The 240741-nt window shown below is 41.0% G+C and overlaps 23 protein-coding genes, 2 long non-coding RNA genes and 2 pseudogenes across 29 annotated transcripts; 19 read left to right on the plus strand and 8 right to left on the minus strand.

Annotated features, from left to right (window-relative positions):
- Positions 1 to 6295: 6295 nt before the first annotated feature.
- Positions 6296 to 7014, minus strand: LOC106933247 (gamma-crystallin 2-like). Its single transcript, XM_015012381.2, has 2 exons — positions 6699 to 7014; positions 6296 to 6623 (listed from the first exon to the last, which is right to left on the minus strand). The coding sequence occupies exons 1-2, from the start codon at positions 6975 to 6977 to the stop codon at positions 6339 to 6341; spliced, it is 564 nt and encodes a 187-aa protein (XP_014867867.2). The 5' UTR covers positions 6978 to 7014; the 3' UTR covers positions 6296 to 6338.
- Positions 7015 to 10124: 3110 nt separating this feature from the next.
- On the plus strand, positions 10125 to 10976 carry LOC106933248 (gamma-crystallin M3-like). The gene is made up of 3 exons (XM_015012382.2): positions 10125 to 10145; positions 10267 to 10506; positions 10651 to 10976. Exons 1-3 carry the CDS (start codon positions 10137 to 10139, stop codon positions 10924 to 10926), a joined length of 525 nt encoding a protein of 174 aa, XP_014867868.1. The 5' UTR covers positions 10125 to 10136; the 3' UTR covers positions 10927 to 10976.
- Positions 10977 to 13196: 2220 nt separating this feature from the next.
- On the plus strand, positions 13197 to 14323 carry LOC106933246 (gamma-crystallin M3-like). The gene is made up of 3 exons (XM_015012380.2): positions 13197 to 13225; positions 13310 to 13558; positions 13826 to 14323. The coding sequence occupies exons 1-3, from the start codon at positions 13217 to 13219 to the stop codon at positions 14105 to 14107; spliced, it is 540 nt and encodes a 179-aa protein (XP_014867866.1). The 5' UTR covers positions 13197 to 13216; the 3' UTR covers positions 14108 to 14323.
- A 3377-nt stretch (positions 14324 to 17700) lies between these two features.
- LOC148160531 (gamma-crystallin M3-like) lies at positions 17701 to 18485 on the plus strand. Of its 2 annotated transcripts, XM_015012363.2 has the most exons (3): positions 17701 to 17744; positions 17853 to 18095; positions 18178 to 18485. In XM_015012363.2, exons 1-3 carry the CDS (start codon positions 17736 to 17738, stop codon positions 18454 to 18456), a joined length of 531 nt encoding a protein of 176 aa, XP_014867849.1. In that variant the 5' UTR covers positions 17701 to 17735; the 3' UTR covers positions 18457 to 18485. The 2 variants fall into 2 exon arrangements, with proteins under 2 accessions (XP_014867849.1, XP_087868405.1); XM_088012279.1 differs by lacking the exon at positions 17701 to 17744 and having other exon boundaries at positions 17835 to 18095.
- A 3067-nt stretch (positions 18486 to 21552) lies between these two features.
- LOC106933243 (gamma-crystallin M3-like) lies at positions 21553 to 22442 on the plus strand. The gene is made up of 3 exons (XM_015012362.2): positions 21553 to 21692; positions 21793 to 22035; positions 22121 to 22442. The coding sequence occupies exons 1-3, from the start codon at positions 21684 to 21686 to the stop codon at positions 22394 to 22396; spliced, it is 528 nt and encodes a 175-aa protein (XP_014867848.2). The 5' UTR covers positions 21553 to 21683; the 3' UTR covers positions 22397 to 22442.
- Positions 22443 to 26620: 4178 nt separating this feature from the next.
- On the plus strand, positions 26621 to 27429 carry LOC148160532 (gamma-crystallin M3-like). Its single transcript, XM_088012290.1, has 3 exons — positions 26621 to 26689; positions 26779 to 27021; positions 27103 to 27429. The coding sequence occupies exons 1-3, from the start codon at positions 26621 to 26623 to the stop codon at positions 27379 to 27381; spliced, it is 591 nt and encodes a 196-aa protein (XP_087868416.1). The 3' UTR covers positions 27382 to 27429.
- A 2973-nt stretch (positions 27430 to 30402) lies between these two features.
- On the plus strand, positions 30403 to 31197 carry LOC148160533 (gamma-crystallin M3-like). Its single transcript, XM_015012368.2, has 3 exons — positions 30403 to 30450; positions 30595 to 30837; positions 30919 to 31197. Exons 1-3 carry the CDS (start codon positions 30418 to 30420, stop codon positions 31195 to 31197), a joined length of 555 nt encoding a protein of 184 aa, XP_014867854.2. The 5' UTR covers positions 30403 to 30417.
- A 1055-nt stretch (positions 31198 to 32252) lies between these two features.
- On the plus strand, positions 32253 to 33041 carry LOC106933249 (gamma-crystallin M3-like). Its single transcript, XM_015012383.2, has 3 exons — positions 32253 to 32297; positions 32387 to 32629; positions 32715 to 33041. The coding sequence occupies exons 1-3, from the start codon at positions 32289 to 32291 to the stop codon at positions 32985 to 32987; spliced, it is 525 nt and encodes a 174-aa protein (XP_014867869.1). The 5' UTR covers positions 32253 to 32288; the 3' UTR covers positions 32988 to 33041.
- Positions 33042 to 34870: 1829 nt separating this feature from the next.
- LOC148160534 (gamma-crystallin M3-like) lies at positions 34871 to 36917 on the plus strand. Its single transcript, XM_015012379.2, has 3 exons — positions 34871 to 36189; positions 36263 to 36505; positions 36600 to 36917. The coding sequence occupies exons 1-3, from the start codon at positions 36025 to 36027 to the stop codon at positions 36876 to 36878; spliced, it is 687 nt and encodes a 228-aa protein (XP_014867865.2). The 5' UTR covers positions 34871 to 36024; the 3' UTR covers positions 36879 to 36917.
- A 3196-nt stretch (positions 36918 to 40113) lies between these two features.
- Positions 40114 to 40851, plus strand: LOC148160535 (gamma-crystallin M2-like). Its single transcript, XM_015012370.2, has 3 exons — positions 40114 to 40161; positions 40245 to 40487; positions 40573 to 40851. Exons 1-3 carry the CDS (start codon positions 40129 to 40131, stop codon positions 40849 to 40851), a joined length of 555 nt encoding a protein of 184 aa, XP_014867856.1. The 5' UTR covers positions 40114 to 40128.
- A 3647-nt stretch (positions 40852 to 44498) lies between these two features.
- LOC148160536 (gamma-crystallin M2-like) lies at positions 44499 to 45270 on the plus strand. Its single transcript, XM_015012366.2, has 3 exons — positions 44499 to 44546; positions 44628 to 44870; positions 44947 to 45270. Exons 1-3 carry the CDS (start codon positions 44499 to 44501, stop codon positions 45223 to 45225), a joined length of 570 nt encoding a protein of 189 aa, XP_014867852.2. The 3' UTR covers positions 45226 to 45270.
- A 4299-nt stretch (positions 45271 to 49569) lies between these two features.
- On the plus strand, positions 49570 to 50303 carry LOC148160537 (gamma-crystallin M2-like). The gene is made up of 3 exons (XM_088012319.1): positions 49570 to 49617; positions 49698 to 49940; positions 50025 to 50303. The coding sequence occupies exons 1-3, from the start codon at positions 49570 to 49572 to the stop codon at positions 50301 to 50303; spliced, it is 570 nt and encodes a 189-aa protein (XP_087868445.1).
- Positions 50304 to 51859: 1556 nt separating this feature from the next.
- LOC148160538 (uncharacterized) lies at positions 51860 to 52523 on the plus strand (annotated as a pseudogene).
- A 2669-nt stretch (positions 52524 to 55192) lies between these two features.
- On the plus strand, positions 55193 to 55955 carry LOC106933244 (gamma-crystallin M2). Its single transcript, XM_015012365.2, has 3 exons — positions 55193 to 55255; positions 55336 to 55578; positions 55677 to 55955. Exons 1-3 carry the CDS (start codon positions 55208 to 55210, stop codon positions 55953 to 55955), a joined length of 570 nt encoding a protein of 189 aa, XP_014867851.2. The 5' UTR covers positions 55193 to 55207.
- A 3161-nt stretch (positions 55956 to 59116) lies between these two features.
- Positions 59117 to 60450, plus strand: LOC148160539 (gamma-crystallin M3). Its single transcript, XM_015012376.2, has 3 exons — positions 59117 to 59178; positions 59279 to 59521; positions 59612 to 60450. The coding sequence occupies exons 1-3, from the start codon at positions 59149 to 59151 to the stop codon at positions 59885 to 59887; spliced, it is 549 nt and encodes a 182-aa protein (XP_014867862.1). The 5' UTR covers positions 59117 to 59148; the 3' UTR covers positions 59888 to 60450.
- A 4460-nt stretch (positions 60451 to 64910) lies between these two features.
- LOC106933251 (gamma-crystallin M3-like) lies at positions 64911 to 65759 on the plus strand. The gene is made up of 3 exons (XM_015012384.2): positions 64911 to 64981; positions 65092 to 65331; positions 65427 to 65759. The coding sequence occupies exons 1-3, from the start codon at positions 64967 to 64969 to the stop codon at positions 65703 to 65705; spliced, it is 534 nt and encodes a 177-aa protein (XP_014867870.1). The 5' UTR covers positions 64911 to 64966; the 3' UTR covers positions 65706 to 65759.
- Positions 65760 to 67979: 2220 nt separating this feature from the next.
- LOC106933233 (gamma-crystallin M1) lies at positions 67980 to 68895 on the minus strand. The gene is made up of 3 exons (XM_015012347.2): positions 68851 to 68895; positions 68490 to 68741; positions 67980 to 68404 (listed from the first exon to the last, which is right to left on the minus strand). Exons 1-3 carry the CDS (start codon positions 68857 to 68859, stop codon positions 68129 to 68131), a joined length of 537 nt encoding a protein of 178 aa, XP_014867833.1. The 5' UTR covers positions 68860 to 68895; the 3' UTR covers positions 67980 to 68128.
- Positions 68896 to 70277: 1382 nt separating this feature from the next.
- LOC106933236 (gamma-crystallin M2-like) lies at positions 70278 to 71155 on the minus strand. Its single transcript, XM_015012350.2, has 3 exons — positions 71135 to 71155; positions 70741 to 70983; positions 70278 to 70614 (listed from the first exon to the last, which is right to left on the minus strand). Exons 1-3 carry the CDS (start codon positions 71141 to 71143, stop codon positions 70342 to 70344), a joined length of 525 nt encoding a protein of 174 aa, XP_014867836.1. The 5' UTR covers positions 71144 to 71155; the 3' UTR covers positions 70278 to 70341.
- Positions 71156 to 74331: 3176 nt separating this feature from the next.
- Positions 74332 to 77290, minus strand: LOC106933232 (gamma-crystallin S-1-like). The gene is made up of 3 exons (XM_015012346.2): positions 76979 to 77290; positions 76636 to 76878; positions 74332 to 74830 (listed from the first exon to the last, which is right to left on the minus strand). Exons 1-3 carry the CDS (start codon positions 77081 to 77083, stop codon positions 74558 to 74560), a joined length of 621 nt encoding a protein of 206 aa, XP_014867832.2. The 5' UTR covers positions 77084 to 77290; the 3' UTR covers positions 74332 to 74557.
- Positions 77291 to 79127: 1837 nt separating this feature from the next.
- Positions 79128 to 81344, minus strand: LOC106933234 (gamma-crystallin 2-like; annotated as a pseudogene).
- Positions 81345 to 83190: 1846 nt separating this feature from the next.
- On the minus strand, positions 83191 to 85416 carry LOC106933231 (gamma-crystallin M2-like). The gene is made up of 3 exons (XM_015012344.2): positions 84312 to 85416; positions 83863 to 84105; positions 83191 to 83607 (listed from the first exon to the last, which is right to left on the minus strand). Exons 1-3 carry the CDS (start codon positions 84321 to 84323, stop codon positions 83332 to 83334), a joined length of 531 nt encoding a protein of 176 aa, XP_014867830.2. The 5' UTR covers positions 84324 to 85416; the 3' UTR covers positions 83191 to 83331.
- Positions 85417 to 90370: 4954 nt separating this feature from the next.
- On the minus strand, positions 90371 to 96501 carry sgo2 (shugoshin 2). The gene is made up of 9 exons (XM_015012390.2): positions 96403 to 96501; positions 95725 to 95807; positions 95414 to 95589; positions 95258 to 95332; positions 94300 to 94370; positions 94054 to 94190; positions 92113 to 93978; positions 91836 to 91950; positions 90371 to 90924 (listed from the first exon to the last, which is right to left on the minus strand). Exons 2-9 carry the CDS (start codon positions 95801 to 95803, stop codon positions 90822 to 90824), a joined length of 2622 nt encoding a protein of 873 aa, XP_014867876.2. The 5' UTR covers positions 95804 to 95807; positions 96403 to 96501; the 3' UTR covers positions 90371 to 90821.
- Positions 96502 to 102207: 5706 nt separating this feature from the next.
- On the plus strand, positions 102208 to 131937 carry pikfyve (phosphoinositide kinase, FYVE finger containing). Of its 2 annotated transcripts, none has more exons than XM_088012431.1 (42): positions 102208 to 102325; positions 103794 to 103993; positions 106738 to 106905; positions 109747 to 109856; positions 110416 to 110587; positions 110734 to 110941; positions 112026 to 112115; positions 113060 to 113216; positions 114345 to 114502; positions 114614 to 114725; positions 114816 to 114963; positions 115036 to 115200; positions 116293 to 116355; positions 116453 to 116582; positions 117220 to 117400; positions 118813 to 118887; positions 119012 to 119119; positions 119202 to 119342; positions 120086 to 120212; positions 120279 to 121096; positions 121186 to 121593; positions 122908 to 123008; positions 123086 to 123157; positions 123228 to 123399; positions 123487 to 123665; positions 124680 to 124793; positions 124890 to 124998; positions 125077 to 125231; positions 126291 to 126387; positions 126789 to 126846; positions 126938 to 127066; positions 127149 to 127269; positions 127488 to 127583; positions 127663 to 127743; positions 128261 to 128352; positions 128463 to 128522; positions 128767 to 128943; positions 129030 to 129133; positions 129205 to 129333; positions 130145 to 130406; positions 130480 to 130554; positions 131581 to 131937. In XM_088012431.1, exons 2-42 carry the CDS (start codon positions 103810 to 103812, stop codon positions 131694 to 131696), a joined length of 6222 nt encoding a protein of 2073 aa, XP_087868557.1. In that variant the 5' UTR covers positions 102208 to 102325; positions 103794 to 103809; the 3' UTR covers positions 131697 to 131937. The 2 variants fall into 2 exon arrangements, with proteins under 2 accessions (XP_087868557.1, XP_014867841.2); XM_015012355.2 differs by lacking the exon at positions 102208 to 102325 and adding an exon at positions 102681 to 102873.
- An 858-nt stretch (positions 131938 to 132795) lies between these two features.
- LOC106933239 (ras-associated and pleckstrin homology domains-containing protein 1-like) lies at positions 132796 to 210656 on the minus strand. 3 transcript variants are annotated; one of them, XR_015765261.1, is made up of 21 exons: positions 209290 to 210656; positions 172203 to 172253; positions 158025 to 158159; positions 157824 to 157932; positions 157573 to 157706; positions 157247 to 157477; positions 156942 to 157094; positions 156644 to 156805; positions 152830 to 152904; positions 146092 to 146169; positions 144668 to 144742; positions 144176 to 144260; positions 142016 to 142137; positions 141875 to 141940; positions 141625 to 141768; positions 141433 to 141543; positions 141082 to 141180; positions 140566 to 140686; positions 140156 to 140286; positions 134267 to 138431; positions 132796 to 134188 (listed from the first exon to the last, which is right to left on the minus strand). XR_015765261.1 is itself a non-coding variant. In XM_015012359.2 (20 exons), the coding sequence occupies exons 3-20, from the start codon at positions 158157 to 158159 to the stop codon at positions 136116 to 136118; spliced, it is 4347 nt and encodes a 1448-aa protein (XP_014867845.1). In that variant the 5' UTR covers positions 172203 to 172253; positions 209290 to 210656; the 3' UTR covers positions 132796 to 136115. The 3 variants fall into 3 exon arrangements, 2 of the variants coding, with proteins under 2 accessions (XP_014867845.1, XP_014867847.1); XM_015012359.2 differs by having other exon boundaries at positions 132796 to 138431; XM_015012361.2 differs by lacking the exon at positions 152830 to 152904 and having other exon boundaries at positions 132796 to 138431; positions 209290 to 210655.
- Positions 172723 to 174100, plus strand: LOC148160540 (uncharacterized). Its single transcript, XR_015765250.1, has 3 exons — positions 172723 to 173112; positions 173211 to 173273; positions 173537 to 174100. It is a non-coding gene; the product is annotated as an uncharacterized LOC148160540 (long non-coding RNA).
- LOC148160541 (uncharacterized) lies at positions 180421 to 182292 on the plus strand. The gene is made up of 3 exons (XR_015765251.1): positions 180421 to 181303; positions 181402 to 181464; positions 181728 to 182292. It is a non-coding gene; the product is annotated as an uncharacterized LOC148160541 (long non-coding RNA).
- A 2818-nt stretch (positions 210657 to 213474) lies between the features above and the next one.
- cd28 (CD28 molecule) lies at positions 213475 to 229592 on the plus strand. Its single transcript, XM_015012349.2, has 7 exons — positions 213475 to 213708; positions 225051 to 225151; positions 225279 to 225352; positions 226910 to 227130; positions 228011 to 228167; positions 228247 to 228407; positions 229006 to 229592. The coding sequence occupies exons 3-7, from the start codon at positions 225280 to 225282 to the stop codon at positions 229108 to 229110; spliced, it is 717 nt and encodes a 238-aa protein (XP_014867835.2). The 5' UTR covers positions 213475 to 213708; positions 225051 to 225151; position 225279; the 3' UTR covers positions 229111 to 229592.
- The last annotated feature ends 11149 nt before the right edge of the window (positions 229593 to 240741 follow it).

Consider the following 240741-nt stretch of genomic DNA (forward strand, 5'->3'; position numbering starts at 1 on the left):
TGTTGCTCAAAAGTCAGAAAAAAAACTCAAATTTTAAGTTTAATTGCATTCTATTAAAAAAAATGTTTCTTATTTCTGTTTGGAACAATTAATTAGTGAGATACAAAAGATAAGGACTTATCATCTATCCAAAACGGCTGGACGTAAATACCAGCAGGTGGATTTTTATCATAAAGCCACATCACCTTACAGATTGTGAGTCGAGTATGGAACATTATTTTTCCAAAATTACTAATGGTGGGAACTTACTTATGTTTTATGGCAAAAAATATCTTCAAAGTCAAGCTTCTGTTAGATTACAGAATTTCCTGCTCAAGAAAAACGGCGCAGTAAGGGGAAAAGAACGACAACTATTGAAGCAATGACATATGCATAATGCTATAAAAGTCAACCCATCTCACACGATATTTTACTGCCGTCATATTCTCACATCCCAGAGATCATAGAGAAACGGAGGGAGATGGGTTTCCATGGCAATACAGATTCTTTTCCTGCACCCCAGCTTGACGTCACGTCCAGCTTCCTTGTCAACCTGCGGCACCAAAGAGCCCAGAGGAGGGGCTAACGCTAACGGGCGTGGCACACGGCTGGACGAGTCTGAACTTCCTCTGTCTGTGGCTGAAACGTACACACCTCCTCCACTCACTGACCTCACACCTGCCTCGGTGTTTGTTGGCTTTTGTTTTTGTGATTCAGATCCAAAAGTAGTTCTTCAAATGTTCATTGAAATGAAGGAATACATTAAAGCAAAACAGATCAGACTGTATGACGCTCATCTACGCAGAATTAGGACAGCTAAAAAAAATTTAAATTTTCCACCCTTGAATAAATTTTGATGTGGAACATTTGCTTTGCCCCAGTTTTGGTTTCATTCTGTGTTCAATACTACCATCTGGTGGTTTTCTGTGACCTTTGCACTTTTGTCCTCATGGCATCAGGCCTATTTTATCTACAAAGCATGGCAGTGAGTAACTAAAATGTCACATTAAGTCAAAAATGTTTGCACACTGACTCAGACAGGTTGATTTTCTTTTATCAAAAGTTGTGATGCAGAGCATCTCTTCTTCCTTGGTGCTGTTACCAGCCTAACACACACTCTGTCAGAGTGTATTTGTTTCATTTGTAAAAGACGATCAAATGTAAATAAAAAAAAAATAAATCAACTTCATTTATTTTTTAACTATGGAAATAACTTAATTTTTCTTTTACTTTTTACCTGTAAAGACAACTTCATTAAGATTTTAAAAATATTGTAAATGTACAAATTTCTAATAAATGTTGACATAAACTATTCCCAGAAAAAATCTGCAACAACAAGGTTATGCTATTTACACATCCTGAAAATAATAATTCATTTCAATTTCAGCATTCAGTGTTTATTTTTTTTTTTGTAGTTTTGTGGCCGTCAGTGTCGCAGTCAGTGTACCATGTACACCTTATGGCTGTGGCCTCTTTGATCAGGATAATGGTTCAAGTGTGTGACTTTTTAGTCTCAACGCAACCTGACAGCTGTGGTTTGTGATGGACAAACAAGCGAATGGACAGCAAACGAGGAACCAGCACACAATCAGGTCCTCACATTATGTCTCGTAGGCGGAAATTTACATTTTAAGAAACAAAAACAGAGGTCCAGCCTACTGCAGAGGGTCCACTCTGAAACAATAAATCTAAAAGAGCCGTAAAAGAAGAAATTTCTAACGGTTCACCACATATTTTTTTTCTACACAACTTTTATACCTAACAAAGTTGTTCAGAAGATAATTTCCTAATTTCCTAATTTGCAATGTTCACCACATGACAACATGTTCTGACATTTTCATGCAGCTGATTAAACACAAAATGATGTGTTGGCTTGTGACGTTGAAGTCGTCGAAGTTAGAAAGACGTCAAGCATTCTGAGCAGAGGCTACGCAAAATAACTAGCAGCTCTCTGACGTGACAGCAGGTAAAACTAATATACGATACATGTGCCATCCTTAATTTTGACTTTTTTATTATTATTTCTGCACCACATTTGTGTGTTTTGGGTGAGTCCAGAAGCATTGTGACACTTGGTAAAATCCTCTTTGTAAAGGACAGTGACATTTGTCCTCCCGCTTGTGATGTCATACCCAGGTAATCGTGTTGAAGCAGAATTTAAATAGATCAGAGTTAAGGCAGAAGGAGTAAAACCACATCCAAAGAATGTAACATTTAAAACCGAGGCAGACGTCTGAGTCTGATCCAGTGTTTTTGCTCTGAACCCTGAAGTTCCCAGCAGGTCTGCATGAGCGCCAGCTGCACGCTCTACAGGCGTGAACAAGCGAGCATGCGCTGGCTGAGTGACAGGTGTGTGAGGACGTCTGATGTCTGATTCTGTCCCTGGCAGGAAGCCACATCACAGGTACACCACCTCTCCACGGTGGGCCTGCTCAGAGGACAGAAGGCTGACAAGAGGCCTGAGGGAAATTCATCTCCTTAACCTGGATTAGAGGGAGCGTTTCCATTTCCTCTTTCTGACTTGTCCTCATTCTTTTGTCGTTTCTCGTTTCTTTTTCATTACTTACACAGAGCAAATCAGGATGCAAATAAACGCTCCATTAAAGAGGCAGTGTTATGTAACATTGGCTGTTTTGAGCTTTACATCATGTTATGTTATTCCCTCAGCGAAAACATACCCAGAGTGTTGCCTTGATTCTTTCATGCATGTTCGAGAAATCCCTGAATCTCCATGACAACCAGTCAGCTGTGCAAAAGGGTTTTCGGGACAGAGCCCTGACTTCGAGGCTTTGCTCCTCCTCGGAGTTGGAGTTTCCAAGCTTCCACATTCCACCTCTCCTGCCCCCATGACTCCTTCAGACTAGCCTGCAGCAATTAGCAAACGCATCTACTGAGTTCATTATAGGAGCTACTTCTGAGTGCAACGCTGGTAGACTGTCATTGCAGTTTTGCAAAATACATCTGTTTTGATACAGCCGAAAAACCTCCCAGCACAAAAACCTTTTAGCGAAAAACATGTTTTTTTTTTTGTTTTGTTTTTTTTCAGTTGGTGTGTTTCCATTAAGCAAATGTATTTTTGTAATTTTTCAATTGTAAGGTCAATACTTCTCCTCCTTCTTTGTCTTTGTGGACATGTGCGCCGCGACGTGACAGAGCGTTGGACCCGCAGCCTGAAAAGCCCTCACTGGCCCTGCCTGACGTCCTGTCAGGATTTCTGTCTGTTTCTCTAACAGATTTGTTATCAAATGTCTGACCTTTAGGGCGTTGACTACTCAGAAGTATTTCACACAATCTTACTTACAAAAAGTACAAAGCAGGAGTTTAGCTGTTCACTTCACACATTTCAGTCAGACCAGTTTGACCCCAACAAAGGCTTTTACCCATGATCCTGCAGCTTTTGTCACATTTCATTAACTTTTTCCTTTTTCTTTTAAAGAAACTAATAAAAAAATATAACAACATAGAAATGCAGTGGTGTTTGTCAGGATTTTGTCTTTTCACAAACGCTGTGCAAACATGTATTGGGTAATAAGCACTTCAATAATTTCCTCTGTATAAAGAACTTTTCTCAGTAGATGTGATCTATTGTCTTACTTCTTACTGTTTATTTCTAAACTGCCTAAAATGTTCTTATAATAAAAAGCTACATCTTACATGGTTTTATGCAGTGTGGCACAGCGATGTGGAACATGTTGGCTGTGATGCAGCATGTTGACAATTTGTTCCATAATTTGTTCCTCATTAATTCAGAAATGTGTGTCTCTGTTTGATATATTAAGCAGCTGAAATCTTTTACTTTTGAAATTAGTTGAGTCTATAGCACAGTTCCACTCTGTAACATGTCTTTGCGGGTGTTGCACCAGACATGAATCACAAGAGGGCGCTCAGTAGCTCAAGGCTGTGTTTGAAAGTCGCTGGCCCCCTTTGCCCCCCTCCTAGTCTGCTGTTTCCCATGAAGAGCATCTTTCAAACAAAACAGCGGTGAGGTGAATGCGCCCAGCTGGCTGCGCTCCCTTTGTGTTGTTGGGGTCACTGTGTTGTTCCAGCATCATGAGCATCAGCACAAACAGCAGCTGGCATGTTCCAGCCTCACAAATCCCACTGAGTCATCAGCAGGCGCCTCCTCTTTGTCCACAGGCTTAGTTGGGCTCTGACCCTCACCGGCTCACACACACACACACACACACACCCCCACACACACACACACACACAGAGCACCATTGTGACCTCTAACATTACAAGCACTCACACAAGGCAGGTTCTTGGCCAGGTGCTTTCACCTTTAGGCTTCATTATGTTTAGAAAGCTTCAGTAGGTCAAGTTCAAAGTGACGCATAGAAGTCGTTTAAGAAACAGTGTTATGTGAAATTATTACTTTTTTTAGCTTTACATCATATTATAATGTTATGCCCTCATCACAAACATACCTGCAGTGTTACTTTGATTCTTTCATGCGTCTTTGACTCATTTTTTTAAAGTGTCTTTTTTTTCTACTCATTATAGAGGAGATGAGGTTCTGACTGTTTCTGAACAGTATAAATTGTACATATTGCATAGTCAAATGGTGATCCTCAACTTTTTCTCTTTGTTCCACAGAGCGTGATGAAGTCCCACATTTCCACTGACTCTGTTCCATTCAGGTGGTCACTACAGGTCAGATGCTTCTCTGATCAGAAACTGTCTGTAAGGCACTGGATGAGCGAAGTTATGCAATAAAATGTCTAATAATAAAAGGTGATTATGATCCAAACATATACGCATTTGTGTCACACCCAGTGTGGCGTCACTGTTACCGCCATGACACTAACCACTACACTACGAAGTAATCTACACAGGAGTATGGTGTGTGTGTTATGAGTTTCATTTTGAATTACCTGTACACATCATTGTCATTACCTCGAAGGTTCAGGTTCAAGGTTTGAAAATGACAATTAAGCAATTATTACCGCACAATAAGTGCAAAGTGTCACTAACTCAAAAAAAATGATTAATGATTTTCATTCTTTATGGAAGCCTCTACTTCTTTATTGATTTCTGCCTGTACTGTTTCATGTTCCTCCTATAATGTGTAACCATAGGAACAAGAGATCTGTTTACTAGTTAATAAGAAGTGATGATGGAATTGAGATCGTCTAATCCCTGGTGAATTAATTATAGACAATGTGGATGTAGAGCAGCAGTAAAATGAAGACATTTAAGCCTTCTCCTCCCTCCATCATAATGTGCAGTGTGAGATCTCTGGAAAATAAGATGACCGGCATGAAGCTTTACATCATGTTATAATGTTATTCTCTTATCTTAAGCATACATGGAGTGTTGACTTGACTCTTTCATGGGTGTATGAGAAACCCTTCAATCACCCATGGCAACCACTCAGCTGTGGAAAACATCTGGGTGGATGTAGCACCGCCTTCGAGACACAGTTCCTCCTCAGAGTAGTCCTCCCTCAGCTCCTTCAGACTAGCTAGCGGCAATCAGCAAACACCTGGTGGAACTGCACATCTGCTGAGCTCGTAATAAGATTACAGGAGCTACTTGTCACTGCAGCTCTGGTAAAAACGTCACAGAAGGGTTAATAGAGGAGCCATGTTGTGATTGCCTCCTGGAGGCGGGGTTTCAGAAAGAGCAGTTTGAGGCCCAATTTTGAGACAGTAAATTAGAATGTCAAATTTCTTTTAAGTCATGTTTGATATATATTTTTATAAACACTGAAGTTAGCATAGTTACTTGATTGTGCAATGAAATGGCACCGTGTGCCTGGAAAGCACTTAAAACACCAAAAGGACTTTACAATTAAAACTTTAAGACCAAGTTGGCTGACAGGGATTTGAATGGGCAGTGGAACAGTGTGGCTTATCAACAATGGTGTCATTCAGGGCATGCTACTATGATTTTGAACTATTAACTTAAATTTTCAGCCATGATATCCTCTAAGAGAGTCATTGGTCTCATCTCAATAGTAGTGTGCTTTTTACCATTAGTGATTATGACTCTGAGCTAGAGCTGCTACACCTTAATGGTCAATATTTTCACAAATATATTTCATTATCCATCCATCCATCCATCATCTTACACACTTATCCCTTGTGGGGTCGGGATGGGTGCTGGTGCCTATCTCCAGTGGTCAACAGGCCAGAGGCGGGGTCACACTGGACAGGTCGCCAGTTAATCGGAGATACATTTCATTAATTCTTCCACATTGAAAATTATCACCCAATCCATCCATGAACCTGTTTCTTGCTGTCAGACAGCAGTGCTCCCAGCTGTTCCACTGTGCAGCCCATTTAAACAGATAAATAACCACAGGAACAGAAAGTGTTGGAGATGATTGGCTTTATTGGAACACATTATGAGGAGTTTTAGCTGTCTGATTTTGGCAGCTCCATGACTCTGCTGATGGAACAAACAGTTGCAGTCAAGGCTCCCCACTCAGCAGGACTCCCATACTCCCCTTTCTCCAGCAGGTACTGCCGACCACTGAAGTTGGGGTGTTCATAGAACACCCATGAACCCTGGAGGACCTTGCAGGACATGACTTGACATGGCCATTTTTCTCGCAAGGAATTCATATTATCCGTCACCTCCAGAGTCGGACCGTTAAAGTTTGGTCGTCCGTATAGCTTGAGCTTGAACGGGCCCTTGCACTGAACATAGCAAAAGAAGTGTGTTTAGTTGAATGTACAAGGTGTGTTTTATGGCGTTGTTTTCTGGAGACTCACGTTTTTGATGATCTTGCAGGATCTGACACAGTCATTAAATCCCATCCACTGACCATAGCCTGTGTACTCCCCAGGGCCAATTATATACTGGTAACCTGAGAAGTTGTTGCGCTCATATAGGACCCACCAGCCGGCCTGCACCTTCACAGAGTTGCATCGGCGGATGTAGCTGTACAAGTCTGCCGAGTCCCCTTTGCAGTCGTAGGACTTTCCCTGGAAGTCCTGACCTTCATAAAATACAATCTGAAAAAAAGACAGACGGATCCATTGCAAACACATTTCCTATCAGAGGTCTGAGTTTAAAATCATCAATGGTTTGAACAGGAGTTAGTTCCCCCCATGACTGTCCCACCTTCTCCATTTGTAGAGTTTAAAATACTGCAGTCACTAACGAACAGAGTAGTCTTTATACGTGGCAGGAACAATACTAACAAATGCGGGGTTAGCAGGACATGTAACACTTATTGCAATTCAAATATTTGTCTAGAGTCTACCTTTTGTTCTTACCCACTGAATTATCTCACAACACACAATTGTAGTGTGGCAGTGCCAAGAATCAAAACCAGCCACAGCCAAACACATCTGAGCCTGTGCAGTTTAATTTTATGGCTCGCTTCAGAACGACTATCAAAGTATAAGACTTCCTGTTCATTCATTTGTACGAGACAATGATTTATATGAAAATTAATCAATGTATTGTTTTTCTAAAAACTATGATACCCCCTCGGGGCTTGGGTCCAATGCGATCAGCCCAACTATCTGCGACACCAATACTTTCTAGAACGTGCCGAGTATCCAAACTACGCACACTGGGACACCGACTCAACTTCATTGAGTTTCATTGGTCCCTCAATTAACGTTTTTTTATTTTTTATTATTGTCATCATCGATTCTTTTCCTCTTGACATACTCAGTGTGTTAGCCATCCATCACCACGGACAACCAGAACTCCCTGAACTTAAAGAACTCGGAAATCGATGAGCCGTCCTCAGCACACACTGCTGCCTGACCTCCAGAATCCTGCGTGTTATAGAACCTGATCTTCCAGGACTTTCCGTACATCTGAAAGACATGAGTAAGAGATCAGGAAAAAAAAGTGTAGCTGAATCAGATCTACAATATTTGAACATTTTTACTCTCTTTTATCCTTCCCGTTTGTCCGGTAGGCTTTCAGTGAATATTGCTTGATTGGTGCACTCTTTGGCACCCAGTTGACCCTCAGTGTTAAAGCATGTAGCTTCGTTAGCCTGAAAGAAAGGGCGAATCATAGCAACTGTAGAACAGCAACCCTTATCTTGAGCTTACATTTTTAATGAAGTGACATGACTGGATGCTCTCACTGAATCCCATCCAGTGTTGGCTCTCAGGCTGTATGGGCCGCTCATACAGCCCATACAGAAGCTTGGAAGGTCTTGTCTTCAAAGAAAAAAAAGTGTATGTGAGGAAACATAGATAAGAATAGTGCCAAACAATCTGCAGACAGGGCAAAGCTTTGTTATTCAAAATAACCTGATTTGCATATCAAACAAGTGCCAAATCGATGTAATGCGAACCCTATAAAGGCCCTGTTGGTATAGTGTGTGATCCATTCTGCAGTAATCAAGATGATGTCTTTTGTTCGAAAGCAGCATGAAGTCAGTATGAGATTGTTGCTGGTTTGATTCTAAGAATTGAACAGAAATATCCATTGTTGTTCAAGCTAAATGTTAAACTTGTTTTTAACATGTGATGGTACCATGAAATGTTTATTTGGTGAAACTTTCAAAATGCCTCCTGACCATAATTCTTCATCTCTGAAATCGTTACCAGTTCCTGGGCTTTTAAACTGAAGGGCATCCCAGGAGTAGAACACATGCATCTCTCTGAAAATGGTGAAATCCCTGGAAGTTATTGGGAAACTGTTTGGGTGGCTGCGCCAACAGCAACGTTTGATGAAAACCTGGAAAGTCGGTAAGGATCAGTGGTGCAGCAACATGCTAATGGGACGAGAGAAAGCATTCACTTCACAAGATTTAGGTTAGAGGAGATTTTGACATTTTATGTTACAAGGCAAAGATTTCACATTCACCAATTTTGAATGAATTTGTATTTAGCAATAACTCATGCTTCAGCTTTTCATCTGATCTGCTGTAGCGAATCAGCTAAAAGTACCTGCAAAGATTTCCTGAGCTTTTGAAAAGTCTCTCAATCTAAAGTGATGTCATTTTCAGAGACACTGAATTTTGGGTTCTCTTTAACACCATAATCATTCAATGCAAAAAAAACCCAACAAATAATAAGAAAAGCTTGAAATAGCAATGGACAGTGAAAGAAAGTTTCATTACTAGTACTCCAGGAGCTGGTCCTGCAATCTTACAGTGTCTAAAATAAACATGTTTCCACCACATTTTATGTTGTTGATGCGAGGAGCGGCCATGTTGAAATGTGAAGTCAGTCTTACAAGTCGTAGCTGGAGGTAGCCGGAGTTGATGTCACTGTCCCAGTGGGAAATCTGACTTCAGATGACGCTCCAGTTCATTTGTCTGACTGGGAACTTGTAATTTCCCAACTCAGATGGAATGCAGCATAAATTCAAATTTAAAACGATGGTGACATCTGTCAAACCCTTTCATTTAAAATACAAAACAGAAAAGTAAAACCAACTGAACACCAATAGATTGTAAACCTGCAGAAAACCGTTTTGACAGAAAGGCCTGAAATAAAGATTGACAATTGCTCAGTTCCTTTCTGTGGCTTTTTTGTTATTATTGATATATTTCTGATGTCAAGGTTATTTTCTGTTGACGCAAAGTGAATTGGGCCTAAGTTGGAAACTTCATTAATGTTTTGTTTTCCTTCCAGTTGGCTTAGTAAACCAGGGAGTTATTGTTTGACTTAAATCTTGCCCATAGTGTAGCTTTACATAATTTAAATAAATCGGATGATAAAACAACTGGTTTTCTAAAGGAAACTGCTCTGTGTGCTTTTTGAAGTCAGCTTGTCATGGTAAGTTGGTCATAAACTCATTATTATGTCATTAACAAAAAGTTTATTTTCTTTGTAAAAACAGCTAAAAATATTTTATCTCTAACTAGCATTTTATTATTTTCCTTTTTGTTTTCTGCTGTAGAAGCATTGGAAATGTTTAACACATACACCTACTAAACTTAAAACATTGATGCAAATCAAATAATGTTTAAATATGATGGAAATTTCTTTTATGTATCCTCTAGTCTTGGAAATCTTTAGCTCGGTTCAACTAAGTGACTTTCACTCGTTTCCCCTGTCTTTGTCCTGAATCATGATGGCACAAATGAAATTAACAGCTATCGCAGAGCTGCTTATTCATCAGCTTCCAGATAATTTAAATAACAAAACCCTCTAACAGCCCGTATAAAGTATAAAAGCCGCCTGGCAGCCCCAGGTTGTTGGACAGAATCCCACAAACGCACATCAAACATGGGCAAGGTGGGTAGAGAGTTCACCAGAGAACTGTTTAGGATGTGCGCTGCAGAGAAGCAATGCAGACGAGTGATAAAATCACAGAGAAGGACAACATGTTCATCCAAAGCTTCTCTTTGTTTTTTAGATCATCTTCTACGAGGAGAGGAACTTCCAGGGTCGCCACTATGAGTGCATGAGCGACTGCTCTGACATGTCCTCCTTCCTCAGCAGGTGTCACTCCTGCAGGGTGGAGAGCGGCTGCTTTGTCGTGTACGACCGTCCCAACTTCCTGGGAAATCAGTACTTCCTGAGAAGGGGGGAATATTCCGACTATGGGTCTTTTGGCATGAGCGACTCCATCCGATCCTGCCGCTTAATTCCCCAGGTATACACTAAAAACATCCTAGATGGTAGTTAGTGACTTAGTGTTAGAAATGTTATTTCATTTAAATTATGCTTTTGACACTTTTTAACAAAGTCAACATGAGCAAGGTTATTGCTATGTGTCCCTCTGGGTTCATCCAAACAGCACAGAGGATCTTTTAGGATGCGGATCTTTGAGAGGGAGAACTTCCTTGGTCAAAGCCACGAGCTGGTGGACGACTGTGACAACATCGTGGACCGCTACCGCATGTCTGACTGCCAGTCCTGCAGCGTGATGGACGGCCACTGGCTGATGTATGAGCAGCCCCACTACAGAGGCAGGATGATGTACCTGAGGCCTGGAGAGTACAGGAGCATGAGGGAGCTGGGGCACAGCGGCATGAGGCTCAGCTCTGTCAGGCGCATTATGGATTCCTGCTGAGGGACAACAGTCATGTGTCCATGAGTCAAATAAAACATACATCAAACTGACTTGTTGTTTTATCATTCAATCCTGTAGATGTTTGTGCGTGCATGTGTAGGTTGTGAAAGTTCTGCTACATATTTTACATATAATATTTTATTTAATACGTTACAAACTATTTTAAATTCTCAGGAGTAGAATGTAAAATCTTTAATCAATCAATCAATTAAATTTTATTTGTATAGCACATTTCAGCAGCAAGGCATTTCAAAGTGCTTTACATAATTAAAATAAAAACAGCATTTGAGAAAGAGATTTAAAAAACACAATTAAAACGTTAACAGTGAGAAAGAGAAATAAAAAGCTGTAGAACTTTAGTTGAGACGCCGTCAACTGGGACTCCAACCCTTTGTACTTTAGTCAAAACGCCGTTTGACATTCTACCAGCTGCTACAAAAACCTAAAGCTGCAGTAAGTAGCTTTTAAAAAATGTGAAACAATTTTAACATACTGGTTAAAACTGACAGTATGTTGTGAAAGAACACCATGAGGCAGATAAACTGTGAAGATCTGCCTCTGCAGAAATACACGTTCAGAAACAACCAATCAGAGCCTGGAGGAGGGTCTTAGCACTACCAATCAAGCTTACATACTACTCACTTGGTTTGCTTCAGTAGTGCTAATGGTGGATAAAAAAATCTGTTACAGGGGAACAGTGTATCCACCATCATCAGCAGCTATGCTAACTAGCCGTAGCATTCATGACAGGCTATGCTGTGAGGAAGGTGCTGTAGCATGGAGAACAAGAAGGCGATTGACTCTGCTAAGGTCGTCCTTCTGGCTCTGATTGGCTCTTTCTGATAGGGAGCGGTGTGTTTCTGCAGATGGCAGTAGGGCCACATGGAGAAGGTTTCAGGAGCTTGATTATTTCATAGATTATCTGTCTGACACTACACTGTCAGGACATAGTGACAGTTTTAACAAATATGTAAAAAAAACAACAAAACAAAAAAAAGCATTTTTATACAAAGCTACCTACTGCCGTATTACGCAAGCTGTAGTTGAAAATGTTGCAGTCGGATTTCTTACCAACACCAAGAAAGAAAACTTGCTAGTCCCCATTTAGCATATCATCACTGGCTACAATTTTGTTTGTGATTGATTTTAAGATTTCCTGAATAGTTCTTAAGCACTTTGTTGTTATTACCACTGGCAGATCATCTAAAGATATTACAATATTAAATAGAAAGCTACATTTTCTTTCACCAGTTCTAAGCAACAATCTTCTGTAGTGAACAGTGATGGCATAGTTACTTTGAAAAAGTTACTTTAATCGCATGACTGATTAATCCTTGAAAAAGTAACTTAGTTAGATTACTGATTATTTGATTTGGAATGTACATTAAAAGTTACATTGAAAGTAACGTTTTAGTTACTTTCAGCAGCTGCTAACAATAATGTCCCACCACCTGTGAAAATTGCATTGATCTTTGCCAATGCATAATTGCAAGTGATTTTATAATGGTAACTCCACTTATAAGGTTGAACTGAAGGGGAGATTGTTTAATGGTTATAACAGTACAAAAAAAAACTTTTGTAATTTGTGCGTGTTTTGTGTGTTTCTGTATTGTCTGGAAAACTCTAAGAAGGATTCTCTGAACCGTCAACCCAAAGTGCTGAGAATCCTGTACCTATTTTACTTGTATTTCCTGTATCACAGATTGTTGACACTAGTTCTAAAACTGAACTTTGTGGTTGCTGCTGAGTGATTTCACCGTGCATACAAGGGTGTAGTCTGTCTTTCTCAATATTTTTTTGCAGACTAAAATAAATGTTTCACTAGGTTGGCAGATCAAATTAGTTACATGTAGAAGAGACCGTGAAATACTACACTGAATAAAATGATGTAGAGTTGAAACGAAATAAAAACGAATGCATGTTTAAGTTAGTAACTATAACAGACATAATGAGTCTATAAATTCAGACTGTGGACTTATTTGAATTTCTTACGGTGCTTTTTATCCCGCTGACAGCAGAGTCCCAGCTGATACATTTTCTGTTGTCACCCACCTGTACCCCATAGGGCAGCCGCTGCAGTTGGCACTGCACCAGATGCATACACACTGGAATAATAACCATTTACAGAGCGATTTAGCTATCATTATAGCCCTGTACGCTACGCTGCTGAGTAAGATATTCAAAACAATGGCTCCATAGATCATTTAACCATGATGATGAGTATAAAAGTGACAGAGTTTGCTTTGCCCAAGTACCAGTGCAATCAGGGACAACAGGACTGACTACCAAAATGGGCAGAGTAAGAGAGCGTTTTGGGTGTTTCTTACAACATAAGCAGATAATTTCCTACGAGATCATATCTGAAACCATTTTCTCCTTCCAGATAATCTTTTATGAGGACAAGAACTTCCAGGGTCGTTCCTATGAGACCAGCAGCGACTGTGCAGAGCTCACCTCCTACCTGAGCCGCTGCAACTCCTGCAGGGTGGAGAGCGGCTGCTTCATGGTCTACGAACGCTCCAACTTCATGGGCCACCAGATGCTGGTGAGGCGAGGAGAGTACCCCGACAACCAGCGACTCATGGGGATGAGCATGAGTGACTGCATCCGCTCCTGCCGCATGATCCCCATGGTAACAACCCATAATCACGCTCTGCATCGTCTTACGGTTATGTAACGTTAAAGTGGTCTCTCATGAGAATCACATTTTGAGGTCTCTCTTACAACACGTTGCTGTGTCCTCCTGTGTATTTTATATGTTGTCAACTAAACATTCGACATTCTATGCCTCTATCTGACCTTTAATTACAAGGATGTTTATTCTTCCCTATTCATGTTTTAATTCAACTTGCACTGCGGGTAAAATGCTTCCTGAAACTAATCGTGCTTCCTCTCACAGCACAGAGGTCCATTCAGGATGAGGATCTACGAGAGGGAGAACTTTAGTGGTCAGATGAACGAGCTGATGGACGACTGCGACTCCATCCAGGAGCGTTACCGCATGTCCGACTGCCAGTCCGTCCATGTGATGGATGGCCACTGGCTGCTGTATGAGCAGCCCAGCTTCAGAGGCAGGATGCTGTACCTGAGGCCCGGAGAGTACCGGAGCATGAGGGACATGGGAACGGGCCCCATGGACATGCGGATCGGCTCCATCGGACGCATCATGGAATCCTGTTAGACAGGAAGGAAAAGCTCATGTTGATGAATTGACTCAATTTAAATTCAATCCATTTGAGTTTCCTGGGATATTTTGGCTTCAAAATCTGAGATAGAACCACGAGAAATGAGCTGTTTATGTCAATAAACAGTTGATTCTGCAGTGAGTCCTGATTATTGTACCAAGCAAACTAAGTAACCTAATTCACAAAACATTAAAAAAATATAGAAATTAAAAGCATGTTCAGACTGTTTTTTAGTTTCTAGTTTCAATAAGTATTTTGCTTTGTTTTTATTTACTCCCACTCTGGCGTCAACATAATGAGATTTCACCTTAGCGGATTTTGCAGAAGATCAAACCTGGGAATAAGAAGATTTGTAAATGTGCATCAGAATGTCAGGGCAAGCTGTGAAGTGTTTAGATTCCTAATCTGAAGGAGACAATGAAATCCAACACATTACAATAGGATGAACTCCTAAAGGATGAACTCATTTTTGTTTTTCACTAATTACTTCGGCATTTTGATCTGTGAAACAGTCAATCAGTATCTTGTTAACAGTCTCTTAAGACTAACAAAACACCACATAGCTGACTTCAGGTCTGAAGAAGGAAAACGATCGACTTACAGTACCAGTTGATTAATCAAGTCTAAGAACATTTTTGACAAACTGTCAAACAATAAAAATGGTTTTCCGAACATTAACCACAAATACATCACCTTTGAAAAAAAGTTTGCTATTTGCTAACCATTTTGTCTTTCACTCTGCATTTGAAAGCAAATGTTTATGTACACTGTGTAAAACTCAGAGCAAGCATTCCCAGTAACACTTTATTTGAGTGCATAAGACTGACATGACACTGTCATAAACATGAAGGGGTTTTCATGAATGTTTGTGGCTTTCATGAACACTTCATGACTGTTGTCATACTAAGTTGTACTAAAACTTGCATTAAAAGTACATTAAAGGTGTCAATACATCACACATTTTTAAAGCAGAGTAATGCTATCGATCGCTGGTCTCCACGGCAACACTCATCACCAGGTGAGTGGAGCCATGCGTCTGAGTGAGATGCTTTTATACCCAAACGTGGGGATGTGTGACGAAAACCTATCCCGCCTGATGTAAAGTCGCACAGCTTTAATCAAACAGGCTCAGACACTGTTTGATCAAAGAGGGCAGCACTGAGATGGTTTTAGGAAAAATAACGCAGGACTAAAACATTTACACAAAAATGTCAAAATGTTCAGAGTCATACAGATTGGCCCAGATAATCTGCTTAGACAGTTTATCAGGAAAAAAAGTTGATTTTGGGGTTAGATGCACATTAACCACTAAGAACTGAAAGAGGCCATATGGGACTGCAGAACAAGTGTGAGATAGTGATATGATATCATAATTTACCGAATGACGCTTTATGACAACAGTCATAAATATTCATGAAGGCTTATTCATGTTCATGACAGGTTTTTATGACAGTGTCATGTCAGTCTTATTCAACCCCCTTCAAATAAAGTGTTACCAAAAATAGCTGTTTGTGATACACCAAAACTCATCATTACTTCAAAAATGTACATCTTTTGTTGTATTTTTCACCCATAGAGGTCTCCATTTTTTCACTGATGGGTTGATGACGCATAACGGTCCATTCTGTACTGGAATCTACATAGTAAAATACAGGAAGGCTAGTTGTTTATCATATTGCGCTTGACTGGTGTAATTTTAGATAATGCCACACCGTGTCACTATTGGCTGTAATTAAAAACAAATAAAAATAAAAACTGAGGTGAATCTGGATAATTTCCCACATGAAAGAAAGGTGAATGCAGTGTGAGAGCTGGAGTGAAACACAACGAAGGACCTAATCTGGACCCTGAATGTTTCTCCACAACACTTTGAGTCATTTGTACCAGCAGAACTAACGAAGGTTCTAACAGGTGATCGTTACCTTAATGAGATAAAAATTAATGCTGCGCTGAGACAGACAGAGCTGGTCAGTCTTTGAGATGCTAACAGGAGGTATTCTGCCTGAGGTACTGACATCACCGATCCGACCAGACCCACAGAGGTCCGGTGTCAGTGGTAACAAAGTCCAGTGTCGCTGTAACCACCACACCAGACTCTAAACAGCACAGCTGTTGCTGAACTGGACACAGAGCTATAGAAGTACGTACCAGATCACACAGTCCAAGTGTCATTCATTGTTTTATTTATGAAGTGGAAGGCAGCAGCAAAACACCAGCTGCTACGGCCAACTCTGTCCTCTTCCTCGGTTTGAGGAAGAGGACGGATAATATTTTAATAAAATTGATAAAAACTAAATAACCTACAGTATTATTACTGTATTGTTTTTATATCTAAAATAAATATTTCCAAAATAAGGTCTATTTTTATAACTAATCGTGGATCCTTTTGACAGTTATTCATTCTCTTTTCTATCTTTTCTACAATGCTTGTTTCGATCTGTCAGTTGACAGAGGCTTATGAAATGTGGCACATATGAGACTCAGTCCATTTTGCCCATTTTAGTTCAAACAGACCATTTTGTTAAATTTACACGTTTTGTTTGAGCATACGCCTCCTATGTATTTCTTCTTAGCAACTTAAAAAAATTAATCAGTTCTTACGGTAATAAACTGCAGGCTATACGCAGCTTGGCTCACCTCAGCCTTGAAATAGACTTTTTGTCATAACAAACACCAAGTACAAGGTAAAAGCACCACCAAACTGTCAGTCTGTTATCACAATGCACTCCTTAGCACATCTATGTCATCATTGTCATAATTTCATCTTTGTTCATTAAGATCAGGACGTGATTCATCCACTTTACATACTAAAGTGGATGAATCACTCTAACCTTATTAAATGACAGCTTTCTTATTGTACACAATACCAGATACACTTTTGTTGCCTCTTTCGAACCTGACAGGAAGTCATCCATTTTGGATTGCACTCTCAGAGTTTGGATGTAAACTCAAGGAGGTGGCAAGACTCGAACCCGCCAGAGCGGCTCTAGGCATGCAGCTTTAAATTTGTTGCACAGTGTTTTGCTACTGACCGTATATAAATCTCATTAACATACCTCTTGTAATAGCTTTAAAAGGAGCAATCTCTGACTCAATTGGGTTTATTGCTTCGATCTGTCAGTATGAATTGGTTCAGCCAGTTTTCAAGATCCTTAAAACACAGATGCACTCTGCATGGTTTTCTTGAAATGTCATCATGGATGTGAAATATTTAGTTTCATCTCTGAAGTATCTGAAGTGAAATCCTGTTTTATTTGAAATTTATTAAATGTAAGTATTACATTCTCTAGTCTAGAGTTTTGTTTGCTAATAAAAATATAACAAAGCAGCCCAGGTGTCATTAGGTTTAGAAGTTTCTCGTTATTTTTCATTATGCTTAGCAACAATGCTGTACGTATGCAATGCATGCATTTCCACCAGAAGAGCGTAGTGCTGGATAATGACCCTTTAATGCCCTGGCAGCTCTATAGTCTTTTATGGCATGTTGCTGAGTGGGGACTTCACACAATAGAAGGCCAACATACATTTTTATTTTCAGCAAGTATAAAAGTAACACGTAGCCAGTGCCAGGACCACACATCAGCCACAGTTCAGTTCTACAGGAACCAACTGAAGACTAGGATCATGGGCAAGGTAGGTTGATCATGAAAGTCATCAACATTTTCAATTAAATGTAAGGATGCCAAATTTATATTTGTATAAAAAATAAACTGATTCCAGTTGATGATTTCGTCTTCTCAGATCATCTTCTACGAGGACAGGAACTTCCAGGGTCGCTTCTATGAGACCAGCAGCGACTGTGCAGAGCTCACCTCCTTCCTGAGCAGGTGTCACTCCTGCAGGGTGGAGAGCGGCTGCTTCATGGTCTACGACCGCCCCAACTACATGGGAAACCAGTACTTCATGAGGAGGGGCGAGTACGCCGACTACATGAGCATGATGGGAATGTCTGACTGCATCAGGTCCTGCCGTATGATCCCCATGGTACTGCGTCTCCTTTCTACACAATGTTTTATTTTTACTGCCAAAGCCTGATCTAATCTGGGTTTCTCAAATCCTTTTGCAGCACAGGGGATCCTACAGGATGAGGATCTATGAGAGAGAGAACTTCGGTGGTCAGATGCACGAGTGCATGGACGACTGCGACTCCTTCATGGACCGCTACCGCATGTCCAACTGCATGTCCTGCCATGTGATGGATGGCCACTGGCTGATGTACGAGCAGCCCCACTACAAAGGCAGGATGATGTACCTGAGGCCTGGAGAGTACAGGAACTTCAGGGACATGGGATATGGAGGAACCAGGTTCATGAGCATGAGGAGGATCATGGATTCCTACCACTAAATTCCAATAAAGTTATTCATTCTCTTTTCTATCTTTTCTACAATGTTATTATTTTATTTTTTTATTTTTTTTATTTCTGGAAAAGTTGCAAAGAGGGTACAATAAATTCCTCTTTGCAACCTCAAGCCTCCTGCCCTGCATGTCTTAAGTGTTTCCTTGCTGACATAAATAACATAGTGATTACCAGCCTTCAGCAACACTTAATGGAATGCAGAGGAGGTCATGCAGTCTTTAGAATCTGATGAGGAACAGAGACACATTTATAACGCATGGGACAGTGGGAGCTGAGGACCAACCACCGCATTAAATCATGAGTCAACAACCCAACTCTGTCACTTAACAGTTGTCAGAACCTTAAATAAAGATGATAATTTTGATCAAATATGATCAAAATCAAGCTGTCTGCAAATCAAATGACAGAATGCACTTTGAGTGAAAAATCTTTTCTGCTCACTCACTTGCAGACAAAGATTAAAGAGTGAATCCCTCATGTTATTGTCTATCCAGTAAGCACGTGTCATTACCAGGTACAAAACAACATTAATTCCCTAATACTGTTGTGTTTCCCCAAATAACTTTCTGTTTTACAACTCAAATACCTTAATCTGACATTTTCTTACAAATAAAACATCAATGCTGTCAAATTTAACCTTTAAATTACCTGCTAATTCTAGTCATTCAATATTGCATTTACATTATGTTTAAGATGCATTATTGCAATAAAATTTTGAAAAACACTTCAATATGGATAAAATCTGAGATGATGTGTTTGGAAAAAGGAAGCCAGAACTGGAAATTATTCAGCCAGCCAGAATAGAGTGGAAGAAGAGCCCGGAGACGAGGATTAGAAATATATACTTATAGTTTTATCCAAATATTTTGAGCTTTGCTGTGATAGTGACATAAATGACAATACAAAGTGTCTAAATCGTCAAAATCTCCTAAGCAACAGAGCCCCTTAAAAAATATTGCTCCGTGTTATTGTAATATTGCAACGCCTGTTAAAACAAGAAGCATAATTAAAGCTAAATAACACCATAAGTGCATTCAATCCTATTGTGTTTTTTTTTTTTACTGTAAAGCGACCTTGAGAGTCCCAAAAGGTACTTAAAATAAAACAAATTATTATTAGTATTACAAAATATATTAACATTATCTGGGGCAACATTGGCTCAGGAGGAAGGGGTTCATTGTGTCACTGTTCGGTGGGCAGGTAGGTACAACTTATTTGTAGTTGTCTCTCTCTCTCGGTGACTTTAGAGATCCCTTGAACATCGACATAAAAAAAAAATACAGAGTGAAATTAGTGATTCTAAAATGATTCCCGTGTGTCGCTTCACCTGAACTGTGGTGAGGTACAAGGATTGACTTCCATTTCTATCTTGATGACTAGCAACTCACTTAGAGGTAAAGATAATGCACCCTTGGTTATAATTAAAACAAGGTGGGCTCATGGGTTTACCCACGCTAACAGGATTAGGCTTTTAATTAAACAAACATATTAAAGGCGATTTGTGTTTAAGCTTTTAAAGAGTGGTTTGAAAACAACCCGTGTCAAAAATGAATGGCCTGTCCATACCCGTCTTACCTCTGTTGGGTTGCAGGGCCTGGTGCCCGTCTGTAATGGACAGGACAGGACGGTCACACTCAGAGACCAGAGCATATAGAGAGAACAACCTCTTCCATCGAGAGAACATGCAAACTCCACACGGAAAGGCAATGCCTGGCATTCTAACAGTAGTTGTGTTCTCTGGTTGTTTTCTGACCCACATGCAGAATAAAGCTCAGGACACTCAGACTAAAATACATAGCAATTTACAATATTTACAAAGCAATGTGTTTTGGGGGTTGGGGCACGTATGTTTGAGACTACCGGTGTAAGTCAGTCATCAATCGCTGAATGTTTTTTTTCTGAAACTTCTTATTTCTATAGCAACATGATGTGGGCTACGTCCAATAACAGAGATCCTCTGAACTGTAGGATGATTCACACTCACCCAAAACGCATTCATACTTTAGGGTCACAGCAGTAGGACTATCACCTCACCAAGGAAGCTGGGCTATAAATGCTGTAATATGCATCTCTGATCATTTTATTGTTCTGTTTAATTTTGCAAATAAAGTTTGAAAAAACGAGAGTCAGACTTATTTAGTTTTTATAAACTTTTGATAGCTAGCACTGGAAAGTCAGAAAGTGACTAAGTGTAGATTAGTCACTTAATCTCAATTAATCTGATCCTTTTATGATCTTATAATATCAAAATATTAAAATCTTAGTGGAACTTTGTCAACTTGTTTTGCACCCAGAAGCAGGTTGGTTGTCCAGGATTGTTTTCCAATTTTTTTTTTGCTTGATATTCACAACGTACCCTGCTAAGAGACATGCCTATTATCCACATGGTAGGCTGGTAGTCAGCTGTTTTACTCTGTCAAGGTCAACCAGTCCATTACTAACATGCTGAATACATCACCACCTCTTACAGATATAACCAATTTTATTTTTTATTCATCCTCTATCTACTGTTCCTCAAAGATATGTAACACTTTAAAGGTCAAGTCTATTAGTCATATCAAATTATCTTGATACATGTTGGCAATGCATCAACATACAGTGCTTTTGTGCAACACCTAATATCAAAACACTGCTAAAGTCAAACACATTTTTATACTGTAGAAAAAAGTCATAGCATCTCAGATCAGCTGTTGAGTGTGTGTGTCACACACAAAGGCTGGTTACATGACCACTGTACAAACGACAAATGAAACATTTGCATGCAGTCTGTGGCATGCAAAATGTTGATGACATAAAAATCATCAAGGTTAAGGGTTAACTCAGTTTTTAAGTTAGTGTACAGACAGCAACAAATGAAACATATCTTTCTCTATTCACTGTCACAAATAATACAAAAGCAATTTCTATTTTTCTATGCTATTAGGAATAACATTATCATCATTCATGAGGTCATCAATTATAGACAAACTCAATTTCCATAAAAAAAATGCTTTTAAAAGAAATTTCTAAACAATGGTTATGGCCACACTGCTATATGTGTAAGCAACTCAAAATGCTCTAGGCTTCAATAGTATTTTGCCAGGTCAGGAATTTGAACAATAGAGGGGTACACTGTCTTTGTCTACTGTCAGGTATAAATGTAAGATACTCAGGCAGGCAGGGTATCAGTTCATCTACAGTACTCTGAGTGACCTGACAAGCCACCACCACCACCATGGGCAAGGTAAACATTTTTAAATCAATGGTAGACTACCTATAAGACTCATCTGGAAAGGCCTAATAGTGGCAATGATCTCTAAAAAAAAAAAACTTTTCTCTCACAGATCATCTTCTACGAGGACAGAAACTTCCAGGGTCGCCACTATGAGTGCATGAGCGACTGTGCTGACATGTCCTCCTACCTGAGCAGGTGTCACTCCTGCAGGGTGGAGAGCGGCTGCTTCATGGTCTACGACCGCCCCAACTACATGGGAAACCAGTACTTCATGAGGAGGGGCGAGTACGCCGACTACATGAGTATGATGGGCTGGAGTGGTGGAATCAGGTCTTGCCGTATGATCCCTTCGGTACGTATTAAACAATAAGTTATACATTTCTAAGACTGGGGCAACTAGATACTGGATTTTCATTATGTTTATTTGCTGCAAACAGTACAGGGGATCCTACAGGATGAGGATCTATGAGAGGGAGAACTTTGGTGGCCAGATGTATGAGATGATGGATGACTGTGACTCCATCATGGACCGCTACCGCATGTCTGACTGCATGTCCTGCCATGTGATGGATGGTCACTGGCTGATGTACGAGCAGCCCCACTACAGAGGCAGGATGATGTACATGAGGCCTGGAGAGTACAGGAGCTTCAGGGAGATGGGATATGGAGGAACCAGGTTCATGAGCATGAGGAGGATCATGGACATGTGCTAATTGTACAATTTTAACTTCATAAAATAAATAAAATGGTATACATTTATTGATCTGTCTACAGTGTTTTAATTGTTAGTGATACTTGTGGTATAATTATTTTCATCATAACTGGGCTCAATGTTGGTGTGATAAAAGAAAAATTATCTTAATTTACACTTTAAGTTGCAGACCTATTGTCTATTTAAACTTAAATTTTAAAAAAATCTGGGAAAATTGTTGCTGTTGAGTAGTTATAAAAAAGTTTCTTAATTTGAGAAGTTTCATTTTGAATATTTATCACCTACTCAGCATTGGGGAAAATGTTTTCTTCCAACATTGCCCTGTGTTCAGTTCCATCCATTTTCCCCATCAACTCTGACCGTCTTCACTGTCCCTGTTGAAGAAAAGCACACCCACAGCATGATGCTGCCACCACCATATTTGACAGAGTGGATGGTGGGTTCAGAGTGATGTGCAGTGTTAGGGTTTTACATTTTGACCAAAACTGTAGCTTCCTTCACATGTTTGCTGCGTCGCCAACGTGAGTTCTGTCAAAAACGGCTAATGATTTTTTTTTAATAATGGCTTTCTTCTAGCCACTGGTCCATGAAGACCACATCTGTGCAGTGAAGGCTAATAGTTGTCCTGTGGCCATATTCTCCCACCTGAGCTGTGGACCTCTGCATTTGGTCCAGAGTCACCATGGGCCTCTCGGCTGCATCTCTAATCAGTGCTGTCCTTTTTCATATTGGTAGGCTTACAGTTGTGCCATACTCTTTTCATCTCCGGATGATGGATTGAACAATGAGATGTTAAAATCTTGGAAAGTTATTTGATTGCCTGAGACTGCTTTAAACGTCTCTGCAGTTTTCTCTTTGAACTGTCTGCTGTGTTCTTTGGACTTCATGATGCTGTTTTGTCCCCAATATTTCCTTAACAAACCTCTGAGGCGTCACGGAGCAGCTGGATTTGTACTAAGATTAGATTCCATGCAGGTGGACTCTATTTAGTCATTAGCAATCATCAGGCAACTTCTGAAGACAACTGGTTGCACTCAGAGGAAAGGGGGCTGAACACTTTTGCACACTTTTCAGGTTTTTTTTATTTTTAAATATTATTTTAAATCATATACAATTTTCTTTCTACTTCATAATTGTATACCACTTTTTTGTTTGTGTTAAATTCCAATGAAATACATTTATGTTTGTGGTTGTAATGTGACAAATATGAAAGAGTTCAAGGGATGTGAATACTTTTGCAAGTATTTCATTTATATTTAAACTATGCATTCTAGTTTTGTTATTGAGGTTGATTGATCTTTCTCAGAAGACTGAGGTAGTCATGGAGTTCCACAGGGTTTCTTTACCCTGTATGCTCATGCTGGAGTTAAATTATTTGACAGCTGAATTTCCTACTCTACTACTGGTAATACTTTGCTATCCATCCATCATTTTCTAACACGCTTATTATCCCTATTGAGGCTGCCAGGTGTGATGGTACCTATCTTCCGCAATTTATGGATGAGGCAGGGCAATAGGCAAATAGGACAAATAATCATACATGCACTCACACCTAAGGAGAACTTAGAGAGACCAATCAACCTAACAGTCATGTTTTTGGACTGTGATCCCACCATGCACAGGGAGAACATGCAAACTCCATGTCTGCCCTGCCCTGGTCTTTCTGCAAGGTAACAATGCTACCAACTGCGCCACTGTGGAGTCCCCACTTTGCTAGCCACAAATCCCAATAAATCTACAGTAATATAATGACAAGCATGCCAGAACAACATAAAGGCTGGATGATAGCTGTTAGGTTGAATCATGTTAGAATCTTATGCAAACTGTCAAGTCCTGTGATTCCCAAACTATCTATTCATTTTCTAGTGGTAGTGTACTTTAAATGATCAGAATTGGTAAAATTCAAGGTGAAGAAAGGGAAAGGAAGAGTTAAAAAATAAAAGCATTTAAACTAAATAAGACTGGTAATTGGCAGATCAAAATTATAAGACTACAGCCTTAAAACATTCAAATATGTGTCAAAGTCTGGCTTTGATTATTATTTCCTGTCAGACTTTCAAGGTACTAATGCACCAGTGGCAAAGTTGAAATGCATTTCTGTCTTTGAACACAGTAGGAAAAATCAGCAAAAGCTTTCCTTCATCATTGCAGTAAAAAAGTCATTTGAAATTATTGAAGACTAAAGTCAAGAGGTAGACTCAACAGAATTATAACCTGTGCTGAGCCAGGGATTCAAATAGCTATACGTTTACTACTGGGCTGCATTGCACAGAGAAACGGTTAAAAAAAAAATCAGTCCACAGGTTGCTTCTCCAACTTTCCCACAAAGGTATAGAACTTCGTAGGGAGCGTCAACGTTAAGACACTGAAAGGTGAAAATTAATCTGGATGTTCCTGATGTCTTCCAGTCTTTAGCACATGCCACTGAGCAACTGGACACAATTGGCTTGATTTGAGAAACATAAAACCTGGGATGGCCACAAAGGTGGAATGGAAATTTTAGGAGGCTAAAAGAACGACTAATAATAGAATCTATTTCTATCAAAGTAAGACTTTTTAGGCAGACCTATAAGACACTGTTGCAATTATGCAACTAAAATTAAATGTCGTTTATATCCGCTTATTTTGATAATGACAATAGGTTTTGGCCTGATGTTCTCTCTAAGAAGTCACTGTAAGAACTTTAATACTGGGGTGATGTGCTCTAACTTCCTGGTTTTAGCAAGGACTCAAGCAGCTGCGTTCTGGATCAGCTGCAGATGTCCGACTTTTTATTCAGACCTGCAAGACACTTGCAAATATGCAACTAAAGTTAAATGCATGGATGTGTTTTTCAGAATCATCCGTCCATTTTCTAACACCCTTGTCCCTTGTGGGGTCAGGAGAGGTGCTGGTGCCCATCTCCAGCGAACGTTTCGGTCAAGAGGCAGGGTCACCCTGGACAGGTTGGAATCATTTGGGGACATATTCTTTGGGTGTCAGTCATCTTTGTAAGATAAACCCAGTCGCTAAGCATGTTTGGTCCCTTCAGGTTGAAAGGTCAGACAGGCCAACCGGGTTTGTAAAAACCACATTGAATCGTCTGGTCATCAGGTGTCCATCATCACTGCGTCCCTTCCAGTCATCAGGCCAGTCAGGATAGTGAAAACGACCCTCGTCCCCTCATTTTACACCTTTGAATGGTATAAAATTCTGAGTTTGTGGTTTTCCAGACTGGTCAAACTACTGTCCGATTCTCAATTTTCCCAGGGCACCATTCATTTAAACCAGAGCACAAGACATAAGACTTACAAGAACAACACATGATGTGAAAAAGCCAGGGCCAGCTTTCTCCAGAGCAAAATTACTGCTGGGATTTAAATCGCAACACAAAACAAAACCAGACATGATGGGACAACCAGACTTGGCCACCAGGGATTTAAACAAAAGAATCAAGACTTGGATACAGAAGTATGTATCTGAGTACTAGCCCAGCAGATTTCAGCTTCCAATTGAAGTTTTCCAAGAATACAAACTGTTAAAATAATTCTATTCAATTGAGATAATTTATTTAGCGCCAATTCACAACAAATGCTGTCTCGAGGCACTTTACAAAAAAATACAAATTAAAAATCTATTCAATCACACATATATTTCAATTGATCCTAGTTCCCAAACAGCACATATTGCTCAATATGTTATTCAGAAGTTTTTAATGAAAACCAACAAATTACTTCGAGTCATGGACTTGCAGCATTCCTCCTGGATGAGAACGTAGTAACAATTGCTTGCATTGTGTTGTTGACTTACTGTATAAAATATTTCTATTCTTTTGTGTTCTATTTATGACAGGAAATTCAAATCAGAATAATCAAAACAAAGGACTTAATATTGTCACTACAAACAGATCTTTTTTTTTACTATGACTGGAAACACTGTCAACATATGCCACCATTAAACACATGCAACAATTTCAGATTGTAACTTAACTTTATAAACTAATAAAGGTCAGATAAGCCCTGTGGGAACATTATGTGCCATAAGGCAGGGACATACAATTTTTAACAGTCACATGGCTTAGTCTATTCACATGTTACAGGGACTGTCAAAATGCTGGATGTACATACATGACAGGAAAGCTTTTCTACAGAGAATAAGGTTGCTGAGTTGGGAGTTTTACAAAAGGGGGTCCAGTAGTTCTTTACATTTGCTCAGGTATAAAAGGAAAGCGTTAAACAAGGTAGGAATGCAGTACAGGAGCAAGAGCATCCACTCATCAGCAGCCAACATGAGCAACATGAACATGAGGGGCAAGGTACAAAATCTTTAGTTAATTAATAAATGCAGTTTTCATTTGACAGTTTTACGCTGTTAGATTTCAAAATACAATTCTCCCTTTCCCAGATCATCTTCTACGAGGACAGGAACTTCCAGGGTCGCCACTATGAGTGCATGAGCGACTGTGCTGACATGTCCTCCTACATGAGCAGGTGTCACTCCTGCAGGGTGGAGAGCGGCTGCTTCATGGTCTACGACCGCCCCAACTACATGGGAAACCAGTACTTCTTCAGAAGAGGAGAGTATGCTGACTACATGAGCATGATGGGCTGGAATGACGGCATCAGGTCCTGCCGTATGATCCCCATGGTAGGAAATCTCATCTCTAGGTGGAATATACTTTTTCTAGCTACAAACCTAATCTGATGTTTGTTTGAAAATGTTTTACAGTACAGAGGATCGTACAGAATGAGGATCTATGAGAGGGAGAACTTCGGTGGTCAGATGCATGAGTGTATGGATGACTGCGACTCCTTCATGGACCGATACCGCATGTCTGACTGCATGTCCTGCCATGTGATGGATGGCCACTGGCTGATGTACGAGCAGCCCCACTACAGAGGCAGGATGATGTACATGAGGCCTGGAGAGTACAGGAGCTTCAGGGACATGGGATATGGAGGAACCAGGTTCATGAGCATGAGGAGGATCATGGATTCCTGGTATTAAATGTCTTTTCTTGAATACCACTGAATTAAAACATTTCCAAACTACTGGTATCTTTGCCATGGTTATTTATCAAGTAAAAGATCATCAGAAACTGTATCACAAAAATTGCACCTACAACAAGACATTAGTATTTTGACATCTGAATTACAGAGGAAATACTACAGAATGTGTTGGACAAGATGGAGTAAGCTAATTTGTCTTAAAAAGCAGGATATGCTCTTATCAAAGACAAGTGAAAGAATAAAGTTATGTTGCAGTTAAGTTTCACATCAGGTGACAAGTAAGGTTTACAAAGCAATTTTGTAACCAGTATCCCAACAAGAACATTCCTAGAGGCAGCATGCGAAACAGAGAATGAATGTCTCATCCGGGGTTCACCATGGGGTCACAAAACGAAAAGATCAGTTTCCTTTTGTGCCAGTTATCACAAGTGCTTGATGAGAGCATTTAGGGTTAGATAGCAAATACTTTTTATTGTGAATAGCTTTTCTCTAAATACATTTAAAATTTTCAAAAAGGCACTTTGTACTTTCTCAGGTTATTATTATTTTTTTATTAAAATGAGTTTTATGAATGGAAAAAATTAGGTGTAACAAAAAGTAGAAATATGAAAGAGCAAATACTTTTTCACAGCACAATATTTGCACTCTTTGAACCTTTCCATGTTTTGTCACATTACAGCCAAAAACAAAAGCATGTCAGACAAACACAAAGTACTGTAAAGTGGAAGGAAAATTATACATACTGTATCTTTCAAAATCCATGCCCATTGAAGCTAAACAGCTCAAGCTCAATAAGACTGGATTGGATTGAGATATGACGGAGAAAATTCTATTTCAAGAACAGGAGAATGAAGAAGACAAACCTGCCGAACTGTCTTTAATTGAATGCTTTTCTATGGTGTTATTGCTGTATTTACACAATCTCCATCCAAGCCAACTATCTATCATATGGAGCGTAGTTTAACTATAGTGTTCATGCATCTCGGATACCTGTAAAAATATAAATTTTACCACAATGTGAATGAAGTAAAAAAGCCTTGACATAATTAAGAAGTTAGCTAATGGGCACGCCAAGAACATCACTGAATGCATTTGGATAAAATAATAATAATTATATCCAAAACATGCAATACAGTTATATCCTCAAGTAGACAGCTAAAAGCTAGCACACAGAGCTAAGAGCTAACAGAAGCAGAAGGCTCAATCCTACTATCAAACTAATGGTCAGGACCTCATCGTCAACACACAAAATCCATGTCTAGTAGAAGCTTTTGTCATTTTATTAACAGCTTTCTGCTTTGTTGTGTCCCTAGTTTCCATAAAGAGAAGGAACTCACCACTCAGTCAGACAAACTCTTTTGGGAAACCCCTCTTAATAATGCTGGAGGTTGTTGAAGCACTCGTCCTGAAGTGGTCTGTGCAAACAGACTTTCCCCACTTTGGTGGGTACATTCCAGAGAAAAATAAAGTTTAACCAGACACTTCAAAGGGCCTTCAACGTCCAACATTTTGATTTGCCGCCTTGCAACTTCGCCATAACTGAACTTGGGCTACAAAAATGCTGCGAGGAAAAAAATAGCGCATTAGCAGGAAGTCAAGACAATATGTAGCAGTTCCACAGCAAATGCACTGACGTCAAAGACAAGAAAACATTATGGAGAAAAATGAAAAGACTGAATAATTTAACCCAAAAGGAATATAAAAACACCAAAGCGCACCAGGGGCAATACATTTCATTTTTTTTATACTTCTAGAAACTCAAAATACTCAAAAAATCTATTTAAGGGCTGAAAAAGTAGATTTTGCATATGTCTCCCTTAACACTGAAACAAGCAAGGAGAAAAATTCTAAGCTGAAATCATTAAAAAAAGACATCAACAATCCTTGAGTCTTTGCCACAGTTGACAGGTTGACAATCTGTCTTGTGACTGTAGCATCTGAACTCCACACAAGCAGAGCCTGTAATGAATTTGACAATTTCATTACAAAGAACGTTATAAAAGCAGATGGTTGATCAGCAAATCAACAAGAAATTCAGTACTATGAATGCGACATGTGACAGACTGGCGACCTGTCCAGGGTGACCCCGCCTCTCGCCCGGAACGTTAGCTGGAGAGGCACCAGCAACCCTCCCGATCCCATTAAGGGGTGTATAGAAAATGGATGGATGCATGGATGGATGAATGCCATGTCCAATCAAAAAAATGTACACAAAATGACAATATTATAACAACTAAGCCATAAAAACTTTAAAAAAAATAAATAAACATAAATCACTTCAGCTCTTCTTCCTGCTGTCTTGATACAATAAAACTGAAGTTATTTCATCATGTTTTTTGATTTAACTGGGAATGATCAATTGTCAACACAAGCTCCAGCTACTATCTGGAGCCTAACCCTAAATATGGAATGAGTTATTGACTTATATATATATAAAAACACTAAAATCCTAGTTCTGATCTACGCTACAAACGCTGCCATTATATGGCAATTGAACTGTACTCAACCATGTTAAATGCCATTGAAATTATTCAAAATACTTGCTTGAACTTGAAAGTGTGTACAATGAGATGAAAATAACGTGATGGCTTTTTTTTCTAATTACCCAAGACAATATTTGCCAGACAAAAAAGACAAAAAGTAAATATGTGCCTCTAGAGCATATTACATAAACCATGATATGGTGTAGTACAAACCCAAAAATATGTGAAGTTTATAAAAAGTCTACCTACACCAAACACTAAAAATAACAGGCATTAAAAATTCTTTACAGTCACATGCCTAATTCCCATGCTCAAAGCACTGTTTAAAGTGCTATGTGTTCATATATGACCGACAGGTTTTTCTAAAGGCTAATGACAAAAAACAGGCATGTAACCTCGGCGTACTGTGCAGCTCTATGGTAAGTTACTGAGTTAGCATTTCCATAAAAGGGGGCCACTTACTCTTTACATTTGCTCAGGTATAAAAGCAAAGAGTTAACCAGGTAGGAAGTCAGTACAGGAGCAACAGCCACCACTCATCTGCAGCCAACATGAGCAACACCGACATGAACATGAGGGGCAAGGTGCACAGTCCTTTCTTGAAATGCAAATAATTATTTTACTTCTGGTCATTCAGGTCATCTTCCTATGGATTATTTATTTTTATGCTACTGATTCTTTAACTAGTATTGAGTTTATAGTTCTGATGTTACTTCACCCTTTTCCAGATCATCTTCTACGAGGATAGGAACTTTATGGGTCGCCACTATGAGTGCATGAGCGACTGTGCTGACATGCACTCCTACCTGAGCAGGTGTCACTCCTGCAGGGTGGAGAGCGGCTGCTTCATGGTCTACGACCGCCCCAACTACATGGGAAACCAGTACTTCTTCAGGAGGGGAGAGTATGCCGACTACATGAGCATGATGGGCTGGAGGGACTGCATCAGGTCTTGTCGTATGGTCCCCATGGTGGGTTAGAATTTAAAGCTAATCTCAACTATGAACATAGGGACATCAGTTATTAAAATTTGTATTCCAATTCTTTTACAGTACAGAGGATCCTACAGGATGAGGATCTATGAGAGGGAGAACTTCGGTGGTCAGATGCATGAGTGCATGGACGACTGTGACTCCTTCATGGACCGCTACCGCATGTCTGACTGCATGTCCTGCCATGTGATGGATGGCCACTGGCTGATGTACGAGCACCCCCACTATAGAGGCAGGATGATGTACCTCAGACCTGGAGAGTACAGGAGCTTCAGGGACATGGGATATGGAGGCATGAGGTTCATGAGCATGAGGAGGATCATGGACTCCTGGTATTAAATGTTTATTGCTCAGTGCCACTAAATAAAACCATTCTGATTAACTACAAAAGGTTGTCAGCATTGTTGATGTGAACATAGTCACAAAATAGAGTCATGCAATTTACTTCTGTTACTTCCTTCATTGACATTTAAGTATTTTTTTATAAACATCTAATTATTCTTCCATTCTGTGTTTTTGGATGAAAACATTCTGCCCATTACAACAAATCCTGAAGTGTAGCCATTCCAGTTCTCTACTGTACAATTTAACTGTGTAACTCCTATCAAATAGTGTTCTGTTGCTTGGGCTATTACATATTGATTTTAATATACTGGACACCATTCAACTATACCTGCTTTAACAGTCACATTTTTGAATAGTCACCTTTTCATTGTTCTAGTCACCAACTACTTGTCACTTGTTTTACCAAAATGTTTTTATAGATGGGTACCAGGTCTTAGTACTTTGCGATGATGGATTAATGTTAAAAAATAAGGGCCAAACAAGTTACACACTAATTACTACACTTGGTAAATTTCCACCAAAACACAACAAAGTGTCATTTTTTTAAATTTTGAGGCTTGCAAAATCTCTTAAAGAAGAACAGGATACATCCAACACACAACTTGCTGCCTAATTGGCTTTCGGTTTATAACATCTTCCTAAAAAAATTACAATTCAGGTTTCTACAAACAGCTGTAAAAGCTTTGTTCAAAGCAATGTACATAGCATACTGGCATGTTGAACTGTTGTGATTACACAAAGGAATCTGCACGCCTTCAAACTGTTCATATAACAGTGGTAGGCCCATACAGTGTGTTTTGAAACGTGATAAAGGGATTATTGTCTGTCACTACGTATTGTTGCTTCAAATGTCCTCATTGTGTTGACTTGCATAAGTCTTCTAGGGGATTGTGTCACATGGAAATGTGCCAAATAACCCTTTGCACTCTATAGGCCTCCATACCATGATGCTGAGTCAGGGATTTATACAATGAGAGCCACAGATTCTTTGAGTTAGATCAGGTATAAAAGTAGCAGTTAAATCAGTACAGCCGCTAGTGTAGCTCAACTCCATTCTCCCAAGAACCAACATTCCTGCCACAACTATGGGGAAGGTAAGCACACTTGCCCTTTTTCTACTGTGTGCCGTTTATGAAACTTTCCATATCTCCTTTAAAATTAATATCAATTCACTTCTTCCTAGATCATTTTTTATGAGGACAGAAACTTCCAAGGTCGCTCATATGAATGCATGAGCGACTGTGCCGACATGTCCTCCTTCCTGAGCAGGTGTCACTCCTGCAGGGTGGAGAGCGGCTGCTTTATTGGCTATGATCGTCCCAACTACATGGGAAACCAGTATATTTTCAGAAGGGGCGAGTACGCTGACTACATGACCATGATGGGCATGAGAGATTGCATCAGGTCTTGCCGTATGATCCCCATGGTAAACTTAAAACTTCTGAGGATTTCTAAGGTGAACGCTGAGGGATTAAAAACGAAATCTAAATGTGATGCCTTGTTTTTAATAGTACAGGGGATCCTACAGGTTGAGGATCTACGAGAGGGAGAACTTTGGTGGTCAGATGTATGAGCTGATGGATGACTGTGACTCCATCATGGACCACTACCGCATGTCTGACTGCATGTCCTGCCATGTGATGGATGGCCACTGGCTGATGTACGAGCAGCCCCACTACAGAGGCAGGATGATGTACCTCAGACCTGGAGAGTACAGGAGCTTCAGGGAGATGGGATACGGAGGCACAAGATTCATGAGCATGAGGCGTATGGTGGACATGTAAAAACAAGTGTTTGTTACAAACACACAATAAGTAAATTAAAGTTTCAAAATGTTCCATCTTTTTGAATCAAATTATTTTCTTTTGGTGATATGATGTGTAATATTTCCAGTCACTTGTACTTTGTGACGTTTATGCAAAATCAGGAAATCTGGGAAATGCACCATATGAACTTTTTAAATCTGGCCCAGTTTTAAAATGTAGTCTTTACATTATAAACACTACAATGTTCTACAAAAGTTTTATACCTGGCACAAATCTACGGTCAAGAACAGGGAAGGACAAGTCCGTTTAAATGCAAGCAGAGCCACTCTGTCTCTCAGTCTTGCTTTATTAGATTTAATTTTCATACAAAAAATGAAATATAAATATATATTGTGCCCATTGACCAGCTCTCATCTTAATGTTATATTTCATTAAAAAGTTGATAAGACTAGAGTTTAATCAGGATGTTCCACTGTGTTCCACCTTTTGCTGGAATTCCAGCTGCAAGTCTTTTAGGGTTTGTCTATCAGATTTGCACATCTAGTGACTGAAATTCAGCTGCTCTGACTGAAGAGTGTTTGTGAACAGTACTTTTCAGATTTTCCCACAGATTTGTGTTTGGGTTTAGGTCTGGACTTTGACTGGGCCACTCCAGTGCATCCCCAGATATTATGCTTAGGGTAGTTATCTTGTTAGAAGGTGAACCTCCACACCACTCTTAAGTCTACCAGCAACATATTTGACAGTGGGCATGTTGTGTTCAGAGTGTTTTGCAGCATTAGTTCTCTGCTCCACACAGCGTTTTGCATTTTAGCCAAAACGTTAAGTTTTAGTCTGGTCTGACCAAAGCTCCTTCTTCCACACGCTTTCTGTGTCACCAACATAAGTTCTGTCAAACTGCTAACAGGACTCCTTATGGTTTTCTTTTAACAATGGCTTTTTTTCTAGCCACTCTTCCATAAAGACCACATTTGTGCAGTTCATGACTATGTCCTGTGGCCATATTCTCCCACCTGAGCTGTGGACCAGAGTCACCATGGGCCTCTTGGCTGCATCTCTAATCAGTGCTGTCCTTTCTCAGCCTATATGTTTAGGTGGACGGCCTCATATTGGTAGGCTTACAGTTGTCCCATACTCTTTTCATCACCAGATGATGGATTTAACAATGAGATGTTCAAAGCTTGGAAAGTCTTTTTATTGCCCAATCCTGCTTGAAACTTTTTCATGATACTGTTTTGTCCTCAATATTTTCTTAACAAACCTCTAAGACATCAGATTAGATTCCATACACATGGACTCTATTTAGTCATTAGCAATCATCAGGCAACTTCTGAAGGCAACTGGTTGAACTCAGAAGAAAGGGCCCTGAATACTTTGCCATTGCACTTTTCAGTTCTTTTTAAAAAAAATAAATGTTTTGAATACTGTATAATGGGCTGCACAGTGGTGCAGTTGGTAGCACTATTGCCTTGCAGCAAGAGGGTCCTGGGTTAGAATCCCAGCCTGGGGTCTTTCTGCATGGAGTTTCCATGTTATCCCAGTCCATGCCTGAGTTCTCTCTGGGTACTCTGGCTTCCTCCCTCAGTCGAAAAACATGACTGGCAGGCTAATTCGTCTCTCTAAATGCTCCCTAGGTGTGAGTGTGTGAGTGCATGGTTGTTTGTCTGTCTCTGTGTTGCTCTGCGACAGACTGGCGACCTGTCCAGGGTATACCCCACCTCTCAACCAAAAAGTTCACTGGAGATAGGCACCAGCACCCCTCCTGACCCCACTTGGGACAAGGGAGTTAGAAAATGGATGGATGTATAATTTTATTCCTATTTCACAGTTATATACCACTTTTTTTGCTGGACTTTGACATAACATTCCAGTGAAATGCATATATGTAGATGTGACAAAATATGGCAAAGTTCAAGAGGTATGAATACTTTTGCAAGTCACTATTGCCTTGCAGTAAGAGGAGTCTATATAATTTATTTTTAGTTTGTTAAGGTAACGATTGCCTTCGTTACTTCTGCTGGCATAAATGACTCAAAGTATTGTGGAGAAATGTCCAGGGTCCAGATTAGGTCCTTCGGAAGTTGTGTTTCATTCCGGCTGTCGCACTGCACTCTCCGTTCTTTCATGTGGGAAATTATCCAGATTCAGTTTTTATTTTTATTTTTTTAAATTACACCCAATAGTGGCACAGTGTAGCACTATCTAAAATTACACCAGTCAAATGCAATATGATAAACAACTACTAGGGTAAAGTTAGCCTTCCTGTGTTTACTCTGTAGACTCCAGTACAGAATAGACCATTATGGTCATCAACCCATCGGTGAAAAAATGGCGACCTCTATTTGTGAAAAATATAACAAAAGATGCCAATTTTTGAAGTAATTATGAGTAATAGGAAAATTACACATTTAGGCCAATATGTTCAACTAATCCTGGATCCTTTTAAGTCCAATCCAAGAACACGGTGGAAGTGCTTTATGAATATATAAGATTTGGATTTGCAAAGCCTAGTGATTTTGTTTTCATTATTCTCATATCTTTTATGGAAGTAAACTACGGGGTTAGCTTATGTTGGCTATGATCAGAATATTGGCTAAAGAATGATTTATTGTCATTGTAGCCAACTTAAATTAAGACAAAGTCAAAGATTTAATTAGTCTAGCATTTACTCATCAGTGTTTCCCCCACTGGTTGACTGTTAGTTCATTTAGTCCTTATAAATAAATAAATATTTTATATTATGTTAATTTTCAATGAGTAGATACTTTTCTACAACTAATGTAAATTATAAAATGTTTTGTTACATTGTTTTCAATGTCACGGCAAAACGTAAATTTTAGATAACCACTGAGGAAACATTATATACTTTACATACAAGACATCAACACATTATTCTTAAACGTCACATGATTCAGCCTATTGACATGTTACAGGCACAGTTCAAAATGCTGCTTGTTCATATATGACAGAAAAGCCTTTCTATAGACCAAAGACAAAAAAAAAAAAAAAAAAAAAAAACTAAACATAACCTCGGCATTCTGTGAAGCTCTAGAGCATGTTGCTGATTCAGGGGTTTTGTAAAGGGGCAGTCAGTGGTGCTTTACATTTGCTCAGGTATAAAAGGAAAGGGTTAAACCAGGTAGGAAGGCAGAACAGGAGCAACAGCAACCACTCATCTGCAGCCACCATGACCAACACGAACATGAACATGAGGGGCAAGGTAGGCAATCCTTAAGAGATGAATAAATTATATGTTGTCAATTGTATCAAATGTTAAATCCTTTCTTTTTCAGATCATTTTCTATGAGGATAGGAACTTTATGGGTCGCCACTATGAGTGCATGAGCGACTGTGCTGACATGCACTCCTACATGAGCAGGTGTCACTCATGCAGGGTGGAGAGCGGCTGCTTCATGGTTTATGACCACCCCAACTACATGGGAAACCAGTACTTTTTCAGAAGAGGAGAGTACGCCGACTGCATGAGCATGATGGGCTGGAGTGGTTCAATTAGATCTTGTCGTATGATTCCCATGGTGGGTTGGAAATTCATCAGGTTTGTAAAATTGACCTGAACTGTGATGATACCGAAACCAACCTTTGAATTTTGTCATTCAATTCCTTTTACAGTACCGTGGATCCTACAGGATGAGGATCTATGAGAGGGAGAACTTTGGTGGTCACATGCATGAGTGTATGGATGACTGCGACTCCTTCATGGATCGCTATCACATGTCTGACTGCATGTCCTGCCATGTGATGGATGGCCACTGGCTGATGTACGAGCACCCCCACTACAGAGGCAGGATGATGTACATGAGGCCTGGAGAGTATAGGAGCTTCAGGGAGATGGGATATGGAGGCACAAGGTTCATGAGCATGAGGAGGATCATGGATTCCTGGTATTAAATATGTTTAATGCGGATGAATAAAAGTATCTTAAAATTATGATAATTTTGTCATGATTGTTTATTAACACCTGGTCCATGAGGTTCATGAGCTTGAGGAGGATCATGGATTCCTGGTATTAAATGATTGACTTCACTGAATAAAAGTAATTTGAGCAACTGAGATCGATCTAAAAATTATTGAGCTACTGAAAGGTTAACTAAGAAATACGAGACACAAATCTGAACTCTTTTTACAGAAACACTTTGTTTCTAAAAGAAAATAATGCAAGCATTCCTAAAAAGACAAATAAATTTAACCAGTATTTTCATTCACTATTAACAGAAAACCATCATTATTAACATAAAGACTTGAAAACATTGGTTTCTGTGTAATTAACTTTAATACATCAGCTAAAAAGTGATAAACATATTTTTTAAAGTGCTATTGACATTAAATTCACCAGGTGTTGGTGTTAACCGAAGTAAGCCATAGTTAGATAGAAACCAAAACAAATATGTTCAGAAATTCAGCTAAGTGTGAAATAACAGGGAAAAAGTATTAAACATATGAAGGAAGGGTGGTGAAAAAATGCATGGAAAATTTATCAGTGATCAGAAAGCGATCCTGCTCCTTGTCAGTGCCACTGAATATCAGCTTGTTCAGTCCGAACTGATCGCCTATAAAAATGTGTGTCTTTTACCAAGGTGTCACACAAGGAACATCTCATAATAGGTAAAAGCAAAGAACTCTGTCAAGACATCGATCCATTCATCTATCCATCCATTTTCTTCCACTTATCCACAGTCGGTTCAATGGGGCAGCAGCCTAAGCAGGGGGAATTCTAATCAGAAACTTGCCCGATTTACTGCCATCAAACTCTGACATTAGCCATGCAGGGACATAACAGTCCGTATCAAAGGGCCTGGTATCTCATACTCCCGAAGTTGCCCTCACAGGATTCCCAGAAGGAAATGGTCAAACGTCTTGACCAAGTTCACAAATCCCTTGTAGACTGGTTGGGAGAAATCCCATTCAACCTTCAGGAACCTGCTGAGGGTGCAGAGGTGGTCCAGTGTTTCACGACCAGGACAAAAACCACACTGCTCTTTCTGAATCTGAATTTCAACTAACCAACACACACACTGCTCTCCACAACTCCAGAATAAACCTTACCAGGAAGGCTTAAGAGTGTAACCACCCCCTGTAGCTGGAACACACCAACCCGGTCTGTCAATTCAGGGGAACCGTGGATGTTATGGGCCAGCATAAACCCACAACATTGGGAGCCCTGAGGAAAAAAAGAGTCAATCTCATCCACCCCCAGGACTGACCACCTGGGTAACTTCAAAAACATGCTTGTGAGATTGAGGTCTTTGAAGTTTGAAGACCCACACCATCATGAGTTGAGGTCAGCAGTACACCATCCCCACTATAAACAGTGTTGGTGGTGCACCAACCCCTCTCAGGGAGATTGGTTCTCGAGCCAGAACGTGGTGCTAAATTACCTGCAGACGACCCGATTCTAGACGGTTGGTAGATAGATAGGTCAGTCAAACTTTATTAATAGATTACAAACCAGCGTTCTGACAAGTATCCCAGAATACACCGCGCGCTTCTTCTTCTACGGGTGAAAATGAAGTCTGCGGCTGCTTACCGTAGTTGCTAGACCTGTTGCGGCTCAATATTGGTCCATATATAAGGTGCACCGGATTAGAAGGTGCACTGTTGGCTTTTGGGGAAATTGAAGGTTTTTAGGTGCGCCTTATAGTGCGGAAAATATGGTAATTGCAAAACGCTCTTATAGAATTGTTTACAGAAGGATTTCTAAACTTTTGAACATTCCAGTGAGCACTGTTGTGGCATGATGCAGAAGTGGAAAGTGCATAATTTGACCATAAACTGAGCAAGACCAGGTGTTCTTCACAAAATTTCTGATAAGGAGTGTCAAATATTGTCAGAAGAGTTGTCGAAGAGCCAAGGATCAGTTGTGAAGAGCTCCCAAAAGACAAGTAGCAACTGTTATAAAGAACACAATGAGCAACTCTTTCAGCAGCCATAGCTTCTAAAAATTGAATGCACAACTCCATTGCAAATTGAAGCTTAAAATTTGCTGCATTTGGACTAGTCTCTAAAGTACTGGGATAACATAGCATGTTCAGATGAGAGCAAAATTGAAATCTTTGGATGCCATAACACCAACCATGTTTGAGCAACACTATCGTCACATTGTCAATGAATGCACTGACTTTCATTCATATGCAAGTCAATACATTGACAGTACACCATCCCCACTATAAACAGTATTGGTGACCCACACCATCATTGGCATTCATATACCACTCAATTACTCTTTATAATACCAGGACATCTGCAGTGAAATACAGAGAAACAACATACTTTTTCAACAAAAGAAATATTTTTTTTCAGAGGCCCACACATCTCGGGCTACACAGCTCCAAACGAGTGTAAAGAAGTGCCAGATGAAACAATGGCAAAACATAAAATTAAATTCTGTGGTTAGTGTGAAATTTATCATGTACAATTTTGTTGAAAAATTAACCTGAAATATAGACCCTACAGATCTAGCAGTAACCAGGGCTGGGGGTGGTTAGTACAAACAAACAAACAAAAAAATCACAATCAATGAGATGAGTAGGTATGTAAATATATTTTCACAAACATTGGTTTGATTAGCTTGTAAAAACTGCATTCACTGAAATTACTCAGGGTATTTTTTTGCCAGTTATAACATTTGGTGTAATGAACTTAAACATTTAAGTGTAATCCAAAATCAAAAACCAAACAATTGTGATTTTTTTCACAGTGCTGAGTTTTTACCAAAGAATATTCAAATTGACTATGTTTTTTTAATTTTATGCTATTATGTTATCTTAGCAGTAGAAGTCAATTTTACCTTTATAAGACAAGAAGAAATGAGACAAAATTATCATAGTTTAACTGCTGTGAAAACAATGTTCCACACAAGTCATACACGGAATTCTTAATGGTCACGTGGCTCAATTTATTGTCACAAGCACTGTTCAAAATGCTGCTTGTAATAACACAAAGACCTTTCTAAAGACTAAAAGACAAAGAAAAAACAGCACAACCTCTGCACTCTCTGCAGCTCTATAGTAACTTGCTTAGTTAGTAGTTCTGTGAAGGGAAGGTCAGTTGTTCTTTACATTTGCTCAGGTATAAAAGGAAAGGGTTAAACCAGGTAGGAAGGCAGAGCAGGAGCAAGAGCAACCACTCATCAGCAGCCAACATGAGCAACACCGACATGAACATGAGGGGCAAGGTAAGCAATCTTTAGGCAATAAAAAAAAATATTTTTTCTTATACCAACAGTGCATTTTTAATGGATGGTTTTCTCTTTCCCAGATCATCTTCTACGAGGAGAGAAACTTTATGGGTCGCCACTATGAGTGCATGAGCGACTGTGCTGACATGTCCTCCTACATGAGCAGGTGTCACTCCTGCAGGGTGGAGAGCGGCTGCTTCATGGTCTACGACCGCCCCAACTACATGGGAAACCAGTACTTCTTCAGGAGGGGAGAGTATGCTGACTGCATGAGCATGATGGGCTGGAGGGATTGGATCAGGTCTTGTCGTATGATCCCTATGGTAGGTTGGAAACTTAAGGTTTTATTGGTCATTTGAATTGTAAAGCTTAAACAGTGTGTTACTTTTAATATGTATTTTTTTACAGTACAGGGGATCCTACAGGATGAGGATCTATGAGAGGGAGAACTTTGGTGGCCAGATGTATGAGATGATGGACGACTGTGACTCCATCATGGACCGCTACCGCATGTCTGACTGCATGTCCTGCCATGTGATGGATGGTCACTGGCTGATGTACGAGCACCCCCACTACAGAGGCAGGATGATGTACATGAGGCCTGGAGAGTACAGAAGCTTCAGGGAGATGGGATATGGAGGCATGAGGTTCATGAGCATGAGGAGGATCATGGATTCCTGGTATTAAATATATCATGTTCAATACCAGTAAATAAAAACATTTTGAGATGAGAAATTTGTCATAATTATTTACCAAGTGAAAGGCTTTGACACCTGGTCAAAATTATACACCAAAACATGGAACATCGCTGAAATGCCACATAAAGCACATCTATGACCTAGATTCATTCAAAAACGAGGTTCAAGCCAGGACAGCATCCAGTTTAAATGAGCTAGTTCTGCAAAGAAGGAAGCTTAAAAATCAAACCAAAATTACACAATAAGGGTGACAAAAAGTTTGTCAAGAAGCAACTTATAGATATATTTCTTTTAATGTGTAGGTGGAGTATAATTCTGATATAGCCACATTAAATTTAAAACCAAATTAAAATCATCCACTTCTTATTTTTTAAAACAACTGAAAACATATGTTGTGAATTAATTCTGCCCTGGAGAAATGAATGATTAAGAACCTAAAATGAATGTGACCCGCATTGTCTGAGACCAATTGCATCCCGGCCATTGGAACTATGCTGGTCCTAATCTTTCCTAAGGAAGACATCTCTTATTTTTTCAGAAATATCATTGCGTGCATTTACACCTCCCATCTTATTTATCCCAAGTGTACAGCCACTCTGTTGTCCAGAAGGAAGACCGCGTGGACACAGTTTATGACAAAGACATGACATCCTCAAAAAAGCAATGAACGATTGGAAGAAGCTAATTGCAGAGTAAGCTTTGATAAATTAACTGGATATATTAAGTTATCAAGTAACTTATCTTCACAATATTCAAAGAACAGCAGAATCAGGTAATGGTTACAAGTTTTGGACACATTCTTCCACTTTCTTACATTGGAGATTTTCCAAGGAGACAGCTCAAGAGTGAGTGGATAAAAATGTTGTACAAAGTAGAAATTAATAATATTTTGGGTTCTTGTTTATAGCAACCCTTTCAGTTATGTCAAACTGTTTGGTTTACTGAATTATGTGTTCAGTTTTGGATGTCTTAATTGGAAATCTACAATGTAAAGTGTCGATGAAATATATATATAATATTATATTGTGTTATTTTTACTCTGTCTAAAGTTCCTCACATTTTAGGGAGGTTTGTATTAGGACTCAATACCATGCAAACTACAGCATACGTACAATAATGTGTAAAGTATAAATAAGATACTTTGTCAATTGAAACCACAACAGCATTTATTTTTCTTTTGTTTGCCTCAACTCTTTGTTCACCATCATGTCAGTCGTGTCCCCACTTATGTTCCTTGTAAATAGTAATCAGATATTATAGCACATATGTAGAAGGAATTATTTAAAACAGACATATTACTTTATATGCACTCAAACATTTTTTTGCCATTCACAGATGTGGCACTATGAAAAAGAAATGAATGAAAATAATAGGCCCCCGCAAACCCCATTTTAAAAATTAAATAGTGAGAATCTATCATTAAAATGTTAATTTCTTATTTTTACTCTAGGTCTAGTCATTTTTTTTAGTGTAAGGTATTTTATGTTCCAGGTTATCATGTTTCTTTAGTCGAAGTTATTCTTTAGTATGTCCCTTCTCCCTGGTCCCTCATGTTCTCTGCATGTCTCTGTTTTGGAAGTATTTTTGTTCCTTGGACTTTTGTATTTTATAAGTTGGATTTGTATGTTTTTGTTAAATTTTCAATCCATCCTGCTGCATTTAGATCTACACTTCAACAGAATCATGACAATAGTCATGCATATAAAAGACAAAATGTAAATAATTACTTGTGAGTTTTAGACCTATAGAGACATACAGCCAAGGTTAAAGTATCAATCGTTTTCTTAAAATTTCTTGTTACCTTTAATGTCTTGTATAATTAATTCTAAATAGTTTCTAAAAAATTAATTAGGATTAACAATATCCATTTTAGAAGAATAGAATATCATATTATAATTATTCTTTATTGCCCCACAGCGGGGAAACTCTGGTGCAACAACAGCAAAATAATCAAAGCATGTAGATTCACAAAAAAAATTAAACATATAAAAACCAAATTGTACAAAAAAGACAAAGTGGAGTAATTGTAAACAGTGCTATTCAATCATAAGGAATGCACATCTGAATAGGATATCTTCAGAAAATGTGCATGTGTTTGAGCAATAAAAATAAAACAAATGTCATGTTCCATGATTGTACGTAGGCAACCATAAAATATACTAAAAACTGGACCAATATATCGACACACTGCTTACCTGATCGTGGCGGTGCTGTCTAGACAGCAGCGGTGTTAGCATGCATCTAAGACATAGTGCACCAAGGGTTATCCAAGGCTTTTCATTCTCTCAATATGTCGACAAACGCAACTCATTCCTCACTGCTCCATCAAGCTGCCACTGAATATTAAAGTCCAATGCACAGAAAACTTACTATGTAGAGGATGTAATGGGGATGTACTGCCAATCTCACATTTGTACTTTTATTTATTTTTTTGTTACATTTACTGGATTACTGTCCTTTTGGATGGGCTTTTATTGTTGTATTGCAGTTTTTCCCCTGCTTCCAAGATAATTTTCTCCTATGGGAGACTAATAAAATTATTTTTATTTTATCTTAAAAGCCTGCATTTCATTGTTCACGGCTTGCTTGTAGCTTCAGAGGACTTCATCACGTTCTTCTTGTAGCAAGTTTGGAATATGGCATCATTTGTTTTTCTTCTCTCTGCTCCTACGTTTGACCATGCACACAGTCAGTGAATAGCTGTATGTTTACGTCACATTATGGTACCTACTTGGCTCTTGCTTACTGAGCCCTCGGGGCCATGGGGAAGAAAATTTATTTTGCGTTATCTCGCAATATGCTTACTGCAATATTTGCTACAATTCCTGTTCTGGGTTGCAATAATTGGAGTCTCTGCATAATAATCTAAAAATGTATGTAATTAGTATAATATTGGTCTAACTAGTGAGTACTCTAGTTTCTACAAAATAAGCTAAAGAGTGACTAATAAACTAGTCTCTGGATTCCAAGTTTGTTCTAATAATTTTTCTGGGTTGCATCCAACTTGCATCTCTGTCCCACACTGTTAAAAGAGTATGATCAAAGTTAAACATAAGGAAGTAAGTAAGATATGCAACCACATTTTCACAAACGTTGCTTTGAAAAACTTGTCAAAGCTATAGCTTTTTCTATTTCAGAGCTGATATTTGCTCCGTATTACATTTAGTCCTTGGATAAAGAACATGTAATTGGAACCTAAAATAAAAATAAATCTATTTTTTACAGCAAAAATAACATGCATCACATTGGTTAATTTTCAGTATCTTAGCATTACAAAATACATGTTCTTGTTTTAATACACAAAAAGATTTAAAAGTAAAAGAAAAATTAGGGTATTGATAGCCACTATGGAAACTGTTTCACACAAGTCATACACTTAACACATGGCTCAGTTTATTGTCACAAGCACTGTTCAAAATGCTGCTTGTAATAACAGAAACACCTTTCTAAAGACTAGAGACAAAAAACAGAACGTAACCTCTGCATTCTGTGCAGCTCTATAGTAACTTGCTTAGTTAGTAGTTCTGTAAAGGGAGGGTCAGTTGTTCTTTACATGTGCTCAGGTATAAAAGGAAAGGGTTGAACCAGGTAGGAAGACAGTACAGGAACAAGAGCAACCACTCATCAGCAGCCAACATGAGCAACACTGAGATGAGCAACACTGATATGAATATGAGGGGCAAGGTAGGCAATCTTTAGGTGATGAAAACATACATTGTCACTTAACTGATGTGTATTTTTAAAAGATGGTTTTGTCTTTTCCAGATCATCTTCTACGAGGATAGGAACTTTATGGGTCGCCACTATGAGTGCATGAGCGACTGTGCTGACATGTCCTCCTACATGAGCAGGTGTCACTCCTGCAGGGTGGAGAGCGGCTGCTTCATGGTCTACGACCGCCCCAACTACATGGGAAACCAGTACTTCTTCAGGAGGGGAGAGTATGCTGACTACATGAGCATGATGGGCTGGAGGGACTGGATCAGATCTTGCCGTATGATCCCCATGGTGGGTTAGTGATTCTTGATAATTTATTGCTGATCTGAACTGAAACTAACAAGAGTATTTACCTAATTTTTAACAGTACAGGGGATCCTACAGGATGAGGATCTATGAGAGGGAGAACTTCGGTGGTCAGATGCATGAGTGTATGGATGACTGTGACTCCATCATGGACCGCTACCGCATGTCTGACTGCATGTCCTGCCATGTGATGGATGGCCACTGGCTGATGTACGAGCACCCCCACTACAGAGGCAGGATGATGTACATGAGGCCTGGAGAGTACAGGAGCTTCAGGGAGATGGGATATGGAGGCATGAGGTTCATGAGCATGAGGAGGATCATGGATTCCTGGTATTAAATATGTCAAGTTCAATGGCTGATGAATAAAATTTTGAACTATTAAGATTTTTGTTATGATTATTTATTAAGTGAAAAGACAGCTGATTAAAAATATACACAAAGAGTAAATGTATGCATGACAGTATGTGTATAGTACGCATTTAAACCTAGATTCATATTGACATGTAGTAAAAGTGGTAAGTTTAACCCTTGTATGTGGAAATGAGGTCCAACCGGCCCCACACACGTAAAACTTGTATCATTTGCCATAGTCCTCTACGTTTGCCTCAGTCCTCGCACACACAAGGGTTAAGAAGAAGGTATTAAAATGTAAAAATACATATTGCGCCTGTAAATAAGAATGTATTCTTAGGCAATTATCTAACAAGCCCTGTACTGAATTTATAAATCACCAAACACAAAGGAAACACAAACACTTAAGAAAAGGTTAACATTCTGTTACCGTTTCCAGTTAATGGCTTATTAAAGCATACTTTGCCTGCTTTACCAGCTCAGTGACCTTCATTGACAACCACAATATTTTCTGAAAGTCTTTTCAGGCAGGACAGAGTCACTCTTACTCAAGCTGAGAAATGACTTTTCACTGATAATCTTTCAAAGCTGTTGACACGTCTTCTTACACAGGACAATGTAATCAACAAGATCACTGTCCAGCAAAGACTGTAGAAGGACGAGCACAAAGCCAGCATGTGGCCAAACAAACTGTTACAGACGGAAATGAAGTTGGTGTTGGCTTTGTCACTTTTTACGATGCACTTCTCTCCCAAGCTACCACAAAGCATGTTTCACAGATAAAACGACTTCTGTTCTTATTGCTCAAAAAGCTGAACCACCTGGGTCTGATTCCCCAGAGCAATAATCATTATGTGCATCAGCGTTCTGAGATCAGGTTCCAGATATTAGTTCTACCTGTCTTCCTCTAGAATGTGTCTGGCATCTCGGCAGTACGAAACAAGATAGTACCTTTCTGAATAACTAAAAATGCACCAGTCTAAAATGAAACCTCAGATTCATACCCTGTCTAAAGAAAACTCTAATTCATAAACTATCTGAAACCAAGTCACTAAACCAGTTAACAGGCCATAACAGACTCACCAAAAACACCTGAAATGTATACCCAAATTAAATCAGCTGATGTTCTTGAATCCTTTGGAGTACTTGCAAAGTTTGGTCTCTTTACAAAGATGTCAAGTTAATTTTTGCATTTTAGCAAACATGTTTTGACTATAATTAGTATGAAGCTATTCTGTAACACACAAAGAAATTAGAACATTTTTGCTTCGCGAAGTTATTTAATGTTCTATGTAAATATATATTGAGGGTTGACTGCATGGACTGAAAAATACAATAAAACTGTAGAACGAAGTATTCTGTGTGTGGATTTCAAAATTGATCAAAACAGCACAAAAATGACATTTTTGGACATGTTTTTGTGTGATGTTTGTTTTAATAGTCCCCACATGCCCATGCAGTATGAGATCTCGGAGTAGGGTGGGACTAATGTAAAATTGTCCACCAACAGTTTGTACCCTGTGCCATGCAACGATGTGTTTATAAGCTTTACTACTGCATCATAACTGAGACCCTTTCCACTGGTGCCATCAGTTTTTCCCTCATAAACGAAAAAGTCCCAAGTGTGACCATTGCTGAGTCAGCAAGGACAAACAATTTGAAGCCCCAGCAAGGAGGCTTCGCCTTCATGTACTGTTTGAATGTAACTCTTGCTTTGGATGCAACTATTCTCTCATTAATGGCGATATCCTGATGAGGATGGTTGTTTATGTGGTAAGTTTGTCTCATGTCCAGGTAAAGAAGTTTTATTTTTCCCAAGTCTGTCAAATTCTCCTCTTTTCAAATTCTACCTTTGCACAACCCTCTGCTGCACTATTCGGGTAAAGAGCATTGAGGATCCCTAGCCACTTTCTTCCTGACATGACAGACTTCAGAAACAACAGACTACAGCTTCCCATCTAGCCAGTTGTCCATTAGGGATGAGCATTTGATAAAACCCATGTAAATGACAGACAAAAAGCCAAACATGTCTTGAACTGTAACATCTGTCTTGATGGTGTTGATCACCGTGCTTGTTCATACTCATTGGTGTTAGCCAACAGTCTCTGAATTATGTCCATGGTAAAGAATAGTTGAAAGAGTTCAAGAGCATTATATGCAGAAGTTATAATAAGCTGAGCTCCAGGTGTTCTCAATAGGCGAAAAGTGGGCTGGGGTGGGATTGTACCTGGCTCCTCCTCAATACCAGACCATCTTTCTGCAGCTGCAGTTGTGTCCCCTCCTTTTGTCCTCCTCCTGCCTTAGGCTCTGTTCCTGAAGCTCCTCCTGGCTCGTGCACTCACAGGTGTGAGATCTTTTTCATCCGACAAAGAAGTTCATATCAGAACCTGTGTTGGCCTCAATATCCACCTCACATCCATAAATCGTCAATTTTTCCATTGAAAGTCTTTGTAGAATTTTCTCAATGTCCTTGGTGTCAACCAGAGGCATTTTGGTCTGGTTTAGCTTAAAAGTGGGAAAATAGGCTTAAAAGTAAAATAAAAAGTAAAAATCTAATAATCCTTAAATCTGAAGTAAGCCATTGATGGGGATAGACAATGTAAGGCACGCTTTGATTGTTACTGCAATGTCCCATTGATTGTCAGTGGGAAATAAAGTGGCATTTATCACTAAGTGACTGGTAAAGTTTCAGCCAACTTTGGTAGGGGAACTAAATGTCCTCTTTTTGTCATGAAGTGCAGTGTGCAGATGGTGCAGAGAAACTCAAATCAACACAGAGATAACCAAATCCTTACAGTACCCCCCTGGAGCATCTGTCTGGAGCGAGCACCCCCACGACAGAGGAAGGATGATGTACTGTCTGGAGCATCTGGGTAGATTTCTTTGATTAAAATGTCCTGTATTTTATCATTTTTCAGGAACCAAATCCTAAATTAACTGTTGCATTGCACATAATATGCCAGCCTTTCTTTCATCTGACATCCTTCCCATCCTAAGCTTCTACCTACCCCATAAAAACACTATACCAGTTATGAAACACCAAAAATGAATCATTATTTTTTGTCAAATGCCATCATCGAAATCATCAGGGAGATATACATCAACTATATTGATCAATGTTCCAGTTATTATGAATCAAAGACAATTCTAAACAGGTAGGTTTTTGTTTTGCAGTTTTATGGAAGTTTGTTTCAGACAACAGGAGCATCAAAACTGAATGCTGCTTTCCCATGGTTGGTTCTTGTTTTGGGTATGCAGGCATGAAACCTTAGTGGGTCTAGAAGGCCTATACAACAGGTCTTTAATATATTTTTTAGTTATAAGACATTCAGTGATTTATAAACTAGCAAAAGTATTTTAAAGCATATTTTCAGAGCTACAGAAAGCCAGTGTAAGAATTTTAGAACTGTGTTGATGTGCACTATTTTCCTTTTATTAGTGGAAATGCGAGCAGTACGGTTCTGAATCAGTTGCAGGTGTCTGACTGACATTTTAGGTAGATCTGTGAAGACATTGTTGCAGTAATCAATGTGACTAAAGATAAACACATGGATGAGTTTCTCTAGATTGCTAGGACCAAGTTCTTTACTTCTGGAATTAAAGATCTTTCAAGTGACGGAAGAATGACTGTAATTATCTTTGTGTCTCTGAAGGTTCAGGTTTGAGTCTATTACTACACCCAGATTTCAGGCTTGATCCCTAGTTTCTAGCTGTAATGACAATGTTGATTCTTGATCTTTCCTCTTTAGGTCAAAAGATAACTTCAGGTTTGTTTCTATTCAATTGGAGAACGTTACGGCACATATACACATTGATTTGTTCTAAGCATCTGTTCAGTGCTTCGATAGGTTCAGAGTCATCCAGTGACACTGAAATGTAGAAGTGTGTATCATCTGTGAACTTAGTCTAGCTAATCATATAACTTTTTCCAACCTGGGCTAGTGGGAACTTGTACATAGGAGGGGTTGAACATTGTGGTATGCCACATGTGATGTCTGTCCACACCAATGAGAAGTTACTTACTGAAACAAAAAACACATAATTCTTAACATTCACATGGCTCAGTGTATTGTGACAAGCACTGTTCAAAATGCTGCTTGTAAAATCTGAAAGACCTTTCTAAAGACTGAAGACAAAGAAAAAAAACAGAACATAACCTCTGCATTCTGTGCAGCTCTATAGGAACTTGCTTAGTTAGTAGTTCTGTGAAGGGAAGGTCAGTTGTTCTTTACATTTGCTCAGGTATAAAAGGAAAGGGTTAAACCAGGTAGGAAGGCAGAGCAGGAGCAAGAGCAACCACTCATCAGCAGCCAACATGAGCACCACTGAGATGAGCAACACTGAGATGAGCAAAACTGATATGAACATGAGGGGCAAGGTAGGCAATCTTTAGGGATTGAAAAATATTCATTTTGTCAGATAGCAACTGATTTCAAAAGATGGTTTTGTCTTTTCCAGATCATCTTCTACGAGGATAGGAACTTTATGGGTCGCCATTATGAGTGCATGAGCGACTGTGCTGACATGTACTCCTACATGAGCAGGTGTCACTCCTGCAGGGTGGAGAGCGGCTGCTTCATGGTCTACGACCGCCCCAACTACATGGGAAACCAGTACTTCTTCAGGAGGGGAGAGTATGGTGACTACATGAGCATGATGGGCTGGAGGGACTGCATTAGGTCTTGTCGTATGATCCCCATGGTGGGTTGGTGTATCTTTATGCTAACCTGAACTAACAGCAGCATATTCATTACCTTTAAATTTATTTTTTTGTTTCCTTTACAGTACAGGGGATCCTACAGGATGAGGATCTATGAGAGGGAGAACTTTGGTGGCCATATGCATGAGTGTATGGATGACTGTGACTCCTTCATGGATCGTTACCACATGTCTGACTGCATGTCCTGCCATGTGATGGATGGTCACTGGCTGATGTACGAGCACCCCCACTACAGAGGCAGGATGATGTACATGTGGCCTGGAGAGTATAGGAGCTTCAGGGAGATGGGACATGGAGGCATGAGGTTCATGAGCATGAGGAGGATCATGGATTCCTGGTATTAAATATGTCATGTTTAATGCCGTTGAATAAAAGTGTCTTGAAATGATAATTTTGTCATGATTGTTTATCAACACCTGGTCTAAAATATGTATCAAAACATGAATCATCAATAAAATGTAATACAGATATATAACCTAGATTCATATGAAATGGACTGGATCCTCTGCACCCATTCCCCTCCACCGTTTTGCAACCATTTGAGGAAGTGCTATGGAGATAAGTGCAGTCAGGGACTTTTGGACAATTGTTCACAGTCCTTTCATAATTTAGGGTGGCAACTTCTCCATAGATATCGGAGCTTTGTGAAGTAAATGTAAAAACATTAACTTTGTAGTCTTCAACCCACTTTATACACCATACAGCCAACTCCTTTGGCTGTATGATGTTATTATTAAAAGTATTGTTCTTTTGGAAGACTAATCTGAATCCAAGCTATAACGTCCAGGCTGATGTCTTTAGATTTGCTTCAATATTTAGACATATTGGTTATCCTCATGATATTTTATGACTGTAGTAAAACAGCCCCAAAACAAGATCCTGGCACCCTTATGCTTCACAGTTAGGATGGTACAAAGGTAAAAGGTTAAATTCAGTCAACAGCTATAAGCCAAATAAATTCCCCATCCTTACTAGGCCTGAGCAGTGAAGTGCTGCCCGTATATTATTCTTTTCCGCTGTGAAATCGCAAATTTGGGGGCTTATACGTATTCAAAAACTCACCTAACTTTGCCCAAAATTGTCCCAAGTTTGCCGCTTGGCCTAGCCAAATGGCAAACTTGGCAAAGCAAGCAAAACTCTACAACTTTCATACACAATGGCCAAGTAGCACAAAACTTGGCATAAAACATCCAGGTTGGATGCCTGACGAGACTAGCTGTGTCTGAATTCAAGGGATGCATCCTTCGAAGGACCAGGTCTATATAGGAAGACATCTGCAAGAGAGAAGCTGTGAATTCGGACAGGTCTAGCCTTCACCAACTGTTCCCAACCTCAGCATAACCTATGTCGCCTAGCAACCATGACAGTGTTGCAATCATGATTAGAGTGGTGCAGAAGAGATGGACGAGATGTTCATCTGTTGTTTTATGTGCACATATGTAATATTTGAGGAATTACAAGAGTTGTACCGTCGGCGCAGATATGCACCGTCGCTGCAGCAAACAAGGGGCAGGGACGCCCCCTTGCTCAAGGGGGCGTCCCTTGAGTAAACTTATGTATACATAAGAAACTTATGTATACATAAGTTTCTTATGTATACATTGCATGTATTCATCATACATGGGTTTTTTTTTTATCATAGTTGATCATGTTGCTTTTTATGTCTCCTTATTTCTTTTATTCCTCCTATGATTGTGATAGAAATATATAGGTCTTATTTATAATGGAAAAGAACTGTGAGCTGCGCTGAAGTAAATAAAAGAGAGATGTTCAAATACGTGCTGAGAATTGGAATTCCTTCCTAAAGGTGAAGGAGATATATCACAGATTTCAAAAGAAAATATAAACAGGCGACAGCAGACAAAGTAGGAAATAGCGCCCCCTTCATTTCCAGAGTGCAATGGTCCCATTTCCAAAGGTCTGTCCCTGCCCATTTCTGTTTGCTGCAGCGAGGTCCTTCTCAGAGGACCTGGATATAGTGTCCCATGGGTTTGCAAGGCTTGGCCACCACAGAGCCTTCGCAAAGACTCTGGGTGCAATCGAAGGCTGCCACATCCACATTAAATGTCAGAGCAGCCCTGATGATCAGCGATATCGGAATAGGAAACTATTCCCATCCATAATATTACAAGCCGTTTGTGATCATCAGGGCAGCTTCATTGACACCTACGTGGGCTGGCCCGAGTCAGTACATGACTTGAGAGTACTCCGCCACAGCCCACTCTATAGGCAGTCAGTCTATCCTCCTCCAAGGTGTTTCATTCTTTCAGATGGAGTTTACCCATGCCTCCAACATCCACTCCCCCTCATCACTCTGTACAAGAGGCCACTTCAAGGTGTAAGACCTCAGCTCTTCAATACTCATCATGAAGGAGCACGCTCCTTCGAGAGACGTCGGATGATGAAAACAATGTTCCGTGCCATTTTTTTTTTTTGCAAGTCCTGGAGGTGCACCCCATCTTTGTACCTCATGCAAGTTCTGGCCTAGTGTTTCTGTGTGTGTGTGTCTGCTTTACCTCCCACTAAGACTTTGGTTGTGTATAAATATTTATATGCTTCCTCTCCTGAACCAGGATATTTGTAGTCCTAAAGAGGAAACCACAAAATTGCAGTTGACAAATACAGCAGTACAATCAATTATATTTATGTTTATTTGCTGGTGACAATAAAAAGTGACATACTTACATGCAATATATTTTTTTAAGATGATCCCATTTCTTTTTGGTTTGCAAAGTTGACACCTTGTCCTGGAGGCCCATCTTCTCTAGAGTAAACCTATCACATACAGAAAAAGAGAGACAAAATGCCTGAATCTTAAGAGGAATGAAAATTTTCAGAGCAGGCCACTGTATGTATGGCATAATCTTTGGCCCCTCAGGGAGATGAATTGCCCTGTCTGCTCCTTGGTCCCTAAAACAAATGGACAAATTAGTGTAAAGCGACATGTGTTGCTTAATATTGAAACTGAGCTTAGCTATGTACTTTTTCTGGTGACCAGGTTCATGTGTGGATAAGTTTAAATATTTCTGTGAAAATTCCAAAATACCACAAGTGCTTTGTCTTATACTGAGATTTACTTACATTTAAAAGTAAACTCTTCATCACGTTCTGTTGATAAAGTTGTTCTAAAATAATAAAAAAAAAGGTTAATTTGATCATAAAATATTTTAAAATGTATTGAATTTTTCTACCACAAAGTATAAAAGCAAGTGATTTATTTTTCAAATATAACCTTCAGCTCTCATGTAAGAGATTACAGTTTAATCTTAACTGAAATTTAACACTGACCATGAAAATGCTTACATGAAAAGGAATTTGAAATGTCCGCCAAAATGATTTGGTCAGGAAAAAATAAATGTCAATGTTACATACATTAACTGCGCTTAATTATATCAGTGTTTAGCTTCCTCTCATTGGGGAAAAGCCACTGGGATTTTGAAAATGATGTGTTGCGAGTCAGGTCTTTTCTCAATCTCCCTGCCAGCTGATAACTGTCAAGGAGAGCTGGCTAGTAGTATAATGGGAACTGAGATCTCCGAAAACGTTAGAGTAATATTACAATGAAAAACCTATTGATAAATCAGATATTTGAGTCTTATACTGGTATATTCTTGCCTAAAAAATTATTAAAGTAAATTTTGTATAAATTAAAAAGTAATACATACAAATTTACTTACAGATTTCATCACTTTCCATCCTTTGACGCCAACCTTGAAAAGCTGTCCCCGATCCAAAACAAATTATGGCATATGGTGGGCCATGAAAGATACACGAGACACATCCTTCAAATCTGGTAAAAGGAAGGGAGCATTTGAAGGCTGTATTTGAAAGAGTCTTCGAATTTATTCAGGCCTTGTCGTAATGCTATGACGTGCAAAACTCTATGCTTGCCATAGTCCAAGAACACACATTTTCAATCTGAAAACAAGATTTCATGTCTTTTGTTCTCAAAACTTTTAATACTTTTGCTTACATTTTCATTTTGAAAGCAGTACTTCATGTCTTTCTTCTCAAAACTTGTAATGCTTGTACTCAAAACTTCTCCTTGCACTCAGACTTAGTCTCTGCTCGCTTCTGAAACATGGAACTACCTTTTAGCACAGTCGCCTGGCTACCTCTCTGCCAGCAGAATGAAAGTGTTATACTGGGTGCGTTTGTTTCCTTCTAGCGGGCGTGCCTGTGTGACTACTATCAATTGTAGCAACTTGCACCACCCACTGGATGAAAATGTGTGCTCCCGGATTATGGCGGAGAGTAAGCAGAGAGTTTTGAAACAAACCACTTGCTAATGATTAAACAAAAGAATGTGGTACCTTCAGGCATCTGGATATTGTTCCCATGGCCAAGATTGAACCAGATTGGTGCAGCTCTACAAGACTCTTCCTGATGTCCTGGTCAATTTATTTTGACTTTCCCATCATGTCAAACAAGACAGCAGTGTGTCCAGATCTGATCTTAACAACATCCACAGTTGTGTCTGCAATTAACTCAAATGTGTCCGTTAACCTATCAGAGGTTTCTAAAGCCATAACATCACAATCTAGGCTTTTCCTATTTTTTAAAGACACAATGTTCATTCTGTATATTAACATCTGAATTCAAAGCAAGTTACAAAATAATCTCTAAAAAAATTTTCTCATTAAGTTTTCTGACATTTAGCAAATAGAAAAATTTTTTTATTCTTATTCACCTAGAACAAGAACAATATGGCCTGATTTAACAGACTTTTTATTCAGTGAATGTAAATATCTGGTTTCCATTGTAAGTTTCACCCAAAAACAAAAGTAATCTTTTTCCCACAACATGGTACACTTACAGTACCGTTATTACCATAGAAAAATAGATTGCACCAAATTTGTTCATATTGAGTGTCTTGAGTGTTGAAGTAAATTTTCACTTTGTAAACACCAAAAACAAAAAAGTCATTATAGTTTAGATAACCACAGCAGAAACAATGTTTCATTCAAAAATGAATTCTTAACATTCACATGGCGCAGTCTATAGTAACAAGCACTGTTCAAAATGCTGCTTGTAAAATCTGAAAGACCTTTCTAAAGACTGAAGACAAAGAAAAAAAAACAGAACATAACCTCTGCATTCTGTGCAGCTCTATAGTAACTTGCTTAGTTAGTAGTTCTGTGAAGGGAAGGTCAGTTGTTCTTTACATTTGCTCAGGTATAAAAGGAAAGGGTTAAACCAGGTAGGAAAGCAGAGCAGGAGCAAGAGCAACCACTCATCAGCAGCCAACATGAGCACCACTGAGATGAGCAACACTGACATGAACATGAGGGGCAAGGTAGGCAATCTTTAGGGATTGAAAAATATTTATTTTGTCAGATAGCAACTGATTTCAAAAGATGGTTTTGTCTTTTCCAGATTATCTTCTACGAGGATAGGAACTTTATGGGTCGCCACTATGAGTGCATGAGCGACTGTGCCGACATGCACTCCTACATGAGCAGGTGTCACTCCTGCAGGGTGGAGAGCGGCTGCTTCATGGTCTACGACCGCCCCAACTACATGGGAAACCAGTACTTCTTCAGGAGGGGAGAGTATGGTGACTACATGAGCATGATGGGCTGGAGGGACTGCATTAGGTCTTGTCGTATGATCCCCATGGTGGGTTGGTGTATCTTTATGCTAACCTGAACCAACAGCAGAATATTCATCAGCAGCATATTCATTACCTTTAAATGTATTTTTTGTTTCCTTTACAGTACAGGGGATCCTACAGGATGAGGATCTATGAGAGGGAGAACTTTGGTGGCCATATGCATGAGTGTATGGATGACTGTGACTCCTTCATGGACCGCTACCGCATGTCTGACTGCATGTCCTGCCATGTGATGGATGGCCACTGGCTGATGTACGAGCACCCCCACTACAGAGGCAGGATGATGTACATGAGGCCTGGAGAGTATAGGAGCTTCAGAGAGATGGGATATGGAGGCATGAGGTTCATGAGCATGAGGAGGATCATGGATTCCTGGTATTAAATGTGTCATGTTTAATGCTGGTGAATAAAAGCATTTTGAACTGAGATCTTTGTCATGATGGTTTACTATTTATAAGGCTATGATACCTGGTCAAAGATATACATATGGCCTGGATTTATATTGAAATGTAATAAAACTGGTCAGTTAAAGACTTATTTCCAAGAATGTAAAAATGTTAAAAGGCTTTAAGAGAAAGAAATGTACTAGGATTTTTCTTAAAAAGTCCAATATAAAATGTTTGTACGAAAAAATGGATCAAGACCAAAGGGGAGAAGACTCACAAAGTGAGTGAGCACTTTGTTGCTTTTTTTGTGAAGTGAAATAAATTATATTTAGAGTAAAAGCAGGATTAAGGGTTTTATTTATTTGTTTAGAGGTGGATAAGTTGTAGGTTTATCCTTACACAGTTGAGTTTGTGGCTTTTGTTGCTGATGTTGCTTTCAGGAGCTGTGATTAAAAGGTCCTCTGTCAGTCCAGATGGTAACTATAAGAGGCTGTCAAACTGAAGAGGAAGGCATTTGTGCCTGATTTTCTCTTAACCTTCCCGTGACCTTAAGAGTCAGGGTCATTTAGACCCCACAAGTTTTTTACTCTGTTCGCAGCCTAAAGGGATTGCACTGAGCCCATGTGCACTTTTAAGCAGTTGTTTTGTGTGTGTGTGTGTGTGTGTGTTTCAAATCTGACAGTCTGACGTTACAATCCCCCAACTTCCCTGCTTTCCAACCATAACATTTTACGTGCTCTTCCTGAGTGTCAAGCTAAAACCACGGAAGGGTTAAACAGCTTCTGAAACAGCTGACAGGATTTCAGAAAGAAAGGAATTTGAAGAGACTGTAGAAAAGAACCATTGATAAACCTCAAAGAAGTTGAAAATTTGTCTGTGACTCTGAGTAGGAAAGACTGGACATTGCACTACTGTCATGGTTAACATGTCTCTTTAATGCATGGAGGATTGAGACAACAACTGCAAAGTGGTGGAACAGTATTTGAGACAGGCCACCGGAAAGTCTCTTCCTACCGTCAAGGGATCCCACTTGAAAACTTATTCAGAAGTGTTGAGAGAGCGGGCTCTTGACTTTCTGTCAAACCTCCTATTTAGGAGGAGCAGAGTGGCTTTTATCCCAGCCTTGCAACAACAGACCAGATCTTTACCCTGGCAGTGTCTCTCCAGAGCAATTTTATATATTTTAATGTTCTGTTGGCATATTCTATTCACAACTTTCACCATGAACTAGAGCAGCTTGCAGTCAAGTGTGAAGCAAAGAAGATGTGAGACATCTTCTCTAAGGCTGAGACCATGAGCCTTAAAATGGACTGCTTCCTCATAATGAGGCCTAAGTTTCTAACTCAACCTTAGGAGTTTATGTTTCTCTGTGGCATGTTTGCAAGTCATGGTATGAACATGAAGACACTTTGACAAATTTAGGGCATCGTGTACAATACTGTTGTTGTTGGCAGTGCTCTTGTCTTTTATAGTGAAGAACAACCTGAGACTAGGAGTAATGTTTATAAGTTACCATTGAGTCCTGAAATGTGACTAAACCAAAACACAAAATAAGGGATACATGTGGCTGAAGGGGACGTTCTCTATGAGGTGGCTTGGCTGAACCTTAGAGCTCAGAATAGACTTGATGAGCCTCTGCACCGCAACAACTGAGTTAAGGTCACAATTGGGCAGACCCAGAAGAAACTGCAGGGACTGCATTTCACTTCTGGATTGGGACACCATGGAATCCAGAGAATGAACTGAAGACTGATGCTGAAGAGAGGGATGTCTGGATTTCTCTCCCCGACCCATAATGGCCATAGCCTGGTCTTGCATATGAGGAAAGCAATAGATGTATGGATAAGTGAAATGTGATGCCAAATTCTAGTCACATTTTGGCTTATGAATGTAGTTAGTCAATAATCACTTTTACCTGCTCGATACTGAATTTAATGCATGTTGTTGAGTGTTTCGCTTGGAAAAACTACCATAAAGATCCATCTTTGAATGAGTCAACGCAGTCAATGTTTTGGCGTGACCATCACAAAGCCCTTATCTCAATCCTACAGATCAGTGGTTCCATACTGGTCCTAAGGTTCTACAAGTTTTATGTTTCCCTATTCTAGCACAGCTGATTCAAATGATTATATAACCTTATGTGCATGCCTCTACTTGTTCCAGAAGCCTCTTAATCTTTATTCAAGCCAAGGGTACAGCAGTAGGGAAACTAAATAATACGATCAGGACAGTGGGCCCTGAGGACCATTATGTGGGACCTCTGCTTTGTGGGCAGATCTGAAATTTATGTAAACTTTTGACTTTGAGGACATTGATAAATAAATGTCTGACAAAGTCTTACTTTCAACAGTGTGGCATTAGAAAAACTAAACTACACTGCTCAAAAAAATAAAGGGAACACTCACATAACACATCCTAGATCTGAATGAATGAAATATTCTCATTGAATACTTTGTTCTGTACAAAGTTTAATGTGCTGACAACAAAATCACACAAAAATCATCAATGGAAATCAAATTTATTAACCAATGGAGGCCTGGATTTGGAGCCACACACAAAATTAAAGTGAAATGTTCCATTTATTTTTTTGGGCAGTATATTTTAGTAATTCAAACTGACCTAACATAAGAGAGGTTTGGCCTGATTTAACATCTGTCAGTGAGGAAAAAAGATGTGTATGAAAACTTCTGGTTTCAAGATATGATTGTTGTGTTTGTTGGTAGTTTGATTTTTAACCAAATTCTAAAAAATATCTCCTCGATCATATGAAGTCAGTCCTCATTGCTCTTTGCAAATCTCTTTTGTGTTTTTATAGGATTCTTTCTGACCATGGTGAAATCCTCAATAGTGATATCACTGACTATTGATTTTGGAATCATAGGACTTTTACATATTTTCTCTGAACAGCCTTCAGTCCAACTGGGAGGCCAAACCTAGGATTTCAAAAAGGGGCTTTGTTTTAGCTTGACAAAGGATTTATATTTGAAATCTTCGAGGGCCCAGTCATGTGATTACAGTACAGAACCACAGTCCAGTAAATGGCTCTATACCATGCTGCTGGGTCAGGGATTTAAACAATGGGGCCCCACTGACTCTGTAGGGTATGGTCAGGTATAAAAACGAGGGTTAAACCGAACAGAACGGCAGTGCAGCGGTAGCAGAACCAACATCGGCATCTCACCTAGAAGCATGTCCACTACTGACATGAGCATGGGCAAAGTAAGCTTCACAATACCCTTAATTATTTATTAAATCATAGATGGTTTAAAGTTGTTGTTTTTTTTTTCAACTTGTAACAATAACGCCTCTTGTTTCACAGATCATCTTCTACGAGGACAGAAACTTCCAGGGTCGCTCCTATGAGTGCATGAGCGACTGTGCTGACATGTCCTCCTACCTGAGCAGGTGTCACTCCTGCAGGGTGGAGAGCGGCTGCTTCATGGTCTACGACCGCCCCAACTACATGGGAAACCAGTACTTCATGAGGAGGGGCGAGTACGCTGACTACATGAGTATGATGGGCTGGAGTGGTGGAATCAGGTCTTGCCGTATGATCCCCATGGTGGGTTATAAGAAAATGTTTTGATAATGATAATGAGGCTTGTCCGGTCATAAAACGCTGCATTCATTGTGTCATAATGTCTCCAAACAGTACAGGGGATCCTACAGGATGAGGATCTATGAGAGGGAGAACTTTGGTGGTCAGATGTATGAGCTGATGGACGACTGTGACTCCATCATGGACCGCTACCGCATGTCTGACTGCATGTCCTGCCATGTGATGGATGGTCACTGGCTGATGTACGAGCAGCCCCACTACAGAGGCAGGATGATGTACATGAGGCCTGGAGAGTACAGGAGCTTCAGGGAGATGGGATATGGAGGAACCAGGTTCATGAGCATGAGGAGGATCATGGACATGTGCTAGAAATGTTTATTTTGAAAAAATTATATAAAGTAAAGATGAAACAAAAAAACTGTGACTTTGTCCTAAAGTGAATGAAAGGATCTCACAAAGTGTAGGAGTTTGAGAGATTATTTCACAAAATATGGGACTGATTATTTCATATAATTATTAAACATGGTGGTGGGAATATAGTTGTCACATATTCTACAGTTTCTACAGTGGTTTGGATAACCACTATAGAAACAATATGCTTCATTCAAGTCACACACATGACAGAGGAAATTGTGAGCAGCTGCTAATATCAGTCAGTTTCCAAGTGTCTTGAAGTGTCTGCTAGAAGGCTGATGATGAAGCATCATAGTGAGTCTATCACCTAACCCGAGACCAAGTCAAGAACAAGATCCGAGTGTATCGAGACCGAGACAAGACTAAGACTTTTAGGGTCCAAGACCAAGACCAGCGCCCCGCGCTACACGACAAAAAAAAAGCTGCTTCTCAAACTGATCTGAAAGATCCACATTCTCCTAAAAACACCTAGATATTAAATGCTTAGAGCTGAAATAAATCATAATTATCAATTCAAACTCGTCTTTGTTCTGCTTTGCTTCCATCTCTGTGTCACAATCTGCAGATGTCTCACATCGCCCCTATTAAGATAACGCCCTGGGTTGTTGCTCATATTGCCTATGTCAGAAACCACCACTGTCTGCACCATTAAACATAGCAATCATGACAACGCACTAACGGTAAACAGTCAACAATGAATACTGTCCAAGGAGCAACAAGCAAAAAATCAGGCAAAAGCAGCGAACCATGCCGCTCTCAACCGCTGCATAAAGCCAGGTAGCAGATGACAGGTGACGAAAATAATCAGAGCAATGAGCATGCGCTGTGTGATCTTACGTTCTTGTATTTTATTTACTTGATGATTAAATAAACATATAAAATAGAATAATAACAGTTACTACAGTGTGCGCAGAGAGCATTACAAAAACAAAGAACGGTCCTGAGTGAGACTCCAGTCCTAGTAAAGAGCCGTTCAGAAGAATAGGCTCGTTCGCGAATGTCACATCACTATATTGAAGACTTTGATAAATAAATCTTTGCTCACAGCATTGTCGCACATGTGCAGCAATGCCAGTCAAAACCTCCGTACAATAAGCGCAGGAAGTGATAACTTTATTTAACCGCCAACAACATTTTGTCACTGCACAGCTAGCTAGCTTTGCTAACATCACTTCCACATAGCTTACCTTTGTTTGAGCTTCCTCAAAGTGACGCTAAACGTTGGACGTAGTCCCCACCGTCTCTAAAAGCGAAGCGCTGCTTAATTCACATGTCGTTATACGCTTTCTTGTGATTTATGAAGGTAAATTTATTACCGACGATTAGATAGCATCTTCTCCCGCCCCGAGACAAACTGCGCACTGGCTCAGAGTGCCGAGTGCGAATGGGTCTTACCAAGCTCCGCCCAGAAACGTCCCTCCACAGTCCCACGTGGCTGCCTGTCTCACAAACAAAGCCTCGCGGAGCTTAGTTTCTATGTGTAAACATGGCGTCTTTCGTTTCAACTCACTCTCTACAAAGTATTTCTGAGTCGATTAGTGTAGCATTTCTGCCGGATTTTCAAAAAATATCAGCCACGACATGGACAGGGGAACAAACAAGTTCATGTCATCTTTTTTGGACGACATCAAGGTGTTTGAGCCACGCGATGCCTCCAACATTGTGCACATCGCAGCTAAATGCTACCGGTCGATGAGGAAAACAGCAGATCCTCACACCCTCAGCATAAATATAGCTGTGGACAAGATCACTGATGCCAAATGTTCTTGCAAGGCTGTGTAAGTCGGGCATTCATGGTTTTGAGGGTTACTTTTGAAGTCAGTGATTTCTGTTGTTGGCAAATGTTTGAATGTGCCTAGGCCTGACGCACTGTGCTCGGTGCTAGCGTGGCTAACACGATTACAGTTTCGTAAAAGTCCTTTTCAGGTAAAACAAAATCTTTAATGTATGTCAGATACGGTACACATTGCATATTGATCTGCTCAGCTAACGTAAGACTTATGTAACAGACAGGCTTCAAGGTGTAGAAGTTGTATCGGTACTGCCATTATGCTCTACTTAACTAAAAGGTTTTCATAATGAATGTGTTTATTATTGACTTTTTTTCATACTTGGGGGTCATTGTTCACACATTATAGGCCTCCTTAAGACCTTACAATATTTCAAGCTTCAAAATTCAAAAGGGATCGGGAGGTGCTGGTGCCTATCTCTAGCTAACGTTCCTGGCGAGAGGCGGGGTCACCCTGGACAGGTGGTCGCCAGCCTGTCGCAGGGCCACTCAAAATATCCCCATTCACTAAACACAAGGAAAGCAAAGTAATAATACTTACACCAGCACACACTCCTTTGTTTTTATTGATCTTATGACGGTTGAGCTGCAAATGCGGTCGTGCACAAGCTTTGATCCAAGCTAGGCATTCCGTATCAGATTTGGGAAATCTGTGAATTTTATTTCCACAAATATGATCAGGATACCTGACATCGCCTGTACAGATTCCCCACTGACAGTGGAGAACCATCCTTATTTGAGTTCTGTCGCAAAAACTTTGATTGTGTAGATTGTGGTCTGCTAGTCCACAATCTACATTAGCATGTGTATACTACTGTAGCTTTTGTTTGTGAGACGGTCAAGCACGTGGTAGCTGCGTAGTGACGTCAAATGGGCATTAGCCAATGAAACGCGGACCCTGTGGTAAGGTTCATTAAAGGGGGAGGCGAAGTGTGGCAGCAGTAACAGAAAACACGTAACTAGTAAGTCTCGTTATTGCTTGGATTTTAATTGGTATGTTTTGCATCCAGTGAAAACAAGGATGTTGACAAATAAACTGGACAATATGGTGACAATTTAATGATATTTCCACAGTTGTGGTCTTGACTGGTCTTGAATCCCGAGTCAATGTCCGAGACTAAGACCGTGACCATCAAAAAGCGGTCTTGGCCTCGAGTTCTACAACATTAGTGGAAGCATACATACAAATCCATTAGGAAGGACTTCATCAGTGAGAAATTAAAGTTCTGGAGTGGTTTAGTCAGAGTCCAGAACTTAAACTTGACTGAAAATATTTTAGAACATCTGCAGATGGCTGTGGGCAAGAGAAGTTCCCATAATCTCTCAGAAATATGGAAAATAGAACAGAGCTGGCAAATATGACTCCTATCAAAGAAGATTAAATGGTGAAATTGGATCAAAAGCTAAATTAATAAAGTATCAGTGTAAGGGTTCATACAATCAGGGTATGGCATATTATTCATTTACATTTCACATTTTTATGTGTCTACCTGAAGTGTGCTGGGTAAATGTTGCACAAGTCTTCAATAATTTACCTTTTCACATCACAAAAGGCTGAGACTCACTGTACACCACATGGATGTTATTCATTAAATCTTGTATGTGGAGATGGTGAATGCTGGGATAGACTACACCATCCCTATCAACCTATCCGAGGTGCACCAACTGACTGCCCATTAAAGTAGCAGTATAATATAAATTTGGCATTTTTGAGCTTTAGATCATGTTAAGATATTACTCCATCAAAAAAATACATAGAGTGTTGCATTGGTTATTTCATGCATGTTTGAGAAATCCTTCAGTCAGTCGGGTCTGTAAAATGTTTGGGGAAACCAAGCGCTGCCTTCCAGCTCCTCCTTGGAACTTTAGCTGCCAAGCCGAGCTTCCCTTCCCAGCTCCTCACCCACTCAACTCCTTCAAACTAGCAGTGGCAGCAATTAGCAGACACCTGGTGGAAGTGTGCATCTGCAGTTCATTATATGAACTGTTTCTCAGTACGGTCTTCTAATGAATATTTGCAAAAGCTTAATCGAGGAATGTTGTGATGATATGCTGAAGGAAAGAGCATGAGCTTCTTAAAGAGACAATTTCAAGGCATTCAATTTCTAAGTCAAATTTCTTTTAAGCCACATTTCATATACCTGAATACCACATTTTAACATAAAGTGACATAATTACTTGATTGTGCTACAAAATTGTACTGTGTGGCTGGGAAACGCATATTACTGTCCCTTTAAAGATACACTTTAGAAAAAAAAATCTTTTTCAATGAAGTTCATGTGTTTTTAAACAGTGGTGCTTAAAACCATGAGAGTTCCCAGAAAAAAAAATCAATCCAAAATAGCGAGAGCATACACAACCAGCACAGGAGGACCCATCCAAGAACTGAACTGGATTTGTTTTACTGGGAGGCAGCAGTGTGAACGCCTACACCACCATGCACTGATAAACCTTATAAATCTTTATGAAACTACATCCAGAATACTGATGCTAACTCCTCCATTTGCATTATTTAAAGACATTTCTTTCCCCAGTTTTTCCTTTAAAGTTTCAGTAGCAATATGGAATAACTTATAACAGATTGTAGTTGTTGCTGCCAATCCCCCCTGAATAGATAGACTTAAAAATGTTTATATTCTCAATTCTGCTATTTGTTGTTTCAAGCAAACACTGCACTGTTTTGCCAGTGAGGTGTTGCAAAGCTACATCTGACATGTGGATTATGTTTTATTGGGAAAATAAAAATCCAGCTGTTCATTTTTCTAATCAGTTCATAGCAAAAAGTGATATTAAAGTCTTTAGAGTGAACTAAAGTCACTGATGCCTCCTCTTTTAGCAAGGTGGGCATATGTAGAGGATCTGGAACATTTTTAAGAAAAAGCATAAATGTTTCTAGTTTATTGTTTCTCATTTAAAATATTATATGTAATATTTTAAAGATTTAAAGATGCTTCTGTAGAAAACACACTATCATTCAGTAGCAAGGACAATACAAAATGGGGCCTCAACTAACAAATGCAACCACCGCAAATCACGATCGATTAAAGGTCTCTTTGAACTGAACCGGACGGGGGCTGTAGGGGTGGGGAGGTGGAGGGGTGGCTGCTGCTCCATATTGCTCTGTCAGGAATTTTAACAAAGGGGTCATATATCCTTTTGGATGCAAGGTCAGGTATAAAAGCAGCTGGAGGACATGGATAAAACTGTGGCAGTCCTTTGGATCCAAAACAGTTGCCAGTGCAGCCATGACCATGGGCAAGGTGCTCTCTCCACATCTGCTCTCAATCTTTAGTTTGTTTAGATGCTGAAAGTAACTGTGGATTAGAGCGCTGCGCTGTGATGCCATAAAGACTCTTCTTTGTTTTCTCAGATCATCTTCTACGAGGAGAGAAATTTCCAGGGTCGCTCCTATGAGACCAGCAGCGACTGTGCCGACATGTCCTCCCACCTGAGCAGGTGTCACTCCTGCAGGGTGGAGAGCGGCTGCTTCATGGTCTACGACCGCACAAACTTCATGGGAAACCAGTACTTTGTGAAGAGAGGAGAGTACTCTGACTATCAGCGCATGGGCATGAGTGACTGCATCAGGTCTTGCCGCATGATCCCCATGGTATGGAAGCTTAAATACACAAGAAAACATTCGAAGTGATGAGATGTTTGAAAACAGATTGCCGTCATGGATTTGTATTTATTTTTAATTTACAGCATAGAGGGCAGTTCAGGATCAGGATTTATGAGAGGGAAGACTTCGGTGGTCAGATGCATGAGTGCATGGAGGACTGTGACTCCATCATGGACCGCTACCGCATGTCTGACTGCATGTCCTGCCATGTGATGGATGGCCACTGGCTGATGTACGAGCAGCCCCACTACAGAGGCAGGATGATGTACCTCAGGCCTGGAGAGTACAGGAGCTTCAGGGAGATGGGATATGGAGGAACCAGGTTCATGAGCATGAGGAGGATCATGGATTCCTGCTATTAGACCCTCACTGTTAAAACACAAGCTGTCAAATAAAGCATAGAAGTTCTCTTTGAATTTAGTTTTTTTTTCTTCTACTAAAACTTATCAGAAGCTTTCATCCAACTTCAATTTTTTATTTCACCTTTCCAAAAACTGCTTTGTTTGCTCAGAAATACCGAAGTATAGTGTTATTTTGATTTGAAGAAACATAAATTAAATTAACTTCTATTGAAATAATTGAATGCTAATCTATCTACTTCTATGACTTATAAGCTATTCATTGCTAAACCTTCCTTTATAGATCCTAAACCTAATATGTAACATGAAGTAAACTAAGTTCAACATAAACAGTGAGCTGTACAGAAAAATATGTTCCATCAATATGCAGTGAGAATAACGAGTATTTCTTATCAGTGCAAATTAGATTGGATACTCAACAGTACATTCATATATAAAATTATATTGAAGAATTTGCTTGATTTAAATCAACATTTTCTTAACACAATATTTTATTAATGCGACAATACAAAAACTGAAAGGAATGACAGAGGAACTGTATTGTAGGAATATTTAAAAGAGCCTTTTCTGCCCATGCTATTGTGCTATACAGTATGTGTAGTAGACAGTAGTGTGTTTTGCTGCAAGTCTTTGTTGTTCAAATTCAGTAAATAGAACAACTGTCATTTTGTGGGAGCCACAAGACTTTTCCATGCTGTCCTTGTAAAAATACTGCAAAAACACCAACCACCTTTTCTCCTAACAGCTGATTCAGTCACTGTTACATAATTAGCTTCTAAGTTTGTTCATGCATTTGACTAAAACTGTAACTACATGTCTTTCACTTTAGTAAATGGTATATCATTTCAATTATATATATATATATATATATATATATATATATATATATATATATATCTGCAGAATCTCAAGCTATTGTGTCTTCTACTTTTTCTAAGTTCTAGGTTCTAAGTCTTAAAAATTCTAAGTTGTTTTTTTTTTCTTAAAAAAAAAACATAATTTAAAGTATCAGTTCTGATCTTACTCATTAAATATTTTTTTTTTTCTAATTTTAAGCCCCAAATTACAAAGGCTTTTCATGATGCAATTCATTTTTATGGTCTAAAAATAACAAATGCGTTTTTTTAAGACTCATTCAGCCTGAATTATTTGTGGGTGATGTGAAATACTCACATTAAGCATTTCTTAGTCTTTTGGAAAGGTTACTTAAGCACTGGTCCTTAAGCGTTGCATGCAAACAGACTTTCCCCACTGATCTGGGTACATTCCTGAGAAAGATGAAATGTAACCAGACACTTCGAAGAGGCTCTGGTTCCGGGGGATGATATAAGGAATCGTGTGGTTTAATACACACTGGAGCTGAACAGTTTGACTTGACTACTAGAAGTTTTGGCTTAGCTGAACCTGGACTACAAAAAAAAACGTTGGATTCACAAAGCTGATTAGGCGAAAGTCATGACCTTGTTTAGCATTTCCACAGCAAATGCGGTGACATCGTAGACAAGAAAATGTAGTAGGGAATAGAGAATTATGAACAGACTGAAAAACATAACCCAAAAAGAATATAAAGATATCTACGCACCACTTTTCATCTGTTTGATAAGAATAAATCAAAAATATGTTGCACTCGTAGACACTCACAGTACACAAAAAAGCACTAGTTGGTGCCGAGAGTTATTCTGGGTTAATAGTTGCTAAACAGTGCTGCTTAGTGCTTTCTGGTTAGAGGAAGTAGCTTCTAAGATTAGCTACAATGCCACTTTTTATCTGTTTCTGATGCATCTTTATGGCTTAAGTAGTTAAAGTTTCTATAACTAAGACTTTTTTGTAACAAATTACTGCACATAGTCAACAAGTGCATGCAAATTCTGGCGAATATTGATAATGGTTGTTAGCTGTGTTGGGAAGAAATAAAGCTAATTTTGCATAATAGCTTTTTGTAAATTGTGAATTTTATTAGCTACAGTGCCCTCACCTGTCGGACAAATATGTAATACTGCCAAGAATTTATAGAATAGCGAAAAGCTAAACGCTAATCAGATTGAACAAACATTTTACTTTACTGGTGGTGAAAAAATTTCTTTGTTCATATCCATGGGATACCACTATATTAATGGACGCTCATGTATGCTGTCATGAAAGTTTGAGCCTGCCAGCTCTATCAAATTACCTCATTCTGCTCCGTCCATAAAAAATGCCTAAAAAGCACAAAGAATATATTGCAACTTTCTGATATCGAGATAAAACATAAATGTTTCAAATAATCACAGCACAACATTTAATGGGCTCATCATATGTTTACATATTTCATCAATTTTATTTTAGAATATTTAAAAAATTATCTGTCTACAAGCAGTAGACAAACAGAAACTGAATGTGTGGCAGTGAATTACATTATTATTATTTGCTCATGTGACAATAGAAGTCTAACAAATGTCAGTGATCCTCCTCATGCTCATGAACCTCATTCCACTCATGCCCATGTTCATGAAGCTCCTGTACTCTCCAGGTCTCAGGTACATCATCCTGCCTCTGTAGTGGGGCTGCTCGTACATCAGCCAGTGACCGTCCATCACATGGCAGGACATGCAGTCAGACATGCGGTATCGGTCCATGATGGAGTCACAGTCATCCATCAGCTCATACATCTGACCACCAAAGTTCTCCCTCTCATAGATCCTCATCCTGTAGGATCCTCTGTGCTGTAATAAAAGTGTAATAATGGCTGTCAGTAAGCTCCTTTGAACGCTAAATGAATCACAGTAGAGCTTTTTCCAGTGTGCTTACATGGGGGATCATTCTGCAGGATCTGATGGAGTCGAACATCATACCCATGCTCATCATGCGCTGCATGTCATGGTATTCTCCTCTCCTCAGGAAGAACTGCATGCCCATGTAGTTGGGACGCTCATAGATCATGAAGCAGCCGCTCTCCACCCTGCAAGACTGGCACCTGCCCAGGTAGGAGGAGATGTCAGAGCAGTCGCTGAGGCACTCATAGGAGCGACCCTGGAAGTTCCTCTCCTCGTAGAAGGTGATCTGGAACGATGCACGAGAAAGATCACAATCACAAGTTAAGTTTGCGGGGGGAAAAATCAATGGATTTTTGATTAAATAATCTGTAATTGCATGCTTTGGATATTTTTACCTTGCCCATGATGGAGTCTTAGATTGTTCCCAGGGGATGTTTCAACTTGATCTGCTAACTCAATGATTTCAGGCCCTTTTTATACAAAATCCGAGGGGCCATGATGTGTTGTTATTCAAATGTGCAAAGCTGATGAATTAGCAGTATGACTTTTGCTGAACAGGGGCTATAAAAGTGTGACAATAGTTCCCCATCCATACATTTCTGGCAGCAGTCATCTGCATTGTTCATTTTAAGCATAAGCTTTGTGTGTATGCCATGTGCAGTGAGAAGGTTCTCCACATACAGTAAGGTCAGATCATCAGTGTTAGGAAAAACTTCACATAAGATCGCATCTCAGATAAAGCCATGAGAGACGTAAGACCTTAAAGAACAACAGATATAGGTTTGCATCTCCGTAATGCTAAAGTATGGTTTTGAAATGTTTAACTTTCTACCTTTTTAAAGTAAATCCCAGGTCTGCAGGCTCTGCACTGTATATTAAACACCCCACATAAGTCATTAATTTGGACAAATCACTCGCTCCTTTCTCTCTCTTCTAACTATATTTATATTTAAAGAAGTTCTTTTTCAATAAATGCATAACAGCTTGAAGAAATTGACGAAATAATCTTGCAAAAATCTAAAATGCCACAATTTAAAGTGATCCAAACAAAAGCCACATAATTGCCTTCTCTCAGAGTATTGTAAATACTTTTTATATTTACTGTAACTGAGTTAAACAGCATCCCACTAGAGTATCAGCATTTTTTCATCTTGTTTGCAAAACTGAATCTAAAAATTTAAACTTTATCGAGGATTATCAAGGAATGTAATCTTCAGCTTATCTCTTCAGAGATAAGCTTTCATTTGGAAAGCAGATATGCACAGCAGTTCTATCATGGTGGCTGCCAAACAAACATCTCTTTCAACATTCCCTGCCTTCCTCTGGTCAACTGCCTGAAGTAGCTCCATACTGTGACAACTCTATAAGAGAAATATGAAACTGCAGAAATAACTAAAATATTTCAAATCAAGTTTTCTGGACTAGCACTCAAACGAAATCACTAATAATAATGGATACTCCACTGTTTTAGAGTTTGTTTTAGGTATTTTAGTACTGAATGTATTGAATGCTTGGGTATCTATTCGTAAATTAATCTTTAGTTAGTTCAATAATGCCTCTGGTGGTGAAATTATGATGGAAACATTAATAAATATGCAAATTATGAAGAATGTACAGTTGTGCCTGTAAGTGCACAGTTCAGATGGTACAATACATATTTTTTTAGTATCGTACTTTATTAGTAAATTAACTTAAGAATGTCACCATTGCTGGTGTTACAGTTGATGAGTAATTGGAACATTACATGCACAAGTACAAGATAATCAAAGCAACTGATATCATTTACAATTATACACCAATAAAAACTCCTTCACATTGTTGGTTAAAAATTCAGTACCTTTAATAAACAAAGTGTTTGATATTTACAGCAAGGCTTTTCTTGATGGCTAAAATTCTGTGACCCGCCTGAAGGATCCGACGATGGCGCAGGTGGCACACCAGTCTCGGTACCTCCGATATTCCCCAGGTTTCAGGAAGTACTGTCTGCCTCGGTAGTTAGGGTACTCATAGAAGATCCAGTAGCCATTCATAACATTGCACGAGTAGACATGGCGGTGATGAAAACGGTCAGACACACAAGGACAGTCGTCCATGAACTCCATCATGTGACCGGTGAAGTCGGGCTTCTCGTACAGGCGCATTCTGTAAGAGCCTCGATACTGTGTGGCGTAGGAAGACAACAAATGATCAGAAGGTTAACACGAAACGAATCTAGCAAAGGTCTGCCACACAGTCTCTGAGAATGTGTGGAGATGTGAAATCTACGTATTAGGTTGGTGTCCTACCGCTGGAATCATCCGGCATGAGCGAATGCTGCTACTGAAGCCCATCCATCTCTGATAGTCGGGGTACTCTCCCCTCCTCATGTAGTACTGGTGGCCCATGAAGTTGGGTCGCTCATAAATCATGAAGCAGCCACTCTCCACTCGAATGGAGTTGCAGCGGCTGAAGTGCAAGTGAAGGTCTGTGCAGTCATTGCTGCACTCATAGCTCCGACCCTGGAAGTTCTTGTCCTCGTAAAAAATAATCTGGAGTAGGAAGACATTGGATCATCAAGAGTCCAGAGTCAAACTTTGCTTTGTCTCAGTGTTGAAATCAAACAAGCTCACAAAAAACTGTCAAACTATGCTTTGCTTTAATTTATATTCATTATAAGCAGAGTAGATAAACAGCACTCACCTTGCCCATGGTCTCCGTTGGAGAGATTCCCCATGTTTTCAGGGCTTTTTATACCACCTCTTGACAAACAAAGTATTGTTATTCAAATTCTCTCAGAGTTATAACTAAAGGCTACTGGCACATGTTTAGCTTTTTGTTGGAGCAAAAACATTGGGTCAGAAATATGGATTTGTATTTGAAAAAAGGATAAATAATTAACTGGTTTGGTGTTTTGACTTGCATGGACAAAGGAAAGGACTAGTATGGTATCCACACATCCAGTGAACAATGGCTACAGAACAATATGGAACAGCTCTTTTACATTAAATATGTTGTCTAACCAAGCAGGAAGCCATTCACTCTATATGCTTCTTTACCTGCGCAGACCCACTGTGGGGAAAGAAATACGTGTACAAGAGTTGGTTGGTACTCTAGATGTAAAGACTCTATTAGAAGTTGTACAGTAGGACGAGCATTTAAATTCTGTGCGTGTGCGGATGTACGATACACTCTGACTTTGACTTTACGTCGTGTGAGGCTCTTCTTTACAGAATTCACTTGAATTAGTTCTGTTCTAATTTCAACACAAGTCACTAACGCTATTTGTATAGACAAAAACGTTTGACGGGGCCCTGTTAAAGCTTGATGTCAAAAGAAAATGGAAGAATCAAATGTATGACAAAATTTCAAATCGCATGTCTTTAGGTTTTTCACTGAACCCTAAATTACCTCTAATATGGCCATCAGTAGACGTTTAGAGAGAAAGCAATTGCTTTGTATGTGTGTGTGTGTGTGTATGTATATATATATATATATATATGTATATATATATATATATATATATATATATATATATATATATATATATATATATATTTAATAGTGATAGCTTTATGATGCTTATGATTGTCACTGTTTTATGCCATTGTTTTATATTAAACATATTTGCCTACAGTGTAAAGCCTGTCCTTTAAGCACACCAGAGTAACGATGCTAATAGCACATTTAGGTGTGCAAAAAATTGTCATGTTATGGGATAAAGTATGAACGTTTTCCATATGATTCCTACTCTTTAAATTTACATCATACTCTATGTTGTTGGGTCCATTCAGAATCTGGACGTATTCTGTCCAGTTTCTCTCCATACCGTTAGCTGTACCAGTGGTCCGGATCGTGTCTAAAACCACACACACCAATTAATCCCACCAGACTGGGAGAGGGGCAGCACTGGCATTGTCTGGTATGGTATGGTATCCAAATGCAAAATGAAGATTAAACTATGCCAGAAGCTATTGCAGATACTTTGTTTAGACTATTGCTTCGAGACAGTGCTCATTTATTTTATATTTTTGTAATCTCCACTTTTTTTTCTATACGAGTCCCTTTATGACACAATACAGTGATGTTTTGGGTAACAACAAATGAGAAGATACAAAACATAAACAGGACAAGTTCAAGGTCTTATTCAGCAATTAAAGTTTATTGACTTCAGTTAAATCTGTTATTCTCCTAATTGAGCCAACCTTCGGACTGATGCCTCCCCCGTCGCCTCTTCTGTGGTGCTCTCCAGGTTTCAGGTAGTAAACTCTGCCTTTACAGTTTGGATGATCACACAGCATCCAGTGGTCATCCGTAACGCGGCAGAAGCTGAATTCAGACATGCTGAGCTTCTGCTGGACATTTGAACAGTCAGCCACTAGCTCATGCATTTGGCCATACATAGCACAAAGCTTGTAAAGCCTCAACTTGTAGGAGTCATGCTGCTGCCATGTAGAAAGACTCACTGCCTCATTCATTGAAACCCCTCACTCAATATAATACTTCAGCTTTAAACATCTTTGAACAAATTCTTCATTTTGTCTCATTTATGACCTACCTGAGGCATCAAAAGCCAAACTCTGATATAGTCAATAATCCCAACCACTTTGATTGTCAGAGTAGTCTCCTCCCACATGGTAGTACTGGTTGCCCATTGGCCATACAGCATCCAGTTACCACCATGATGGAGTTGCACCTAGTGGAGAACGTGTGAAGGTGTGAGCAGTCAGAGGTATTCATGAGGGTGGCCTTGGAAGTTTCTGTCCTTGTAAGATATGATCTATGAAAGCAAACACAAATACTGTTTCACTCAAGTAAGAAATACATAGAAAATAAAAATAAAAAAACTCAATATTTGGGTTCCATTACCTTTTCCATGGTCTTTACAACAGGGTATATTACTGTTCACTGTTGTCCTTAAGTCAAGCCATGGTGCTTTATAAAAAAAGAAAAAATGGGAAGCTGTGTGATTGCACAGCATAAACCATTGTCATGCAAATATTTCCCACATGATGATGGATCTGGGATGGGGTTGCATGGATGGGAGAATTCTGTTGGTGAGTAATGCATCATTGCACTTTGTCCCTTGTTCATCACTATTTTTACTAAACGTAACATTGTACAACAGAAAGTGTTTGCAGGAGCATCAGAAAGAGGAAACTGATGTTCAGTCGGGCTGAGGTAATGTTCTGCACAATCTACCAGCTGATGTGGGCCATCGTGATCTTGACAGAAAGTCTTATTCACATCAAGTCCACCTCGTGAAATCATTAAAAATGGAAGAGAAAACATGTAGTCTTCCTTAAGCTTCTGTCACAAAATGTTAGGTGTTGCCTCACGTGGGCCTAGATGAGAATTGTAAAGAGTCATGTGTGTCAGTTTTGCATTGTTTTCAGTTTTATTCTTTCAGGACTGGCTGGTCACAGACTAATTAATTTTTTTTCTTTCACAATTAACATTCTGGGGTCAATGATTTCCCTTTACACAGCCCATTATTGCCCCTAAATAGTTGAATAACAGTTATCTTTATTAATTTGATCAGTGCAGATAGAACACATTCGCAATGTAACATGAGATTAATGTTGGTATTGAGCCTCTGCATAAATTTTAATTCAGTGGGGTATATGTACTGTCGATTGCATGTGATCAATTCCATGGCAGCCTGGCTTAAATAGCAATCAAACTGTTTGTAGTACAGTATCTGATATTGGGGACGGTGGAGTGTCATTGGTATAAAGCTGTGTGTCTTACAACACTATTAAAAAAACAAGGCAGATTTCAACATTATGATAGGATTATTAGAAAAATTGAAACTGATGAGATGTTTAACAACTACTTGTTCTTTAGTATTCCCACTTCATCGTCCTGATGCTGCCTACAACCTACGGGACATTGGAGACTCCTTTTTGAAACTGCTTTATTAGAAGTGAGAGCATGTATGATGATGATGAAGTGAAAAGATTTATTGTTATTTGTTTGTTGCTTTTGTTGAAGTTTTTCTCAATTCAAACAGACAATGTTCTGAATTACACTAGTAAAGTTTTTTTCAGGAAATTAAGGTTAAGATGAATATAAATACGACAAAATAAACAGTCTTCAGTGCTACTGATATTCCCCTAGAGTAGATCAATAGTCCATAATGCGTCTGATGGAGCCAACCCTGGCACTCCTGCCGCCCCACTCACTGAACCTTTTATACTCTCCGGGTCGAATCAGGTACATCTTGCCTCGGTAGTGAGGGTGCTCGTAGAAGAGCCAGTTCCCCTTTCTAACATTGCAAGAGAAGATATTGTGAATGTTGAAGCGGTCCACTAGACTGGGACAGTCGTCCATCAGGTCCATCATCTGGCCACCAAACTCAATCCTCTCATACAAGCACATATTGAATGACCCAGGCTCCTATGATGGAAAGGGAGTGAAATGATATATTACGTCATGTCATCAGAGATGTCATAATCAAACAGCAAGTAATCAAATGTTGCTTTAAATGGATTGCACCACTCAAGATGGCAGCATGTTGTAGTAGCTCTGTTGCTTAGGGAAGCCCCATCAAAAGCTGGGAGTTAAAAGGCGAAGCAAAATAAAAAACAAAACAAAAAAACGAAGACTCTTTCTGCTCTGTGGACAATCTGAATATTATTATTATTTTGCGACGATTAATTATTTATAAAATCAAGGAAATTACAGAGAATCCTGAACATCTTTTTCATAAAACTGTGACATAACAAGAGTGTTTTCAGTCAGAGGCTTCTTTGGATTGTGGTAATACAGACTGCTAGAGGAGATTCGTCCTGACAATAGTCATCAGCATCTAACTCTGAAGAAAACTGGACAATATGAATCAAGTCAAGTTTCTTTGTACAGCAGAATCCAGGCAGTTCAAAGTGTTTTACACCATAAAAACATCAAACAATAACCAATTACGAAACAAGCAATAAACCTTACATTTTGTCAAATGCCGTCAGCAAAATGATTAATAATAACCATCATCACACATCAAATATATTGATCAGCGTTCCAGTTATTACAAATCAAAGGCAACTCCAAACAAATGGGTTTTTAGCCTTAAAGGAACTCAGTGTTTTGGCTGATTTGTCATTTTCAGGAATTTTGTTCCAGATTGCATAAAAGCTGAATGCTGCTTCTTCTTGTTTGGTTCTGGTTCTGGGGATGCAGAGTGGCCCAGAGCCAGATGACCTGAGAGGTCTGGAAGGTTGATACAGAAACAGCAGATCTTATATTTAAAGGGTGACTTTTTCCAGGAAGTATTTTGATGTTAAACAGTTCAGTGATTTCTAAACTAATTGAAAGTCTATTCTCTGAGCTACAGTGAGTCAGTGGAAGGACTTTAAAACTTGCTCTATCTTACTAGTATTAGTCAGAATGTGAGCAGCAGTGGTCTGGATCAGCTGCAGCTGTCTGAGTTTTATGCAGGCCTGTGAAGACACTGTTGCAGTAATCAATGAAACAATAGAAATATTTTTCAGGTGACAGAAGGCCGACTTTGTAAATGTATTTGTATGTCTATGAAGGTTCAGGCGTGAGTTCATCTCTATACCCAGGCTTTGGACCTGATCTCTAGTTTCTCACTGTAGTAACTGAAGCTGTGTGCTGGCAGGTCCATAGATAACTTCAGTTTTGTTTCTGTTCAGCTGGAAAAGTTATGGGACATCCACATATTAATTTTACCTCCATAATAGGTAGAAAGTAAATGTTGACTATAAGCATTTGTCTTATGAGACCGTTTATGCTGGTTATTTTTATAGTTTTAATCTAATCAAGTTTAATATGAAATTCAGCTAAAAGTAACAATCACTTAAGGCTGCATGTTGGAGCATTTGTTAGCAGTGCTGCCTCCCAGCAAAAAGTTCTTGAGATTTAAATCTCAGGCTTATCTTTAATCATTTTTAAATACATGTTTTTAAACATTTAAGGACAATATTTTCAGAATAATCTGTTTAAGATTAACTTAAAGGTCAACAGATCTATTTACATCTTCTAAAGTTTTGATTATGTTTTTTTTTCTACTATTCATATCGTAATAAAAAGTCACTTTCTATCCCACCTAGTCTTTGTTTAGTAAAATAGTCACAAACTAAATACTAGTTACTAAATCAGGAAGCTAGCTTCCCACAGTGACACATATATCATCTGTGAGTGCATCATCGTTGTTGTGTTGACTTTCCCCTCAAACAGTAACTCACTGTGTGGATGTGGCGACAAGAGCCGACAGAGTCGCTGACACCCGTCCAGTGATGGAAGTCAGGATACTCTCCTTTGCTCAGGTAGTACTGGTTCCCAGTGTAGTTGGCTTTTTCGTAAATCATGAAGCAGCCACTCTCCACCCTGATGGAGCCGCACCGGCTCAGACTCTTCAGCAAATCTGCACAGTCTTTGGAGCACTCAAAATGGCGCCCAGAGAACTCCCTGTTCTCGTAGAAGATAATCTGCATGTGGAGAAAACGGGATGTCTCACACCATCCCGCAAAAAAAAAAGAGAGAAAAACTTCATACAAGTAAAATGCAGGTAATGTTGAAGTTCTCTACCTTCCCCATGCTGCTTGCCTCACCTGCCCTGCCTGCACCGAGCCTCATGTGATCTATGCCAGCCTTTGAGGACTGCCGCCTGAATGCAAAATGCAGAGTCTGCATGTGGCATTCATATTGTTCCGGCCAGGAATCACTGGTGTTTGTGTATCCCTGTTGTCATAATCATATGTTTTGGAATGTGCTAAAAAAAATATTTAAAAAATCTGAAGAAAGAAAATATGTATTTAGTGATATATTAATTTGTTCCCCCAACTAACTCCCTCAGTAACATTATGTGTTGGGTTGTGGAGCTCATGCTTCAAACTTTCATCACCAGGTAATCATAAAGTGCTGCATATGCACAATCTTTGCTCCCATGCACATTTATTCTGTTTTGCTTTTTCTGAATGCCCTTCTGAATTTCAGAACATCAACCAAAACTTAAACTCACACAAGGAAACCGAAGTACAAACAAGTGCACCGACCTGTTTTGTCCTGCTGGATACATGAAGGCCACAAGCAGATGGAAAGACATTCTTTTTCCAAGAGAGCAGAAATCATAATTTAATCACTGCTTGGACTTAGATTGGGGCATAGAATATTGCTTTTTGATATCTTTTTGCACACTTCATGTTGTCAGACGGGTTCGATTTAAGTAATTTTTTGTTTCCACAGGTCAGACAGCATCGGTTATTTGTACACGTAAATGTAATTTTCAACAGGAACATGTTTCAAACAGAGAAATTAAGACAGGCACTAAGCAGTACAGTGTACATAAATTAGTACAGTGTAACTGGAAAGTATTCACAGCGCTTCACTTTTTCTGCGTTATGTTATGTCACTGCCTTATTCCATATTGTACATATGTAGAGTGAGCACCTCAAATACCCCAAGGTTATATTTATCAACATGCAAGGAAATACTAAATGTAATATTTTTGTAGTTTAATCTTAAATACTTTTTTCCTTTGACTTTAAGTCTGTAAATACAGAGAAAACTGTAGTTCTATGTTTTGTTTGAAGACTCGTCTGTGTTTACATATGGTATCAACACAGCTAAATGAGCGCTATTAACATAATAGGAGCTTTTTGAGTGTCTATATTTGAAAACAGAACCACATAAAGTGAACTTTACATTCCACAACAGACTCCATTTGGACAGTTTCTCTTTCATGCTGTGGGAAGGGCCACCATCTTTATTTCTGTACCAACTGGCTCTGCTTGAGGATGACCAGCGGCAATCTCTTCTGAATGGCAGCCACACCACAACACTGAAAGAAGGTCTACACAGACATTAATAGCTAATCAATTGGAACATATTCTAATCTGATGTTCCATCAATCGACAGTCGATTAACTGTTTGCATCCCTAATCTGCACTGATCATCCATGTCTTCCTCGGACTTGAAGGTTTCTATAAACACTGTGAATGCTTCTTCAGCAGGAGTTGACTGCTTGTTTATTGATTCTCTAAAGAGACTCCAAAAATGTGTGCAAGAAAGAGATTCATTCACTAGAACTTAGAATAAGTCTCTAACATAACAAAATGTGGAAAAACTGAAGCATTGTGAATACTGTCTGGATGCACTCTATGTTATTTTAATTTTGTCTTCTGCACTGTTTTAACTAACACATTCTTTAACATGTTTGCCATGTTTCCTTCATGGCTTATGGTGAACTGCAAACAGGAATTCTTTTGGCTTTCCCTGATTTGTCCGCTGAATTCCTTGGTCTTCATGATGGTCAACTAATTTTCTCTATCATGCCTCTGAGAACTTTGAAGAATAGCTGGATTCATACTGAGTTTAGATTACAGACAGAAGACCTTTTCTCATATTAGTAGCTGAATTAACTTTTCCGGAAATATTACATGTAGAACTGTTGTGTTAAAGGATGTGTCCCTGCAAATCTATATTTGGAAGAAGTACAAAATGTCCTTTGTCTGTTATTCTAGGTTGGAGTCCTGTTGGTCAGAATCTCACTGTAAGATCAGGTAAAGCAAACTCTTTTAAATATATATTTTTATCATAAAGTGGAGTTAAGAGCAAGGAAAAGCCTCCATTTTGATTTTCAATCATCCTTCTGTTTCAGTAAAAGGAGTCTGACAATAAAGTTTTTTCTGCTGAAGATACTGAATGTCTACTACAGGTAATGCTTCAGAACATGATATGAGTCAATACTGGGAGTATTTTATTTAGTCCTCTGGTCAGAGTCAGAATATCCAAGCATGTTACATCTTCCTGGAAGAAGTCGCCCTTCAAATGAAAAGAGCAAGAGCAAAATTGAATCCACTTGAGCACTGACGTCATTTTCATCAGCGTGTGGAATATGGCAAAGAGCAGGCGTTTTATGAGAACCCTTTCTTAGAGATCCATCAGACGTCTGATGGAGCCAATCCTGGAGTTTGCGCCTTCCCATTCACTAAAGCTCTTGTACTGGCCGGGCCTCAAGTAGTAGTGGCGTCCCCTGTAGTTGGGTTGCTCATACACCAGCCAGTGGCCGTCCAGGATGTTGCAGGAGTTGAAGTTGGCGAGGTGAAAGCGACCCATGAGGTTTGGGCAGTCATCGGTTAGCTCCATCATCTCACCTCCCATGTCGAAGTGCTCGTACAGCTGCATCCTGAAGCTGCCTCTGTGCTGGAGAAGCATGTCGGATGGAACCATTAAGAACACGTTCGTGCTCACATTAAGCCTGGAAACAACTGACCTAGATATATCTGAAGGTTAGAGGTCTTCACTGTTTCTGCAGAGACCATTAGAGCTGTTAATAGAACTGATATTGTATTCCATTTGAACCCGAAAGGTGGATATTTTTCAAATCCTTGTGTGTCATCTGCTTCAAATAGTAAACTCATCTGAGTGAAACCTGTAGTGATGAACTCAGACCTGAACCTTGAGAGACACACAAGGATAGTTACAAAGTCGGCCTTCTATCACCTGAAGAACACTTCCAGGATTAAAGAACTAATGTCCCAGCAATATCTAGAGAAACTCATTCATGCATTTATCTTTAGTCACACTGATTACTGCAACAGTGTCTTTCTAAAATGTCAATCAGCTATATCTGGTCCAGGACGCTGCTGCTGGTGTTCTCACTAAAACTAGGAAAAGTAAAGTCCCTACACTGGCTCCCTGTGGCTTTAAAATACTGCCGTTAGTTTATAAATCACTGAACGATTTAGCACAAGATATATTAAAGACCTGAGGCAGATGGCTCAGGTCCTCTGGTTCTGGTCTGCTCTGCATCCCCACAACCAGAACTAAACATGCAGAAGTAATATTCAGTTTCTATGTCCCATTAATCTGAAACAAACTTCCAGAAAACTGCAAAAAAATAAAAATAAATTTAAAAAAAACCCACTGAAACATTGAGTTCCTTTAGATCACACATGTTTAGACTTGCCCAAAATAATAACTGAAACAGTGATCAATATATTTGATAAACTTTGACTAAAGGTTCCATCAGATAAATGATCTGGTACCTCCACTAAGATAGGGATTCTGACACACGTTAAAATTAACTTGAAAAGATCAATTAAAATACACCATTATAATTATGATTCATCTTGAGTTTTGTATGTAGATATCAGGCCTGCTCTGGGTGCAGGCTGTGGGAGAGATGTTGGGTAAAACAGTCATACAGATCATTGTCCAGTCCTAAAGTTACTTTGGCTTCAATAGTTATGGAAAGTGCTGCTCCTGCATCTGAAGGGAGATACTTCATCTAGAAAATGAATTTCTTTCTAGAAAAAAAAAAGTTTTTTCCATTATATATTTTTTTAAAAAGTGACAATTTTTACCCACATACATAGTTTCTTGCTGTCTAACTAAATATGCCAAAAGTTCTTAAAAATTCTTGAGAAAATTGGATTTCTGGTAAAATTCCAATATTTGTTAATTGTCTATAAAATCAGGAGTAAGATATGATTGGCTAGCTGTACTAGCATAATCAGTCTCCGTCCACCACTTTGCATCATCTCAATTGGAGTTGAAAAAAGGAAACTTTCTCAATATTCTTCACAGCAGAAAATAAGTAATCATTATAACCTGCTATCAAACCCAGCCTGTGCTATATAAATCTACAACCTTGCTCGTTTAAAAGACAGCTTACCGAGGGAATCATGAGGCATGAGCGGACACAGTCATTCATGCCGGTCATGCCCATGTAGTCAGAATACTCTCCCGTTCTCATGAAGTACTGGTTCCCCATGAAACCGGGTCGGTCATAGATCATGAACATGCCACTCTCCACGCGTATGGAGCGGCAGTGGTCAAACATTGAGTGCAGGTCAGCGCAGTCACTCATGCACTCATAGTGATGGCCTCTAAAGTTTCTGTCCTCATAGAAGATGATCTGATGGAGCAGAAGAAATCATCCTGTCAGCATAATCACGACATGCCACCGAAAAAATGGGATTTCAAACTGAACACAAACCTTTCCCATGATGGTTACTGTCAAAACCCAAACAACTACCTTGGTTTTTACACTATGAAGTGTCCTACTTTATATCCATGGGGAAGGATGTTCAGTTGCACGTTGTGATTCAAAGCAGGCCTGCTGTCAGCAGACTACAGGAGTCTTTCTGCTCCTGAATGCAGCAGAAAGCAGGTTCTAGCACCAGCCACATCATGGACATGCACTGGAACAGTCACTGCAGCTTGTTTACACAGCCTGTGTTTGCTTTGAATGCATTGTCTTATTCACAAGTTAAAAAAAAACTGTGGAAGGAATTCACAAAGCATCTTCTTTTTTTGTTTGTTTGTTTGTTTGTTTGTTTGTTTTTTGTTTTGCTCAAGCTTTTTGCTTGGATTTGGCTGGATTTATAAAACACGTATCACTAAATACATGCCGGTGCAGTCCCAACCACCAAGTCCAGCAGGTGGGTGCTACTACTTTTTTCACCGGGTCTTGTTTATTCTAGTTTCAGCCACAAACATAAAAGATGCAGAAGTGAAAAAATATATATATTATAATTTGCAGAAAATTCCAGGAATTGAGCTGACAAGGCATTCCTCAAAACCTAAAGACATCTGGCTGGGGGGATGTTGTTGGAACAGTTTCCCGAAATCAATAATTGATGATTCTGAGACATTTAAAAGATGCACTCTCAGTGATTCTTGGGAAGAGGGACAAAACACGTCCTCTGGATAAAGCACAGAATTTGAATAAAATATACACAAAAAATAAAATAAAGTGTTCAGAATAACATCATATAAATTGAGGTAGTTTGGCATTTCGTCAACTCCGTCAGTTTTTGTGACTCTTTCAGTGAAATTGTTGACAAATCTTACTTCAATGTACAGTTAATTCATTTTAATCTATTTTACATAAATAGCATAACTTCACTTGTATCAAGTATTTCTCTTTTACTCACTAGTTTGTCACCACCTTCTGTTCTGTGTCTTTATGTTGGTTTTTTTGTTTTAAATATATATATTTTTGTTCTTGAGAAGCATTTGTCTCTTAAATTGAGTAAAAATAACACTAGTAGGATCATTAAAAACTAATTTTATATTTATTTTTTATCAGATGGTGTTAACAAAATTCTGGGCCTGGTCCATTAAAATTGTAACTTTCAAAAAAAAAAGTTTCAAATGGGAACCTGCACCTTAGCATCTTTACATTTCCAAAACATTATTTGTCATATTTGAATACATAAGCTTGAGAAATAATTACATTTTTTTTTTTGGGGAGGGGGGATGTGAACCCATTTTATCCCTCATCTCAAGACTCATTGACTCTCGTAACTGAAGTTAAAATGTACCTGACAGTAAAATTGTTAAATTTGATATATACAAATATGCAACTGATGTAAGTTAAATAATGTTAATAAAAAATAAACACTAGCAATAATATCCTTTTAATTTTGACATAGCAAATAAAAAAGCGATCTCTGATTATCAGTTCTGCCAGACTGGCTGTGGATGGCCTCCTGTGTTTTCTTGTGAATGTGCATTTTTACCTGAAACATTTACTGTTGAGACCAAAGCAGACATATATCATTTGATTAACTTTTGATCAATTCAAAAATTTCTAGATTTCCTAGCAGCATAGGACATCAATCCTTTAGGGGAATTTCTAACAGAAAGCCTCTTCTTGTGCAGGTATGAAGACTTCTCAGAATTACAGTAAATCAAACATGTTTAGTGAAACAGAACCATGTTGCATTGTGATCAAAATAAATACTGAAAGTGCACAAAATTCCTTTAAGTCACAGAAGTAGTAAATCAGATAATATTGAGACATTTATTCACCATTGACAAGAAAATCATTTACAACAGCTCATTTTATTAATTTTTTTCTAACAGCATCCAGCAGCTTCATCAAGTCAGATCTTGGCACATCCTGTTGTTCATATCAGTAACTGAAAGGATTAAAACTCTGTGATCCTGCGGAAAGAGCCGGTGGTGGCGCAGGTGGCCCCCCAGTCATTGAACTTGCGGTACTCGCCAGGACTCATGAAGTACTGCCGGCCACGGAAGCTTGGGTGTTCGTAGAGGGTCCAGTAGCCGTCCAAGACTTTGCAGGAGTAGATGTCTCGGCTGCGGAAGTGCTCCTGCACCGACTCGCAGTCCTCGCTGAACTCCATCATCTGACCTTGGAAGTTGGGCCGCTCGTAGATACGGATGCGGTAGGGGCCCTCGCTGGTCTGCAGGTGGAAGATAGAAAATGAAAGGAGCCTTCTGGGTCTGTGGCTGACAGTCAGTCACCATGTTTAGTCATCCGTCAGTGCTTATCCATCAGTTACCTATCCAGGTAAATCCACATTGGTTTGAAACATTGGAAGAATAACTAGTATTGTTTTTGCTTTTTAAATTCAACAGGTGAAAACAGGCCAAACTAACTATTTTGACTCCTAACAGCGTAAAACATTCATCAGTTTGAGCTCTCAAAGTAACCTCACATAGGAGAAGGTACGGCAGGAGCGGATGGTGTCATTGTAGCCCATCCAGCGCTGCTTGTCAGGGTACTCTCCTCTGGTCAGGACGTACTGGTAGCCAGTGTAGTTGGGCTTCTCGTAGAGCACCCAGCAGCCACTCTCCACCTTGATGGAGTTGCAGCGGGTAAAGTGGGGGTTCATGTCAGGGCAGTCGGCATCGCACTCATATGAGCGGCCCTGAAAGTTCCGGTCCTCGTAGAATATAATCTGAGTCCAACAAGAGGAGCGGGAAGAGGAAATATTCAGATCAAACATTCTGAATATGTGTGTTTATCCCATATTCAGTTTTCTTTCATTCTACACTCAAAACACCAAATTACTTCTTCTGTGCGTCATGAAAAGCCGCAGGGCAGTGGGGCAACTTTAGATCTAAGGCAAACAGGAAAAACAAGGAATGAATGGGAAGCTCTTACCTTACTGCTCATCCTGAAAAGAGTGCTGGAGCCGGTCACCAGCTGAATATGGTGGTCTCACAAAGCAAGAGCAGAGCTCTGCTATATAAACCTCAGATCCCGCTTTAGCTGGTTTTTCAATGAGCTGGGATTTAACGAGTTGGTACCACTGCCAAAAATCTTGATCCTGGCCATAGAACCAAAATCCCTGAATCATCAGGACAAAACTCCTAGCAGGCAAATTACTGACCAACTCTGAACTCTTCATTGATATCAACATCAGGAACACATTTTATCCACCCATCCAACACAGAGGAGTTTAATCTTTGTGCCAGAGGTCAACAATAACTGTGCAGCTGGTGGAGTCCAACAGAAAATGTGACGTTGGTGACATGATATCAGAGAGGTTCTGTCAATGCAACGCTGTTTGTTCATTGCACTACATAGAATAAGTTTAAACATGTTATGTTAACCTTCCATTGGATCACAGGGTAGATGTAAGTTTGGCTCCATTATATTATACAAGTACAGACATTTTTCTTATTGATCAACACTGAATCTGACTAAACATATACTTTAAGCAATTGGGGAAAGACAAAATGTTGATGCCATGCTTCTATTGACTAAAATATCAAAACTAAATGCATGTCAAAGATTCTAATTCTTTTAGGGTTTGTCCTCTGATTGAACAAATCTAAAATTTAAAGTGTTTGACCATAAATCCATTTTTACATGTGATGGAAAAAATTTGGGGAATTTTGCAAGAACAACTCAAATGCAAAGTATGAAGTGGCAGCATGATGTTGTGGATGGACTGGTGCACTTCACATAGTAGAAGGGGTCATGAGAAAACGTTATGGAGTAAACAAGATCTAAAGACATTAGCCAGGATGTTAAAACTTGGATGGAAACTGATGACTCCACACATTCATCTGCATTAGTTACATTCTGGCTTAAGGACAACAAAGTAAATGTTTTGGAGTGACCATGACAAAGCCTTAACCATAGTCCCATAGAAAAAAACATGGGAGCAAAGCTGAACATGTGTGTAAGTGAAGTGGTTCTAAATGTCTGACCCAGTTACATCAGTCCTGTTGGGAGGAACGGGCTAGAATTACAGAAAACCATTCTGAAATGGTTCAACCAAAGTCACACAGCTGGATGGCAGCTTCAGTCCTGCAAAGAGTCTTGTGAGCCCTAGTAGTGCTCAGCTGCTTCCTGGTGACAACCACTGCTTTCCTGTGGGGTAGAAAGCAGAAAGGACCGTTTACACCAGCAGAGGACAGCAGAGGACTGAACTGTGATGTACTCACGCTGAGAAAGGACTCAGGCAAAGATGGAGATGAGGATGGTGGAGGAACGGGTCTCTTTGGGGTTCTCGCTTTTGCCTGCTCAGACAGCCTTCTGTTCAGCTTCTGATCTGCAAGATTTAAAAAGAGATTTTGAAACAAAATCAGATCAGTTAGAGAATATAAAATCAACACAAAGTCCTCATGACCAGAAGTCTTTTTTCTTGTTTCTCTAATTTCCAAGGGAAGTTGTAATAATTGTTTTTGTACTGACAAAATTTCAAATGTCATTACAGTATATTATGAGACAGATAATCTGTGAAAAGATAGATCTCCTCCACCTCTTAGAGGCGTCAATGCTAAATGTGCTAATGGCGGAGAAGCGACTCACCGTTACAGGAAAACCGTTTATCCGCCGTCATCAGTGGTCATGCTAACTAGCTTTATAATTCACAACAGGCTCTGCTGACAGGCAGAATCTGTAGTAGCAGAGTACAAGTTGGTGAGAGGGCGTGCGGTGCGCACACGAACATGATTGACAGTGCTAAGACCCGCCTCGTGGCTCTGGTTGTTTCTAGATTTCACTGGGAGAAAGCACAGAAGCTCAATTTTTTCACACATTATCTGACTCATACTCTTTTGTGACAATTATTATTAAAAAAAAATAAAAAAAACATTTTTATATGACCCAACTTTAACATAGCCCATTGTCACAGGTTAACTATTAAATTAAAACTAGCTTGTTTAAATAACGGCCAGTGATCACAATTTTAAAAATGGCAATATTGTATTGTTTTATTAGTAAGGTATTTAATTGTATTTTACTCTCTCGATAATAAGTATGAATAGTTCATGTAACAACTAAAATAAATCATGAATGAAAGAAGCAGAAAGAAGTATGAACTTATATCTCCCCTCTCATTCGCATAAAAAGAAAATCAGTCCTTCAGCTCAGAAGCCTATTTATTACAGACATTGTCTCACTCATCACTCATTCATATAACAAATGTTACATCAGCTCTATATTAGCAGTCCAACTACCGTAAATATAGAATTGAGAATTTTAATCTAGAGATTGTAAAATTGTCCCGGATTTTTAGAACATGTAGTTAGCAAAAGAATACTTGTTTTCTTGGTGCAATAAACATGATTAGATTTTTTATGTTAATGGTGTCCCCAAGTCCACACCACTCTGAGTGGAGAGCCATGTTGGGGATGTCCAAAACCATGTTAGGAGACAAAACGAAGGTAATATGCAAAATCCTGATCAGAAGTTTATAAGACGGGTTTGATTACTGCAATTGCAATAAATGTCATTTCATCGATTGTTGAGTTTAATATAGTATTATTTGTATTTTTTTTATTACACCCAATTGCTAATCAACCACATGCTCCTTGTTCAGCAGTCAACTCTCCTGCATCAGTATCTGTTAGTAAGATACTGTAGCTCTTGGTCAGATCTTTATGTTAGCATACTGTTAGGCCACCAGCCTTTTTTTCCCCTGGCTGGTGGGGGAAAAAGGCCAGGAAAAATAATTTATTCAAGAATAAATTATTTGGAATTTATCCTGGTTGAATGAAAACAGTTTCAATTCTAATTTGCCGTCGGGATGAGAAGTTTTGGTCTTAACTGAACATTACTCATGTTTGCTGGGAGGTGGAACATCGAGTGTTGGGATCAGAAGTAGAATCACGAGTGGAGTGATGGGGTTAGCAGGCAGTTGCTAGAGCATGTGACAGTCGGTGACAACAGGAGGTGACGGACACCAGACTGCTTGCTTTGCAGATGTTTGGAAGGAAACAGGCACTTGAGGGAATCAGCCATGTGATGAAGGTGGAAGTTGCCCAACAAACGCTCCATAAAATGTGTACTGTCATACTGTATGACATGCACCGCCTTAACGAAACTTGTGACTTGTTAGGGAGACTTTACTGCACTTGAGTCATCCTGTACAGTCATCCAAACTATTGCTTCATTAGCATAGACGGCTAATTTCAGAGTTTTGCCATGACTGGGAGCAATTAGAGGGGTGGCTGTTCCATGATCAGCAATTAATCTTGGGTCTGTCTCACTCAAAATGACAAACATAATGAAACCATGAAGTGGGAAGAGGACAGATCTTGTCGACTTATCTCCTGATATCGTGGTGTGAAAAACTTAATCCTACCCCTTAACCCTTGCAGTGGGTATATTTATGAAAATATAATCTATGATGGCACCTCTAAACAAACTAAATTCATGTTTATGTTCCCACAGACACTGACGATGAAAATGTTGCATAAGTGTTGTATTAGACATTTTTGTTCTGGTACGCACATAATGTCTGCATCAAGCACATGTCTACTGTCGTTGTTCAACCACCACAAGGCATCACCAATGGCAAGATGATACTGAGATGATACATATAGATACCAGTATGGTTCATCATGGAGAATGATGAACTGCAGAATTATTACCAAGTCATCAAGCACTGTTGTGTGTCCCCTCCCACTCGGATCAAATGAGTTCTCCAGGATCTTCTGACCAACGTAATTACTTCTGTTTGGATGGCAGAAAAACATTCGCCTGTTGCCATTTTTAATATTCCTGACACAATATGGAGTTTTGAGATCGACTTACATGAGTAGCTGACCGTCTCTCTTCAGTCGCTTTGCCTCCATTTTCAGAGTGAAATGTTTATGCATCAGTCCTGCAGACAGTGAAATGAAAACTATTTTTGGGCAAAGTGAGCGATTAAAACTCACTGGTATTAAGATAATGGAACATTTTAAAGCAAGAACGTCCTGGATTTAAATACCAGATTGGACCTTTCTTTGTTGAGGTTGCTTGTTCTCCCTGTTGGTGTGCGTGGGTTTTGTCTGAATCCTCCATCAGCCCAAAAAACACGGGGTGGGGATAGGCTGACTGTCTAAATTCCCCTGAAGTGTGAGGGCATGTGAGTCTTTGGTTGTCTTGTTTGACAAATGTGTTGGTCCTATGATGAGAGCTAAATGAATTCATAGACCACTAACGAGTGGCTTCCCAACCCTTGGAAGGAATAAGTGGGTATGGAAAACCAAAACCAAGACCAAAGCCCTCCCATGCATTCATTCACATGGCTCAAAAATTTCAATGTTTGCTTTTTAAGAGTTAGAACCTAGAACAGCTTAGAAAAGATTCATTGCAATTACATGGTGATTCAAGCCCAATGGCTTTTATAATCATAAACTGTACTTTGCTGAAAGCACCCATCGTTATAAGAAAGAAAAAGGAAATTTTCAGTTCTAAATTTTAAATATATTGTAGAATCTGTTCGCTGTGTTGATTGAAAACAAGCCCCTTGAACTACACTGTGCTTTGTCCAGAGGGCCCAGGTTCTTATCAAGAAACAAATGCTTCCTGGAGGTCTGGATACCGTTGAAGTTTCAGATTTTACTCGGTTAACATTCATCAGTGACATGTAATGCACCAATTAAATACTGTAAAGTTCGTTAGAAGTTGCCTGGACGTTAAACAACCATCCTTCGCTCTGCAGAGAGAAGTGCCGACCAGAACAAAGTGGCTGTTAATTTATTATTCGGAAGCGTGGCCTATATAGACGGAACGGCTTCCTTCACTTCCTCCACTGCCATTGCTAAAACTACAGGCAGACGATAAATCTGAAACAGTGCAGAAAATGGAAATCATTCACAAATTCTCTTTCAGTTAGCTGATTGGCCAGATAGAATCTCTATCGGAGGGAATCCAAGTCAACCAGAGAAAACCCAGATCTTGCTGTAAGCGAGATGTGAATCTAACGGAATAATGCAGGAGGGCAATGGCCAGGCGTTTTGCTCAGTCACATTGCTTTTGACAAATTTTGGCAAAATTTTTTCATATCACTGCCCTGCTAAAAACCCTATTTAATCTCAACTTTAGCTGTCAGAAAGATGACCTCGTGGTCGACTTAACAGTTGTAGGATGCTCTTGAATCTATAGCTGAAAAAAATTGTCCAAAGAATCATCGTTCCACTGCCATGCTTGATACTGGCAGTAGTGCTTACACTACTCAGTTGTAGAGATCCAGGCTACCTGGTTTCATTTAAAAAATAAAAAATGTCTTGATGCATTTGTGCTTTCATCCTTCCTTCAGTTATATAGTCTGCCAGTGCTATATTGTGAGAAACAGCACCCGTTTGCTCTGCTGTTGATGTGAAATGCAGTATTACCATTTGAGCTCCAATCATCATTGTGTGCTACATCATCCAAATAGCTCAATTTTATTTTCATCTGTCCAAATCATATTGTCCCAGCATTTTCCAGGTTGGCCTAAAAGTTCAAGACTTTTTTTTTCATGGTAATACAGGCCAAGGGCGTTTCATGAACTGCTCATTATGTGGACTTGCTGGGTTGTTACAGACATCTGGTGAGAATTTCAGGTGAACGGCACAATTAGAAAATATTACCTGAAAGAAATAGTGATGTGTTCAAAACAGAAGAGGAATAGGGCCGAAGACACAATCCTCCTTTGCAATTCAGTACTTATTTTACCCGCTGTAAAAGTAAACATATAGTCTGAACCAGAGACTGATCTAATTGATGCTGTAATTGCTGTCAGAGGAAATTCTACAAGGCTAAAAAAACCACTTTCATAACTGAAATATTTGCTTTACATCGAAAAGAAATGGCAACATTTCTTGCTGTTGCTCATTAAATAAATATGAGCAAGAAAAGTGAAAGGTTATGAATACTTCCTGAAGGTAAACTGAGTTTATCAGGAAGGGGACTTGATCTCATCAGATAGAATTACCAAAAACACCAACAAACTCAAGTTTAAGTTTTCTGATAAACATGTTTAATATAAAAAAAAAAAAACACAAAGCATACAAACTTCAACAGATCTAAGATGTTAAGATTTGTACTTGCAACACAATCTGATGGAGCAGAAAGTGGAGTTTGGAGATCTTCACTTGGCATGCTCACACAGCAAATCCTAAACATTGTTTTCTACCCTGAGTCTTTATCCTGTGCAGCTGAACATCACAGGAAGTATCAGGTTATCAGCTTCCACTCAATTATTTACAGCTGGCCTCCCATCAGGGAGTTACATCCCCAATGTGAAAAATCTAAAACGTCTTAATACTACAAATTTTAACACATTCTGAGTTAAAATGACGAGCGGTCAAAGAACTTTTTGAAACGCTGCAGGAAACTAGAACATTGAATTTATCACAAGGGGAAAAAAAATTGTTGTTTGTCCACAGCCCACCCCACTGATTTCTGTTACTGCTTCGTCTTTGTCATCTTCTTCTTCTTCTTCCTGTCTTTAAACACTGGAGAACTCAGGAATGTGGTCTCTGTAAAATCATCCCCACGCCTAATTTTCCTGTTTGGAGGGGGGAACAGAAATTCAGGACTGCATTCCATTTTCTCTCTTTTTTTTTTTAAAAACAAAGACAAATCTGGATAATCTGACCAATCATAAAACTAGTATTGGTAGGTCGGTTGTTGAAACCTAGACAGAGGGCTCACTGGTAACCCAGAACTATAACACTCACTCCACTCTACCGCTTAGAGAACAGAGAACATAAGCAACCAATGGAGAGATCTGAAACTGGTTCTAGGAGTCACAACATGTTTGGAACAGATAAAAAAAAAATAAACCATGGTCTGTTCCTCTAAAGACAGAGAAGCAGTCCTCTGTAAAAACATTAAGCTTACCGAATAATTTTGATCAAGTTTCTAGTGCAAATATCTTGGTGCACTTGGAATAAGACAAAGCTTATTTGTCTTACTTCAAGCTAGATTTTTTTTCATAGATCATCCGTCTCATACCATGCTATCAAGTCATTTTTTTAGTAAGATATATTAGCTTGCTTTAATTCAATAATGCCTTAAAATTTATGAAAAAGCAGTTGTTGCACCAGAAGATTATTTTACTTGTAAGACATTTTTCCCATAAGTGAAACAATCTGCCAATGGAATAAATGCGCCAGCGTTCCCAATGACAGGGAATGCTGGTGTGTTTTTGCAGTCGCTGCTCCCAGCTCCTTTTTAAGGTCTTTTAGTCATGTTATTGTTTGAAGACTTTGCTTTTGCTATCTGATGGCCAAAGAAGTCTCTAGATCTGGGTTGAGGGGACTTTACAGAATATTTAGAAGGTTTAACCAGACCTGTAGTCCCCTGAAGCAAAAGTCAGTAACATAGAAGGAGCTTTGAGTAACCAGTGTCACTGTAACACTGGTCACAGCCTGCGTTGCTCTCCTAGTCACTTTCAGTGCGACCCAACGTTCTCACCTGTTCAGTGGTGGTTCCTTATAGCTGACCACACAGTCCCTTCTCCTGCTTCTTCCTTTGTTTTCACCACATGGGTTTGGAAAGGTGTTGGTAACCGTTGTTAGAACTCTTCCTGCTGCAATGCACAGCAAAACATTAGCTGCCAGCTAAACCAAAGTCAGACTAGATTAAATTTTGTGTTTACAGTCTTCCCCTGTTGGGGGCGAGTCTACCCAGAACTCATAGGTAAACTTTGATACGGAGAGAACGTCCACTGACAGTAGAGGGGGACACCCACCTGGTGAGGCTCTAGTTGACCCCTCAGTCACCTCCAGCCTGCATGATGGGCTCCTGGTTGGAGAGCTGGGTACAGAACTGGATTCTGGGTCCAAAGTGCTGAGCTCTCCAAGCAGCCATGGTGGCTGCACATCCATTAGCAGAAAGCCAGTATCCTGATGAGCCATCTCATCACTAGCAACAGATGTCCTTGTGCTACTGACAGAAATACTCTTGCTTTTGACCTGAGATGATGTCGGTCTGTGGATGACAAACGTCTCTCTTAGGTTCCTGGTTTCGGCTGCTGTGTGCAGCTTTGTCTTCCTCTGTGGTTTTGGAGCATTCCTGCCTTTGGAGACTTTAGAATCAAGCGGATTTTCACCAATGTCATAATGATCATGGCTGAGGAGCATCTGAAAATCCTCTTCACCTTCCTTCCTGACCTCCAGACTGTAAGGGCTGCAAAGAAGAAGCTCCTCACTACAGATGGGATGCAGACCAGATTCATCTTCAGATAAAACCTTTTTGCTCCTTTTGCTTGTTTTTCTCTTTTGCCTGGAGTTGCAACCATCAGCACACTTCTCCAGTGATGACGTCATCCTGTTCCTGGAGCCTCCTGCTTCGTCTCGTCTTGATTTTTTACGTGTGTGGTTCTCTGAACGGTCGCATTCATCTGCTGGCAGGACTTCCATGTTATGCTCTGTTGTTTCCACCGGAGGGCGCTTTGAAGCGCTGCGGGTTTCTGTTTGCTGATCTGCCTGGAAATGTTGTTTGCCAGAACTCTGAGCCAGATCTTCCAGCAGCTCCTCAGCTGACCGGTGAGGCTCTCCAGGAAGCATCATGTCACAGTCGAAACCTGGGGAGTTACTGTCCCTAAAAACAGAGATGACAAAAGTTCCTCTGCATCTCGATCTGGTCTGTGTTTTCCTCCTGGCTACAGGAAGCTGATTCTCCTCTGACCCCAGACCTGTCACCTCCACTGGATGGAGGTCCAGTGGAGGTGGACCTCCATCCACCTCCACTGGAGGTGGTGGGGGTGGCTCTGTGTTTTCTGCTTCCTCTTCTTCGTGGACCTTCTCCGATTTGGACCGTTGGCTCTCGTCATCATGAGACAAACGGACTGACGGGGTCTTTTGAATGACCATAGAGCGCCTCCTTACTTTAGTTTTGGACCGTCTGTAGGTGATTTTAGAACCTGCTGAACCTTCTTCAGGTTCATTGCCTCCAGCCTTCAACAAGCTAACTTTAGAGTTGGAAAAATAATTATCGAATTCCTGTGACACTGTGTCACAGGAGTCAGTATCGCTCTTGGATGTCTTCTGATGACTGCCAAGCTTGGGGATGCGAGATGTTTTCCTATTATTGCCGCGTTTTTTGGGTAACTGTACCTCAAGAACTCCTGAGTCTTTATCTTCTGGTTGTTTATTTATGCGAGTAGAAATTTCCGCAGGTTCCTTTGTTGGTCTGTGGTTGAGACCATTCTGGACTTCTGGACTGGAACCCGGCTGTTGACTCTTTGTGCCTTTTGTCTCACAGGAAGGACCTTTCTTCTTGGCTTTGGTTTCCACGGTGACGATTTCAACTACGTTACTCAACGTAATCTCCATCGACGTATTGAGTAGGACTGTATTGTCAGCTTTTGCTAATTGAGGCTCAGCTTCTGAGGCAGACACAGTTGGAGCGTTTACGTCGCTAGAAAGGGATGTTGTGGAGTTTTCATGTGTTTGATTGTTCTGAGGACAGAGGACAGAGTTTATTTCAGAGCTGGACTGGGACAACACTCTGGACAGGCGCTCCACTTCACTCCTCAGGCTGCTGCGGGGTGGACAACACGATCCTGTCTGAGTGGGTTGAACACGTTGACTCAAACGCCTTTCCTCAGCGTTTTCTGGGAAAAGACATTCATTAAGAGTGAGGCAGCACATATTTGAAACACTGCACTGAATGATGCCAAATGACCCACCATGAAAAATATCAGAGGAGTTGCTGCATCTGGTTAGGACACTTAAAACATCCAGATGAGGGTTTCCTTCTGGCAGACATGGTGTTGCTTCCATGTTTTTGTTGTGGCAGAAAGGATTCCTTAACGTTTCAGGCTTACTGTGTACAAGATAGAAATACAGAAATATAACCGTCAGATATAATTCATGTCCACGGAAACTACAACACCTACAAGGACACAACAAAAGCAAAAGCAGAAACTTCTGACCGCGCTGCTGCATCGTTCTCTTTGTTTTTATCCGTTGGGGAGTGGCAGCTCTCTGACAGTCTTGGAGAATCCTGAGGAAAAACACATTTTCAGCTTCAGCAGTTCAGATGCATCAACATATTGGTCTTTGAGATTTTCTAGATTAGAAGTCGAGCTTCGGATCCCTCTGCAGGGGAAATAAATAGACTCCTCTTCAATATTTTACCTTATATGGTACTGAATACATAGAGACCAAACATTTGATCCAAATCATGCAGTTTAAAGGATAATTATCACTGATAACGGCCACATGTATGTAAACTTCTGTTTTGAATTAAGTTACAAAAATCTTTAAAAAAAAAAAAAGTTCAAACAGGGAAGTTAAATTTCTGTCTGAGTTAACTTTTTTCCTGTTAACTGGTTTTTCCTGAGTAGTTATAGACTATAAGATTAGTTCCTTTTCACTACAAAAAGCTGAAAAACCTTTTACTTTTTCCTTAAACTTTTTACCATGACTGTATAAAAAACACAGGGGAAAAAGCGTGGTCAGGTGAAATGTGGACAATTGGCCTCCAGATACAGGCCAGAGCTTTGGAAAGCAGGCCAATCCATTCTGAGCATTTGGAAGCAACTTCAGGTTCCTGAGATCTATCTATGGACTTGAGATGTATTTAGTCATCTCAGACTTTGTTTTCATTAATCTGATTTATTTTCCTCCATTTACATTGAGGTTAGCAGACAATTGTGGAATAAATGTTAGTAAAATAAAAGAAGGGCTGAGTCTGAGAGTTGGAATAAATCATAATAGTCACAACTTCAGTGTAAAAAGCCAAAAAAAAAAAAACATGCATGTCATATACATCATGATGCAGTCAAAATCAGAGGAAGTTCATCTGACGAAAGTCACATTTAAGCAAGAAAAACACAATCTTATGGTAAAAATATAATCTGAGAGGTGACTCTATACTCTATGTCTTACGTTGTCAGAGACGAGATCTGCCATCATGTCCAGCTGCTGCAGAGTGTTATTATGGAGATTTTTCAAGATGAGCATCTGTAGGAGCAGAACAACAGCAAGTAGTGAACCAGATAATGGCCAAACTAAACCCCACATCAGCTGAGACATCACACTCACCAGTTTCCTTTGGTTGTGTTTCTTGGTGGCCAGCTGGAAGCAGAGATCTTTGACCTGTTTTTGCAGGAGCACCACCTCCATCTCAAGCTGCCTGCTCTTCTCCTTTTGGGCCTGCAGAGCGAGAGCCAGGGCCTTGTTGTTGGTCTTCAGGGAGACCTTGAAGAAGGAGGAGGTGTCTGGTGTGAAAGAAAGACGGTGTTAACACTGCTCAAAGTCTGTGGCCGCCGCAACACAAATGAGATGGAGAATAACCCAATTCAATTCAATTTCAATTTATTGATTGCAAAAAGAAATTAAATAAATAAACCCACTGATAAGTTTGTTTTTGATCTTTGAAGCCACAGCTGATGTCTGCTTCGATGGTGTCATCGTTTTCCTGGGAGGCATCATCAGACTGATGGATTAAAAAAAACAAACAATCAAAGGTCCAACTTGGAGTATATGAAGCCAGAAACCTGAGGGAAGTAGAGGCTTTAGCTTTTTAGCAGTAATGAAACAAAAACATACAAGACATGTTAAAACCATCAGACTCTTAAATAGAGACATACTTCTCTATTTAAGAGAAGTATGTCTCTTAAATACAGAGACATACTTCTCTGTATTTAAGAGAGTACAGAGAAGTATGTACTCTCTGTACATACTTCTCTGTACAGAGAAGTATGTACAGAGCATTTTATTAAATGCTAATTTAATAAATTAGCATTTATTAAATGCTAATTTATTAAATTAGCATTTAATAAATTAGCTATTAAATGCTAATTTAATGCTATTAAATTAGCATTTAATAGCATTAAGTGTTAATTCTATGAACAGTTTTTTATGCACATTTTAAAGTATCGCGCTAAAACAACTGTAAAAGATAAACCCATGCACGAATATCAACGTTTTAACCAGGAAAGGTCCCCATTTCACCCTAAATTAACACTCCATCATAGCTAGTCACAAATGAGCTAGCTGGTAGTTTCTGTCCTAACTTTGTCCAGCCTTACCGTCTATGAAAGTCCTCGAGTTGGAGCGTTTACCTTCTAAAACAGAAAAATCTTCGAAGGGAACGACACAAACTACTGTATTCAAGAATGTATCAGCTTCTTCTTCTTCTATTTGAATTTTAATGGCGGTTGGCAAGAAACTTTAGGTATGCATTACCGCCACCAACTGGTAAGGAGTGTGGACCACATGACAAAAAAAAAAAAAAAAAAAAAAAAAAAAAAAAAAAAAAAAAAAAAAAAAAAAAAAAAAAAAAAAAAAAAAAAAAAAAATAAATAAATAAATAAATATTACTATATCCTATTAAACAACTTACACTGTTTTAAGAAATAAAATAAGGCCTCATATCCTCTACTTCCTGAATCTTTCTGTAATAAATCAACAATATCAAATTTCATTTTCATGCTACTAAGGTTTCTAATTAAGTTATTTCTTTGCATCAAATAATTCCTACAACTGAAAATAACATGTTCCAATGTCTCATCTTCCCCACAGTCACATTTCCCTGTCTGATGTTTCCCTATTAGAAATAATGATCTATTTAGTCCAGTATGTCCGATTCTAAACCGTGAAATAATTATCTCTTCTCTTCTTATTCTTTCTGTTCTTCTCATTTGACCAATATTCTTTTGAATTTTATATAACCACCTTCCTTTCTTTTCTTCATCCCATAACTTTTGCCACCTCTCTCTTGTTTTTTTTTTAATTGTACCCTTTATTTCTGTTATACTAAAACTAACATTAATATCTATCTTCACCCGGTTAGTACTCTCTTTGGCCATTCTGTCTGCCATTTCATTACCCTTAATCCCGTGATGTGCTGGAACCCAAACAAAATTTACTGTTAGCCCCATCATATTGATTCTGTAAAGTGTTTGTTGTATTTCAATTAATATATCTGGTCTACTATCTGATTTATTATTTTGCAAACTAAATAATGAAGAACTAGAATCTGAACAAATAATTGATTTTAATGGTCTTACCTCTTCCACCCACTGAACTGCTAAAAGTAAAGCAAGCATTTCTCCTGTATACACTGAGACTCCATCACTGATCCTTTTTCCTACTTTAATCTGAAACTGTGGTACAATAAATGCTATCCCTACCTTATTAGCTGTATTTTTTGATGCATCTGTGTAGATTTGTACATAGTTACAATATTCATTTAAGTATTCTTGTATTATATTACTATTCATATTGCTAAATTTATCTTTATTGCTCTTTTCTAAGACGGAAAAATCAACCTCAGTATCATGAATTAACCAAGGTGGAACTGCAGATAATGGAACTGCCTGACATATATCTAACTGATTTAAATTAATTTCATTAACTTTAGAGTTTATTATCCATCCAAAGCTCTTTAATTGTTTCTTTGAATTTTCCCAGCCATGTTTAAGTACCTCTAATGTTGGATGATCCTGACTTTGTCCCTGTAAGTTTGACCAATAATTTAAGGATAATTGATCCCTTCTAAGTTTAAGAGGCATTTCTCCCATTTCAACCTGTAATGCTGCTGTTGAAGATGTTTTAAAAGCACCGGTACATAATCTTAATGCCTGATGTTGAATAATATTTAACTTATGGAGGTTTGAATCTGCTGCTGAATTATAACTTATACATCCATAATCCAAGACTGACCTAATTAACCCAGTATAAATTGCTTTTAATGATTTTCTATCAGCTCCCCACTCAGTTCCAACTAAACATCTCATTATATTTAATACTTTCCTACACTTATCTACTATTTTCTTAATATGCACTCCCCATGTCATTCTTTCATCAAACCACATTCCAAGAAATTTAAATTGTTTAACCCTTTCTAAATCCTGTCCATATAATTTTAATTTAATTTTTCCATCAACTCTTTTCCTTGTAAAAAACATAATTTTAGTTTTCTCTACAGAAAGTTTAAAACCCCATTTATACGACCATTTTTCTACAGCTAAAATTGCTCCCTGAAGTTTTTTAACAATAAATTCTAAATTTCTTCCTCTTTTCCACATTGCTCCATCATCAGCAAAAAGTGAAAATCCCATTCCACCCTCTACTTCTTTAAACATATCATTAACTACCACTGAAAACAATAACGGACTTACTATACTACCCTGTGGTGTCCCATTTTCTATATTCATACTCTCAGAATAGTCCTTCCCTATCCTCACTTGTATTTGTCTTCCTTCTAGAAAATTTTTGATCCATCTAAACATATGACCATTTATACCCATTCTTCTCATTTTAATTAATAACCCTTCCCTCCACATCATATCATATGCTCGCTCAATATCAAAAAATATTGCCACAACACTCTCTTTATTCACTTGAGCCTTTCTAATCTCATGTTCTAAACATAAAATTGGATCCATTGTACTTCTCCCTCTTCTGAAACCACTCTGATAAGATGATATAAGTCCCTTCTTTTCCATATAATATATTAATCTTTCATTTATCAATCTCTCCATTATCTTACATAAGTTGGATGTTAACGCTATTGGCCGATAATTTTCTGGTTTGGATTCATCTTTTCCTGGTTTTCGAATTGGAATAATCACTGCTTCCTTCCAACTTTTTGGTAATTCTCCATCCTCCCATATCCTGTTGTACATTTCTAATAAAATATTTTTAGAAGACTCACTTAAATTACTAACCATAACATAACAAATTTGATCTTTTCCTGGAGCTGATAGCTTACATTTTTTGAGTGCCATATTTAATTCATTTATTGTAAAATACATATTCAATGGATCATTTGTATCTTCCATTTGTTGCAATAAATTCTTGTTCTCCAATATTGTCTTTTGCCTTCCTTTTTTCCCCTCTTCACTAATATTTTCAGAACTATGGATTTTAACAAAAGTATTTACTAACATTTTTGCTTTTTCTATATCAGTAACTGCTGTTATTTCTCCATCATTTAGTATTGGATATCCACTTATTCTCTTAATCCCATTCATCCTTTTAATTATTGCCCAGACCTTAGAAATATCTGTCTCCTTCCCTATTGAATTACAAAAACTCCTCCAATAATCTCTTTTTGCATTTTTAATAATCCTTCTTACATTTGCTTGCAATCTCTTGTATTCATTCAGATTCTGAAAATTATGATTTCTTTTTAATACTTTGAATGCTTTATTTCGTTTTTTTATAACTTTAGTACATTCTGATGTCCACCAGGGCACCAACCTTCTGTCTCTTCTCCCGCCTTCCTTCCTTATAGCCTGATCAGCTGCTTCAAGTATGGCATTACTTATAAAAGAATTTAAATCATCAATACTACTATTCATGTCTACTTTTAACATTTTTATTTCACTACTTTTCCTAAATTTTCCCCAGTCCGCAGACCTAAAAGACCACTTCTTTATCCCTTTTATACAATACCTCTCTATATTTAGCTTTACTTCCATCCTAATAGGATAATGGTCACTTCCTATAGTTGTTTTATTTAAAACTTGCCATAAACAAACCCCTGCTAAACAATTTGAAACTAATGTTAAGTCAACTGCTGACTCTGTGTTATCTCTAAAATTAATTCTAGTCCCACTTCCATCATTTAAACAGACCAAATTTTTAACATCCATTATTTCTTCTATTATATCCCCATTTTGATCATTATGATGACTCCACAAAGAGCTATGCCCATTAAAGTCCCCACACCAAATAACTTTACCCTCTAGAAATACCCCAATTTCCTCCATTAAATCTAATGATAGTCTTTTACATGGATTATAAAAGTTGATTATTTTAAATCGTCCATTTACTGTCCAAATTTCAGTAATGATATATTCTAACTCTCTTCCTTTAGCTAATAATCTAAACTGAATTCCTTGTTTAATAAATGTAATACACCCTCCTCCAGATCCCCCCTCTCTGTCTCTTCTAATGCTTTCATATCCTTTTATAACAAAATCAAGATTTGGTTTAAGCCATGTTTCTTGAATACATATAATATCTAAATCATCTTTATACTCTCTAATAAATCCTTTAAATTCCTGTCCATTTGCAATAAGGCTTCTAGCGTTCCATTGTAGGATGATCAGTTTTTATCTTCCTGTCCTTCGACCTTTCCTTCTGCCCCTAACCTCGTATTTATGTGTTCCCAAGATATGTCCTTAATACCAAAAAACCTCTCTGCCCCTTTCACAATTATTTTGATTTTTTCTGTTTTGTGCTTAACTTGATCTGTACAATTAATTACATATGCAATGAACAATAGAATTTTTTCAACTGTTAACCCAGTTTCAGTTCCACTCGGTCTCTGTTCTGTTGTTGGGTTTGGTTGAACTTTCCTTATAACTTCCTTAGGTTTCACTCTTTTAACAGCTTCAGCATAACTTATATTATTAGTAGCTTTGACTTGTTCGATTTCCATTGCTTTCCTTCTGACTTCACATCCTCCATAAGTCACCCTATGTTGCCCTCCACAATTACAACACTTATCCTTCCCATTTTTACATTCATCATAATTATGCTCTCCTCCACACTTTGGACATCTTTGTTTTCCCCTACATGCAGCTGCAATGTGTCCATATCTCTGACATTTATAACACCTGAGAGGAGGAGGGATATATGGCCTTACAGGGAAGCACATACACCCGACTCTTACCCTTTCAGGAAGAACTTGTGTTTGAAACTCCAACATTACTGAGAGACTTTCCACCCTTTCACCTTCCACTGTTCTCATCAATCTTTTGATTTTACTTACTTCACCTCCATTAATACTGTGTCTAAGTTTTTCTAGATCTTCACCAACTGGGATACCTGTGATCACTCCTCTTACCACTTTACCCTCTCCCAAAATCTTTATCTCAGTAATCAGTTTTTTACAAATACTGTGGGCGTTCATCACCTTGTTTTTCTGTTCTTCATTCCTCACTGTGATCAACAGATTCCCATCTCTAAGAGTCTTAGCAAGTGTCAGATCTCCAAACTTCTTTTTTAATTCTCTTGACAGAGCTATCGAATGTATCAGCTTTGCACCGCCTGTCATTTAAGACTGAAAACTTTTTTTCAAAAACAAACAAAAAATCCGCCGAGCTTCCGAGCATGCGCACTAACGTGAACTTCTTCGGCATTACCTTCTTCTTGCATCCATTATTGTTGCACTACCGTCATCTCTTAGATTTTAATACTTATTTTTCCTCAACCTCTCCTGAGACCATTTAAAAATATATATTTTTATTTTTCATTCATTACTATTTAACTGAGCAACCACATGATTCCCTATTCAAACTTCCATATTCAAAACTTTTTTGATTCACATATTTCCAAGTAGGCTAATAAAAACATGTTCCATCGTTTTGTAGTATTACACCAATTACATAAATCAAGATGTTTCCTTATTTTAAAAATAGTGCCATTCAAAAAACTGTGACCTGTTTTTATTCTATTTAATTATCTCCTCCTTTCTGTTTAGTCCCAACATAATCTGTATCTTATATAAATGTCTTCCATTTATTTCATTATCCGACTTTACTTTACTTATGTGCACCACCCAGGGGTGAGCCATCGGGTTACACATGAAACACTATTTTTACCCCTGCGCCACCATATAATTTTTTTACTAAATAAACATGATATTCTACTCTTATTTAAGATGTCTAAACATCATTTGGCCAATTTCTAGTTTAAATTCTTATTTTTAAACTATTTATTTTTAGTAATGTTTCTGATAAATGACTGGATACTTTTTTGAGTGAAATGAGTAGTGCACAGTTTTAGGCTTTAATTGATGTCTCCGAATGCAGCAGAAGCTGTCTGTTCTCGGGCTATCGTCTGACGACGCTCGGTGCTTGATTAGTCAGGGCTGGGTTTGCTGCTTGTTGTTTTAACGGAGTCGGCTTCTTCTTCCAAATGTTTGACAGCTGCACCCGCTTCAGGAATTGGAGTCCCCCTCTGCTCTCAGTTATGTCAGCTTCATAAAGTTAATAGGTAACCTGCTTGTTTTACATTTCGCTTTTACTCTTCACCGACCAACGCAGATGCAGCTTCCCGGCTAGTTAGCACTCGAAGCTAACTCCATACAACCTTATAGGCATCAGCTGCTGCTGACATTAGCTAACCCTCAGCTTAGATTGATTAAGCTTTTTTTTCCGCTTCTCCTGCGAATGATAAGCCTCTAAGTCATAACATTATCTTTAAGTTGTTAATAAAAGCAACCCATTATGTAACAAATGTACTGACACTTTAATTTACTCATAACAAATGTAGCTGAATCTGCCCAGTGTCGCTTTAGTGTATCTGTTAAAAACCAAAGAGTGTTCGCGGGGTCTCTATCAGCTCCCCCGGTGACTCTGACAGAGCCGGGTCAGGGCGGTGCTTTCTGTTTTCCGGGTCTGGGACTTTGCTATAAAGCTTCGGTCTGTTTTGATCACATGATAAGGTGAGCGGAGTGTGGTGCCATTTACATCGGCTTTCTCTTCACTATAATCCAAGATGGCATTCATTTCCAACTCCAGCTCTATTGCCTTTTTCAGAAGGTAAGCACCGCAGAATCTCCAGGACGAGCTTTTCCTTTCTGTTTCAGTCGAGCACACAGAGGGCAGGGGCATCAGAGTCTCAGTTAGCGATGTCAGCCGACCGCTAATGCAGAGGGCCACCAGTTCCTGTCACGAGTTCAGATCATCTGTGGAACTAAAGGGGCATGGGGGGCCTTTAATCCATGTGGCTCATTTAGACAGCAGCAGGGATGTGAGGGCGAACTGGATGGAAAACTGTAAAGCTGGAAAAAAATCACTCGTTTCTCTTTGAGGAAATCGTTTTAAGGAAGTAGAAAAGAAATCTTATTGAGATTCCTTTTTCTGGTATCAAAACAGAGCTCAGGCTGGGTAAAGTGATTTCCTGCTGAACTGGAACATTTTCTGTTCTGGTTAATACCAGATATTTCTGTGATCTGGAAGCAAAACTAGACTAGACTAGACCTGAAGTATTTCCTCCCAGCAGGTGTGTCCTGTAGAGGATGAACTTCGCAAGTGATTCGGGTGAAGCTGAAACTCGGCAGTCCTGCCAACGCCAGGAGATCTAAATCTGTCTCACTACTTCTTAATAGTGAGCGCTACTGTCTGTAGCTCCTGCTGGTGTTAGTGCCCTGTTCAAATAATAAAAAATAACAGAATAAGTAAATAAACAGCTGAAACTTTGCTCAGATTGCACAGGTAAGAGCATTACTAAATGCTTTTATGCTTCTTGTTCTTAAAGACGCATACTGTTCTTGTGATTAACACACTTCTAGAGACTGACTATAGCTCTGGCTTCCTCTGCTTCTGGAAAAGTCGGGAATCTGATTTCAGTATTTTCCATGTCTTGATATATGTTGGAAAAATTCACATTTCTTTCCTGGTAGTGCAGAGCAAAAGTTTGAACTTCTTCACAACCGTGTCCCCGTGTGTTTCCTCTGCAGCCGGGATAGCAGCGTCATGGCTGCAGATGACAAATCCTCTTCATCTTCCTCGACGGAGTGGAACATCGAGCCGCCGGCCTCCTCTCCCACCAGCCCCTCACACCTGACCCACTTCAAACCGCTGACTCCGGAGCAGGATGAGCCTCCGCTCCGCTCCGCCTACAGCTCATTCGTCAACCTGTTTCGTTTCAGCAATAAAGGTAGGGTTTGGTCCCAAAGCCGAAGCTCAGAAAGTGTTTTTTTTGGATTCGCTTTGCAGCTCTGTTAACTTTAGAAAATGCATACAGTCGATTTGGAGCTAAAAAGCAAAGTGCTCAATCTGCTGTGCAATGAACTGCAGAAACACGCCTGCTATGGCGTTCGAATGGGGCTGCAGACATATCCACACTTCAATAATGATACATCTGGACTCTTGGATGGAAAAGGGCAAACTGAACTTTTTTTATCCACAAGGCCCTGGAATGTCTCTGCTCTACAGAATGCTGTTGCTACCAGTGCAGCTGTTCAGCATCATCAGCAGGAGGGTGTGAACAGAGAGGTGAAGACTCATGGATCATGGCCTTGTGACTAGGCTTTGAACGGGAGACTGCAACATTTACCATTTTTCCTCTCAGTCCAGTGTAATGTAACTTGTTTAGAGCCAGCGTCGGTTCATGGCCTTTTAAAGAAAGACGACTTATAAATATCTACTATCGCAAATTTGTTGTCCTTTGGACAGAATCACCATTTTATTTCTATTTTTGGGTTTTAAAAGATATAAAAACATAAAACATTTGCAAAAAAAAGTCTAAAAAAAACTCCAAATAGTTTCCAACTTATTGACAAGAATATTAGATCTACTAAATCCTACCGGTAAGATTAGTCTAATTTAGTTGTGGAAAATCATTAAAGAAAACTGAAAATGGCTAAATCTGCATTTTTGCCAAAGTTATTAAGAGCCGTGGCAGAAGGTCGTAAGGCTGACCCCTGGATCTGGGCTCAATGTTTCTTTGAATTATACAAAAATCTATAACATGATGCCTGAAATCAGAAAAATGTGTGATTGTGATAATGTTGTGGAAATTTTCTATTATTATATTGACTGTAATTAACCTACATTTAGAAAAGAGGCAGCTTTATGTAAGAGAACACATTAAATAATGACGCCAGCCGTCTCGCTAAGCTTTAACATTTCAGCTCGTATTCAGTCTATCCAACTGTTTGAGTTTATCCTCAATATACATTTCAAAACTTTTGCATACTCTGTGTATGTAAATCACACAGTATGTGATTTACATATGCAGTTTTTTTTTTTCTGGCTCTTAATCCAGTCATGGACGAAGAGAGGGAATCACAGAACACACACGCACTCACACACTCACACCACTATGGTGCCATTGCAGGCCAGTTAACCTAACATGCATATATTTAGGTTGTTGGAGGAAACCAGAGTTGCTGGTTAGGTGGAACCTTCTTGCTACAAGGGAACAGTTCTAACAACAACCGTTCACCATGGAAACGAGATAAAAGGGTTTGTGCTACTGGCAAACCTTTTGGTCGTTCACTTGTCATTCTCAGTGAGTCACAGCCAGGTTTCCTGTTGTTTAGTTCTGCTGCTGAGGCTTGCCCAGCACATGGTGGGCAAGCTTCTGCTTTTTGGCACAGTTGAATTAAATTAGTTGTTTACATTATTGACTGAAAGCCTAATTATTCTTGTTTAAATTTGGCTTCGAAAATGCTTTGCGTCTGAGACCATCGTCCTTTAAACCTCACAATGTGCTGTATTTGTTAAACGTGTTGATATAAATCTGAGTGATTTAAATGTTATGTAAAAATTTTTTTATGACATCACGTGTTGTAACGGACTCTTGGATATCATGTGAGTCGTTATGTGTCTTTGCATCTAAATTCAGGAGATCTGAACACCACATGACTTGTGTTTGTAGTCTGAGGTCTGCACCATGCTCAGTTTCTATGTGCTCCAAATCAGGACCAAACTTTCAGAAAACTGCAAAAACATCTGAAAAACTGAGTTTATTTAAATCAAAGTTGGAAACCCACCTGCTTAGAGCTGCCTTTGATGATGGCGGTTGACACAATGTCATGTTTATTGTTTCACATTTGGTGACTGTATGATGTTGAACTGCCTTGTTGCTGAAAATGTGATGTACAAATAAATTTGACTTGAGTTGGCATGGAAGCTCAGAGTGACTCCGCCCCCCCAAAAAAACATCTAAACTACACGTCATCAAGTCGGCAACATGTAGACGCAAGATTTAGTTCTTGCCAGTTTTATTTGTTATGAATCAAACTACATTGGCCCTGACCTATCACTCTCTTTTACGGTTTAGTTTTTTGTTCAGAAAAATACAATTAAAAAGGAAAAATAAGAAAAACGGACTTATTCCTTTTAATATTTAGTTTTGTGTTTTAGTGCTGTTAATATTTTATTTCATATTGATGTTTTAAAATGAAAAAAATGGATGCCTGTCAGTCACTGAGGGAGAGAAAGGGGAGGAGTCTCATGTAAAACAAAGTTGTTCTTAACACAGTTTATTTGCTTCATCCATTATTCAGTCTCCATTATTATTTTGCAATTATTTCACAATTATGAATCAATATATAAATAAATATTTTTTATCAATGCCGATTTCCACATATTTGCAACTATCCATCCATCAGTTATGCAGATTGATATTTGAAACCTGAAATATCTCTTTTTTTTTTTTTTTTTAAAGAAAATGTTTGTTTTTAAATTTTACAACTTCGCCAAAGAATCACTTGGAACTCCAGGAATCTTTTAGTCTGAAATGTTTTTAAAAAGCGTAGGAACCCTGCAGGATGCAAACGGAAGGAAATTCTTCTTCTCACCTGGCCCACAAACGTGACTGTACATCAGGGTAGAACGCCTTTTCTCTGCCTGTCTTCTGTCTTTTGTGACGTTGTGTGTGTTGTCTGTGTGCAGAAGAGGGCCGTCCCGTGGTCACAGTTTCGGAGAAGGCGGACGTCCCACCCCCTCGGCGGCAGGCAGAGAGACGGAGCTTGTCCTCCAGTCCTTCCCACTCTGTGCACAACTCGAGGACACACCAGAAGCAGCATCCTGACATCCTCAGACGCACGTCTACTGTCTCTGGTAAAACACACACACATACAAATCAGAGATTAGGTTATTTTTTATTGGGGGTTTTTTTCTCCTGCAGCAGAAAAATGTTTCGAAAAGATTTTGTGAGTTCTTTTTCTTAACCCCACACATCTTTGGTTTCTGACATCAGAAAATGTGCAAGTTTGCCATTTGCTTTTGTAAATACTTTGCACTCTCCTGTATGGTAAATGGAAGTAAAACAAGAAATGTGATTGAATTTTTGTGTGTCACACTGTTATTGATTGGTTTAGCTGTTCTTTAAAGCTGGTAGCCTTTATGCTGCTGAGCTGGCATTATTGAGCTAATCAGAACCACTGATAACACTGTGCCTTTCTGTAGTCTTCTAGGCTTTGGTCAGTCCTGCTTTATAGATCCATCCCAAGAATATTTATTTGCCTTACTGAAGATTTCTTTTTCATTCTTTATATACGCTTTTATAGAGAATGTACATGTTAGTTGTTCAGGTTCCTGGTTTTTGTGTGAAGTTTTAAAATGCACCTTCAGAGTATATATACCTGATCATAGTTTTGATCAGGTATGCCATTTCTAATTTTTAAACAATCAGTTGTTGGAAAAAAAGATGAGTGTTGCCAGGTAAAAACTGGAAGAAAAAGTCAGTTTGACATTTAAAGCACATTAATTTATTCTGTGGTTAAAGTAGCTGGGATGTTTGGACAGCAAGCAGGAAGACGGTGGCTAAAATGTCTCAGTTTTCTTTAGTCTTTCTCGGATCATAAGGGTTCTAATCTTAACTAAAGAGTATGATGCTAAAGTACAGTCTAAGAACATTCTGCTCAGGTCCCAAAGACGACAGAAACGTAGAGACTATGTCTACCAGAGTTTCAAAATGGGGGCAGAGAAAATAAAAAGTCCAAATGTTTCCGACCTCTAAACTGATGCATGCTAAAGAGCTCCAACTTGGCTTGAGTTCTGTACTTTGACCTGAAAATCTAAGTCAGGCCCCATATATGATCTGGTGAAGCTGTGCTCCACTTCTACACCCGTTCTGTCAGCACACTCTATGAGGAAACCTTGGTGTGTCGCATCAGAAGCATGCATGAAGAATCCAAAAGGTTGATCACAACAAGGAATGTTGGGCTGCCTCAAAAACTGCAGCATTGAATCAGATCAGATTAGCAACTAATAAGTACTCTGATCTCTGATGTTGCTCCAAGAAGTTGGCTGGTGACCTGCTTTGGCCGATTCTTTCCCCAACTTCAATGCCAGATGACAACTTGTTTTATTTTCTGTCAGCGAACGCATCCTCCTGAGTGCTTCAAGGTTGGGACACTGTCGCTTTTCTGTATCAGTGGTGTGTTTGAAATGAATTCAGAGAACCTACCAGAGATGTAAGAAACTATTTAAAAGTTAAGGTTCTAATCACATGTTTGTCATTCAGACTGGCAGAGAGATAAAAAGCAAGTCAATTTATTTGGACAGCACATTTCAGCACCAAGGCAGTTCAAACTTCTTTACGTCACAAAAACATCAAACGATCATCAATTATGAAACAAGCAATAAGGATTTTGTCAGATGACATCATCAAAATGCTTGTTTTAACAACAGCAGACCTTTAATGTATTTTGGTGCTTTGCCATTCAGTGATGTATAAACTAACAGAAGAATTGTATGCATTGTTCTCTTCTTTCTCCTCATTGGTGTATGATGCTCTGACTCTTTCTGTGACGGCTAAGAAAGTATGTACTCCCTTCAGTGTCCCTGGTACCAGCTCAGGAAAAACCTGGGTGCAATTTGGAGGTGTGTGTGTGTTTGCAGGACATAGAATCCAGCCTTTTCCTACATAAACATCTTCTCTACTCTGTCAGAACTGACACACTGAGGTGATGTCTTTGTAGATGAGCTGATGACATGACAAACACACGTTGCATAGTGCTTGTATTGCCATTGCTCTTTCCATTTTAAAGATTTTTTTCCTTTTGCGACATGTTTCTAATTTCTCCGCTCCTTTCCATTTTCTTTTTCATCTCTAAATTGCTTTTGCAGTCTTCCTACTGCTTTTGCAAAGGCTCTTTCAACAATTTCCAGCTCCTGCTCCGTTGTGTCAAACACAAGTTGACTGTTGTATTTCTGTGCATGCGAGTCCTACCTGCTTCCTCTGTCATGGACCTGGAAGCTTGGAGAGGCCCACATAGAGACTGACCCTGCTGGCCGGTTGGCTGTTTGTGACACTGAGCTGGAAGCTCAACAGTAGGAAAATATCAACAGCAGTTCAGAGATGAGCAATGACAGCATTGCACTGGATGAGAGCAACTAAAGCAGTATGAATGATGGCTATTTTGAAAAGTATTGAAAGATGGCGGTCCAGGTTGTAACATCTCATATCTTTTGTTTTTTTTTTTGTTTGTTTTTTTAATTGCAGTGGATTGGCCAGGTGAGGCTTTTCTGCACTGTGTGGATTTACTAAGATGCCTTTAGGTTGTGTGTGTGTTTGAGTGCATGGAGTGTGTCTGACATTTGCACTTACTACAAAGCTTTCTACTAGTGTGGTTTGTCTTAAAGTTTCTTTTTCTTAACATGGGAACTAATTGTATTGTTTTGATTTTTAAAGCTAACACTTTGACTCTACCTGCTTATCCAGTCTATGGAAACTCTTGCTTTTCATATTTTGTTTCCCTTTGTAACTTTTAGGAAAGCTCATCACCAGGTGTTAAAGTGCATTGTCAATTATTTTTTGCTCATCACTTACTGCATTGTGATTACAGATTAAATATATTCAAAATGTTGACAATGCACCAGCAAAGATCTTACTAATAATGAAAGCATTTCATTTTATTTGTGTCGATTTCTGAATAATTTCTTGCCTGATTCCAGATGGCAGCAGGAAGTCTGATGCATCTCTCAGCAGTCACGACCCTCGCACTGCTGTACAACTTCGCACCGCACTGAAGAGGCTGAAGGAGATCATGGAGGGAAAGAGCCAGGTACCGAACCCAACAGAACCGCTGACACTCGGGGTGTCGGCAAACATAGTTTCCTTTTTTCCTCACCTCCCTTTTGCTCTGAGATGTCTTGAAGGAGATATATATAAACATTAACTTCTAATTTATGGAAGAAAGTTGTGGTTGTTATGCTACTATCCATGGCAAAATATGTTCCCTCAACTTTCAGAGTTGGTGAATGAATCTATTTATAAAGCTCTTTCCACAGACATTGCAGTTCAATTCAAAAACGTTGTATTTATCCCAAGAGGAATTTAATGTGGTCATAACTCATGCAATCAAACTATCTTCAGAGAGTCATTGTGGACGTTGATGTGGTAGGCAGGAAGGATCTCCTGTAGCGGTCAGTCTTCCAATGTATCTGTATTTGGTCAGAGACATCTCTGTCAATATCTGTGCAGTAAAGACGATATTTCACCATCACATGACGGAAGAGTTAGGTTTATCCTACCCTTAACTGTGATTAAGCGGATCACGAAAAGCAGAAATCGTTTTTAATGTGACAGAATTCTAAGCTACGCCTCATGTTGTTCACCTTCAGGACAGCGATCTGAAACAGTACTGGATGCCCGACAGCCAGTGTAAGGAATGCTACGACTGCAACGAGAAGTTCACCACCTTCCGCCGCAGACACCACTGCAGATTGTGTGGCCAGATCTTCTGCAGCCGCTGCTGTAACCAGGAGATCCCTGGAAAGTTCATGGGTTACACAGGTGAGCAACATCTTCGTCTTTCATCCATATTGCCTGACATGATTTGAACAATTTGATCTTTTTTAGATCAATAAATTGTTGTTAGTGCTTTTTCTCACGTCTTTGGTTATTTCATTTGAGCTTTTTTCCCCCCTCTCCCGGTGCAGGAGACCTGCGGGCTTGCACGTACTGTCGGAAGCTAGCGCTAAGCTACACTCACTCTGCAGACTCCAGCTCCATCGGCGAGGACCTGAGTGCCTTGTCGGACTCTCCCTGCTCTGTGTGCGTGCTGGAACCCAGCGAGCCTCGGACACCTGTGGGAGGACGCAAAGCCAGCCGGAACATCTTCCTCGAGGAAGACCTGACCTGGCAAAGGTGAACGCACTCGGAAAACACGAGAAATCTGACACATTTCCAAAGAGTTCCAGTTGGACACTGATAAAAGCTCTTCATGAGTTCCTCACTCAGTCTAAACTTTGAGCTTCACACCTCATTTAGTGTTGGACAGGCTATGCTTAAAGGATTAATCTTGGTAAAATAGAATATTACTGAAAAGTTAATTTATTTCCATAGTTAAATTCAGAAAGTGAAACTAATATGATACAGATTTATAGCACATAAACTCAACTTTCAATAAAAATGCTTTATATAGTTCTTGGACACAGTCCGCAACAAGCTTTGTTTAAAAATGTCTTTTTGTGACTTGTCTCCTTAAGGATGTTGTCAAGTCAGCTGTCTTTCCTATGATTGTGTAGGGAAAGCCATAACATTCTTGTGTTTATTGGTCTGGCGTAATACCGTCGAGTTTTCTGAGAAACGTCCAGTTTTTTAAAGTTAATGTTAAAAAAAGTATTTGAAATGTATCTCTCTATGGTACATAATATACATTTTTCTATGTTGTTATTGAAATAAATGAGGTTTTGGAGAATATTCTACTTTAATTAGGTCAGTGTTTGGAGTGGGATGCAGCTGTTTATTGTTTGTGTCTGTCTCAGACTAGTGCTGAGAATAATCCTGCTACAGAGCTGGGTTCATGTCAGCCTGACTCAACCATAAAGAAAACATTTGAATTATGATAAAGCTCTGTAGCTAATCTTTTGGTGGTTTACGTAGCATAATTAAAAAGGAATTCATTCTAACTCTACCTGTACTGCATGCTCTCCTTGACCCTCTTTTCTTCTCTTGCTGTTTTGCTTTCTGTCGACTTTCCCTGCTAACTTCCCTCTCTTTCTTGTTGACATAGAAAAACTCCTATTGGGATGAGAAAGAAGTGAGTCTTGTTGGTTTTTCTTCATTTTTTTCCCCCCCACATCGGCCTCAACATTCAGGGCTGATGCGCTCTAGCTCCTATAACTTTCCTCTTTGCTCAGATGTACAGCTTATAAATCTGACGTGACTTGTAAAACTGTCGTAAATAAAACAGTTGAAAGGGAGAATAAACCACTCTGTCTGTCATTAGCATGATCCACCAGGAGCCTCAGAGCAGCGGCCTCGCCTCCAGACTCTCTACCCTGCCAGAGGATGTGGGGAAGTCACCAGCAAGGAAGAGGTCAGTCATTTGCTCCTTTGGGTTGTTTGTGGTTCTGCTAAAAGAAAACTTGTTTCTTTACATCAGGTCCTCATTTTCTGAACTTTAGCTCATTCCTCTGTTGCAAATGATATCCAGTGTTTTCGAAACAACCGACCTTATGAGCACTTCCTGACTAAATCGAGCCGTTTGCCTTGTGTTGTATAGTGTGTAGTGATGAGCTAGACAGTGCAGTGTGTAATTCAGAAGTTCCAAAATAACAGAAAATAGTCATTCCACCTGGATGGACTCCTTGACTTTCTTTGAATGTTGTTTCAGGAATTCCTGACGGTTCTGTCATTATTGTAGTCCAGAAGAAATGCTTCAATTTCTCCAAATGTGATTGGTTCATTTTGTATTGATACTGACCCAAAAGAGTATCTTTGAATATTTATTTTTTTTCTAATATCAATTACAACAAGATGTCAATTGTTTTGAGAACTGTACGTGCAGTCAACCTTCATTCGTCCAGACAGAGCACATGCAGGAAGTAACATGAAATGAAGAATTGCTATTAACAGGGCATTGCTGTGATATTTAAGTAGACATTCTGTATCAGCAGTGCATAGGTGTGTATTATGTTTTACAGTTGTTGGACTCATACTGCTGGTGACAACTTAGCTGGTGATCCACTTGCATAGACTACAGTATCAGTATCTGTATTATAAATCTGTGCATTTTGAATTAAAATTTCATAAATTATTTGTGCTGTACCAGTTGATGCAGTTACTCAGGTATCTAACCAAGTTATCAGACTTGACGAGCATCGGCCCATTGTATTATCTTCCCTTTATGTACAGTACTCATGTCTGTAAAACAATTTCTTGGAGAGGAAATGACATCAGACATTCCAGTGATCAATAATGTTTGCTTTTTACCAACCTGTAGCTGGTGTTTTTGTGAACTCGTTTTTTTGTCGTTCTCAGGTCGGCGAGTGTGACCAACCTACCACTGGACCGGTCCGGATCCACCCTGGTTCCGGCCTACGACAGCTCGGTCAGTCCGCCCACCAGCCGGGCCATGGCCGGCACCAAGAGCGGCACCAAGCTTGACCACAGTGAGGAGGAGAGGAAGATCCTGCTGGTGTGTGATTTGGCCTAAACGTCTCTGTCATCCTGTTGTTTTAGCAGCTCATAGTGAAGTTCAGTGTCAAAATGAGAGAACTAACTGCATCTGAGGCTGCATATGGTCTCCACTGGGGGCCCATAGTCTGGACTTTTGGCCTTAGTATACTTTTCTGTCAGACTATTCACCCTGTGAGCCTTAATGGGCTTTTCAAGGAAATCTTTCTCAGTTGAAATGAGAAGACCATGTGCTTAATGGGATAGTTTGGATTTTTTTTTTAAAGTGGGGTTATGATGTGTTATGATCACTCAGTACCTTACCTAACCTAGATGACATCTAAACATCTTACATTTGTGTAAATCCTGGACTTTCAAATTATGTTAAAATGAAAAATGCAAACAGTTCATCTGAATATTAGTTTATAGAATTTCCTGCTGCATTATTATCTCTTCAGATGGTCTCCCTGGCAACCCATACTTATGGCCAAATCATCACATCCTTCTGCATCACAGAAGGTTATTTTCGCAGACTGTGTTTGTTGTAAATAACTTGTGACTTCTGCATAAATAGATGCTCAGTTCAAAGGTTAAATTATTATGTTTAAAGTAATGCTCTGTTATGATGGAAAAATGTGTATTTGCCTTAATCCTATTCAGCCTCCATGATATGTCTTGGAGGCTGACATATCATGTCAGCCTCCAAGACTGACATGATATGTCAGTCTTGGACATATCATGACATATCATGATATGTCTTGATATCAAGATGATATCAAGACATATCATCTTGATATCATCAAGATGATATGTCTTGATGATATCAAGACATATCATCAAGACATGATATGTCTTGATGATATATCAAGACATATCATCTATGTCTTGATAACTATACAAGACATAGATGAAGAAATGATCTACCTCGGGTAAGATACTGACGGCTCATAATCCCCTCCCATTGAAGACTTAATGGAGCTCACAGATGAGAACATGACCTCGCTGGATGATGTCCTAGTTAAATAAGCTGGTGGTTTAAATCCCAAACAGTGTTCTGGCTGGGTTTAGGGGTACTGCTAAGGAACGGCATCAAATTATTCAAAACGTTTCCTCATGACGTCTGACATCACAGAAACTATGTTTGTTCCAGGACTCTTCCCAGCTCAAGGAGCTGTGGAAGAAGATCTGCCACAACAACACAGGGATGGAGTTCCAGGACCACAGATACTGGCTGAGGACCTACCCCAACTGCATTGTGGGAAAGGAACTTGTTAACTGGCTCCTGAGGAATGGTACCATCTCCACCAGGTAGCATGTCGTTGAGCGTAGGAACGTTTAAGGCTTTCTGTCATCTCTCCAACTAATGTGAGAACAGAAACACTTAAACTGTAATATGTGTGTGTGTGTGTGTGTCTGCAGGGCCCAGGCTATTGCAATAGGCCAGGCATTAGTAGATGGTCGCTGGCTTGACTGTGTCACTCACCACGACCAGCTGTTCAGAGATGAGTACGCCCTTTATCGCCCCCTGCAGGTAGGAGCCCATTTCCTCGACACACGGGAATAGAAATGGCTGAAATGTTTTTTTCCTCCAGGACGCTTATTGTCTCTCCATCTGTACCAGAGCACTGAGTTCTCAGAAACGCCTTCTCCAGACAGCGACAGTATCAACTCCATCGAGGGACAGTCGGAGCCGTCCTGGTTCAAGGACATCAAGTTTGACGACAGCGACACAGAGCAGCTAACCTACGAGTCTGACTACACCGTGCCAAGTAGGCATGACACATGACAGTGTGGTGAGGCTTAGTGTGGTGGTGTGTGTATTAAAACCTGTCTGTGTCCAGATTCTGCCAGCCCCAGCAAGAGGACGTCGGTCAGCAGCTTCCATTCAGCGGTGGACAGCGACTCTGCCGCCTCCATCAACCTCAACATGGAGCAGAACAACGTGAATTTTCACATCAAGAAGCAGTCCAAGTACCCACATGTGCCACCTCCTGCAGACCAGAAAGGTAGGAAGATATGTTTAAAGATCTTCTACATGGATTCTGTAGATCAGTGGTGTCCAAATTGGGTCCTGGAGGGCCGGCGTCCTGCATGTTTTAGTTCTCTCCCTGGTTTAACATACCTGGATCCAATGATAGCTCATTAGAAGGCCTAAGAAGAACATTGACAAGCTGAAATGGTTGTTACTACCAGCAGGGAGAGAACTAAGACATGCAGGATGCCGGCCCTCGAAGAGTGACTTTGGGCATCACTGCTGTAGAGCTTCTTCAATTTTTTTTCACTGACTTAAAACTACATTATGTAGCTTTTACAAAAAAGCATTTTTAACAAATTTGCCAAAACTCTCACTGTATTGTGACAGTCTGATATGAGAGAGATAATCTGTAAAAAGATTGGTCTGCTTCACCTCCTTCCTGAGCTGCTATTGCCTTCTGAAGAAATGCTCCGTTACTGGTTAAAAACAACCAATCAGAACCAGGAGGGGAGGGGCTTAGAGCTGTCAGTCAACTTTGTGTATGTGATGCTAAATGTGCTAACGGCGGAAAAACAACTTAAGATTCCAGAAAAGATGTTAATTCACAGTCAGCGATAGCCATGCTAACTAGCCTTAGCATTCACGACAGGCTATGTTGTGGTGAACCAGCTGTAGCTTAGCAGAGAGCAAAGGGGAGGCTGTGAATGGCGTGTACTTGATTGATAGTGCTAAGACCCTCCTCCTGGCTCTGATTGGTTGTTCCTGATGGAGCAGTGCATTTGTTCAGATGACAGCAGTACTGTAGGAGAAGGCAGGGGAGCCTGAACTTTTCATAGATTGTCTGTCTCGCATTGTACTGACACTGCATAGTGAGAGTTTCAACAAATAAGTCAGAATCATACTTTTTAGAAAGTTGCATACTGTCTAAAACGTTGCTGAATATAGTATAACTTTTCTAGTCAAGAATGTGTTGGGAGAAATTTTTTTTCCCCACCATCGTTTTGCTGCTTTCCCTCTAGCGCAGCACACTGATGTTTTGCATATAGAGCATACTCACTTTTTATTTTTGAAATGATCCCTAATGCATTCAGTTCCATTAATTTTGTTGTGCACACTCTTCCAGCCGAGTTTCTCATTTCGGAGGACGGAGGGCAGAACATCATCATCAGTGATGCCTTCATCAAAGGTAGGAACTCGGCACTTCCTCATGCCGCAGTCACGTTGTGTCACCTGAGCGGCTCCACAGAACTCTTCCTCTTTCTGAGCTGCTGTCTGTGTCGCAGAGTCTCTGTTCAACCGTCGCGTGGAGGAGAAGGCCAAAGAAATGCTGTTCACGCCGCTGGGCTGGCACCACAGCTCTCTGGATCAGCTCAGAGAGGAGAACGGGGAGAAGATGGCCATGGAGAGGCTGCTGTGAGTGGAGAGCCGTGTGTGTCTGTGGCTCATGATTGCTGTGAGAAGCTGAGATTCAAATCAGGGCTTCTTGTGCATTTGGTCCTGAAGGTGCTCATGTGGTCTGTAAAATCAAGAAGACGGTATATTTAAGTAGATTGTGCTTTTATGAACAGTCCACATACTAGCACTAGTTGTGTAAAAAGTGACTCAGAACAGATTGGTTTGCTCTTTTTAAACACTCATGACTTGTAGGCTGTAGCAAATAAACTGGATTCATTGTCTTGATGGATGGATTTACTTCAAATAACCTTTTATGGTGTTTGAAAAAATGTTTTCTATTTGCAGGTAGATCACATCCATGAATATTTTCCAGGCACATAGTGCTATTTCATAACACAGAGTTAAGCAATATCAGATATGACTTAAAGGAAAATTTTAATTGCGATTTAACACTTTGAAATTGGGCCTGTGTCTCTTTATAAACTCCTGCTCTTTCTGAAACTCTGCCTTCGGGAATTCATTACAACATGACACACTGTTCTTGGATGTGTTTCTGGCTGTTCTTGTAGTCAATGCTGTTCTCTGAAAATGATCAGTTTTTTGCTTTTCCTTCATGGATGTAGTGACTGACAAATAATCTGCCTGATCTGTTCAGCTCTGCCAACCACAGCCACATGATGGCGCTGCTGCAGCAGCTTCTCTACAGCGAGTCTCTGTCTCTGTCCTGGAGGGACATCATCGTTCCCGTGGTTCGGCAGGTGGTCCAGACGGTCCGGCCCGACGTTCGCAACTGTGACGACGACATGGACATCCGGCAGTTGGTGCACATCAAGAAGGTCAGACGAGTTTGGGAAGAGTGAGTTTGGACAGTCCAAAGCTCCCAGTGGATCACTGGGATTAGCTGAGAAGTTTGAACTGAGTGAGCTCTCATGACGCTCAGGTCTTCTAGTTTCAGTTTTTAAAGTAAGTAAAAACATATGACATCTTGGAGCAGAGAACCAGAATGGTAAATTCAAGACCTGATTTACCATCCTGGAAAATCAGATTTAGCTGAATGGTGAATCAGTATCCTGTTTTCAGGATGTGCTTCCTGAAAACAGTTTGAAAGGAAACTGAAGACATGTTTAATTTAAATTTGTATATACACAAGTTTATGATTCAAAATTTATTTAGTTTTTGTGTTTAACAGTGTTTATAAATGAGGAATTTATTGAATATTTTTCCATGAACATTTTCATTTGAGCCGTTTTATCCTCTTATTACAACCATAAGATGTTTTCTAAGATGTAGTTATCTAACTAGTATTGCTGATATATATATATATATATATATATATATATATATATATATATATATATATATATATATATATATTATACTCTGTTTTTGTTTTTAATGACATAAAGCACTTTGAAATGCCTTGCTGCTGAAATGTGCTATACAAATAAAATTTGATTGATTTTTAATTTATTCATGAATAATTTCTCTTTTTTTTTCATTTTTGTAAAATGTAGTATTCTCACTACTTTTGTTTTGAATAGTATTTGTATGTATCTGATAGTTTATTTATTTATGATGTTTTGTGTATACAGTTGAAACCAGAAGTTTACATACACCAAATAAAGACACACCTTTTTTTCTGTCTTTCTCTCTCTCTCTCTGTCTTTCTCTCTCTCTCTCTCTGTCTCTCTCTCTCTCTCTCTGAAACTTTTCTTTTTAGGTCGGGTAGAATTACCAAAATTATTTCTGTTTGCTAAATGACAGAAAACTTAGCGAGAACAATTTTGGGGATTGTTTCACAACTTCCTTTAAATACAGAATTTCTGTCTCTTTAAATAACGAGGGAAAACCCAGATGATGATGTCACAACTCTGGCTAGTTCTGATAGGTGAGCTTAGACATTTAAGTCTTCAGACTGTTCTTAATAGATTCACTTCAGACAGTAAGAAACACAGGGGTTTCTCTTTTGATTCAGTATATGTAAACTTCTGGTTTCGTCTGCACATGGTGTAGAAATTCCTTTAGTTTAATGCTCCTGTGTTGATGTTCAACAGGTGTAATTTCTTTTGGTGCATTTGACCATGTTTGTTAGGGGTTTCATCCATGTGGCACGGTGGGGCACTGGTCATTTTTTTTTTTTTTTTAATCCTGTAAATCACTTTGTGTTGCACACCGTTGTATGAAAGGGACCATTAAAATAAAGGTGAAATGATTGGTTGAATAAATCTCACCTATCTTTGTGGTTCAGATTCCTGGAGGCAGGAAGTTTGACTCCAAGATGGTAAACGGCTTCCTGTGCACCAAGAACATCGCCCACAAAAAGGTAAAGGCATTTTCTGTGTGGCTAAAGTTTCCACTGTTGAACATTTTGCACCAGCACAAATGCAGGAAAAGGGTTCTGGTGGTCAAAGTGCTGTTATTAAAGTGTAATTCTCACCTGTAATCAGATGAACTCCTCTATCAAGAACCCCAAGATTCTGCTGTTGAAGTGCTCCATCGAGTACCTGTACAGAGAAGAAACCAAGTTCACCTGCATCGAGCCCATCGTGCTCCAGGTGAGGCGGTTACTCTGACACGAAGACACACGGGTCACGCCTCTGCTCTGAAACTCTGGTGTTATTGTCACCTCTGCTACAGGAACGGGAGTTCCTGAAAAACTACGTTCAGCGGATTGTAGACGTCCGCCCCAACCTGGTGTTGGTGGAGAAGACGGTGTCGCGTATCGCTCAAGACATGCTGCTGGAGCACGGCATCACGCTGGTCGTCAACGTCAAATCGGTCAGTGGGACATGTCCCAGCCATCCGGTGGTTAACGTCCTCTGCAGAAGCACAGAAGATGAAGAAGTCCTGTGATCAGTGTAGTTCTAACCTGACTGCTACTGCTGAGTGTGGGAACATTGCTGGTTAATTTTTAAAAGATAGTTGAAGTTCAGCTCAGCACTTCTCTCCGCAGTAGAGGATGGTTGTGTACAGTGCAGGCTTCATAGCGTCAAACCTGTGCATTAAATGCATCACAGACAAACGTCCAGACCCTCTGGATGAAGCAAAGTGTAAAACAAATGGCTGTGCTTATTCCAGATTATAATCTTGAACAAAATGTCATTATCCTCAAAATGGTACATTAATAAACTGGCCCAGATTTTCTTAATCTTAGTGATCACCTTATACTTGAATGTGAAACCAATTTTATCTACCTCTACCAAGGTCTGAAAGAGAGAGGGCTTAGTGATGGGGCTGATAGACCCGCCCACCAGATCCTGTCTGCATATGCACAGTTAACTATTGTCACCCCACTGTTACCTTAGCAACAACAAATGGTATCGACCAAAATAAGAATCGGTAGGTCAGGCTTTTTAAAGATCGGGGATGAATGCCTGAATGCTCAACATAAAAAGCCGTTTCTTTTTTCTAACTACAGTGAAATATAATGGCAATGAATGTTTTGGACAAAAGGACTATCCCAGTTTGTTCTTGATGGGTTCATTAATAGGGAGTGATAACTTTTTCTTTCTCCATGGTAGCAAGTCTTGGACCGAGTGAGTCACATGACCCAGGGGGACCTGGTGATGTCCATGGACCAGCTCCTCACCAAACCTCGCCTGGGAACCTGCCACAAGTTCTACATGCAGCCCTTCTCCCTGCCCAACAGTAAGACCCTCTGTCAGCCGCCGCCGTCTGTCAGACATGCAGTCATTCCTCTCTGTCTGTTTCCAGACGAGTCGAAGACTCTGATGTTCTTCGACGGCTGCCCGCCTCACCTGGGATGCTCCATCAAGCTGCGCGGCGCTTCAGAGTACGAGCTGGCCAGGGTGAAAGACATCATTATGCTGATGGTGTGCGTTGCCTACCACTCTCAGCTAGAGATCTCCTTCCTCATGGACGAGTTCGCCATGCCGCCCAGCCTACCCCAGAGTGGCTCCTTCCCGTGCCTCCTGGAGGGCTCTGCTGCCGATGAGGAGATGGATGGAGACAGCATGGAGAAAACGGCAGTGAGCGATAACTCTACGTTGGGGGAACAATCCGAAGAAGCAACTTTTCTAGAGTCTTCAACTAAAACTGAGGATATGGATATTCTCAGAGTCATACAAAACCCCCAGCCGGTTCTGTTCTCCGTCCAAGAGGAGGCTGGAAACTCTGAGACCAGGACATCATCCCCATGCTCCAGTCCTGTGCCGCCTCCTCTATCCATTGGTCCTCAGTTCCTTGTTGAGGAGGAGCAGGGAATCGGCTCGGACACTCTGGTCGGCACCTCTGAGGGGGAGACAGTGGGAGAACTTGGTTTGGAGGATGAGGAGCGCTCAGACACCCCCACCCCTAAGCTATTCCGAGACCCCTTGCAGGATGACACAGGGATGTTCATCGCCGAACACGTGGACTCCTCCGACGACCGCCTCAAGTCCATCTCTGCTGTGTTTAAGCACGAGCTGAAGGACATCATCCTGTGCATTTCCCCCTTCATCACTTTCAAAGAGCCATTCCTCCTCACACCGGGGGGCATGCACTGCCCCAGCAGGGACTACTTCCCTGAAGAGGTACTGCTGTCTTGACTCAAAGCTCAGGATTGAAACTGAAGCTTCTCTAGTTTGTTGTTACCCTTTGTATGTGTTCGTCTCTCCTCTAGGTCTACCTGTCTCCTCTCCTCAACAAGGACCTGAAGGAGCTGGACGGACGCAGGAAACGCCAGCTGCTCAAAGACTCGGCTCCATCCTCCGTGGCCAGCGGACAGACCTACGGCACCGCCCAGCCCAGACCCGCCGACGTCCTGCCCTGTCACAGCCTCACCACCGCCCGCATCGTGGACCACCTGAGCAGCAGCCAGGACCTGGCCAGAATGTTGGCCGACTACAGAGCAAAAGGCGGCCGGATCCGGCAGAAAGAAGCAAGCGACACGTTTGGCTCTGCTGGTCCTGCTGCTGCCGGCGGCAGCAGCCAGAACCGGGCACCAGACTTCTCGGTCAAGGCGCTTGGGAAGGCCGACAGCGAGGAGGAGAAAACGGGCAAACAGAACGACGTGAACTGGACCCCAAAGGTACAGTTTATGGATAAAACACTCCAGTTCCTTTAACCGGCTGAAAATCCTGATTTCCTGAATTACATCTGGACTGTCTTCAGCTAGTCTGGACAAATCTGTAAAATTACTGTTTAGGCCTAGATAGGTAAAGGAAAACCTGAGTATGGAAAACATGAGATTTTCCAGAATCTGTTCGTGTTTTTGCATTTTCCACTGCTTAAAACTAGAGCTGGACGACATGGCTGTAAAACATCTCACGATTTAAATGTTTTATATCAGTCAATAGATAATTATTAATTAGTTTTTAGTTTTTAATATCCTAAATACTACCAAACTGGTGATGTGACATTTCCTGTTTTATCCACCGTTTCCTTTTAGGCTGTTTGACTCTTTTTCTTCTTTCACTCCACACCACGGTTTTCCATTTTTAACCGGTTATGAAGCTTGGTGGCAAAACATGAGTTAAATTATCAAAATTCTATCACACGTACTTTCCATGGAGGGATAATTTGTTTTTGTGTAAATACAGCGGATGCACACGCAAATTGACTGCAGAAAAGGTGGGCTGGCCTTTAAACGCTCACTGGTTGCCATGGTTACCCACATTAGCTAGCATGCCGTCGGCGTAGTACAAGCGTTTATCACAACACGATGAAATAAGTTAAGCTACCAAATTGATATTAATAAAACACCGGCACTCAGACGGCACAAAGCAGGGTGCAGGAGGCGATCTGCTCTGGTGGCAAATTGTTAATTATCTCTGCTTTCAAGTAGTTAAAGTCATGACTACTGCTATGTAGACATTACTAAATTACTTAATGCTGCTTCTTGAAGAGCAGCAAACTTCTATAAAGAGATAAAAGAAAGCCGCCGTCCTTGTCAACTTAAAAGTTTTCAGGGTGTCTGACTAAAACCGAGCTGGTTCCACAGGAGAGGAGCCTGATAACTAAAGGATCTGTCTCCTAGTCTACATCTTTAAATTCTAGGAACCAGCAGTAAACCTGCAGCCTGAGAGCAAAGTCCTCTGTTAGGAACATCTACACCAGTCAGGTCTCTGATATGTGATGGAGCTGATTATTAAGGGCTTTATGTGAGAAGGAGAATCTTGTATTCTATTCTGGATTTAACAGGGAGCCAATGAAGAGAAGCTAAAATAGGAGAAACATGATCTCGCTTTTTAAAAATTTCATCAAAACTCTTGCAGCAGCGTTTTAAGTCAGCTGAAGGCTTCTCACTTCCTGTCAGCAAAGAACTACTGGTAGAGGTCTCAGTAGTTAGCTTAGCATCTCTGCATGGCAGGATTCATGGATGTTTCCTCTTCTCTTTCCTTAGCTGGACTGTTTGAACCCGACCAACCATCAGAGGCTGTGTGTGCTGTTCAGCAGCTCCTCCCTTCAGTCCAACAATGCGCCCAACCCCTGCGTCAGCCCCTGGTAAGCTGCTCACACACACAGAACGTCCTGAGTCAGAACCATCGCTGTTTGGACTCAGTGTGTGCGTCTTCCAACAGGATCGTCACCATGGAGTTCTACGGCAAGAACGACCTGTCGCTGGGCGTGTTTCTGGAGCGCTACTGCTTCAGGTGAGACTCGCTTAAAGTGGCCGCAGCCGGTTCCAGGGTCCGTTGGCTTCAACGGATGTTTGCTTTGCAGGCAGTCGTACCAGTGTCCCAGCATGTTCTGCGAGACTCCCATGGTGCATCACGTCCGCCGCTTTGTGCATGGCAGCGGCTGCGTGCAGATAGTGCTGAAGGAGCTGGACTCGCCCGTCCCAGGCTACCAGCACACCATTCTGAACTACTCATGGTGCCGTGTGTGCAAACAGGTGAGGCACATATGAGGCTGGGGCTGCTGGGAAATCACTTCTGCTGCTGTTTTCCCTCCCCCGTTAACTCTCTACTGCCCTCTGCAGGTGACTCCAGTGGTGCCTCTATCCAATGACTCGTGGTCCATGTCTTTCGCCAAATACTTGGAGCTTCGCTTCTACGGCCACCAGTACACCAGACGAGCCAACGCCGAGCCCTGCGGACACTCCATCCATAAAGACTACCACCAGTACTTCTCCTACAACCAGATGGTGGCTTCCTTCAGGTTGGTCTCCGTTTGTTCACCGCTGTCTGACCTCCAGCAGATAAACGTGAATATCACCTTTTAAAGGGGCGGTACTATGCAAAGTTGATTTTTTTAAAACTTTATATTATATAATACTATTATTCCCTCATCAGAAACATACCTGGAGTGTTGCTTAGATTTTTTTTCCCCCATGCATGATTCTGAAATCCTTGAATCTCCCATGGCAACCATTTGGGGTTGCCTAAACTTGGCAGCCCCCAGACTTTGGCAACCCCATTTGTTCTCAATTAAAATTCAAAAATACCTTATTCATCCCAAGGGGAAATTAAATTAAATTAAATCACAACGCTCTGCCTATTTCTACAAAACTCCTTCTTGGAGTTGCAGTCCCCAAGCTTGATCATCTGCCTCACAGAGCAGCCGTTCTCCACTTGGGTCCTTCAGACTAGCCAGCAGCAATTAGCAAACACCTGGTGGAACTGAACATCAGCTGAGCTCATCATACAATCTACTTCTCAGTACAACCATCCTGATAGGTTATTTTATACATACAGTATTTGTATAAGTGAATGTAACATAGTTACCTTGTTATGGTGTAAAATCACACTATATGCATGGAAAATGCAAAATGTAATGGAAAAATCCTGTATTGACCCACAATGGTAACATTTCTTTTCAGAGTGATGGACAATAACAGCAAATAGGCACACAAATATAAAATACATGGAAAAACAAAATGAAGAATAAAATACTGTGCAGTAAGGGCAAACTTTCAACATAAATACTTTATGAAAAATACTTTAGTCCAGAAGAATTCACCTGAGTTGGATCAATAGAAAATGTTCATGACTCTTTGAGCAGAAGACAAACTATTTACAATTAGTGACAATAAAAGCAGAACAAAAACGAACGAACAAATATAATAATGCCCCTTTAAGAAGAAATTAGTGTAGAGGAGAATCTTGTGTTGAAGCGTTTATTCATCAGAATTTACATCTCCTTCAGTAAATCGATGAATCTTTACTTGTGCAGCTACACCTCCGTCCGGCTGCTGGAGATCTGTCTTCCTCGTCCCAGGATCTTCATCAGGAATCTGGGCCCGTCTAAAACCAACCTGCAGCAGGACCTGAAGGACTTCTCTCAGAAGTGAGTGGATCTGTTCTTCTGGTCACTCCACTGTTCCACTCCCACCCCATCTGGACCGGACCAGGCACTGTTCTGACCGCTCCTCTCCCTCTGCAGGGTGGCCCAGGTGTACCTGGCCATCGACGACCGTCTCACCTCCCTGAAGACCGACACGTTCAGTAAGACCCGGGAGGAAAAGATGGAGGACCTCTTTGCTCAGAAGGATGTAGGTGATGGTGCTCCCTCCCCCTCCCAGAGTGTCTGGACCGTGCGGGTCGGCCTCATGTTTGGTATCTGATGGCAGATGGAGGAGGCGGAGCTTCGCAGCTGGATCGACAAGCTTCAGGGGCGCCTGCAGTCGTGTGGCCTGGACTCCCCTCAGCAGCTGCAGGTCGTCCTGGAGTCACTGGTGGTGAAGAAGCAGAGTCTGTGTGAGATGCTGCAGTTCTGGAACAGCAGGTAGGAGCCGACGAGTTCAGTCCGACTGTTGAACCTGATCTGTAATGCACCCTGCATGTCTGAAACGGCTTCATACGTCTTCACCAAGTGGTAGAAAATAAAATGTTCAGCGTCTGTAAAGTTTAGTCTGACAGCTTCCAGATTGGGGTAAATCAGTAGCAGGTTCCGCTAATGCAGGGGTGTCCAATGTGTGGCCCTTGAAATTATTTCGTTCAAGTCAAAAATGGAGAGAAAAAAAAGGTCAACAAAATGGAAAAATGTGAAAGTTGTCTATAGTTCTTGTACTAAGGTAACAGTTCAAAGCCTGTTTTTGTGTTGAATCTCATGATACACAGATTTTATTAAAAAATTGGTTTATTGTTGCACAAGTAAGCTAAACTTAAAAAAACAAACTCATAATCTCATATTTGCATTTTTAATTTAATACATTTTGTGGCCTGCCAGTAGTTTAGATTTGCCAGTTTTGGCGGAGAAGTCTGAACACCACTGTCCTAATCAAAGGAACCGATGGTCAGATCAAAACACAACATGGTTGTCTGTTGATCTGGAGCAGAAGTGTGTGTGTGTGTGTGGGGGGGGGGGTGTGGGGGTGTGTGTGTGTGTGTGTGTGTGTGTGTGTGTGTGTGTGTGTGTGTGCGCCTCCAATCACTAACCAATCAAGGTGGAAAAACATCAGCAATCACTGTGGAGAAGCAATTGTTGGTAACATCACTATAGGAAGGGTTCAAAGGTCAAACCAGATTGTAAACATTTACAACAAATGCAACTCACTGACTCATCAGCAGGGAAAAAGATCTCAGCACTGACCTCAGAGAAGATGGGAACTTCTACACCGAGATGAAAACGTGCAAATCATTTAGTGCATTTACCAGTATTCACTGGAGTGGAAATTTAAATTTCAAACAGTTCAATAAAAAAATAAAACCAGTCCGACCTGAAACTGCACAGGCCTTTTTCAGCCTGGTAGCCGTCACAGATTATGACCGCGCCCTTAGAAAAAACACTGAAGCATCTTGTGCTTCATTAAAGCTCCTGATTGTTTTTTTTTCTCTCCTGCAGACTCCAGGACCTGTTCCAGCAGGAGAAGGGCAGGAAGCGTCTGTCTGTCCCGCCGAGTCCAGGCAGACACCGACCCAACACCACTGACGACACCAAGGTGGGCGTCGCTGCTGTGCTCAGACACCACTAGCTGCTGTAGCCATCAGGCCTGGTTAGCAGCACAGAAGTTTGTGCTGAGATGTAGAAATGCTGCTCACGCCTCCTCTGTGTCTTCTAACCTTGGAAAGCATCCAGTTTCCTATAGTTTGACGAAAAGGCTGATTATTAATGAATGAACCATTTTTTGTAGTTTTTCCTGACCGAGCTAGCTAGTTTTTATTTTGTTGTAGTATTTCATATTCCAGCTCTCTGGTTCCTCACTTCCCTTCTGAACCGGACAGGAAGCATCTGAAATGAGACCATGTGTTATTCAGCTGACCGACCCTCATGAGCTTCCTGTCCAGTGTGGGCAGCTGCAGTGTTTTGGCTGCTAATCCTCCATGTTTTTGTGCTTTACAGAGCGCTCTGGACTCCTCCCCTCGGAACCCGTCCCCTGTGGTCCAGAATGGGGAGAAAGGTGGGTTCAAATAACCTCCACATTCTTTGTCCTAATAAAAGGTTTCCTGCAGGTGGTGTTTTGTGTGAAGCTGCTGTTTTTCTCTCATCAGAGGACCGCCACCTGTGCCCGCTGCCGTCAACCACCTCGTCCCTGCTGCCGTCACCTGGAGACCCCGGAGCTGATTCCACCACAACTGGACCCAGTTTCAGTGAACCGGACTCTGTCAGCATCCCAGAAGGTTCACAGATTCACTCTGACCTGCACATTCTCTTTATCATTTCTGCTTCTGCTCTTCATGTTTTGATTCTGTGGCCTTCCAGATGTGTTTGAAGGCCACCTGCTGGGCTCCACTGACAGCCAGGTGAAGGAGAAATCCACCATGAAAGCCATCCTGGCCAACTTTCTGCCCGGCAACAGTTACAACCCCATCCCTATCCCGTTGTAAGTGTCGCATCAGAGTCGGTTCCTGAGCTGGAAGAGGGGTTCAGACATCCATCTTTTTGTATATCCACTGTGAACTTTGTATTTTTGCTATAAAAATGGACAAGAATGAGATTTGATCTCTTGTAAAATGTGGCGTTTTGGAATTGAAATGTGTGTGAACCCTGCAGTTAATAGAGAAGTGCTTAATGAGATGGCGGTGTGTGTGTGTGTTTCAGTGATCCAGATAAACATTACCTGATGTACGAACACGAGCGGGTGCCAATCGCCGTGTGTGAGCGTGAGCCGAGCTCCATCATCGCCTTCGCTCTCAGGTGACCTTTCACCCCCTTTACCCTTTGATTGCTCCACCTCAGAGTTGCTGACCTGCTGTTCGGTTCTGTTGTCCCCCAGCTGCAAAGAGTACAAAACGGCGCTGGACGACCTGTCCAAGTCGTCCAGCACAGCCGGGGACGACGCTCAGCAGCCTGCCAGGTACTCGGCTTTCATGTTATGTGAACGGCTTCGGCCGTCAAACACAAGGCCCGTGGGCCAAATGTGGCCCGCTGTAGCTTTTTATGTGGCCCTCTAAACTCCAAGTTACATGACTAAGTCCCTCCAGTTCACACAAAATCTACAGATTCCCACAGTTTTCTCAGTTTTTTTTTTTACTGTAAATTTTTCTCAAAATTGGCCAGAAACATTGAGTTTAAAAGACTACTGCCTCAGCCTTACTTGATGTCGAGTTGAATCCCCATATCGTGTTTGATAAAAAGTCACATTTAACGTCATTCACTAGCACAAATATCATAAAAAGTCCTTAAAAAATTTCTAAATTAGTGCCGCAGAAACAATCGCAACATCTCATTCCGGTGGCTGAACAAAAGTTTGATACAACAAACTGCCTGAAATAGTTTTTCTAGATGATATTTAGTCTAAATGACTAAATGTCAGCGCGTCTCAGAACGCTGAGTCAGCAGGTCTGACCTCTGGTTCCTCTGGGTGTGTGCAGTGCGGAGAGTCGGGTGAAGAGCAGCCCTGCGAGGCCCAGCGATTCTCTGGCGGCGCAGCAGAGTCGCAGCAGCGCCGACGGCGAGCCTCTCAGTACGGATCCACACGTTCCAACGAAGCAAAAGCAGCATTTCACTGCAGACTGACAGATGGGAAAATTCTTTAAGCTTTCTGGTTTTTTTTTCCCCCCCACCCATTTTCAGAGGATGCCGATTCAGCAGACAAGCAGAAGAAACAGACGGTGAACCCACACATCGAGCTCCGTGAGTCTCTGAACTTTCTCTGGGACAAACAGAATCAAATATCTGGATTTGAAATACATTCTTGGATAAATTTAAGAAAAGTAAAAACAGATGGTAAGCTGATGTAAATCAACAAAGTGCTGCTTATCAGCTGAATCAAATCCAGCTCTATGGTCTAACAGATGTAGATGCTACGAGGACATCACTTCTCTGGGCTCGGATCACACATCCTGTTAGATCTCAGCATTTGTCATTTCCTGCTCAGAGTTCTCAGACGCCAACGCCAAGTTCTACTGTCGGATCTACTACGCCGAGGAGTTCCACAGGATGCGTGAGGAGATCATGGAGAGCAGCGAGGAGGACTTTGTCCGCTCGCTGTCCCACTGTGTGAACTGGCAGGCCCGGGGAGGGAAGTCCGGAGCCGTCTTCTACGCCACTGAAGGTTAGACAGGAAGTCTCTGGAAGGCTGCTCCATCTGCTCAGGTCTTTGGTTTAAAATTCAAACTCCCGTCGCCTTGTCTCCTCCAGACGACCGCTTCATCCTGAAGCAGATGCCCCGGCTGGAGGTCCAGTCCTTCCTGGACTTTGCTCCGCACTACTTCACCTACATCACTGGAGCTGTGCAGCAGAAGGTACGCCAGCAGCTCCCGTTCCTGTTTGTCAGCTCGAAGCGGTTCAACGTTTAACCAGGTTTGGTCCGCAGCGGCCGACTGTGCTGGCCAAGATCCTGGGAGTTTACCGGATCGGATACAAGAACTCCCAGAACAACGCTGAGAAGAAACTGGACCTGCTGGTCATGGAGAACCTCTTCTACGGCCGCAAAATGGCTCAGGTGGGTCAGCTCACAGCTGGGTTGTGTTCTGAGTACTGCTGAACGTACGGGGCCCCTAAAGGGACATTGAAGAAAAAAAATAAAGACCATCTTGTGTGCGCCAGGCAGTGTGTGGTATGGAGCCTCCTAGGGGACATACTGAAAGTCTTCCTTATGGTGGCCACCATACTTCCTGCTTTTATATAAGGTTCTCATAAGGTTTTTCCATGCATGTTAGTAATGTTAATGTCTTACAGAAAATGTGTTTATTTTTTAGCTCTTTGGTGCAAAAAACTGATTGAAAATCGATTTATTCACACATGTTCATGTCTGTCTGTGTAAGGCTGAGATGAAACGGCCCTTTATTACCAACACAAAGAGACAATCAAAACTATCCAATTACTTTATTACCCTGTGATAATGACTCAGAAACAGTCCAAGTAATTTGGATGTACTTTTTCTTTCCTACATATAGAAAGTTTTGGTTTATGTCTTAAAGGGGATGGAAAGCCCATGTTTGCCTTTACATTTTGCAAATAGGTTTGTGGTGGATTTCTATCCCAAAGAAAAAGATATAAACCTTCGGATATCTCACAAATGAGATGCTAACATGCATGGAAAAACCTTATAGCAGAAGGTACGGTGGCCACCGTAAGAAAGACTTTCAGTCTTGCGAGGAAACGCAAAATACATTTTTTTTCCCCCATGTCCTTTAGGGGGCTCCGTAGTCTGGTGTGTGTGAGAGAGAGAGAGAGAGTACTTTTTTGTTTATTTTCTTCAGTGTCCCTTCAGCCCTCTATCTGAAGTTCCTGACCGCTGAGGTTTCCTGTAGGTGTTCGACCTGAAAGGCTCTCTGAGGAATCGGAACGTGAAGACGGACTCCGGGAAGGAGAGCTGCGAGGTGGTTCTGCTGGACGAGAACCTCCTGAAGCTGATCCATGACAACCCGCTCTACATCCGCTCCCACTGCAAGGCCATCCTCAGGGCGGCCATCCACAGCGACGCCTACTTCCTGTCCAGCCACCTCATCATCGATTACTCCCTGCTGGTGGGGCGGGACGACGCCACTGACCAGCTGGTGGTGGGGATCATAGGTGAGTGTGGAGGCCTCTGTGTTGTGGGTCAGAAGCTGAGTGCTGACAGTGCTTCCTCTGCCGTCTGCTCCAGATTACATCAGGACATTTACCTGGGACAAGAAACTGGAGATGGTCGTCAAATCCACTGGAATTCTGGGAGGCCAAGGTACTTCATCAGGCAGATCTTCTGTCACGCTCATGGGGCGCCGTTTGTAGTTAGTCAAAAGTTAACAGCAACAATTTGGGTTATTTAGAAGTAATAGACTTTGTTTGGAAAGGAATAATGTACAGCTCAAACATAAAAGCAATCATTTGATGCGCTGCACCAGATTACAGCACAAACCTAACAGGAAAAAACGAGGCTTCATTCTTCAAAGTTGTGTTCATCTGGTGTCACAGTTGCAAAACATTTTAATTTTATTTATTTCATAAAGGAGACACTTCATCATCATTAGCCAGATTTAGCCAGACCGGCTAATTTGAATCTGTAGTTTCCTAGCAGGTTCATAGGAAGAATAAAAAAAAAAAAAACAAAGTTACAATTAGCATGCATAACATTCATGACCTGTGATTTAACAGATTTTAGTGTGTTGTGTAACTTAAAGTAAATATTTATCAGAAGAATAAGTGACACTCGTAAGGAAAAAAAACATGTAAAACTTTAGTTCATTTAAAACATATTCAAGATTTTTTAGCATTGCTACAAAATGACTTTCTGAAACAATAAAGCAATAGTCTGAAACCCAAAGAGAAAATGACAACGGATTGAAATAACTTTACCTAAATGGTATTTTTACAGTCTCTCACACCAACTGCTCCTGTAGTTTAGTTTAACTGTAATTGGTTTGCAAAAGGAAAAGTCTTTTAGCAGTGGTGGAACCAAACCGTGACGGGCCTCATATACAATATGAATGTCTGGATAAATTTAGCTAGCTTATTTAATTAGCTAGCCAAATGTTTAGTTAATATTTAGCTTGCTAGATAGAAATATTTAGCTTGGGTTCAAGCTAAATATTTAGTTCATAAACTAAATGCATAATAAAATAAATGGAGGTTTAGTACAGCATCAGTACTTTAAGATTTTAAGGCAAAAGAAAAAAAAGTGTTTGAAACATGATGGGTCTAATCTGTTCCGTTTCTTCTGAGCAAAGTTCTTGGATGTTCTTGGTGAGCTTCTGGATTTGCTCTGCAGGGAAGATGCCCACCGTGGTTTCTCCAGAGCTGTACAGGGCTCGCTTCTGCGAGGCCATGGATAAATACTTCCTGATGGTGCCGGACCACTGGACCGGCCTGGGGATCAACTGCTGAGCCCGACCCGACACCCAGCAGTCCACTCCTGGCTCGCCGTCATTCCACAGCGTTCATTCTGCCTTGCTGGACGCGCTGCAGCGACTCTGGACCCCTGGTGCTGCAGAGAGGTTCTGGTTTTCTGCTTGGTTCCATTTACTGAGTGGACCTTCGGAAACATTCAGCTGAACAAACTGCTTCCTGTAATTTAATGTTTGTATTTGTACAGAGATTATGTGACTATTAAAGATTATTAACACAACAGACTGTTGCACTTCATTCATTTGTGTAACATCTAACTCAAGAGTTGGTCTGTATTTATTAAATACTCTCCTCATCTTCAGAGCTCCGATCTCCCAGAAACTGTTGTGAACTTGAACGCATCCTGTGACGCATCAGCTGTTCTTGTTTTGAGGTTGGTGGCAGCATCACGCTGCAGGTGTTTCTCTTCATCAGACAGGGAAGCTGATCAAACTCGATGGCTGGATGGAGCGATCGTGGCGTTGTTTAAAGGCTGCAGTAGCCTGGGGGAGTGGCACACAGAGGAGCCCGTACTACCCGCAGAACCTCATTAATCCAGTCACTCAACATGACGGGCCTGAGGTCAGCAGACGGAGAGTCTGCTGTGGAACTGATGCTCAGGGTCACATCAGATATTTAAATGCTGACATTTTTCTACCGGCGTACCCACCACTACTGCTGTTGGTTTTTTTTTTTTTATTCGATACTTTAATGGAGATGAAGTAACCACCATTGCATGACTCGACTTAAAAATTACTTCTATATTCATGAAGTAATATTGTAGAGTGAACTTTTTAAGTTTCCCATCAGTCTGCTCTGACTCCTGGTGAATTGCCTTTAAGTTGAATGGATTTTGCTCATTTTCCTACCCACTTTTTCCATCCACTCAACTATCCACTATGACTGAATACAGCAAAGCCAGCTTTTATAACCATAACTTGTTTTTTCTTTATCTTTTATAATATTCTAATTTTCTAAGACACTGGATTGTGGGCTTTCGTTCTCAATGTAAAAAAAATGCTTTGAAATATGCTCCCTTTCTGCAACTCAAACATGAAAGAATTGAAGTGAATGTGCATAAAAACTCAACATGACTCAGTTCTTTGACTTTTTCCTCCTTTATTTGAAATGCATCAGCAGGTTTCACACCAGCAGCAGCAGCAGCAGGCCGTTCTGCCTTGTGTCCTCAAACGAGACGCCTGACAGTTTAGAACTGTGTTGGTGTTGGCAGTCACCTGAACGCACCACTGCATGTGCCAGGTGTATGTTTTCCTTTCAGTCCATCAGAAGCTCTTCTCAGAGGAAGTCCGCTGCCCGACATCAGAGCAGGTCTGACAGAAAACCTTCTAAACCCTGGAAATAAATTAACTCGTAAAGAAAATTGCACATAAAGGGTTTAAACCGGGGCAGTAAGTCGACGTTTTTGGCTTCTGTGCTCTTGTTTTGGTGGTGTTGGTGTCATGCAGGATCATTCTGAAGCGGGGTCAGCTGTGTGCAGCAGGAAGATTAAAGAACAGAAAACCTTCATCTGAACCGTCCATGGAACAACCCGGAACGTTTCTCCTGACTTTCAGCTCAGTGGGATTTCTGGCACCAGGTTCTGCGTTTTTTTTTTTTTTTTAAACCAAACGAAGGGAACTAGGTGTGATTAAACCGACAGAACAGAGGGACGTGGATCAGTACGGGGTCACAGTGTCACAGAGGATCCCTAACCCGGATCAGACCCGGAGGTTCTGCTCCGGCTCTGATCCAAATGCTTCCCTTAAATCAAGGCAGCTCGGTTCAAAGTGTTCAGCTATTTCTCCACTATATCCAATAAATAAGATTCACCTTTTGTGTAAATAACTAAAGATGTCAGAAGTTCTTTTGAGTTTTGGTCTAAAAGAGTTTAATTCTGATGGGTTATGGTCCTTTAAACAGCTTAAATTAAGAAAGTATTCCCCTTAAAAAAAATCTTTATTTTTTTTTCAGCAGTTTTAACCTTGTTTTGTTGTTTTCTGGGGGATTTTAAATTATTGTGTCATATTCTGGGCTTTTTCTCAATGGATAATATATAGAAAAATATATAAAATACATATTTTATATATTTTTTAGGCCACAATAGCGCCCTCTTGTGGCTCCAGAGTTATAATTCCAGTCAGCGTTTTACTGTCATCTCCAGGTCCGTTTTCAGGGTCAGATAATCCCTTCAGACGTGTTTATCGTCGGCTTCCTGTCCTGAAGATGGACTAACGGAAACAGAGATGTTTCCCTGGAAACGGTTCAGGGTAACAAACAAGGAAGTTGCCTTTGAGCCACACTTGAGATTCGTGTGACCCTGCAGTCTAACACAGATCTTCTCTCCCTAAAGGTCACAGTCACTTAAAGGTGATGCTTAGCTGGTTCAGGCGTGTCCTCAGCATCCAGAGGGGCGTGTCCTCAGCATCCAGAGGGGCGTGTCCTCAGCATCCAGAGGGGCGTGTCCTCAGCTGGTATGTGATGATTCCACACTCCTGCCAGCAGAGAGAGCTGTTTGTTTCCAGGCACTTGTTCCCAGGGCATTTCTAGAGCTGCTACACGCTAAAACTAACCAACTAGTGATGGATCTGTGAAGCAGAAAACTGCCACCAGGTGGAGCTGGTGGTGGAGCTCAGCCAGAGTTGGACTGCAGCGGCAGAGGCGCTGGCACCAGTTCACATCTTTCTGGCAGATGTTGAACCTCTGGCTGCCTGCTTGCTCTGCCACTCGCTGTAATCTGCCTCTAGCTGTTGGTTTGGGTTACTGCAGCCTGTCTGGGGTGAATCCGGCCTCCCAGCTTGGAACAGGCTCCGCCCCACTCAGAGGGGAGGGAAGACATAAGAACTGGTGCAACACTACCAAATGACGCAGGGGGGTAAGTGGCTGACCTTACCGGCAGATTTTCTAACTCGCGTAAAAAAAAAAAAAAAAAAGTGTTTGTCCTGTACATTTCAACATTCGGACCAATCCCAGCCTGTCCCCGGGCCCCGACCCCTGGAATCTTCTGGAAACCAGGATGTCGTTGACATCAACAGCACCTTGCAAAAGTTTTCACACCCCTTGAACTGCTTCATATTGTGAACATTACAAAAACACGCTTGAGATGGTCACTTTGGACTTTACACAAGTGAATGCATAAATGAGAAGCAGAAGGATATGTCAGTCCTGCACATCATCCTGAAGACATCATGTAACATGGTGTAGGCAGCATCATGCTGTGGGGTTGTTTTTCTCCAGTAGGATCAGGGAAGCAAGTCAATGGGCTGGGATAGACAGACTGAGCAATATGAAGGAAAATACAGGAAGAAGGTGGAGAACATCACTGAATTAATCAAAATGTAATTCTGCAACGTACTGACCCGGTTTATTCAGAGACAATACTGAAAACCATGTTTTCCTTCCATTTCCCATTTATTCACTACTGTGTCTTGGTCTGCCACAATAAATCCTAATGAACAGGCTGCAGTGTGCAACAAAAGATGGAGTATTGAGGCCATGCCAAGGAAATAATTAAAAAATAAAATTACAAGAAAAGATTTACGAGAATAATACTCAAATAAAGTCATAGTATTAAGAGAAGAAACACATATAACTTTATTCTTGTAATTTAATTGTTTGTTTTATTAGTATGGCCCTAATACTCCGTTGTAGTTGCATGACAAAACAGTGAAAAAGTTCAAAGGGTGTGAACAAACAAAAACCGTCTGATGGTGGGAAACCGATCCAGGTTTGGGAGGGAGGAACTGTCAGGGCTCACCAACCAGCAGATCAGCCGAAACGCGGTTTGATCAAATGAAAGTGGGAGCCTGGTGAAGCAGGTGCTCGTAGAAAACAGTCACATGTCCAGTCACACTCATTTTCCTCTTCCACTTCTTAAAATTCAAAATAATTATTACAATATTTTTCCAGTATTAAATAATTTGATATAAAAAACACGCAAAAAAAAAAAAAAACAGGGTGGAAGAAATGGCAATGCTCCCTCTAGGATTGCCCCTCCCCTACACGCACACACTTCCCCCCTCACAATATACACTTCTATACACATCATCATCATTGACCTTCCTCCTCCGTGGTTCTTTCCCCTGACTCCTCGGTTCATGCAGTACCTGGTACATCGCAGCTAAACGTCACTTCAAGTCTTTCATATGTTTCAATGCAAAGCTGCACAGATGTGAAAAAAAGCTGGAGGGGTGATTTTCTGTCTTGCTAACTATATACATATACATATTTATATATTTAAATTGTTACTCATGTTGGATTAAACATGTAACGATGGGAATAATGAGGATTAATCTGAGATTAGGAGTAGCTTCGCCACTTGCTTAGAGTCCAAAGGAGACCGAGAAGAGACAGGTGTTTTTCCTCTCCGCAGGAACAACGGGACCTGATTGGTCAATGAGCTACAGTCAGAGTCACCGCCTCCTACCACTCACTGGTCAGTTTGGTGCTTTGGTCCCGTTTGGGAGGGGCGGGAGGCGGGCCTCGCCGCAGCGTTGCATAGCCTGAGATGTTGCCATGTTTGGCCGATTGGGAGCGCCCGTGGTGCCGCGACAGGGTGTGGGAGTGTCCCCGGACCCCCTGCTGATGCTGTTGCGGCAGGAGCTCTGGGGGGGGAGGCGGCAGGAGCGCCATGTCGTCCATTGTGCCCACGGGCTCCATCTTGGAGGAGGGGATCAGGTGGGAGGAGGTGAGCGAGCCGTGGCGCGACACTGACTTCCTCTTCAGCGTGCGGTTCAGGTCCTCTAGGAAGTGAGGCTTGAAGGCCAGAGAGGCAGGCCCTGCTGACTTTGGGGAGGTAGGGGGGATGGGGGAGGAGGAGGAGGAGTAGGACGAGAGGGAGGGGGGTGGGGTTTGGGACAGGGGTGGAGGCGAGAGAGGCAGTGACATGGTGGTGTCGTACTGAGCCGTGTTGCTACTGCGCCGGTTCATCGCCGGAGGCGGCACCGCCCCCTTTTTCAGTGAGCCTTGCTTCCATGACGACGAGGAGAAAGAGGATGTTGCCGACTGTGGAGGAGGCTGCATCTGAGGCTGGGGGTTCACAACGGCGACCTTGGGAGGGTGATGGAACTCAGAGGGGTGAGGCGGGGGAGGGAAGAGCTCCGATTCGGTCGGCGGGGGAGGGAAAAAGTCGGCTGATGAGTCCAGGTGAGGATGCTGGGAGGGAGGAGGCGGGGGAGGAGGCGAAGGGAATTCAGGCTGATGCTGCTGGCCGCTCTGCAGGCCCTGGATGACCAGAGGCAGGTTGGCCAGGTTCAGCTTCCCCGGCTTAGGGAGCGGCGCCGGAAGGGAGACGGAGTCTTTGGAAGGAGATCCCGTTGCTGAGGAGGAGCTCGACGATGTTCCCGTCTGGGGGGCCTGGCTAAATTTACTCAACAGACTCTCCACCTTCTTGGGCCGCTCCTCTTGAGGGTCTTTCATGGAGGAGGCCCTCTGTGGGGTTGGGGGAGGGCCACGCTTGGTGGACCCCGTGGAGGAGGTCGAGGGAGACTTCTTGATGGGGGAGCCCGACTTGGAGGAGGAAGAGGGCGGAGGAGGAAAGTCTCCTAAGGAGCTGTCAGGGGGAGGCGGGGGGAACTCAGGTGACTGTGGCACTGCGGCGCCCCCGATTTGCCACTTTGGTTTGGCCTTGACTGCAGGAGGGGACTGGGGAGCGGAGCTGGAGGGGGGTAAGGGGGAAGTGTTTCCTGGGAACTGATTGACGATCTGTTTGACCAAAGAGGAGGTAGCCGCGGCGATGGAGACGGACGAGGAGGAGGAGGAGGGAGAGATGGCCAAGTTCTTGGAGGAGAGGCTATGCTGCTTGGGCAGTGTGGGAGGGGGCTGATTCGGGGAGTGTCCCGTTGAGAAGCTCTGCTGCTTCCTGACAGGGCCGTGTCCAGAAAACGGCTGGGTGGGGGACACCGGGGAGAGGGCGATGGGGAGGGAGGAAGGGCCAGACGGTTTTGGGGCGGTCAGAGGAGGGAATCCACCGGAGAAGGTTTTGGGAGGAGCGGGTGGGGGGGCATTGGGAGACAGAGGCCGGAGGACTTGTAGTGATGCTGGGGGGGAGAGTTCTGTGGGAGGTGGAGGGGGCGGGGGGGAACCGTCCTGCAGCGCTGCGGGGGTGAAGTCGTACACCATGTTGGGGAACTTCTGTGACAGGAACTGCTGCAGGCCTGCGTTGGAGAGCTGGGGGCAGGGGTTGGGGAGGGGCTCCGGAGGGGGAGGAGGGGGCAGCCCGTTGGCATCCAGGCCCTCTGGAGGAGGGGGTGGGAGGCTGTGCGGCTCCAGTGCCTCCTCCTCTGGCAGAGGCGGCGGCGGGAGACAGTTGGGGCTTGGCAGACCGAACTTTAGGGCAGCCATGGCCGAGCCAGGGGCCGGTGCCACAGGTGGTGGAGGAGGAGGGGGCGACGGCGGGGAGGTGCCGTAAGAAGCTGGGAGGGTGTTGTAGTTCTGCAAGGGAAGGGGGGTGGTACCGGCGCCGGCCGCCTGCTGCGTTCTAGCCTGGTTTTGGCTCTGCAGGCGAGCCAGAGTGCTGTACTTCACGTAGGAGGAAGGAGGTGCCCCCTGGTGGCCCATACTGGCCACGGCGGGTGGAGGGGGGGGAGGAGGCGAGGGCGGGGATGGAGAGGAGGAGGAGTCCTCGGACGGGACGAGCCCATCGGTGTAGCTGCTCCGGGAAGGCGGAGTCTGAGGCTGGGGGGAGAGGCTGGGGATCTGGACAGGGATGGGCCTACTGATGGGGTCCATCTTCATCATCTGTGGGCAGAGGAAGAGAAGTGGTGAGGGAGGAGGAAGACAATAAAACGTACGATTTGCTAAAAACAAGCGAGATGCAAGAAATCCGACATCAAACCAAACAGAGGAGAACAAGATCTGGTTAAAGGTAAGGTAATTTTATTTGTATAGCACATTTTCAGCAACAAGGAAATTCAAAGTGCCTTGCTTATAATTAAAGGTTATAAGCAGTTAATAACGGTCCTACTGTCTTCATTCAGCAGAAATCCAGATTAGTGTGTCCTTCAAGACACGTGTTAAAGTCAAGGCCTGGGGGGGAGTCCATTGCATTTTTCTGTAATAATAGTCAAACCCATGGTTCAAGTGATGCCAACTCCCACCTGCAGGTGGCAGTATTTCTTACTTCTGCTACACTGCTAGCTTAGCTGTACTTAATGTCAAGTTATAGTCTGGGTGGGACTGATGAGGCGATTAACAAGTCACATTTAATGTCATACCTAAGCACAAATATTTCAAAATTCCTTGCAAATCTTTCTAAATTAGCACCGCAAAATCTGTGATTATGACTGCAAAAAATAAAAATTACAAAGTGAAAAGATGCGCAACATTTCATTTTAAGAAGTACTCATTGAATGGAGACACAGCTTTTTTAAAAATATATATATTAATATTATAACAACCTTTGAGACTGTCCATGATCCTAATATGGCCTGAAATCAAAATGAATTTGACCTCTTTCTGCAGGTCTAGAGGCAGACTTCTACTGATGACTTCTGCTCTCTCTGTCCTTTTTTCCCTTTAAAATTGGAGAATTTTCACCCTAAATTTCACAAAAATAAGACTGTTTCTTCTTTTCATTAAGATATTGCATGTTTAATTTATTTGCGTAACAATTCAAAGCTTTAAAAAAATGCAATAGCATTTTTCCGGGTATTAATTAGAACTCATTTTTCAACCCTTGGATGTAGAAAAGGTTTGGACAGCCCTGATTTAAGAGACAGGAGATGTTCTGAAAACAGATCCTGTTTCAGCAAGAGGAGCCGTAAAGAACAACAAGCTAATACAGGAAGTGAGGACGGAGCAGAGGACATGCTGAGCTCTGGTCCAGCTGGGCCATCACTTCCCCGGTTCCATTCCAAACACATCCTGCCATCAAACAAACGTCTGGCGTGGAAAACGGCCAACTGCTGACGTTTCCTGAGAACAGATCTGGACGCTGATGTTTCACTGAAGCATCTGGAAGTAGAGAAGCCGTGCAGCAACACGCTCATTATCCATGTGGGAATGCAGTGAGGCAGGCGCGCTGAGCTGGCTTTAGTCCCATGATGCATCTGTTCAGCTGGGATTTGATGCTCAGCTTTTGAATATGGGAATTCTGACAGCAAAACATTATTCGCTATACACTCTCTGCAGTACGGCAGCTTTTATAATATTCTTAATAAAGTATTTGTAAATAGAGTCTCTTTATTTCTGCCTCTTCCTTTATTTATTTGCAGATTTCCCATCATTCCCAGTGTGTCTTCACTTCAAACACAAACGCCAAACAGACAGGCTGTTAAAGACTTCACATGCTTGTTACATCACTTCCTGTCTAACCTCCACTGCCTCCTCCTCCCCCCACACAGAGAGGAACCATCATTCGTCCTTTCACCTTTAAACGCTGATAGAAAAGCAGAACGGAATTGTGGGAACAGAATAAAAATGATTGATTGATTTTGTGTGCGTGTGTGTGTGTGTGTTCACACCTCTCCTTGCGTTCCTCTCCTCCAGGCGTCAGAGAAGATGGAGCTGACCACACTCTGGGAGCGGGTGTGTCCGGATGACGCCAGCTCTGACACACCGCTGTCTGATTGGCTGGAGTGGTTGGACTGCGACTCTGTGGGATTCAGCAGGAGGTCAGAGGTTGAGTCGACAGCAGCACTATGAGGTCACGATGCACAGCGTGGCTTTACCGGGACTAAACCAGCAGTTTCAAACTGCATTCCTCAAGGGCCGGACTGCTGCCACTTTTACAGGCTTGACTCAAACCACTACTCTGCCTCGTCAACATGCAGTCACGCTCTACAGAGCTCTGCTAACAAGCTAACGTTGGAGCCTGAAGTAGCAGGACAGCGACTGAGGACTGGAGTTTGAGACTGAAGGATCTGGAACAGACCTGGGAGGCTGGAAGAGCTGGAGCCGGACTTGATGGAAGAAGAAGAGAGGGAAGACCAATCGTAGGCGGCCTCTGTCCTCCTCATGGCCTCCTGGAAGTTGATGTACAGCTGCTTCCCGTACTGACAAACACACACACACACACACACAGGCACACACACACGCATACAGCTTAGAGCCGCCCCACTCTCCTGTCCAATGCTGCTTTCAGTTCACTGAGGCTTGTGGATGTTTCTTCTGCAGACTTATTAAGCTTTTCAGCCCTGCTGAGATGTGGACTTTGACTAGGCTGTTGGAGCTGCTTGATTCTTTTTGTTTTCAGCCATTACAGAATTGAATGGATGTGAAAGCAGGAAGTGGAAAGGTCTGACCAAGTGAACTGGGCCCAGTAAAACCAGTCGCCTCATATAATTTAGCTATAAGGTCAACTTATTGCTAGGTAACAGGTGGATGGCTTCCCTGTAAGCTAGCTTAGAGACGCAGCATATAGATGTTACATCTGTAATCCAATCAGTACCTTTGCAATGCGAATACTGTTGATCCATTGTTGGAGAGTTCTGATGTCATCACAGCACAGGTACTTTATATACTGAGACTTCTTCTGGATCTGGGGGTGCTAAACACACACACACACACACACACACACACACACACACACACACACACACACACACACACACACACACACACACACACACACACACACACAAATGTCCGTCTGTGTGTAATTAAATGTGGTTCATTTAGTGATAAAGTTCCTAATATGAATTTAAGTAATAATACAATTCATTGAACAGGTCTGTATGGAGTGTAAAGACAGTTTCTGACCAGTAGGTGGCAGGTGTAGACCATGACTTGGACATTTTACCTTCAGCACCATGCAGAAGTCAGTAGGAGCCTTGTACTTGCTCTTGTAGTCATGACCCAGGTAAACATTGACGTGATCCAGCTGGAGGAAACACACCAGGTCCCTGGACGTCTGGAAACAGGCCAAACAGAGAGCTTCAGCTTTACCACACACACAGAGGGTCCCTCCACCCAGCCTCCGTCCGTCACACACCTTGGCCTTGCCCTTTGGGACGTAGTAGATCCCAGATGCTCTGAGCAGAAAGTAACGTTTCTTCCATGACTTTTTGCCGTCCTCTTTCAGCCACAGCACTCCCTCCATTTCAGGGACAGACACCGAACTGCCTCCGAAGCACTCCTGGGAAGCAAATCAAAGCTTTTCCTGTCAGTTCTCCTGTTTCTGCCTAAAGATTTTCAAGTGGGAAAACATGGGAGTGTATCCAAAGAAGGCTGAACTAACCCACCTCTAGCAGAGCTTCTTTGTTCCTCTCTGCCATCTCGCATGTCTCCTTCCGCCCCAGTAAGTAGTTCTGCAGCAGACGGAAAGCATGTGAGAAAAGAGGAGCAGGTTCCCAGGTGCGGGCAGATGTGTGTGTTCCGTTTACCTGTGGGTTTTTGAACAGGGCGTACTTCTCGATGCGCTCGGTGAACATGAGGCGGTTCTGGCTGTCTCTGGTCCAGTTCAGCAGGTTCTCCACCAGGTTCTCGTGGTCCTCGAAGATCCGTTCTGCAGACAGGGAGACGTGCATCAAGACGTGAAAATCAGAAAAAAAAAAGATTATTACGAGATTAGCATCAAACACACACGCAATATGGCTAGTTGGTGTTTAGATTTTGCTAATAACGTCTTCCAATAACGTAATTACCTAGTCATATTTTCAAAATTCCCTGTGAAGAGATGCAACCATAAATTTCCTGGTTCATCTTTCTTGACCTTCCCACACGTTTATGGAGGGAACTAACAGCAAACAAAAACTACGAAACAGGATCAAATAAGAGCTTCATGTCAGCTTTGTTCAACAGGAACAAAGTATGCATCTTGCTCTGTGTTGACCTGAATCACTCACATCACCAATGCTAACCTAGCTAGCCACAGTTTTTTTTTTAGACGACACATCGCTAACGAGTCAAAACAGGCCAAAGCCATGAAGTCTACAGCAGCAGACATGTGACCCCAGTTCAAAACGCCTTTAAAGAGGCAGAACCACATCGCAACAATCCCTCATCAGCCTTATAAAAGGAGGTAACAGCTTCATGGCTTCACCGAAGCTTCTGACTGAACTAATGATGCTAATGCTAATCCACGACCTGAATCCATTAGTCAGCAAAGGTTTGCTTACTTATTCTCACACAGATGGTTCTTATTTGTTCAGGGTCGCATCCTGTTACTTCATTCACAGCAGAATAAGGTAAAAATAAAATAAAAAGAAACATTTTTCTTTCCTCTTTTTGAGAAATGTACCAAACTGGAACTACGTAGGCTGCTAGGACAAAGTAACACTTTATAGTGTTTCATTCTAAAGTGTTAATTTAGGAACAAAGTGTTTGAAAGGCGACAATGTTGAAAAGAAATAACTTCTGTAAAATAATCATATTTTTTGTGAGTCCCACATCCAACACGTCATGATTTGAGTCAGGTTTTAGGCCCAAAACAATCCAAAAAAGAGGTTTTAAATATGCATTTCATGACAACATATGAGGATTTTAGAACCAACACTTATTTATGATGTAGACCAAAAACAAATCAACGAGAGCCAGAATCATTAAGGACCAAGGCTGGCCAGACAGAGCCATGAATCTGACGGGAGACAAAATGAGAAGAATGAAACGGTGCTGGTTGTTTTACCACTAAGCCTGTCCAGGTTCTGGTTGTTTTGCTCCAAGACAAGAACTGAACAAAAACAAGGACATTTCACACTTTGTATCCACCTGGGGAATGTTTCAAACCAAACAGAGGACTTAAAGTCATGTTCTACAGTGCACTAATAATCTGCCAAAGGAAAAGACTCCAAAAAATAATATCTGACATCAGAACGACACATTACTGAGCTTAATGGCTGGATCACATTAACACTACAACAGGGGAACAACCATAAGATAATGGGAATCGAGCACAATACAAAGTCTGAAAATACAGTACACAATTAAACAGATTATAATGGTAATTGTAATTATGAGATTTTATCTCCATAATTCATGAAAATTCCATAGGAAACGACTGACAGTGATTTGCAGATACGAAATGGATGTAATGGAATTCTACTGGACAAAACAAATTGGAAAAGAGGAATGTGACCTGGAGCTACATGAAGCATATCTGCTGATTTTACTGCTTTATATCCTCAGCTTTGTCTGGCTTTGCAAAGTCAGCACTGAAACTTAAAATATATAATTTAATGTTGACATGCACGGTTAAAAAGAAGAGAACCGCTACTCTTATTTCCTGCAGGGGGAAAAAAAAAAAAGTACAGCTCAAAGGTCCTGATCTAACAGGAAACCAGTTTAATGCCAGGCGTCCAAAAGCCGCCAACTCCAGGTCCAACTGATTCCCTTCACTACTACTTACCACAATTTAATAAGATGAACTACTGTGCCTTCATTCTGTGTACACAAAAGCTTTTGATAACAAATGTTTGAGACAATACTATAAAGTTGATGGCACTGCAGTATCCAAGTTTTCGTCTGTAGCAGCTGGATCAAACTCATCTGTGTGAACATTCAGTCACTGTTCAGGTGACTGTGTCTGTGTGGAGGTGTGCACTCACCCATCTGCAGCTCTGTGATGGTTTCCACCAGGGACCAGTCTGGACTGTAACCACAGTGAGATTTATCCAGCAGACTGTCCAGAACCTGAAGAACAGGAGACACAGTCAGGTACTGACCCGAGGACTGACCTCAAAACTACTCCGGCTTCAGATTAGGCTTGGGACTGGCATTAATAAAGACACCATATGTCTATGAGAAAATAAAAAAATATATATATAAAATACAAAAAAAAAGAAAAATAAATAGCCCCATCAGTAGACCTGGGATTAAAATATTTAAGGTACTTTTTAGATAAATGAGTGTAAGACCTTTGAAGAAAAGCTTTTCATAGATGGGGATGAGGATCATGTCAATATGATGTCTTGGACAAAAAGCTCCATGTCCCCACAAAATGAAAACAGCTATTCCTGACCTCAAACTTTATAAAAACAAACAAACAAACAAAAAAAGAATCAGTGGTGGTTCTACTGGTGCAGGAGCAGAAGGTGTACCTGTCTGACCGTCTGTCTCTCGTCCACCATCATGGTCTTTGAGCTCTCGTCTGACAGATGAACACGGATGACCAGCTGTGAAGAAGAGCAGAGGAGGTCAGCCGTCATGTTCCCGCACATCGAAGGAGCAACGCGTCGCCCAATCGGCTCTCGGAGCTCTGACTGGCGTCCAAGGCTTCATATCGCAAACCAAGAAGAGGGAGCAGCTTTCAACGTGGTTCCAGCAAATCTTTGCTTTACTTTGATTGTTTGAGCCGAAAATGTGACCCAGAAAAAGGAGCAAATTGAGCCGAAGGCGGTCCATTTCACCGAGCCCCGTCCTCTTATTCTGCAGCATTACCCTTTACTGAATCACATGCATGAGTGGAAGACTGCAGACTCTGCTGCAGCAAAGGGTTTCAGCAGGAATCCGACTGGAGGATGATTCAGTCAACCTCTGGTTAAGCTAACGCAGCTGAACGGAGGCAATGCTTTGATCCTGATTCCTGATTCGGAGGTTAGAGTTGATCCCAGTTGGACCACAAGTCCAGATCTGGAAAGCTCTCTGAAACGTCCAAAATTTAAAGGGTACATAGTGCCATTTTATAGCACAGTCAAACAACTATCCTGTCCTCCTGGACAGCCATGGCGTCTCTCCTGTCCTTCTTGTCCAAAACTTTGAACCTCACCATGAGTTTAATCACATGGCACCAATTCACAACATGTCATCTCCAGACTCTGGCTTAATGACAGCCTGTCTTATCGATTCTAAAACCAGCTGTGGTTTTAAAATCAAATTTAAAAAAACAATCACAATTATTAAAGTCTGCTGGAACCTGGAGGATCCTGGGACATCAGGGAGTTCAACATCAGCAGGGCCAAGCCAAACACTTCCTGGACACGGTCAGACGGGACTGGAAATGACTGAGCTTTTTGGCCACAGTGATAATGTTGGGACGAGACAAAGTGAGGCTTCAAACATGAGACTGGAAGTGAATCACACAGCATCCAGTAGCTGAAAACAGAAACATTGCATCAAATCTTGTTTTGAGTTGTGAGCCTGAAGGAAACCTGGAGAAACTCACTGTCCAACATGATCACTTTCATCTCTGAGCAGAATCGATGCAACAGATGATTTATTCCCAAAACACTAACACACACACACACACACACACACACACACACACACTGAGGAGCTGGAGTCCCTCTGTGTGTGTATAGTAAATCCTGGTTGTTAATCCAGTCTCTTTGGGATTTTACTTGCAGTGTTCATTATGTTGAGTGGCGTGTGTGTGTGTGTGTGTGTGTGTAGGTTGACTCCAGTTGTTATGACTGGAGCTTTTAAAAGTGCAGTAACACTAACCTGACCCAGAAACCCACTCCTCCCAACACATGTACACACCAACAGAATATAAATATACACTGTGTGTGTGGAGCTGACTCACCTTCTTCACCTGTGCCTCCTTGATCTTCTCCAAAGCCACCCGGATATTCTCCGCCTTTAACTTGGCAGCCTGCTCCTCCTACACACACACACACACACACACACACACACACACACACACACACACAGATCACAGTTGAGAAAATGAAAACAAACTGCTGGAAGACCTGCTCTCCTACCTGGTTCCTCCAACAGGAGCTCATTGTAACAAAATCTCCCGTTTCTACGTCACATCAAATGAAAACCAGGTGAGGTTCGTTGATCGAGTTGCTATTTATCTTTGAGAGCCGGCTCAGTGGCTACGCTTCGTCCTGCAGGGATGTCGGCATGCGCCCAGCCTCCCCAACCCGGTAGAGGGAAATCCTGTAAAGGTTAGTCCCAGAACACGTGTGCACTGGCCAGAAAGACCCAACTGTAAGGAAGCATCCGAAACGCCTCACTACCCGTTCCTCTCCTTCTGCCCCTGTTCACAACCATCATCTTCACCGTCCTCTCCGTGTTCGCACGGGATTGAGATTGGATTAAAACGGCGGCTTCACCGCGATCCTACTGAACGAGGATTATCCGAAGTGACGGCGCGTGGACCTCAGCCGGACAGCAGCACCTCCAGAACCTGCTCTGCTCCTATGGCAACCAAACGATCTGTGATGGAAAACCGCCGGAGTTTGCCGACTCCCGTCCCGTCACATCCTCCCTGGCCAAGAGAGACGGAGGAGGAGACGGGAGGGAAGGAAGGTTGGCCGGGGTGGGAGGGAGGGGAGGGGCTGTTTATCTGGAGCTGCCGTGCCCCTTACTCTTCCTCCTCCCCTCTTCCTCCCTGTCTTCAGCTCTTCCAGCTGTCCCTCTCTTTGTCTTCTTACTCTCTCTGTCCAAATCAGCTCAGAGGACAAGCATGTGGCCAGCTGCCTGATGTCACATAAAACACACACCAACACACATCCTTGTACTTCTATAAAATGTCAGGGTTATGCCTAACCATTACCAACCCTAACCTTAACCAAAACTTAACTCACATCACACCTCTAAGCCTGACCAGTAGAACTGCAAAAAAAGTGGGAACCAGGAAAACAAATAAATAAAGACTGTGAAACTGGTGCTTTATATGTAGCATATACAAGTACACACCTACACACACACTTAAGAGGATCCATACAGTGAACGAGCGAAAGGGCAGAATGAACTCATGATGATGAGGAAGATGAGATTATCGGCCAATCTCCTTATCAACGAGAACACACACACATTAATACTTTGTTTACTTCCCAACAGAAGCCCAGACTGAACAGTACGGATCCTTTTATTAATCAGGTGGAACCAGGTGGACATCAAGCTTCCATAGAAACAAAAATACTCCTACAGTCATGTTCAAAAGGAAACTGCTACTGGAGTCAGTTCTTAATTGTTTCCAATATAGAACGCATAAAAAATAAAATAAATAAAACAAACAAAAAGAAAGGTTGTTAACCCAGCCATAGAAGAACTAACATTATAACTCATAACTGTTGCTCAATATTATTCCGTATCGCATGTTTTCCTAAGATCGTGCAGCTCTACGTTCAACTTCAGAGTCAACATGTTGCTGTGATGGAGAGCTGTTTGAAATAAAATTCGGTTTTGCACATCTCGGTCATTGCTCTTCTGTTTACACAGCCAGCCACGGCTTCCATCTTCTCCAGCTGCATCTCACACATTCAGCTGACCTACATTATGAAGCTAAAATTAGATTCTGTCCAATAAACATTCGGCTGCCTTTGAAGTCGGGAGGAATTTGTCCCTCTTCAGCTGCCGTAGGTTGAAACAGAGTCGGCTGATGTGAATCACTGAATGCTGCAGAAGCATAAGTAGGGCAGCAGTGTGTGTGTGTGTGTGTGAGAGGACTGTAGTTGCTGCAGAGGCAGTGTTACAGTGACACAGAAAGAGTGTGTTAAACGTGGAGATACACACACACACACACACAGCAGCACCCAGAAGTCTCTCTAATGAGAGCGGATAATTACACCGTCAGCCTAATCACGGCTGCAGGAATTAGACTGGCCCCGAAGCTCATAATCTGCCTGCAATCTCAAGGTCCATTGCAGCCCATCTCCCCTCCCTTCCCCCTTCTAATCTGGCACCGTAAATTGAAACAAAATGATGGCTTTTTTTCTCCTCTGCTTTGACTCATGACGATGACATAAACTGCTCTCAGCTTGTGATGCAGAGGAGTCAGAATTGCTGGAAGCAGGAAGCGAAGCGAGACGGCGATCTGCAGCTTGATCCCCAGCAGTAAAAGCTGGATTTAAAGCAAACGGACGACATCAGAGCAAAAGCATTTGTTTGGGTTTGATGAACTGGGCTAAGACTGAGTTCCAGAGCCAGCTATGGACTAGGCTCTGACAGCACAGTTCAGGTATGATTTAGTCATACAATAGGAGCAACAAGCTCTGTTGCTTAGGAACATCCTCTAAGCTACACTGCAAAAACACAAAATCTTACCAAGTATTTTTGTCTAGTTTTTGGAGCAAATATCTTAGTTCGGGTGAAACAAAGCTACTAACCTAAAAGTAACTTTTCAGAAGGTTATGGGAGCATGCATTACATCAATAATTTCTTAATATTGATGAAAAGGACTAGTTCCATTGGCAAATTATTTCACTTATAACGTGGGGAAAAATATCTTGAGATATTTGCTCCAAAAACTAGACAAAAATACTTGGTAAGATTTTGTGATCAGGCTAACTGAGGCACATTTATTTTTATCAAAAAGGAAAAACTGCCAGATGCTCTCCGTGTGTGTGTGTGAATCTGTATGTAATGCTTTTGGGAATCACCACCGTTTTCTCCAAAGAGGATTATCCTCACACGTATCACACATTTCTGTGACGTCCAACCATTCTGCCTCCTCTGTTGACCATCCAATCACATCGCAAACAATTTTGATCCAATCAGAACACACCCTGCTGGCTTACTTCCATGCCGAAAGAAACCTTTGCCCCCTGGCTGTTAAGAAGCCAACAGCTTCACCTTCAGAGCAGCTGAGTGATCACGGTCGCTTTTGGAGCTCCGCATGGGGATTCGCTTAGATTAATCTGAACTTAATCTGGCATCACAAGTGCTCTGAATGCATTAGAAAAATTAAAGCAGAAAGTTGCTAGTTGCTGATAGGAGAGTCTGGTAACTGCCAGCAAACGGAGAACAACAACAAGCATCACAATAAGCAGCAGCTCGTCCCATTATCTCCACTGATCTGCATTATCTTCAACTTTACCTGCTAAGCTTCACTACTGCCACTGGCTCAGATCCAGGTACTGATGAGGTCACTGCAGCGTATGACCAGAGCACAGAAGCAACGATAAACCAAGTCTGAGGTCAAACATGCCATCCCTAATTACTGATGAAGTAATTAGGAACTTTGCATTGAGAGTCCATTAAAAATGCCAACTTTGCATTAAATTCATAATTTACAAAATTATGCAAAGTTGGCACTTTTAATGGACTTTTAATGCAACTTTGAGAGCAACTTTGCATTAAAAGTGTCATTATTTACCGAATGACACTTCATGACCACTGTCATAAACATTCATAAAGACTCCTTCATGTTCATGACAGATGTTCTGTCATCTTTATGACAGTGTCATGTCAGTCTTATGCACACACCTTCAAATAAAGTGTTACCGATTTTTATCTAGGGAACATTTGCTGAGATCATTCCACAGAAGCAGCTTAAATGGTAACAGGATTGCACTTATTGTCCACAAGACCTCTCAAGCAGCAAGCACACACACACATGCACCCATTATATTATAGGACTTTACACTTCATAAGATCCTAGCCTTAGCCAAAACTTATTGAACTCCATACTTCCAAACCTAAGCAGTAAAGTGGAGTAGAACCGAAGAAAGTGAGGACCAGAGAGATGATGAACACAAATAACCTTCATTTGTGGTTCTCTAGGTTCTTTATCTGTACTATATACAAGTATACACACACACACACACACACACACACACACACACTACGGTGTGTGTGTAAGTCCATTCTAAGATTTAGCATTTAATCACATTATTTTGTGATAAAAAAAATAAAAAAAACTCCAAAAAACTATTACTTCATTTTTAGGTGTATGTATGGCATTGCCTGCATAGCACAGCAGTAATATCACCAAACATAAATATAGTTTTTTTAAATGGGCATCTTCATAACGCTGTTTACCTTAAAAAGGTGATGTATATATATATATATATATATATATATATATATATATATATATATATATATATATATATATACACACACACCACTAAACTGCAAACAGTAACCGCATTTTATCAGACTTTCAAATTTACTGATATTTATCGATGTTCTTGTGGAACCATGGAGGAAAAAAAATGGCAACACCAACATTTCTGATCATACCATCAGTTTTCGTTTTTATTTACCATCAATATAACTGAAACTCATAACAATGATGACTAAAACCTCTCATCACGATGAGAAAGTTTTATGATAAATGCACAATCCTAACTTCCATTCATTTCTACAGCCTTCCTCAGACTCTACACACCTGAACTTAATTCACAGCTTAACCCTGAACCTGACCCTTAACCACTAACCCTTGACCCCTAATCCCTAACTCTTGACCCCCAAGCCAAAAACAACACTTCTACTTGAGGAGCAGTGGATCTCCGCAGCATATAGTTTGTGTTAGGAAAATCAAATACAGGGCCACACACACAGACTTTAAGGGCTTTCAGTGTTTAAACTTACCTGCTGTTGGTTCATGTTTCAGTTTCCAACAATCATTGATACAAATTAATGACAAACCATAAGAAGTGTGATCACAAAGGGAGTGTCCATCACTGAACCCTTCTGTCTGCCTCTATTGAGCTTCATAGTTTTTTAAATTTTGAATACACAAAAAAAAAATGACAGTTTATTTTCAATGTCCAACATTAATAACACAAAACTTCTCCTGTTTTCGGCCAGGTAGGATTATTAAAATGATTTATATCATCTAAATACCAGAATCACTGTAGAACATTTCAGAGAATGTTTTTACCACTTTCTTCAAAGTCTAAACTTTACAAACGTGAGGATCAGTTCGCCTCTCTGCTATTTTAAAGGCCGGCTGATGATGTCACGGCCTTGTGATCTTCTGATAGGTTAATTGTCACATTCAGTCAATGTGACTGTGACTGAATTGCTGTCAGAGTTCAAGACAAAAGTGAGTTATGTGTCCCTGAGATGAATGCGTTTCCCTCAAGTCAACCCTAATCAAAAGCAAAAAAAAAAAAGCCTAAAAGTCCTGTACTGACATGGGCTGAAAGGCCACTCAGAGAGGAAGAAGGCATCATTTAAAAGGCCACAAAAAAGAGATAATTTAGGAATGCACACAGGGAGACATGTCATGTGATCCAATGACATAATAGCCATAGTTACTTTAGGACGAAAAAGCCTGAGAACGCCGTCTCAACTGTGAAGCACGAGAGTGGCAGCATCATGTTGTGGGAGACACTGGTGGTCTTCACAAAGCAGCAGGAAAAGGCATCAGGTTTAAATACATCTGAAGCCGTTAAGCAGGTGGTTGAAGTTTGGCCCACCAACTTCAAAATGAACGTTCTGGAGTGGCCATCACAAAGTCCTGATCCGAGTCCCACAGAAAAGGTGTGGTCAGAGGTGAAGAGGGCCGAGTTGGACCAGTCTGACCCGGTGCCACCCGGTTTGTCAGGAGAAGCGGGCCACGACTCGGAAAACTGTTATGAGATCCTCATGGAAGAAAACCCAGAATGGCCCACTTAAGTCATGCAGTTCAATTATAGAATGGGGGAAAAAAAAAGTCACAAGAAAATTCATTTTTATGGGATGTAGAACTACTTATTATACTTTAGACAAGCGATAACACAAAACTTGGCTGACACACCAAACATTCCCATGTTAAGTATGATTGATTTCTATGATTAAACTGCAGACAATAACTGCATTCAATCAGATTTTGTCATTAAACAAATAATGGAGAAAATGGTAAAAACTATCAATCCCCACAAGTTTTTTTTTTTTTTTTTTTAAATATTAATTTGAATTTATTGTAACACAGATAAATTCGAATTCTTATCATAATGAGAAACGTATTATGATAAATGCTCAGCTTTAATCGTTACAGACCTCAAACTGGAGAAGTTTGGTCAAACTTAATGTCACACAATGACAACAAAACGTTTGCTGCACAGCAGGCATCTGCTGCTGACTGTGGATAAAACCAACACGCTGATTATGATTGCTAGCTAGCCGTCGATTAATCTGTACAACTCCTGCGTGATCACACCTCTCACACACTCTGCAGCTCTGTGAGCCGTCGGAGCATTAAAACACTCTGAACATGCACGTCCCTTTTTAACTCGGGCCGACCCGCTCCCATCAAACCCTCATGCTTCATGGAGACGAGCTAAACGGCCTATTTCAATCGAAGCAATCCATCAGCACAGCACAGCACACACACACACACCCTGTGCTTAAAGGAGACCTACACACATTTGCATTATGTGGGTTTAACCGAAGTATCACACAGACACACATAATGTGGACGTCTATGACAGACGGACAGGTCCGAGCACAGACACACAGCACACTGGACCAGGCTGGGGGGAGGAGGGGTGTTGACATGCTCTTCACGCATCATGCAGGAATCAAATAGGAGGAAAAGTTGGGAGGCTGGCATGCGAGAGGAGAGGAGCGTGGTTCAGAAGTGAATGAAGGGAGTCACCTTGGTCAGCAGGTGGGGGGGCTTTCCAGCAATGTTTCTCAGAATCAGAGAGGTTTCCCTGTCCAGATAGGAGTGCTTTAAAGAGACACAGAGAGTTCCTGTGAATGAACGGGGCCACCTGATTGGCTGGGTGAGGCGCTTTGGAGCAGAAAGCTGTGTGGTGAAGCAGAGGTCAGCGGCACCGATGGAGTGCTCAGAGAACTGAAACCAGTGAGGAAGAGAATACAGGGCTGGTTCGCCTGCAGGATGGAACAGAAACGTTAGGTCGGACAGAATCAGAGAACCCACGGGCAGAACCCGGTCGGCGTTTCACACTGTCTCTGAGGGACCCTCCTATGGAACGCGCCCCATTTATTAGTCAGGAAAATCGCGAGCTAATGGAACACCAACCATCTGACAACCCTTAGCGGTGAGCCTGAGCCTGTGGAGGCAGTTACCCAGGGCAGCATTAGTAAGGGAGGGCGCAAAACAAAAAAACGCAGATCAACATGTAACTTATCTGTCAGTTGGATCTTAAATTAGTTTCACATTGATTTAAAGCTGCAGTATGCAACTGTATTAAATATTTTTTTAGCATATTTTTAAAATGATTATTATGCAATGACAGTACAAGACAGGTAATCTATGAAAAAATTGAGCTCTTCTGCCTTCTCCCAGTAACACCCGCAGAAATACACCATTCAGCCAGAAACAGCCAATCAGAGCCAGGAGGAGGGGCTTAGCGCTGACAATCAGTCTCACCTTCTCCCCTTTGCCCTCTGCTACACAGCCAGTTGGCCAATGGTGATGGAGGATAAACAGTTTTCTTGTAACAGTAAGTTGTTCTCTGCCACTAACACATGAAGCAGCGTACATGAGGTGAAACAGCTGGTTAAGTTAATGTCCACTTATATAAGCTGACTACATTTGTCTTTTAACCATCTGAGATTTATGTTTAGTTTTCAGACACTTGCTCTCATCTTTTTTTTTTTTTTTAAGCTTCTGCTTTGGCTTAAATCACTAGAAACCATTTAACAGAAGGCATGAGATTTCTTTTGATGCACACAGATTAAAAATCATATTCAGGTCAAACACAGATCCTCACACTGATGTCACAGTCAGATTTTCCCTCCAGGAAAAATGTGACTGCCCCAATTTACTGAACTCTAAACTGTAAGCTATTTTTTTTAGGAAAAAAAAAACATAACAAAACACCCTTTTATTAAGTATTACATAATTTTTTTCTAAAAATTAATAAAATGGGATCTTTCTTTTAAAAAAGAAAATAAACAGTATAATCATTGTTGTGTGAACAACAATCAATGCAGTTGAAATATTTTTGTGGGCTTTTATTTTGAAAACGGAGCAAATGAAGTGAGTAGTTCTTTCAAAAGGAACGATAGAATGAAAAGTTTGACTGAACGGTGGATGTTAGCTGATGGTTCAGAGCTCGGCTACGTGGAATTAGCATGTCCTCCCTGTGTTAAAGGTGAGTGTGTTCATGTTCATGCTTGTTCTATGTCCTATCAGAGGAAAGGGGCCTGAATGCAAACATATACTACAGATCTCAGATATTCCTTGCAAAAAAAAAAAAAAATTAAAAAATTAAATTGAATCTTTCACTCTGGACTTGTGCAATGTTTTGTCTGGTGCATCATATAGAATCCCAATAATATAGTGAAACCTTTTCGCTTTATTTGTCGCTGAGAAGCAGGAAGTGACGGCAGGGAGCATCGCCCTGATTAGAGGCCTCATCTCCTGACTGGAGACGGATTTCTCCGGGGATATTCCCAGAAGCCTCTCTGGGATCCAGCGCGTCCCAAACTCCGGTTATTTTCTGCTGGCCTTAATAGGAAATCAGAGCGAGAGCGCCGAGGACGGAGCAGTTCCTAATGAGATGGGAACGTCGCTCCGGCAGGACAACATTCCTGTTCATGATCCTCTTTCTTTGCTTCGTCCACATCCCCTTCTCTCCCTCTATTTATTCCCGTGTTTCCTTCCTGTGTTCATTTTCCCCATCTCTTGGACTCACTGTTCCAGCTGAGTCGTCTGCCCCGCCCACCATGTTCTCCCGCTCCGGTTGTGCAGCTGAAGCCGCGGTCCGGCTGAACTCCATGACCGGAGGCTCTAAGCTGCTTTCCGTCTCACTGAACCCAGATGATGCTCAGCAGCAGACAGCCTCCTCAACCAAACAGCAACTGAATGTTTCCCTTTGAATTAATGAAGACTGCTTAGTGAATTTAGAAAAAAAAAAACGCTCATCTAAGCTGGTTTTAGCTTTGTGTTGACTAAATATCTCCTTTTAAGCTGGTTAGAATTAGACCGACTTTCTTTTTCATGTAAGGAAATGTCTCATTTTCTGTTGAATGTAAAGACGTTTTCCAGCCTCACATGTAACAGGGAAACCAAAAGCTAAGAAGATAAAGAAAAAAAACTTTATTTTGTTCCAGTTATTCCAGCGGACTAGTCAACCATTTCCTCCTTCCAGCTGACTGGATCACTTCAGTTCAGAATGTTTTACTTAGATTTGCTGCTAGTGAGAATTTGTCACAATTCCAACATTTTTCTACAAACAAAAAAACCTGAAAGGTGCAGATTTGACTGAAAGAAGAAAAACTGAATGTCAATTATCAAGTCTTGACACTGACTCTTCATTAAATTTAGGCTGTGACTTTGACTAGGCCATTGTAGCACATGTATATGGTTGGATTAGAAGCAGATTATGATCTCACACCTCTGGCCTTTTATGTTGAAATATGTTACCGGTTTACCTGCTGCTGCTGTTTGCTTTTAATCTAGTTTCACTTTTGGAGCTCTTCTTCTACTAAAGCTCTGATGACTGAGTGGATTCCCAACAGCACAGAGCTGAGAGAAAATTAAGAGCAAATATTAAACTAAACAGTAACACTGCATTTGAATGGGTGCACATAAGACTGAGCTGACGCTGTCATAAACATGACATAATTGTTATGAACATGAAGGAGATTTCATGAATGTTTATGACTGATGTCATGAAGTGTCATTTGGTAAATAATGACACTTTTAATACAAAGTTGCATTAAAAGTCAATCAGTAGTGTCACTTCAAATAAAGTGTTACCAACTAGATAAATCTAGCATAAAGTGTCGTCCTTCAGGTGTGTGTGTGTGTGTGTGTGTGTGTGGGGGGGTGTGTGTGTGTGTGTGTGTGTGTGGCAGAGCGCTCCAGCTGTTCACAGCTGTGTAATCCTTCCACTGTGGCGCTGCCAGCTCCTCATGGGAATCAGGAAAATGAACTCAGACCTTCAGGACCAAATGCATCCTTCTCTTTTATTTTTATTTTCGCATTCGACGTTTTAATCTTTTAATCAGTTTGACCCAGAATCAGAAATGCAAAGCTTTTTTTTTTTTTTTTTTGCTATTTATGAAACAATAAATATTTTCATTTTCATATTGATTTTTGTTCATAGCGCCCCTCCCACCCGCCTCGATGAGCTCGACTTATTATCAGAGACCAGGTTTAGTGAATGTGACAGCGATGCTGTCATTGTTTGGGCAGCAGGTGTCCGTGCCTCCATCCTGTGAGTCATCCAGGCTAATGTGGCGAGCCAATCATTTTTATGAACGCTATTATTGAACCTAATCTGCTCCTAATCAGCTTGAAGTAATCCCAGTTTGCAGACAGGTGTCACAGCGAGTCCTGCTAGTTAAAGCGAGTGACGATGTGTGGTAGGAATCCAAACTGAAACGGAGCGGTCACTGCCTCTGGTCGGCTGCAGCTACATCGGGACCAGGAGATCTCAGGCCCAGATTTGGACCAAACAGCAGGAGCTCCTGCAGTTTGTGTCGGTCCGTACCTCTGTGTTGGGATGCGCCTGACCCGATCCCTCTGAGGGCTGCGGGCCGTCGGACTCGGAGCGGAGGACGCTGTCCAGCGAATCCATGGAGGACGCAGAGTTGACAGAGATGCCGGACGCTGAGGTGACGGAGGAGCGGGAGGAGTGGACGAACGACCGCACCTGAGGAGGACGAAACGAGGGAGGGGAGGAGGAGCAGCATTGCTGTTAGATCTGCTGCTGGTTTTCCATGAGACTGACTTCCTGCTATTGATCAGCTGATTGACCCACAGCTGAGCCGGCCGGAGGGGTTACGTACCTCGTGCTCGCTGACCGTTCCCACTGACCCGGTGCGTCGGTGCTGGCGCTGAGAAGACCCTGGCCGTCGCACCGAGGCTGACGTGTAGGAGGAGGCGGAGCTAAGAGAGTGGGAGGAGGTCTGCCGTGCAGCTTCATCCATGCTGAGAGACGCCTGACGGAGAGACAGAGAGGAAAATATGATGTCTGGACAAACATGAAACAAGATTCAGTTTATAATAAATATAAAACAGATTTATGTTTTATGGACATCGTGAGTGTCCATAAAGCTGTCGGGTCAGAGTTACTATGGCGACGGGTCCGAACCTTCTCTAGCTGAGCCGTGATGTCGTCCAGACTGAAGTTGGAGGCCAGCGGCGGCCGGCCCTGCTGCCCGCTCGGCGATCTGATGGTGCCGGCTGGAGACGCCCTGGTGCTGCTGCTGCTGCTGCTCGCCCCGCTGCTGCCGCCCCCACCCGACACGCTGTTCCCAACGCCGCCGCTGCCCCCTGCTGACTGCTGTCTGCTGCTGCGCCCAGCAGGAGGCTTCTGCCGCACCTGCACGCAACACCAGAGCACACAGTAGACGCAAGCTAGCGGAATGCTCGATGGATCAATGAGTCTATAAATCTATAAATCAATGCGATGGCCACCTTGGTGTCTGTGAGTCCCAGCCGGGCCATGCTGCTGCTGGACTTGGTGTTGATGGTGCTGAGCTCTTGCTCAATGGAGGACAGGTCGGCCATGAGGGCGTTCAGGTCAACGTTCTCCCCCTGATTCAGGGCCTCTGCACACAAACACCATGATGTGGACGGGAGGTTGCAGGGGGAGTGAGGCAGCATTGGTCAAGGGGGTAGATTGCAGGGGTCAGGGGGAACTAGGGAGGAATGGAGCACCAACTCACCGTTGATGTTGTAGATGGAGAATCTGTAGGAGAAGTTTGCCATGTTGGTCTCCTGCCTGAGGGGGGCTTTCTGCTGGGGGGGGCATTCTGGACGGCCATCATCCAAGCTCTGAACACACACACACACGCACAGAGGAGTGTATGTCTACATGCCATACACATGTAGACATACACCATCACCGTAGCGATCCAGCTCCGTACTTGTGTGAGCTTGTCCAGCTCTCCCAGCCAGGCTCCAAACATTTTATCCAGGTCCTGGTCCTCCTTATCGCTGTCCTCCTCTTCCTCATCCTCCTCCCCCCTCACCTCCACCTCCTCGTCTGATAGCTGATCCATCTGAGGAAGAGGAGAAGAGTAAACAAAGGCTATATTATATATGTTTCATCTCCATCTAGTGGTCAGTAACAGGTACTGCAAATAAGTTAAACGGGGACTTTGAACTTTGGGGAAGAAGAGGTTTTGTTACTGAGGCGTAACTGAAGCAGCGTTTATATTTGACTTAGAAATCCCAGCTGGATCCAATGTTTCATTTTTCCTTTGGAGAAACTTCCAGTTGGGCAGAGCAGGTAACTTTACATGCAGTAAACTCTTGACAAAATCAGAAAGCGCTGATCAAACTGGTGGCGAAACACTATTCTGAGAAATATCCGTCTCTGAGGCTGGCAATATCAACCAAAATTTAACCACCAATGTTATGTTACAGGCAAGAAGACATTTCTGATGACAAGGAACACTGTCATCAGAAATGCATTATAAAAAGACAATCAAAAATGTAATAACTGCTAAAGTTTTGAATCATTAAATTCCTTTGATTTGGACTTTGAAAAGAAAAAAAAAATCAGCCTCTCTAATTCCAACTCAACTTTAAATGCAATACCACGGCTTCATACGAATGATTAGGATTTGGGTGAGTGAAACAATGTGAAATGGTTTGAAGGTTATTGTAAAACTATAATCTCATGCGATGGAAGCCTACTCTTCTTGATTACAGACGCAATTTACAAGGTCGCGGATCAGGAATGAATAACCAGCAGGCCATCTGTTGTCCCATCAACTGAAAACACAACCTGTTACAGGTGGCTGCTTCAGTCCTTGGTGTGAGTCGACAGAGTCACTGTACATCTGCAGTTTCTTCATCTGGTGTTGAAGGAAGTTGAAATCAGTCCAGTTTTATCCCACTAAAGCATAACAAAGTTGATCAGTGAAACTACATCATCAGTACCAGTTCTATATAGGTGGTGAGCTGTGAAGACTTCGGACTGAAGTTAAACTGCTGCCGTAGTTCTTTATTTTGTCGACTCCCCGACTTTATCTCACAATGTGAACAGGAGTCAGATCTTTGAAACTTCTCAACCACTTGGACCAGGCGGAGTTCCTGAGTCTAAAAATAGTCTTCAAAACATGATTCATAACAAAGAGTCATAAAAGCCAGGACAGATTTAAAGGAACAGTTTAGATTAATGCGTTTATGTATCCACCCTGTGAAAAACTCAACACACACCCAGGGGGGAGAGACACTGTTCCTTTGACTGATGATAGCAATAACCATCTTCTTCCTTCCTTCACACACACACACACACACACACACACGCACACACACACACACACACACACACACACACACACACACACACACACACAAATATAAACAGAGTCCCACTTCAATTTTCATGTAAAAATATCATACTTCTCTAAACTCAACTTTCCAAATTTCTTAATCCTCTAGCTTAATTTGAAAATATCCTAACATATCCTATGAATGAAGAAGGAAGGAATAAAGGAGAGAAGGAAGGAAACAAAATGAAGGAAGGATGCATGTAAAAATGTACGGAAAGAAACAAGGGACACAAGCAACTAAAGGCAGAAATAAGAAAGCAAAGAAAGAAGGAAGGAATAAAGGATAACTTTTAGTTGATGCCTATTTTTCCTATTTTCCGCATGCTTTTCCAGAGCTGGAAATACTGAAATCAAATCCCAGACTGAATAAGAAGCCTCTTCAGATCAGAGGCAAAGACACATGGCACATGTTAAATTCTTCACAACTCACAGCAGATCAGTTCAATCTATAAAAAATAAAAGCTGTAAAGTAATGTAACGAGACAAAAAGCTGCCTCGACATGTGTCAGTGTTAAAAAGATTTTATCTTGTAAAAGAGATAAAAGACTTCCTTGGGAAATATGAAAAGCGTTTTTGATTCATACCCTCAACTACAAAACAATTTAAACCAGGCTGTAAGGAAAGGCCCGCGTTACTGTTGAAAACAGTTCCAATTGGTTCCAGCAGAGGGCACTCTAATTTGACACTGAATAGAAACTAGTGTGTCTTTTGCTAGCATAAAAAGCTATTTGTGCTATGCTGGTTACAAGCATGGAAAAACCATGATTATGAACATCCAGAGGAGACAAATCCACAGTGTTACTGTATTAAAACAGAACAAATTAATGTACAATAATCTAACTGCTTTTATTTAAGCAGAAAAACAAGAGCTGCCCAAAACATCTCATATTGATGCATTACCTAGAATTAAAGAAAATTTGAAAAAAAAAAAAAAAAAAAAAAAAAAACACTTTAATTGATACAGCTAAACATTGTTGCCACAGTTTAGAAGCTGATTCAGGTACTTCCTGGACTCCAGACATTGTTAACTTTAAGCTGGTTTCTGTTAGAGACAATGTATTCTAAAAAAAAGTTTTTTTGATGCACAAAAGAATAAAAGAGTGACTAATTATATTAACCAGCAGCTAAATATGAATAAAAAATTATATATTTGAGCCTGCTCAATGTTAGATTAGTTAACTGGGTTAGCTGTCCATTACTAGCCAGCAGGACTCTGACAGTGTTGTCACAAGATCATAACAATATGAAAGAAGGTAAAAGCGCATGTAGGTGGCTCCAAGTACACAATGAGGCGGGTGGAGCGGGGATCGAACCAGCGAACTGCCGAACTCCGACCGCCGTCTCCACCATCACCTCTGCTCTTCTGTAGAGAAGTGCGTTTGGATGGAGTCGGAGCTACGAGTGGTGGGATCGGGACGTGGGGTGCTTCACTGACACAGACCTCTTTCCTACATTTATAATTGGGATTTTCAGACATTGTTTACGTCCTGATTTACTGCGTCTGGCTTCCTCCGGTGCAGTAATGATGCAAGTCCCACATCAATGATGTAAAAGTCAGATGAAATTCAACATGGCGGTTCAGACCGCAGACACTTTGAAAACAATCGGATAGGTATCCGATTCAGTGAAATATACGAAAGTGGCACAAATCACTTTTTTTTTGGGGTGTGAAAAAATCTTCACTGATAAGCTAACATAGCTCATCAGTTCTATTGGCCTTTTCTGCCTCCTTCCTGCAGGCGACCCCTGACGACAAAGTGTGCTGTTCCTGGGTAGCTGCTCAACCGTACCCACCTGTAGACCCCATGGGGATTTACAGCCAGCATACACACACACACACACACACACACACACACACACGCACGCACGCACGCACACAAACAAGATTAGAGAGCAGAATGGAACACACCCTTATGCAAACATACGGGAAAAACACAACATACACACAAACGGTTAGGAGCAGCGCTAGAATTAGATCCCTGTGGTTCGCGAGGTCTGTTTTTATGCTGGAGGATAGGCTCACTGTGTGCGTGTGTGTGTGTGCATGTGCGAGTGGTTTGGGGATGGCTGAGAGAGAGTGCAGGAGCTTTGCAACATTCGGCAGCTTCCAGCTGCTGCAGTTTGGACGCAGACCAACTAATGAAGTTTTTCTTTCCAAGCCCAGCACGGCAGAGCGTTCCAGCGTTCCAAACGTCAACCTCGGAAGCCATTTCTTGTGCAACACTTTGAAAATGTCCCTCGCATTAAGTCGGGACTCAACAACAACATGAAGATTCTTTGAAGATTTGGTAACTTTTGGAAACAATGTTTTCAGAAGACAGAACAAGTCATCTTCTGAAGTCTGGTTTCTAAACGTTGAGTCCGTTTCCCTGCTTCAGAACTTTTCATCCAGCGACTGTTCGGCCCGATGTGGGTGGATCCGTGATCTCTTTTCAACGTGATGGAAACAGAGCAGCTCCCCCGTCTGCAGCTTCTCCCCAGCATCAGCCTGTCAGACGCTGCTCTCAACGCAGCAGAGCTGAGACAGCAGGTCAGAGTGATGGACTCTAAGTGCTGTGTGTGTGTGTGTGTGTGTGTGTGCGCGTGTCCAAAGTAAACAGTAATTACTTTGCTCCTGCAGCCACACTCCTTGTGTCTGTCAGACTGAAACCGTGCAATCATCCTCCTCTCCTGCATTCTTCCTCCCACCTCTGCATCGTTTCTCTAACATAATTACCCTTCTTCACTGTTTTCTCTTCCTCCTTTCCGTATTTCCCGCCCCTCATCAGTTCCTTCGTCTCTCCAGCATTTTAATCCATGGGAGCGACGATGAATCACAGTTTCGTCACAGCAGAAGTTTGATTTCCTGCAGCCGTAACACAAACACCTTCAGAGTCACTAGGGCTGCACCGACTGCAGTTTTCTGGCCGACAATTGATCTTTAGAAAGGCTGACCTGCCGACTCCGATTTAGGCCAGCACTGATTATTTTTTTTATTAAATGTTGCTAAATATAGCTGAGTTGGCAACAGCGAGGTGCAGACATGTAGACATGACCTGGTGGGGTCGGTCAGTAGAACCTCTCCCCAGCAGGAGGACAGTGGCTGATGATTAGCACCCCTCATCGACTGACTGTGTTCATGCATACCTATTTCAGCATTATGCCATATTATAAACACAGCCTTCTGTAGATTTTACATGTTTTTTTAATAGACTAAAACTAAGTAGAGCTTAATTGTGAAGTGGAATTAAAACCCAGGTGTGTCTCAAATCAGTCCTAGAGGCCCAGTGCCCTGCATGTTTTGGTTCTGCTCCTGGTTCAACACACCTGAATCAAATGATGAAGGTTAGAGAAGGCCTCTGCAGATGAAAAGAACTGAAACATGCAGGATGCCGACCCTGGTGGACCAACTCTGGACGCCCCTGGCTGAACCCTGTCTGCACAGTGAGAGTCCAACTGGAGACGGAGCCCTTCTCCTGATTACACCAGACCATAAAACGGCGTTCTGACCCACAGAGTCCCGCTCAGTGGAAACGAGGCATCAGTCGATGAGCAGGAGATCTGATCGCATAGACGGCAGAAACCGTGACGCGACACGTCCTCCACAATCACACATTTCCAGAAACATGGAAGTGTAGTGAAGCCACATTCTGCCGAGTCCAAAAGCACAACAAACGAAGGCGAGGGACCAGAATCCACCTGCACACGCTCATCCTGTCCCTAATGCCAGCTCGTCTAATGAATGTTATTCTGTCTCAGCTTTTTCACATCCACACGGTGGAAGTGTCTCTAATTTCCTGCTGAGTTGTGGATCTGTTTGCTCCTCTTCAGTTCTCCAGAGGAATGTGCTGCTGCTGCTGCTGCATGATGTGTGAGGTGCAGCCGTCATTCAGAGAGAGGCAGGCTAAGGGAAGAGAGGAGGAAAGGAGGGAGAGTGGAACATACTCCAGTCTGTGCTCCTCTCGGAGGAGGAGAAATGAAGACGTGCAGAGAAAAAACACAGACGGGACAGACGGGGACACGAGGAACAGACATGTGGATGAGAAAGAACAGAACACACACACTGTTAGAAGTTCACACACACACAGCTCTGAAAGGAAAGCTGGAACCATGTCACCTCGTTCTGGCCTCCAACATCTGCTGCTCGTGTGCCTTTGAGCAACTTCCTCGTGAGTACTGGGCAGCTCCCAGTAACCCACACAGCCTCAACTGGTCTGTGGCCACAGCGTAGCAACAACAGAGAAGGCTTTAAAGTCCCCTCGAGCGGCACCGAATGTGGCCCATTCCCACGGCTCTATATCAGGACACACACACACAAATGCGCACGCACACACACGCGCACCACGGTCGAGTATTTTTAAGCCCAAATGTTGGGCTTTTTTTGCAAAGCAGAGCTATAAATCAAACCCAAGGAAGAAAGGAGCGTGGAGTGATTTAGGTTGCGAGTTGAGATGCTTCCCTTTGATTCTCACACACACCCTGCATCGTGCCCATTTTCTGAAACCATGACAGGCTTTTTAGTCCGTGCCTTTCAATCCTGTCTCAATTACGCTGAAGCTGGAAGCGGCTGCTCTGTTTTATCTGCAGACACGCAGATTCAAATATTGACATTATGATTTGAATAGTCTGACTTCCTGTTGGTTCTGATTTTAGACCAAGATGGAAGTTAGATAATTGTATAAAAAGGCCAGAAATGATGTCATACCCAGTGTGTGCGTGCTCCAGTTGTTCCCAGAAAAGTCTTGTGATCAGTGAGCACGCTAGCTGCTGTTAGCAACACAGGCTAATGTAATGTACTATAGCAGCTTGTACAGAGCCTTCTATAGTCATTCATAACTTGAAGCGTTTCCCACTTCGTGCCACATCACAACCAGAATGTAGTTTATTGGGATTTTACGTCAGACTAAACCTGACGGTCAGTCTAAGGACACCACTACTCCAGTAAATCTAAATAAATCTAAATGCCTGTTGGGGGAACATTAACCAACAAACGGCTTCACAAAGACCAAAGAACGCAGCGAACTCGTCAGGGAGAACATTTAAAGCAGAGTTATGATCCAAAATTATACCACAGCTTTGAACAGAATCTGCAATCCGTCATCTGAAAACATCATTATCCCCCCACCATAATGTAGCCTTACATATAGGGGGGGAGAAATAAAACCTGGTCAGCGTCTGGACGTTTGTACGGTTTTAATTCTGCTCCACAGAAATGCTACTTGACATGCAGTCAGTTCAGCCTGTAGATGTTGGCTTCTGCGGTAGTGCTGCTAAGACGGCTTCCACTGTGTGCACTGAAGCCGAGGAAGGTATATTTGGTGTTTGGACAATTAAAGTAGGCAGGTATAAGTGTTTTCTCATGCTAGTAGAACCCCGGCCCGTTCCGCAGACACTTTATGACCCTCCATGTTGCTGCTGACACTACAAAAACAGTCTAGTAACCAGTCTGCATGGTGTTCAATGATTTCCCCTGCTGAACCAGACCCTGTAAACGCTCCACACATGGTGCCTGTGCTGTGTTGTGGTGTTGCGACAGGTTTGTAATTAGCAAAAGGATTCATGCTGTGACACCCAGACGCTAGGTGCTCTGTGGTGTGTGTGTGTGTGTGTGTTGTGGCCTGCCAGGTCCCACAGTGAATCCGTAGTAAAAACCGTTTCATGCACACTGTTCTCCTCTGCTCTGCAGGAAGCAGGTTTTGTAGTCTTTGTTCATTTTCCCCAGCAGAGAAATGTGAACGTTGGAGATGACAGAGCATGGCTTTAATTAAGAGCGGAGATGATTTCCTGACACACAGCTTCAATCTGGCCCTACCTGTTGTAACGATGCAGCAGTGAAGACTGTCAAAGTCACAGAAAAACTATTTGGATTACAATATAATATATCTCAATAACTGAAAAATGATGACTGCTGTGCTTTTATTTTTTTTTACATTTCTGTCAGTATAAAGGTGGGGCTTTCTTTCAGACAGACTGAATATTATTACTCTTCTACTCTAAAATAAAACTGGATAATAAAAGAAAACCCATATCGGAGATTTTTCTGTCTGAAAATGCTAAGTCATATATCTTTAGCAATATATTATTTGTATATTTATTGTAGATTTTTTTTAACCTGTGTTTATGTACCAAAGGCACATAAACAGTTTTTCTGTTTTGGTTGTGTACGTCGGTAACCAAGCACAGACATTTTATTGCCAAATTGACTGTTGTGTGTTTGTGCAAGGGCGATAAAGTAAGTCTACATCTTGTTGCTTTGGTCACTGACATTCATATAATCTGAGTGGTATTACAAAAGTGTCTAATGTAAACCCAACATCATGTCTTCTTGTCTTCTGCGCTGAGTGTAACTAAACACTTGGAGATTTTATGTTAAAACCCTCCGAGCTGAAGCTGCGTTACACAAATGTTTGCGTTTTACTCCAAACTGTGAATCCTAAAGTGCTGCAATGAGTAATAACTCAACTGTTGTGATATCAGAAGTAAGTTCAGCAGCAGCAGCAGCAGCAGCAGCAGCAGCAGCAGCAGCAGCAGCAGCAGCAGCAGCAGCAGCAGCAGCAGCAGCAGCAGCAGCAGCAGCAGCAGACCCAGGTTCACATGTCACTGCAGAATGTGCAGGTCCTCTCACACAGGAAGAGGGGCGGGGGGGCACAGGAAGCTGAGGACGAGTGAGGAGCTGCCTGCTGATCCAGCAACCATTATATCACTTCCCCTGAGACCTGCATCTGGGATTACATCATTTCCTGTTGGTTTCCCCGCTCCGTATCGACATCTGCCTCCATCTCTCAATACAAGGAAGGAAGATTAATCCGGAGAGAAAACACACCGTCTGGGATGATTTTATGTTCCACTATGCTGGAGCTCAGCTGACACACACCGAGGGGAAGGATCTCGGAGCACACACACACACACACACGCACGCACGCACACAATATCTAACAAAAACAACACACTGCTGTGTGTTTGTGTGCATTTGCCCCTCAACCCAAAAAAACCCAGCAGATCCCTGAGGTACTCAGCTGCTGCCATGTAATGCGACACTGACACACACTGACACACACTGACACACACTGACACACACACACACACACACGCACACACACATTTACAGACAGAACAAATGAGTTCTATTTTTACTCGTACAGAAACAAACAGGAGGCAGCAGGAAGTTGATACAGCTGAATGGATTTACAGAGAGGTGGGGACGGCGCCCCCACATCCCCACAAACCCCTCAGCCACTCCCTCGACCCCACACCCCACACCTCCCCCCGAGAAGACAACAGTTTGGTTCTGTTGGGCTGCAGAATCGGGGCCCAGCAGGTCAGCAGTGCTGCTGGTGACCAGGCAGAGCTACATGATGGAGGGAAGCAGGAAACACATTAAAGCTGCTCTCACATCCTTTATTGCCGTCTCTATAAATATGACAGACAGCTTCTTAGAATCTGTTGCTATGGTAACGCAGGTTGTTGGTTACCAGCAACATGCCGAAAGATGATGCATGTCTCAGGTCCTGCCTCGGGTCTTTACTGGATCAGATTCTCACCCACCAGGGCAGCAGCTAGTGGCTACGTAAGTAATATTAGTATATGAACATATTAGTAAAACATCCTTGATTAATGAAGGAATTTGATATAGAGTGCCTGTGAAACGTTTTCACCCCCCGGATGCTTTACCCTTTACTCCTACAAATCAATCATGATTAACAAAATTGGGATTATTTGACAACAAAAATATATGAAAAACAATTAATTAAATACAAATATTAGAACTTAGAACAAGCAATTGCATGACAAAAAAAAGCCCAACAATGTTAATCAGGACTGATCTGTAAAAGCAATAAAAAATGTAAAACATCTAGTAAATGTGTACACAACACTGTTCAACTGACAGGTTATACAATGTCAAACATTATTTCTAATCTCTATTTTTTTTTCTCCATTAATTTTCTGCATATCCTGTACAATTCAACTGAAACACGACAATCTGTTCAGGGGGAAACTGTAAAAAATACAAACAGCTGGTCTATATTTTGGTCTAAAATGAGTTTTATTTGGACTTTTCTGTGCTAAATCTGTGTCACTTTGTAATGAGCCAATCAGATATTTCTGTCTGATCACCAGACAGCGGAGCTGGCCTGAATCCCATCAGCGTTTATAGTGACTGATATTTCGATCAGTCAATCGGGTTTTGCTTTGCAGTCAGTGGCCATTGCTTCACCGACCCAGAAACGTTTAGCTGGCCTGATGCAGATTCTGGTCGGACATGGAGGCTCTCTAGCCGTGGCTCCTTTAACCATAAAACTGCGCAAATTAAAATTTCAGAAATAGATTTGCAGCAATTTTGAAAAAAACTTTTTTTTTTTGTAACTAAACTTGGCATTAATTCAGTTGGCTTAAATAAAGTTTTACAACAAGTTCAGCAGACTAAAATCTAAAAATGATTTTGGAGCATTTTAAATCAGTCAGAATTCCCAGGACTACAACTTGTTATTCTCTATAGAATCGATTTTTTTCTGCACCTCTAGTGGATTATTATTTTTTTCTGAGAGTATCAAACAATAGCAACGTTTGTTGGAAAAACATCTGGACAATAACCTTTCCCAGATTTGTTAGCCAGGTTAGCAACTAGAAAGAACAGCCTCAGCTCCTGCTGTCAAGGGAAACCAAGGTGGAGTGGCCGGTCAGAAAACCGCCAGACACAACTAACCCTGATAAAGAGCAAACAGAGGCACTCCTTCACCAAAGCCCACACCTCCACTCTGTGTGTACCTTCAGGGTGTTCGCTTTTGAATAAACGGCTCTTTCGGTTTGAGGCTGAATTCATTACAGAGACGAACAATTCCAAAGACACAAACATTTCTGGCTGAAATGGTCACGAGAAAACAACAACAACAAAAAAACCTCGTGACCTTTGAACCCGCTCCCAGCGCACACACCAACGCGGTGCGTTTCGTGTAGTTGAAGTGTAGTTGGTGTTACATGCCTCTCTCCGCCTCAGACATGTAACAGACTGTGACACACACACACACACACACACACACACAGCCCGTCTCAGCAGTCAGGACAGGATTTGCATCACTCTTTGTTTGCTGCAGTTAGTGAAGTTCAACAAGCCAATTAGATGCAGGTTTAGGCGTCCCCAGGTTTGTTTTTGTGTAAGACATTTTCCTTATTTGTGACCCATTTACTATTAAATTAAAGACATCAAAAAGTGTCCTTATTAAAAGATTCATACATTATTGAATTATGTAACATTTTAAGATTTTACTTTGCCAGCAAAACTTATATACCCTTTTTAAATGGAATAAAAATGTCTACCTGTGTCAACTGCCTGTGTTGTTATGCCTAATATAATTGAATGTTAAATTGTGGTTGGGGGGGGGGCCTAAATCAATCTAAGGGTTTTAAATGACCCCTGGGCCAACTTTGGACACCCCTGATGTAAGACGCTTGTGTCATTTCACACTGTAAACCGTTTCCAGACAATTTCTACATTCTAGCAATGAACAGACTCACTGGCCAGTGAGCAGAATCCACCCATTTTTTTTTTTTTTTGTTTAAGTTGGAGTAGTTTGAAGTAGCTAAAATCCATCTTTTTTTCAATCACTGAATGAACCATAACTAAGCACCACCATGCCATGGTGACAACACTTTTTAGTGTGGATGTGGCTGTAGTGGTGAATAAAACTCTCCGCTGGCAGCCGGTGAGGTGTGTAAGGTGAAGAACATCCAACACATTTGCTATTGTTACCATTTTCCGCCATTTCCACTTGACCCCTATAGTGTGTCAAAAGACTTGCTGATTAAATAAGCAGGAATCAAACCTCCGGTTTACAACACTCAACACTCGGAACAATATTATGTGGCTAGCTCCAGGAATCACAGAAACATTTATTTCTTCACAGAACTCAAGTAGAAGTCTAAAGAGCAGACTCCCCCCCACAAGAGGAGGGATTATCTGCAAAACCTCATGAATGTGGCTCCATATACCTCAGCTAGGATCCGCCTTCTGGAAACCACTTCACAGTTTTCCAACCAACCAGCCAGCAGCTGCCTGCCGACCAGCTTAAAGCTGCTTTCCAGCTGAATTAGTGACATTCACAACGTCAACAATGTAAGAGTTATACTTTTGGTATCCCTCAGCCAAAATAACCGAAGCGTACGACCTGAGCCACATGTCTGCAGTTAATATGAAAAGCAGCCGTCGGTATGTGGAACGTATGAGACCTGCCAGTCTTGAGAATCTGACTGGAGGAACTGGTTCCCAGTCATCCACAGGAACACCACAGCAATCTGGATGTGATGTTGGGTTTCAAAGATTGGTTCACAGTTAGTCCAAACATGAACCAAAATGTGTTGAACAGAGTCAGATCATGGCTGGACAATAAATCAATAAGTGTATATTGTGATAGACATGTGATGAATACCAGTAGGTAAGAGAATATTCGATATCTGACATGTAGAATAGGCGCTGAACTCAGATCCAGAACCAAACGGCATTCTGGAAGATGTAGGCAGAGGAAAGGCTTTAGCTCAGAGGTGTCCAAAATGGGTCCTAGAGGGCCGGCATCCTGCATGTTTTAGTTCTCTCCCTGCTGGTAGTAACAACCGTTTCAGCTTGTCAATATTCCTCTTAGGGCTTCTAACAAGCCATCATTGGATCCAGGTGTGTTAAACCAGGGAGAGAACTAAAACACGCAGGAAGCCGGCCCTCCAGGACCCACTTTGGACACCCCTGCTGCTTTAGCTGCTCAAAATCTCACAACCAGCTATGCCGGGTCGGTGGCATCAACTAACTCACTCCTTGGTTACCTGGCAACAACCTGTTGAGCAGTTTAAGGTTTCACCACCGTGTCTCATAGCTGCACAGAAATAAGAAAACGAGGAAACTGTGGATAAAACAGTAAAGGTCAAGCCACCGGTTTCACAGTATTTTAGATACTTAAACCAGAAATCTAATCAATAATTATTGATATCGATTGAAATGAAATGCTTATATCATTTTAAGTTTTTCAGCCATGTCATCCAGCCCTAGGATAAATTACGCAAAAGGAAATGACATCATCCTAGCCAAACATGGACGCCAATAAATAAATAAATTCAGCCAATAAACCTCAGACATCAATATTGGTATCGGAAGTAGGGCTGTTGTAAACGAATATTTTAGTAATCGAGTAATCTATCGATTATTCTTACGATTAATCGAGTAATCGGATAAAAAAATTTATAAAATGAAATATTGGTAAATCTGGCATAATACCGGTGTTACTATCAGATATCAATATCAGTCCAATTTTTCATATTTGAGCATCCCTAACAGTTGCTTTTTTGTAGTTTAGAAAACTAACCTGTAACAATAATAGCTCACTTTCTAAGTTAACCAGAAGAAAAGTTATAGAAAAATCTGAAATTATATTGAATTTAATAACAAAGAGGCAGGCTCACAAATATGCTTATAAAAAATGTCTACAATCCAGCTTTTAGTTTATGTATTCATCTTCAGTGAGTTTAATAGATTAATTAAACTCACCTTGCCACCTAACCTGTCACGCTTTGGGTTTGAAAATACGGGAAATGCCGCCTGGAGTGGGAGGAGAGGGCGAATGAACGAACGTAAGATGGGGTGGAGGGGAGGAAATAGACCAGCGGACTGACGAACCGTTAGACCGGGGGACGAACACGGGGGGAAGCAATACGGGATATTTACGACACCTTCACTGGTCACACTCAGAAACTCATCTACCAGCCATGTACGATGCGCTCCGCCACCCGTTTCTTCAGACCGGGATATGAAATGTATTGTGCGGTTCGTCGGTAAAGCTACATTTACACGGTAAGCATCAGCTACTCAGCCGCCCGCCCTGTTCAGTCTATCCGCTCACCTCAGCGCTCTTCCCGCCGTTCGCTTTCAACCAGCAGCCCCGAAGGAGAAATGCTGCCGTACTCCAGGCATTCCCCCAGTCATTTTAAGGATGCTTATTGGTTCCCCAAAAACGATAAAAAGTCGGGCATTATCATCAATCAATAAAATCCCCACGGGCCAATCTTGAAGATTGGACTTTATGCCGCTGAGACTTAGCTTTTGTCAACAACTCAGAGGCGGAAGTGAGAGCTCCGCGCAACGCAAATGAAGTCCCGGCCGGAACACGGTGCGCTAACTAATAAAACATAAATTAACGAAGCTTCGAGGCAGGTAAATTTTCCTCGAGGAATTTTAGTAATCGAGGTACTCGAATCATTCGAGGAATCGTTTCAGCCCTAATCGGAAGTGAAAACAGTGGATCAGTGCATCTCTAGTAGTTACATGACCACTTCATGTCTGTCGTATTTTTAAGAATCAGAACCAGAACTTCTCTCACTCAAGGATTGTGTTTAAAAAAAAAAAAAATCTAGCTTAAAAGTCTCCATGCCTCCATTTTGATCGGTATGTTTTTGCTCTTCATCCTCCTCACAGCTCCCCTCACTTCCTGATTTATTCACTTCTGCTTCTCCTGTTTTGCTCCCTCATCAGCTGCTCCTCAGACTACAATGTCTTCTTTCTAGATCTCATACACATACATCAGCCCTGCTCAACTTAAACCGGGTAGGTAGTGTTAGTAAAACTCTGATGAATGTTTGTCCTGGATTCTCTGTTGAATTCCTACAGTCGGATCAGAGCGGTGGGGACGGAAACTGGTGCAGGTCCCAGGAGGGAATGCTCAGCCAAGTCTGTTGACGCTCGCACAAAACACGCAACAGTAGCAGCAGTGTGAAATACCCTGATCTGTGTGGCGTAATGCTGCTCACCTTTGGTCTGCAAACGGCTCAGCACAGCTCAGGAGCGCCGGTTCAGTCACCCTGCAGACACAGAGCAGAGAAAAGGTTTCAACTTCACATTCAGGTTTCCTTAAGACAGAACGTCAACTTATTTTTAGTAGAAAATACAATTGCCATTTTTTCTTTTATGTGGTTCTGATGCTTAATGCCCTTATTTGATCAATACCCTCAGAGCAGAAGTTCAACTTTATTTTCACTGTAAATTTTTGATACATTTTAAATCACTGTAAACCACCAAAACCAGAACCACCCATTTCCTTTCCTCTTTGTTACGATTCTGTCATCGGCTGTCTGTGGAATGAGAGGAAATTTACCAACAGGATTTCTTCGCATCGTGGCACCTCCATGGAAAAAGTGGCTTTGCTAATGTTTTTGGAGGCAGTCAAAAGCCATGACAAGAACACATGAATTCAAAGGTTTAGATGAGCAAGTCATTACATTTGGTTATGTGACCCACATAAAATGTGGATGCCTCTTTAAGACACTGAGGTTAGGAAAGCTAGGTGGTCTACCTAGCCAATAGGAAGTTTAGTTTCCAGTGAGTTTGGACCAATCAGAATTCAGACTGCCGCTGCAAGACCCGCCCTTCCGCAGCATCGAGTGTGTAAGCGAGAGAGATCCGGAAACGATTAAGCTGGGCAGCGTGAGAGTCTCTGTTTTAAAACAGTTATCCAACTAAACAAACGCTTTCCCAGATCATCCGACTTCTAAGCTGGACGCGTGAAGTGGAAAAAGAAAGAAAAGGAAAGACAAGTTAACTTTTTCTGCTGAACACCGTTAGAGCTGACTCGTTAGCTCTAACGGCCAACGGCTACTGGTTTAGCCCTAACGGCTACTAGGCTGACGGTTTAAGTTCATCTTGTTCTCCGTTCAGTTGAAGGTAAAACCTAATTTATATTATATTCTTACTTTGTTCACAATGAAAGCTCATATTATCAAGGTTAAAGCACGGAAAATATGCCTTATTACACTATCTAGTGCCTCACGGGTCCGGACTGAGAGCCACCATATTGTTGTCCCTAACGTGTCGCATTGAGATCGGTGAGCATATTCTGTGCCTTTCATTTGGGTTTTTGTTCTGTTTATCACATTTTTGTTGAATAATATTGTTTATCTGAACTATTTGATTATTAAAATGTAAACTTTTACTGATTTTGGATAAAATGTAATGTTTAATATTGTTTGAAGAAATGCTTTTGTAATTTACAGTAATTGATGTCAAATATATAGAAACATGATTTAAGGATTAAAGCTAGAACAGCTTAATAAAATCCTATGATTCTGCTGGTCCTGTCTGTTGACAGGTCAGGTTTTTTTGTTTATACTGGATTGTTCCTGAGTTGGATTCCTCCTGTGACTTTGATGGCGAGCCTTCCCACCTGGACTTAGAAAGAACTGGATTCCTGGATTCCTTCTTTCCCATTTGGAGTCCTGCTGCACCCCACGGTGTGGTAGGCCGGTACCACTCACATCTTCACACACAGTTAGTTATGAGTGAGACCACTGACTGACATTTTTCTTTTTATTGTTTAATCCTGGAATTTCTGATCTCACCTTTTGGACTGGTTTTTATTTGGTACTTTGTAACAAACTGCTGTGTAGGAAATTCTCCTCATGTGAATGGTGTGGAGTTGAACCTAATTGGAACTGGAACTGATTGATCTGTTGCCTATTACAATTTAGAATTCAGATTACCAGGGTGCACCCAAAAGATTCAAAACTGAGAACTAGCACTTGGCCAAGTATTTGTATTATTTTTTTTTGTATTTTATTGTGTGTAATTTTATTTTCATAATTGTGTGTCTTGTATAACTGTTTGTTAATTTCATGGTTTATGTCACTAAAGCCAGTTGTTTTTTTAAAATTCATTTAACTGCCTTTGTGTGTCATTTAAACACCCCACTATGCTCCGATAGTCGAACCTATTGGCCCATTCATCTAATATATAAAATACCCTTCTCATCTGTGTTACAGAGGAAGCTTTGGCGAGCGCAGCCAGGAGCTAGAGTGTGTGTTTAAGTGTCAGACATCTTACCCCTGTTGTTTGAACGTCCCAAGTACTTTTTCTAAAAAAAAAAATGGATGTGGTACTCCGGGAGTCCGTACAAATTTCCCATTCTGTGGTTGTTAGTGGTTTAACAGGGTCAGAGACAGATGAGGAAGTGTCCACCTTTCTCCAGAAGTATGGGTCCATTAATCGTTACATTCGCTTAGATGATCCTAAGTCAGATTTCCATAAAAACATGATTATTGAGTTTTCACATGAGACTGCCATGCAGACATTAGAGCCATTGTTGCCTCTTCAGCTTCCAAGCACGACTCAAGCAGGCATTGTGTATGAGTTAAAGGCTTTAGGAAGTGTCTACACATTAGATGCCAGAAGCAAAGCTACTAAGATGTACATGGAACAGCTCTCTGAAATTGCCAGGCTGAGTGGAAATTCATTAGGGGAAATGTTGAAGGAGGAACTTAAAAATCTGGTTTCATCTGCAGAAAGTATTTTTGCCCAATCACCTGAGACTGATCCAGAATCCTCAGCTTCACAGAGTCCAACCCCACGAAAAGACTCAACTAGCCAAAGAGATGTTTCATCTTCTGAAAACCCTCAACCAGTGACGCCTACCAAATCCACGATTTTGACACCGGCAAGTGATCCAAGTGAGCCTTATATCCCTTCCATTTCCAGTAAAAACCTGATTGATCTCAACCCCCCACAGACTTTTTCTGTTTCATCTGAATCCACCGCTATGCCCCTAATCGATGTTAACCCACCTGCAGTTCAGCGAGTGGTGGTTGAGCATGTGGTGCGCAGCAATGATAACTCACCCCAGTTTGCTTCACCCAGTAGACTCAGAGCTTTTTCAGGCAAGAGTCCACGTCCAAGCCATGAAGCAGATTATGATACATGGCGTGCAAGTGTTGAAATTCTTGTCAGAGACCCATCTGTGTCAGACTTGCATTGCACACATCGTATATTAGACAGTCTTCTTCCTCCTGCTTCTGAAATGATCAAACATTTGAGCCCACAGTCTAATCCCTCAACTTATCTCAAGTTGCTTGACTCCGCTTACGGTACAGTTGAAGATGGTGACGAGCTTTATGCTAGGTTCATGAGCACGTTCCAGAATGATGGAGAGCTACCTTCTGTTTTCCTGCAGAGACTGCACACTGCTCTAAGCAAAACAATGAGACGTGGTGGTGTATCCGCTCATGAGTTTGACCAACAGCTTTTAAAGCAATTCTGTAGAGGTTGTTGGGAAAACACTTTAATAGTTGATCTTCAGTTGGAACAAAAGAAAGAAAAACCACCTACCTTTGCAGAACTGTTGCTCCTTCTTAGGACAGAAGAAGATAAACAGGCTGCAAAAATGACTCGCATGCGACAGCATTTTGGCCATGCTAAGTCTGGCCATAACCCCAGCAGGCAGCGTGCCATGTCACAAGTGCATATTGCACATGACACTAATGATTTGATAAATAAAACTGATTTTGAGATGCTCAAGCAACAAATTGCTGACCTCAGCATTCAGGTGAAGAGCATGGTGTCCGCGGGCCAAAAGCCAAAACAACCTAAGGAACAAAAAGCAAAGTCTGTTCCTCTAAGTGTCACACATGAAGCCCATGTGGTGAAACCAAAAACAGCCCATCAGCATCCCTCCACATTTAAAGCAAATGGCAGACCACGTCCCTGGTACTGTTTCCAATGTGGAGAGGATGGCCATGTTGTTTCAGTTTGTGATAAAGCACCAAATCCTTCCCTTGTAGCAGCTAAGAAAAAACTGCTAAAAGAAAAGCAGGCTGCTTGGGAAGCCTCTAATGCTTCTAATAGTGAGACACATTTAAACTAGTGTCGGCTCCCATAGAGGGACGTATGGGAGCAAAGTTACAAAACTCCAGTCCCAAAACCATGAAATCTGTTGTCAAGAGTGTTGAGGTAGAAGGGTCAAAATTACCACATGGCCTTGTGGGAACTAAAACCACAGCTCAATTATCCATTGCAGGGAAAGACACAAACTGTCTACTGGACACAGGTTCACAAGTCACAACTGTGCCCCAGTCCTTTTATGAAGAACACCTTTCTGATCTGACCATTCATTCTTTAAATGATTTGCTTGAAGTGGAGGGTGCTAATGGCCAGTTTGTTCCCTATTTAGGATATGTTGAGCTTACCATCACCTTTCCTAAAGAGTTTGTTGGCTCTGATATTGAAATTAATACTTTGGCCTTGATTATTCCACACCTCCGCTCTACAGCCCATGAACAGGTGCTTATAGGCACAAACACACTCGACGTTCTTTACGCTGATTACCAGAAACTTTCACCTTTTCAGCCTTTGATGAATGGATATCAGGCTGTTCTCAAAATACTTGAGATACGACAAAGGGAGTCTAACCACAGCCTTGGTTGTGCAAAACTAATAGGCAAGCTGCCTAAAGTCGTTCCTGCAAGACAGACCGCTGTCGTTGAGGCTTTTGCTCATGTTGATCGTTTCAACATTCAAAGAGATGTCATTATTGAGCAACCATCAGCTTCTTCTCTACCGAATGGGTTGCTGGTTTCAGCGGTTGCAGTAACTTTACCAAGCAAGCGCTCATGTCATCTTCCTGTCGTACTGAGAAATGACACCAATCATGACATTGTCATTCCCCCCAAAACTATTGTGGCAGATGTTAATGCTGTAGTACAAGTGTTACACAAAGAACATGCTGCCAGTGAGCTAGACTGTTCTCAGTCTCCAGCAAAGTCTTCCCGAGAGCTAAGCTTTGATTTTGGAGACTCACCCTTATCCACTGAATGGAGAGACCGAATAACAAAAATGTTAAACACCATGCCAAACGTTTTCTCTCAGAATGACCTGGATTTTGGCCATACTGATAAGGTAAAACACAGAATCAAGCTCAGTGATGAGACGCCTTTTAAGCAAAGAGCCCGCCCGATACACCCCAATGATGTGGATGCTGTGAGACAACATCTACAGGAACTCCTAGATTCTGGAGTCATCCGGGAATCTGAGTCCCCATTCGCTTCCCCAATCGTTGTGGTTCGCAAAAAGAATGGTTCTGTTCGTCTGTGTGTAGATTACAGAAAGCTGAATCTACAGACCATTAAAGACGCCTACGCTCTTCCAAAACTGGAAGATGCTTTCACTGCACTTGCTGGTTCTAAGTGGTTCTCCGTCCTAGACCTCAAGTCAGGTTACTACCAGGTCGAAATGGAAGAAGCAGACAAGTATAAGACCGCATTTGTGTGTCCAGTTGGATTCTGGGAATTTAACAGGATGCCCCAAGGAATAACAAATGCGCCTTCAACCTTCCAAAGACTGATGGAAAAGTGTGTTGGTGATATGAACCTAAAGGAAGTTTTAGTGTTCATTGATGACCTGATCATTTTCTCATCATCACTGGAAGAACATGAACAGCGCTTGCAGCGTGTCCTTGAACGACTGATGACATATGGTTTGAAACTGGCACCAGAAAAGTGCAAATTCTTTCAAACCTCAGTAAAATATCTTGGCCACATTGTTTCTGAGAGAGGTGTCGAAACCGACCCAGAGAAAGTTCAGGCCTTAAAGACCTGGCCAATCCCCACAAATCTTAAAGAGCTTCAATCCTTTTTAGGATTTGCTGGATACTACCGACGATTCATTCAGGGGTACTCTACTATTGTAAAGCCCCTTAATGAACTAACTTCCGGTTATCCACCGCTCAGAAAGTTGAACAAGAGACAGAAGATAAATGCAGGTTCAGAGTATCGCGACCCAAAGGAGTCCTTTGGTCAGCGGTGGACATCCCAATGTCAGGGAGCCTTTGATGATATAATAAGAAAGCTATCATCAGCTCCAGTCTTGGGATTTGCAGACCCCCAACTTCCGTATGTCCTACATACAGATGCCAGCACTGTTGGCCTTGGGGCTGCATTATATCAGGTTCAAGATGGTCAATCTCGAGTCATAGCTTTTGCAAGTCGAGGACTTTCCAAGAGTGAGAGAAAGTACCCAGCTCATAAGCTTGAATTCTTGGCCCTTAAGTGGGCAGTCACAGAAAAATTTTCTGATTACCTTTATGGTACAGATTTCACAGTAGTGACTGACAGCAACCCACTTACATATATTTTAACATCCGCAAAGCTTGATGCGACGGGGTACAGGTGGTTGTCCAGTCTTTCTACTTACTCATTCAGTCTTCAGTACAGATCGGGTAAGCAAAATCTTGATGCCGACGCACTCTCTCGCCGACCTCACGATCCACCAAAGGATGATTATGCATCCAAGAAGGAAAGCGAGAGAATCCGGCAGTTCACACTGTACCATCTGAGTAACCTTCAAAATCCAGAAACTGTTTCCCAGGAGGTGATCAAGGCTATTTGTGAACGTCATATGGTCACTTCATCAGTACCTGATGTTCAAGCTACCACTCCTGGATTGACTTTGGTTGAATCCCTTACTCACCAGTCCTCAGCAATTCCCGACTGCTTCCTGCAGGAGCAAGTAGATGGGTCCCCTCTTGTCCATTCATTTTCAGAAGAAGAGTTGAGGCAAAAACAAACCTTAGATCCTGCTATCAATGCAGTCGTTGTACTTTTGGAGTCTGGTGAAACTCCATGTCCCAGCCTTAAGCTGGAGTTACCAGAACTACCCTTGTTACTCAGAGAGTTGTCTCGGTTGGAAATACAGAATGGAGTGCTCTATCGTAAGCGACAGGATGGTCCAAACATCTCATATCAGCTCGTGCTGCCTGAGGAGCTAAGAGCTACGGCACTTAGGAGTCTTCATCATGATATGGGCCATCTTGGAGTCGAACGAACAGTAGATTTGGCAAGAACCAGATTTTATTGGCCAAAAATGTACATGACCATAGAGAAAATGGTTAAAACCTGTGAGCGATGTATTCGCCGAAAAACACATCCAGAGAAAGCCGCTCCACTAATGAACATTAAGACCTGCCGACCCCTTGAACTGGTGTGCATTGACTTTTTGTCAATAGAGCCAGACTGCTCAAACACAAAAGATGTTCTTGTAATAACTGATCATTTTACAAAATATGCAGTGGCTATGCCAACTCCAAACCAGCGAGCACAGACCGTAGCAAAGTGCCTCTGGGAAAACTTCATTGTTCACTATGGTTTTCCTGAAAAGCTCCTTAGTGATCAGGGTGCTGATTTCGAATCAAAAACCATTAAAGAACTCTGTGAACTTATTGGCATGAGGAAAGTGCGCACAACCCCTTACCATCCCAGGGGAAATCCAGTTGAAAGATTCAATCGCACTCTTCTTCAGATGCTTGGAACACTTGATAAGTCAGATAAACTCCGCTGGAAAGACTTTGTCAAACCTCTGGTACATGCTTATAATTGTACAAAGAGTGACGTGACTGGATTCTCCCCGTACGAATTAATGTTCGGGAGACAACCCAGACTGCCCATTGACTTGATCTTCAGATTGCCCACCAATGATAGTAAGCAGACTCATTCCCAGTATGTTGGCAATCTAAAATCTCGGTTGGAAGAAAGTTACCATATTGCTACTAGTAATGCAGCAAAGAATGCAAGTCGCAATAAAGCCAGATTTGACCGGCGGGTGATTGAATCAACCTTGCAGACAGGAGACAGAGTTCTTGTACGAAATGTGAAGCTGCGTGGAAAACATAAGTTGGCAGACAAGTGGGAGGAGGATGTTTATATTGTCCTCAAGCGAGCTGGAGAAATGCCAGTTTATACTGTCAAACCTGAAAGTAAAGATGGACCAGTGCGGACTCTGCACAGAGACTTGCTTCTGCCATGTGGATTCCTGTCAGCAGCTGCAGAACCTGAAACAGTCAAACCTCGTCCAAACAAGAGACCAAGAACAAGACAATGTCCAGTCGTCGAGAGTGAAGAGGAGATCATCTCAGATTTGGATGATGTACCTGATTGGACATTCTTCCCTCGTATTATATCAAAACCTGATACATATGTTGTAGTGCCTGAAACTCACAAGTCGAGTGAGCCTCCTTGTGCAGCCCAGAAAGCAGCAGAAACAGAGGAGTCTGTAGTTTCCCTCTCACCTGATGCTCCAGCAACTCAGTCCCTTGTAGGAGATGGAAGTACTGGAGATATTCACGGTGCATCAAGTGTCAACTCACCTGAAAATGTCAACTCACCTGAAAGTGTCAACTCACCTGAAAGTGTCAACTTACCTGAACATGACAACTCACCTGAACAAGCAGAAGTTTTGCCTGAACTGAACTCAGTTAACAGATCCCCCCAGTGTTTGGATTCACAGCAGTCTGAGGAAACTCCTCCAGATAATGAAATAAGCTCAGATGCAGCATATGATGATGGGTGTTGTGATGCAAATGCACCTGTTACTGCCCAGCCTGAACCCTTAAAGTTTCAGACTGATGGACTTCAAGATGGTGAAACATCCCTCCGTCGCTCTCAAAGAGTGCACACAAAGCCTAATAGATTAGAATATGTAAAACTTGGAAATCCGCTGATAATGGTGGTGAATTCTCTTTTCCAGGGTCTTAGTGAGGCATTGACTAGCTCCCTGAATGGTTTTGAGAATGTACCCCATAATTCCGTCAGGCATGTGTAAGCCGTGTGACACAGTGTCACATTGCAGATGCCCAGGGACGGGCATACCCTTCAGAGGGGAGGGTGTAACCCACATAAAATGTGGATGCCTCTTTAAGACACTGAGGTTAGGAAAGCTAGGTGGTCTACCTAGCCAATAGGAAGTTTAGTTTCCAGTGAGTTTGGACCAATCAGAATTCAGACTGCCGCTGCAAGACCCGCCCTTCCGCAGCATCGAGTGTGTAAGCGAGAGAGATCCGGAAACGATTAAGCTGGGCAGCGTGAGAGTCTCTGTTTTAAAACAGTTATCCAACTAAACAAACGCTTTCCCAGATCATCCGACTTCTAAGCTGGACGCGTGAAGTGGAAAAAGAAAGAAAAGGAAAGACAAGTTAACTTTTTCTGCTGAACACCGTTAGAGCTGACTCGTTAGCTCTAACGGCCAACGGCTACTGGTTTAGCCCTAACGGCTACTAGGCTGACGGTTTAAGTTCATCTTGTTCTCCGTTCAGTTGAAGGTAAAACCTAATTTATATTATATTCTTACTTTGTTCACAATGAAAGCTCATATTATCAAGGTTAAAGCACGGAAAATATGCCTTATTACACTATCTAGTGCCTCACGGGTCCGGACTGAGAGCCACCATATTGTTGTCCCTAACGTGTCGCATTGAGATCGGTGAGCATATTCTGTGCCTTTCATTTGGGTTTTTGTTCTGTTTATCACATTTTTGTTGAATAATATTGTTTATCTGAACTATTTGATTATTAAAATGTAAACTTTTACTGATTTTGGATAAAATGTAATGTTTAATATTGTTTGAAGAAATGCTTTTGTAATTTACAGTAATTGATGTCAAATATATAGAAACATGATTTAAGGATTAAAGCTAGAACAGCTTAATAAAATCCTATGATTCTGCTGGTCCTGTCTGTTGACAGGTCAGGTTTTTTTGTTTATACTGGATTGTTCCTGAGTTGGATTCCTCCTGTGACTTTGATGGCGAGCCTTCCCACCTGGACTTAGAAAGAACTGGATTCCTGGATTCCTTCTTTCCCATTTGGAGTCCTGCTGCACCCCACGGTGTGGTAGGCCGGTACCACTCACATCTTCACACACAGTTAGTTATGAGTGAGACCACTGACTGACATTTTTCTTTTTATTGTTTAATCCTGGAATTTCTGATCTCACCTTTTGGACTGGTTTTTATTTGGTACTTTGTAACAAACTGCTGTGTAGGAAATTCTCCTCATGTGAATGGTGTGGAGTTGAACCTAATTGGAACTGGAACTGATTGATCTGTTGCCTATTACAATTTAGAATTCAGATTACCAGGGTGCACCCAAAAGATTCAAAACTGAGAACTAGCACTTGGCCAAGTATTTGTATTATTTTTTTTTGTATTTTATTGTGTGTAATTTTATTTTCATAATTGTGTGTCTTGTATAACTGTTTGTTAATTTCATGGTTTATGTCACTAAAGCCAGTTGTTTTTTTTAAAATTCATTTAACTGCCTTTGTGTGTCATTTAAACACCCCACTATGCTCCGATAGTCGAACCTATTGGCCCATTCATCTAATATATAAAATACCCTTCTCATCTGTGTTACAGTTACATCACAAAAAAATAAAAAATACCAGCAGCGGTGTTTCCATTGACCGTTGCGCAATTTAACATTTCGAAAAGAACTTCGCTTAATGGAAACGCAACAATTTTGAAAAGAAAAAAACAAAAAGTTTTAGATCAACTGTTTTGCCGCCAGGACGAGGTGGTTTGGCCGTATCAAAACTGATTTATTTTTGCAAAACTGCAATAGAAACACTTGGTTCACGTCACACGAGTCACACGATCGTCAACCCAATGTTGCCACTGACACAAACCATGAAGAAGAAGACAACAGGATGTAGGAGGAGGATCATGGTGCAGCATGATTTTTAATGACTCCTCACAAAGATAAACAGAATCTATAACTCCAACACTGACTTGTTCCCAAGTTCCTGGTTCCCACTGCAACAAGGGAGCCATGAGTTTTTACCATGCAGTGTATCGGCAAGTTGAGCTCTAAACCTTAATAGGAAGCTACTAATGGTAGTATTTTAATATTTAAACTTCAAAAGCAGGTTGATTGCAGGCCTGGTTTTCCACTGTATGCAAACACTCTAACCCTTACCCTGACCAGTACATTTAAAAGCCTTAAATAGAAGCCAGAAGGCTGTGAGAGGCCTGCAGGCTACAACAAGGTGGAGATAAAACTAGAAAATGTTCTAATGAGGTAACAAAAATGTTCAGAGACACGCAGCTGTCTATACACTAAATATACTGTCAGCAGGTGGCACCAGTGTGTGTTCCTTTCATGGTGACCAAGCTGGATGCGTGTGACCTAAAAATAAGTGACAAGCCACAACGTTGTGCTGCCGTAGTTTGCGTCTCCTTTCCCCACAGTGTGTGTTTCTGACCCACTCCTCTCCTTTGAAGCTGCTCTGCAGGCTTTCCCCCTTCGGCTCTGGTCTCATTTCCTTCTACATCTGTGTTCACTTGTTCAGCCGACGTCCCGCTAAATCACCGCTGCTCTCCCTGTCACTGCTTCATCAGCTGTGGGCCTCTCATTGAGTAATTCAGACAGAAAGCGGCAGACTGCGTGAGAGACGCTGTAATTATGTTTTCCAGGGTTTTGCAGTGAACATCTCTCATGGGTGTGTGTGTGTGTGCGTGCGTGCACCATGTTTTTATATCCTTGTGGGGACCTTTTTCCATCTACAGTGTGCGGTTGTTGTGGGCTACTGTTCGTTGTGGGCACAAATCCTGGTTCCCACGAGGGGAAAGGTGGGTTAGGGGTCAGGTTTAGGACTAAAGTGTGAATTGAGTTTTGGTTAGGGTAAGGCTATAGAAATGAATGGAAGTCTATGGAAAGACCCCACAAAGAGAGAGACACGACTGTGCATGTGCATGTATGTGTGTGTGTGTGTGTGGTGTGTGTGAGGGGGCAGTCCCTCCACAAACTAACCAGGTTGTGCAAATGCATAAAAAAATAATCACTTCACATGACAGGGGAGAACACACACACACACACACACACACAGCCCTACTCATAAGATAAAAATATTAGCAGCTCCCATGTGATTGGTAGCTAAAGGCTGAACTAACAATAACAACATTGTCATAGCAAATGTAGCGCTCATGAGCACATCAGCAGCCTAGTGTGATTCTCACTGTCGCAGTAAAGCTAAATTTTCGATAAGTCAGGAAGGGGAACCTTCTTCATCTGTTACCGGGGTTACAGAGACCCACCAGACCACACAGTGGTGAAAAAAGATGGTTTCACTGTGTAGAACCCCATGTGCTACAGAGCACCATTATGTGCTCACTAGCACAGCACACAGTGGTGCCCTCGAACACCTCAGAGTATGTAGTTGTTGCCCCTGGGAACTGACCTGAAGTCATGTTCAGATATCAGAGCCTGTTTGTGGTTAATGCAGCCAACACCAAATACTGGTTTCTGTGGCTCAGCTGTGGTTTCAATTCCAGCATCCTTCCTTAAGCGTGGCGTTTAACATCAACCTCCGTACCGATCTGCCTACTGGAGCATGAATGTTTGAGTGTGTTTATTATTTTCCACTGAAAATAAATTGAGATAAACTGTTCTTATCGTCGGGTTCAGCTCAGCTCTACAGCAGATCACTTAGTTGATAGTATAGTTGCAGGACACTGGCTGCCCAGAAGTTTTGACCCCTGACCTCCAGGGAACCAAGCCGGTTCAACTGCCACACAACAGATTCAGTTTCTACAGCAACGCAAGCCCCACAAAGCCAGTTCATGGCGGTGGACACCGCTGGACTGATATGGCAATGTCAAAGTTCCATCTCCCTTCAAAAATAAAAACGATGCGTCAGGAAAACACTTCCTCATCTTGCTGCTGAAATTGATTACTTGACAGGAAAGTATGTGGAGGAATTGGTCAATAATGCTACTGCGTGGCTGACCGTGATCTGGTGGTGTAATGCTTTGATTCAAATCTAGTAGGGATTTTCTACTACAGATATTCCTTTAAAGTTAAATGCTGATGTGGAAACTAACTGATGGATTGATTCTACCGATTCAGAATTCCAAGGAATTCTCTGTAAGAATATGATTGGAATTCCAAGAATGTTGGGGTCAATAGAATAAAGGTCAATTTTAATACAATTTGTGTGACATATTCTAAATAGTTAATGCTAAGTTTCTCCCACATCTTTATATTTTCGGTAGATAGCAGTCGCTAATAGCGTCGCTATCCTGCGTTTGATTTATTTTTTTCACCAGGAAGAATTAGCCTCAATAACGTGAGCCAGTCTTGGCTCTGGTTGAACATTTACCATGTTTAACGTCTCTTCAAAAGGACAAATCAGAGACAGTTCACTTCTATATGCAGTCATATGAAGCAAAACATGGAGCTTCCCCAAGACCAGCCATTGCTGCATGGCACCAGTCAGCTAGCGTCAGAAAAACAATGAAACTGTACTTTTCCCTCTATAAAACAAACAAACAAACAAAAAAAACAGTCAGCTGTTTGGAAATATGTCCAGTCCTGAAAACACAGGCTGTCACAGCTTGTCAACCATAGACACACACCACCTCATACTTTTATTAAGGTAACACACACCTTCAAAACAAATGTACCAACAAGCTACAAGGTTTAGCACATCTGGCGGTGGACAAAAAACAGCAGACTAGTTAGTGTGACTATTAAAGTGAGTAATTAACTTGGCTAAAATAATATTCTGTGCAGTGTGCAACTTAACTTTGGAATGACTCCAGCCTAACTAACATATTTAACCTCTGTGATGTACTGGTTATGCCTGATTAGCTGGCAGCATCATTTTAATCTCACTACGTCAGACATGTTTAGCGATCGCCATCAAAACGTGTGAACTAAGGAGACTGATTTTTACTGGAATGTTTGTTCTTTCCCAATTTCATGTATTGTTACTTGTTTTGTTGTTACAGTTTACCAATCACTGCCTCACTTTGCTGGTTTGCCTCCAATTCCTCATCAAGCCCAAACATAAAATCCCAGCCCACCGACGTCCTGGCCTTTACTCTATTATGTTGGTGGGAGCAAAAGCCAGTCGGCCGACTTCCATGGCAACCAGCAACAGTCAATACATTACATAGCAGAATAAAATAATCAGAAAATTATTCTGTTAAAGAATCTGAAGCAAAATCGTTTTTATTCGGGCCAAAATGCTGGGAAAATAATCTGCTCTTTAAATTCGTTCACTCCTCCTCTTACTGCAAGTCGGATTTATTTTGTTTTTAATGCAGCCAAGCTGTAAAAGCTCTTTGTTGAGTCATAAGGAATATCTTTAGTTCTCGTCATGCATATTTTCCCAGATTACTCCTGACCAACATGTCTGATCTCAGTTCATTAAATGGGTTAATTTTAGAATCTCTATTTATTAGTGTTGTGTTTGTGAAGTGCTGCAGCCTGGTCTCTCCTCCTCGGCAGATTGATGACTCTTCTATTACCCAACAGACCACTTGAAAGGTTATTACAAAAGAAGCCAGCCTGCCAAGACAAAGGCTTTTAACTCTCCAATTGGAAACAATAGTCTTACCTCTGTTAGTCCTCTTGTAGTAAAACTGTGATCCACTGCTGGAGGGCTGTGTTGGCAATACTTAGTCATGATTTCCTTTGACAACAGGCTAGAAGTATCTACTTTAAAACTATGTAGGGCATTGCTTCATATCTGATTCATTGCCAAATCATTTCATATGTTTCACTTCCATATAGCAGGCATCCGGGTCTCCACCCCTGCTACATGGACATGAGGCTTTGCTGCATCTCAGATAGACGCAGCCTGAGCAGTGAGGTGTAGCTAAATGTGTTTGTCAGGGGTGAGGGGGGAAATTGCCCTCGTTAGGATATTAAGGACAGATAAATGGAGCCACTGTTTGTTTACTGCAGTCAACACGAGACTCCAGAACAAGAACTTGTGTCGCTGAGGCGGTATAGTTTCCTACAACCACAGTTTATCCAGTTACTACCATTTTAAAACTGAATCATGGAAACGTCCTGCAGTTACAACCACCTGGTGTTGGCAGGGAGCTTCTTCTCCTGTCTTGGTACAGTGGACTCCCATCTACTCACTGTTCAGATTCACCTATTTGTGGATTTTTCTGTGGAAAACGCTGACTTACTAGCAGAAAATTAACCTACTTGCAGATGATTCCGTAGAGAATATCTAAAATATTCAACAGAAAATGCAGGTTTATTAATCAGAAGTAGCTCGGCGTAATGCCAGTCGGCACGCTACTGACTATTGTTTGCAAAGCAGCAAATCCCGTTTGATTTCCTTGGTGCTGATTGGCTGTGCCTCCAAGAACAGAGACAAGGAAGACAGTTTCCCATATTAACGGACACTAAGGTGTATCTGGAGTTTGAACTCCAGCAGGAAGTGTTAACCGTTTATAGATCTCAATTATTCACAGATTACAGCTGTTTTACTTTCCCCAAACTTCTTCAGTTAGTCTTTATCTTTTATTAAGTTAGCTTTAGGCTATTTTAAAACCCATCAAAGAGCAGCTTATTTACACAAAACTTCAAACTGTGCAATTGACAGGATCAGTCATGTTTTTTTTTTTTTTTTAAATCTTCCATTTTTCCATTTGCATCCAATACAGCCAATGAAGCCAATTCACTTTGAATAATATTACGGAATCATTTGTCACAGATTGTGGACCAATAAACCAATCCTCAGTGCCGTCCGCCAGCTCTGAAGCCTCTGTGTCTCCACAGTCACTTCAATAAAAGTCACAAAGTCAATAAAGTGACCCTGGCATTATCAACCTGCCGGGGAATTATCCAACAAGTTTTCCTTCATTCCAATGATAACCATCCAAAGAGAAAGACGCAGTGGCCAAGTTCCTCCAGGCTTTCTAAAACTCTGCTTGCTTCTTCTAATACCGTCTCTGTCCGTTTCAGAATAACGATAAAAAAGTTACTCATAAGTTTCTTAGTAAGACTATTGCCTCCCAAACAGCCTGATCTTTTTAATGCAGTTTTATCATAACTGGCCCACAATTCTTCATAAGCTACCAGCTCATTATGGTGTAGATGCAGTTTTAATTTTAATGTGCTTACATGTTTAAATTAGAGGTATATTTTCACATGAATAACAGTAAAGGTGGGAGGTGGGAATGGTAGAAGCACCGGTGTGTGAATGCGTGTGTGTGTGTGTGTGTGGGCAGAACAGTTCATCTTTTGTAAGCAGACAGTTTAGTCTGCATCAGCTGAAGGACATCCACACACACAAGATTTTACCCTGAGTAGCTCCAACAGCTCAGTTTGCACCTGCTGCAGCTGAAACGAGGCCAACAGTTTCACTGAAGGGACATTCTTCCATACGAGCAGCTCAGCTAGCAACAAACTGTTCTGCCTGGTAACCAGTTAGCCCCCCCAACTAAACCAGTACAGTCCTGATGAGATGAGCAGTCAGGTCAGATTACAGGCTGCAGAGTGAACGCACCCCGAGGGATATCTGCTGCATGCTTTTTTTTTTTTCTTTTTTACTCCAGTTAGGCTCAGACTGGCTGCGCTGGAGGGCCTGAGTGGTCAATGCAAAAATCTGCCCTGAATTCTATTTAAGGGTATGAGAGTAAAGGGGACTGAAAGCAAACGCTCATTTCAGGTATCTGATAACAAATGTACTTCACAAATATGCACTTCTTTGTGTTATTCTGTGCAGCATAACACAAAGGCTGCAATGTTACAACAGTGTAAACATTACACAATCCTCTATATCAGTGTAACTTCATGTTTTGAGGAGCTCTTCTGACCATGCGTCACCGAGTTTCCTTCCCATCCAGTCCGGCAAAGCTAACTCCTGACACACACAATACGCACACACGCATGCACACACAAGCAAACACAATATTTCCTATCCTTGTGTTCCTGTTTCAGCTCTGCAGGGAAACCTAGGGGCCAAAAGTAGAGTCCCCCCCCCCCCCAACCATCTCTAGAACCATTTTTGGTTTGGATTGTTGCCCCAAAAAAATCAGGCAGGAAGCGCACCAGTTTCTGGGACATTTTCTTCCTTTAATCTCCATATAGTTTACAACTCTTAGCTGATCATTGGTATTTGGGGCATGAAGACGAAACACCAGCTCTGGAAGGGAGTCGACACGGGCAGAGAAGCTGAGATAAATGTCCTCTTAACACGATGCTCAGGAGGTGAATCCACGCTGCCCCGGAACCCGTTTGGGAACATGAGATGGTTTCTGCTCTGAAGAGCTTCACCCGTTTGCCGCTGCACTGTGATCAGCCGCACTGCAGAGCTGTCAGGAGGAATCCAGCAACCTCAAAAGCTGCTCTGACACACAGCGAGCACCGCCTCATAAACCCACGGCAAGGTCACCGAGTTACTTGGTTAATTTGCTGCTGCGATCAGGATGCGTGCGTGAGCAACCGTTTATCATGTTGGCCCACTAGCCGCAGTAGCTGCACCCCAACTATGGTCTCAGTCTGTTCAGATCTAACCAGTAGAACGCAGTTAAAGCTAAGCTTTGATGTTATCTAATGACTAAGGCAGGAAGTACCCCTAACCCTCCAGCAGAGGAGCTTCAAGATCTCATTCAGTGATGGAAGGATGGAGCAAAACTCTTGACTTTTCTGTCTACATATTAACGGTTACCAATGGTTACAGAAGTATTGATCATCTTTCTTGGTTTTCCTTGAGGTCTGAGATTCCAATTCTGCTCAATTGTCTGTCCAAGAAATTTGTGGTGAGTATTGGCGACAAAAATGAGTAACCAAATTTTCCATCAAAGTTTTTAATGCAAATTTTAGAGCAATTCACTTGAAAAGGTTGATGGAAGCAACAAAAATACAACCAACCACCTCAATTTTACAAATAAATGTTTTTCCACTCAGTTGAGGTGTTTTCTGGCTTCTCAGACAAAGAGTTAATGCGCTAAAGGGGAGATGGAAACACATCTGCTGAATAAGGTCCAACAGAGTCCCTCTTGGGTCTGTGCCTTACCAGAGGCACAAGACTCGTAGTCCAAACCTCCAGCTGAGAAGTTTAGCTTTTCTGAGATGTTTGGTCCATGAGAGTTTACAACCTCTACATCCTGTTGATTACAGCCATGTGTAGCGTCAACATCTGATGAACTCATGCATTGAGTAGCCTGGTTGATTCGCTCCAAACCAGCAGATGAAAAAATTGCCAATTCGTATTTGCCTTTTGTCCATTTTCCTTTCTTGGCTGCATTTCAAAAGTCTGTTTCAAATTCACATGAGAAGTTGATGGAAACACAGCTACTGTGCTTCAGTTTTCTTGACTATGTTTTTCCACAAAAGAAAAAAAAGATCCAAATAATGCCAAAAAACATTTTCTCATGAGACTTCCTCCATCTTGTGTCTGTGTATGATGCTACGTCAGTTAAAATCCTGTAAAGATCTAAAAATCTTAACATTAAAATTGAAAAAAAAAAAAAAAAAAGATGAACACTTTACATTTTTCTAAATGAACATATGAGGAAGTGCTACCTTGACATGAAGAGAATGTTGGAAGTAAGTTTTATTTATTTTGTTCTAAAACAACCAGAAGCCGTTAATGCAGCCCTCAGCTGGAGCCCCGAGACTGAAGCAAAAACAAAAACAGACTGTTGGCTGTAGCAGCCATCTAAAGCCCACAGTCCCTGAACGCTACTTGCGATGAAGAATGACAAATAAAGAAAAATCTCTAAAGGTAAGAAAAAGAATTTCCAAAATTTGGGATTATATCAAACAAGTGATGAATCGAATGATGGAGGGCGTTCGTTAAGTTTAACAAAGAGGAAATTAAAATCCTGGTTTTTGAGGTCATTTGTTCACCAATCAAAGGAAAACTAGCCGGTTTTAATCAGTGACAACAATGCACCATCTTATAATTCAGTATTCACAGACGTCCTGCACATTGATCATTTATTTAGCCGTTTGGATGGACTAACCATATGGAAATTCTTGAAACTCAATCACAGTTGGATATATTCCATTTATTCTTCAGCCAACTGATTTGATCAGGACAAAAATACTTTCCACGTTATTCTCAGGCTGCTAGGAACCCAGGAAAATGTCAGCTGAAGTTCACACGATCAATTTTGACAGAAGCTCGATAACTGAATGCGGTATCAGTCTGTTAATATTCCATCAGTTTTTTACAAATGTTTACAATTAGAAGCGTGTCAGAGTCACCTGACATCTGAGGAATCCACCTCAGATAAAGCCATACGTGGAAAATATCTGGTTTTCTAGCTGCTTTATTCATTCAGAATGAGAAACCATCAGCAGCATGTAGACTGCTGCTTTTCTACTAGAGTGATGGTGTTACCTTTATCCATCCACCCAACCACAATTTGTTCCAAAGACCCACCACACTGACGAAACGAATCCCCCCACAAACAGAACTTTTCAAAAACAGACCATTTTTAGCTACAGTTACAGGACTGCGGTTCAAACAGTAGAACTTTCCCCTCAAGCTACACAGCGTCACCCAAACATACTATTTCACAGGAACAGTAATAAAGCTTTCCACTTCTGCTGCACTCCCTGCCAGAAACAACATCTGCAGCAGGAACCCGAGACCCGCTCCAACCACTCAGACAACAGGAAAGAGGAGCGAAGGAATAAATTACAAAATCTGTTGGATTTTCGGATTTTTTGACAATTCTCCAAAAAAGTCTTTTCAGACGACACACAAAAATCACTTTCAGCTTTCACATAAATTTGGTTCAGACAAATCACCGGTTGCGGCTTCCACCCAGATTTACCACAGGCTGGAGCCGACCAAACAACGCAGAAAAGCAACTAACAGCTTGTAACATCTTTATACATCTCCGTCCAGGGCCATCTAAATGTTTGACAATATTATTTTGTCTAAAGCAAGCAGAATCTGAGCACACTTCAGGGAATCAGTAAAGTGGGGAAGTTGTCACTCCATTCAGAGGAACTTTGGAAAGCAGAAGAAAAACTAGGGTCCTTCAAAATCCATTTCATTTTTCTAAATTCCACTTTACCCATTTTAACCATATTTCTTAACGTGAATGAACCAGGTACGGGAGCTGCAATGACCAAATTACTACAGAAATCACTGAGTACCTGCAAATTCTGTGAAATTCTGCATTTTATTGTGCGTTCCAATTCTGCAATTCTGTCTGAGTTTTCTTCCCTAAAAATGTGCCCTCCTATAGCAAGAGATACCAAGTATGAAATGATTTGGATGATTCCTCCATTGGAGCAACGTTTATTTTCCTTGGCGCCGACTGAGTGCACCCGCCGCCCCCAAGAGTGGAGATAACGAAGGCTTCAGATGTTAGCTTCTGCTGTAGGTTCAGACGTTTCCACTACATGTATTAAACATCAAATTAGTTCTGAGCATTTTTTAGAGGGGGGTATCAGGTATTCACACATTTTCTCACACAAAAACTCTTAAACTGTTCATTAAGAGGATTCTGGACAAGATGCTGCAGTCAACCCTTTGAAATCAGTGAGGAAGAGTTATGTTAGGCAACGTGCCTCTAAGGCCAGTGTTAATTTAATAAGCCAGGCCAGTTATGAGTCAGCGTTCCATATTAAGCTACTGGAAATATCCTAGCATAACGTCTCTCCAAAGCACGCAGCACGCCCAGCCAGTTAAAGCAGGAAATATTTTTTTTTATTTATTTTTTTAGCAGAAGCAAAAAGTGTTGGGCAGACTCGTCCCACTGAGAGACACCGACATGACAGACGGTGAAGGAAGGCTGGAGGGAACGCCATCCTCGTTTCCTTTCCACTCATTTTAAAAACATTCAGTGTGGAGCAAACATCCAGCATGAAGAGTACTCCACTCCGTTTTTATTCACCAGCTCATGAATCCTGTAAATAACCTCCGACCTCTCTGCCCTTCTTCAGCAGGGTTTGGACCCAGAACCCGCTGGCTGATAGAAGCCTCACATACTTTCCGTCTGCGCTGGAGCGCTGCTGGCATGCGAAGGGCAGCCGCGAGGTTTGGTCTGGACCGGCTTCAGGTTGGAGTGTGTTTTCACATGCGGAGGAGCCAGCGCCGAAAAACAGTGCAGACATGCTGCAAGCCATCACAGAACCACACACACCCATGGGTTCACATACACACACACACACACACACACACACACACACACACACACACGCACACACACACACACACACACTCCTCTTAACTGGTGTTTCAAACCAAGCCAACCAACCGGCCAACAGACCCCACTCACTCTGTTCCACCCACACAAAGCCATCACATCACCTTCATCATACATCAGCAGCTCAGACAGAAAGGCCTGCAAGGCAAAACTCCGGGCACAATTTCCACTGCAACACGACCTCAATGAACTACAAAGCAGGATTTGTTGTGCAGTGAGGTAACTTCAGGTTAGGTTAACACTTTTAATCAGTCCATTGGTATGTGGCCGGCAGGCTGGACAGCTTTCGCCTTCTGGCTCACACACACTGCGATCCATCATCCATCACCTGCCGATCAATAAGAACAATTAAAGAATGTATGAAAAACATTTTCCTTTAACCATTTCATTGGTTTTAAATTAAAAACTAACTTTTATTCAGACAGGGCTCAGATAGCCATGCAGAGGCTGCAGAATGTCAGGAAGTGCATTTGTGATGACACAATTATAACATCAACAAATCACCTGGCATAACGCACAAATTTACAGAAGCACAGTCCAAAGGTCTAGTGTCAACATTCACTTTGAAAAGAGTCGACCAATCCCCACTTTGTCACGTTGATAAGCTACAGTCACCGTCCTCTCCTTCACACATCTGTGGGAGTGGAAGGTTTAGGATCATTTAGGGTCACACAAATTAACATACAGGCTATAGCTCGTTTTCTTTTTACTATGCAGGACTCAAACTACATTCAACAAACATTCATGGCTTCTGATGTAGTTGATTCTGAGCCATATAGCCTCAACACTAACCATTATTGATGCTCTGAATGCAGCATATGATGCCGACTGGTCCAACAGAACTGAGAGACAGAGACGGCAACTCTTAAGAGTCCCACTCCGGTCTCCTCGTTTGGGCCGGGCCTAACATATTCTTTACTGTGAGCAGTGGTGGGCGCTGCCAGCTAAAAAGTTTGTTATCCTAAAGCACTAATCATAAACACTAGTTCCACTAATGTTAAAGCATTAAACCAATCCAGTATTTGGCGAAAGCTGATGCTAAAGTGCTAACTTCAATTCAAATGATCTCTGCTCTTGGAAGACGGTAACCCTCGAGCACAAATTTCATTTTGATGCTATAATTTACATGTTGTATAATGCCCATAGGTACTGTATTTATGTTTTGTTTCTATACGTTTCTTGTTCAAAATAAATTTTTGTGGGAAAAAAAATTGAGAAAAAAAAAAAAAAAGAAGAGAGGAAATGGAACTTCTGCATAAAGAGTCTTCACACACTTCAAAATAAGAGCACGAGAATAAATGTCTAAGTAAATTAGCGTTTTCAAATTTATCTGAAAAAATGCACATAGGGAAAGCCAAGTGAGGAAAGAGCTTTTAAAAATAGCAAAAATGTTAAACAAAAGCTCTGCTCTGCTATTAGCGCATGAGTGGATTAGCGTAAATGTGACCAAAACTGACTGTAGCTACACACTCCAGTATAAATAACTACTATTAAGCATAAACTTGGGTGTGGTTTGAAAGTCTATAAAATAACATTTGGATGAATTGTTATGACATTTTTAAGGTTAAGAGTTGTCAACAAACCGCTGTCACCGTCAAGGCCACACAGTGACCGAGCTGTAAGCATTTGACATATGAACTGATAAGCTTGGAAGCCATATTGGTTCTGTGAAAGAGAGTTAAGATTTAATTAAAGCGAAGACATTAACAGGGCAGTCTGAAGGAGGAACGATATTTAAGGGCTCAACAAAACCTCGCTTCAAAGCCAACCTGGTAAAACATACTTAGGGCTCGGATCTACCAAATGCACATTAAAAAAGTAGAGTCTATGACACACCAACATTTTTAGCATAATACTAAAAAGACATAATTTATAACGTAGGTACTTTAAGAGAATATACAGTGGAATTAGCCAAGGACTCTAACAATAAGGATGCAGGCATTTCTAGAGTCAAACAACCTCCATGCCAGGATCCTTTCCTGTGGATCCTTTTACAGATATTGATAAATTGAAATCTCAAATTAATTAAATTTGTAGGGAAATAGGGAAAAGGCGATTCTGCCTCCACTCAATGCAGTCAAACCGTCCGTCCTGATCTCCAGCTGCTCAGCCAGGACCTGCCTCTCCATGAGGGACAGACACAGTGAGACAGAAGAAAAAACAGACAGGGTGGCTTGGCTAGAGTGATGCAGCTCCGAGGATAAACACGGCAAGGAAAAATAAAAGAATAATAAAAGAAAAAATGGCTACGAAGACATGAGACTACATTTTCCAAGAAGGAGGGCCACGCAGTAATACGGCACCGGCAGCCAGAGGGACTTTACATCTGTGTGGAATTAAAGAGAGACAAACAGTTCTGCTGCTGCTGCTGTGGAAAACTGAGGCTGCAGATAAAAAGAGACAAGCTAGTTCTGCAGAGCTCTGTGTCCTTTTAGAAAAAGATATACAATCTGAAAGAAATGCTAGAAAGAAGAAGATTTTACTGTAGTACATAGTATTTTTGTGATTAATATTTGTACCTTCACTCGCCAATTTATTAGTAGCACCTGTCCAAATGGGTGGTAGCAAAAAAATAGTGACTCGGCCAGCCACAAGCCATCTAAATAATCCATTCACGCATCCAGACGTGGTGATGAAGACAGAATGAGGAAGAAAGGGAATTTAAGGGACTGACTGTTTGTGCCAGACAGGCTGGTCAGAATATTTCAGAAACTGCTGATCTACAGGGACTTCCACCCACAACCATCCCTCTGCTTTAAAGAGAAAAGTCTGAAAATGAGAAAATATACACTGGGCAGCAGTTGTGTGGTCAACAATACCTCTCTGGTGTCAGAGGTCAGATGGAGAATTGGTAGTTTAAGAGGATAAAACAGCAACGATCTGCAAATAACCACTCGTTATAACCAAGGTATGCAAAATCCGTCTGAACACACAACACGTAGAACCCTGAAGTACCAGGTGCCATTTAGCACCGGGCTACAGCTCTGGCTGGATCACAAGCATCGTCACAGAACGACTCAGACTTGCCTGGTCTAATGAGTCTTCAATTCAGAGCAACATTCAGATGTTAGGGCCTTGCAACTCCAGTTCAGGCTGCAGCTGGGGGTTAATGATGTGGGGGAGATTTTCCTGCCATACTTTGGGCCACTCCTTTAAACACCAGAGCATACCCGAGTATTGATACTGACCATGCCCATCCCTTCATGACCATAGTGGACCCATCTTCTGATGGCCGCTTCAAGAAAGACAATCAGATCAGATCAGATCAGATCATCTCTTACCAATTTGTTGAACATAATGAGCTAACAGTGAGCTCAGCTAGTTAACCCACTAATGCTCCACCAGACTGTTTTGGTGGTTTATTAAGCAGCAGACTGCAGGCTAGCTAACTGATCCAACGGCTCGCCTAATTAAGCAGGTTGTTTGTTCATGTGACTTTGAACAAAAAGTTGGCATTTTAAATTGCCTTTACGTTATTCTGCATCAGTGATTAGCACGGTTAGCATTTGTAGCTGTGGACATCCGTCTGTGTATGCATTACACAGAGAATATTACAGCACATGCAATATTTCCAAAAGACTGTCAACGTTTTCAAATGTAGCTCATTTCATCATGACAGACTTGGAAGGTGAAGGTTTGACCTTCTGGGCTGGAACCTTCTACATTTGTGTTCAAGTCCCACTTCCTGTTTAAAAGTAGCACCATGAATGAAGAGTCCATATGCCCTCACAAAGAGCAGTTTGCTTTGTGATTCTTCTGACTTATTCTTCCATATATTCTGACAGTAAGAGCATCAACGTTGAAAATGTACGACCTTTCAATACACCGTGAAATCTGCTGAGAGAGTTACCAGATCTGAAAATAACTCGGATCCCATAACAAACATTGGTGAATTCTCGTCACGAGCCGATTCATAAAACCTGGTAGAAAAACCCTGAAGGCATAACCAATAGGGGGCAGTAAAGCAACAGTCTGTTAATCAACGGTTATGGTCCCTTTAGAGTGATTGTGGAAATGTTACTGTTGAAATAGAAAATGACGACTCAGAAGGGGGTCAGGATGCCTATACAAGGTATGATTACACTTCTAAGTGGCAGTTTAAGAGGACGTGTTGATAAATCAGCTGTGACTCAGCGGTTTAGGTAAACACAACCAGCTGGGTCAGACCGGACAGCAGATAACTGTCCGGCTAATCTCTATCTGCCCTCACACACCATCAGGCCCTTACGGAAGATGGCTCCCTCGGTGCATGTTGTTCTGAACAGTACCCAGACAGCGTACACTGATAATGAAGTGTGTCAGTGAAGTCTCCATTTAGAACACCCACCAATTATCAATTATGTCATGGATTATCAATGATGTAGCTATTCAGGGCAGAACATAACTGTGGAACTAACACACTATTTTTATGTCATTTGACATCATTCTGAGGTATATAACTAAGACCTGAATGTCAGAGCATTTCCTTTTCCAACCCGCTTCTTGATCTGCCTTGATGTTCCTACTAAAAGTCTGGATATGCACAGACATGAACATGCAACGTTTTTGAATTTTTAACATGGCCACTGTAGGTTTATTTGGAAGGGATTATGAAACAAAAACTCCAGGCACAGATGAGTTTCACCTTCAGACCCAGCATTCTCCCACCACTCCCCCATGAGCCAAAGGATAAAGTGCTTTTCTATTGAAATGGAATCCTTTCCATGCATTCCCTGAGTTCACCACTTGAGTGGCAATCTTTTCCAGAGATGTTGAGATATTCCACTTGCTTTGACTAGATACATGTTCTTATGAGGTTATGTTGACCAAAAACATTAATGGAGTCATTGCATCTTTTGCTGATTCCCTGCTGATCCCTGGTTGAGTGTCTAATTACAAAAGCTGATAATATGGCCAAATATCCAGTCATTAGTTTTGGGGATTTGTCTCTGCGGTGCAGTGTGATGCCATGTTAAAACTAATGCACTCATGTTACAAGATCCAAACTAATAAGACTGTTGGTAAAACCTTTGAAGTAACATGATCAGACATGACAGTAACAGCTGCTGCCAGTCTACTGGAAAGCAATGCGAGTATGAAACGTCATTGCCTGGCATCAAAACCAGGAACCCTGCAGGGTTTGTAAGGTTTGCAATTGTGCATAAAACGCATTAGTAAAAACTGCATCAACACACTGAAACACTGAAAGTGATCTTTCATTGTTTGTCGTGCTGAGCTGAAGCTAAGGGGGAAACTGGAGTACTATTACCTCATCTGGATTCTCCATTAATCCAGTGTTTCTATGTCAATGTGGGTGCGTGCCAGTGTGTATGTGGGAGTGAAATACAAGCACAAACACACATGCAAAGGCTGAGTCATTTCATACAGCTGCCAGCTGCCTGTTTCAACAGCAAACAGTTGAAAAACCATTAGCTGTTATCAGGATACACACACACACACACACACACTCTGAGGCAGTTTCCATCACTTCAGGGTATGTTAAATTGATTTGCACCATTTTTCCTGGAGACTTACATAACTTCCAACCACCGCAACACGGCAGCTTCTGCCTGACGCGAGAACCGGTGTCCCTGCGTCTGGTTCACAACTTCTGACGTCTTTAAACAACACCGAGCAGTCTGGCGCATTTTAATACTTGGGTTCGTTGATTTTACTTTGATTTTCACTTCATGGTTCTCATGTGTTAAGAACTGGATTATGCTGCACTCCAAGATAATTAAACACCTGATTTTGCTTTATAATTTTAGCCTACCTCCAAAAAGTAAGAAAAAAAAGAGGGAACAAAACAAATGTGCTTTTCTGGAAAATATGTGCGAACTTGACCACCTTGGTGAGTTGTGTGAGGGGCTTTGCGTGTCTACATACCAGAAAACAAATTTGAGCAAAAATCAGCTAGAAGATTTAGTCAAAAATTCAACACAAAGTCATGTTCATGCATTTGAGCATTTGAAAGGATACATGTAGCAAGAGCATGAAAAGTAGACTTTAAAGTTGATTTTACTGGCAAGAAAAAATTTAAAAAAATCAACCAGTTGAGCTCAGGATCCACTTAATAGGTCATAAACCGACTGGTGCCTCAGTTCTACAGTTAAAAGTTGGAGAAGCTCTAATGTCTGGAAATCATTTCTGCTTCTAGAAGGAACAACATAATTTTCTGTCAGTTCATTTATTTACAGTGATTAATAATACACAGCTGATTGTAGCAGTCACTTTATTGATGGTTATTAATGAGCTACTTAACTCTTTCTAACAGCTATCTGTGACAGAAACAGCAGAGGAAGTGATGATATTTACAGCTTTCATAACAAATATGGCCTCCAGATGTGACGTGTCAGTGTTAGCAGAGGGTGGGTGGAGCAACCGGAGCAAAAACATAAAACGTTAAAGTGCCACATATGGAATATAGATGGAACCCAATTAGTTTTTATATTTTCTAAAGGGGTAGTATTATGTATTTTCTATACACACAGTAGCACAATCAAGTAACTGTGTCACCTTAATTTTTTGGTAGAAAATTGCTGTATGTATAAAATATGAATTAAAAGAAATTTGACTTTGCAATTTGACACCTTGAAAGTGGGCCTGTCTCTTTAAGAAACTCTTGCTATTTCTGACACTCCGCCTTCAGGAAGTCATCCCAACATGGCTCCTCTATCAACACTTTTAACAACATTTTTACCAGCGTTGCACTGAAAAGTAGCCCATATAACTAGAAAATTTCTGAAGAAATTTTAACGGGGCCTGCCAAAGTGTGCCCGTCGGTTGGAACCCAGCGTTCTGATGCTACAAATTAGCATCAATACTAAAGTAAGCTGCAATGTACTAAAGAGCATGTGGAGAGTCACAAGCATGCTGAGTAACATGAACTTATACAATTCAGTATGTTGAAATTAGTGTACAAGTTAAAATGAGCCAAACTGCTAACATTAGCCTAAATGCTGGCAGTAGCATGTGGGGCATCACTAACATGTTGTCTTGTGGAGGCGCGTCAAGGGCTATTGCGGCGCTCTTCGAGCGTCTAGCGCAGCCCCATTTGAACCGTTTGACGCATCTAGCGCATCCAACTCTCCACATAGACTTTGAATATAAACCAGACTCGCCTGACGCTCAAAACGTGTTTGCACTATTAGAATGCACCATTAGAATGTTCAGTTCCTATGGTAACAATGAGAGATTCATTTGATGTATCAGAGTGATGTCATCACTGATGATTGATCAAAGAGTGATGTCATCACTGATGAGTGATCAAATTTGATGCATCAAATGAATCTCTCTCTTCAAAAACAGCACACAGACTGTTTTTTCAGACCTGTTCCTTATAAGTTACAGGAACTTATAAGTTCTTGTAACTTATAGTTATGAAACTTCTACAGGAGCATTGTTAAAATTATTTGAAGGCACAGAATCAGCCCCGTACAAGTTCACATTCTCAGGTGAGACTCACCTCAGTATAAAGTTCATTTTTCAGTACTGGAATTGCACCAAAGATAAATTAGTTTAATCAAAGTATGTCATGAATACGTGTGCATGCCATGTACTCCATCTCAAGTCAGGAGCATACTAGCTTTTTTGTTGCTTTTGACATCACTAGATGATATGCATTTAAGATATAACATAAACAGCACTATTCAGAGATGCAATGAGTTTATAGCAGTTGTTCGAATTATCTAATCGTCTGTTGATTTGCAGCAGTCCACATTAATAGCAGATATGGAGGGCTCCAAAATAAAATTCTGCTTTGGCCCCATGGAGGCTTGGGCCAGTGGCCCTGATGCCAACATCTCCAGAAAACATATTAAAGATTGTGATTTTCCTGTAAAAAGTATATAACAGGTACGAGTGACGAGGCAGAAACAAATCTGTACTTCACTAATCCTCTTGGAATCTGTTCTGATCAAACATTTCCAAACAGCACCATATCTGAACTTTCTTCAAAATAATCATTGTGTCCATGTTATTTTCTTTGTCATTCTAGACAATATACTTATTTTTATAAAAAGGGGTGCGCCGATTTATGTTTTCGCATCCACCTGAATAATATGTAGTTGCGCCCCTGATGATAGCAAAGTTGAATATTGTTACAAATAAAAAAAAAAGAAATATGTTTGAAATAATACTGACAGTAAAGAAAACACTTCTACAGTATAGAACTAAAAAAAACTTTCACAAAAATGTTTCACTGTAAAGATGGTTTGTTTTGTTGAAGTGTGAAATAAACTTCAGTGGAGTTTGAAAACAAAATATGTGCATAGTTAAATGTGTGGTTGAATGATGTGTGTGCCCAGTTGATTTTTTTTTTCCTTTTTGGGTGGAGGGTGGGGAATTTTATCGTAATCCATAGGGGGGCCCAGAAGAAAATCTTTGGGAACCACTGTATTAACCAATCTGTGCATATAAACAGATCGCAACAGCTCCTGTCCAATACGTTTATACCTCAGCTAACTAGAACCGCCGTCGCTCTTTTTCCTCCCGGCGCCCGTTAGTTCAGTTGCGATGACAACAGTAAATTAAACTTAAAAGGACTACTAACTGTTACTTGGCCTGTTTTTTAATTATGTCGCCAGTTACTCGAAATGCCAACAAAAATAATAGCTCCCCTCATGAGATCAAGCCGCACGTTTTGATATATTGTGAAGGGGGCAGGCAGCGGTATGAGCCACATTAACGGTACTAGGAAGAGGCAGTTATTTTGAGGTGTGGAACAATAGGTGCCTGCCTATGCATTGCTATGGCAAGCCCCAATGAACTCAGTAGATGTTCCACCAGGTGTTTGCTAATTGGTGCTGGCTAGTCTGAAGGAGCTGAGTGGGAGAGTCGTGAGGGAGGGCAGCTCTGTGAGGCAGAAGCTTGGAAACTGTCCACCCAGGTGCTTTGCACAACTGAATGGTTGCCCCAGGAGATCAAAGTGTGTTTTTTTTGTCTGTGTTTCTTCAGTTATGTGAAGAAAGAAAGAAAAAAGTATTGTGTCTATATACATCAATACGCACAATGGTAGTTGTCTTAGCTCTACCACAAAAGCTAACCTCCACAGACTTCCTTATTTCTGCTTTTGGGCAGACAGCCAATAAGCACCAAGAAAAATAAATGATGCTCCATGATTGGCTGCTTTGCAAACATCAGACAGTAGAGTGCCAAGTAACACTGCAGCTTGGTAACTCAGCTATTTTTAATATGGTCAATGACAAATATCTGCAAATAGATGGGTTTTCCACAGATAATTTTGAGTCAAGTTTTGCAAATAAATCCGCAAACAGGTGAATCTGCTGCAAATAATGAAAGGCGAAACAGCAGGATTCACAGTGTACTTAGGTCATATTGAAACACAATTAATATTAAAAGAGAGGAAACACACACACACACACACACACACACACACAGCACAAGTGTATTAGTTGCTGTTTGAGTTTGTTCTTCAGTCAGATGATTAAAACGCTTCTGAAATGGACCGGGATCAGTTGTGTGTCGTGGTTTCGATTGGTTTGGACAACGTTTGTGCCTAAGTCAATAAGACCAGGATTTGAAAAATTTTGATTTTTGAATTTCCTCACATTGCTGCAGATAACCAACACCTAAATGCATGATAAATTAAAAGTAGCTTGATCACTTCAGTTCTGATGATTAATGTTTTTTGAAGGGCAATTTTGTTTACAGAGAAGTCATGATCCATTTTATTTACAGCGTTGGTTGTGTGTGGGTTTTTATTTTCATTTTATCAATTGTTTTCCGTTGTCCTGTTTTTATTTTGAATATTTAAAATATATTCTAGTTCCAGTGTTCTTTACAGAATTAAATTGTATTAGTCTCTTAGAGGGAAAACTTGCATCATCATGCTAATTAGCAATATATTACTAGAAAATGTTCTGGAAAAACAACATCATCGTTTATCGTAACAATTACTGGGGCAACTTATTGTCCAGAAAAAATTGCGCGCAGGTTTTCCTAACTGTAGTTCCACAGCTCTGAACCTTCATCACAGCTTAGTGTAGTCGGGTTTCTTGTTGCAGCATGTTGGGGCTGTTTGCTTCAGAGTTTCTCATACTGCCTTTCCGTCTTCATCCTGACATCTTCCAACAAGTTGAGGAACATGGTGCAGACTTTGCTTTAGGCTCCTCAGTCGTGTCCTGCCGTCCATCATTCTCTGCTGTGTTGTGGCACAGCACAGAATGATGCTGCTGTGCCACAACACAGCTACAGACCGTCAGCCTGTAGCGTCTGCAGTCCTGTTGCTGGTTAATGTTACGCTGTCTCTGCTGGCTTAGCCCTGACACAGCAAAGCAGCTCTGCACCTCTCCACAGCGCTGCTGCTGCTGCATTGAGCTCACTTCTGGGTGAAAAACTGGTTTTCAACCTAAAATAAAAGCACTGGAAATTTGAACTTTAGAAAGTCGGGCAGTAGAGCTGTCTGATGCAGTACAGAGACGTTCTGTGCTCCTCAAACGTCGAGTCTTAAAAGCCTTTAAAAGGCCAAAACAACTTGAAGCCTCGTGTCTGTAAAGCTGCTAAACAGCTTAAGCACAGAGGAAAAACTAAAAATGTATGAGAGCAAACCTAAGTGTCCCTCTGCAGAAGATCTTCTCTCTCACACCCGCCCTCTGTCTCACCCTTGGGACAACGAGGAATTTCCTGTGAGAAGGAGGATGAATTTTCCATATACTTAGTGGGAGATAGACAGACAGGGAGAGGGGGAAAAAAACAGCCAACAACAACAAATACATAGGTCCCTGGCCTGGTTTGACCTGTTGTTGCCATCGGTGATAATGTGGAGAAATTAGAAGAGACCAGCTGATAGAGATGGAGGCTGATGTTTACAAGATGTCTGCAGTCTTTGTTTCTCTGCAGGCCTCCCCAGATGATTAAAATAAAGATTCCCACAACAGACATGGATCCATTCCAGTGGTTCAGCACCAAACAGAGAACCCAAACAGAAACAGGCTGAGGATAAAGCTGAACTGTGTAAGTTTTATTTAAAAAAAATAAAAATAAAAAAAAATAAAATAAATATATATATATATATATAATTTTTTTTGTTTGTTTTACACATTTGTTCAAACTGTCATGACTGTTTATAAGATAGATAATATCTGAAAAAAGAATCGAGCTCCTCTGCCTGCTCCCAGTTCTAACTAGAAGTGACCAATCAGAACCAGGAGGGGGGCCCATCAATCACTCCTCTGTGTGGCACTGCTCCAGCTAGCACAGCGCATTATGAATGCTGAGGCTAGTTAGCATAACCACCGATGGTGACAGATAAACAGTTTTCTTAACAGTAAGTCGTTTTTCTGCCATTAGCACATTTAGCAGCGAGGTCATGAGGTTGACTGACAGCACCAAGACCCGCCTCCTGGCTCTGATTGGTCGCTTTTAAATCAGGAATGGTGCATTTCTTTGTGTAACATAGTTATAGGCCACATTTGGACGGCAATGATAAGCTCAGGAACGAGGTGGAGGAGATTGATTGTTTCACAGATTATCTGCCTCATAACATTCTGTCACAATATGGTGACAGTTTTAACAAATATGTAAGAAATTGATTTCATTAAAGTTACATACTGCAGCTTTAAACGCTTGGCACCTTGAATATTCCAGCTTTACTGAAACACAGTACTGCACATCCCGAAATTGTGATGACAAATAGACCGTCAGGTCATTGAACAGCTGCTACGTAGTGTCACTATCTACACTACATTTTTAGAGTTGAAGATACCTTGGATCTACAAGGAGTGGAGTTCCTGCAGGTGGAGCGGTGAACGATGGGGTGAAGGGAGGATTTATGAGTGACCAAAATGGACAACACTGAAATAAGGAGTAGGAGGACTAAAGGTCAAAGTGAATATCCGACATCCATGAAACTGGAGCTTGTGTTACTTTAGTGATAAGTCTGTTTTATAGCTAAACTCAAGGCTGAGTGGAAGTGAGCATGATGCAACAAGCTGTTCCAAAGTAAACATGATTCTACTATTTAAAAGCAGCTTAGAAAGCCTGCAGTCAAGGCAAGAACCAAAACGGAAAAGCCTAAACTGGACCAGACACTCACTGATCAATGCAGCTCTAATGGAAAGTGATATTTTTATTGCCAAAGGCTGCAGACAATCCAGTTCAGTAGAATATTTAGACAACATTCATCTACACTATGAAAAACCTTTGTAAGATGTTTTTTTTTTATATATACACAACATAATGTGTTTGGAAGCCTTTACTGGTCAGAGGCCAACAACATCTTATAACTTAGGTTATGACATCTATCTATGATGGATGTTCTAGAGAATAATTCTAGGAATTAGAAGGTCTTAATTATCAGCTTCATTTAACAGTTTGATTAATGCTACCTTAGTCTGGTCTTGTGTCATTCAAAGACTCCACTACGCCATTTAAGGTTTGCTGGCTGAGCCAGATCCAACAGATCTAAATGACATATGTCAGAGATTTGGAGATGCCAGGAATGTTCAAAGTCCTTCTTCAATAGCTGGGTTGTAGTGTTGGTCTGAGTTGGGTTTAAAACAGGGGTGGGCAACTCCAGGCCTCGAGGGCCGGTCTCCTGCAACTTTTAGATGTGTCTCTACTTCAACACACCTGAGTCAAATAATGAAGTCATTAGCAGGACTCTGGAGAACTTGACTGCACTGAGGAGGTGATTCAGTTATTGGATCCAGGTGTGTTGGGCCAAGGAGACATTGAAGAGTTGCAGGACACCGGCCCTCGAGGACCAGGATTGCCCACCCCTGGTTTAAAAGGTCCCAGCTGCTATAAAATCCAATCAGTTGCTTCATCGGCTCTTCAGTCGGATTGGTGCAGCATCTGCCAGAGAAAGACTGGAAAGAGGAAGCATCTCGGGTCCAATCTGACTTAACCTCAGCTCTAATCTGGGATTTCTTCTTCCTCTCTCTGGGTTAATCGTTCCACTTGAAATGACATTTGGTCTGGCTCATCTTTCTGGCTCCACTGAGGTGGAGTTGGAGTTAGAGGAGGTTATGGCACGATTAAACTGACACTTATGAACTTTTTCTGTACTATAAAACGGTGGCAAAGGTGTTTTAAACTGTGGCAAAGAGCTGTGTAGTGGAACAGTTACTGGCATTTTGCTTCAAGAAGGCTCTGTCTTCATGTTGACATATTTCTTTTGTGCGTGCGTTTCGCCGGATACTAACATGTACCATCCAGAAAGATGGCCGTTAGGTTAACTGGTCTCTCTATACTGCCTATAGGTATCATAGGTTTCCATATGACATTATGGAAATGTAGGAACACCTGAAAGCCTTTAGACTTTCTATGCTGATTCTGTAAAGTTATAGTAATGTTACAGTAACCATTATGAACTGTTAATTCCTGAAATGACTCCCTTCCATGACGTGATAGTATATTTCCATCCATCATGCAAATTTTGAGTGAACTTTTGTTGTCGCAAAAAAAGAAAAAAAAAGAAAAGAAGAAAAAGCAAAGTAGTTATGATGTGGAGGAAATCAGCCAGTCAGCACAATTCGTTGATGCTACACAAAGCAGTAATAAACAGAAAATAAAGTCTACAAAGTAGCATGGAGCACACGTCTCACAAAAATGGAAAGTTCTTCCCTCCAAGGTGGAGGTCTGGACTTCTTCAGCGTTTCACGCCTCTGATACGGCCAGATATCAGAGGTATTTCTAATGCAATACTTCAAAATGCGAATAAAAAAATGATTGAAACACGGCTACTGGGGTGACTACTAATAACTGCACACATGCAGACATGACATGGTGGGTGAGTCTTTCAGTCATGGCAGAGCACAAAGGGACAGTGGCTGAGGTAAACACCATTCATGCAAGCATCAGTCGATCGCCAGTCTCCCAAAGTCTTGCCAAAGATTAATCGGTGCACCCACTTAAAGCATGGAAATTACCGGCAGCACTAAAACTAGATCAAAAGCCTTTCAAGGTAGACAGTTGAACAGTTTGTGCCATTTATTACAGTTCCAAACGATAACTAGTAGAGAAACCACAAACACTACGGTGTGTTGGGATCTTGAAGCAGATTGCTTGGAATCGAGAAGCTGTTCAGAGCATCAGAATAAAAAAAGAAAACAAAACAAAAAATGCAAAGACTGCACCAAACAGGTGAAGTGGTATTAAATGGAAGCTACAGATCAATTGACAGGCTTGGCGCAGATTTAACCAGCCAGTTGTAGAAGTAGGCCAGGAGGGATTTTTATACTCCAGTTAACCCAAAGCAGAGCCAGCAGGAGGAACTGAGTTCTGCCCCAATTTACTGAGCGTGTTACAGAGCTGGGTCATCTCAACACTGTCAAAATGATCATGTTTCAACTTCACTGGGCACGGTTACAGGCTGCGGCGCAGAAAGACAATCCACCGTCAGCAACGCTGTGGAGCTGCAGGTAACGTATTTGTTGCAACCCACAGTAATGAAACGATGAAGGAGGGATGTGGACAGCTAAGGAAGATGCTGGCCTAGCAACACTCTGGTACATAAACACCGCAGAAGTCTTCATCACTTCAACACAACGACTAGCCTCTTCTGTGTCCAAGATGTTCTGTGAGTCTCTTCTGTGTTTCATCATCTACGGTTCAAAATCCAAAAGGTCCAGCTTGATAACTTAGTCATTACAAAAACAATGACGTCTCCAACACAAAACTAGTGGCCTGAAGTAAGGGTGGGGAATATGAAATAAAGATTTTATCACAATATCTTCTTATTTATTGTGATAAGAAATGCTATGATTAAAAATACATTTAAAGCTTCTTTCAAGCAACTGTCACTGCAGTCAAAGCCCCTCAAACACAAATACTGCTCTTAAAGAAACAAACCCACTTTAAAACAGGCTTCTTCTGGACACCAGGGAGTAACAGAAAAATTGTGATTCTTATCACTAAGGTGACAACAGTAACACCATATTGTAATATTTTTTCAATTTACTGATGCTCTCATGGAACAAACAGTGGCAAAAACAGTAAAAATAACAATCCTGACAACACAACCAGTTTTATCACAATAAATCTAAATTAGTATCATGATTTATTATCACAGCAGGTAATTTTTCACCATAACACCAAACAATATGAAAAATGCAAGTCCCAGGAAGAAAACCGTTTATTGCTAGCTAAAGTTAGGAAGCTGTAGCAACAGACTAATAAATCCTGAGTTGGATAATTCTATGGAATTATAAATGTAGCTCAGAATGCAGGTTGATATTAATAAACCTTTATTCTGATTGTGAAAATACAAAATGAACATTTTCAATGCTCTTTATTTTTTAACCATTAAAACAACCTTAGAATTAGCTAAGCGGTCAGTGTACCGCTTAGCTAATTGTGTTAGTTGGGGTAACCTGCTAGCATAACCTGTTATGCTAGCAGGTTACCCCAACTAACACAATATGCGACTTGAGAACGAAGCCTTTAATATTTGTAAGACAATAAAAAAATAAATGTTGAAAAAATGGGGAAGGTATGTGGTTTTCACAGAAATATCTCTGAAGTTTGAGCTTATCATTACTGCATATTGTCCTTGTGTCCCTCCAACACGTCCCCTGCATCACTTTGTGAAGGCCGGCTTCAGAAAAGATGGTCTTCCGTGTTATGGCTAATCAATTTCTAATTCATGGTGATGATTGCCTCCTGAAGCAGGAGACACCTGGACAGACAGATGGAAGGCCTGCATGCCCGATGAGGCTGCATTTTAAAAGAGTTCTGGGACCGACCCGGGCCACCAAAAACACCAGCGAGGGGTCACATCTGAGCAACTAACAGGACCCGATAGGACTGGGCATGTTAAAAGTGATTTGTGAGCCAGCTGCTGGACGAACACGCCCGTGTGTGTGTGTGTGTGTGTGTGTGTGCGTAATGCTGCCAGGACGCCACGCCTTACTTGTGTCAGCCAGCCCGGCCTCTGTCAGCCGGCTGCAGCTCGCCGGCGAATCTGCGCCTCCAGGCCGGGAGGGATCCATCCGCAGGCCCCGCGGCGCCCAATACAGCGCCCAACACACACTCAAACACACCCATCTAGTGAACAACAGTGTTCCCAGGCAGCAATCAGGCCTGTGCGTCCGCATCTGCAGCCACAACTGAGACACATTAAATCAGCTGAGGTGAAAGGAAGCCTTTCCTCCGTTCCCCCCTCCCCGTCCTTCCCCTGCATTCACACGCAGCCGCCCCGCGGCATTAATTGGCTTTTATTGCGGCGGATGCTAATTAAGATGATCCTCTATGTCTTCGCAGCACAATGCAGCTCTGCAGCGCTCCAGCTGCAGTTTGTTCCACAGGAAGGAGAAGCAGGAGCAGAGAAAGCCTACAAATCCCGGCCGATGTGCTGGGATATTTAGGTAAAGGGCAACGGAGCTACTTACTGAGCGGATCCAGATCCCAAGGAGATTCCTGGGAGGAAAAGGCGCAGCCAGCCGCGGGGAGACGCAGCAGAAGTCTCCGCGGGGTGTTGGTCGAGGTTCCGCCGGGGATTGGAGCCGGTTTGCTCACCGACTGCCCTTATTCCCAGATAGATCCCAGATTGTGCCGATTCCCCCCTCAGCCTGCTGCCAGCCACACTGGATCTCTGCGATGCTACAAGCTGAACAAAGGCAAGCGAACAGCTTCCGCTTTAGACCACCAAAATAAAGGTGGGACTCTGGTACAGATGAGCAAAAAAAAAAATCTTATAATGACTTTGATTTAGTGCTGCAACATACCGAAACATTTAGAAAAATACCAACCAATTGCATTCAGCGGGGGGAAACTACTTGTTGAATTTCCATGTTCATGATACCTTTGAGACCCACAGCATCATCGGTCCTCTGCTGTTCTCGACACTTTGCTTTGCCAAACCCACGAGTGAATTAGGGCCATTGCAGATATAAAAAAAAGAGTAAATCTCAGCCGAAAGGTCCTAGAAATTTTCTAGAAAAATTATTCTTTTTTTCAAATGAGTTTCAAATGTCAGATATTTTGCACTTTTGGAAATGTTGTTTTTGAAGAGAAACACTCAAAAATGTCCTCTCTTTTTTGGCAGAAATGTACTCCTCTCTTTTCTCCATCTACTATGCACCTAATCCAACTGGACTGTTGTCAAAATTCTTCTCAAAGTGCAAAAGCAAACCAGCAAATAAAATTTATATTTTTCAGTAGGGTAAAACTTTGTGAATTCTGAAGTGTTTGATTAGTCTCTTCCTCTCTCTCTCTCTCTCTCTCTCTCTCTCTCTCTCTCTCTCTCTCTCTCTCTCTCTCTCCCTTTTTTTTCTTTTTTTTTTTGTTGTTGTTGATATTTTATAGTGAAACTGAAGGTGTTTAACTTCCGCAGTTCTGGACTCTCACTTTACACGTTTTTATTTCCATTCCGGATCCCAAAAAAACTGCCTTGTTTCCCGTCCTGCCCAACCCAGAAATTGGTCTCAGCCAATCAGTCCCGATTGGCTCACTTGTTCTATTCTATTCTATTCTATTCTATTCTATTCTATTCTATTCTATTCTATTCTATTCTATTCATAGAGTATAAGATACGAGGTGAAGTCAGCATCTGATCCGTTTTCAAATGTATATTACGTGAAAGCCTTCCCTCTAGTGGCCTGTATTAGTATTACACCTGCTTGTGTTCAAACAGCTGCTGTTGCAGTTACTACTTAGTTGATTAAATTGTTTTTCTCATTTATTCAGAATATGTTAGAGCAGTCTGCAGCAGTTGCAGACCTTGTGGTGAACTAATCACATGCATATTTTTACATTATGTCACAGTTCACACACTTCCCTGTGTTTTGTTGGGATTTTATATGATGGAGGAAAAAAAAAGAATGAGTCAAAAATATTCTTTTATCCGTTTTTCTTTCTCGGGTTTAGTCAGATTGTTTGGAGCAGATATGTTAAAATTATGCCACAGATTTCCAAGTAAATTCAGATAATAACTTTAACTGGGCCAGTCTAACGCATGGATCACACTTGATCTATGAAGTGGCCATCATCATGCAGTCTATCCAAGAGTAAACCCGATATCTGCAACATCTAAACTCATCAACACAAAACTTTTACCAGTAAACCTTCAGCGTCTTTCCACACAGCGTCCATCTCCAGATGAAGCTGTGGACAACTGCAGGACCACCGGCTCCTGTCAACACCAGAGCAGACACCTTCAGCCACTGAGCTCCCTGTTTACCAGTTCGCTTCGGAAGATGAAGGCAATCTGGTCGGTCTGAAAGACAGCCATAATCAAACCCACTCCTCAAAAAACCCACTCTTGGCCCAGAAGTCCTTTGCAGTTACAAGCACATCTCCATCTGAGAGATGGTTGCTATAATGCACTGACTGTTTCACAAAAGACCTTAAGACATTTCTTTTTGACAAAATTTTTGGTTCACTTCTTTATTGGTTTTAATCACTTTTTATCTATTCATTCTTATTTATTGTTGTCTTTTGTAGTCCTTTAAGATCTCAAGACATAAAGGGCATTATAAATAAAATGTATTATTATTATTATTATTATTATTATGGGGGCTCCTTCATCTTCCCATCAGTTTGAACCAGCTTCCTCTTCCCTGTTGAAGGAAAAGGCACTCTTTATGTTTCACATCATCCTCCCTTATTTTATATAGGAGTTGATAGTTGAATACAATCCCACATTTCCCCATATTTTTATACCAAGATCTGGTCTTACATGGCAAGATGAGACGTCATTATTTAAAAATGATGTCTCCTTTTATTTTGTAAAATGAGACGTTGTTTTCCTACCCCTTCAAAACTCTTGGTAAACGAATAATTTTTATGGTCGTAACATGACAGAAGGTCACCATAGTGGAGATTTTTGGAAGTTTACTGTTGAACCAAACTGTAATATATATAGTTTTTAATATTTCCACAGAGGAGGAAAGAAGAGAGATATGATAAAAGCTGCAATTGTTTGCTTGCGTGCGTGTGTGTGCGTAAAACCTCCAGCGTGCAGCAGCGGGACATCCCCTGTTCGCTTACAGCAGATCGCTGATGGAAAAAGGAATTGAGTTTTTCCACCCAGTCGTTTTCTGTTTGACTTATTTTCATCATTAAATATTTTTTTTTTCTGCATCCTGTATTTCTCCTTTTCCACCTCGTCTCAGACGCTGCCTCAACCTGAAGCCTTTCCCCCCACTTTTAACCAATCCTTCAGTTTTTAGTTGTATTGTTAAGACAAAGAAATCAAATGAAAGGACTAAAAAAAAGAATAACTTGACGTCTAAGGTCCGGCCAGGATGCTTTGTGCATTTTAATTCAACAGTAATCACTTTCTTGTTTTACTGACCCCTAGTGGTGAAATGAATTTACATTTACCAGAGGCACTGAAATGTATCAGGAGTTAAACAGTTAAATGGTGAAAAGCAAGCAGCATTGATGGCAGCATCCTGATGTGGAGCTGGTTGAAGCAGAAGATGCTCAGAGCTGATGGCATGATGGACGGAACTGATGGTGTTACTATGGAATATCGTCTTAGCTGTTTGGATATTGAGCTGTTGGCATGTTATGGCAGCAACAGTGTGTCCGGTCAGAGGTTTCTTTAGATTCACTGAGATCCTTCCTGCTAGCAGCATCACCATCTGCAACGATGCTTTGAAGATACCTGGATGATGTAACTTCCACATTAAAAAGAGGCAGAATTATGTAAAGCTGACTTTGTACATCCACTCAGTTCCTTCAGACTAGCAGCAGCAGTTAGCTAACACCACACCAGCTATGACTCAGTCCAGAGCCGGTAAAAATGTTGTTAAAGGGTTAATAGAGGAACGTTGTTGTGATGACTTCCTGAAGACAGAGTGTCAGAGAGAGCAGGAGCTTCTTAAAGAGACAGAGTATTCATTTCAAGGCGTCAAACTGCGAAGACAAATTTCTTTTGAGTCATGTTTGACAAATACAGAAATGTTATGAAAAATGAAGTTGACATAGTTACTTTATTGTGCTGTAAAGTGGCACTATGTGCCTGGAAAACACATGATACTGTGCCTTTAATTCTCCCTTAGGATAAATAAATAGAGAATTTTTGAACTGAACTGAATCATTAGGATTGTAAGCAGACTGAATCTTTGAACTATAAACGGTCAGGAGGGTCAGACTGCTGTCTGGAGGCAAAGCCATGTAGGAGATGAGCAGTACAGGCTGTAATCTGCTTCATGTTGCCCACTCTCTTTATGTCAGTCTTTATTTTTGATATAATTCTGTTGAACTTTCACTTTGTCTTTCTTTGGAAAGAGTTTGTGGAAATCACCACCTCCAGGTACAGATCTGAGAATGCTTTGGCTGCCTCCTCCTACCTGTACTGTCACCCCCCGCCCCCCTCAACCCCCAAAACCACCACTCACATGTCAAAACACTTTGACATCATCAGATCAGATCCCCCTGAGGTGCACACACGTCTTACCTCATTTCCTGCCTCTGCAGCTTCCTGCTGCAGATCAGTGAAAGCTGTGACGAGTGTGGGTGAGGCTGCGGTTTCTCGTCCCCTGACCCTGTTTGGGTGTGCAGAGAGTGTTGTGTCTGCTGTGCTATTATTTCAGCATGCATGGTGCAGTTGGATTCAGACACGTGTTTGTATGTCGATGCATGGCGCTTTAGAATAAAGTTTTACAACTTCTTCCAGGAAGTATGACTGTCTGATTCACGGTGTGCCTTGCTGCTGCTGCTGCTGCAGAGGATCTGCAGAGATGCTGTTGGTTTCAGTGTGATCAGCAGAGGAATCACAGTTTCTTCTGTGTAGGACATCTGGGCCCATGTGGATGGTGATGGTAGACTCATCACCTCTGGAGCAGCTGCATGAAGTTCGGGTAGGAACACAGACACTCAGCCTGAGCTCAGTGGAGTGGCAGTAGAAACTCTCCAAAGATTATTTCAACCAACACAGCTTTCAGTATGAGTGAAATCTTATGCACTCTGTCTGCAATCTGCAGAGTGTTTACATGCGGAGTCTGCTGCAAGTGAAAACACATGCAGGATGAAACTCTCCTCAGGCTCAGCTCTGTAAAAATGCATCACAGTGAAGAAAAGGGGTTTCAGGTGCCAGGATGAGACCTGGAGCGGCTCTGAAAAAAAAAAGCCAGGCTTTTAAGATGTAAATAAATGAGACATTGATAAACAATTTCAAAACCTTTCCTACATATTACCATTTACATATAATGTGGAATTTAAGCGAAAAACAAATTGATCCATTAGGAAACAACACAAAGCTCAAAAGCAGCAGTAGTAACCTGGGACAGGTGTGCACACTGATGCTTTGTTGAAACACCTTTTGGTTCTGGTTCTGGTTCTGGTTCTGCTTGTCTTCAGTTCACAGATTCAGTCACAGAATCTGATGAACCAGAAATAAATTCAGCTAGTAATGCATGTTGCGTTTTTCATAATTTGTTACTGTGTTATGTTTTTTATGGTGTAAAGTCCTTTAACTGCCTTGTCACTTAAATGTGCCATAGAAATCAACTTTAACTTCACCTTTAAAGCAGGATTTTTCTCACAGTTGGCCACAGTGTGAAGAACGGGTGGAATTAGTCTTAACTTTAAAAATATGCCAACTCGTTGCCTCAAAGTTACTTTAGTCTTCATTAAATTAACTGATTGACTATTCTAACTTGTTCAATGTGAATGAATCTTAAGTTAACTTAACTGATGTATGTATATTGTAATTACATATAAACAGCACCCAACATGTATTTTTTTAGTACATGTAACACTCACAGCTTCCTGAACTCTTCTAAACACTCCCAAAAAAAAACCTGTTCCAGTTCCTTCTGTTAATTTACAAATATTTGTACAGGAAATAAAGAAAGGAGCAACATTTAATTAATCTTTTTCCAGTTGAACTCCACACCCTGAGTCAGAACAGGGAGGAGCAGCTCACTGACAGCGTTGGAACGGTGTGGCCGTCTAACTGGGGAGTACATGAAGAGAACTGTTATGGTTTCAGTACCAAGCCAACACCCAGTTAAGGCGTTTAAGTAAAGTAGAGCAAAGCATCATGGGAATTACATCTCTCTGTTCCTAACAGGAAACATTATAGTTTAAGACAGTGGAAATGATGCAAAGTCTGCAGGAAACAATGAAAAATATGATGACTTTTACTCTGCACTAAATTAGGCTGACATCTACAGCCAGTCCTAAGAAGATCTGTACTTTGCTTTAAGTGACAGTGTTCTGATCATTAAAGGGGGCTGGATTAAAATGTCGCTCTTAGTGTGAAACCTTAAAACCTGAAACGTCTGATGAGGAAAACATCAGACCGAGGAAACCTGACAAATCATTCAACTTCACTGAATTTTTTGGACTTTTTTCAGAGTAAAGTCCAAGAAATTCTCAGTATCTGTCAACCCAACAGAACCCGATCAACAACAGTTAGTTCACAGACCACAAAGTTCAGCACCTTCTGGCAGCTCCCAAGTCATCATCCAAAGCAGATAATCTGTTCTGCACAGATAATCTGAAGTGGACCCAGCATTGTGGATCCAACTGGACAGCAGGGCTGATGTTCAGTCATCACAGCCTCCAAACTACAGGCTGACCCGCATCATGATCAATCCAGCCCTTTTATTTCCAACTTCTAGGCACGCTTTCTGTTGCCGGGTCAACAGAAATCACTAAATCTTAACCCAGCCTGGCCTGGGTGTGGGGTACTTTGGACTGTTCTGACTATATGGACTGATTAATTGGTTGAATGATTGATTACTGGTATGATTAGAATAACAACCAGGATAATGGTTTTTCTACTGTGCTCCTCAAATCTACCAACTCCTAAAACTCAAAATACCCAAAACAACTAGTGAAACTTTCTGACTTGCTAAAATACATTGTATTTTCTCTCCTACTGTGTGTTTATTTTCTTACCTTAATTTTTTTGTTTTACTTCTACTTGTTCTCATTTTGCATCACAAGATCTCAAGACAAAAGAAACAATTTGGAAAATTACAAAAACAAGTTGTTTTGTTTTTCTCCTGATTCCATATGGTTGATTATTCATCTTTAGCATTACATCTCCGTGTCGACTTGCGTTATTTTAGAAGTATATGTTCAGAGCGAGCAGTCGGTCATTGTGAGGTGAGAATCCCCTGTGGGATGCCACTGATTTACGGGGGCCAACACAGAGACCTAGAGCCACGCATACAGACTCCAATGGGCCCCTTGTTTCCTAACAGGAAGACTTTTTAATACGAAGGCAGAAGGAAAAGTAAAACGAAGATGCAAACTCCAAACAAAAAGGCTCCAACAGGGGGTCACAGCTGCAACCTTTTAGTTTCAAGATGACCAGTAAAAGCACAACGCCACCTAGTGGCCTTCATGTGTCCTTACCCTCCATGATGAAGCCATTCTCAAAAGAGTTTAGAATAAGATTATTACAAATTAAGATTAAAGTTAATATTAGAGTCCAACATCCTATTGAAAATCCACCAATGAGAGCAGGACTGGGTCACAAGTCCATTTCAACGGCTGACTCAGAAAACAGTGTTGGATGTTTTCTGCATGAATTAGTCAAAGTTTAGTAGCTGTGAATGTAGCAGCCTGTTTTCCTGCTGTTTGCTGTTCAAAGCTCTCCGCCGTTCTGTCGTCAGGATGTGGTTGGTACACTCATGCAGGGGCAACGGGTCACATGTAATTACATGATGTCACATGGCTCTAATTTTAGCTTCCCGCTTTGAGGCTCAGTGGAGCCCAAGTCTGTGAGAATCACAAAAACCTCTCAGTTTCCACATTTTTTTCTGACATTGAAGTCTTTGCGTTTATTTGCAGCCCCGATAGAATTGTGTAAAAAAAAAAATAAATAAAAAATCCATCTTTCAATGTCACATATTTCCATTACAAATATTTAAAAGTTCATAGTTGTACATTTATTTTGTGTAGGGAATGTTTAGAAAAACTGTTTTTATGATAGATTTATTTATACACAAAACAAACAAATATCATCGTAGATTTATCTATATTACAGATTTGTTCTGCAAGTTAATCAGAATATCTCTGTACTTTGAATTTTAATTTATGAGTTACTTGTGTAAATATGATCTCTGACACACACACATTAAGCTCCACACACCAGCTTAATGTGTGTGTGGAGTGTGTGAAGTGTCCCTGTAAGGAGTCCTGTCCTCGTGGGTTCGTGGAAACAGTAATATCTGTAACTGTACAGTTATTGAAAACAGCATAATCAGATAAAAAAAAAAAGCTTCATGTGTGTTGGTGCATAAAGAAAACATGATGATGATTTTCCTGTTGTGCATCTGTACTCCTCAAATCTGCCAATCTTGTACAATCTAATCTTGTATTTTATCTTCCGGTATTTATTTATTTATTTATTTATTTATTTATTTATTTATTTATTTATTTATTTATTTATTTATTTTTAAAGACCTGCAGGTTTTTTCAAAAGATGAAAAAAAAAACCCAACAGAAATGTAAACACTCCCATAAGGTTTGTTAATAGAATAAAAACCAATTCTGATTTTAAGCTTCTTAAAGTAATCTCTCACATAAAATATCTGTATTATATTAAATGAAAGCTTTTCATCATTCCTCATGTCCAACTTCCAGGAGGTCACCCTTTCAGTCATCAGACTGAAATCTTTCTAGATTGTTAAAATTGTACAAAGTTTTTGATGAAAACACAAGATTTGTTTTCTGGGCATTAAGAACCAAATTCAGAGCATTTACAGATTGTTTCTTTGACTGCAGCTCAGTCTGAAGCTCTGGTGCTGCAGAAGGAGCAGGTGTTTAGATGATTGCATCATCTGCATGATAAATAAAGTCATTAATGCGAATGACGACTTTATTTACATCATCTATGAAAAAAAAGAAAAGAAAACAGAAGCCAGAATTCATAGAAATGATTAAAAACAAAATATTGGTGTTTTGCTACCAAGAAAGTCAGATTTTTGACTCAATGTAATTGCAACTAAAGAAAATGAATTCATGGCTTCGTAGATATTGTAATCCAGAGCGCTGATTGGGTGCTGTAGTTTCTCCTTTGATAACTTTGAAGTTTGAACCTGAAGCAGCGGAGCTTAGATCTTCAAGAAGGGTGTAAATAAACCACTTGCTTATGATGTTCTATCAATTTGTTTATCGATATCACAACGTCATCAAGATCTGATTTTTATTCAGCTTAATTCACAAGTCACAAGATGTACATAATGCGATATCACAACTTCATCTAACACTCATATCCATACACACCAACTTCCAGAAACAACTCAAATATGATTTGACCATTTTATTTCTGTTATTACAGGCATCAGACATCAGAAAAAAAAAAAAAATAACCTGTTCAATATAGTCTCACATTTCTCATGTGTAAGTAGTGAGCCAACTCAAAAGTGCCCTCGATGACGTTTCTGTCACAAAAACACAAGCAAAATAAATATAAATTTTATAAATTCACATTAAAAACTGAACAGCCTTTTAAGTCACTTTTTCTGTTCGTTTGTCACGTCTCAATTTCTTCCCGTTCTTCAAAAGAAACACTCAGTCATCACCATTGATTCCTCTGCTATGAAACAATCATTTTTGTAATTTCATCTTGCACGCATTCCTTTCAGTTCTACTGCAGCAATATCGTGCAGAGAGCGGAAAACAGCTAATTCTGCGAGTGATGTCTGTGAAAGTGCTGATGTTGAGACATTTGCTGCACTGCAGACGTCACTCGTGTGTTTTGCCTGGAAACTCTGGGTGTGGGGGTTAAGCCCTGTTTTCACAGAGCTGACTGAAGTTACAGTCAGCGGCGCGGTCGGCAGTCGGCCTGGAAACGGTGGCATGTTTCTGCTGCTGTCATTGTTTCACGGTGGTTTACTATGCTGCAGCAGAATGTGATCAGATACTCGTGGTGTCTGAATGTGGAGCTGGTTTCAGTGCTGCAGCGAATCCAGGAATCTCAGAATCTCAGAATCTCATACGCTCCTGATGTTATCATGGTTTGCTGAGTAAGCACGGGACCTTACAAGCAGGTGGAACAAAACGAAGCAAATCAAAACATCTGGTTTTTTTTTTTTTTTTTTTTTTTTAAATTTCACACAACATGATCAGGGAATTAGTTTGAACCTTTTACACACTTTCATGCCCAGCCAGTCATTTCTTGTTCTCGTCATGGCATGAATGGTGACATTTGGGGTTTCTGATAATCTACTCTAAACATTGTGTATTTTTCCCAGCATGAAAAAATTATATTGCGAGAATAGAAAATATAAAAAAAAAGAACCAATTGCTTATTTATTTAAACAGTGAATGTTACACATAAAGACTCAAATACACACCTAAATATACTGCAGTCGTGTTCTTCTAACTGGACTTTACCAAGGCCTCAAGCCTGCTGGTGAACAGCTTCAGTGAGGTCTTTGACTCCACCAACGCTGCCCGTTGTACCGATTCTGTTCATTACTTTTATGGACAGAATTTCTAGGCGCAGCCGAGGTGTGGAGGGGATCCGTTTTGGTGGTCTTAAGATCACATCTCTGCTTTTTGCAGATGATGTGGTCCTACTGGCTTCATTAAGACGTGATGTACAGATCACTCAGCTGCAGAGCGGTCTGCAGCTGAGTGTGAACCGGCCAGGATGAGGATCCGAGGCCATGGTCTTGAGCCGGGAAAGGTTAGAGTGCCTTCTCCGGGTCGAGGAGTTTGCCCTTCCCCAAGTGCAGGAGTTTAAGTATCTTGGGGTCATGTTCAAAAATGAGGGAAACATGGAGGGGGAGATCGACAGACAGATTGGTGCAGCGTCTGCAGTGAGGCGGGCACTGACCCGGTCTGTGGTGTTGAAGAGAGAGCTGAGTCAAAAGGCGAAGCTCTCGATTTACCGGCCGATCTACGAGGGTAGGATCTACATTCCTACCCTCATCTACGGTCATGAGCTTTGGGTCATGACCGAAAGAAAGAGATCACGGATACAAGCGGTTGAAATGGGTTTTCTCCGTAGGGTGTCTGGGCTCTCCCTTAGAGACAGGGTGAGAAGCTCGGTCATCTGGGAGGGACTCAGAGTAGAGCAGCCGCTGTTCCTTCATGTCGAGAGGAGCCAGTTGAGGTGGCTCGGGCCTCCTGGACGCCTCCCTTGTGAGGTGTTCCGGGAAAATCCCATCAGGAGAAGGACCCAGGGAAGACCCAGGACACACTGGAGGGACTATGTTTCTCAGTTTTCCTGGAAATACCTTGGGATTCCCCAAGAGGAGCTGGAACAAGTGGCTGGGGAGAGGCAAGTCTGGGCCTCTTTACTTTGTATGCTATTCTAAAAATAATGAACACATTTGAAATAATCTGTTTCAACAGGAAGGACAACTCTGGCAGAAATACAAAATAGAAAATCACTTCAAAATGATTGCTGAGAAATAATGACCAACTGACAAACGACAACGATCCCGGTGTAGTAAAAGCTCTAAAAACTGGTCTAAAAAGGGAAACGAAGGTTTCTCATGGACCTGCCTTCAAAAATCAGAGTATTAAACTATTGCGGAACCACATTTAGTAAGCAGTGCTGCTCATGTTGACGAAGACGCCATTCAGGCTCTTGCAGAAGTTGCAGACATTGAATTTTCTGTAATGGCAGCAGAATCAGCACTTTTATCATAGATTAAAATTTCCTATCTCCATTTCTTAGTAAACCGAACACGCCTGAGACATTTCTAAAGAACATGGGATGTGATTTGACTAAACATGAAGGAAGATTAGTCATAGCTTCTGACATTACCCAAAAAAGGAAATTCATTTTCTGTACAACTGTTAACTCTTTGTGTACCACTGAAACAGTCATAGAGAGTCTTATCCCTGAAAGAAAAAGAAAAAAGATGTAATGTTGTCTACCCTGTGAATGGGTCATCCAATATTAATGTGCAAAGTGCTTAATAAAGCAGTTTATTAATTTTTATCTTTATTTAATCCGGATGCTCCTTCACAGACAGCAAGCTGATGATGCAAACTCAAAGTAAACTATGGTAAAATAAACTACAAACATACATTTGAATAAAAGTTTAATCAGAAAAAAGACAAATATGCTCAATTACATTAGTCAACAACCATCTGGCACAATTCTGACCTTGGTGTTTGACCCCTGCTACTGGTGGGATTCATTTGAACTGGTTGGTAATTGTTGCCACGTTATGAAACTAAATGATGGAAATCCAGATGAGGATATGGAGGTTCATCCTAATAAATTAGAAAATCATTTAAGTTTATTTACTGGAAAAACTCATTTGAAAAAGTTCATTTTCAGTAGATTTAATAAAAGTAGAGTGATACTGTGCAAGTGGTTGTTTCTGTTAGCTTACAGTTAAGAAAAACTCAAGATTTAGGTGTTTATCAGAACTAATATAATTTATATAATTTGACATTACACACACACACAAAAAAACATAGATATATGTGGCCACATTGATGTATGTGGGCTACAATTTACAATCAATTTACTTAAATAGAACAACATTTCAATTAAATAAAAACAGCCAATAAAAACATGTAAAATAATAACAAGCCTCTTTCAGACCAGTTCTTAAAAATCACTAAAATTGTAAATGAATGAAGTCCTAAAGAAAATAAAAAACGTGTTTAGCATTATCTGAACGGACTAAAGGAAAGTGGATTTAAACTCATATCATAAGTATAATCATACGAAAGTTTTGAGATGTAAATAGGTAATGTTACATTTCAAGCATCAAGAGATGCAGTTCATCTCTAGGCTTCTGTTTTGTTCTAGCAGGTATCAAAAAAATACCCACTGACATCTACTATTCTTGTTTGATTTTAAGATATTTGTTTAAAAAAAATAGTAAAAAAAAATTTAATAATGTTGAGGCTTGATTTATTTATTGAACCCATTTGTTTAAATACGGAACAGTCCAACATAGAGAGACCCAAACTGTGGCGCTTTTTATGTCCGTAAAAGAAAAGCATGTTCTCACACAAAATGAAACCGAGAAATTTATGTCAAAGTCCGGCACGATTGGGGCAATTTATTAAACTAACTGGCACCAAACTAAATATTTAGATACAGAACTTTGTTGAATTAAATATTTAGTTTACAACTGTGATATTTATAAATTAATAAATAACAATGGTGAAAATGCAACTTAGAAAAGCGAACTCCTGTTTCTCCCCCCCTATGACAGGTTAAATAACCCACATTTTTTGCTGTTTAATTTTTTTCACAAACGGCACCTCAAGCATATTACATTTTTCTAATATAGCTCATCGGTCTAGTAGCGGTGCAGCTGAGGGCTGCCTCACAGCCTCCTCTGGTTGTGGCTCTGCTGGAGGAGCCACAGTTTGAAAATGTTACATAAGGAGGTGATGCAAGTTGATGGAGAATTTTGTACACAGCACAAGCATGTTAAATGTAATTTTATTAGCTAAAATGGAATTATGACCAGAATCACTGCTCCATTTTGAGTCAAATATGTAAAAATGCTAAATCAGAAATTGCATATCTAAAGCATATCCTGACTATCAGCGCACGTTTTTCCACTTGCAGTGCTATTAAAACATTCAGGATACCAAATATCCCAAAACTCTGAGACAGTGTTTCCTCAGGAAGGCAAGAAGAAAGATCTGCAAATAAATTATAAGTTATTTGATCTGGGACATGACTATAAATCAGAAGATTTTATACATTTCACAACCTAAAGCCTGTACTGAATGTAAACATCCCAACCACTGGAACAGTGTTTCCACTAGACACCAGCGGTTATAGTTTAGGTTTCAGTTTAGGTGTGCTCCATCAGCACGGGCAGATGTGTTTTTTTTTTATTTTTTTTATAAAAACCAGAATCATTTCTACCCAAACAAAAACGTGATTGTTTACAGTGAACCAAAACCCCCAAATTCAGCTTCTTAGAAAACAAACAAAAGAAATATCAATACAGAAATGTTGGCCTACTGAAAGTTCCATGTGCCATGCAGTATGCACAGTATGCACTCAGGGCTTAGTCAGCACTTTGCATGAAATACTGCATCAGTAGTGAATCAATGCTGCATCAATGCTGCATCAGTGCTGCGTCAGTGCTGAACGGCTTGCAGGTGATCACCCAGCTGAGGTTTTAAGGAATCTCTGGCGTCACATCTTCCTCTGGACATCAGCCCACCGATGGTCTGTGGGGTTGGGGTCAGATCAGTGAGGGGAATCCAGCTGTGTGACACCCCTGGTGAAGCAGGTACTGTTGTGTTTGGCAGTGTAGGCAGGTGCCACATCCTGCTGCATAATTAAATCAGCATTTCCATAAAGCTCGTCAGGTTTCCTGGTAGGTGCCCCGATAAAACATCAACAGCTTAGCACCTCAAATCATCTCTGACTGTGGAAATTTGACTTTTCAAATGAAATGCAATATTCAGTTCCATCTGAGTAGACGATTTAGAGCCTCTCAGCAACAGTTGAGTTTTTTTTTTTCTCTTGTGTCCAGAAGTGGCTTAGCAGAAAGTGAGGCTAGATGCATTTCCATTACAAACGTGTAACTGATATTCCACTCGTGTCGAAAAAAACCAACAGAATTTTGTAATTGCAGCGTTTCCATTAAATAAGAAGTACAGTAAAACTCAAACATGAAACGGTTTGTTCACTTGATATGCTATTAAAAACATGACATGCCATCACCCTCCTACCACTTCCTGTCGTCTTCTTCGTGTTTTTGCCAGTAGTAGTAAAATATGCGGTTGTTGATCACACGACTTGTGTGATGCAAAAAATTCCATTGCAGTCTTGTGAAATGCACACATTTTGATACAAACGAAAATCCACCTCATCCTAATGCTAAAGCTTAGGACAAACTTGATTTTTTTTCTTTTTCTAAATGAAGTCTCAGAATTCTTTTTTTAGTATCGAAAGTCTTCCTGTGGAGTTGGTTCTTTCCACTATCTCATGTTCGCTTAAGAGCAGGAATTGCAGCAACGTTACCCGATGCAACTGACTTTGCTTCAACACACGAATAACAATTCACCAACTGTGATCATAAACCTAATTGGACTGCACTTATATTAAAATAAGGATTAATTATCAATGTATGTTTATCAATTTGAATTGTGTAAAACTGATTCAGTTCTATGTTTTGGGACATGAATCGATCCTGTTTGTCCTGTGAGTTGCCTAAAGATGGCATCTGTTGAGAATTTGCAAGATAAATGCTGAAGATGTCAATGTTTTTCTTAATTAATATGCTTCTTATATTTCTGTTGTCAAACTCACACCAGATGTTAAAACAAACAAGTAATATATCTGCTGCAATCAAACAAGCTTTTCTGTTCAGTCTGCTATAAAATGCGTCCCAGGCTCAGCTTTCCTGCAGATATTACAGTATTTTTTCTTTTGCCTGTTGTTAAGTAGGACTTTTATTAAAGGAGCTCAGCGAAACAATAGCTCTCTGTCCAATATGTCTTTGAAATGTCAAGTTACGAAAGTTTTATTGTACATTCCACTCAGCATAAAGTATGAAGTATTCATCTCAAACAAGAAGAAAAGACTGGCTTCAACTGTTGGAGCTATCGGCTGCAAAAGCTACTGAGAAAACAAAATATAAAGGTTAAAATTAAAATAAGACGACCCATATTTAGACAGAGGCACACCCACTTGAAGCTATGAAAACATATTAGTACTGAAAACTGCTTTAAGTTTTTTCTTTTTTTCTTTTTTTGCTTAAGGAAAATTCAGAAGCCACAAAATTTCTAAGTATTCAGCCGGTTAAAGTTTCCACATGATCTTGTGACTTGTGTTCATTAGTTTCCACTCAGCAGCCATGTATCAAAAGTTCTGAATTTGCTTCGAAATGTGTGTCACAAACTTTGAGATGTGCTTTAGGAAGTTGCGAACATAAAACCTGAGCAGGGATTCAAAGAAGCAGCAAGAAGCAGCAAATGAGTGCGAGCTGTGCAGAGTGTGCAGGAGACGATCAGAAGTTATGGTGCAAAAGCGCTGAATATAAGTTTCACACTCATCTTGATTTGCATGTTTCCCGCACAAACAGAAGACAGTCTGGTGGAACACTCGTTATTTTTGCACTTTGAGAGATTTTATATTCAACTCTGTATTTCCCCGTCTTTATCTTCTTGTTTCTTCTTGTATATTCAGAGTTTATTTAAACACTGCGTACTTTTCAAAAACCAGATTGTCTACTGACACCAACTACTTCATGAAAATCACAGAAATTTGTTCTTGTCTGCATTCCTGTAGAACCACAGCCACTAAAAGTTGTCTGACTTTACCGGCAAATTGCTGTCGTCATTTCCTGTGCTGCCACACAGTTTCCATGACAGCTGAGAAAGCCTATAAAGGTGAGTTCATCTGGTTTAGATGTATTTTCATGAAGTTTGGTCGTCAGGTTAGCCAGGGAGTGGGCCCACCACGCTTTTCTTGTTCTTGACTTTTAACATTTCTGCGACGTTTTGTGAAACCCTGTAGGATGTTCCTGACTCATAGTATGATGGGATGGAGTGTGTTGGCAGTGCTCAGCATCAGTGTGCCTGTGGGGAGCTGTGAGTATAACCCAGTTTTAACTGATAGAGTGATAGATGGAGAAAACACTTTAATATTTGAATGTTTCTGTACAGGGGGGAGGCACGTTCAGATCTGGAAAGAAACAGCTAAAACAACAACTACAGTGATTCTACTGTAGTTACCAGACTGTATATTATAACAATATTTTCAAAAGGAGAATATATGTAACTTTTATCAACATGATTCTGGTATATAACAGTCTAGTTTTGAGTATGTTGCTAATGTCTAGGTTCATGCAGATCCATTTAAAACATGAAGAAAAACAGTGGGAAAACCAATCAGACATTTATGTCAAAGTAGAGGAGAGAAAAAAATACTTAATAGGAAATACAAGTTATAGAAATGAGATGGATTTCTAATTAGCCATCATCTGCTAAGACAATCAAATGATGTGTTATATTTATCCTAAATCTGGTATGACAAAAAAAAAAAAAAAAAAAAAATCCTTAACTTTTTCAGTAAATATAATGTCCCGAGAGAACAACCCTGTGGAACACCATACTCTTCTTTTGGCTGACTGTATTTCAATACAGCATATAATGTTTATTTCTTTAAAACTTCAGAAAATAAGTAATAAAGAAAGTTTGATGAACTATGGTTCAGACAGGCTATCTGAGGGTAAGCAAAGTTCTGAAGGCAGTTATTAATAATTCTGCTATTATTAATTAAGAAATTATAGTCTAATGTCAAACTGAGTCTAAGTATTAGTATTAAGAACAGCACATTGTGTTCAGATGGTGAGATAAAGATGACACTCACTGGTTTGTCGCTGGTTGATTAATTTAACCTGATTAATATCAGCCAGAATAATTCTGAGATTCAGGTGAAGCAAAAATACTGAAGACTGATTTCTCTGAATGAGAGTTCACTGCAGGGCTGTTCAGTGCTGACACATATGAATGGTTCAGTTATGAGATAAGCTGGAATGTAACCAAGATATGTTTTGAGTTTCATCAGATTTATATCTTGCTCATATGTGACCTCTGCTAATATAACTTGACTAGCTTTTCCCACACAGACGGCTTGAAGGAAACTATCCGTCCGTGTCTCTAAACCTGAGACCTGCTGTGAGGTTTATGAAAGTAATTAGTCACCCAAGACAGTTAATCAAAGGGTTTATTCCCTCTAAAGTTTCATATCAAACTGTTTCAGTATTTCTCTGCTGCAATGTCTTGGAACCAAACTGAACTTTGAAGCAGTTGATGTGTTTTGATCAAATGGTTTCCTTCTCAACTCCAGATGTCTCCAGTGTGTACGTTTTACATACTGGAGCTTAAAAGTTGATAGTTTTCTCTCTTTTTTTTAAATTAAAATCCTTCTATAGTCAATTATTTATTATTATTATTTTTTTGTGCTACTTCTGAATCATTAGGAATGAAAACCACTGTGTCAAACTGTGGTTTCAAATGTGTTTGGAGCTGATTTGGAGGATTTTGTGTTAGTTTGGTAATAAAGCCACGCTGTGCTGAGTACCTGCAGGTGAAGTAAGACTGCAGCTGTTACTTCATTTCGTTTTTACCTTTTCTTTGTGGCAGCTGTGAAGGTGATGCAGCCCTACAGAGTAGTGAGCACCAACGGAACGGCTCAGATCCACTGCATCATCCGACCTGGACAGCGTCTGGAGAATCTCTTCTCCAATCTGGAAGACCTGCAGCTGTCTCTGCTTAGAGGTCTCCACGGCAACCAGAAAATCTGCTCCTCCACCCTCAGCGCCTCAGAGCATCAGAAGGAGATGCAGCAGGAGAAAGATGGAGAAGTAAGGCTGCAGATAGAGGGCGTTGTTATTCAGGTTCTTTCTGTTTGGTGTGAATGTTGAGCTTCATGATCTGATGCTTCTGTCAGTGAGGAGGTGAAGCGTTTTAAAAAGGCTCGATCAGTGTGCTGCCTGATGTTTTATGTTCAACAAACCGAAATGATCCTATTGTCAAATTAACTTGACCCTAAGGCTGCAGTTTGTACTTTTTATACAAAACATGTTTTTTACATATTTGTTCAAATTAATACTAAGTCATGACAGTGTACTTTTCTTCTGCCTTCTCCCAGTACTAACTGCAGAAATACACCACTCAGTCAGAAACAACCAATCAGAACCAGGAGGAGGGTCTTAGCACTGTCAATCACTCTCATGCTCACCCCCTCTCCTTGATTGTTGCTAAGCTACAGCCTGTCGCACAGCCTGCAACTGGCCACTGATGACAGAGGATAAATGGTTTTTCTGAAACGGTAGGGTTTTTCTCCTGCATTAGCACCAAGGATACCTCAGCACTCAGTACACAAGCTTGATTGACAGTGCTAAGCCCCTCCTCCCGGCTCTGATTGGTTGTTTCTGAGTGGCGGATTACTGCCGATCTTCAGATGGCAATAATAGCTCAGGAGATCGATGTTTTCACAGATTATCTGTCTCCTACCATTCTGTCACAACATGATGGCTGTTTAAAAAATATGGAAGAAAAAACATATATATTTTTTAAAGTTACATACAGCTGCTGTCAGTTTGCCCTGAGCAAAATCAGTTGGATAAAAGCAATCATGAAAAAAGTTAACCCAAGATGTTGGTAAAAAATCAGACTTTGGGTCAAATAAACACGTGAAAGTGCAGGAAGGTTTGGTGAATCCTTGTTTAATGTCTGTTTCAGGGACGGTGTGCGGTTCAGATGAAAGATGGCGCTGTGGTGGTGACACTATCCGGACTGAAAGCCACACACACAGATATCTATCGCTGCGCCATCCAGGTCTTCTACCCACCGCCCTACCAGCAGCTCACAGGCAATGGCACACTCCTTCATGTCCTGGGTAGGTCACCTCAAAGTGAGAATCACCTGCTGACTGGAAGGCTTCCCTTCAGCCCTTCACCCTCTTGTTTCACCCACAGAGGACTCGCCCTGCCCTGTCCGGGGACCCCAGAGACAGCAGAGCGAGACGGACGAGGGGGAGGAAGAGGAGAGTAACGAGAAAAAACCAGCAGTCAGCGTCGTTGTGGTAGTTCTTGTGATAGCCATCATCTGTGTCCTCATCGTCATCATCACTTTGCAGGTAGGAGCATGGAGAGTTTTCTCGCCTGTTCAGAACTTGTTCATTTACAGCAGGGTTAGAGACCACAACCGTCCAAAAGCAGCTACAGCTGAGACTGCGTCAGAAAATGTTTGTAACTGTCTTGTTCAACACAAATATGCATTAATATGCATTAATATGCATTAATATGCACTGTGGGAAGCACCTTAGCATGACAGCAGCAGCTGAAATATAATCTTCATTATTTCTGCTCTGACTGACGGTTCAGCCAATAAGCACCAAGAAAACTCAGCAGCCATCTTGGATTGGCTGCTTTGCCAACGCCAGTCAATAATGAGTCTATCACTGTGCCTGGGTATTTCACCTTTCTAAGCTACACTTTTTTTATACATATTTCAGATATGCTCTACAAATAATTCAGAGTTATGTTCCATGCAATTATCCACAAATACTGAACCGCGTTCTTTATTTTATCACTGCACATTGTGTTGTGAAATGTGTTTATTCTGCTTTGCTGGTGACCAAACTTAACTTACCAACTAAACTCCTAAAGCTGAGGCATAAATGCAACCCCAAAAATAAAAAAAAAACTAAATAATATCTGTGCTTTGATCTGCAGACTCTCCAGTGTGAGCGAGGCCGAAGGGAACCTATCAGGATGCCGCCGAACGTCTTGCTTCACAAAGTGGATGCTGTACCATTTTCGTGTGGGACCAAGGCGTAGAAATCTCCCGACTGATAGTGATTATCTCGCTGTCTGTGCTTTTGTACTTCTCCAGTGCAAAACTAATGTTTACGTTCTTGTAAACACACACATTGTGTTAAAGCTGTGGCTTTGATTCAGTTAAGTTTATTTGACTTGAGTTGCTGAAGCACCTGTATTGAGGTGAGAAGGCTAGTACCGCTAGTACTGTGTACAAACTGCTGATGTGAGTAAAACCTCTTTGTTTAAGCTGCTTAGTTGCATTGTTCAGCATCATTATTGCTTTCACCTTTTTTTATTGTGTTTAGTTTTTACTGTATATTTTACATGGTGTTACATATTGAATAGAGTTCTGTGTCACGTATCAAGATGTTCTGAAGCCTCATTTTCTAATGGGGGGGATTGCTTTACACTGAGATAAAAAGAATCAGGTTCGCAATGTTGTTACAAATGTTATCTTTCCTGTGGCCTTTGTAAAACTGTGTATAAATGAATTTACTGAATGTTGTTAATTTTTTCATTGGCAAAGCTGCATTTGTATAGTTTTGCTGAATAACACTGTCAGTCATTAGCAAAAACGAATCATTTTCAAACAACGTTTCCCAACAATCAAACAATCAAGCTCAAAACTAGTACAATGTGTGTAAAAAGTAATAGAGCCCTTATTAAACCTAGAATGAACTGTTCTTGTGTTTATTTTCTTTAGCCACACTTGAACTTGATAACTTATACAACGACAAACTCAAATATGGTTATTTGTGTTTGTGATAAGCTAAAATAGGCTAAGAGCAACACATCATTTATACCATTGAGATGAAGTAAATTTGAAATACTGTCTTATTAGTTTCTGTTAATGAAATATGTTTTTAGATGTGCCAATGTAAATGGCAAGTTAAGAAATAGTGTAAGCCCAGAAACTTAAAGGTGACCTTTAGCATATCTGCAGCAGATGGTGAGCAGCTTTGACATCTGGCTAAACATATGAAGGTGATGGAGTTTAGAGAGTTACTCATTAAAACAATAACAACATTCATGTGGGGTATTTAGTCTATCATAAGAGTAAAAATGGTTGTTCATTTTTCAAAGTCATATTTTTACCATGTTATTTATTTATTTACAAATGTCACAGTTTCAAATCAAGTCAAACAATGAAATATTTAGTTTACAAGCTGAATATGTAATTTATTAACTACACGTTAAGTTAGCAAGTTAAATATGTAATTAATTAACTACAAACTGCATATTCAAGGCTAAATATTTATCTTAGAAACTAAATTAGTTTCTAAATATCTCCAACCTTAATATTTAGTTAGCAAGATAAATAGTTTACTGACTAAATATTTATAGTGTATCGACTAAACATTTAGCTCCAAACTAAATACTAGTGATCAAGCTAAATATTTAGTTTGAAGCCAAATATTTAGCTAGAAAGCTAAGCTAAAATATTAAGCTAAATATTAAGTTCAGAAAGTAAACATTTAGCCCCAACGTAAACATTTACTGAGCACACTAAATATTTAGTGCAAATGTCAGAATAGTAGAAGAAGAAAGTAGCAAATTGAGGAAAATAGGTCAGTTTGTCCTCCAGCAGCAGACAGACAAACTCAGGAGAACAAAAAACCTCAGGCCTTAGCATGAGGCAGTATACTTTTTGTCCAGCAGATGTCAGTAGACCACATAAAACTACACAAAGAAGCCAGCTGAAGTTAAACAGAGAAGGTATGAAGAGACCAAGGGGGAGGTTCTGGAATGGCCTAGTCTAAGTCTAGATCTCAATCTGATAGAGAATGAGTGACTGTATTTAAAAAGGTTAGGTCACAGCTGACAGAGCTGGAAGAGTTCAGCAGGAAGAATGAAGGAAACCTGCAGCCTGACTGAGACCGGCGTTCTGGGCAAATACTAAATACCGACTGGAAGGAGTGAATATTTATTTTATCACATTTTTTATTACACAATATTTTGTAGAAATTAGTTTTTACTGTGGAATTATTTATTTTTGCATTTTTTTTTTTGTCAAATGATGTTGATCATAACTCAAGAAGTTTCAAAAGGTAGCAAAGGTAGCAGAGCTGAAGCTCTGTGTGAACTCAGATTATAGATCAAAGTCTAAGTTTTAAAAATTCATGAGTATCTTCATGTTTTCTCTATTTATGCATAATGACTTTCACTGAACCTTACTGCAGTCCTGAAGTCTAAGAAATGGTTTTAGGCCTTTTTCTGGACTGACTGCTGTGAACAAGGCATGGTGTCTTGCTCTTAGGCTATTTTAGCTTATCAGACAGAGTTTCAGTTAATTGTCTTTGTGATTCTATAGGTTTGGTAGTAATCAAGTTCAGGGGTGACTAAAGAAAATAAACACAAAAACAAAACCAGTTAATTCCAGACAAGACTCTATTACTTATTAAACAAATTATAATTGTTTTGTGCTTGACTGCTGTGAAACATTGTTTAAAGATCAAACTGTATGCCAGACCTTATTCATGGGAGTGTTACTGGGAAAAGCTCCCATGTGATGGAGGATTGGAGGAAACCCACACATGACGGTCTTCGCTACGTTTATGTGGCACTAAGAAAGAGAACCAGGCATGAAAATAGTAGCCTCTCCCCCCCCCCCCCCATTTTATTTTTATGTGAAAGGTTACTTAGAGCAAGAAACTAGCGTTGGAGTTTATTGTTCCTAGCAATGTTTGGGTTTCGCCATCAGAGGGCGCTCAGCGCCGTATGCAACAGCGGGTGACGCTCTGGCAGGCTGAAGAAGTCCGCCATTGCTGAGAAAAACGGCTTACAGCAGATATTAGGAGCAACTACTATAAACTCTGTACTGTCTGTTCACAGGTAAGCTGAGTCATAAATAATACATTTATAGTTTATAACGCTAGTAGCCTGTGATAGGTACCGAATGGCAGAACAAAGGTGCTTAAATAGAACTGAACTGCCGAGTTAGCACCAGGCTAAAGTAACGATGCTAATGGCTCGCGATGTGTTTGTTGGTGGGGCCGCAAAATATTTTCTAAATATATGTATTGTTTGAGTTCAGTTAATGAAAGTATGTTGGAGTAGATGTACAGTGACGTCAGTAGAGAGTATGTGTGTTTACTGTTGTGCCGCTCGTTGATTATTGCAACAGCGGTTGACGCTCTGGCAGGCTGAAGAAGTCCGCCATTGCTGAGAAAACGGCTTACAACAGATATTAGGAGCCGCTACTATAAAGGCTGTGTTTTCTGTTCACGGTTTGAACTAAATAAATATGCTACACAAGAAGTGACCCGGCCCATCATTTTCTGCGGTGTAACATTTACAACATAAACATCTGTACTGTCGGTGCTTCATGTGGAGCCATGCAACTGCTGCTTAAAGCAAAACAGAGAGTTGTATGGAGAGCATAATTTCTGCCATCACTGCTGTGTGCCAACAGGCAACTGCAGGTCAGTGGAAATCATTGCTGCCTTTGGATGGCAGCAGAGGCTCAGCAGAGCCACGTGGTAACTGAACACAGACATGGTAGGAAATTAAAGCAGTGGGCTGCCTGTTGCATAGGCTTACATGAGTACATTCGTTCCAGTAGCAAACTTTGGACATGATGCACTGAAGTGTAACAAGAGGGAACAGCTTACAGTCAGACTGACGTAAGGCTCTTCTGTCTGACTGGATCATAAGTTCATTGCTTCTTGATTCTCCACATCGGATAACTCTGTTTGAGCTTCTGCCTTGCGTTTCTCCTATAGCTCTGGGATGATGACTTGAGGAACAAAAGGGTGCATGACAATATAATATACCAGGGGTCCCCAAACTACGGCCCGCGGGCCGGATCCGGCCCGCCTCCTCATTTGGTCCAGCCCCCTGAACAATACCGGATCCGGCCCGCCTCCTCATTTGGTCCGGCCCCCTGAACAATACCACAGAGCATTCAGTGTTTTTTTCATATATGTGTGGATTTTTCTTCAACCACCAGGGGGGCTCTTGAACAGATATGAAACTTAGTTTCCCTCAATGGAATATATACTAGTCCATTTTCCATTTGCATTCTGGGTAAAAATCTATCTACAAACGCGAATATGTCGTTGGCAGTAATCCAATCCCCCCTGTAATATACCATTTGTCAAGTTAGCTGACCATTAAAAAAAAAAAAATAAAGATATCTTTGGAAATGATATAAATGAGAGCCATGTTTTTAGCCAGGAGAACTGTGATAGCATCCGTTGTTGGTTTCTGCCGTTTGGAGCCTCTCCATTTAGTGTAGCACTTACGACGACTTCATTTTGCTTTGATCAGTTCTGGCTTTACGTTTGTTTTACTGAGCAGCATGGCATCAACATAAATGATCGAGCTAATTTGATCCAACCTCACATGTTGCCAGATTGGCTCTTCAAACAGTTTGACATCAGTTGTAATCTCGTGGGCTGGATTTGAGACTTTTTAGGGAACAGGGCACAGAAAGTGAAAGTGAACGACTTTTTGTCCGAGCAGGTCTGCTCCTCCGTCGGCTCTCCACAAAGGTATGTGTTTTGTTACGTTTCCTTTTTCTCCTCTTCGCAATTGTGTGCCGTAACAGCGGGGAAGATCAGAGTCATTTTGAGGTATGGAGATGACTCGGAATAAAAAAGAAACGGGCCAGGGCTCTGTGGCGTTGTGATGAATCATATTTGCAGATGAATATCTCAAAACTAATTACATGCTCACTGATTTTAGAAAACACAGGAAAAATACTATTTTTAAAGGGCCAGACTGTGGAAGTTGATGACGCATACAAACATCTGGACACAGTTAAAGACAGTAAACTGACCTTATAGACTGTGAGGCTGTCTATAAGAAAGTGAACCAGTGCTTGTTTCTCTTCCAGAAAGTCTCTTCCTTCCAAGTTGACAAAACCTTCCTGACTCTATTTGATCGAGCCTCTATTGAATCAGTTTTATCTTTCTGCTTGGTGTCCTGGTTTGGTTTGTTATCTCTACAAGAACCACCTGAACCAAATAGTAAAGTGGTTCAGTAAGATGACGGGTGAGATGCAGCTAGGCCCAGAATCCTTGCTTCTTAGGCAGGTCAGAGGTCATCTGCATCCAAGAGAAGTATCTCATCCTCTGCTTAACGACTTTAGGCTCTTTCCATCTGGATGCAGATATATGAGACCCAGATGTAAAACTAAATCGGTTTTGTTCCTGTTACCATAAGTTTGCCAAAATAACATTTAGCATAGCTTTTATATTGTTTTTACCTCTATCTTTTTATTTCCTCCCTAACAGTATAAATAAAGTTGATTTTATTGATTGATATAATAAACCCTGGCTTTACTTTACATGTGACAAGGTGACTTGTCTTGATTTATAAACAAGAAAGTTGATTTCTTTTCTATTTGTGGGAAATTCCATTGCAACAGCAGCAAAATGAGAAGCAGTCGAAGCAAGTCGATTAGACGCAAAGATACGAATATAAAATACATAAGAACATACTCTACAGTAAGAGCCACATTTTAACTTAAATACTGAGCAGCTATTAAAAGTAACAGGCTCCGATCCAAAGTAATGTGCAAGTGGGGCTGTATAAATAAATCAATTTGGCGATATATATCGATATTTTCCGCCCTCGGAAAGTATCGATTTTTCATCTGCGAGTATCGATCTGTTAAACCGTAGGGGTCCGTAGCCTTATAGCTCTTTTTAACGTCTAGTTTGTTACGGCGTAGCAGCAAGACTCTGCATCCCTCAGTCTCACTTTCAACTTGGGCTTAAAGTGCACATTATAAACTACACACCAGTTTTTAAATTGTGTTAATAGGCCAAGTATAACCGGAGTTATGCTAAAATGAGTAAACCATATTTTTCCGAATGTCAGAGAAATGTCAAAAGCGCCACCATTCCCTGACTTTTCCGATTATGTGAGAGGGAATGAGCTTCCAAATGTACAAAACTGAACGAAACATTAGATTCCTGTGTTTTTGGAAATGTAAAATCTTCAATAAATAACGATGGGCTGTATTTTGTTGCTGAGAAACGAAGTAAAGTTGCGCAAGTAACCGTGAAAGAGAAGGGGAACGGAAAAGCGGAAAGGAGAAGCGGCGCGAAGGGAGCAGCTGCAAAAGCAGTGAGATTATTAATGCAAATTTTCGACTGGTAGCATTCACTTCGTAATTAGTTTTTAGCTTTGCGGTTTCTGTTCTGCATATAAAGAATTGCCTGAAGAATGAACAAGGGTTGATAACATCCGAAGCGGGCGCGCAGCAGCAGCGGCGCTGTGTTTTGGGCAGGAAGACAAAGAGGAATCCAGTCGGAATCCGCGGCGCAGTGAGGATTTCCATGATAACAATGGGTGATCGATCATTCTTATTAGCAACAGACAAAGCGTATCAGAGACTGAGAGTACTATGAGATCCTGGCAGTCTGAGAGGCAGCTATTCAGAGATCCAAGCAGGGGAATAGCGGCGCTGCTTAGCTGCAGGGAGTCGATCTCTACGGGGTGAGGCGGAGCCTTTAGCAGTTAGAAGAAAGCAGCTAACAGCCACGGCTAACTCCGGGAGCCAAGGTAGAAAAGCCTTTTTCCCCATAGTCCAAAAGACTGCATTTGTGGCTGCATTTTTACTCCAAAATGCAGCCACAATGTCCAAAAGAAAAAACATAAGTGCTATTTGCATATTGAGAGTCTACAGAGGCTGATAATCTCCCCACTATGCTCCTGGATTACCGTTTAAACTTTTGAGTTTTATGTCAAATCCACATGAATTAAATGACAGAAACTAATTCTCTCACTGCATCTTTGATTCATTTTGTCCAGCTGCAGACTGTTAGACTGTCCAATCAGAGTCAGGTATTGTGTAGTTGGTGCTTTTAATCAGTTTTCAGTTAACTAAATTCAAGTATATGGAACACAAAATGTCACTAAAATCACTCTGTCCTTCTGAAATCTTTCAGAAAATCGTAAAAATGCACTGAATTATAGCGAATTGTATCGCTCAACAAATACGATACATATCGTATCATGACCAGAATATCGTATATCGTTTCGTATCATGAAATTATTGTATTGCTACACCCCTATGTGCAAGTTAGTTTTTATTTTTTTTAAACTACAAAATGTGTGTGTGTGTATTTGTGCATTAGAACACAAACTACAGTAAGTGAGGATGAAAACTGTGTGAACAGATACCAGCAGAAATGCTATTTAAATGAGTAAAAATGAACAAATACCAGCCGGAATATGAACACTTACTGAGTTTATTGGGAGCAGTGATGGTTACTTAACTGTGAGTCCACTGTATTGGGACAAACAGTTTTGGTCTGTTAGATCAGAGATGATTAAGGCTATAAAGGAAAATATGTCACTCAATGCGGACCAACTATTTTGTAGAACAAAGAGATGTGGCTATTTATTAATGAAACTCACACTGAAACTGATTTCCTGTGTATCTTAAAATGATTGGGTTTATTGTAAAGTTGTGAGAAAATCTTTCACTAGCAGGTGTTGCAGTAACGTGTGTACACTTCGCTGCATACTCGTGTGTGAGAGAAGAAGAAGAGAGAGAAAGAAAGACAAAGATTTATGTGTATGTGTGATACACACATTCACATTTGGCAAGACATTTCCATGTCTTTTTATATTTGCAAACTTTATTGGCTGGAACAGTTCCAACAACTGAATGACATCATCAAAACCCTTTGCCCACAGATGAAACAGCCTTGTGGAGGTCTGCGGTTCTCCTCCTTACATCTTGGCTGATTTCTTTTGTTGTTCCTCTCATGTCACACAAGGAGGCAGTGCCTTAAAATACACCCACGTGTTAGTAACTTTCCCGAATCCTTAAAAGCATGTCAGTCGAAGTGTAAGTAAAAATGTATGTAAATTTGACAACAAATCATAATGAAAAATTAAAACAGAGCTTTCTAAACCCTTCATTAAGCTGATCATTAGCTATAACTGAAGTCATTTTTATAATAAAAGCTGGCCTAACACATTGAATGTTTTCTCTGATTTAAAGTTGTGTCTTTTAACACAATATTAAAAATGGCATACTCCCTTTAATAGTCCATCTATCTATAATCAAAAGGTCTATTACGCACAACAACAGTTACGTAGACAACTTAAGTTTTTGGTTTTCAAGATAAAAACCACAGCAGTGGTCCGGTTTGCAGGAAACTGTATGAAACAATTGAGTCGATCGTCACGTCTGACCTTCAGCTCTGCAGGCTAAAACCAAACCAAACTGGTTTGGTTTTAGGTTTTAGTGCTGTAAACACAAAATGGTGAATTTAGATGAAAGGCAAATGTTTGGTCTAGAACCATATTTGGTGTGCAGAAAATGTGATCTGATTATTAGCTGCTAAAAAAAATGACCTCATTCTCTGTCTGAGCTTGTGGTGCATTTGTGGTCTTTTTATGGTAACTGTGCACTTGTTTTCTCAGCAGGCTGTCTTTACAGAAATAAATGTTTATTTCTAAGAAAACGGTTTCAACCTCCTCACAGCTGAGCTGACAGCTGAGGAGAGGAGCCACCAGAATTATTAGATTGAACCAAAACTTTTAGCAATTTGTAATTGTATGTTTTTCACAGGTCATTTGACTGCATTGCATGGTCAGAAAGGACTTGGAAAAGATACGCTGTGCCCAGCAGTCTGCAGAAACAGACAGCCCAGAAAACAGGTACTGTGGGTGCGTGTGATAAAATGTTGGAGAGCCATCACTGTCCTAAACGTCTGTCAGGCCTTGAGTGCTTTCATAATCATCTACAAAAAGAAAACAGTGTTGTGAAATGATCTCACCACCTTACAGATTATCTCGTATATGCCTTAGTTTAACATCCATGGAGCTGCATAATTTATAGAAATATTCTCCAATGCACAAATATTATTTATTCTCCTGAAAGTCTCCACATCGTCACGTTACAATCACAAATTTTTTATTATTTTTTACTGGAAATTTATGTGGCTAACCATAAAGTACAGTAATGTGCAATAGGATAAGAATGTGTTTACAAGGCCAGGAATGTTACTGCTAGTGATTATGATTCCATATAAGAGAAGGTTTGCCTAGAACAGGGCGGATGTGCTTTTTTCATCAATTAAACAAGGAACTTGTGTCATGTAACCAGAGAGCAACACGGCACAGAGAATACATCTACAGACACAAAGCTATTAAATACAATGAAGAGAGAGCCATTTCATTTAAACTGTTATAAAGGTTATTAAAAATCACTACATACACTAAAACCACAGACTCCAAAGCTTTATTCACACAGTGATTCAGATTTGATATCAAACCCACAGTCATCTGTTATGAAAATAAGCGGGCATTTAATAAGATCAAATCTAACATAAATTAATGATTAAAGTTCTCAAGTTGCTCACATTTCATGTATCAGTTCAAACTTTGCACATCTAAATGACCCCAAACTCTATTAAAGTAACAAAAATCTGTTTCTTTTCTTACATTTTGATACATTTTTAGATGAGTTAGTGGCACCAAGGGACGGCTCGTAGTACAGTTTACACACAAAGCTGTTAGCTGTCCGTCTGTTTGTGGGAGATTTTGTAGAATTCAGGCTTTTTGTTTGCAGAATGTTTCTCTAAGAATGTCATGATGGCAAAAGTTATGAAACGTTGGTACAGAGGGTAGATATGACCATGCTGCTGTTTTTAACAAACCAAAAAGAGCTCATTTCTGAAAAACAATGGAGACATCAGATAAAGCTGTAAAGCTGCTAGAATGGCATTTATGTTACTGATGATGGTTCCTGTGGTTTCTCACACACACACACACACACACACACACACACACACACACACACACACACACACACACACGCACACGCATGAACAAGAAAAACAGGATGTGGAATAACACTCTTAGTCTACCAGAATATATGTGTGTGTGTGATGCAGAGCTATGAATTTAAGCATGTTGTGAAGGACTGTGGTGAACAGTCTGTGAATCATGCAGTGGTGGGGGGACTGGCAGAAATGTGAACGAGTTGCATTCAATCTCCCTCAGTAAATAAAAGCTTCATGACACATCCAGTAGCCTGTTTAATGGCATACAAATAGGAGACTGGAATATGGATTATATATATTTTTTGTTTGTTTATTCTTGCCATATCTCTGTATTAATTATTGCTCGAAAGGTCTTACCATACCAGCTTATTCCTCTGTATTTAGTTTAGTTTCTTAGTCTTGCATTTTGTTCTTCATTCATTTCCATTTAGTTTTCTTTGATTAGCATTATCCTCTCTTGGTTTATTGTCATGTCCTCTTTAGTTTCTTTCATTGTTTATTGATGCTCACCACCAGTAATCTTCACTCATCATGCTATTTGCTTGCTGCACCACCTAATCATCATGTGTTTCACATCATGTGTTGATTCGCCACTCATGATTTTTTGATTTTTCACTGTTCACCGTTGGATTCTCGGTTTCTGAGTTTTGCAACGTGCGTGTCGGGGTTTTTTTTTTTTTTTGTCCCATATGGTGCGGAGCGGTCGTTCTTAAAACAACGGAAAAAATCCCGGCATTCTGATGATTGAAATTCAAAACTGCGGTGGTACCGTTTCATACCGGATCATTTACAGCACCGATGTTAACTGTATAAAATATTCCGTTGCCCTTCTGTAAGTGGGCAGCATCCAGATGGACAATAAAACACTTTTTAATATAAGTTGCTGCTTTGACTTGATCACAGCACTGCCAAAACACATGTACAAAAATCCTCAGTAAAACATAAAATATTTGAAAATGAGACACCAGACAAGTGAATCACAGTAACGTCGTCAGCCGGTGTAACGCTGAACTGATGCGGTGAAGCTACCAGTAGCAAGAGAACAGAGCTGCTCCAAGAAGCTACAAACACTGAAGAGAAGGAGAGTTGCCATCGATACAGTTGCAGCCAAACATGTTTTAATGTTACACAATACAGTTTTAACAAGTTGCTCAAAGTCTAAACTTGTATTGCTGTGCATTTAAGGTGTAAAGTTTACCTTTAAGCAAACGCCCCTCAAAGGAATCTCAGCGCCCCCCTTTTGTAAAAATTTCCGCCAGCGCCCACTGCTGTCCTCTAAACGCCCCCTGGGTGCCGGTACTGCCCACGTTGAGAACCACTATTCTAACAGAAGTATTTTAAAGTCTATTCTGTCAGTGTAAGGACCTTTGAACTGGGTGATGTGCTCTGTCTTCCTGGTTTTAGTGAGAACAACAGCAGCAGCATTTTGGATCAGCTTTTTTTTTTCTTAGGCAGACCTATGTAGACACTGTTTCAGTAATCAGTGTGACTAAAGATAAATGCATTGTTGAGTTTCTCTAGGTCTTGCTGATTAATCCTCTAATCCTGGAAATGTTCTTCAGGTGATAGAAGGTCGACTTTATAACGGTCTTTATGTGACTCTTCAGGTTCAGGTCCGAGTTCATCATTACACCCAGATCTCAGGCCTGATCATCAGTTTCTAGCTGTAATTACTGACCTAATCGTTCCTCTTTAGTTCTAGAAACAATAATTCCAGGTTTCTCTCAGTGAGCTGGAGAAAGTTATGTCGTATTCGCACATCAATTGTTCTATACATCTCAACATTAAGAGCATTCATACTCACCTTGTGATACTGTAATGTAGAGATGTGTATCAAAAGTGATGTAAAGCACTTTGAACCGCCTTGTTGCTGAATACAACTAGACTTGACTTGGTC

This window comes from Poecilia mexicana, unplaced genomic scaffold (assembly GCF_051168715.1).
Source record: "Poecilia mexicana isolate PSO_F unplaced genomic scaffold, ASM5116871v1 scaffold_2, whole genome shotgun sequence".
Lineage (NCBI taxonomy): Eukaryota > Metazoa > Chordata > Actinopteri > Cyprinodontiformes > Poeciliidae > Poecilia > Poecilia mexicana.

What these genes read in the sequence shown, in the direction of transcription:
- LOC148160531 (XM_088012279.1), top strand. Translation starts at nt 17,835, where the DNA reads ATGATTTCGTCTTCTCAGATCATCTTCTACGAGGACAGGAACTTCCAG. An exon ending in CCTGCCGTATGATCCCCATG is followed by an intron (nt 18,096 to 18,177) that starts GTACTGCGTCTC and finishes ATCCTTTTGCAG; the next exon opens with CACAGGGGATCCTACAGGAT.
- LOC148160532 (XM_088012290.1), top strand. Translation starts at nt 26,621, where the DNA reads ATGCAGTACAGGAGCAAGAGCATCCACTCATCAGCAGCCAACATGAGC. An exon ending in ACATGAACATGAGGGGCAAG is followed by an intron (nt 26,690 to 26,778) that starts GTACAAAATCTT and finishes TCCCTTTCCCAG; the next exon opens with ATCATCTTCTACGAGGACAG. An exon ending in CCTGCCGTATGATCCCCATG is followed by an intron (nt 27,022 to 27,102) that starts GTAGGAAATCTC and finishes AATGTTTTACAG; the next exon opens with TACAGAGGATCGTACAGAAT.
- LOC106933246 (XM_015012380.2), top strand. An exon ending in CCTGCCGCATGATCCCCATG is followed by an intron (nt 13,559 to 13,825) that starts GTAACAACCCAT and finishes TTCCTCTCACAG; the next exon opens with CACAGAGGTCCATTCAGGAT.
- LOC148160535 (XM_015012370.2), top strand. Translation starts at nt 40,129, where the DNA reads ATGAGCAACACCGACATGAACATGAGGGGCAAG. An exon ending in ACATGAACATGAGGGGCAAG is followed by an intron (nt 40,162 to 40,244) that starts GTAAGCAATCTT and finishes TCTCTTTCCCAG; the next exon opens with ATCATCTTCTACGAGGAGAG. An exon ending in CTTGTCGTATGATCCCTATG is followed by an intron (nt 40,488 to 40,572) that starts GTAGGTTGGAAA and finishes ATTTTTTTACAG; the next exon opens with TACAGGGGATCCTACAGGAT.
- LOC148160536 (XM_015012366.2), top strand. Translation starts at nt 44,499, where the DNA reads ATGAGCAACACTGAGATGAGCAACACTGATATGAATATGAGGGGCAAG. An exon ending in ATATGAATATGAGGGGCAAG is followed by an intron (nt 44,547 to 44,627) that starts GTAGGCAATCTT and finishes TGTCTTTTCCAG; the next exon opens with ATCATCTTCTACGAGGATAG. An exon ending in CTTGCCGTATGATCCCCATG is followed by an intron (nt 44,871 to 44,946) that starts GTGGGTTAGTGA and finishes AATTTTTAACAG; the next exon opens with TACAGGGGATCCTACAGGAT.
- cd28 (XM_015012349.2), top strand. Translation starts at nt 225,280, where the DNA reads ATGTTCCTGACTCATAGTATGATGGGATGGAGTGTGTTGGCAGTGCTC. An exon ending in CAGTGTGCCTGTGGGGAGCT is followed by an intron (nt 225,353 to 226,909) that starts GTGAGTATAACC and finishes TCTTTGTGGCAG; the next exon opens with CTGTGAAGGTGATGCAGCCC. An exon ending in CACACTCCTTCATGTCCTGG is followed by an intron (nt 228,168 to 228,246) that starts GTAGGTCACCTC and finishes TTTCACCCACAG; the next exon opens with AGGACTCGCCCTGCCCTGTC.
- LOC106933249 (XM_015012383.2), top strand. An exon ending in CTTGCCGTATGATCCCCATG is followed by an intron (nt 32,630 to 32,714) that starts GTAAACTTAAAA and finishes TGTTTTTAATAG; the next exon opens with TACAGGGGATCCTACAGGTT.
- LOC106933231 (XM_015012344.2), bottom strand. An exon ending in CCTGCCGTACCTTCTCCTAT is followed by an intron (nt 83,608 to 83,862) that starts GTGAGGTTACTT and finishes TTCCACCTGCAG; the next exon opens with ACCAGCGAGGGCCCCTACCG.
- sgo2 (XM_015012390.2), bottom strand. Translation starts at nt 95,803, where the DNA reads ATGATGCCTCCCAGGAAAACGATGACACCATCGAAGCAGACATCAGCT. An exon ending in AACACAACCAAAGGAAACTG is followed by an intron (nt 95,333 to 95,413) that starts GTGAGTGTGATG and finishes CTGCTCCTACAG; the next exon opens with ATGCTCATCTTGAAAAATCT. An exon ending in CTCCTCTGATATTTTTCATG is followed by an intron (nt 93,979 to 94,053) that starts GTGGGTCATTTG and finishes GTCTTTTCCCAG; the next exon opens with AAAACGCTGAGGAAAGGCGT.
- LOC106933244 (XM_015012365.2), top strand. Translation starts at nt 55,208, where the DNA reads ATGAGCACCACTGAGATGAGCAACACTGACATGAACATGAGGGGCAAG. An exon ending in ACATGAACATGAGGGGCAAG is followed by an intron (nt 55,256 to 55,335) that starts GTAGGCAATCTT and finishes TGTCTTTTCCAG; the next exon opens with ATTATCTTCTACGAGGATAG. An exon ending in CTTGTCGTATGATCCCCATG is followed by an intron (nt 55,579 to 55,676) that starts GTGGGTTGGTGT and finishes TTTCCTTTACAG; the next exon opens with TACAGGGGATCCTACAGGAT.
- LOC106933248 (XM_015012382.2), top strand. An exon ending in CCTGCCGCTTAATTCCCCAG is followed by an intron (nt 10,507 to 10,650) that starts GTATACACTAAA and finishes TCATCCAAACAG; the next exon opens with CACAGAGGATCTTTTAGGAT.
- LOC106933243 (XM_015012362.2), top strand. An exon ending in CTTGCCGTATGATCCCTTCG is followed by an intron (nt 22,036 to 22,120) that starts GTACGTATTAAA and finishes TGCTGCAAACAG; the next exon opens with TACAGGGGATCCTACAGGAT.
- LOC106933233 (XM_015012347.2), bottom strand. An exon ending in CCTGCAGAATGATCCCCCAT is followed by an intron (nt 68,405 to 68,489) that starts GTAAGCACACTG and finishes CTTTTATTACAG; the next exon opens with CACAGAGGATCCTACAGGAT.
- LOC106933232 (XM_015012346.2), bottom strand. Translation starts at nt 77,083, where the DNA reads ATGCAGACTCTGCATTTTGCATTCAGGCGGCAGTCCTCAAAGGCTGGC. An exon ending in AGGCAAGCAGCATGGGGAAG is followed by an intron (nt 76,879 to 76,978) that starts GTAGAGAACTTC and finishes CTCCACATGCAG; the next exon opens with ATTATCTTCTACGAGAACAG. An exon ending in CTTGTCGCCACATCCACACA is followed by an intron (nt 74,831 to 76,635) that starts GTGAGTTACTGT and finishes TTTCCATCATAG; the next exon opens with GAGCCTGGGTCATTCAATAT.
- LOC148160533 (XM_015012368.2), top strand. Translation starts at nt 30,418, where the DNA reads ATGAGCAACACCGACATGAACATGAGGGGCAAG. An exon ending in ACATGAACATGAGGGGCAAG is followed by an intron (nt 30,451 to 30,594) that starts GTGCACAGTCCT and finishes ACCCTTTTCCAG; the next exon opens with ATCATCTTCTACGAGGATAG. An exon ending in CTTGTCGTATGGTCCCCATG is followed by an intron (nt 30,838 to 30,918) that starts GTGGGTTAGAAT and finishes ATTCTTTTACAG; the next exon opens with TACAGAGGATCCTACAGGAT.
- LOC106933251 (XM_015012384.2), top strand. An exon ending in CTTGCCGCATGATCCCCATG is followed by an intron (nt 65,332 to 65,426) that starts GTATGGAAGCTT and finishes TTTAATTTACAG; the next exon opens with CATAGAGGGCAGTTCAGGAT.
- LOC148160539 (XM_015012376.2), top strand. Translation starts at nt 59,149, where the DNA reads ATGTCCACTACTGACATGAGCATGGGCAAA. An exon ending in CTGACATGAGCATGGGCAAA is followed by an intron (nt 59,179 to 59,278) that starts GTAAGCTTCACA and finishes CTTGTTTCACAG; the next exon opens with ATCATCTTCTACGAGGACAG. An exon ending in CTTGCCGTATGATCCCCATG is followed by an intron (nt 59,522 to 59,611) that starts GTGGGTTATAAG and finishes GTCTCCAAACAG; the next exon opens with TACAGGGGATCCTACAGGAT.
- LOC106933236 (XM_015012350.2), bottom strand. An exon ending in CATGCCGGATGATTCCAGCG is followed by an intron (nt 70,615 to 70,740) that starts GTAGGACACCAA and finishes TACGCCACACAG; the next exon opens with TATCGAGGCTCTTACAGAAT.
- LOC148160537 (XM_088012319.1), top strand. Translation starts at nt 49,570, where the DNA reads ATGAGCAACACTGAGATGAGCAAAACTGATATGAACATGAGGGGCAAG. An exon ending in ATATGAACATGAGGGGCAAG is followed by an intron (nt 49,618 to 49,697) that starts GTAGGCAATCTT and finishes TGTCTTTTCCAG; the next exon opens with ATCATCTTCTACGAGGATAG. An exon ending in CTTGTCGTATGATCCCCATG is followed by an intron (nt 49,941 to 50,024) that starts GTGGGTTGGTGT and finishes TTTCCTTTACAG; the next exon opens with TACAGGGGATCCTACAGGAT.
- LOC106933247 (XM_015012381.2), bottom strand. Translation starts at nt 6,977, where the DNA reads ATGTGTTTGCAATGGATCCGTCTGTCTTTTTTTCAGATTGTATTTTAT. An exon ending in CCTGCAAGATCATCAAAAAC is followed by an intron (nt 6,624 to 6,698) that starts GTGAGTCTCCAG and finishes TGCTATGTTCAG; the next exon opens with TGCAAGGGCCCGTTCAAGCT.
- pikfyve (XM_015012355.2), top strand. Translation starts at nt 102,830, where the DNA reads ATGGCATTCATTTCCAACTCCAGCTCTATTGCCTTTTTCAGAAG. An exon ending in AAAGTTCATGGGTTACACAG is followed by an intron (nt 110,588 to 110,733) that starts GTGAGCAACATC and finishes CTCCCGGTGCAG; the next exon opens with GAGACCTGCGGGCTTGCACG. An exon ending in ACGGCCGCAAAATGGCTCAG is followed by an intron (nt 129,334 to 130,144) that starts GTGGGTCAGCTC and finishes GGTTTCCTGTAG; the next exon opens with GTGTTCGACCTGAAAGGCTC.
- LOC148160534 (XM_015012379.2), top strand. Translation starts at nt 36,025, where the DNA reads ATGTTGCTGATTCAGGGGTTTTGTAAAGGGGCAGTCAGTGGTGCTTTA. An exon ending in ACATGAACATGAGGGGCAAG is followed by an intron (nt 36,190 to 36,262) that starts GTAGGCAATCCT and finishes TTTCTTTTTCAG; the next exon opens with ATCATTTTCTATGAGGATAG. An exon ending in CTTGTCGTATGATTCCCATG is followed by an intron (nt 36,506 to 36,599) that starts GTGGGTTGGAAA and finishes TTCCTTTTACAG; the next exon opens with TACCGTGGATCCTACAGGAT.
- LOC106933239 (XM_015012359.2), bottom strand. Translation starts at nt 158,159, where the DNA reads ATGGATCAGCTATCAGACGAGGAGGTGGAGGTGAGGGGGGAGGAGGAT. An exon ending in CTCCATCTACAACATCAACG is followed by an intron (nt 157,707 to 157,823) that starts GTGAGTTGGTGC and finishes GTTTGTGTGCAG; the next exon opens with AGGCCCTGAATCAGGGGGAG. An exon ending in AGGAGGCACAGGTGAAGAAG is followed by an intron (nt 144,743 to 146,091) that starts GTGAGTCAGCTC and finishes TCTTCTTCACAG; the next exon opens with CTGGTCATCCGTGTTCATCT.